The following is a 288,358-nucleotide window of genomic DNA, read 5'->3' on the forward strand; positions in this document are numbered from 1 at the left end:
GAAGGGAGGCTTTTTAAAACTCTCTGACGACAATTGGTAACGGATGTCGATTTCCAAAACTGATGGAAGAAAACACCCCTTCACTCTCCTGGGTCAACTACCAAGGCTACTTGAAGTTGTGTTGAAGGTCCAGTGAGGATGTCTTACTAGCTTCTGCAGACCATAGTTTGGAAACAGAGATCCAGCTTCACATGGACTTCCTTTCCCTCCCTCTTCTCCCATCCAGAGCAATTTCCCCATCCCCTTCCCAACGCTAACCATAATTTCTTGCTGCATGTCCATTATCATTATTTCAAAAACTAGAGCTTGTAATCATGGTTTGCAAATTATGGCTATAAGAATATATGGCTATACTTGGAATAATGCACATGTAAGAACAAACCATGGTCTATCAAAGCCAGTCGTAAGACATTTTCTTCCCTGAGGCAGAACAGCAAATGCCAACCACCCACTCTCCTCAGTCAAGGTGCTTAGTACCAAAGGCTTATCAAGTTATTTTGGCATCTGATACAAAAAATCTCACAGACGTCTTTCCTTGGGTTATAATAAATTAAACAATCGGCAATTTCCTTTCTTTTCCATGAGGCCCCCAAATCAGTTGCCCAAAGTAACTGACTTACGCTGCCTAGTGGTCCGGCAGACCCTGCCGGTTATTGCCAAGATGGAAAGAGAACCAAGATGGGACCTTATGATGAAGGGTGGGTAAGAAATCAAATACATAGCAAGAACATTGCTTCAGAGAGGCAGCAGTGTGTTCCTATAGCCGACTCCAAATTTGGAAATGATGGTTTTCTAGAAGCCAGTGTCATAACTGCACTGGGCCGTTCAATTATTTGGGTTAGAGAACTGCAGGTTGTTGAGACTCCTGCACGATGATTTTTGCCATGTCCTACACTTACTCTTAAGTCTGATCCAGAATGGTGATGCTTATGTACATGATTTTATGTGCTGTCCCTTTATGTCCCTTATTACAACTGCGGGGCCCATATGGCTTTGAAGAAAAATTTGAAAAATGAAAGGACAATCTTGGGGAGAAATCAGAACTGCTGGGTATTCAGTAGCCAGTGCTTCTGTGTGCTCAGGAGGTCCTTGACCTTCTTGGTGGCTAGTAGAAGTAGATGTATGAATGGGACGGCCACCTCCCAGTCATCCAGGGTCCTGTGCTGTATGAGGGAGGGGAGTTCCTGTTGCACACAGAGTGCACCCTTCCCCCTTGAGGGACTTACTGCCCCCAGACAAGAGGTTAATTATTTGCACAAAGCTGCTCCTTATCAGCCAGTCTCCAAATTCCCCTGAGGTCTCCCTGCAGCCTCTTAAGGTAGTGTGATGCCATATTTTAACTTCTAGCGTGAGGTCAGAAAAAATAATGTTTTGAAGAAAAGGATATGCAATGCCAAAGTTACAGAAAACCAGTATATTCCCTTTGGAGCAAGCTGAAGCATATTAAAATGCCATCCACTTTCTCTGGACTAAACAGTCCCTCAACTTGCCTGCCTCTCAGAAGACTCTTACTCTCAAGTAGCAGCATTTTGCTTGCCTATTTTCCTAGGGTTGCCATATTTCAAAACGCCAAAAAAGGGAATTTTTTGATTGACTTGTCTAAGATCCAGGGCAAAGCAGCACCTTTGGGAAATTCCCCCCAGACATCAATCCCGCCTTTGAAATCCCGGTAATGTCCGGGAAAATCCAAACGCATGGCAGCCCTAATTTTCCAGGTTTGCAAAGCTGGAAATTGACTTTGAAATGAAATTCACTTTGAAATTCCTGTCTCATTGCTGTCTACTCGTTCACACAGATTCCCCTATTCTAGTGCATGCTCCTCCCATTGGGTTACAAGGAAGTTTGGCGCTTTCTAACTTTCCTGCCCTCCGACAGAAATGTGCCACGTAGGTTAATGGAGTTTTACTACCTTGATATTTGAGCCTTCGGGAATTTGCTAGGTCTCCAAGTGAAGGCTGTAATGGACAAACAATGGACAAACAAGATAGACATGTGAAAGACAGGAAAAAATATGGATGCCTCTAAGATATGCAACAGTCCACACAAGCAGCACAGGACAACAAAGTCAGTTCCTTCACAATAAGAAATATATAAACACAAAAATACACAATGTTGTTAAAAGGATATGGAACTTTGCTTATACTGCTATGGAGTATGCACTCATGCATAGGATTTGGAGTTCGCTTCCAAATTATGGACTGAAATAATAAGTGTACTTTCATAGTAAACTTAATAGCCTCCTTTAGTTTGCTTTGGTCTCTTATACCACACAGCTGAATCTGGGCAGGGGAGAGTCTACTATACATGCAGTGATGTAATTGTGCAGGGTTCTTTTCTAAAGAAATCTAATTGCATATAATTAAACTGATTGCATGAAATAGCTCATGATTTTATGGAACAGTTAAACAAACCTGAGAAAACAGCAGTTATAAAGTGAACTCACAAAACCTAACACAATATGTAGTGAAAGACAAAATTGTATAAACATATCAGGTAGAATTCAACATTGCACTATCACAAAGGTTCTGTCTGCACAATAATTGCAGCTTGCCAGATGGAACGCCGGTCTGGGAGTTCACCCCTCAGCCAATTTCAAGGCAAGAGGGGAGCCTGAGGGAGGGGGAGGGGAGGGGGAGGGGAGAAAGCCCCATTGCACAAGCAGAAACCTATGTGCAAGGCTTCTCGTGATGGAGTCTGTTAGGTGAATCCTGCCCATCATCTCAAATTTTCCACCACCCTCCAACAAACTGTAGATGCTGTTTGGCGGCACCTAGGGTTGTAGAGGGGTAAATGTAAGTCATTAGTAGTAGTAGTAGCAGCAGTATATATTTGTATGGTGACCTTCATCCAAAGATCAGTAAATGAGAACACATGATACATAATAAAACAAACAAACAAACAAACCAATAACCCTACTTCCACAAACACATTTAAAAGGCCATAGAATGTTAATCAGCCCAAGTTCTCTCTGGTTGAAGAGAAATGTTTTCACCTGGCACCTAAAGATATATAATGAAGGTGCCAGGCAAGTCTCTCTGGGCAGCGTATTCCACAAACCGAGAGCCACTGCAGAAATGGCCCATTCTTGTGTTGCCACCCTCTGGACTTCTCATGGAGGAGACACAGGAATAAGGGCCTCAGAGGATGGCTGCAGGTTCCAGGTCAGTTCATATGGGGAGACGCAGTCTTTGAAGTATTGAAGTCCTGAGCCATTTAAGGCTTTATAGGTCAAAACCAGTGCTTTGAATTGGGCCCAAAACTATTGGCACCCAATGCAGCCGGAATCGGTGCAATATGCACAAACTGCCTTGCCCTAGTGAGCAACCTGGCTACTGAATTCTACATCAGCTGAAGTCAAATTGTCTTCAGAGGCAGCCCAACATATAACACTTTGCAGTAATCTAACTTAGAGGTTTCCAGACCCTCCCATTACATTCTGGCCCAAAGGAGGTGGTAGAACCGACAGCATCCCACTGTGACATGTTTTGAAGCATTTTGAGGATAATATTACTTGCTTCCACTGGGATCCTGACTCCACTGTTACAGCAGATGTCTCTCAAGGGGTGTCTAAAGCACAGTCTAGTCCTCTTGTGTTGGATGAATTTAGAATACTTTAAATGATGAATAGAAAATCTTGAAATAAATATAAATGATCAAAAAGCAGCACCAACTTGAATGATGGCAACCAGGGAAAGCTTTTGTATATTAAAGCTCTTCATCAGCAGAAAGAAAACAAGGAAGTTACTAGACTGATTTTCTTGAGTTAGATGTTCCAAAGGTGAGAGCAAGGCGAAAAACGGTTTTATCTTGCATTTCAATCAGTTTCATAAGATGGTAACATGAACATTAAGTACAGGTTGTTTCAAATCAGGTTGAGAAGAAATGGCCATCCTACTCCCAAAGCAAGGTAGTGTGAATTGGCTTTTTGATATTGTGAGACTGTCCTAGAAATCCATCAACTTTGCAACCTGGACCTGCAATCCTGTATACACTTATCTAGGGAGTAGCCCTTACTGAACTCAATAGGGCTAAATTTCTGAATACACATGCTGTGAATTGTAATGTTATAAGTATTCCTAGCATGAAAAAGGATGGGAAATAGCCATAACAAACTATTCCTATAATTTAAACATTTGGAGTTTATATCAGAAAGGAAATCTTGTATTCTCCCACCACTTTTTCTTTAAACAACAACACAGGAGGCATCTGGGAACATCAGTCCAGATAGTTCATCTATGGAAGGGTGTCTGTGTAAAATAGACCTGGGATACAAGTGCAGGGAAGGTGCAGAGATGCTGGGATGCTTTATTCCCCAGAAGCTTGGGTAACACAGAGCTGCCATAAGCCTAGGTCTGCCTGTGTTACCAGGGAAACTAGCATACAGTCAATGGAAGTCAAGCAAGAGGAATGTTGAGCCCCAGAAGGTGAGAGTGGTCCACAAACAAGAGAGAATCCTGCTGCCTTCATACAGCCGATGGAGATGGACCAATTGCCCCACACCTTCTTCCAGGGGAACCTTCATCTAATTCTAGCAGTCAACCCCTGGCATATGATGAGTCAAGCAATATGTAGGCTGTGTTACATTCTCTAGACATGAAAAACCAATCAAACTACATGGATGGTATTCAGGAAACTGAGAGTGGAACCAGACATCAAGCAGGGCTTCTCTTCTTTCCTGCCCTGAAAATAGGATTCTCAGGATTGAGGGACACAGAGTCTATAATGACATGGAACTGGGTGTAGGGGAGTTGGAGCCAGGGAGGGAGGTAATCAGGAGCTCCCTTGCATGAATGGAGATGCCTTCGATTCATAAAGGAGGTTGACTTGTTCACTGTCAACGAGAATGGAAGGCTAGTGGAAATTACCATTTCGCTCTCAGTGCTGACATTTCCCCACCGTCACTGTCTTTGTGCCTATGGCAACTGCTCCCTTTCTGATGAAAGGGTTGGTCAATTTCTTTGTCACATGAAGAACCTACAGTTTTGAATACCACTAAGAGCCTCAACATCAGGTGAGTGGCTGAGTGTTTTAGGTTCAGGTTCTTCATGAACATGCCCAGCATTCACTGCAAGGTTGAGCTAGCCACCATGGACACAAGGGACCCATTTGTGTGCACTAGGTGTCACAAAAAAGGTTCACGTTAGCTACACCTTGGCACCACTGCCAAAAGCTTCTGAACCCACTTCACCTCCTCTGAAAGTGCCTGACAATTGGTCGTGAGCATTTGCTCCCACTTATTTTTTTAAAGTGAATGTCCAAAGCCAATCAGGTTGCGACTGTTGCTATTTAGTGATTTTGAATCAATTTTTTGGCATATAAAAGTGGCAGTGGCCTTCAAGGATAAGATAGAAATCACTCTTGTTCTGAATAAACCTGAATCCCCATGGACTTTGGAAGTCTGCTTCATTATTCAGACAATTTTTTCATTATGAATATCTGTCTAGACATAGGAGAACAGTGCAAAACATTACTCATGGTCCAACAAATACTCTCTATGAAAGAAAAGAAAGTAAATAATAGAGACTTCACCTAACCTTTAAAAATATGTATTCATGCGTCTGTGTGTGTGTGTGTGTGTGTGTGTGTGTGAGAGAGAGAGAGAGAGAGAGAGAGAGAGAGAGAGAGAGAGAGAGAGAGAGAGATTACAAAAATGGGGGAAATTCATAATGATTTCCAAGCAGGATAATCATCATTAAATACACACGCATCCCTTTCTGTACAGTAAGCTTTGCTTGTGTGTCTTTTTAATGAAGAAGGTAGATTTTAATTCTTCTAATTAGTTCATCATTACAACAATTGATTTTCAAAGCAGGAAGAATCAAATCTAGGTGCCTTATTAGAGCAGTCAGCCAATCTCTGTTCTCAATCTGCTGGTGAACAATAAGTAATAAATTAGAGATAATGGTATATCATAAGTGGGAAATCATTATTACCTTCTTCAAGTGGTAACATCAGTCACGTTCATGCTTTTAGCATTCATCCTGTGCATTCTACAGGAATTGCAGTGTTGTTTGCCAGTAAGCCCTGCTCATGCAAACATTACAGAAATATTTTATAGAAACTGTTGTCAATATTTCTCATGATTCCCACTTCCATTATGCATGATAACATGTCAGAATGTACACCATAGTTGCATGTCTCTTTCTGCATACAAAAACCCAGCAAACTGTGTGTGTGTGTGAGAGAGAGAGAGAGAGAGAGAGAGAGAGAGAGAGAGAGAGAGAGATTGGCTATGTATCTAAAAAATATTAGGGGAACATAGTTGTAGATCAAGCCTACCAGACTTGGGACCCTCTAAATTGGCCAGCTGTACCTGCTGAAATTCGCTCTTCTTCACAACTGCTAAGGGTACAGGAGAACTTTGTGTACTTTTTGAGTTTTACTTGGCCACCCACCAGGTTAGTCAGGCATGTCATGCAATTAACAACCCTTCGACTTTTGCAGTTCAGAGCAGGCAGTAGGAATGGGAAGCTAAATCAGCCTCTGGGAGCCTCCAGGAGGCTTAATGTGTGTAACATTAAGACTGAGTAGGCCCATCGTGGAGAATTTTTCTTAAGTTAAACCCCACCTGCTGTTCAGAGGAATGGATTATATCCTCATGACTGGTTTTCATGTCACTTGGGCTCACCCATTGTAAAAAGTTGACAGATTGGGCAAGCACGTCCAACACTTTAATCTACCATAATATGAAAACACTTTTTCCATAGTAGTATTTTAGCAACCTCACAGGAAAGGAGGGATAGAGAGTATATGGCCTTCCAGATGTTTTTGGACTCCAACTCCCATCAGCCCCAGCCAGCATGGCCAATGATGATGGGAGCAACACCTGGATGGTCATTGCTTCCCCATCCCTGTAGTAAAGGATCTCTGGATTAATTTTTTTGGCTTTGCTAGCCAGTTTAGCATGTTGCTTTCAGCTGTTCCTCTTCTGCACTTACAGTCCCTTGTCAGTGCTTTTCCAGATCTGAAGGAAAGTAATTCTTAAATGGTTTTCAGAGGAAATGAAAAAAGAATGCACCATAAGTTTCTTATTGCTTTATGAATAAAAACACACACGGATATGCCCAAGGCAAAAACATCTGCTTAACTAGAGGGAAATATTTGGCAACGCTTCCCGTAATCACCCCGATAATAATAGCTGGTAATATAGATACCTCCAGAGAACACAAGGATAAATCGGCGAGATCAAAGGGATACTTTAGTCATTAACTCTCCATTTCAATGACAGTGGCAATGAGAGAATAGCTTATCAGTGTAAAACAAAACATGGCTCCACCACAAAGTTATAGCAGCCAAGACTGCTGTTTAAGGGGGGGGGTGTATCACTTGCAGAAAGTATATGCTTTAGATGCACAGTTGTGAGTGCACAATGTGCATCAAGAATTAACAAGCCGACATAGTAAAAACCCATCCGACAGCAGAACCGTCTGCAGCCTAAATGTTTCCTTAGGCATGATTCTTTTCTTTCTTTAGCAGAGGAGTGGTCAGTATGGCACCCATGGGCTCCATGTACTCATAGAGGCCTTCCCTGATGCTCAACAGTCTCCCTCTTCCTGCTGAAGCTAAGCTTGAAAGTTGTTGTTGTTGTTTAGTCGTTTAGTCGTGTCCGACTCTTCATGACCCCATGGACCAGAGCACGCCAGGCACTCCTGTCTTCCACTGCCTCCCGCAGTTTGGTCAAACTCATGCTGGTAGCTTTGAGAACACTATCCAACCATCTCATCCTCTGTCGTCCCCTTCTCCTTGTGCCCTCCATCTTTCCCAACATCAGGGTCTTAGCCAGTAGAATAAGTTGTGGTGCATAATGTCTAGGATATTACAGAAATGCCATGAATGGAGAACACGTGGAGCCAAGGAGCATAGCACACCCACTGCCCTACAAGATCTCCAGAGGGAAGGTGCATTTGGACATGGAAATTATTCTGCTAGTTTTCCTGGTTATAATACTAGTGCTTCTGCCCTGATGTTCCTTTTACAATGCATTACCTGTTACATTGTGGAACTGTGGCTTTTGATCAATAGACCACCATGCCATGCTAACTTTCATTCACAACAGACATCATTGGACATGTCGGCATGCTTTATGCACATGCACACTTCTGTTTCCCCTTAACTCATTCATGAGAACACCAGAAATAAATTTATGCCACAATACTACCCCAAATTTCCTCATGTGAGCAGCAGTGATGCGATCCATGAAAAGTGCCATGATTTTCTGGGTTAGTGGGGTTCTCTCCCTCCCTCCCTCCCTCCCTCTCTCTCTCTCTCTCTCTCTCTGTGTGTGTGTGTGTGTGTGTGTGTGTGTGTGTGTAAGATGCCATAAAACAAAAATGACCTGGTAAGGAAATTTGGAGAAATGGAATAAAATGCTGTCTCAATGCAGCCAGGGGCAGTCTCAAATGATCCTAGCCTTCCACAGCTGACTTCAGCTTAGAATTGAGTCTTCTCTCAAAACTACCATTTTTCTTTTGTTCCTTTCTACACACACACATGTCCAGCTATTTTGTATCCAGTCTGGATCATTTGACTGCAATTTCCTTAAAATGTGAGACTGACTGCTGACTCTTATGGAACTTTATGAAAATGTTGCCTCTTTCTTTGCTCCCCTGTCCAAGTTGGGCCTGGGGTTGGCATATGCATCATCTCACCCTAATATACCATTACTGCCAGTAACACCTGAAACAGGAAAGCAATGGGAGAAGGCTGGACAATTTGGCAAATTTTGCCAACAGCAGCATCCAAATTGTGCTCGCACGAGAAGTGACCACAACATCTGGTCTTCTGATATGCTGTGCTTGTCAGTCTTTAGGACCTGCTTCCTGCTGCATGTCCATACAAGCAGTAAACATTTCACACATCTAACAGCTGGTAAAATGTGGACTGGACAGCAGTAAACATGTCATTAATATAACAGCTGGTCACATGTGGACTGGGTGAGATAAGTGTTAGGTGGATTTGTAGCTGGTTGACTGACCCAACCCAAAGAGTGCTCACTAATGGTTCCTCGTCATCCTGGGGAAAAGTGACAAGGCGGGTGCCACAGGGTTCTGTCCTGGGCCCATTGTTGTTCAATGCCTGTATAAATGACTTGGATGAAGGCATTGAGGGGATGCTCATCAAATTTGCAGATGACACCAAATTAGAGGGATAGCCAATGCCACAGAAGACAGAACTGAGATTCAATATGACCTTAACAGACTGGAGAACTGGACAAAAACAAACAAAATGAATTTCAATAGGGACATATGCAAAGTTCTACACTTAGGTAGGAAGAACTAGCTGCATAAATATAAGATGGAGGACACTTGGCTTGCCAGTCAAAAGGATCTGAGGCTCTTAGTAGACCACAAGCTTAAAATGAGTCAACAGTGTGACACAGCAGCAAAAAAAAAAAAAGGGGGGGGGAGTCTAAATGCATAGTGTCACGATCAAGGGAAGTCATAGTACCACCCTATTCTGTCGGACCACACCTGGAATACTGTGTCCAGTTCCGGGCACCACAATTTAAGAAGGATATTTACAAGCTAGAATGTGCAGAGGAGGACAATCAAGATGAACAAAGATCTGGACACCAAGGAACAATTGAGGAACAATTGAGGGAGATGGGTATGCTTAACCTGAAAAAGAGAAGACTGAGAGGAGATATGATAATCATCTTCAAATATCTAAAGGGTGTCACATGGAGGATGGAACGAGCCTGTTTTCTCCTGCTCAGAGGATAGAACCTGAACCAATGGCTTCAAGTTACAAGGAACAAGATTCCGACTAAACATCAGGAGGAACATTCTAATGCTAAGAGTTGTTTGACAGTGGAACAGAATCCCTTGGAAGGTTGTGGACTCTGCTTCCTGGGAGGTTTTTAAGCAGAGATTGGATGCCCATTTGTCATGGATGATCTAATTGAGATTCCTGCATTTGCTCAGGGTTCCTTCCATCTCTACAATTCTATGATGCCTTGATTCTAGGGCAGGCATAGGCAAACTCCAGCCCTCCAGATGTTTGGGACTACAATTCCCATCATCCCTGACCACTGGTCCTGTTAGCTAGGGATTATGGGAGTTGTAGTCCCAAACATCTGGAGGACCAGAGTTTGCCTATGCCTGTTCTAGGGCCATAGTTACATTACTCAGAACAGGGCTTTACATGTCTAGTGTGTGTGTGCCTTATGAACGATGGATACTCCTGCTGTCACCATGGTTTCAGTAAGCAAGATTTTCCTGCTTATTCAAAGAATGATGATTGAAAAGTCCAGCACCGGATGTTTCGGCTGGAACTGTTAATTTCCCTTGGGCTGATTCATGCTACCAAACTGGCTTGTTGAGATCACGTAACTGCTTCATCACTGCACACACTTAGCACACACTGATCAGCCAGCTGTTGGCCCCATCACTAAGCAAAGTCAGGTGCCCGCCTCAGGTGATGGATTGGGAGTGCTATCACAGCAGCAAATTGTCAGCTTTGTGCCAGGTTTGAACCTACATGAAGGTGAGGTTTCAAATACAAAGGGACATTTGGTCAGCGAAGGGGAACTACACATACAGAGAACATTCTGAGTGGACCCAAGAAGTTTGTATAATAATGCATGTACAGTGGTACCTCGGGTTACATGCGCTTCAGGTTACAGACTCTGCTAACCCAGAAATAGTACCTCGGGTTAAGAACTTTGCTTCAGGATGAGAACAGAAATTGTGCAGCAGCGGCACGGTGGCAGCAGGAGGCCCCATTAGCTAAAGTGGTGCTTCAGGTTAAGAACAGTTTCAGGTTAAGAACAGACCTCCAGAACGAATTAAGTTCTTAATCCAAGGTACCACTGTACAATATAATAAAATATAACCAAGCTTTCCTTTGCGCAATGAAACAAGAGATTCAGTTTTCTTTCCTGTTTTGACATCCTTTCCCTTAAATACATATTATGCTTCTCGCCTAAGGATTTATGTTTGGATTAAAAGAGTTGTTTCTATTCCAGAAGGGTGCTTGTGCTTTCCCAGCCCAGGGGCATTTTTGGCTATTCCTCCTTGATAAGCTGACTCCCCTGACATATTCCAAAGTGCTTTTGAAATTCTCCCGAAATTCCTCACAATTTGCAGCGCACCAAAGGAAGAAGGCTGTTTGAGGGTCAGTGGGGGGAAACACCCAAGTATTTAAACTGTCTCCCAGTTTCATGGACTAGTTTTCTTAGTTTTTTGGATCCTAGCCTTAATTTTCAGGTCATAGGATGGGAGCAGGATATGGATAATTTGTAACCTGTTGTTAGTTTAGCCACCAGCTGTAGTTGCAGCTGTAAATGCAGGTGTTGTTGTTTGTGTGTGTTAGGTTGATTATGGTACATTTCATTTGGTATGCCAAAAATAAAAGAAAATCAAAATAGTTAAGGATAACACAATTTAAAATATATCGAACATGGGTGGTTAGTACCTCGATTTTATTTTTTTTAATCACTTTGATCACTCAAGAGAAGTCATATTGATTTAGCTGCCTGGATAAAGAGGATGCTGTTGAAAAGCAATGAGTCAGAGGAAAAGCACAGAGGCTCTGTGTACAGAACAGGTCTCAAGCTGGTTTGCCACAAGATGCAGAAGAGTTAAAAGGAGCAAAAAGGATTACCCTGCATTTTAAAGCAAAATAAGCACACTCCTCTCAAAGCCTGGGTTCGGCTGGAGTGAAGCAGGAGACAGAGATGAAAAGCTCTTCACTTGCAACAACAACAAGAAAATCGTGACATATTGACGAACACCCACCCTTGTCTCACCCAGGTTTGGCTGCAGCAGAGCGCTTTGCTCCTTGCATAATTGGTAGCAGAGTTGAGCTGAAAAACCATAGCGTGTTTGACATTTATTTGGTCGCCTTTGCCATTCTAAATCAAACATTGGAGGGAACATTACAAAAATTGGTGGAAAAACTGACTTTGGGAATAGCAACAGTCGGAAGAAGAATTGCAAGATGGCGCCTTAGTGGGAAAACCAGCGTAGTTTGTAAAGGGTACAGAGTGTTGTCAGGAAGCTGCTAATTTCCCTTACAGGACTACAATTCCAGCTGTTTCCTGTAAAGAGAGATTGGTCGTTAATCCACTCTGAGAATTGTAGCTCTGGGAGAATAGGGGTCTCCAACAACTCTCTGCACCCATTCACAAACTACAGTTCCCAGAATTCTTTGGGGGAAGTCATGAGTGTTTAAAGGGGTATCAAATTGCTTTAAATGTATGGCGTGAATGTGGCCTTAATCACATACCACCAAATGATCACATGCAATTAATGATCAGAGAACCAGTGGATTGGATTTAGAGGCGTCTTTCCAGCAGTAGAAGCCACCATCCACAAGAGTAAGGGCTTTCTATGGCTTAGCATAAGATAACTTTGTTTGCTGATGATACAAGTTGTTCAGGGTCATTAAAACAAAAGGTGCTTGTGAAGAGCTCCATAAGGACCTCTTCAAACTAAGTGAATGAGTGGTAAGATGGCAAAGGCAAGTCAGTGTAAACAAGTGTAAAGTGATACATGTCAGGGTATAAAACCACAACTTCACATATACTCTTATGGGGTCTAAACTGGCAGTGACCAACCAGGACCTTGGGGCTATAGTAGGTAGATCGATGAAGATGTATGGCAGCTGTGAAAAGGGCATATGATCTCATAACACTGTTATACAAACTGATGGTGCAACCACATTCGGACTATTGTGTTCAGTTCTGGTTGATCATACATTTATCAGTATCAATAAAAACAGAACAGTACAGAAAAATGTTTTAATCCAGGATTCAATCCTGGATTATATCTGATATCGACCAAGTGTTTGGCAATTTTAATTCACCAAATGTGTGAAACAGATTGGATTTTTCCAGCAGGGCTCCCAATAGGCTAATACACAATAAATTTTATTTAACAAAAATTTGCTGCATGTTTTTCAATAACTGCTGTTTCCACCTCCTGAAATGCACATGGAAGGGTGTTCCAGAGAGTGGGTGCCACCACGAAGAAGGCTTATTTCCTAGATGTCAGAAGATGGCATTCCACACATATACAATGGTGTAGTTTAATGCCCCATGTGCTCTGTACATCTAAAGCACTACTATACCACCTTAAATAGGCACAAGTTCCCCCAAAGAATTCTGGGAACTGTAGTTTGTAAAGGTGCTGAGGGTTGATAGGAGACCCCCTATTCCCTTCCCAGAGCTACCATTCCCAGAGTGGGTATGGTGACTCTGTGAGTAGAATAGAGATGTTGTGACAAACCTCAGCACCCTCAACAAACTACAGTCCCCAGGATTCTTTGGGGAAACCATGGCTGTTTAAAGTGGTAGAATACTGCTTTTAATGTATTGTGCAGATGGGGCCTAGCTCTTAGCTGGCATCTATTAAAACCGAAAAAGCAAGTGGTAAAGAGAGGAAGAAGCCACTGAAAATATCCATCGAGAGAAGCAGGCTCATCAATAACATCAGTAGATATTAATGTTCAGCTAAATTACCTAGCAATATAGTTTAGTTGATTGATACCATAGCTGGAGACGAACATAACCAAAGTGGTGACAGAACCTCCCAAACAACCAATGGCTTATTTATTGATTATAGCACAATGAAGTTTGTTGGTTTTTTAAAGAACTATTTGTCTTTGCAACTTTTGGTTTTGCCACCCACAAAGGGCTCCCACACAGCTCGTTACATAACACCTAGACAGTATAAAGTAGGTACTGCTTATTTCTAAAGCGCATGAATCAAAATGCCAGCTCGAATCCCCACCTACAAACCCTGAGGGACAGTCACATCAGATGCTATGCTTCCTTAGGAAATGTAATCAGCAGGGAAGCACAGGCACTGAGGAGAATGTTCATTTCCCTCTGTGAAAAGAACAAAGAGGTGCCCACCACAAATGTTAGAAGTCCAGCAGAGGAAGGGGGGGGGGGAAAAACAACTTTTTTTTTAGTTTAATAGAAAAACAAGAGAGCCACTTTACACCTCCTTCTCTACACAGCTATAGAAAACAGTACATTTTTGGAATGCATGGGAGAAGCTAGCCATCCTTTTGGCTGGAGGCTTCAGAGTGAAGCATCTTAAGATTCAAGTTTCATGGAAGCAGGAAGGCAGAGATTCAAGGCAAGAGGTCTGTAGCCATAGATTCAGCAGAAAAGACTTTATTAAGTGAGATTCTCAAGGAGGAGTAAGGAATGCCAAATGTCTTGGGGGCTGCATCCCAAGGCTCAGCAGCGGGTGGAGCTGAAGGAATAAGTGTGCTGGGCCACCTATTTTCTCCCCCTCTTCTCTCTCCCTCTCCCTTTCCACCAATCTCCCCCTGACTTGCAACAGTTGCACAAGTGGAAGCTTCTTTTGTAAGCCTAATTGCTCCCTCCCTCTCTCTCTCTCTCTCTCTCTCTCTCTCTCTCTCTCTCTCTCTGTGTGTGTGTGTGTGTGTGTGTAAAGTGGGGCTGAGGAGGGGAGGGTGCAAGCTGAATCCCAAGATGTTGGATGTGGTCCATTGGCTGGCGCTTCTCCACCTCAGTTATAACAGCCTGGCATCTTTCCATTCTCCTGTTCTGGGTGTCCTGTGTCAGGCAGGAATGCTGAACAGCGGTAAGTACGGCAGCCACCATAAATCTGCTCCAACAAAGCTGGCTAATGCTACTATGATAGATAACAGGCAGTCAATTTAACTTAAATAGACAATATTCATGCTACATTAACCTTAAAGTCTTCATAATTGTGGGGAAATTAAAGTCGAAGCAACCAATGTAATGGATATTTTCTCACGAAGCAGCATACCGCTGTGAAATAAAATGGATCATTTACCATTACAACCACATACATTCCCCATTAGATAGCCTACTGGGATATCCCGAAGGAGAGAGCCAATCTGTTTCATACATTTGGTGAATTAAAATTGCCAGACACGGGGTAGTTATCAGACCGGGATTGTAAGCAGTTCCTTGCGTGACAGTGAGTGCGGCAAGCATTGCTGTCAATCCTCAGCCAGACAAATTAATCAGAGGCAGAGGAAGGGCTGGAGCAGAGAGGGCTGCATTTGATCTGAGTCCTCCTGGGCTTGTGCTTATGTAACCAAAACTGCATCACCCATGCACAAGCCATCTCGGTGTAACCCTGAGGTTTGCAGGTGTGGTCTGACCAAGACAGAATAGAGTGGTGCTATCACTTGCTGGATACTATACTATACTGGATACTTGCTGGATACTATACTATACTATACTGGATACTTGCTGGATACTATACTATACTGGATACTTGCTGGATACTATACTATACTGGATACTTGCTGGATACTATACTATACTGGATACTATACTTTTGTTGGTGCAGCCTAGAATAGCATTCTCTCCTTTTTTGGTGCTGCCTCAGACTGTTGACTCATGCTAAGCTTGCGGTCTACTAAGACCCCTAGATTCTCTTTACATGTACTACTGGCGAGCCAGGCGTCCCCCATCTTACGTTTGTTCAGCTGGTTATTCCTACCTAAGTGTTGAACCCTACATTTGTGTCTGTTGAAATTCATTTTGTTAGGTTTGGCCCAGTTCTCCAATATGTTAAAGTCAGTGCTTTTTTTCTAAAACAATGTTTAGGGGTACTCTCATTTTGACTCAAGAAAACCACCATTTTATAGTTCAAATCAGGAAAATAAATACAGTAAATGGACAAAAGTACAAAGATTCACAAAATGTTAAGGGGTACCCCTGCGTCCCCCCAGAAAAAAACCACTAATTAAGGTCATCTTGAATCCCAATTCTGTCTCCTGTGGCATTAGATGCCCCTCCCAGTTTCTTCCTCCTCTAGGGTGTGCCAGGAGTCGTTCTATACATTGTAGCTTCCACAGCCACCTTGGTGTGTTCTGAGGTTTGCAACTGCTGTCCTTACTCCTCTGACCCAAAATTGGTGTCCAAAGTGAGGGAATCAATTTTGCAGTTCCATTGATACAGCATGGGTCCTGATGGTACCGTTTCTGTCTGTCATGTTTCTTCAGGAGTTCATCTCCTGCAATCCTCCCTAGGGACACCCCACCTGCATTGCTGTTCCAGGAAAGGCCACTCTGCTCCAACAAGAAATTCCTTATCTTGCCTAGTAGCTCCAAGTGTGGATAAGTGGGCTGCAAATTGCTGCACCTGCTCTTCCAGAAAGGCAACCAGCTTGCACTTCCTCCAGGTGTATTTTTGCACATTCTCATGCACCAAGACAAATGCGGCAAAGGTTGCAGCTCACTGCAGCAGCTCGCTCACTGTCCATGTCTCTTGGTTCTACATATACCATGAGACGCTTTTCAGACTTCACTCTCAAAATGCCCTCACAAATGCCCCTGTTTACAAGCCCTGGTCACAAGCTCCCAAAGGCTGCATTCAGCTAAACAGAACTGCTGCTCACTGCTAACTCCTCCATCAACTTATAAAGGATGCTGAAGGTTGTTATTATTATTATTTATTTAATTTATATACCTCCCTATACCTGGAGGTCTCAGGGCGGTTCACAGAAAAGATCACAATATATAAAATAAAAACAATAACCCAATAGGTAAAGGTAAAGGGACCCCTGACCATTAAGTCCAGTCGCGGACAACACTGGGGTTTCAGCACTCATCTCGCTTTACTGGCCAAGGGAGCCGGTGTTTGTCCGCTGACAGCTTCCGGGTCATGTGGCCAGCATGACTAAGCCACTTCTGGCGAACCAGAGCAGCGCACAGAAACACCATTTACCTTCCCGCCGGAGCGGTACCTATTTATCTACTTGCACTTTGACTTGCTTTCGAACTGCTAGGTGGGCAGGAGCTGGGACCGAGGAACGGGAGTTCACCCCGTCACGGGGATTTGAACCGCTGACCTTCCGATCAGCAAGCCCTAGGCTCAGTGGTTTAGACCACAGCACCACCCGCGTCCCCCATAACCCAATAACACCCCCCCAAAAGAGATAGATTTTAAAAGGGTATAGGTATAGGATGTCAGTCAGGTCAACCAAAGGCCTGGTTAAAAAGGAACATTTTTGCCTGGCACCTAAAGCTGTATAATGAAGGCACCGGGCGAACTTCCCTCGGGAGAGCATTCCATAGATGGGGAGCTACTGTAGAGAAGGTTCCTATTCTTCTCACAGAGCTACAAATCCAAGAGTGGTTAACAGACTAGTGACTTTTCTCATGAAAGTCATTGAGCCTTCATTTCACAAATGGCTTGAACTTAATAAGAATTCTGTGTGAGAGATGCTAAGCAAGCTCCAGTCTGGAATTCCAGGAATTCTAATCTAGGACTTGCAGCTGAAGTTCAGAAGTCAAATATCTTTCAATAGTCAATGCAAATGCCAGATCTGCAAAGATCAGATTGGCTAACACACCAGCAACCCACACATTAGAACACTTTGCTGTACTTTCTTCTCACACAGCTAAGAAAGATGAGTCACTCATTACCCATGAACGTTCAGGTAGGTACGGCATTGTAATCAAAACTACCTGAGACCAGCATAGGGCTATTTAGTCTACCATCTCCAAAAGAAAAGAAGACATTAGAAGATTCCAGGTAATTGTCATACACTTCACATTTCGTCCCACGTAACCTTGGTACATGCTGCTAAAAGTGATTAAGTGTATATGTGTCACAGTTGTTCACCTATGCAAATACATCTAATAAAAGACAGAAGCAAAGAGCCTATCTTTAGAATAAACTGAGCAAATATGCATAACTTCTGTAAACTAGGTATTTTGCAAAAGAGTGGTTTATGGTCAAGGGCAGTGAAAGAGGAATGTGTTGGCTGCAAAGCCACTGAAAATAATCCTTTAGCTTGGAGAAAACCAAATGCTGCAGAGCATGGAAAGTATGTCCATAGATATATGCTCTGGACCTCAATACTTGCAATTGCTGATCACCTCTTGCTTGCCAGTTGGTTGGAAGCCTTCTCCAGTCCCTGGCTGAGCTGCTGCGACATCATGGAGTCTTCACAGCTATGAGGGGAATGTGAAGTGGTGCGATGTTTATGGGTTTCTTCCTCCCAGGAGACCTTGACTACCCTGACGCCTGCATAACACCCACAGAGCCTCATTTGAATTTCTCCTTTTCGTCTTCTTACCAGATGCAGACGCTTTAACACCAGCCAATTTCTTTAACACCAGCCAAATTCTCTCTCCATCCCGCTGTTTATTTTCTTTACCATGTGTCCTGATAAAGTGCCGAGATAACATTTTGGTCGACCTGATAAAGTTATTGTCCTAATATGATTTTGTGCACTGGCCACTGTGCTCAGTAGACAATCATGACGCTTCCAGGTAGCATACCTCATGCAAATAACTCAGCATCCTTCATTCCCGGTGGAAAATTTCCCCCCCAAATGGTTGCTGCTTCCAAATTTCCTTTTACATCCATGAACCATGGCCTTTCTTGGTAAACAAGCCTTTTGCACTGATCAAACCTTTTCCTGATATTCCGAGGTCTGAAAAGTACTATTTATTAATTTAAAAACACATTTCTTCATAATTCAGTGCCAAGTTGCATTGCACACCTCACATCCATCCTTGCTCACACAGCCAAAAGTGTGTATTCTTTGTTTCCGCTATGCAGTTGCCTAATGAACTCAGAGATGACCTGTTAACATGCACAAATGTAAATCTGTGTACTATATTTTTTCCTCCTCCAAATGCTACTTTCTCTCTCTCTCTTTGTGAAGAGGAAGAAAAAGGACATTGGCATTAAAGTAAAGAATTCATTACATTTTTAACATTTCTGTATCAGCTAGTTCTTGGAACGTGCTGTAAAGCGGGCTGCCTTGTAAAGGTCCGTGAAATATATCAACAGCAAAAATGTGTTTACACTTTGTAAAAGCTTTTAAATCTTGCCATTGAAAGTGTGCAGCTTTAAATACAGATGTCAAACATTAAATAAGAGTCCATTTTTGTTTATTGCAGCAGTTATTGAGAACAGTCTTAATAGATCATACTTTCCCGGCTTACTTATGGTAGCCGGCTGTAAGGGGGCTTAGGAAGCACGTCTCTTAAATACATCAAAGTTTGTCATGTTTCCTTCAATAATGCTTGCTCTGTATCTAAGAGATCCTCCAGAACTTAAAATGCTTAATAAATTCCATTTAACTAATTGGTCACAAATGCCTTCTCTTGGTTATGAGCAGGGCTGCGGACATTCTGTGATTCTGAAACAATTCTGTGCTAGCATGGAACCAGCTGCAGAATAATCCTCAGAGAAGCTGAACTTTCATTTCGTTTTTAAAAGCAAGGCTCCAACCTTTATGGCTGCAAAGAGAGACCTGAAAATATTGAGGCAATGACTGCTGAAATCTGAGAAACTGGCCAGGATCACACACAGCTGCTTGCCCTTCAGAATCACCAATAAAAAAACCCGCAATCAATATATACAAATCTGTATAGTTTATTCAGGTTGTATAATTGAGTTTTCCTGTGGTTTGTCTTTGCAGGGGGTGAGGGGAGGGAACAGAGCTTCCAGATTAATGTTATTAAACAAAACTCAATATTTATATTAAAATAATGAAATGATTGTCACTTCTGAGAAATCTTGTTCATATTCCGTTTTCAAGGATATTTTTCAATGAATAGTTTTCTAAAGCACCTGCTACTCCCTTTCCACAAAAGCATCTTGGTTTTTTGTCAATGGCATTCTTGCAACATTTGCTTTGAATTCTAACCCTCCTACTCCACCTTCGCAATGTTACTTCCCTTTACAATATTTCATTGAAGCTCTCTGAATGAAGTTAGTCACAAAGGAATAAGTTGTCTCTAATGACCTTGTGGCAAAAATAAAGTTGTTATTGTTGATGGGGGGAAATGCTTGCATAAGATTTGTGCTACATTGCTGAAACTGAGTCATCCTGCCTCCATGTCCATGTGGCATGCTCATCATGTACAATGACGAGAGCGCATAGGGGCTGAGATGTAGATGGAAGCCACTTAAGTGTCCCCATTTTTGTATGCAATCAAAATGTCTCATCCTGTCAAATAACTATGCAAACACCTTTCCAACTAGTATTGTGCTCCCTTTTGCACATTAACTTTCAAGGCTGAACTTTTTCATTCTCATGCATATTGGGTAGGATGTCACAAGAACTGAATAATCTCTTTTGTATATAGAGATGTTTTCCACTAGTGAGAGTGACTTCGTTTTGCATGTGTACCATCATTCTCACAGATGTACTTTAAGCAGCTAGTTTTACAGCAATCAGGTGCATGGTTTGATTTGGGAATCTGCTACCATATTGGACTAAGCATTTTGCCCTGAAAAATGCTTAAACTAGTGCAATGTTTAAGAGATGAAATTTTATTTATAAGTGTAAATTGACATCATGTTTTCTGGTGAGCTTTGCTTTGAGGAGTCAGAAACTGCAGCCTAGTTGACATATGTGTCAAGCCACTTGGTTCTGTGCTGCTTTGCTCTTCATTAGAACAGTTACATTGTAATTGGGAATCTCCATGGGTGCACTGATATGCCCATTTAACTTCTTCGTTTGTTAATAAGGTATCATTACCTACTGAGATATAAATCTCTCCTTGATGTCAGTGTAAAGGCTGGAGCAAGATGTCAGTCCACTTTGCTTCCTGAGCAGTGCATGCTACAACTGTGTTGAGAATTGTTTTCATTATTGAGCAATTCTTTGTAATGAAATAATATGCAGTTCTTTAACAGTTTGTGTATCCATCTTGTGCTCTCCAAGCGCCATATTCGTACACGGCGAGGCCCCCCATCATATCCTCCACTCAGAAAAAGTGGGAACAGATTTGTCCTACCACTCACATACCAGGAGTATCACATATTTGTTTAACCCATGAAAAATGTAAAACATTTGAGTACCAAGATCAATCCTTTAGCAAAAACCATTCCACTTGGATCTGCAAGCAATTCCCCAGATTTTGCTCATGACTCTTAAGAAACTTATTAAGTTTTCTAAAGCCATCTTCAGGCATTATGAAAACAGAGTGAACACACAAGGAGGGAAGTGTTGGGATAAGCATTTTAGTCCCGTTCTTATTTTTGTCATCTTCTCATGGAAGGCAACCATCTAGTAGTGAGCCTCTTGAATCCACAAAGGCTCCATACCCATTTTGGAACCAGATTACTGCAATGCAAATATGTGGGGCTGTCCTTTCAGGCTGTCAGAATACTGCCACAAGGCTGCCAACAGGGACTAGGTGTTGCCATCACATCTCACCAGTGTTTTAAAAGCTGTGCTGTCTCCTGGCTCAAATCAAAGTGGCGGTGTTTTCCTCGAAAGTCCTGCATGGCCTAGAACTAATGTATCTGAAGGGCTGCCCGAGTCCATATCAGCCTCCTTGTTAGTTAGGATAATCATCAAAGGTCACTCTGTCCCTCAAGCTCCACGTATCTGAGGTGCAGTTGGAAGTAATGGCAGGGCCTTCTGGTGGTACCCTGAACATGCTCTGTAGCTGCCTTGCCCAGCACTCTTCTCTTTTTGATATCAGGCCCTTTAAAATAATCAGTCTTAATCTTATGCAAATTTACAGCAGTGATGGGGAATGTGTGGTTTTTGCAGGGCCAAGGTGACACAGGCTGAGGGGAGATACAGCCCAACAACAACTGGAGGGCCGATTTCCCTACCCCTGATCTAGTCTGTCTTAATTCTTCTTTACTGTTAGTTTTTATTTAAAGGAGTGGAAATGTATTAACCATGTTAGAACTTTGGGAAAAGAGGCAGACTTCAGCATAGTTGAAAGTTCTGTGCAGTACTCAGTACGAATTTTAGGAGTGGTTCTGTATAAATTTTGTTATTGCTGTTCACAAAGTTCTTGGCTGGAGGGCAATGTTACCCTTGCCACTGCCACCACAAGAAAATACAGAAATAGATGATGGTGGAAAGGGGACAGATTCTGGAAAGTTTCTGGATCCTTTCTGCGGAGCTGGGCATTAACATGCTTCCATTAAAATCAAGGACTTTTTAATCCCTAGGAGCAGTATGCCACATACGTCATATCAACCTATGAGTAAAGCAAACTAATTGTAAGAGCCAGAGAGTTTCAAAGGGCGAACAGGTGTGTGACAAAGACTTTGGTTTTACAAAAAAAAATTTAATTCACAAGCAACACAAGAGTTAATCTAAGACACACAGATACAGACTAAAAATACAAGGACATTTTTACATTCAAGTTGTTAGAAGGTTTAGTTTCAAACACCAGTTTGAAAAAGGAAATGTTGCCATGTGCAGGAATTTCACTAAAAGAGCACCTAAAAAACCAATGGTGGGAAACCTTTGTTCCTCCAGAAGCTGCTAAACTACAGCTTCCATCATCCCTAGGCCACTGACTATGCTGGCTGGGGCTGATGGGAGTTGGAGCCCAACAGGACTTGGAGGACCACAGGTATATTGGCTTATTAGGTAAATTTTTAAAAACTAAAGTACTTACAGTCATTCCCTATGAGTCCCAATGAGTCATGAAATCCATGGATACATTCCACCCCTACTCCAAATTCAGCACAGGGAAGGTCATACAATATTCCTGAGTCCACTGCCTCCATACCAGGCACAAGCAAGCATTATGATGCATGCACTGTAATTAGCCAGCAATGTGAGGCAAAAGACATTAAGGTGCATCGCTTAAGATCTGTTTTGCACCTTCCTCGCTGGAATACAGTAGAGCTGTTTCTTCAAAGGTCCACAGTATGTAAGGTGTTTGCACCCTGCATTGGGCAGGCATGCAGGGATGAGCGCTCAATGCCACCTGTCATTTATGAAGAGCTGCATTAGCAGGAAGAGGGGACTCTTGTAACATTTCTTTCTTAAACTTTATGCTGCTTCATGTACCAACTATGTACCAGCTAAACAGGCTAAGGAGGAGCCCCACCCATCTTTCTGACTGTATTCTAATTGCAAGAGATTATTTCACTGAAATATGGCGAAGGGCAGAGATGTCAAAAGCAGCTATTTGTGAAGTACAATGCGGCTTCCAATTACATGTTAAGAGCGAGAGAAGGATGCACCAAAGCACAGATGCGAGCGTTCAAAAAATACATGTTTTGTAAAGTATAATGAATAACTACTACCACAGGTAAGTGAGAAACAGTGCAGAGGGCAGATGGAAAGTTCACCTTTCCTGTCTTGCTAATAAATTAAAATCTGTATAAAGCAAGGATTTATTTCAACGTAGGTAATTTAAAATGCTTTTTTGGATGTCTTGAGTTTCGTGTCTAAGGTTGCATTTTCCTTGCCGTTGTTTCTGACACGTTTTCTTAGCACTTCATTTTGCTTCCAGCTTCTTGTTCTAGTTTCTATGGAACAAAAAATTAGCCATGTTAAGGAAAGACAGAGATACTACTGCTTTGATTATGTTTATTATTTCCCTAAATGTTAAGGTTAACAGAACAGGGCAGACGTAGGACTACTATTACTATATCATCATCGTTGCTATTGTTATTATTATTTAAATGACATTAACTATATGCTTGAACTGTTAACTTCTCATTTTTTAATATTGCTATAAATGCTGGCTGCATCTGATAAGTGTCTGAAAAATGCTGCTAACATAGCGTTTATTGTTTTACTTACTGTATTTTTGTTTTACTCCATAAGCCACTCAGAGAGCCGTGAATGGCTAATCAGTGTCTTAGACAAGCAATAACTTGTAGTATCCTGTGGCTCAGAAAGTTTTCAAAACTAACCACACAGAACTAATATGAGGCTCAGCTCCACCTAATGAATTGTTTGGGTCACACCTTTCTCAGACTGAAGCATTAAGTTCGGATAAGGGATTTCTTATATCTGACATCAGCATCAAGCACCATAGTACTAAGGTTCAAAGAGAAGTGTTTGCTCAACAGTAAAAGGCAACAGAAGAGGCTGATTCCTGATCCTGGCACTGTGCTACTTTGCCTGTTCCCTTTGAAGCCTGACATTTTAATCACCTGATGTCACATGACAGTCAAGTGGGAGACCCTGCCCACTTTTCAAAAACGGCCCCTGGCAAGTGGGCCAGTTCTGGATCTGTGCTCCCAGGCTGAAAGAGGTTCCCCACCCCTGCGCACAGAACAAGCCCAAGCATGTGCCTTGGAATATTGATAGGGTGTTTTTTGTGTGTGTTTTTTAGATTCTAAGCATGTCTAATGCGCTCCCAGCTTCTAAATTAGGAATTCAATTGCATGATTCTTTAACAATACAATTACAGTAATTGATGCTGGTATCCTTTATTACCTAACATTTGGTACAAATAATTAACACGAAGATAGCATTGTGCAAAGTACTGATAACACTGTATTCGGCTTCTATTAGCTCCGGGGAACGCTACGTGCAGCACTTCAACAGCTGCATAACAGAAAGAGAACATTAATTTTGCCTGGAGGAAGGGTGGTTAAAAGGACAAGAGGTAGCAAAAAGGCAATTGTTTGGGGACCTCTAGAGTATGTGAGCCAGAGAGCTGAGATTGTCCAAATCAAGCTTTCATTGTAAATGCACAGATGCAATTGGAACCATGATGGAGGCGCAAAGGCAACCTGTTCTTCAGCTGTGGAGCCTGGACAGTGGCATGCATAGCCTCGCATCAGCAAAACTCATGATATCCTTGGCTAATTTAAAACTGGCTTCCCTGCCATAACCATGGTGTCCAGGGAAATGTCCTGCCTCTGCATTCCCCACCACACAAAAAGGTGTCTAAAGAAGTCACTCTTACTACTGGCAGGAGCGGCTGGGGCCGTGCACCGAAGCAATGATTCTCCAACATCAACTGGTTGGACATGTTGTGCAGATGCCTGCTTATCGTCTTCCAAAGCAACTACTCTAGTCCGAACTTAAAAATGGAAAGCGTAATGCTGGTGGTCAACAAAAGAAGTTTAAAGGCAAATTTTAAAAAATGTAGTATAAACACCAGCAATTGGGAAACACTGGCCTGCGAGCGCTCCAGTTGGAAAACAGCCTTTACCAAGGTGTCATGGGCTTTGAAGACACTCAAACTCAGGACGCAAGGGAGAAACGTGCTAAGAGGAAGGCACGCTTGGCAAATCTACACCATGATCAACTCCCACCCAGAAACCAATGCCTCCACAGGTGGAAGGACGAGTGGATCCAGAATTGGCCTCCACACTCACTTACGGACTCATTGTTAAAACCATGTTTATGGAAGACAATCTTACTTGGCTACGAGTGATTGCTAAATAAGAAGGTGAGTCCACCCACTCTTGACCTCACCACCGCCCTACCCCGTGCCGGTAAGCTACAGTGCCACCACTGTCAGAGAGTGGCAGCATGGCACTGCCCCTCTGGCTCCTGCCTATCACTGCTCTGGATTCAAAAATATATGGGGCATGGCTATAATGGTTAGCACCAAAGAAGTGGAGACATCACAGAAAAGAGGTGGCGGAAGCTAGGAAAGAACCTGCCAGAAGGATCTCATGAGACACTGAAAAATTGTGGAAGGGTGTGGTGAAGAATTTGGAAGCTCCACCTTTTGCTACAGCTATGATGGGAACTGCCCACAAGCCACTGCACGGTGAGGAAGACAACAAACAGCTCCAGGGTTTATGCTCTTCCAAACAGATGGGTGAACTGCTAGAAAACATCCAGGCTGTTTAGTGTCACAGGTAGGGGTAGGTTAAAGTGGGAAGATGTACATACAGTCCTGAAGTAAGGGAGAATATGTAATTTTGAGAATACTGTCAATCCCCTTTGGGCTATTTGGCTCCTCTTTCCCTATACAGTCGACCCTCCGGATACAAACTTAATTGGTTCTGGGGGTCCCTACGTACCCTGAAAAGTCTGCATCTAGAGGCACCGCTTCTGCGCACAGAAGTACACACTTCCGGGTTTGCTGTGTTCGCAACCCAAAAGTTACGTTACCCGAAGGTAATGCAACCCAAGGGCCCACTGTATTAAAACATGGAATTGTCTAAGTTTCTTAAGGAGTAACTTTTTCACTCAATTTAACTGAGTAGCTAAAATATATCGACCCAGCTGTACATCTAAATTACCACAGCAAAAGACTAAGAAAAATGGTAATTGTCGGCCCATAATCTTGGCCCTCCTCCATAGATACCTACTGCTCAAGCTTGGATATAATCACCGAAAATTGTAATTTGATACTTACCTGTTGATTTAGGGACTCTTAGAGCTTTATAACTTAACATGCTGTCTTGTTTAATACGCTTTGCAGTTGTATGACCGTGCTGATTTGTAATGTCGCTGTTCGATACTGAACTGTAAGAAAAAGTTATAACAAGTTTGCTTTTAGCACAGTGACCTTAAGCTGGTATCTAAAAGTATATTAGATCGAGGAACACGTGTGTGACTAATTTACTACAAGAAAGATCCACCACAGATACACTTGTATGGATTGTGGTTATTTCTTCTCTTGGTCCTAAGAAAAACTGAACAAGTATGATTCAAATTATATTTCTGGTTTGTGTCTGTGCATTTGTTTCCCAGTGTGATGGAATAGGACTTTCAGCTATTCTGTGCTGGGCTTTTGGTTGTAAAACCTGAGTTGTAATAATGGTTGTGCTTTGCTTTAAAGCTCCTGTATAGGAAGGTCAATAGTTCGCAGGTAGGCTCAGAGAAAATAGGAAATGTTCCGCTCAGGAGCATTGAAAATTCAGCGTAGGAACCTGGCAATTAAAGGGTAGTCAAAAACTAATCAGGAGTTTACTCCTGGGAGTCTATTCTCCTGATTCATTAAAGGTTTAGGTGAGGGGAAAGGATCAAGAAATGATGCTTAACCTTATAACTGCTGTTAAGATTGTTGTTGTTTAGTCGTGTCCGACTCTTCGTGACCCCATGGACCACGTAGTTTAAATGTGGGCATTGTACCTCCTGCAAATATGCTCTGCAGGTAAAAGAGTTTAACAACCAAGAAGGCTTTAAGTTCATTTTACAGGCATTTGCCACATGTGTTACTCCACGTGTAATTTACGTGATTTGATATCCCTGTGGGTTGTTGTATGTAGGTCATACTCTCAGACCTATCAAAGTAAGAATATCAGAACACCGATCTAGGATCAGGAACAATGTAATAAATGCTCCTTTATTGAAGCATTTCATTTCGATGAGAACTTGACATTTTTTGTAATTTGGACGTATTAAGGTCCTGTAGAACAAGCTAAAAAAAAATCCTTATGCAGAAAGAAACTAGGTTTAATTTCATATTCAATTCCTTACATCCCTCAGGTCTGAATACTGAAAGTGATTATAGTTTTTTTTGTGTGTGAATTTGTGCTAATGTTTACATGTAGAACACCTGAGAATGGACTCAGTTTGTTTCACTTCTGTGGGCCAAGTGGTTTATTTTGAGTACTTAATTGTGCATCTGTGGATTGCCATTACTTTAGATCCAAATTGTTTACATTTATGTATGAGTTTGTATTAATGTTTACATGTATATCATCTGAACATGGATTAAGTTTAGTTTTACTTTTGCTGTGCCATATGGGTCACTTTAAGAAAGATATTTTGTATCTGTGGATTGCCAACACTTGTAACTCAATCAATTTTGTGCTTGTCCATATCTAATGACTATCGAATGCTTATTGGATGGATTTTACCCAAATTGATTTTTGAACTTTGAATTTTATTGTTATTCATGTTTTTATACTGTATCATATGCTGCTTTTATGTTGTATTACAATTAAGTGTTTTAAATTTGTTGTTAGCCGCCCAGAGCCCGGTTTTCTTAACCGGGAAGGGTGGGGTATAAATAAAAAATTTATTATTATTATTATTATTACATTAGACAAATTTGAGACAAGGATCTTTAGACAAGAAAGCAGTTAGGCCTGTGCAGCATTCCTTTCTAGCCATTGCTTCTTTCTTCCCACCCAATAAACACACACAGATTTGGGGTGACTGCTGAGAAGGCCTGCAGAGGCCAGGTAGGGTCAGATTTGGCCCATGGCTTTCTGCCCCTGCATTAGATACATTAGTGGAAGAGAGACTGAAATGTCTACATTTTGGCCACGCGGTAATCTAAGAATATGTTCTATACGGCAGCTTCTCATGCTCAGCTGGCCCTTGGCATGAGTGGCTTGAGGAAACACTCTTTCTCCCATGTATGATCCTGTGCGTAACTAATGCTCCTCCTATAAATCATCACCACCTGCAGGCAGGGATATATGGGGTGGGGTGTCCAACAGAAGATCAAGTCATGAGGACTACTAGATTGGGGTAATGTTCCTGCCTCCTACTAAACCACAGCACTGACACACCAGCAACCCATTTCACAGATGGGGAAAAGAGCACTGAACCTGAAGCATGACTTACCTTAATAACTTCCTTTTCCTCTCAGCAGCAGATGTCATTGCCATATAAGATGGCTTATTATGTATGGGGTCTGGCTGCCTATTTAATGATGGAGCGACAGCAAGTCTGAAATAACAGCAAAGGAGGAAAAAGTAGTCGTGAGTATTTCTTTAAAACAAAAGCCACAAATTCTAAAAATAATCTTGCATTCCAAAAAGTGTTGGTATTAAAACAAAATATGCAAGGGAAGGATATTTTATTTGCACAGCTTTTAAAAATCCAGAAATTGCCAGTACGGACACTTGAATGTCTGTTTTCACTGGAGGATCTGTTCTGCAATACCTTCAATGGAAATACCCTGGTTTCACCTGGAATTGTGCCAGGATGAGAAATTTGCACAGGAATCAACAGTTCCGCACTGCTGGGTACCTGCAAAGGCCGATGCTCCAACAGGTGCCCTACTGCCAACTTCTGGAACCCTATGGCCTTGCTGCTCCTTGCTAATGCTGAACATTTTCTTACTGCAGTGCCCAGAAACACTGTGGGATCCACCCAGGGTCCACTCTAGTACAGTAACCTGATTAGCCAGCCAGGTGCTTCCAGGAAGCGCGCAAGCAGCACTTGAAGGCAACAGAACTCTTCTGTTAACATCCTTGCCTACAAGAAATGAAGATTTAGAGGCCTACTGCTGCTGAACCTACAGGCTCCGTTTTGTCATCATGGTTTCTTTTTTTTTATTTTGAGACACATCTGTCATGGGTTTATCTCATCCCCTTTCAAAGCCATCAGTGCCAGTGGTGACCACCACATCTTATGAAAGTGAATTTCATCTTGTGCATTGGTCTTCACTTTTTACAGCTCTTCAAGGTCATTTTCAAAAAGAGGCTGCCAGTGTACCTTTGATTTATTTAAAGGCATCCTAATAGAGGCAGATGTATTTCAATCCTTAGCACAACATTTCCCATTCTCACCACCATAAACAAGCCAACATTTTCAGAGCTGTTTAGAACAACCCCAAGATCTCTTTCCTGAGTACTTACCAGTTCAGAGAGACCACATCAATGAATACGTTGCCATGATTATTTTATTTTGATTTTTTGCCCCAATGTGATTTTGAAATTGAGCCTCACTTGCCATTTTGTTGCCCACCCACTTTGAAGAGATGTTTTTGGAGCAATTCATGGCCTGCTTCGACTTTCACCAACCTAAATAATTTGGTGTTACCTGCAAGTCTGCCTACAATCCCTGACTCCAGTAGCACAGATCCCAAAATAGATCACTGGAGGAACCCAATGCTTCCTTCACTCCATTGTGAAAACTGCTCGGTATTCTACCCTTGCTTCTTCACTTGCCTTATTGTCGTGTTTCGCCAGACTTTGTGTTCATGGACTGCAGTCCATGAAAGAAAGGGAAAAGGGATCAGCAGGAGGAAACAGCAACACGATCTTTTGAACAAGGCCATACATAGTTTAACAATTCAGGCACGTCTTTCAGAAGCTTTAAATGCCACAGTTATCTGACATTAGAATGTGAAACAACTGAGGTCACACTAATTGTGCAAAAAGGAAAGAAAGCAGATAAACCAATATTAGGATTAAAGTGGCGAGGAAGGAGAGAGGATATTACACCTCCTCTTCCACAGAAAATACCTTTGTAAACTATTGTTGCTGCTGTCGGTCACCTGCAATTTGCTTTCAGATTCATTGGGAGGGAAGTCTGTACTGTCCATGTTGCTTTCATATAGAGTAACTGTCGAGTTCATGAGGCGCTCTGGAGTCACGACGCATATGTTATCCCCATGGCTCTCCGGCTTTAATGGCTCCTGAGCCTGTGCAGTGCGACTGTTCATTTCTTGAAGGCCTGCTGCTGTATTTAACACTTGCTTTACCACAGTCTCAGTACGCAGGTTCTCCACAGGCTTCTGGCAGCCCTTGGGTGTATACAGAATGGGGTGGAATTCTTTGCTGATGGAATCCACCAGGTGATTAGGGCTTGGCCGACTGGATTGCTGAGGACTTTGCAGTGCCATGGGAGACTCCATCAATTTCCGCCTTATTCTTTTATTAGGAGGTACTCCGTATTCTGCCTCAAGTTCCACATGGGTCTTAACTTTCTCTGATGGCATACCTAGGTTGAAACACAGGCAAGAAGAATCACTTAGGTGTGTGTTCTAGGCTTTGCAGAGAAGAGTAAGAACAGTTCTGTAGAGCTGGATCTAAACCAAGGTAGCTGAGCTTAGGTTTCACTGAAATCAATGGGACAAGTTAGTAGTGACTTAACTTTTTTTTTAATGTTTTAATGTAATTGTATTACTTTAAGTCACCTTGATCTTCCTTTGGATTCAAGTACAGTGGTACCTCGGGTTACAGACACTTCAGGTTACAGACTCCGGTAACCCAGAAATATTACCTCGGGTCAAGAACTTTGCTTCAGGATGAGAACAGAAATCGCGTGGCAGCAGCGGGAGGACCCATTAGCTAAAGTGGTACCTCAGGTTAAGAACAGTTTCAGGTTAAGAACGGACCTCCAGAATGAATGAAGTTCTTAACCCGAGTTACCACTGTACCTTAGTCTGGATCATTTTAAGCCCTCTCCAAACTTTCATTATTATTTTTTTGAAATTTGCATTTTATTTGTTAACATTCTTATATTAGATCGGTAAACGTTGTCATATTACATTACAGGACTTACTATAATATAATTTCCTACATGTATACAAAAATTATAAACAAATACCTATAAGTGCACCAGCAGCAGTGTGGGAGAGAAGGAAACAGGGAACTAATATAATAATTTATCAACACATAACTGTACAGTTGCTGAGGATAGCAGCTTATATGCCATAATTAAAAGCAGCTGAGCCAGTACAGAACCATTGTAATAATGGCTGATTGACAGAAAGTATCACACAGTGAAGGAGGCAAGGGCAGTGAGGAACAAGTAAGAAAACTTAAGAAGGAAGCATAAGAGACCACGGAAAATGGAAAGCGGATTATAGCCCTGGTGGTCTTAATTTCTTGCAGCTCATACACAATAGGCAATGGAAAGCAATACTCGTTTCTGTCAGATTGGTCTCCATGGATATCAGGCTATGTCTGATACAACATGAAAAAACATCCTTAGAGTGCATTGGAACCCACAATGCATTTTCCAAAAAATATATGTAAAACACAGAATAGTGCTGGCATTGTGCTCCCCCCTCCAATAACATAGTGCCATATGATATGATCCTGCCCCAAAGTAATGACATTTTGGTCAGAGGTAACCATAAATATGAGTTTGACCAAACTGCGGGAGGCAGTGGAAGACAGAAGTGCCTGGCGTGCTCTGGTCCATGGGGTCACGAAGAGTCGGACACGACTAAACAACTAAACAACAACAACAACAACAACAACAACCATAAATATGGTCCTTAAACAGATTCCTGAGATGTAAAGATGTTAGTGTTTTGCTATATTATTTACTAGTCCTTTGGAACCAGAGAGAGGGATAACATAACTGGCTAATGAAGGTACTCATGGTGGCCAAACACTTGACACTTCAGTATTGGAAGGAGAGATCTTCTTCCCGTATAGTACAAGGGATGGAAGACATGAGCCAACTAGCCACTTATGAGAAAGCGACTTTACCTAAGCAGAGGAAGGGTGGAAAATTATTAGACAGATGGACTCCGAACATGGATATGTTTGCATAAATAACAAACATCTGGCAAGTTGGGGTCTCCAACTGAAGCCCTTACCTCTCTACTGATACACAATTGTTTTATTATTATTCACCAGTACTGTATTTTCTTTGTACTTTGCTTCTTCCTTCTGTATGCAATATTTTAAACCTGCATTCCCTTCCACACATAGGCTAAGCAGATGGAGGAAAAACTATGAAAGGGGCTTAAGAAATTTTATTACAGCATGTGACTTGACTTCCCCCCTCTGTTCTGCCTGCTTAAATAGTTAGAAACCAAAACACAGAGGTTTAGTACTGCCTTTAGAATGTAGTAGTGCATTTAGCTTGCTTATCTGCATTAAACAAACACTTTGCATTTATTTCCAGGCAATGGGCTTAGCCTTTGTAAGACATTTATTCAAAATCTACCACTGCTTGATTTTGATAGAATAAATTCGGAAACCACATGTCATCAAGCCACTTCAAAAAAGGCATGTCACCCTAACTGACATGTTAAGTCCAAAACCAATGAAAGATGAACTACTGGGGTGGTGGTGGGGAGATCTTCAGCAATTTAGAAAGCATTGCACCACCATTTTAGATCATTCACCCAAACAAGGTGCAATTAGACATACAGTGGTTCCTCGCAAGACGAAATTAATCCGTTCCGCCAGTCTCTTCGTCGCTATTAACGGCTTAGCGGCTATTAACGGCTTAGCGGCTTTAAGAAAAAGGAAACAAACTCGCAAGACGTTTCGTCTTGTGAAGCAAGCCCATAGGGAAATTCGTCTTGCGGAACGACTCAAAAAACGGAAAACCCTTTCGTCTAGCGAGTTTGTCTTGCGAGGTATTCGTCTTGCGGGGCACCACTGTAGCCATGATTCTAACCACAAGCTAAAGGTGTCTAGAAGGAAATATTTAGGGTTGGCTTACAACTAGCAGATCTTTAAGCTGAAAAATAGTACACAGAAGTTCAGGAAAAAGTGTATCAGAACATCCTAGGTTTTGATGTAGAACATACAAAGTATAGCTATGTATTATACTTATGATGGTGAAGGGTTGACATGCTCTGCATAGCAGTTGGACTAAGTGAGACCATTCCTGTGAATATGTAGCAGTTAACTGTTCAATCTCTGTTCTTGGTCCTACCCTCACAGGAAAATAACAAGACAATCCTACCTACACACTTGCTTCAAACTCAATGGCTCAGAGGCATTCTCTCTCCCCCCCGCCCTCCGGTTAAAAATTCAGATTGGTGTTTGGCTAGATGCAATTCCAGTACTTCCTGGTTCATAAATTTTAGTCTGAAGTATTCCACATTGCATTTCTAGACAATAAACAAACTCTGTGTGCTCAAAATATTTATCTTCCAACATCCTACGGCCGAGAAACCCGATTATATGAATAGTGATGCAAGGCTCCAATCATAACATTTTGAATAGCCACTTTGCTGAATATCAACAATATGCTTTGCCCAGAGAATCCAATTATAATCTTTCAAACAGCTATCCATTAAACATTTTAGGCAACATTTTAAAATATTAATTTATGAGGCGTTGCTCTAGCTTATGCATCTGAAAGTATGTGTTTCGGGGAAAAGTAGTGGTTGGCGGACCGTTGGTCTGTGTTTATACATTATAGCACTGACGTTCCTCTTTCCAAAGAAGAAGAAAAAAAGTTTTGTTTACTGTAAGGCACTGGGTTTTTTCAAAATGTCCTAAGAGAAACTGGGAACGAAGTCTTGGGGGAGAGAAACATTTTGGTGAGAGTGCCAAGTTTTAGAAGCTTCTCCCAGTACTGAAACCACTTTTAAATTACCCGTAAATGTAAGCATTTAAACTGCAAACCAGATAGGTAGAGAACACAAAAAGTATTGCCAACATTAATAATTTGTTGAACTTCAACACAAGGAGCCATATTTCATACTGCACTGGAAGCTCATTAATAAAAAGCTGGTTGCTGGGGTTCCATGAAGCACAAATGTGAGCCATTAGGAAAAAGGAAACCCCATATAGTTACTTAATGTCATCAGAATGAAAGAAATCCTTAGCAAAACAATCGTTTCAAACAACTTGGGCCCAAAGTACCTCCTGATTCCACCTCAGTCACTGAGATCTTCCTGCCCCTGATGTGCCCCCTGGAACTCCTTGCCTGTAAAGATCAGGCAAGAGTCACCCCTGCCATATTTTAGAGGTCTTTTGAAAACAGTACTGTTCAGACGGGCCTTGAATGGAACATGAATGGATCTTATTATGGATATTATAATGCTGTACACCAACTTGCTATTATTATTTAATAAAAGTACTGTATATCTAAAAGAGCGATTGTCCTCGTTTATCCTGCCCTTAAAAGTGGCCAGCATGGGCAATGGTCACGGATAATGGGATTTGTAGTTGAGCAACATTTGGAGTGCCACAGGCTGCCCCAACCCTGGTTTACTGCTATGAGGACAAGCTTAGGTGTGCCTCGAACCCTTCTCTTCCAGTGAAGTTGTGAAGAGGAGATGATCAGAGGTTGATGATCCTGGATTCTTTGGACAAACCATAGTTAAAGCTCACTACTGCAAACCCCCTCCCCTACTTTCAACAAACTATGGTGTGCTGAAAATGGAGGCAAATGCTTGCAGCCATGCTGGAAAAACAAGCCCTCATATATCTATCCAGTCCCATAAATTAAGATAAATTGGATACAATACTTAAGGATTAATTTAGGATGTAAAATCGACCACATCCCCCCCCCCCAACTTATTACCATGTGTGTTATGGGGAAAGCAAATACACCTTATATTAAAGCTGTGTTCCTTTGCACAGTTACCTAGAAGTAAGCCCTATGGCAAGCAGTGCAACTTACTTCTGAGTAAACTTTCACAGGTTTGAGCTGCACCTGCCAAAATATATTTTTGCCATGCTTTAGAATCGACATGAAAAACGGGAGTTGAACATGAAGGTATTCAAATGAATGATTTCTCTCCCTTTCAATTAAGAATTTTTGGACAGCCTTGGCTATGCCATGTCATGCCTCCAGAAATCTCTGCAGATAAAGGAACTCATTTATCAAGAAGCGAGTATACAAAGACAAGACTTAGCATGGTATCAAGTAATGTGAAAAGCGTGAGGGAAGTATTTAGCAAACATGAGTCACAGTCCACAAAAGTCGAGTTCATGTCAAAAAGACATTGATGAATGGGACAAGTTCTAATTGGGTTTGGGACAAAATAACGGGTTGGGATTTTTTTATTCTTCCAGAACTCATGTTAAATACATGCATGAGAAGGTATTTCTGGAATCTGTGCTAAATTAAGTCTGCTCGGTTGTTCGGCTAAAGTGAAATCAAATATTAATGTATTCATTTCAATAAACATTTCTGGGCTTCCAGTGATTGATCCAATTACTCTACTAATCATAAATTTTGATTCTTTTAACAGCTTTCTGACTCATGGAATTCCGAGTTGCAAATGTTGCCTAGTGAATGAATTTAACTATTTAATATTCATGTGACCCCAACGCGTTATTATGCCAAGCAATTTAAAGATATTCTGGAAGCAATAAATGCAATGTGGGTGTGTGGGAGCTACCAAAACCCCAGCTTGCATCCAAAAGAATGGCAACATTAGTGTGATGCTATTACTTAAGATGGAGAAAGGAAGGCAGTTGTAACAGGGCAGCTTGAATGGGAAGAAGCTCTCCAGTACGCATTGAAGCTTACAGATGAGAGGATGAATGAGGATGCAATCCTGCATCTCAAGTCAATGTTTTGACTAACATGAGAATTCACAGCAATTAGCTCTTCCCAGTAATAAATTGGCTTTGCTTCTGGTCACTGGAGGAAGTAATGGGCACTTCCCCCTGCATTTAAACATGGACCCCATTCCCCTCTCTACTAATGCACAGCTACGCTTAAAGAAATGGGATATCTGAAACAAAGCCAGAAATACTTGCAAGTGCCTGGCTGTGAATGGAGCTCGCGTTCGCATCTCACACACAGAGAGAACACGGATCACGCCATCAATCAAAATCCTACTGCGCAAGCCTTAAGAATGCCACTCTTAACTTAGAGCTTGTGTTTTTACTTGACTGGTATAATAATTTATGTTGCACTTCAATGGCAGGAGTTAAAATATCACAGCTGCCTATGATTTTGCAGTCTGCTATAAACTGCAGCTAAAAGGTAAGCCCCTCACTCTTTTTTTGAGGCAACAGTCTATTTGAAATTAAAGTTGTTTCAAGAGCAAAGGATGATGTTGTTATTCTGCTGCCAAGTCTCATTTCTTACTCTCATCCAAGTGCTACTGAAAGGATATAATAACAAGGCTTTGAAGTTGCCAAGCGAGGTAGAAAAGCCAAGAGTGATGGGTTCAATCAAACAGCAACCCCACCCTACTCTACCGGGAAAGAGAAATAGCTAACCAACCTTACAAGTTTTTGGAAGCGCGCTACCAAGTTAAGTTCTGGAACTGAAAACTGCCAAGAGATCTTTGTCATTAAAGTTTGCTACAAGCAGCCTATCACCAAAGCATGTCTGTCTGTCTATCTGTCTATAGCAAACACAGGGGCACTGTAATTTGGGCATACACATCCCAAGAACTGAGTTTGGCAAAATATGGAGATTTATTTATTTTTTACCAGAAGAACCCTTAAGCTGATTCCTTCACCTTTTATAGCCCTCTTCACCAATACAGTGAGAAAAGTTAGAAATATGGAGGGAAATGAATGGGATTTACTGCTAAAGCTCATCACCCTCAGCTTACTCTCATGTGAAATTTTTGAAATCTTGCTGACTTCCATTCTAGCAGCTTCTTTGTCTTTGGTCAATGCTGATTAAGATTGCCTTGTCCCTTGATTGCTTTCTGTGCCAACTTTACATTGCTAGTTCTCACAATGCCCCACTCCTTTAAAGCACAACCGCTGCCTTTGCTCGTTTTCTGCTCCCGTCTTTAACTACCTTGACTAGAATATCAGAGAATCAACTTTGCTCTAACTTCTGATACCAGCCGACTCTTCTTTGTGTTTCTCACAGTCCATTTATAAAGCCCTGCCTACTCTTTCCCCAAGTTAAAATACTGTACTATACTATATTTCCATCATATTCAAACCAGAAGTGTTGAGGTGTGACCAGAAAAAAAGGACTGGTTTAGACTGGACAAATGTCTAAGCCTATTCATTATCTTTTTAATGCAATGCTAGTGTGCTGAACAGATGCAAAACACCAATACAGTGGTACCTCGGGTTACAGACGCTTCAGGTTACAGACACTTCAGGTTACAGACTCCGCTAACCCAGAAATAGTACCTTGGGTTAAGAACTTTGCTTCAGGATGAGAACAGAAATCGCGCGGCGGTGGCACGGCAGCAGCAGGAGGCCTCATTAGCTAAAGTGGTACCTCAGGTTAAGACCAGACCTCCAGAATGAATTAAGTTCTTAAGCCGAGGTACCACTGTAAATATTATAAATATACTGAGACGTAAGCTATCACCCACTGATAATTCACGGTAGATGGCATTACTACACTTAATATCTAAAGGAAGATATTTAGGGAAAAAGCATTTCCAAACTACACTTTCCTAGTAATCAATCCACATTTAAGAGCGAAACAGTAAACTACATATGCTAGCAAGCTGGGCTCACACACACCCTTCCTGTTTAATTCCCGAGATGCCCATTATTTTATTAAAATTATACTGCATACATACTTCAACATAAATGAAACATTATGATGACCAATTTATCCAAATATAGAGAATTTTGGAAAACCCTCTGAAATATTCCCACGGGAACATATATGTCTCTTAATTCAAAAATGGATTGGAAACCAAGAGTCTGTTACCCCCAAAATGGAACAGCTTTACTGTTATGTTGACAAGTAAAGCCCATGCAATTATGCTGCAAGTAAAATGTGGATTTTTAAATAAGGAATAATGACCACTGTGTAACAGGTGGCCAATGTTTTTTCAGCCTCTGTGCAAAACCCCATTTCCTGCCTAACATCTTGAATAGATTGCGTACCAAAATAAATAAATAAATAAATAAAATCAATGAACCAAAAATGGTGCAATGGGATCTGTATGAATTGGCGTTTAAAAATTTCCTAACTAAAGATACGTCAGGGCTTCCTAACAACATGGGAACTCCCTGCTCCCTTTGACTTTTCTAAGGAATAATTTCTGCTGCTGGTGATTATTGTGTGTTGGATCTTTAAACAAAACATAAAAATGTTCCATCCTAACTTATAAGTACCATTTTGTTTATCCAAGTTTAGATGGTAAGAGCTCTAGAAGACTTATAAAATATCCAGTGTTTCATGAAATCTTGTTCTTAAACATAGCTCTCCATATCATATTTTGTTTCTGAAAATATTAGTATTTTGTGTAGGAGGGTTGGTTTCCAAATTTTTGAAGGAACCTTCCCCACATGAAGCTAACTGTTGAAGAGCACATGTATTGTAGGTTGGAGGATCCAGAGTGCACCACAGGCTCACATGGTGTAGTGACAAGATCTATTGGGCCTCATCATTTCCTATGGAAGCTGAGGGTGCATTCAGACTAGGGAAGATCAGGAATGGAAGTCTTTCAATACTGATCTTCTAATTGTAGAAGGAATACCCAGGATCACCTTGGACTCTCTAAAACCATAGGCTTGAGAAGACCAACAGCAATTCTCTCCCTTGCATTTGCGCATAAATCAAATTATTTTCACTAGCGAGCTTGCAACTTTCCCCTGCAATTCCTATCTGCATCGCTGCTTGCTCTGAAATGTCTCTAGGGAAGGGAGCACCCAGGATGCAGAAGTTGTAGAGGTACAGTAAATGCAGAAAATTACCGCATTAAGGAGGAGTCGATACAAACATTAGCGCTCACATTTCCAACAGAAAGCCACAGACAGGAAACAACGTTTGCTAAACCGATTGAAAGGTGCCTCACTTCATTTTATGACCAATAATACTGTTCATGGCATAAGTTGGCCGGATCGTACAAACGCCCAGACTACCTACTGATAAGGATGAATGCACTGCACTAGAAAAAGTAGCACAAAGCTAACAAACGTCTTTAATCTGTCGAATCACCCTTATTTGTCAGGTGTACAGTGGGTATTTTCCTTATCTTAAGAAAACAGCCCGCCTCCCAAATGAAATATCACAAGCACTGTGGAGGAATTCAGAAAGGTTACAAAACAGGAAGGAAAAGGTCTTACTGTACATGGGTATCTTTAAATAATTATCTGGATCAAGGCTTATTTAAACATTTTCTACTTTCTTCGGTGATCTGGAGAAAAGCTACAGGCAGACTCATTTCAATGCCCACCCTAGAACTGATATTTTCGCAAGGCTGTAACTGCTACATTAGGAAGAGTTGAGTGATATAGGCAGATATTCCTGAGGGGATGACGCACACCACTTCCAAGAAAGGGCTTCTTTTGCTATCTTACACTTTAGCTGCTACACTAAAGTTAGGTTTAGTCACATTTGGCTGGATTCAGAATTCAGGCGAGCAGAACTTGTAATAATTATTGGCAGGTCTTTTATCTGTAAGCTGTCTTGAGTCTCAACAGAGAAAAAGGTGGGGTATAAATATATAATCCTCATAATAACCAATGTCCTATATTGAAAGATTTTTGGCAGAAGGTAACTGAAACCATCAACAGAACTGTATAGAACAACCTTACATTTACAGAGCAAAATATCCTCTTGAATTATATAACCAGCACATGGAACCTTACAAAAGGTCAATGTGAGTGGACTCTCCATGCCCTTACCACAAAAAGACTGATACTGATGAATTGGAAAAATAAAAATGCGGCACCCTTCTACGATTGGATTGCAGACTTCCCATGGACAAATTCAATGATATTTGGAATCCATTCTTACAAATACCGTAAACTGTAATAGGTTAAGATCTGGTGAAGTACAATAACAACCTTGTAAAATATACAGTCCCCCCCCCCTTTGTTTTCCCTCCTGCACAGGCTGTTTCTCTTTTTGGTTTGCGTTCACCATGTCTGGTGCACATATAGTTAGGTACTTTTTGAACTTTCAATAAAAAGATCACCATCACCATCATTCTGTCTGCAAGGCACTCCTGCTAGAGAAAGTGGGTGGAGAGGCTGCTCTCCAGACCCCTTAAAAGCTGTTCTGGACAGTTCAGTGACCCTCCAAGGAATGGGAGCTGCAAGGGGTGAAGCTCTCCTTCCCAGTCCCTTTCTCCAGCAGCTGCCTCTGCTGGAATTCCAGTCTTTCAGTACAAGGAAGGGGCATTCTGGATCCAACTCACTGTAAATCTACCATCGAATTTGACCTTTTTTTCCTAAGGGAAGGTGCAACACCTTAAAAACAGAAAAAGAGACAATCGTCTACTTACGGCAAGGAGTATTCTGGTAACTCACAAGTTGTGGAAAGGCCATGATAGCAGACATCACTGGTGAATCATTTTGTTTTGGTTCTTTTTCAGTCATCTGGTCAGCCCAGACAACGGCTTTCTCTCTGTGAATCAGCTGCTCAAAAGCCTTGAAGTCATCCTCAACAGCACTGTTTGCTAACCCTGCTGTTTTCAAAGCTACGTACTGCTTTCTTATAACAGAAAGCAAAGCACTTAGTATTCTGTTAAAAAATGAAAGTTTCATGGTAAATAAGCAACAAACATCTCAGAGATTGCACTGCATGCTGCTTTCATGTAAATTGTATTTAAGGAACATTATATATATATGCAGACATCCTACTTAGAAAGTATACAGAAGCTTTTAAACACCAGTTGCGCAGCGAGAGAAGACTATTGTCAGCAAGTCCTGTTTGAATTTTAACACTCTGACCATATTCCCAATAACCTAGTGTTTATATTTGTAGAGTTTCTTTCTGGGGTTAAATGTTGCAGAGTGCCTTCACAATTCTAGATTTGATTTTATGGTCATTAATCCTTAGGTGCCAACCTACATTTTCAACAGGATTCCTATACCCTAAAATATTTGAGTTGATCCTTCTGCATTCTGGATTAATTGCAGTTTCAGAATGCGGCTGCCGAGACCATGTAACACCGGTCCTGAAAGACCTATATTGGCTCCCAATTGGCTTTCCAAGCACAATTTAAAGTGTTGGTGCTAACCCTTAAAGCAAATGAGAGATCTTGGTATAAGTCATCAACCAGGTCCTTCAAACCAGGTAGGTAGTCAGACTAGAAATTTATCATCTCACTGTTAGGCACCACTAGGCAGCTGCCTACAAAGAACTCATTCATCAGTATCTATTCTTTAGGTTTCTCTAAGGGGAAAATTCCCAGGAAGGGAAACGCTATTAAGACCAGCTGTTTTAAAAGAGGGGTTATAGGAGTTCCAAGGGGAGCCAGTAATCTGGCTTCTGTATTTTGGACCTGTTGAAGTATCAGAGTTGTCTTCAAGGACAGTCCCAAGCCCTTGGGCCTAGTCATTGTTTTGTGAGGGGGCGGAGGTGAAAACCCCCCATTTATAATCAGCTGAAGAGAAGGGCTGGGTTGGGTACCTGTGGTGCATGAAATACCCACCACTGGCATGTACCCCTGAATCACTGGCCAAGAGTGAATTTGGCCTTCAGGCCAGGAAAAAAGGTTAGCTACCCACAGAATGGAACTAGGTACATTCTCCTGCCTACATCTTCCACACTGCAGGACTGCCTTATTCCTGGTTCCAGAGGCAAGACAAGAGGCAAACTATGAAGTCACAGCAGTCTGCCTACAGACCACAATGGATGCCAAAATGGCACCCTCATGCTCTGGATTTGATTTGCTGCACACCTTCCAAAGAGACTGGCCACCACTGAGCTTAAAAGGTCAAAGTGTTCCTACTAAGATATTCTGAAAGAACTAGAGAGCAATCTGTTCAGCTTTTTGGAATAGGGCAGAAAAAGAAACATTGTCGTTGTCACTTTCAGACCTCTTGTTCAAAAGCAGTCCAACGAAAGTTTAATCAAATGTACCATAATTTTCGTGTAAAATTAGCCTATTTGTAGCCTTCATATACGTCAAAAGCTTTAAATAGGGAAGCTGTTCAAAACATGGCATTTCAAACGTCAACTTACTTTTCTGTCTGTTTATATTGCTGTTCTTGGAGGGATGCAAGAGTCCTCATGTATTCGGCCTGAGTTCTCAAATCCTTCACTTCCAACTTCAAATGGAAGTACTGCAGATCTCGGTTGAGCTCCTGGAAAAGGGAGCCACGTTGAAGCCAAGCTCATAGGCAGCCAACCCAGTAATGACAGGAATGCTACTACTTTGGAAAACAACAGTCCTACTTCTAGAGTGGAAGTCTTGCCAAGTGATGGGGAATAGGGTCAAGAGTCAAGAGGGTGGCATCCAATTGTGGCAACAGCCATTCCGTTAACTAACTGTTGGCTTGGGCCAAGGGAAATCTTGTGCAATTTTTGCCTACCACACACTGATTTGTACTATCATGCTACTTCCCCTTGCGTTAACAATAGCTAACAATGCTTCTTGAATGAACGTTATACCTGTATATATTGAATCTCACTCAGAGCTGATAGCCGTCAATACAAATCAACCAAGGCACTTCAAGTTAAAACCAAACCGGAATGACCTAGGAGACCTCTTATTGAAGCCCCTTAAGTCTGGGGCTGCTTGGGAAGCAAAGTATCAAACCCTGCCTGCATGCTGGTGCTTTGAAAGCTTCCAGGCTGGAGGAGGAGGGTGCAGGAACCCCCCCCCCCAACCCCCACACAACTGAGGTAAAGTCCTTAAAAATGACCAGTGCCATATCTGGCACTAAACCTCAGTGACAGCGGGGGCATACTAGCATTCATCAAGCATGGCTCTCATCCTTGCGACTCCCAGTTATTATCACATTTTTACATGCTAATAACTTCCATTTTCAGCAGTGGCTAAGATGGATAAGGTATTATTTCAGCGGCAGAGGTTGCGGGAAGAATGCAGCAGACACCAGGTCAATTTTGTTTATAGGCTTGTTTGAAAAATGGAAGGCAGGTGCTTTGTTCGCTTCCTGGTTTTCTTCTTTTCTTTCATATGAAGACAGTATCTACTCTTGCGCTACGTGAACAACAAGAAACGACAATAGTCTCTTGTAGATACAGTACTATTCCGGGAAGTACAGCAATTTGCTTGAGACTTTTTTTTAAAAAAAAAAAAGGGGGGGGGAATCAATCTATTTTCATTGAAAGCAGTGAAAAAACATGCACATTTAAAAGAGAAAATTGCAACAGAAAACATCTGTCTTCTACCACATTACAAAGCAGCTATCTGCAAATGGGAAAGCCTTACAGTTACAGTTAGCAAGAGCTATTTTTAAGTAACTGAGGAAGGACACATGAAGCAAGATGGGAAGTGACTTGGCCTGAAGGGGCAGCTCAAAACCAATTCCCTGCTCACCCTCACTGACCCATCATCTTCCTTTAGTTCTGCCTTCCTAAGCAAATTCCTGGGTTTAGGTCTGGAGTTTGGAAAGTCCACACACACACACTCTCTCTCTCTCTCTCTCTCTCTCTCTATATATATATATATTTCATTTTTTTATACACGCACACGAATTTGCTTACTGCTACAGGGGAATAAAGAACAATCTCTCTCACTTGAACATCCAAAATATTTCCCAGGAGCCAAAGGGAACACGAGAACAGTACTGCTGGATTAAGCCATTGACCCATCTAAGTCCAGCATCCTGTTCTCACAGTGGCCAACCAGAGGCAAAGGAGCTTACCTGAGGAATCTGGCCATCTTGACCTAGGAGGCGCATTTCGTTTTCGACCCGGTGCAACCAATTAGTGTTGTCCTCTAAGCGTTTAGTCTCTTCCGCTTCCCTCTGCTCTATTTGCAAGCGCCGGGTTTTAAGTAACGCAAGCCGGTGGTCGTGCTTGTCAGTCGCCTGTAACAAAACAAACCTAAGTTTCAAACTAAAGGACAGAACCGGATACCATGGTGAACTACATACTACCAAAGCAACAGCCCAGCATCTCGCCCTTCCAGTAACACCTTGCAAAACAGAACACATGATGCAATATTATTCAGTTTCCTCGACTGTGCTGGAGTTCACAGGCTGTTGTCGCCAGCGAAGCCCAGTGTGATGCCATCTGTTTTAATTTTTGTGTGGTTTTAATTGTATTATAATTGTTGTCAACCACTTGTGAAAGCGTGGCATGCAAATATTTTTATCAAAAAATAAAGACACACATATTTTTTAAAAAAACTTAAGATTTTACCAGAGGGAAAGCTGACTGCTGTTGCAAGCCGTTCCCTCTCTGTATCAGCTAGTTCAGCCCACACTCTCCCAAATCAGAAGTAACAGGGTTGGTCCAAATAATTCATTTAGGGTTTTTTGCCTGAACCCAAAAGGAGTGGGGTGGGCGCTTGAATGTTCTGCATGTGAACCCAATATTTTCCCCAGTGTGATTTCTGAAGAATGCGGCCCCCAAATGCTCTTTGAACTCCCGAATTTAAGACATGGTTTTGACTATTAAGAGCAAGAAAGAAAAAGAAAAGAAAAAGCTGCCAGTACATGTACCCTGCATTTCAGCGCTTAAAATATTTCCTGCTTAGTTCAACAGAAGAAATTTATATCACCTTCCATTTCAGACAGCTATTACTATGCTCAATTGAAAGCAGATGTCTGAGAAAACCTAACACACCAAATTATTTCGCAACAGAACTTCAAAGATTGTCACTTACAGTTAACTGCTATGTGAGGGAAGTTTTATACATTTAAGTATTAGCCACTTGAGCCACATTATATGGGAGAGGCAATATATGAACAATGTATGATTAAAAAATCAGAAGTAAAAAGCCTATCTGTAAAATGCAGAGCCAGGAGTACAAAGTTCCTTCTTACACCACACAGAATAAAAACTGGCGGCTCAGGCTCAAGCCCTCTTTCCTGTCATTCTTAAAGAAATGTCACAAAATGGAGTAACAGCTGAGGTGGTTCAGTTTGTGTAGTAGCGGAAAGCAAAGTAAGAGTAGAGAAAAAATGCTATGATCAGCAAACCTTGAGGGGCAGAAAAAGTAATGCTGGGGAGACCCACTGTGAGGAAAGAGCACCCCAAAAGTAAACTAAGAGCCAGCAGATTTGAGCAGCAAGATGGCCAAAGGAATGGGGAAAAAGAGCTGACAAGAGAAGCGGGGACCAAGGAAAAAGTATGCAGACAAGTCAGAAGACATATAAAAGAGCTTTAACAACACAGTGTGAGGTTAGAACTCCTATTACGTACTCAGGAGCGTAACCTGACTACAAAACTGGTAAGAACCAGTTAAGGAGGAACGTAACAGGTGAATGTTTAAAGTGAAAACTAACTCCATACAAGGTGCAAGAAGAGTTCTAATAGATACAGTGAAAGTGGGTTGAACAAGTTGCATTTCAAGGACTGTGGTTGGATGAAGAGATGGTGAGGGGCTGGGGTGGCAGAAGGTGATTCAGTTAGAGGAGGGGCAGCTAAGACGATGTACACCTCGCCTATTTATAAAGCTCTGGTAGACTCTTTGAACTTGATGATTTACTAAATCAAGTCAGAGCGATTGAGAATTTGGTATGAGCCTCTGCACTTGAATCCCCAAGGGAAATTTCCCGCACAGGTGGTGGGACGGGGCGGGGGGGGGGGAACCTGGACAGGAGGACAAGGTGAATTCTAATTAGAAACCATGTTAAGAGGATTCACACAAGCCCACACATACACCAAAAGCACATGAAAAGATGGTGTCAGCTAGTGCTGCTAATATGTGTGCTGGGGGCTGAATGCTTTATAGTTGTGTGAAGTAGCTCCACATTCCTCTAAATGAATGTGCATAGTGCTGCTTCAAATGACTACTGGCACATGTATTGCCAGTGGGGAAGGTGGAGGTTAGCCAGTGCAACCTTGCAATGCTCTTGTGCATGCTTTCAATAGGAGAGGATTCAGGTGAACTCCACAAAGATCCTTGTAATTCGTTTCAAGAGGCCCTGGATAACTGCAGTAAGGAGACAAACAGGATCAGAACCACGTTCTTTTCATTAGCCTAACAGCTTGGCATAAGCATGGCAGAGAGGACAGCAGAACTGTCATACTAATAGCTTACCCTCTCCATTCTCTCCGGAGCGCACATCATTTCAATTTGTTCATGGCAATTTTTTTGATAATGGGTTTTCAGGATGTTTTCTTTATGGCGCAGTTCCAGCTTCAGAAACTCTTGCCTGATTTCCTCTCGATTTGCGAACACGCACTTCAAAATTTCTCTGAACCTGCCCCAAACATTTATATAGAAAAAGGACCAAGTTACACAAAACACAGCTTCGCGGCAGGGCGTTACACTGTAGTAAATAGCAGCTTCAATTTAAAAAAATAATGCTTAACAAAAGAGGTTAAAGTAGGAGTGGTGCTTCAGACGTTTATTTGTTTATAAAATGATTGTGATGATAATTATTTATTAAATTTATACAGTGCTTTATCATAAAAATACCAAAGCGGTTTACAGAATAAAACCACAAAACATAAAACCATAGAATAAAAACATTAAAAAGTTTTTTTTTAAAAAATGTTGCTGGTCTACCTACGGCTGCCATTATCCCTGACCATTGACCATGCTGGCTGAGGCTGATAGAAGATGGAAGTCCAGTAATATTTGCAGCAACCTACTGAGTATATAAGGGGCAAGGCAGTGTCTCAAATAACCTGTTCTTTCCTGCCACTTAAACATTTAGTGCAACATGGTGAAATATTGATCAAAAAGCCACATTTCCATAACCCAACAGGTAAAAGGAAGATTGGAATCCAGGACAGAAGTGGATTATAATCAGGGAAACTAATAAAATAATACCCAGATCTGAATGAAACCCCCATGTTCCCATATTCTCTCATGTAAGTGTATCAAAAGGCTACGTTATGGGATTGACTAGCCCAAACCCCTTTGTTTTGGTCTAGGCTTTGACTGTGGGGGACCATGTCAGGTCCCATTAAGGTTCAGAACGCCACAATGGTACACCAACAGTGAAAGTCCTCACGTAGCAGTGTGCTTTTCATTCAGACATTAATCTCAAGGACAGAAGCCAGGAGATATCTGTTTAAACACTCGCCATGCCTTTACCATCTGAAGCAACAATCAGCTATGCATGCCATTCGACAGCTTAACCAAGGAGCTCAGATGGGACCACCTCTCTTTATTTGCTACCAAGTTTGATACAGTAAAAAAGGGATGCAGGTGGCGCTGTGGGTTAAACCACAGAACCTAGGGCTTGCTGATCAGAAGGTCAGTGGTTCAAATCCCCGCGATGGGGTGAGCTCCCGTTGCTCAGTCCCTGCTCCTGCCCACCTAGCAGTTCGAAAGCACGTCAAAGGGCAAGTAGATAAATAGGTACTGCTTCAACAGGAAGGTAAACGGCATTTCCATGTGCTGCTCTGGTTCGCCAGGAGTGTCTTAGTCATGCTGGCCACATGACCCGGAAGCTGTACACCGGCTCCCTCGGCCAGTAAAGCGAGATGAGCACCACAACCCCAGAGTCGGCCACGACTGGACCTAATGGTCAGGGGTCCCTTTACCTTTAGATACAGTAAGTTTTCAAATGGCTTACTAAGCAGCACCTGGTCAAAAAGGAGCGCCAGTGTGCAGAACACTGACTTTAGCGCATGTGAAAAAAAGGAATAGGCTAAAGGGGAAATGCTGTATTGACAAAGCAATGCTAGAGATTTTCTGGAAAGCTGTCTCCGGAAACATTGGTCATCAGCTGGTGGGCAGGTAGGTGGACTGAGCCTGCATACCATCTGCATAGTTTTCTTGCAGGTCCCCCCCCCCCCCCGGAATAATAGAATTGTAGAGTTGGAAGGGACCCCTGCGATAGCTGCTGCTCTAAATGATCTAAAATGGCTCTGTTTCAAAACATTAAAATGTTTTCTCTTATAAATTCAGGTTGTCAATACAGCTGTAAATTATTAGAACTTAGATTTCACGTGTTTCAACAGGTGTGCCTTTTTTGACAGCTTTTAGTAGCTTAAAAACCTCTTAATTGGAGCATTAAAATGCGGGTTACCGTGGGAAAGTTCGACTGTAAAAATCTGTAATGTAACAAACGGTGATTAGCACCTATGATCCTTCCCTGGGGATATTTGTCTCTATATGGAGTTATAGCAGCTTTAGTTTATGTCAGAGATATAAAAGAGTAAAATTGCTTAATGTGTTTATTATACAGAAAAAGGTCATTAAAAAGTTGTCTCACAGTTCTGCAAAACATAATTTTCCAGATTATTTTTAACCAAGTAGGCAGCAATTCTCTCTTAACAGAAGATTCTTTTTTTAAACACACCCCTGTAATAGTATTTTTGAATTCCTGTTTTTGAAATAAATGGTATTTCGAACCAAAACGGAGCTGCCGATAATTTGCTCTTAACACAAGATCTAGGGGCTCAAATTCTCGTGATTCTCTTGATGTTACATGGAATATATCCCCACATTCTCAGTGGCTAGTGCTTGCTTCCCAGTTCCTGGAATCCTGATTTTGCCAGATTGGATAAGGACCCACTGTCCCAAACATGCACAAGTTACACAGCTGTACTTTTAACCCTTCCACTGCCCCTGTCGGTATTAGGTTATTTCACAGCACCAGGCAGCGTTAGAACTTCAAAAGAGAGATTTTACTGGGCATAATTTTTCTCCTTATGCCTAACTGAATTTCTAGAGCTTAGACAGAAAATATAGCTGTAAACAGCAGTTATATTTATTTATTAAAAACATTTATATTGCCCATTTCGCTAAGAGAGCCCAAGATGGCTAAAACAACATAAAAAAGTTATAATACAAATGCTTAAAAAACACAAAAAGGGAAATGGTAAAAATAGCAGAGTAAAAATGAAAGTATCCATTGAAAACCATTTCCAGCACAAAATTTAACAAATTTTGCCCCAGCATAAAAACACACTTGAAAAGCCTTTCTAAAAAAGGAAATCCAACAGCATGGCAAATAAAAGAAACCAGTAACAAGGAGGTAAGGTGAATGTTTCTTGAAAGGGGGTTCCAGAGCTTGGATGCAGCAACTGAGAAGGTCCTATCCCTGGTTCTGACTAAACATAATTCTGGGGAGTACAGTCCTGACATGGGTTGTGGGTTCAAGTACCAAGTTTGGCAAATTATTCCTGCATTGCAGAGGGCTGGACTAGTTGACCCTTGTGGTCATTTCCAAGTCTACAATTCTCCGATTCTATGACACATGCTACCACGGCCAGATCTTCAGTCTACAGGAACAAGTGCACCAACTTAAGCTGGGCAAAGGCATATCTGGCTACATCTAGCACCTGAGCATTCAAGGTTAAGGACAGGTACCCTTAAAACTAGGAACCTGCATTTTCAGGTGTTGAATCCTTATCCCAAGATAACATTAAAGGCAATACTATCAAGAACAATGGCTGTTTTATAGGCACAATAAGATAATCAAATGTTCCCTCCTTTGTGCATGGGAGTGGACCATATATGGGAGTTTGCTTATTGACCAGGTGTTAAACTTGACTTCCCTATAGATCCCCAGGAGCTTGTACATTAAATTTTGGCAAGGGAGGAGGCCACTGGATAACAATATGAAAGTATGGACGAGCCTCTCTGTTGTAAGGAGTGACCAGGTGCATTATGGTACGTTGGCTGACAGGGTACCATTGACCAACTAAGGCTGACAAGAGAGAAGGTATTAGAAGTATTTTCTCATCTTATGCACACAAGTAGTTGTGGATCATGTCATAACTTTGTACAAGACAACACAATAAGCATTTATTTTACCTTGAAATTTCCACCTGTTGTTGGTCTGTGGCATGCCTGTCAGGAGAAGATGTTTTTTCCAACTCAAGGACTCGTAGTTTCTCTTTCAGCATTATGATCTGAAACAGGATAATAGTGTATTTGAAAGAAATGGGTGCATGTGCAGTTTGTATCTCATTTTTAGTATTCCATGAGTTTCTTTTTCAAAACCAATTTTTAAAGCCATACTAATGATCTACATTACACCTAATATGACACAGAAACACCAGGTTTTCTGGAAATCTGGGTGCACAACAATTAATGTCTTCTCTTAATTATACTGTTATCCTTTATGTGTAACTAAAGCAACATTAACTATTCTAGTAACTGACATACCTCTTTCTTTTGTTCTTCACAAATCTTAACGTATTGGCTTATATGGCTATCCAAGCTTACTACATTGCTCTTCAGCTGTGAAGAGAAGACAAAGTTCAGTTTCATAAACATCAGAAGACAGTATATTCTTCCTTTGCTATGGAAAACATACCATACGATCATCATATCAAGCAACACAAACATCAGTCACAAAAACCCCTGATTAAATAAAGTTAACAAAAAGGTAATGGGATGGATACATCCTAAACATAATAAAAGTCATGGCTTGGATTCAGACTTCCACTCCACGATTATCACCAATTACTCTTTCCTCCTGCTGCTCCCACATTGTTCTGGAGTTTTCCCCAACCCTCCAGAACAGCTTTTCCCAGGGCCAGAGAGGAGAATGAATGGGTGACAATCACCACCTGCCGTTTTTCGCCAGTGCCAGATAAACTTTGCTTGGTTTAGCTGAGTTTCAACCAAATGGGCAGGATCCAAAGCTGTGGTCATCCCAGGGGGGAATTCCCCACTCCTTTCTGCAAATTACAACTCCCAGTATCAGGCACCCGCTCCCAGGATCTCCTTTATGTAAGGATACCCTTGAGAAAGGCCTAAGATATGCATTGAGAAGCTGCAGATGAAGAAGGAAAATACGGAAGGGAGAAGGGAAATTGGATGTAGGTCAAGTGTATCAAGGAATTGTTTTCCCCTTTGAAATAATGCCATGAAACAGAGGGAAGGGTAGATAAGAAAGTACAAGGAGCAAAGAAGGCAGTTGTGACACTGCTTGCGCAAAAAGAAAAAGCGCTCAGTAAGATTGCCACAATATTTAAAAATATGAAGCAAAAAAAGAGAGAGGGCAATATCTTTTCCCTGTTGTCATTATCCACTCAATCAGAACAAACATCATTTTATAATTTGAAAGCAACAGCGCAGAACTTAAAAAGAAGAAGTTTACTTACAGAGGATTTGATGTCCTTGGCTCGATTGGCATATTTAAGAGTGTTATATGTGTCATCATAGAACAGAGAAGAAGGACTAACAGCAGCTATAATTATCGTGCGACAATTTCCTCCTAGAGAATCCTTCAGTAAACGAGTAAGCTTGCTGTTCCGATAAGGAATGTGCTGGTTCTTCTTCTGGAAGAACAAAAAACACACACAACCCCACACAGAAGAGGGTGAGTGTTTAATGGAGTGCTGAGATTACTTTAGCATCAGACCATGACTTACTATGAACAGCTGTTTCACAATGCACATAAATGACAGGAGATAAAAACCTTGAATTTCCTCCCCACTAGAAAGCCTCTTGCAACACCTAGCCAATCCCTTAACAAGTCCCTATATGAGACAGGGTACCAGAGGTTAGCAACTTAGATTCTCCAATTCTTGCAAAGAAAGGAAGGATGGGTGCTACATTCTCTCCACCCGCAGATCCCTGTACATACAAGGAGTCAGCAGTCTAGTGAAAACCCAGATTCCCTCCCAAATTCAGCAGCAGCAGCAGTTCTGTGTTCCCAGCACAATAAATCCTGAAGCTCAGCGTATGCCAAGCACTGTTTATAGATTTCTAGAGGAACCGCAAGAGGGGAACACAAAGGGAAACCTGCAGTAGATTCAACCCACATCCTATATTTAGTTACTTCTTTTAAGTGCTAGAAGTGATTTGATGGGCTTTGCTCAACCTGCTACTGCTATTCATCTCTACTTTAACCAGGGCAAATCCTGCATGGAAGTCCCTGCTGACCTAGGCTTCCTGCTCCAAACACCAAGAGAATCAGGTGGAACGGCAAGCAGCTGCTCACCTGGATAGAAAAAGCTTAAGGCATGGTTAATATGCAAACTAGGGATCAAATAGATTTTTACCTGTAGATCAGATTATTTATGTCACCTGAAAACAAAAGTTCATTTGAACCATCGCCAGTCCTGCTAGGCACCCTGACTTTGATCCCATTAACCCAAATTTCACCATATCGTAGTCTTTAGCAATAGGCTAGATTGTGAGGTGTTAAAATGCCTGACAGCAATGGCTGCCAAAGACCCAAGCTCCAAAATTCCCATTACAATAAATGAATGGGTCACTGTAGTAAGTGAATTTTGATTTGATGGGCCACCATACCAAAATGTTTGGGAACAACTACCGTATTGACCTGAATATAAGATGCACCCGAATATAAGCTGCACCTTTAAAATTGGAAGGGTGGGGGTGGGGGAGAAAAAATATCTGAATATAAGCTGCTCCCTTCCTTGCTGCTCCTGGCTGTATACTTGGGGGGGGGGGGGGAGAGAGAGAGAGAGAGCGCTGTGCTGTGTTGCTGACGGCCTTTCCCCTTTCTTGCTCTCTCTCCCTTCCTGGCCTTGGGGGAGAGGATGGGGGACTAAGTGCAGGGCGGGCACTGCTTTGCCATACTCCTGGCTGCATACCGTAAGGTTGCAAATATAAGCTGTGCTTTAACTTTTCACGGTCGGAATTTGGGGGGAAAGTGCTGCTTATATTCAGGCCAATACGGTACTTTAGCCCATTCCAAACTGCTTCACATACACTATTTCATGGGTGGGCAAACTAAGGCCTGGGGACAGGATCTGGCCCAATTGCCTTCTAAATCCGGCCCGCAGACAGTCCAGGAATCAGCATGTTTTTACATGAGCAGAATGTGTCCTTTTATTTAAAATGCATCTCTGGGTTATTTGTGGGGCATAGGAATTCATTCTCGCCCTCCCCCCAAATATAGTCCGGCCCCCCACAAGGTCTGAGGGACAGTGGACCGGCCCCCTGCTGAAAAGGTTTGCTGACCCCTGCTCTATTTTCTTGCATGCCTTACCATGCCACCATTCTTTTTGAGATTCATGAGACACTTGTGACCTAAAAGGTATCCTAGCAACTTACATTTAAAGACATAAACATACTAGGCCATAGGGGAAAAAAATAATATAGAACATCAACCTTCTTATGCAACACAATCCCAGCTGGGGGAGAAGAAAATGGGTACCTACTTTTGGGTCTGCCAGAGCATTAATGATATTGCCAAGGGCTAGCAGTGAGCGATTAATATTTGCCCCTTCTCTAAAACGAGCTCCCTTGGTCTTGGTGGCGCTGGCACGTTCTGAGCCTGCCAAGTCAATGAGGCACATTTTGGCAATACGGACATTTTGATTGATACATGCTGTCCTGTCTTGTTGTCTCAAATAGATCTGAAACAGAGGAGTACAGAACAAGGAAATGAGGAAAAAATCCAGATAAAACAATCACCCTCCCATGCCTACAAGTTGGGCAATGAAGGGAAGGAAACATGCACAGACCTAAGCTTTTTGTAATACAGACTTTCTGGCAGTCATGCAGAGAGTGCAAAATTGAACCGGACAAGGAAATTAAAAATGAAGATTAGATGCTCCTCCTTAGATGAACACAGTGTTTCCCAAACTTGGGTCAACAGTTGTTTTTGGACTACAACTCCCATCATTCCTAGCTAGCAGGACAAGTGGTCAGGGATGATGGGAACTGTAGTCTAAAAAAACAAACAAAAAACAAAAAACAAAAAAAAAACCAGCAGGAGACCCAGGTTTGGATTAACACACTTCAGAAAAGATTGTTTATTTTATATTCCCAACATTTTCATCCTACTTTCCACCCACAATTCTCAAAGTGCTGTATAAACAATGCAATAAAGGATACACAATCACAGCTGTCAACTTTTCCCTTTTCTTGCAAGGAATCCTATTCGGAATAAGGGAATTTCCCTTTAAAAAAGGGAAACCTTGACAGCTATGTACACAATGAAACCACCAATCTGAAAGCACACAATCTGAAAGCTTGCTATTCCAACAACACTCTCTTTGGGATCTTAACACGTTTACTCAGAAATAAGTTTACCTGAACTCAGCAAGACTTAACTCTCCAGCAACTGTGCATAGGATTATACTTTTGGTTTGCAATCCCAGCCACATCTCCCTGGGACCAAGCACCACTGAACTCAGCAGGACTTCTGTATAAACATGCATAGGCTCAGTCTGCTATATACTAAGTCAGCTGCTTTAGTGGGAATCACTTTGTGATATATTTTTATGTATAAAAATAAATAAATGCACAGAAGCAGTTACGCATGAAAAAAAATATTGCCATTTATATGAGCGTGAAGCACATTTATTTCTCACAAGCAGCTATGACACCTCAATAGATTCCTCCTCTGAAGTTGAGTGACGGCAGAGACCATGAGAGCTTCCCTCCTGAATGCTATTTAGCACAAAGGATTTAATGCAGACAAGAGTGCGAGCTGGATCTCTCTTCCCAAGACCAAAGCTATTATAGCTGGTGTGCCATAGGCCGAGGATTCTTTCTCTCTCTCTTTTTAAACAAAGCTTCAAAGGTTATCTAAGATCCTCAGACACCTTATCTGCTGTATCATCTTACCTGAAAGACAGCATGGGACCGAGATGAGGAGGCATTCACATCAGTGGGATGCTGTGTTCTGTTTTTGTTTCCATAGTCCAATATTTGCAAGATCTCCATGGCAGACTTCGGCTACAAAAGGTGGAGGGGGGGAAATAGTCAAATGAAACTAGTAAATCTTTTTGCTAGATTTTAATCTGGGAGTTTCATTGTCATGGGATTTCAGTCATAATGTTAACATCGTAGCTTTGGCTTTTGTTGCCATCTTGGTCCCAGAGGATGACACACACAAAGCAGGTAAGAAGATACCTTTTATCAAACCAGCTTCTGTAGGTGAGCATAAGCTTCAGCACCTGCCCAAAGAAGATTATGTTCAAGATTAACTTGTGCCTAGTGTTGCCTCGAGAAGTTGGGTCAGCTAAAAGGCATCATTTTACTTATTCCAAAACCGCTAGCCGTCAGGTTGTGCTAGGCACATTCTTTGAGTAGGTGATGATGCCACTGCAAAGTTCATCTTAAAGCCGTTAGGAAGGGAAAGGCATTCACAAACACAGAATTAAATAAACCCAAATCAATTCATTGAGTAAGAGATCTCACAGTAAGACTTACATATTCATTAAAATTTAAAAAATAAGATACAATATCCAATAACTCTATTGGCAGATAGAAAAATGTGGTTATACCCTATTTGTTTCAGAAGGAACTGAATATTTATAAAGGAGCAGTCCTATGAAAATGGACTTGGACCATTAATGGCAATGTTTGTTATAGGGAATAGTCCTCACACAATCATCTCCAAGGGCTATCTTGGTTTGCTTTCTTGGCAGTCTGCTTCCATGTTCAGCCTTTCCAGAAAGCCTTCAAATATCTGATGTGAAGAGAAAATTATCCAGTAGGCTGAAGTACAAGCTGGGAAGGTGGAGGCAAACATGACTCCATTATCCTTGTTTGGGGCCAGCCACTTTACGACCCTAACCCAAACAGATGAAAATAATCCTGGACTGGGTGAATGGAGGGGGGTGTGGGGAACCTGAGCTGGGGATGCGTTGAGGGTCACGAAGTGCACACATCCGTGGCCCCAATTCCCTCCAAAATTCTCCCATACACCACAGGGAGGCAAAAATATCAGCTTCTGATATTTTTGGCCCTTTGATAGCTGTACAAATGGAAACAATGGCATAGGTAGAAGATGATTGCCTGGAAGCAGGCTCTCCCCCCCCCCCCCCCCCCGCTGCCAGCTTCCCTCCAAGCCTTGACCGAAGAAGCCAAGGTGCACTATGGGTGGCAACAGTAGAAACAGACATAGCATAGAGGAGGAGGGGAAAGTGGAGAAATGCTAAGGAAGAAATGAGACAACAGACTGGGAGAAATTATGTGCATGTGTAGCAGACATAAAAAATTAAGAATATGAGTTAGGCTACAACTGTGATGAAGCGGTTTTTGTGTTTGATCAAATGCTTCAGCCCCCAAGCCACTTTACTCAAAAGAACTGTTTCAATTTTGACAGCGCAACTTTGAGATAAAGGGGTTGAAGATTAAACAGTTGTTTCATAGCAACTGCCTTCGCAAACAGGTCACTTAGAGAGGCCCGCTAGTATTTCAAGTGTCTTGATAAAGTAATGGTTTTGCACTGTGTTTTCTTCCCAGAAATAAAGCTCGTAAATCTTCACATCAAGATGGATAGGATTGAACAGATAGCATTCGTGTAAAGGACTTGATTTGTCCATAGTATATGAATCATGGCTTGGGAGGGCAGTCTGATCTGTTCTGCTTCTTTTGATAGAATAGTGCCTGTAGTGGGTTGAAATGACTCTGAAAACTTTTCAAGGTATCCCAGTTAAAACAGATTTAGGGGGGGAAATTGGAATTTTGGAAACGAAGCTGCAGACAGGCACGCTTATATATCGGGTCAAACTTTGTAACGCTGGCATGCATGTAATACTAAGCCATGGTTTAACATGATGTGGGCAAGACAAATTTGGTCAACAGGGAGAATCAATCAGAATATTGTGAAAGTAAAAACAAAACAAATAACCTTCTAACTCACACAATATTGGGAGATTTAATGCAAATATTTACAATATTGGGAGATTTAATGCAAATCTTACAATATTGGGAGATTTAATGCAAATATTTCCCACGTTCCCCGTCTGCCAACTTTCTAGCAACTTAAGGAAAAACAACTTAGGTGACAAACTAGGTACCTCAAACTTACGATTTCCCTCTTAGGTGAAGCCTTAAAGGCTCAAAAACTGCTTTGAGAATTTGTTATAGAATTTCAATTGCTTTGTGAGCTACTCTGAGAACTGTGTTATAGGACTGCCTGTAAATACTGCAAGCAGGCAAATAAATAAACAAATAAGCAATTAATGAATAACATGGATAATAGAAATATGTGCAAACCTGATGCATTGTTAACCCATGAACCAGCACTCCTTTTTGAGGATCTTCTCGAACAGCCAGTGGTCCTGAACTTACAAGCAAATCATGTATCTTCTCATTGTAGACCTTGGGAGGGAAAGGCATTGGAAAAGGCAGATATTAAAATACACAAAGGTAAGCAGCAAATCATACAGAAGGTATCTGGATTTGGTAGGTGTAGTCCCATTTTAGAAGATGAAAAATGCACCTACGCGAGATGGCATGTGCTTCCAGATACATTTTATCCCTAAGTTTTAAACTCAGTTAAGAGTCCTAATTTTCTGTCCAAATATCCAAATTGCCGTTTTAACTTTCCAGTGCAAAGGAGGCAGAGTGGCAATTTGACAGGAGGAAAGCCCCAATACATTTGAAACTAGACAAGCAGAAAACTCTCAATAGTGCATGCTGTCATGAGACCGAATCCTAGGCTTGGCTACTGGGAGGTTATGTTGTATTCTGTTCTCTGGCAGCTGGGAGCAAAGCCCTTGGTTGGTTTGCTTGTTTGCTTCCTTTCTTGAATCCCAAGAAGCTCCCTAAGATCAGAGCGGGGGAGCAGTTTTAAATCCTCCAATATCAGGTCAGGGAGGAATTCAAAACACTTTCTTTCCAATTCTACTGGCTCTTCTGGTGCTGTGATGCCATGGGTGGGGAATACTGGTATGTACTCCTCAGAAACATGGAACTGCACCGTAGGAGAACATCTCTCACGCTGGCTGGAAGACAGAATGTTTGGCTGGAAGATAGACAATGTTTTCTCAGCCTCTGACTAAGCTGGTTTGGGTCCCTTTCACCCTATTCCTTATACAAAAACAACTGTCATTGTGCAAAATTATTCCGCCTGCTTACCTCAAGGTAAGAAACGGCAATAGCGCAATGCTTCTCCTCCTTCATCCGCTCTATGGCATTGTAGAGCTCCAACATGGTCCGGTACATCACTCCAGGGTCTTCCTGGGAGCCCAGCATCGTATGAGTCTTCCCAGCTCCAGTTGCACCATAAGCAAGCACTAAATTGAGAGCAGGTGATTGCCTTTAGCATATTTCAGCCATTTTCAGAAGGTTGTTTTACACAGTTTTTAGAAGTTTGATTGCATTAGGGTTGATACCTTTGCTGCCACGGGCTTCTTTGGAGGAAGGTGTGAGATACAAACAGCAAGATTGGGTGTAGGAAGGGGCACGTTTAATTAGTGAATCCATTAAGTAGCTCAACATTTGAAAACAGGAGAATCTGGCTTTACCTGATATATATATATTTGCTCATTTCGGGTGGGGTGGGGAGAATGAGGAAAGAGGAAGAAACATGGCAGCCCTTCAACCAAGGCGATCAACTTATCATTCGACTTGTGAGAAGGTGCAAGTGAAATATGGATGCAGAACGCTGTACCACTGTGATAGCTAGCAACCACTCAGAAGCAGCAGTGTGACGGGGAGGATCAACAGAGCTGCCTTCTGATCATGGCTCTGCTGCTGCTTATCTGAATGGGGCTGGGAGGACTGTATGCTTGCACTGACAGGAGTGCCAGATTGGCAGCGGTGGTAGCACTGGTGCAACCATGAACCCCTCCCCCAACATTGCGACTGTTCTGGTAAGCAGCAGCGCCACCAATGTTGGTCCGCTCCACCACACACACTGCTACTGCTCAGTACCAAAGCTAGAAGTAACCATTAGAATCAGAACTAGCAGGAAGTAATGGCGAGGAAAACTATTCTTCATGCTCTTCACTACTGCAATATCTATTTATTTATTTTGCAAATGGGATGCAGGGGGTTTTGGCTATCATTTGCAGGGAGAGAGTTACTAGATGTGAAGCAAAGGACAAGAAACCAAACGTCCCCAACAGCTTGAAAAATAGCAACAACAAAGTTTTAAAGCTTATAAATAGAATAGGGGGCAGAAGGACACCCCCCTCCCCCGGCTCAAATTAGAACTGACTGCTGATACAGGATTACTGCCACAGCTAACGAAGGGAGAAATACAGCAGAAAGTTACCTGTGCAATTATATCCATTTAAAAAGCCATCCAGCATGGTCAGGGTAGTGTCTTCAAAGACCTCCAGCTGAGAAGAATCTTCGTCAAATACAGCATCAAACACAAATTTGAGGTCCTTGTTTTGCCTCTTGTTAAGATCACGGCATGGAACTTTTTTCCCATGAAAGAAACTGACTTCCTCCACTTTGGGATCAAAGACCAACATATGCTTATCGACAACTTGGAGCACTTTCCTGAATTTGCCATCTCTCTCTTTCTGACTTTCTGGACGAACGCGGACCACTACCTTCACGTGATTGCAGACATCTTCTTGAACAGTAGTAGACATTACGAAAGGCAGTTATGGTGTCTGGGGAAGATTTGTCATATAAAGTAAATCCAGTTTCTTCTGCTGGTGAAAGAAAATGAAAGCAGATTAAACCACAACACCTGCACTCCTATACTTGTGTACCTGGGAGTAAACTTCTCTGAATGAGGTAAGTTTCTCTTTTGACTAAACATGCATATAATTGTGCTGCTAAACCAAGCAAGCAAATGAATTTAGGTTAGGTCTAGGGTTGATAATTTGACTGGCCAAAAATGTAAACTGACCGGTTATATTTTTTAAGCAGTAATTTAAGAAAATGCAACAAGAGGTTTATGCAAATGACAAAAAAATATGCATGTGAGAAGACACACTGCTCTATGGGTCCCATGTATACTGGGATGTACAATTAAACCCACCAAAACGTAATTTTGTAAGTGCTATTTTTGGTTTTACAAGCAGCAGTTGATCTGCAAAGCTTATATGCAGTGTTTACACAAGCTTAGATGTAACTCAATATTCTCCTGCCATTTGTTTGTCAATGACTGGAGTCCAGTAAAATAGGCTGCTTTGCTTGCTCCAATTGTCCAGCTGACCACCAGATCCCACAGATATTTTAGATATAGTAGAATACTACCAAAATGGGTTTCTCAACTTAACGTGTGAAGAGTGCAAATACTCTTGTGTGGAGGGAGGATGACGCTATGAAAGACTCACAAACTTAACAGAAAATAATATCTGCAAGTTTAACTCCTGAAGAAACAAAATGATTCAAAACACACTACAAACACTCATAGTCCAAAGAAACTCTCCTACCGCATACAGAAATTTCAATGTGCACAGGTTCAGAATGTGTATTTTCTAGACTGACATAAGATCTAGTTTAAGAACTTGGTTCTTTCTTTACTGTTAATAATGATCTAGAAGACATGACTTGGTGCTTGCTCGCATTGTGATTTTTCAGTTAGCATATTCATATGCATTAGGTTTCACTCACGCTATACAATAATTACTCTGTCAATGCCAACAGCAGTTAGTTAGAGGAATAAGGTCTGATAAACTCATTTGTCGAGAGGAAGTCCTTTGTATTCCACTTTGCTACTCCAAATGTTCCCATACAGCACAAGATAATAACCATGTTTGGTCTCATAAATACAGCCAATTGAATGTTAATGGATTCTAGAGTCTTGTAGCACCTTAGAAAATAATGAAGTGGATGCTAATCCACACAAAAAATCCCCATAATATATGTGGGAGGTTGCTTCTAGTCTGCCAGCGCTTTCTCTCACTATCATAAACCACTCTCAATAAAGTGAATAAAAGGTAAAGGTAAAGGTACCCCTGCCCGTACGGGCCAGTCTTGACAGACTCTAGGGTTGTGCGCCCATCTCACTCAAGAAGCCGGGGGCCAGTGCTGTCCGGAGACACTTCCGGGTCACGTGGCCAGCGTGACAAGCTGCATCTGGCGAGCCAGAGCCGCACACGGAAACACCGTTTACCTTCCCGCTAGTAAGCGGTCCCTATTTATCTACTTGCACCCGGGGGTGCATTCGAACTGCAAGGTTGGCAGGCGCTGGGACCGAACAACAGGAGCGCACCCCGCCGCGGGGATTCGAACCGCCGACCTTTCGATCGGCAAGCCCTAGGCGCTGAGGCTTTTACCCACAGCGCCACCCGCGTCCCATAAATAGAATACATTGTTACAAATAAGAACAGTGGTGCTCTAACTCTTCAAAACCAGACTTTATGCTGTAAGAAAAGTAATGGGAAATGGCTCTGGTAAGTGTGGGGTAACTATCATGATAACCTAAGGGGCCTCACCTAGTCCTGTATCCTGTTCTCAGGGTGGCCAAGCAGATACCTATGGGAAGCCCAAAAGCAGGACATGAACCCAACAGCACTGTCCCACTTGTGATTCTCAGCAACTGGTATGCAGAGGCATACCACCTCCAATACTGGAGCTAGTGCGTAGTCATCCTGGTTAATAGACTTGCCTTCCATTAAATTTGTCTAAACCACTTTAAAAGCCATTCAGATTGCTGACCATTGCTGCATATTACATTTGTGAATTCCACAACTTAACTATGGAGTTTTTCCCTTTGTCTCCTCTCTATATTCCATTGTTAAGCTTCACCACATGTCCCTGGGTTCTAGAGTCATGACTCATTTCATGTATAGTTTTCTACACCTCTCTCACATTTTTCCTAAACCTCAAACTCCATAGTTGCAAGCTTTCCTCATAGGAGAGTTGCTCCAGCCCCAGGGTCATTTTCACTGCACCAAATTTGCAGAGATGATCTCAAGGGCTAAGACACTCAAAAGGGCAAACAAATCAGGACGCATGCTCAGCAACAGGTCATCTGGAGGCGACCAGTCTTGAAGGCGTTTACAAAACTCTTTACGCCGTTTCCATGGGATGCTATTGGTTCAATGTTGCCACCAACCGCGCGGCATAGATATGCATTCACCAATGCTATCTTTCACAGCGTAGTCCTATAAATGTCAGCTTGGAAGCCGTGCCCACTGATTTCAACGGGACTTCATACCGGGTAAGTATGCAGAAGACCGTACCCCCACTCCCTAATAAATACGCCGGATCCTAACCACATTCTAACTCGAAGCCAGCCAGAATTGCCATCCAACCGTGCGCAGGGGTGTAGACTTAAAAGGCAATTTGGGGCGGAGAACTTCCCGATCCATCTTAACTTTCTTTCGATACGGTACTATAAAGTCCCTGCAGGGACCTGGGCGAACGAATGGAATAAAGTCGCGCGGCTAATAAGCAGCGACCCTCCTATGCGGTTGCGCTGCAAAAAGAAAGGCAAGCACAAGAGCGCAAAACTCCGCCGGAAAGTGTAAGCAGCCATGGGCCACCCTCGCTAATGCAGCGAGCTGATCGGGACCCTCTTTCAGCTGAGCCGAGCTAGACACCCTAGTAGGCGTAAATGGAGATACTCACCCGGGCATTAGGGACCCTCCTTGCTGATCAGCAGCCCGCGCCGCTTCTTCGGGCGTCGCCACCGCCGCCGCCTCCACGCTCGCTCGCTAGCTTCAGCGAGCCACCAAATTCAAACCCAAGCAGCCTCTCGTTCCACGGCTTCTGATTGGTTGAGGGCCGCATAACGTCATAAGAGCCGCCACGCTTACGACGCGCCCTCGGATGTATTTTGGTCCAAAGGAGGATCCATCCCTCCGCCTTCAGCCGTCTCCTAAGCGAGGGCGTAATGCTGGGATTGTGGACGTTCTGCTCGGTTTGGTGGCGCGCATGGAAATAAGGGGGGCGGATATTGTCAGTGAGCGAATGAATGGAGGGCGGGACTCGCGCGAGCGGGTTGGAGGGGAGAGACGCGTATTCAAAGCAGGGGAAAGTCGGGGTTCGACTGTTTCTGTGCCGAACTGGGACGATAAGAAAGGGATAGTGTCTTTGCAGGAGTTGATGAGCACAAACAAGCAGGGAGGTTGCATTTTGCAGGAATAAAGCAACAGCGAAAGTTCCGCGGAGCAGCATTTCGTCGTCCCAGTTCAAGTTTCGAATAGAAATAAGCTGTCGCGTAGTAGTCGGCGGTCATCTTAAGACATGAACTTGGCTTTAATTGGTTCAATCGCTGATTTTACAGCGCTATCCTAAACAGTTACGCAGTGACTCAAAAGTAAGCTCAATAGAAATGATTTCCCCCCACGCGGACGGGTTGTGCCTCTTCTAGCACAAGCGAGTGACTTGAATTTAAATTTTATTTCAGCCATGAGCTGAAATAGCTCTCAACGCCACAGAGATTAACCGTACACGCGTCTTTTTAGGTGCGCGAGCACTTGAGCCCAGCGCGCAGTTTCTGTGCAAGTCTTTAAAAGCGCACGTCCTTGAGGTTGTATGGCTGCAATTGCAGTGCGGAGTGAGGGGTAAATTGGATAGGAGACACCAACAGTTCGCTTGAAAGGGTTTTTTTTAACTAAAAAGCAAAACTAGGAGCCTGAGATTGGGAGTTAAGGAATAGTCAGGGAAGGGTTTAACTTTTTCCAGCTCAGCTGGCTGGAAACTGATACCACCCCCAGCTGCTTTTATGCGGGGCGGGCGATACTGTTTTAGACTAGAAAGACATACGCCAGCCTTTCTCAAACTGGTGTGCTGGGAGCTGGTTCGAGAAATGAGTTTTGCCGCTGAAGCACTGAATGGGATCAAGAAAAGTGAACCTCGCGATTCCTTAGTTCGTTCCATAAATTGCAGTTACTCTGAGGAGTTGTGGGTGCTTGTTAAATGTGAAGTGAGAAAACAGTAATTCACACGAGAGATTTGTTTGTAGCTGTGCTCGTGCGCGTAGCTGTACAAATACTGAATGAAAAACGAGCGCCCGTTCTGGGCGGGATGTTCTACTGGCAGATGTCAAGAGGAACCTGTGCGCCTTCGGGAAGATGCTTTTAAGATGTTCTTAAAATAGAGCATTTGATGAGAGTGTCTGCTGGTGGCTTAAGGTTTGCGGATTGCAACAGATGTGTGTGGTAGAGAAGGACGTATGTTAATACAAGCGGGTGAAGACGGAGCACCGCATATCCTATAGCAACTCCGTTGGGAAAACGGTCTCTGTTAGGATTATAGGGGCTGCGGGAGGTTATGTGGCGGCCAGCCTGATCGCAAACGGGTTACCTCTTACTACGTAACAAGACATGCATCGAAGTATTGTCGCACCGCAGCATCCCTTGGAACAAACCTGCCCCTTTATCCCTAATTGATGTCTCATAAAAAGATAGCCGTGGTTCTGCCGATGGCGTCTTAATTATTTTGCTTTGGGTCTGACAACCGTGTTGCAAAAAGCGGGGATGTCCACCGGGAGGAAAGGAAATACGGGGCTTTGTGGAAAGAGGCAGGAAAAAGTCTACGTAGAGATAATGGAGGGGGCGGTGGAAATCCCGCCAGTCTCGCTGGAGAACCTGCGCATCCCTGCAGTGCATTTGTTGAGTCAGCCCCGCCGCGTTCATCGAGGCCGATTCCGAATCCGTGCGCGCTGTGCACACGACCGCCGCCTTGCAACCCCCGAGCCCGCTTGAAATGAAGGCACTGCAGGCAGGCAATGATCGAGCAGCTTTCGAGAGGGGGGCGGGTGCCCAGTCCCGTATTTGTGGGGGGTGGGGAGAAGGAAGTGGGTAGGATGGGAGAAGCCCTGCGAAGCCCTCTCACCGCGTTGCTGCAAAGGAGGAGCGGGCTCTGAAGGCGGAACTGAAACCCGCAGCGCCTTGTTGCAGGGAGGAAGCCTTTTGGCAGCGCTCCTGGCGCTGTAGGCTGTGCGAGGAGGAGCGTGGGGGGCAGCGGCCTCGTCGAGCGCTGTGAGTAGCACGGTTCCGCCGCAGAGCGAGTGTCCCCAGGCGCCGGGACGGGGGTGGAGAGGCGAGCTGCGAGGGAGGGGAAGTCTCGTGCTGTTCTCCGGATGCGCACACTTCGGAAGCCTTGTTTCCCCCCCCCCCTTCCTAGGTCCACAGTGGACCCCCACATTCCGTGTCTCTCCCACCCACAAGGGAGCTCACCCGTTGCTAAGGTAATAGAGGTGGTGGTCAGACATTCCTCCTCGTCCCCACTCTCCCTCCACCTCTTGCAGTGAGTAACGTCGGACATGTAACCTCCCTCCACGTGTAAGCGAATGACTCCTTGTCTGGAGCCTGCGAAGAGAGGTCGCGACATTAAACGCTCCTTTAAAAATAACGCGAGGTGTAGAAGAACGAATGATTGTGCCAACATGGCTCTTGAGGCGAGAATGAAGCACTCGCTCCCCCAGTTGCCCCCTGTTTGCGCTAGCTTTTTATGCATTGTGTGGCATTTCTTAAGTGTTAATACACACCGTTCTCAACTATGTGTGAGGTAAAGCAGGTTGGTAGTCCATCTTGAGTAGAATGAATATGAAAAAAAAAATTACACTGTGGGTTAAAAAAGGTTAACACAATCAACTCTTGTGACAAGTAGCGCAAACAACTGATAATTATTGAATAATTCCCATACACCCATACTTAAATATAACCCAGTCCTAACCAGTTGAATACATGGTATGGTGCCAGTTAACATTTGCTAGTCAAATAGCAGATTGTGATAGTTCTCTCTGTCATTTCCTGTTGTTTTGAATTTATTTTTCCACTTATCTCTGATGTCTTGTCTGTCCACTCACTTCTGTTCTGCCCCTTAAGTAAAACTCAGTTTTTCAAAACCCAAATTTTCCCACTTGCTGTTTTCAAACAATCTGTGTGCCCGACAAATCTCATTTCATTTTTTGATAGTTAGAAGCTTGGTGGATCAGAAGAATGCTGTAGACGTAGTGTATCTTGACTTCAGTAAGACTTTCGACAAAGTCTCCCATGGTATTGTGCAGAAACTGGTAAAACGTAGGCTGTATGAGGTAACTGTTAGGTGGATTTGTAGTTGATTGACCGAACCCAGAGAATGCTCATTAATGGTTCCTCGTCATCCTGCAAAAAAGTGCTAAGTGGAGTTCTGCAGTGTTCTGTCCTGGGTCTGTTGTTGTTCAACATCTTTATAAATGACTTGCATGAAGGAATTGAGGACACGCTCATCAAATTTGCTGATGACACCAAACTGGTAGGGTTAGCCAATGCCACAGAAGACAAAATCAGGATTCAAGATGGCCATAATAGATTGGAGAACTGGGCCAAACCTAACAAAATGAATTTCACTAGGGACATATGTAAGGTTCTCCACTTAGGCAGGAAGAACCAGCTGCGCTAATAAAACATTGCCAGTAGTATATGTGAAAAGAATCTAGGGGTCTTAGTGGACCACGAGCTTAACAAGAGTCAACAGTGATGCAGCACCAAAAAACCCTAAGGCTATTATAGGCTGTATCAACAGAAGTATCACAACCAGGGGTATTAATAGTACCACTTTATTATGCCTTGGTCAGACCACACCTAGAATTCTGTGTTCAATTCTGGGCGCCACAATTTAAGAAGGATATTGACAAGCTGGAACGTGTGCAGAGAGGGTGACCAAGATGATCAAGGGTCTGAAAACCAAGCCTTATAAGGAATTGTTGATGAAGCTGGATATGTTTACCCTGGTACAGAGGAGACTGCTTTCACTGTTTTCTCTGACAATAGGAGCTTGCATTACATACTACTACCCCCTTGTTGGATTCAGATCTGGTTCTGACTCAAGGTTAGCCACATTTCAGTGTTTATCCTCAAATAAAGTTCAGAAGCATTGTTCAGTTAGAATTCAACCTGATGTCACTTTCATTTGGAGGGCTCTCACACTCCTTAATTGTTCATGCTCCCTATATTTGTCATCCTTGCTTCTGTGCTACTCTTTGATGCCAAGGACTTTTCCTCATTGGCTGCAGGTATAGACAAAGTGAACTAGTCGCCAAAGGATACTTTTATCAACCTGTGCTAGAGATTCTGTGCCAGGTCCTTCAAGTGTGTTATCTCTGCCTGCAGTGTTTTGTTAGCATCTCTTTTCTTCTGAGCTAAGTAGCCTACTGGTGATGAGCTTCCATTAGGGTATGCACACCTGATACTTCAGAGAGCAGGTTTGGAAAGCCTGGAAGCTGTTGATCAGGGGTCAGCAAGGTTTATCTGGGCCTGACTGGGCCTGCAGAGATCCCTCTGTGGGCCGGATCGCACGTGCATGGGAGCCTGCGATTTCCGGCGTCTGCGCAGACACAATTTCCGGTGCCACAGAAGCGAGTCCCTGCGCCGCGCCGGTTTAGCACAGCATGTGAGCGGGCAGCTCAGTTCAGGGGCGGCTCGTGGGCCGGTCAAACGACCTCCGCAGGTCACTTCTGGCCCATGGGCCTTAGGTTGCTGACCCCTGCTGTAGATGATGCTTCCTGAGCTTTTTCTGTATGCACCCTGGATGTCTGCATCCTGTTCTCAGACTCCTTGTCCAAAGGCATAATATAATTCTCCAATCTACATCTTCTTGCTATGTGCCCCACAATACTATATTTTCTCCAAATAGATGTGAGCTTGTGTTCTCCATCTCACTTCCTCCTTCAGCCTCTCACAGTACCCTGGTACATGACCAAACATACAAACACACAAGCAAGCTTCCAGACAGCTCAGAGAAACAACCAGCCTTAATCCTAAAGACATAAGCTGACTCTTCTAAATATTGGCAATCGGTGCAGTTGTTTGAGCAAAGGTTTAACATTCATATGGTTGGCTGCATCACTCAGCAACCCAACTTCTGCATTAACTACAGTTTCCAGACCTTCCTTAAGAGAAGCCTCACACAGAGTGCATAATAGCAAAGCCCTATGATACGAATTTATCAACACAAATATTGTCCAATGAAGTAAAGCCAAGCTTTATGTGAGTTGATTTCGTCACTGCTATTCTGTGGGATTCCAGCTTATTTGCATGTATTGTCAGAGTTATACTTCTGTAAGCCTCAAAACATTTTTTCAAGTGTAAAGACCTCTGTTCAAAAGGAAGGAACCTGCTGTATTCCAGTTATAATATACTGCCTGACCTCCAGCTTTTCCCAACTACAGTGGTACCTCTGGTTACGAACTTAATTCGTTCTGGAGGTCCGTTCTTAAGCTGAAACCGTTCTTATCCTGAGGCGTGCTTTCACTAATGGGCCTCCTGTTTGCATCCTGGGGCAAAGTTCGCAACCAGGAGCAGCTACTTCCAGGTTAGCAGAGCTCGTAACCTGAAGTGTTCGTAACCAGAAGCATTTGTAACCAGAGGTACCACTGTATATATTTTGATTCTAAGACTGCAGTCGTGTATACATACTTGAGAGGATGCTCTACTAAACTTAATGGAACTCATTTTGCCCTGCATTCTATGATCTCATAGCAGTCAGCATTGTATTGAATTGTGCTTCCGGATAGCGGGATAGCCGCTGAGGGGAAAATCCTTGCAAGCTGCAAAGAAGAAGGATACAAGAGATGCTATGAGGTCTGACACTGCTGTGACAAATGTATTGGAGAACTGGAAGGAAATTATTTCCTTGCACCTGCAGCAGAAATGTGGACAATCCACCCGTTTTCCCCAAGGCCTCTTCAGCAGTCACTGGGCTGTCATGCCATTCTCTTTTCAGCAGCCCTCTATTAGTGTGCCTGATCTCCATAGGTTCCTTGTAGCTATTCCTGCACTTTTCTTGCTACCTCCTTATTTCAACATTTTCAACAGACATTTGTTCTTTTTCCATTCAGCTTCTGTATTCTTGCACACTCTTGTGTTCCCTTGAGGGTTTTACTGTCGGGGAAGCTGTAGACTGCAATCCAACAATTCAGTCAATTTAAGCCCATTATTTATTCTAATTGTTGATATACTGCCTTTAAATATATTTCTCTCTAAGGTGGCTCACAGAATAAAAATAACAGAAACAGTAACAAAACCACCAAACGACATTGCAAAAGCAAAAAAAAGATACTCAGAAAAATCCTTGTACAATTAAAAAACCTTCCAAAGATTGCTTGTGATGAGAAAGAGTCGAAAGATGTAGCTGCCTAGGAAGGCAGTTGCACATTTGGAAGACCCTGCCAATGTAATCTTTACTAATTGGGGGGGAGGGGGAGCAGAAAGCAGAGGACTGCAGATGCTGATCTTAGGGCTCAGTTAGTTTAATATGGATGGACGTGGCCCTTCAGATAACCTGGTACTCATTTAACGCTTTAGAGTTTGACACCAGCACTTTAAATTGAGTCTGGAAACAAATTGCAAACTGTTACTCATAATCCTCCTCCTACAAACATTTTGGCAGTCTCATTTTTCACCAGTTAGTTTCCAAACTGCGTTTAAAGGCAGCTTTGTGTAGACAGCATTATATAGTCCAGCCTAGATCTAATTAGTGCATGGATGACTGAGGCTAGCTGGGTTGTAGCTGGTGAACCATCTGAAGCTGGTAAAAGTGTTCATAGTTACTTATGTAACCTGGCCATTCAGTGATAATGTTGGATCCAGTAGGACTTTATACTTGATTCTTCAGAACATAAGAAGAGCCTGCTGGGTCTGGCCTACTCTATGAGAGTGTTACCGTATTTTTCGCTCTATAACACGCACCCGACCATAACACGCACATAGTTTTTAGAGGAGGAAAACAAGAAAAAAAATATTTTAAACGAAACAGCGAATGTATGATTTTTGTGGTTCATGCTGTGGCCACAGACATGTGATCTGACGGTGAGTTTGGGGTAGCCCAATGCAAAAATCCTGAGGATCCATGTGGATCCATGCTTTGTAACCACGTTTTTGCACCACTGCGGCCCCAGGCAACAGTGGGTGCATGATTTTTTTGGTACAAGCTGTAGCCATGGACATGCTATGTGATCTGATGGTGAATTTGGGGTGACCCTATGCAAAGTGGGGAGGGAAGGAAAAGCACTCAAGGGACAAGGAGCACGTGTGGGGTGGGTGGAGAAGGATGCTGTTAATAATGCAGAAGAGGGGTATAAGAGGAGAAGGCTCCTCTCCTTTCCCGCTTTGCTCCTTTAAAGCAAGCAGGCTCTCTGTCCCTCTCTCCTCCCCACTCAGCAGCTCTTCTCCCGCTTTGCTGTTTCAAAGCGAGCCACGGAGGAGGGAAGGAAGGGGAACCATGGATCCTCTGCTCACGACTGCAGCAGATCCCCCTGCCATCCGTAGGCATTCGCTCCATAACACGCACAGACATTTCCCCTTACTTTCTAGGAGGAAAAAAGTGAGTGTTATGGTGCAAAAAATACGGTAACTCCATCCAAAACAGATTGCATATCTATGTCCATATCCACAAAACTTCTAGTCACTGGATTTTCACCTGCATCTCCACTAGAACTGTTCCTAGACACTGATACAGGGTTTCCATGGTATCCCTGGGCTGGCCGGGTTGAAGCAAGAGATAAAGTTGAGTATTTTTAGTGTACTGAATGGATGATCTTTCCCAGTAGAATGATGTCAAAGTGAAATAACATGGATGACAATATAATCGGAAGGCATGGTATTGGACAGCAGTTGTCATGAGTCCCTTGGCGCTTTCAGTGTCAGACCTGGGGTGGCAGATTCTGGAGAAAGACATGGAGGGAGATGACGAATGGGAGGCTAACGTGGCCCAGAAAAGTATCACAGCTGATTGTATTGAAAAACACAAGATAATCAATTGGATTGTGTTTCATCCTCCTGGTGCATGTCCTTATCAGGGTGAACAAGGTCCTGAAATTAGGTTGAAACCAGCCTGGTATAATCAGCATCATCCTGAGCTGAGCTGCCACTACCCACTCTAAAACTTTCCCCCAAAGTGGCATGTTTTACAGTGGGCAGTATTGCTCAAATCCACCAGATTAGCATAGATTCCTCTGAGGCAAATACAGTGGTGCCTCGCAAGACAAAAAGAATCTGTTCCGCGATTCTCTTCGTCTAGCGGTTTCTTCGTCTTGCGAAGCAAGCCCATTAGCGGCTAAGCGGATTAGCGCTATTAGCGATTTAGCGGCTTAGCGGCTATTAAAGGCTTAGCGGCTAAGCTGTTAAAAGGCTATTAGTGGCTTTGAAAAAGGGGGGAAAGCGGGGGGGGATGGCGAGACTCGCAAGACGTTTTCGTCTTGCGAAGCAAGCCCATAGGGAAATTCGTCTTGCGAAGCGCCTCCGAAACGGAAAACCCTTTCGTCTAGCGGGTTTTTCGTCTTGCGAGGCATTCGTCTTGCGGGGCACCACTGTATGCCTCAAAAAAACAAACAAAAACTGCAATTCAGAGGGCATTATTATTATTATTAGAATTTATATACTGGCCTATACCCGGAGGTCTCAGGGCGGCATCTCATCATCTGAAGCATAGCCCCCTAATAAACCCATTTAAGATGTTGCATAGATCAGCAGGCCAGGTACAGTCATATCTTGGTTCTCGAACGCCTTGTGACTCGAACGTTTTGGCTCCCAAATGCCACAAACCCAGAAGTGAGTGTTCTGGTTTGTGAATGTTCTTTGGAACCCAAAAGTCCGACACGGCTTCCACTTGAGTGCAGGAAGCTCCTGCAGCCAATCAGAAGCCATGGCTTTGTTTTCGAATGTCGAACGGACTTCCAGAATGGATTCCGTTCAAGAACGACTGTAGTAGGTTTCAAATGTTGAAGCAGACAGTTCATATTCTCAAGCTGCATAAAGACTCCCATTTCTAAAAGAACATTCATGTATTGCTACCATGATGTAGATTGAGAACAAGAATGTACAATGAAATGTTCATGTAGCACACAGGCAATGCTATGAGATTGCAAACATAGGATATGCTCCATATTTTTCTCCATGATAATGTCTGCCTTCTAGTTATAAGCTTCATCCTGGAAAGGTATTATATACTTAATAGTATTTTGCAGAGCAAATTCTTAGCTCATTTTTGCTAACACCAACTCTGAGATGGAATATAGACTAAGAGACAGTGATTTTCCCAGAGCAAGTCAGTGAACTTCATGACTGAATCAGACTGCGAAGCAGGGTTCTGTTATCCAAGCATCATGTTCTGGCTACTGCTCAATACTGACCCAATTATGGTTGAATCTTTTTGAACTAGGAGCAGTTTGGGTGTCCCCAATCTACACTGTGTTCAACGAGGCATATATGTCAATATGGTTTATATTTGAATAGATCTGTGATTGAGAACAGTTGAATTTGTAACAGATGCTCAGGTTGTAAAGTTATGCTAGTGGAGTACTTGCAAGTACTAGAGTTGGCCAAATAGCATCATTAGTGGCATATGTTAAATAGCATCTTGCAACATTTACTGGCACTGAAATCTTTTTGTGCTGATTAGTAAAACAAATTCCTATTGCTTTTATACAGTTCTTCTTTTAATACAAGCCATTTTAAAAATGTTAATTTTTGACTTCTAATATGTTTCCCCCCCAGGTTGGCTTCTTTGTCTTATTATTTTTATACCCTGCACTTCAATCAAACTTACCTACAATATGCACCAGCTGCTGTATTTATGCAAGACCTGCAACCGATTTCCTTTTCACAGTTTAGTTAGATCAAGCCCAAATTGCTTAGATACATGGGTAAAAACTATACACTCTTCATTAACCCGTAAATGTGAAACTGAAGAAAAATTGCATTTGCATGGTGATGAATACTTAAATAGCGGAGCAGACAATGAAGACTATCAACAACGGCATATACCAGTTATGGTTGAGGAAGTTGTTAATTTTTTAGCACCACGTAAAGGACAGGTAAGTTGAAATTTCTTTTCAAAGTAGATTGAATAATTATAAAGAATTGCAGGCTTTATTTTACAGCTAGAGTAAATTATAGATGAAATTGTTCTGTAATTTATGTCCTTGAAGATTCTCTATTGTACTGAACTGATTTGTGATTGACTTGAATGTATTTTGCTTACTACAACAATGTTGTTGTTGATAATGATGATGATCGTGATAAGATAATACAGTACTTCTCTATTTCTATATGAAGCTGACTGGAGGGAAGGCCACAGGATCTAGCGTGAGATGCAAGTTAAAAGTTGTCAGAAAGTCCAACATAGAAGTCATAGAAAGGGTGAGCAAGATCAATAGGGAAACATTTCCCATGTATATTTCAGAATAGAGATCTACCAGAGCTGTCAAAACTGTGTCCATCCCATATCCAGGTTGGAAGCCAGATGGACAAAGATCAAGGAAGGATTTTTAAATCCAGGAATTCCTATAGCTGTTCAGCCACCACATGTTGCACAACTTTTTCCCCAAAAGAAATGTTGTATGTGAACTTAAACCTGGCCAGGCTATCTCCGTCTAAAGTTTTAAAAAGTGGGCAGATCATCACCTATTAGTACAGGAGAAATCCTACGCTCATCAAGAGAGGCATTAATTTTTGTGGCTCACCAAGTTCTTCCTTGCTGACCTTCACCACCAGAGATGGCCAGGCTCCACATTACCTTTGGTGGATCTCACAGAACCCTATCTACATCCTTGAGGATGACCAGGGCATATTCCTTGAAGAACTTTTCAACAATTGATTCTGACACCTCCATATATAATGTCATCCAGTTTGGACTCGCCCCCCCCCCCCAGCATTCCAGGTTCTTACAAGATCCATAAGCCTTCAGCTGGCAAACGAGACAAAAAAGAAAAGTGTGAAAGGATTTCTGAAGAAAGAGGGAGCTTGCAGTAAAGCTGAACAAACTTTGTGTTGGTCTTTAATGAGGTAGATGTGGCATAGATGGGCTTCCAAAAGGCTTTTGAACATTACACACACACACACACACACACACACACACACACACACACACAAGTCCTGTGTTAATCTGTGTATTAACATACCATCTCTAACTATACACAGATAAGAAAATCTATTTCTTAAGACGTTCCCATATGAATTTTTGATTATTATTATTTTGTTGTATGTTGCATTTGATGCTACAGGTTCCGTTGAGACTTCTGAGAGCTATGACAATTCAGAATTGTGCAGCTTGTTTATTGTTCTTAATAATGAAATCCTGTGCATGCCTGCTTATAAGAAAGTCTTGGGATGCGGGTGGCTGTGGTCTAAACCACTGAGCTTCTTGGGCTTGCCGATCAGAAGTTTGGTGGTTCGAATCCACACAGTGGTGGTGAGCTCTTGTTGCTCTGTCCCAGCTCCTGCCAACCTACCCATTCGAAAGCATACTAGTGCAAATAGATAAATAGGTACTGCTGCGGTGGAAAGGTAAATGGTATTTCCATGTGCCCTGGCATTCATCACAGTGTTCCGTTGCTCCAGAAGCAGTGTAATCGTGTTGGCCACATGACCCGCAAAGCTGTCTGTAGACAAACACCGCCTCCCTTGGCTTGAAAAGCGAGATGACTGCTGCACCCCGTTGTTGCCTCTGACTAGACTTAACCATCCGGGGTCCTTTACCTTTACCTTTTTTTTACCTATAAGAAAGTAATGTTCAGTGGTACTTACTCCCGGGTAAATGTGTACAGATTTCAGGCAAAGTCAACTGCAAGTTTCAGAGTGAAAACACGAATGATTAGAAATACTTGCACCATATGGCTTTTAAATAATAATAATAACAACAATACGGGATTTGGGTTAGAAAAAAATCATATTTGTTTTTACATTCACTGGTAAATGATACTGTAAGCCACAAAAGTGTGCTTCACAAAGATTTATGTGTTACTGAAGCAAAATGCGAGGCTCCATTTGGCATAGGATCATCAATATTTTCTCCTTTAAACACCAAAACTGCAATTATTAAAAAAATAACCAATATTTTATACTTTGTGTTACTCTCTTGTCTGATACTGTCTGCAGAAATTGTGATTTTATTCATATATATATATATATATATATATATATATGCTTTCGTAGATTTTCACGGGTATAGGAATGCAGGTTTTGGTGTCCTCGGGTGTCTTCCCGTGTAAAAGTTGGGGTGTCTGGGCGACGTTTCGACGAGGTCTCACTCGTCATCTTCAAGCTGGTGCTTTCGGCTTCTTGTTACTGGAACAGAGCAGGATCTCAGTGTTTGAGTTCCTATAAATACTGTTGAGGAGGTGTGGTGTATAGCCTCCAATGTTCTGGGCCGAGAGGAAGTTCCCAGGCTAGTGTGCCTTTTCTTCTTTTGTTCCTTAATTGCTTGAGGGATATCTTGAGTGATTTCTTGAGTGATATCCTGAGTACCACTTAGGTGGGTCATTAGGTGTGGATTAGTTGCTAAAGCCTTTGTGTCTTGACCTCTTGAACTTTGTGAAGAGTTTTTCTGAGAAGATGGCTGTACTGCATTTAGTTGTGCTCTGGCTTGGCTTCGTGTATAGGGGCGCATATACTTACATGCACAATCACACCACCACCCTGCACAAATAAACTCCGTAGCCAAGACTCTCATCTCCAGAACCAAACGCCTGGCTGACAAAGACCACTTGACAACTGAGTTACAGAATCTCTCAAATGTGTTAATTGCCAATGGATACCAGCAAAACAGGGTTACGAAGCTAATCCAAAAAGAAACACCCCCCAAAAACCAAGACACAGAAGAAAACAATGGCATGGCCCTCCTTCCTTATATCAAGGGCACTACAGATAAAATTAGCAAAATCCTCCATAAACACAATATCAAAACAGCCTTTTGCGCCAACCAAAAGATAGCCAATATCCTCAGAAACCCCAAGGATAAAATCCAGTTGGAAAACCAAGGGGTCTATGAAATACCCTGCAAAGTCTGCCCAGCCACGTACATTGGACAAACAAACAGACGAATAAATGCACGTATCGCAGAACACAAGAATGCCGTCAAAAAAGAAGAAAAAACTTCCTCTCTTTTCCAACACATGAAAGAAACAGGACACGAAATTAATTTTGCAGATTCCAAATTGCTCTCTAACATGGAACATCACCACAAGAGAATAATCATGGAAGCCATCGAGATAGAGAAACACCCTCACAACATGAACAAGCGTGACGACACATCCCGCTTGCCAGACATCTGGAAATTAGCCCTCCCCACAAAAACTGACACCAGATCCAGAGGCACACAGAACGCCATCACCAATCAACCACACCAGACCCAAACCCAGACCCTCTCCACAGATAAATTACAGACACCATCCAGTAGCCAAACCATGGTGGCACCTCCGGATGCTGCACCCCCCTGCAATCCCTACACAGATCTGGCTGGCACAGGCCACAAAACCACAGCTCGCCCCTATACACGAAGCCAAGCCAGAGCACAACTAAATGCAGTACAGCCATCTTCTCAGAAAAACTCTTCACAAAGTTCAAGAGGTCAAGACACAAAGGCTTTAGCAACTAATCCACACCTAATGACCCACCTAAGTGGTACTCAGGATATCACTCAAGAAATCACTCAAGATATCCCTCAAGCAATTAAGGAACAAAAGAAGAAAAGGCACACTAGCCTGGGAACTTCCTCTCGGCCCAGAACATTGGAGGCTATACACCACACCTCCTCAACAGTATTTATAGGAACTCAAACACTGAGATCCTGCTCTGTTCCAGTAACAAGAAGCCGAAAGCACCAGCCTGAAGATGACGAGTGAGACCTCGTCGAAACGTCGCCCAGACACCCCAACTTTTACATGGGAAGACACCCGAGGACACCAAAACCTGCATATATATATATATATATATATATGCAGGTTTTGGTGTCCTCGGGTGTCTTCCCGTGTAACACCCTCACAACATGAACAAGCGTGACGACACATCCCGCTTGCCAGACATCTGGAAATTAGCCCTCCCCACAAAAACTGACACCAGATCCAGAGGCACACAGAACGCCATCACCAATCAACCACACCAGACCCAAACCCAGACCCTCTCCACAGATAAATTACAGACACCATCCAGTAGCCAAACCATGGTGGCACCTCCGGATGCTGCACCCCCCTGCAATCCCTACACAGGCCACAAAACCACAGCTCGCCCCTATACACGAAGCCAAGCCAGAGCACAACAAAATGCAGTACAGCCATCTTCTCAGAAAAACTCTTCACAAAGTTCAAGAGGTCAAGACACAAAGGCTTTAGCAACTAATCCACACCTAATGACCCACCTAAGTGGTACTCAGGATATCACTCAAGAAATCACTCAAGACATCCCTCAAACAATTAAGGAACAAAAGAAGAAAAGGCACACTAGCCTGGGAACTTCCTCTCGGCCCAGAACATTGGAGGCTATACACCACACCTCAACAGTATTTATAGGAACTCAAACACTGAGACCCTGCTCTGTTCCAGTAACAAGAAGCCGAAAGCACCAGCCTGAAGATGACGAGTGAGACCTCGTCGAAACGTCGCCTAGACACCCCAACTTTTACACGGGAAGACACCCGAGGACACCAAAACCTGCATTCCTATACCCGTGAAAATCTACGAAAGCAAATATATATATATATATATATATATAATGTTAAGCTTAAAAGGATATGTGAATTTCTGGTCTGTCTAATCTGTAACTTCAAGCTTCAGCAGCCACTTTATCTACTCAGGATTCCCCTCTGGAAGAATTTTGTGGTCATTTTGTTCTATGGCTTCAGTCTCAGTGTTGGCTAGGGACGCTGCTACTTCAGAACTTTAAATGCTGTTTCATAACCATGAATGGCTGCCACTTATATGCTTCTGTAAATGATAGTATCTTCAAAGTACCTTTATTACACACCAGTGGATTTTTGTTATGCCTCTTTAGAGTACAGCTGTGCAGTTACGATGATGTAGAATGAAAGCAGGTACTACTTTTCTGTATTTTTGTTTATATCCTCTTATCTTAGGGGATGGCAAGTATTCTGATTCTGACATGGAGGGTAGTGTATGAGTGCCAGCCAAGTTTGTTGGGCAAAATATTGCACAAAGAGTTAATATTATTTGGCCAGTTTCTTCATTAAAGTTGAGGTCATAGGTCAATAATCAAGACCAAAACTTGCTTGCCTTATTATGGTTGCTTATAAAATGTAGGCTGCTTCTGTGATAGACAGAAACTACGTTTTCCAATTCCTTCCATCTCTTGACCTACTCTAATGCAGTTTTAGCACATTGTTCCTTTTGCAGGCTTGACGGCACAAATTGTAACTATCTCATAGGTACTGAATATATTTGACAAAATATGTATCATAGCAGAAAATGAAGAAAGAGCATACTGGTTTGTTTGGGTGATGGGTTCAGAGCTCTTTGAAATAGGTTTGAACTCTTTGCTCTTGCCTGTGGGAAAACTTTCACTTAATGTAAGGGATTGGATTTCCAGGCAAACTCTTAAGTATCTACCCATTGCTTTAGAACCCTTTCCTCCCAAATCCCTTTTGTGCAGTATTCTCTGAAGTACATTGTATGAATGAGTCACTCCCTTTTTAGTTCATTTTCTTCTCAATGGAACGCCTACTGCAGTAAGCCTGCTGAAACATACTTCCTGTAAAACTTGCTATATTAACTATTATTTTAGGGTATTTTTGTTCTAGTTCCCCAAAGGTTCTGTGCTAGTATGTACAGAGCTGTAGTGAATAATACAAAAGGTCAAATCAACACAACCTTTTTATACGCACATCTGGTTGTGGAGCCAAAACCACCCATAATACTTCATACCTCGACTAGTGCCTGTCCCTCATCTTCTGTGATTTGGAGGGTCCTGTAGCTAAATGGCTGGAGGACATTTATTTTTCTTGTTCTTTTTTTGTGTGCTTGTGATAACAGCCAGCAATGGGCAAAGCAAATAAGTGTGGGAGGGCTGCAAAATAATAGATGAAGTGTAGGCGTGCTGGAGCTGAGAAGGGACTGGCAGCATTGGTCTTAAAATGTACAGGCTGTACAATGAGATGCCCACATTGATGCCTCTTAACCATCGTTTATTTCAGCCTCCATGTTGATGTTAAGTGTATCTAGTTTCTCTGGGAGCCGGGGGCCAAAATATGCATGGCACTAAATCACATGCAGCTTTTCCTGGACTTTCCCCCCCTCCTACAAAATGAAGCAGCAGTCCTCCATGGAAGAAGACCAGAGCTGGAGGCATCTTAAACCTTTCTCCTAATGGCTCTTTTTTTTGGCTAGAAATTGCTCCCGCTCCAGAACTGCCTTTCACTGTGCCAGAGAAAAAACACAGGTAACTTCATACACCCCTTCGTGGGAAGGAAGGTAGATAGCTTACGAGAGAAGAATTCTTAGTATAAAAGGCTTCGGAGGAGAAAGGAAGCCTTTTCCCATAGGTCTTCCATGAATGTTGGTGCTGCATTTTGTAAAATAAAAAATGGTGAGGGGGAACTATGTGAAATCTGTTTTCGTAAAATTCTCTTGTGTCATAATTTTGAATTTAAGGCGCAATGGCTTGTGCAGAGTAGTGGGAGCAGCTGTCAATTTTAGGTCTTCTTGGCCATCTAAAACATTTATTTTGGTTGCTTTGCCATTGGTTGACCAACAGTTCACCATCATCAGGTTTCCTGAGAACTAAATCCCATTGAGTGTGATGGGGCTCGCTTCCAGATAAGTGTGCATAAATAAGATTGCAGCATGATATAATAAGCCATGCCATAACTGCTTTGTGATGTTACCGTTTCAGCTAAATATTAAAGACAACTTGGGTTGCAATCCTATACTCGCTTGGAGCTTGCTTTTGAGTAGACATGTATCAGATTGTGCTGTTGCTAACTCCTACAGGTTCTGCCTGAATTGAAGTGATTTGTATAGGTTATTTTAAAAAGTGGCAAAAGCTGCCTCTGCTTAAACTACATATTGCAAGCCAGCAAATAAGGATGATTGGCCATAATTCAAAGATAAGCATTTTTAGTCCCATTGATTTCAGTGGGAGACAGTTGAGCAGATTTCTCTCTGAAATCTGGGACTTAAAGTGGGACTTTCTTGATAGGACATTTAGGTATACATTCCATCCCTATGGTTCATGGCCTCACCATCCAGGCACATCATATTATCTGTTATGTATCTGTGAAGCTTGCATCTCAGCCTCCAAATAGGGGACAATATATGAGGATAAAATGTTAAATTATATTTCCTCACACCTTATTACCTCAGAAATTCTGGTCTCCTTAACTGAAGTATGAAGTTTTGATATGCTGTGCGGAAATAGCTGCTTCTGCAAATAAAGCAGCAGGCTTAGGATATGCAGCCGTATGAAGGAATTTTCAGGGATCATTTCAGTTTATCTTTTACTATAGCATATGTACACATGGTGATATGCTGGGATTTTTTTGCTATACCTAGTATAAAATGCTTCAGAAGCATAACTGCTCAATACAGTCCTTTTGTTATGAAGACATGAATGTAGTTGCAACATTTTATAGAATAAAATGTCTTGGCCCTGAACCTGTGATGTGCCTGCCAAGATTGGGTTGGTGGGCAGGCATCTACTGTAGCTTTAAGTGCGAAAACCAACGGTTGCATCTAGCAACTTAGCTTTCATGTGAATTTTTTCCTCCCTTGCTCTTGCCTACCAGGCAACGAGTTCAGCTTTTCTGATAGCACCAATAATCAGTGAGATAAAACAGGAGACTGGAAGGCTTCACAAATGCAATGGCCTGCGTAGAGCCTCCTGCTGTTCTTGGTGTTCCTTGGAGTGTTGTGAATTTTTGCACAAATTAAAAGATAGCAGTACCATTGTTTTAGGGTGTTGGCTTTATTGCAAATGTGGTTCACAAAGTGTGCTCCCAAATACCAGCAAGTGGCAAAAAAGCCTGATAAAATATTAAAATTATTCTTTGATGGATCTGTGCAGGTGTTCACTTACATTGCAGTGTGCAAAATGAGTTCAGAGTTTCAGCTTGATACACAGAAGTTTTGAGCAGTTTGAGCTACGCAGATCCTGCTATAGCGTTTCATAACCTGTCTAGACTTTCTACTTGTACTTTGGTTCTCAGCAGTTAGACCTTCTTGGTACCATCGTCATTGCAGTTCCCACCAACTCTCTTCCTATGTACATTTCTACTGAAGGAGAACCTGTAGCGTCTACCAAGAAAGAAAACAGCAAGGCACTTGGTCTGCCCACTGAGAGCCGTGCTGTGTATGCACTTGATCTCATTTTCCTGTGATACTAAGTTAGCTTGCTGCTATCACTATATATCACGTAACAAATGATAGTATTTCAGGAGCCTATTTAAGGCACTATGTTATAATAAAAAAGATGCAGTGCTGTGGGATGACTCAGCTCGTAAATGACGCTGTGTACGCTTTCCCTCTGTGCTACAGCATTAGTCTTAGCACTTCTTTGGCAAAACTACTCACAAGAAAGTAATCTTAAGTCTTTTGAATGAGACACTGGTCCCAGAAATAGTGATAGGAATAAGTGGTTCTATACTCTTCCCAGGATTGGCTAGCTATATAAATATTTGAGGACCAGTTTACACACAGTGATTTAATTTTTCAGTTTTCTATCGCACCGGATAGTCCTAGGAGAACATTAACACTTTGTGCCATGAAAGTTAAGTGACACAAATGCCACTGAAACCATCTGTATTATAAAAAAATGCTGGAATTAAAGTTGTCTCAGGGACAGGCAATTTTTTAACCATACATGACTTCACTGGAAGCTAATTCTGAGCTGGAAGAGTGGTAGTTATGCATATAGAATCAGGACAACATTTACCAATATTTGTTCAATCATGTTTTTACATGTTTCTTATTTCTCGGTATTCTTCTTCTGCATAGTTTTAAATCAATATATGAAATTTCAAGAGTCAAATAATGATTGGGCTTAAGAACTGTGACATGAAAAACCTGATAAAATTCTGGTATCTTCTTATGTAGCTTCTACTTTTGTGTAAATAGACTGTACCTGAAATAATTGATAAATAGAATGTGTTTACTTGACTTGTGAATTAATACAACCAAAACAACAGTTTTAAAACATTATATCCTAAAGTGCTGTTTTGAGATAACAGTAGTTATTGTGGCAGAACTATTATTTGGGCATAAGCCATTTCATATGAGAGACAAAGTTATTAAATCTAACAAGTAATGTATAATTTAAGGTTCATATGATGCATCTTTTTATAATTTTCCCATTAATAAAATAATATTTTTTTTAAAAAATCTGATTGATGCAGTGAATATTCATAATCATTATATATCTGTACCTTTCAAAGTTGGTTAATAATATGACACCTCCCCACCATGCACCACATTTTTATATCTGGAGGGAGTAGCAAATTCAAAAGAAAAAGGCAATCTTGTTATGAAAATCATCTTAGCACAATCAAGTTTATGTAGAATATTATGGTACAGTGCCTCCTATTTATCATGCAACAAAACAGTTAGATTTAGGCTGCAGACCTATAAACGCTTAACTGAAAGTAAATTTTATTAAACTATGGGATGTTTACATTTGAGTAAGCCTGCTTAGGAAAGTGCTATCGGTCACATGAACAATTTAGGCTGCAATCTAAAACTGCTTAACTGAGAGAGAGCCCCACTGAATTCAATATGACTTACAATCATAGAAACATAGAATCATTGCTTCTGAATAGACCTGGTTCGGGTTGGACAGTTGAAGTTTAAGGATAGGGATGTAATTATAGTTCTGTATGGAGGAAGGAAATCTATTTCTCAATTGGCATATGCGCTTGACTCATGTATGTATCAGAAAAGTTACCCTTTAATTAGCACTTGGTAAAAATACATATTTTTAAAAAGTCAAACAATTACCAACTGCTTAAAATTTTCAGGGTCTAGAAAGCATCATGACAATTTCACAGGGGAATTACTTTGAGGAAATTATATCAGTAGGTACATGGACGGTTGATTGTGGTCCTTTCTGTTGAACCTGAAATGTCATGTGTTAGTATCTTCAACAATTTAATTCTCACATTTGAGCATATGAGGAACAATGAGCATTTGCCTCTGCAGAAGATTCATTTAACTTCTATTTCTATTAATATGATTGCACCAATCACCTAGCATGATTCATAGCAGCTCTTTATTGCTATTAGTACTCTTACTGTAAAATTTAAACAGTGTAAATGTATTTCTCGTCTCCTAAACGCCTCTGATACAGGAAATGATGTAAATATGCAATGTAGAAAAAGACAAAAGACTATTACCAGATTGTTCTAATTTTTCCAAGTTTACTTTTATATACTTTCTTCTAAGTAAACCTGGAAATCTGAAATCTACTGCCTGAAATGTCACCTGTGAAAATGAGCAGATGCCAACATAACATTTAGGAGTTTGTGGCATTTTCGTTTAGTAAAAAGGAGCAAGGGGGCATTGCGTAGAGAAAAAAGTGAAGAGAGACATTTCCCCTCTACTCTCAATGCTAGAATTCAGGGTTATCCAGTGAAATTGATTGGTGGTAGATGCATGACGGACACATGGAAGTACTTCTTCACTCCGTTCATAGTCAAACTATGGAATTTGCTACCTTAAGAGGTGATGGCCAATAGCTTTGATGCCTTCCAATGGAAATTAGACAAATCCACAGAAAGTAAGTCTATCAAAAACTGCTTTTCATGATGTGCATATGTAACCTTCCAGTTCCAAAAATGTGTGCCACTGAATACAAGTTGTTGAGAGCAAGAAAAGGAAGGAGGGGTATTGCTTTCAAGTCCTGATTGTGAGCTTCCCGGTGGCATCTATTTGGCAACCAGACGGGCTGTTGCTCTGAAGCAGGAGGGCTCGTCTTATGTAACAGTTTGGGCAAGACATTATACACGTTTTTCTTCAGATTGAAGCTATGAAAATAATATAATAAGACTTTGGCTAAATCGTTTAGGATGGGGCAAGGTCAGGGATAGAGAACGTTGCTCAATGAATGTGGTTAAAGGGGCGTGCAAGCCATTTGCTGTGATACAGTACTTGGCAGCTCTGGAAAATGTTAGGAAATAAATGAAGATACAGAAAAGTAGAAGGACAACTCCTTTTCCTATTAAATGGGATTTGAAACTGAAAACAAAATACCTTTAATATAAAAGAACAATTAAAACAAGTTTCCTAAAAAACAAAATACTTCTGTAGGATTGTCAGTCAGTAATCTGAGCTGACAACTGTGCTTTAATTAAATTTGAGACTGTTACCAATTAGTCTATAGCACTACAGGCTTCAAGCTGCCTATGACTCAGTGCACTGACTCATCCAGCAAAACTTTTCTTACTAAAGAAATATCCAAGCACCCGCAAGGATGAAAGATCAAAAGGAAAGCAGGTTCACCGACCTCCTTTGCAAAACCTTTCTATTAAATTTCAATTATCAGAACTGTACAATGTGCCCCATACCCGGTATAGTTTAGTGGTCAAAGCAATTTCAGAAGCACGACATTATTATTACTAAAAAGTAAATAATTCATCTTGAGTATATGTTATCCTAAGAATTCCAATTATGGTTAATATTTGAATTAGTACAAAATGAAGCTCAGTGGCTCATAAATGTGACATATATAGCTTGCTAATATTTTCAATTACTTAACCATAACTTTTTACTCATTTGGTAATTTTTATTTTTTTATTATCCTTGAGGAAGGTTTAAGAGATTCCAAATGCCATTAAATATTTCTCTTTCACACTGAAACCATCTCACTGCCTCTTCTGTATGATTCAGCTACCCTCACCAAAAAATATATAGAAAAAGGTGAGACAAAAGGTTGAGAACAAAGAATATTAAGCTGAACCTGTGTTACATTAGCCCAGGCATAGGCAAACTCGGCCCTTTAGATGTTTTGGGACTACAACTCCCATCATCCCTAGCTAACAGGACCAGTCATCAGGAATGATGGGAGTTGTAGTCCCAAAAACATCTAAAGGGCCGAGTTTGCCTATGCCTGTATTAGACTATAACTATTTTTATTCATTACAATATCGGTAAAGATCAGGTGCCATTTTGCCTAAACAGTGGCACCCCATTAATGGAACCCCCTGTTACTGGAGGTATAATTGGCCCCTCAGAATTGTCTTTAGGTGCCTTTGTAAACTTTTAAAACTTGGGCTACATATGTTTGAATCTTTGAGATTGCTTCCGCTGTTACTTTATCTTAATGTTAAATTTTATAGTATTTTAATATTCCTCCTTTTTATGGTATGGGTTTGTATTATCTTGTATGCCATCCTGCAGTCTTTAGATGAAGGGTGGGCCAGAAATAAATTAATAAAAATAAATGAGTAGAGGAATATTCATTGGTCAGCGTTGCTCTGTTGGAAGTGCTTACTTCCTGGAAAGCACATGGCCAAAGTATTCAAATAGCTTTATTGAACTACTACTCTAGCCCTGTACAGATAATAGACTTAACCCTGGTTTGTTTTCCTTAAAGCTGGCTTACATCATGTCTAAATGCCTAAACCAGGATGTGAAGCTGATGGCTAACCATGTGTGGGCTTGCATTGCCATGGAATCTGTGTTTGGATGAAGGTGTGGTTTAGAAATTTTCTAAATAAATAGATAAAATAGGCTGTTTCCCCAGCTCTCCAGCCTCTTTCTTTGCAGGGGTTTTTCCAATATATAGTCTCTGGGACCAGAGATCAGAAATTTCTAGTGTTCAGGCAGTAACTTTAGGTTAGTGCTAAGGTTGGTTATATATTAAAAGGTCCTTTTACGCTGCTACATTTATTACCATGGAACGACACAGAAATGCCTTTAGTCTCAATTGTTCCATGTTGAATGATGGTGAAATGATCAACCAGGATTTGCTTACTTGGAACATTATCCAGCTCTGTTAAAATCATTAGAAGTTTCACCAATGACATGTAGACTATGTGCAGTAAGGTTGCTTGTGTTAATTTTTTTGATGATCAGAGACAACTGGAAATTGCGTGAAATTGGTCATAGCCTTCCCCACTATGATGAGGTGTATTTCTTCTTTCTTAACCATAGTCATTATTTCTTAAATTTACATCCAAATCTGCATCATGTTTTTTGGCAATGTGTAAATGGTGAGTCTAATTCCATTACATCACAGCAGCTGAGCCAATTGCTGCCAAAGGATTCCCCATAAATAAGTGACATGTTTGTGTTATGTACCATATTAGATTTCAAGGAGAGTTGAACTTTCATGTACAGTGAAATATGTAATTGATATAGACATCTTCTTTTTTGCCAGGGGGCGGAGTTTGCAGTAGGTCCCAAATGCTAAAAGCGGGACCTAGTCAATGTTACACAACATAAAGAGATTTCAGCTGTAGTCACCAGGACTCTGCCTCTCCCATTATTGGTGCTATACCTTTCTTGAACTCAGGACAACCCCATGTTCGCCTGTCCAGCTCCAACTGTGGAGCTTGAAAGAATGGCAGGGACTTGCTGGTTTGGTCCTCTGTAACTGAGTCATTCTAGGTTCCTTGGCAATACGCTTGTAAAAAAACAAAACCACCCCTGTATTGCCCCCAACTTTGAGCTAGAGCATTGGAGTGTGGGTTGGAGATCACTACCTATTTAAACTGAAAAGGTAAAAAGTTTAATGTGTGTTTGTTTTATCACCAGACATAAACAGAATTATAAACGAAAGATAAGGTTTTCAGATACAGAAAGACCACAAAATCTTCTGCCAAGGTGCTTTTGAGAAAGCTTTCCTGTAATCCTAAGTACACAAATACCAAATTATCCTTTGTTTGCACAAGTTCTTATCCGTTGAAGGTGTGCACAAATCTACAGATGTCACTCCTGGCTACAGTGTGATGGAAAAGAATTTTGCCGTACATTGTTAGTTTCAACTGAAAGGAAGAGACATCTTTATTGCCACGGTGTAGTTTTTGAATTTGTGGTTGAAAATGTTTCCTGTGTTGTTTGTATAATTATATTCCGGAATATCACTTTCACAAAGCGGTTTATCCCACAAGGTGGGACTCTTTCAGGAAATCAGGCTGGTGTTTTCAATTGATAGGAGTGGTTTGTTTGTTTGTTTGTTTGTTTGTTTGTTTGTTTGTTTTAATTGACAACATCAAGTACCATTTAAAAACATCCATCAAAATGAGTATTGCAGTCCTCAGTATTCCAAATATTCAGCAGCCAAAAACGTATACCAGGGTGGGTGGGTGGTCGATTTCTCTGTCTCTTGCTCTGAACAATCAATGCAGAAATGGGAAAATGGCGGCCCTCCATAGAATACCTGCACAAATATTGCCACTGAAGCAATGGGACATATCTCCCTTCATTCCCGGTACCCCGCCTCCAATTTGACTCTGGGGGATCAAGAGAAATCCTCAGAACAGTGCATGGGACAGGGAAGGGAGAACCTCTGTCTGGCAAGCTGATATTCTAGTGCAGATGGAACACTTGGAAGAGTGTGATGTTGAATTCTACCCATAGCTTTTAATTGATTGATTTCTCGCTGCCCCCCCCCCCAAGTTTCTTACAAATATTATCAGAATTAAATTGAGTTTGAATAATTGTTGGGGAAATTTGCTCAAATAATTGGCTTATCGTTTATTAACTGATAGTTTCTTAACTAATTATTAAGCTCTTAATAATTGGAATGATTCTAAATAATGTGACAAAGCACTTAAAATACAATTTAACATAAGCCTACTTAAGTGCGCGGCAGAGTATGTCGAATCAATTTTATATAATTTAGATATGTTTTTAATCAATAGATTTGTGAATTATATAAAGATATACAGTATTTCTTTCTGACTTCAAGGTGACTAAGTCTAGTGATGACTAACATGCCCCTCAAGGTGGTTTTGCTCATTAGTTTGTAATGCCAAGCTCAGTTTGCAGACTTTTGCCTGCTAATTTGAAGTTTATGAAACTGCATTTGAAAGACTAATTGGAAGCATGCAATTTACCTTTTAAATTTTGTGTGAGGAGCAAGCAGAGTTGTAAAACTGTCTTGCAAATGGACTGTAATTGCTGTGCATTTTTAATTATGTTAGGTGTGAAGTTGATTATCTGCAATATTAAAACTCGCTAAACACCTGTACACAGTAGGGCGATATAGCTCTTTCTATGTATATTCACAATTTTTAACTTATAATCACCTGAAGTGGTAGAATAAATATATATATATAAGTCCTACTGTTTTATTGGGTATAACTTAAAGAACGGGAGTCCACTTTCCAAGTAATTTTTATGTAAGGAATCCTAGTTGTAGTGAGATGCCAAATTGCTTACAATTTTCTACAGGTTTAGTTTGATCTTACACTTAATGTGCCTTGAAAGCACAGAATCCAGCTTAACTAAATAGTGAACCTGCTTATTATCAGGACATTTTAAGAACTGTAAATGACACATGACTTTGTGCAAATGAGAGGGTTTCTGAAGAGGAGATTTCACCTCTTGCGCTCTTCCCAAGATCCTCCTTGGCTACTGTAAGCCAAGCCATTATTTAGCTCACAGTATGCAAAGCACCTGAGCTCATGATTTTCCTGGTTACAGTCTGTGGTTTGTCTGGAGAGCAACCATGACAGTGGCTGCAGATGACACGTTAACCATGGTTTAGTTTACAAGCAGGAATAAAATGCCTGCAATCTGTCTGGAAGCCTATTTACTAGCCTGTTCTTGCTAAACTATTCTTTGGCTTTGTGTTATATGAAAACCAGCTCATTGTGTGCCTAACACATAATGTAGATTGCTGGGATCATCTGGGTATTTCCCATTGCAGCCTTAAAGGATAAATGACACTTGTTTGGGAAACACCATATACTGTCCAAGAAACTTGTATGTTACAGAAATCCAGATACTACTTCTATGACATGGAAGTGGACCATGGGAAACTGTTGTCGCTTAATCAGAATTCACATTTCTCTTTAGAGGCAAACAGGATTTTCATTCATGCAGAGAAATGGAAGAAAGTTAAGTTATTTCAGCAAGTCTATAACCCATCAGTTCTCAACCATTATGTTGATCTCTTCCTATTCTACGTGGAACACTACATTGTAAGAGGTTTTTTAAAATTCTCTCTGTGTATATTATTTATTGATTTATTTTATGGCTGTGTTACTGTCATACTTGGCCTTGGAAATGGATGAAAGCGGTGAAGAACATGTTGAACTTCAGATGGTTGCATGCTCTTGTTTGAGTGGGTCTAGAAACATATATTGCCATTCTGGCTTAACTGAACTTTTGGATCACATTTCATTTTACTTGGCTGCATTGGGGGACTTTAAGTGGATAAAAAAGCATGCTGTTTGCATAAATAAACTTTATTACATGTCTGAAATATGGTTGGCAGTTTCACATTTTATCTTTTGAAATCTTTGCAGGAAATTATGGCGTTCCCACAATGGGAAAGTATAGCTGGCTAATTCCGAAATGGATATTTTAAACCTTTTTTCTCCACGGAAGCGTGAAATGATTTCCAAACTCAACAAAACACAATAATAGTTGATATGTTTGGAACAATAGACCTCTCCAACACTTTCTAGTAAACACTTACTATTCAAATTTTAGTTTTGTAGTTTTTCTGCTTCACTGTTTCCATTGCTGTAACCCACTTTGCACATTTTAATCCAGAAAAATGGAATAAAGGTCAGTTATTGCAGCAATTCTGAAGCACAATTCTGAAACACAACCATCTCCTCTATGTATGTTTGTGCACACACAGAAATAGACGTGTATATTAAGCACAGTCAACTTGAATTTTCGATTTCACATATTTTAAATTTCTCAAAATAGAACTCATTTGCTAAAGATACTCCTTCTGAAGAAGAAACTGAGATCCTGCAGAGGTTCTCATTGGAGGCTGGCAATTCTTTTCTATTCCCCCTCTAGTTCATCCGCACATCTCCCTCCACACTGTTCCCAGTCCTCTGGAGCAGCTTTTCAGGCAGGCACAGAAGGAAGGAGGAGTTTAAATACCTCCCCACTCCACTTCTTCCATGAACCAAATCCCACTCATGGGAGTTCTGGACTGTGTTTTCATGGTTCAGTTTTACTGCTGTTTGCTTTATCAGATTCGTTTTTAGTTTTGGCTGTTGCATATATTTTATCTTTGTAAGCCACCTTGAATCTGCTTGTATCGTAGAATGTGATAAATTCCAAAATTCTCTACTATGAAATAACAGGATTAATATGCATTCTGAATTCATCTTGTACTTCATAAAATTAATAAAGGAACAGCTGCAATAAGTAAAAACAATTGCTGCCATATATGGATGAGGAACTGTAGGCCTTGTGCATTTACCAACTGTCTTAAGAAGATAATACAAGTCAATGGCAACTTTGTTCAGACGCATAACTGTGAATCTTCCAAAACAGCATTTCATCTACCTTGGGAAAGGTGGCTTATAAATCTATACAAATAAAAATAAGCATTGTTGGAATGCAAAGCAATAAAGGTTTCAGGTTGAATCTGACAGCATTTGTGTGCTTGTGCATGAGCAGTTTACTTCTTCCTTGCAGCCTCTTGCACACTCCTTAAATCTAATTAAGCAAATATGAGGGATGCATAGAGGGCTGTTGGGGGGGGAGGGGAGAGGAAGAGGAAGAAGTCCCGTTTGGTTGTGCAACGTTGACTTCCACTTTACATTCTGAGAATTCAATCCCCCTTTTATATAAGGAATCTATAGAGTTCAAGTTTATACTGGCTCAATTAGAGTCCATAGCTGTAAGCTGATAAAAGTGTTTGTCTGGGCATAAGTAATTGTTCATGGACCAAGTGATTACTTAGGCTATAAAACACCAGAGTGGCTGCTTGTATCAGCAGGCGATAAACATTCTCTTGTGATGTCATGAGACAAAATTATAACTTTGTTTTTTCTTTTTACTTCTAAGCCTTACGATCTGGTTATTTTCCAAACACAGTGAAATTCTGTTCTGCTGTCCGGACTGTACTTAAGCAAAACCAACAAAGAGTCTTGTGACTGTTTGAAAATCTGTTGCAGCTTGTTGTTGTTGGCATCTGTCTGCATATAGTTCCTCGCCTACACGCACTGTATCATAGGACATTGTGGAGGGATTACTTGGATATGAATTAACCTGTGGATTGTGTTGCTTCATCATCATGGTATTAAAACAGGAAAACATACTTTGCGTTTGTATGTTCATGTTCATGTACATTGTTTAAAAACTTTAATAATTACATTTGAGGGGGAGGGACAACTGCCCTTTAAGGGAGGTTAGGCCGAGCGATTGTGTGTGGAGGTTGTAAATTGCTTGGAGTGCAGTTCGATTTTATATTTACCTGGGATTAAGCCCAAGTAAGCTTGGTGGGGCTTGCTTTTGATCAGACATGTATAGAATTGTGCTGATCTTTATGGTAGAACATAGATTTGAATCCAGTAGGCATACCATACCAGGTCGAAGTGTGACACGCCAAAAGCTTCACCAAACTGGCTGTTGGATATAAAGTTCAGATTTTATGAACACGGAATTAAATAATGGATTGATTATGCAAGAAAACGAACAAATTTTACTATTTGAGAACTGGGAGGTTGTATAATTTAAGAAGATTTGATTTTAAGTTAAAGATAAAGTCTGTTGCAGGTGGGAGGTTGGGGAGCCTGAAAATCCTATATTAAGAAAAGCTCAGGCAAACCCTGACGATCCTTGAAGATGAGTAATATGGCATCTCCATGGACCTCAGCCATACTGAAAAGATTCCCATTAAATAAGGAGGCCTAATAAATATCTCAGGATTACTTCTTGAGTGTGAGTGATGTCATGTTTGGAGTTCTGCTGCTGGGAAAATGCTGATAAAAGAGGGACTTTATTTTTCTACGCAAGGGCTGACAAATTAGATGGTGTAAAATTAGCATCAAATGTTCCTTTGTGTTGCTCTGAGGTGCTGTCACAGAAACCCTGGAGTACCAGGCCTTTGCACTGAGAAGATTCTGATATGGAAAGTGAAACAGGACTCATCCCATTTGCCTTTCTTAAAATAGCTCAGTTTATTTGTTTTAAATGAAGGGTCGGCACAAGTAACTTCTAAGCATGTATTGTAAGGAGAATAAGGACGTGCACGATATTACCTTTGGAGATCTTTTAGAACTCTTTCAGGGTTTGGTTCTGTGTCTAATATTGCATCCTATTCTTTCCAAATACGCAACTACAAATGAGTGAGAATTTTCTTCTGGGATGATTTTGTTGTTGTTGTTTAGTTGTTTAGTCGTGTCCGACTCTTTGTGTCCCCATGGACCAGAGCACGCCAGGCACTCCTGTCTTCCACTGCCTCCCGCAGTTTGGTCAAACTCATGCTGGTAGCTTCGAGAACACTGTCCAACCATCTCGTCCTTTGTCGTCCCCTTCTCCTTGTGCCCTCCATCTTTCACAACATCAGGGTCTTTTCCAGGGAGTCTTCTCTTCTCATCAGGTGGCCAAAGCTTATTCTTACCCTTACCTTATTCTTGCAGGTAATGATGGAGGGCTGAAAGAATTAGATGTGTTTATACTACTGGAAATATTGATAAAATAGAACAATACAGGTAGTAAACTTACACCTAACTGTGCCGTGTTGTTCATCTCTCACACTCGCTTACATTCTTCGTTTTTAAAACTGGTACTCCCAAAACAATGAGTGGACAGTATCCAACAAAGTTACTATAAGAACTTCAGGCTGCTCGATAGAACTTCCCTTCCCTCTTCCTTAATAAATAGAGTCGAGAATGTAAATTGTGGCTGAAGCATACCTGAAGTTAAAAAAAAAATCCACATAATTCAAAATAGTGTGTTGATATGCACTTAATTTCAAACATGTTTGATAAATGACTGTTAGAAACTGCTGACTACTGTCTCAAATGGCAAGCTCAGGGAAGTTTGGGGAGCTGCTAAGCAGTGTCACATGTGGTCACTTACGGTTCTCAGTCCTAACTTCACCCAAGCTAGCTGCTGGTTCTGGCATAACTTGTGTTTCTAGTTTCTATTCTCCTTGGTCATGACTCCTGATGTTTTTCTCCAATTCTGTCTTTTGGTTTATGCTCTGTTCCTAATTGCTCTTCATTTCTGACTCCTGGCTTGTTCTCTAGCTCTGCCTTCTTCATTAGCTTCTGATTCATTATTCTTCAATCCTGACTGTAGTTTCTGGTTTATTCAGACTATTGCTGACAGTTCATAATTTGATGTGATTTTCCTCAGAGACTATTTCAAAACAAGTCACCAAAATTATATTGAGAACAACCCTTTTTTGTTTCATGTATTTTAATTTTTTGAAAACCACTGCTCAATTGTGAATATTTTTTATAAGTTATTCCCATTGCTGTATTTGGAAAAACATGTGGCATGCCATCATTATTTAATATACATTGTATGCGTGCTATATTATAGGGTTTTACACAGATTAATTTTTCATTGGACAGTTAGTTTGTGGATTTAATTTTTTCCAGTAGGTAGTATGCTGGTAGTTGTGTTATAATCATATACTGGTGAGAAATTTGAGCTTCAACAGTAATAAATTAATCTGGGGTAAGAAATTAAAATAAGATTAATTTCCCTATGAGCTTGAAATACTCTCCATTTTGTAAAACCGACCTCACATAAATATAAATCACAATAACTTCATGTTCTTTAATTATGTATTGGTGTATTGTACCTGCATCCTAAATGAGAATATGAGCATCTCGAATTTCAGTGTATCAGAGGTCATTAAATCCTCTCTTCCTCAGAAGCATTGTATTTCTAATTACTGAAAAATGTAGTATATATGTAGTGTTCACTTCATAGTAGCTTTTCTCCTCTCGAGAGACATGGTTGCCTCAGTTTAAATCTGCACACACATTTCTGAAATGTACAATAACAAAAACATGTGTTGGGAAAACTAGAAGAAAAAACAAGGTAGTAGTTATGTTTCGATGGTCCTGCCAAGTTAGGTTTTCTGTGGTAGTCTTGTTTTGTGGACATCAAATGTTAACTGATTTTTGCAGGTGTTCCTTTTTAATTGTTATTTGAAGCGTGGTATGTAGTTGTTTTGAGTTAAACATATTTTTTTGTGCATTTTATTTTCCCAGTGCAACATCTTGTGTTTGACAAGGTGCTGAGTAATCTGAGCAATTTGCTTTTGCCTCCAACGCACCCACTAAATGTATTGTACTGCTGTAAAGCAGGGTAGCTGTGCAGATGCTAATACAGCAATCAACCACATTGCATGTTAGCGCAGGCAGATTTATATGTGATCTTCTCCCCTTCATGCTATTGTAGGGTTAATCGTGCTGGGCTTCTGAACCAGCCAACTGTGTTTAGCGACCCCAGTTCAGGGCTTCCCCAGACAGAAGTGGAAGACAGGCTCTGCTTTCACCAGATATAAGAGGGAGCCTCTTGTCTGCTTCAAGAGACTGTTGGTCTCTTTGATCAGCATCTGGGCCTATTCGTTTGCCTGTTTTTATATATTCTGCACCTTATCAGTGTCTAGGCACCCTGTCAGAGAAGCAGGAAGGGAGGCAGAAAGAATTCTGTGTGGGAGCGGCTTGTTGCTTCATGGGACGAGATGAAGTGCTTCTGCGTGTAAGACGCTGAAATTCAGTGCGAGTTGTTTGAACTAAGAAAGCTGTTGATGACTTCTTTGGTGGTGGTGTAGAACTGCCTCTAACAGGCCATTGTTCCGACCCATCTCAACTATTTCAAAAACCCATTAGGACAATACTTTTATAAGGCCAATCAAAATGTCACTAAATAGCTTTTGAGATACCCAGAGCTCTTCATGAGGCTAGATGGTTAAACACATGCGCACCAGGATGGAGAGAGAGAGAGAGAGAGAGAAATTTGCAGATGATGAAGCTCTTGTAGCCTGCATCTGGCTACAGGCTGAAGATGGACTGTGTAACAGACATTCAAATCAGGCTCTGTTAGGAGCTGTGCTGGTCGTGCCTATGGCTGCTGAGAACAGGGAACCAAATGATGGTTGATATCCCATATGTGAAAATAAAAAACCCAGTTGTTATCCAAGTTTGTCTGCATCCTAAGGAAAAACATGCAGTTTGGAGTGAGCCTGACTTTTACTGTTAGATTTGAGCTTGCCTGTACATTTTCACTGTATTGGGTACATTTTCACTGTATTGATGCAACAAACCTCTTCTTGTGCAATGGAACTTTCCCCTGCAGAGCAGATTTGGGGGGGAGGAGAAGAAGAGGACGTCTTGCTGGAAGACTCCCCAATTCCCGAAAAACATGGCTAAAAATAAAAATGATATTTTCATGCTAAAATCTTCCATTCTATCCATATTTAAAGTTATTCAAGTTTACCCGATTAATTAACCAAATGTCTGGTGGCTAATAAGATAAAATGCCCTACTGTAGACCTGGGGTACAACCCTAACCTCTCTTGCCATGCAGTAAATCCCATTGAAGTCAACAGGTCTTACTTCTGCATAGACATAGAATTGCATTACGAGTACACTTTATTCAACTGTGTGCATGTGCAGAATAGGTAGTAGGGGTGAGAGGGAACCATGTGGCCAAGAGGAAGAGGAGTAAACCATAATTGTCAAGTCCCGCCCACTGCTATGATTGCTGTGAAATGTGTTTTTTTGAGGTCATCGCAATGGAAGATCACACACGGTGTGAATACAGTGTTGAAACCAACTAACTAAAAAATCTGGGAAACTCTTGCAACAAGGTTGTGTCTGAATACACCACTATTCTGCAGTGAGCTATGTATTTTACTCATGTATAATGCTTAGAATTTGTTGTTGTTGTTGTTGATGTTGTTATTTAATTAATTATACCCCACCCAACTAGCTGGGTTTCCCCAGCCACTCTGGGCGGCTTCCAACAGGAGATTAAAAATACATTAAAACATCAGTCATTTAAAAAAAACAACTTCCCTACATTTATTAGTATTGTTCAGCCTGAGATCAGTGCTATTTATTTAAGAGTCTCCATTTCTACCAATTGCTTTTTGCTTTTACAAAAGCAAAATCCTTGAATCTGGGTAGCTTGCCTGATTATTTCCACAATCTTGCTCAATGTAAATCACTTGAGTCTTAGCTTGAAGTTATTGTTAATTTAGCATCTTCCTGCCTTGTGTCCTCCTATGCCCTCTTCGCTGTGAATTACCATGATGATATGATGTGGGGTAGAAAGCAGAGGCTATTTGTGTTGCTCTGCAGCAGAGCTATCTGCATTTCTGAAGTGGTACCATTGGAATTTGGGAATAGACAACCAATCTTTGTTGTCAGATTAAATTTGTTTGCATTAATGGGGTCAAATTACCCAAGCCAGAGGAGTGGGGATATCTGTGTGCACCACAGGCTGTCTTAGAATTTTCTGAAGCACCTATTCCCACTTTTTATAATATTAGTTAATGCGTTATTAAAGTAGTTTTTAACAGTGGAGTGCATAAAGACATGACAGCAGCGATGAAACTGCTGTGGAAGTGTTCTCCTTCCCTTGCTGTAACAGTTTTCAAAACCTAAAAAACAAAGAGGACACGCCCCTTTAGAAAGAATAGCAACGATAAAACATGTCTAAATATATAAATAACTCTAAATATAGGGCACAAGGGGAAGGGGACGACAGAGGATAAGATGGTTGGACAGTGTTCTCGAAGCTACTAACATGAGTTTGACCGAACTGCGGGAGGCAGTGGAAGGCAGGAGTGCCTGGCGTGCTCTGGTCCATGGGGTCACGAAGAGTCAGACACGACTAAATAACAAAATATATGTTTAAGCAGATAACTATTCCAAGCAGTGGATAAAAAAGGTAAAGGTACCCCTGCCCGTACGGGCCAGTCTTGACAGACTCTGGGGTTGTGCGCCCATCTCACTCAAGAGGCCGAGGGCCAGCGCTGTCCACAGACACTTCCGGGTCACGTGGCCAGCGTGACAAAGCTGCATCTGGCGAGCCAGCGCAGCACACGGAAACGCCGTTTACCTTCCCGCCAGTAAGCGGTCCCTATTTATCTACTTGCACCCGAAGGTGCTTTCGAACTGCTAGGTTGGCAGGCACTGGGACCGAAAGACGGGAGCGCACCCCGCCGCGGGGATTCGAACCGCCGACCTTTCGATCGGCAAGCCCTAGGCGCTGAGGCTTTTACCCACAGCGCCACCCGCGTCCCTAAGCAGTGGATAAACAGAAGCAAAGTGCACAACTCACTTGAAGCCCAATGTCTGGGGCACAATGTTTGCTCTAGCAGAGGTAGTCAACCTTTTTATACCTACCACCCACTAATGCATCATTCTTGAAGGTAAAATTTCCCTACTGCCCACCAGTGCTCGATGGAAGGAGGATTCAGCTTGTGCTGTAGAATCCCCTACTGCCCACCGATAATCCTGAAACGCCCACTGGTGGGCGGTAGGGACCAGGTTGACAACCCCTGCATGCAGGTTAGTATAGCAGCAAAGGTATAGAGAAGCAGAACACATCCTGGTGCTTCAGGTACATCTGCACGCAACCTCAAAATGCTGCTTGAGAAGCAGCATATAGAAATGAGAACCCGATCCTTGCTGATGCTGCAATCCTATGCCCACTTATCTGGAGGAAGCTGTATTGAACTCCATGTAATATATAGTCATATATAGAACTTCACTGTGAAAAGGTTTAAAACATGCTAATCATCTGTGTGCCCCTTGTCAAAATGTATTATTTTGTAGTCATTAAGTGTTGCTGTGTTTGATGCAATCAACCCATCAACAATTTTTTCCTAGATTTATTATTTATGGAAAGAAAGAGAACTGTTGTGTTTAATAATCTCTGAGAATAAGCATAGCATTCCGAGTTTGCTTATTCCTGGGACAGTGACAGCACTAGATTGTCCCATGCTATTGTTTGGTTTTCTCATAGATAGATGGTGGCAATCTGTTGCAGGTATAAAGGTATAATGCCTGAGATCGTATATTTGTAGCAGTGTTTCGTTTGTGCTGGTCAAATTCTTCTACAAATACTGTTTATACAAAATTACTACTGTGCAATGGCTTAAACTGGGTCTCTTTTAAATTTCCCCCATATATTCAAGCTAGTTCACTTTGCATTACATGTCACAACTACTAACATAATAATCTAATCTGCTCCCCTGCTACTTTAATTTGGATCATAACATACAGTGGTACCTCGGGTTACATACGCTTCAGATTACATATGCTTCAGGTTACAGACTCCGCTAACCCAAAAATAGTACCTCAGGTTAAGAACTTTGCTTCAGGATGAGAACAGAAATCGGGCGGCAGCAGTGCCGCAGCAGCAGGAGGCCCCATTAGCTAAAGTGGTGCTTCAGGTTAAGAACAGATCTCCGGAACGAATTAAGTATGTAACCAGAGGTACCACTGTAGTTGAATCAATAGCCTGACTGTAATCTGATGATTTCATTCAGTTTTGGCCAAAAACCTTTTCTAAATATTTTGAAAAGATAATTCATGCTTTGAACAATGTGTATTAAATTATCATCCTAATTACTGTGCTTGTAGCTGACTTATGACAATATTGCTTTAAAATGCAGATTAAAGAAGAACATATATTGGTTCTAGTCTGTTTTTTCGTTTGTTGTATTTATCGTTCAACAGAGAGCCTACTATTTACAATCACGATTTGAGTGTTCCAAAGCAATACATTATCATAGGCTGATGAGATTTATGCCATGATAGCTTTGTGTATGTTGTACTCGGCTGAGTTGTAAATTGAGTCCAAGCTTGAACTTGAGTTGACAGGAAAAAGACTCCATGTGTGTGTCAGACGAAAAGTGATACTGCTTCCATTAGTCTCCTTTAAATAGATTGATTGTTGCCATAATAAGCCATTCTGCAGTTGACACTGATATTTTGGATTGCTCCCTGAAATTAAACTGGTGTAAGCAATTTTGTTAATTTTTGGGTGCAGAATAGCAAAACAACCTGCAGAGAACAGCAGGAACAAATCAATTAAGGTTTTCGTCAAAAAGAGATCATTATAGAATAGTTCTTTTTAAATAAAACTGCACATCATGACATGTTAATTTAAGGGTATGTTTGTTGATTATTTCTGCTGCATTCTCTTTGCAATATGCTGCAGTCAACTGTAAAAGTGGCTAATGATGGATAGAAAATGAGGGCAATTCATTAATAGGACGGGGATGACTTTTTGACTATTGCGTTGTATAATTCTGTAGCACCTTTTCAATTATTTAGACTTAAATTTTATCTTACAGGTTTTGTTACCGTATTCTGGGGTATGTTGTTGCTCAGGACCACTATTAGTGTAAGGATGTCTTCTCATCTGACTTGGGCTTCTTCTACCTTTTCAGAATGTTAGGTCAGATTTTAATGCCCTCTCACATGTTTTCCATGAGGTATTGGGATTATGAAGCTCCTGTTAGAACAAAGTAATTAGTTACAAAGAGAAGGTGGTAGATTGTTGTCTGTGATGGTGGGCTTTTGGGGGTGTTTGGGTTTTTTTGCCTGTATCTCAGGTAACAAAATATGATGAGCTTCTTTAAGATGGAGAAGTGTTTGTGAATAGGGCCAGATCTAGGTATTTGTGAGCCCTTCCTGCCCACCCCTCCCTTGAACTTGCTCCTCACATTACACTCCTCCCTCTTCGGATCTTACTTTAGAACTACTCCACTTACCAGATGAAACGACAGACTTCAGACTTGTGGGATCTACTTTGGGTTTGTTTGTTTGTTTGTTTGTTTTACTAGGGTCTTGAAATCCACCAAGCAGAATCTGTTGAAAAGATCATATTCTTACAATTAGTGAAATTTAATCCCAAGATTTATTTATTTTTCGTATCAGCACTTGATATGGGTTCATAATCCTCCCACACACAATTTCCCCTCTGGTTACCCCAACCTTTCTTCATTCAGCAATGTAATTTGGGATCTGGGAGGAAAGGGAGTTGTAGGTTCATTGCTACTCTTGTTAAGCAGCTGGGAGTCAGAAATCTTTGGTGATGTTCTGAAAGGCACCCAGAGATCTACCAGTTGTCCAGAGCTACCTTATGCTCAACTCTGACTTAACATGTAAAGAGTGTGTGTGTGTGTGTGTTTCTTTTTGAAATCTAACTTTAACTAAGATGTGCATTCTGTTTTCCTGGGTGAGAGGAGCACATTGCAAGCAAGCATTCAAAGAAATATATAGAAATTACATTGCAAATTACTGATAAGAATCATAAAATTGTAGAGTTGTAGTAAGAGTTAAAGAATAAATATAGTCCAGAGACCTTGTAATCCTGGTTTATCTTCATGTGCCTGTGTGGTGCTGCTTCGTCTGTGGAGCTACGCCCACTCCCACCCCCCTTCAAGTTAGTGATGTTTTCCGTACATTTTTACAGCATGGAAGTCCCTTGTATTTGGCAGGTACCTTTCTTGCTTCAGCCTTCTGCTTGCAGTGGTTGATGTTTGGAGATGTGGGTCCAAGCATAGAAGGCTCTGTCTTAGAGACAGATGATTGAACAAATCTCTCATACTAGTATTTCAAAATTGTGGGAGTTTGCAGTCAATACAGCTAGCAAACATGAGGCTGCTTAGTTAGTGCATGAAGCGTTAAGGACCACAGTGCTGAATTGCTAGAAGGACTCAGTTAAGTCATGCCCCCTCTTCTTCTGGAGAGTAAGTGAATCTTCTCTCACCCCCCCCCCCCCCTTGCATCATGTAACCATCGTGTTCCTGAGCTTACAGCACATGTTTGGAACTATATTCTGTATTTTCTACCCAACAATATTCTCCCTGTGTTTCTCCTTGCAGCTGCATGGAATAATGCATGTATCAGACCTGTGAATCTGTAAGTAAAGCGTTCTAACTTTATTAGCAGTATGTGGTCTGTTCCTTAAAAGGGGGGTAGAAAGAAGTGGGATAAGAAAAGTCTAACAACCTATATTCCTGTTACAGATAGGTAGCCGTGTTGGTCTGCCATAGTCAAAACAAAAAAAATTCCTTCCAGTAGCACCTTAAAGACCAACTAAGTTAGTTCTTGGTATGAGCTTTCGTGTGCATGTGTATCTGAAGAAGTGTGCATGCACACGAAAGCTCATACCAAGAACTAACTTAGTTGGTCTTTAAGGTGCTACTGGAAGGAATTTTTTTTTGTTTTAACCTATATTCCTAACACTGTACTGCTGCACAAGTTGTGATTTGATTTTTGAGAGTTTAATATCAGCTACTGGAAATCTCCCCCTGCAGGAGAGTGTGCAAAGCCCACTCTCCTGCAGGGAATCCAGGGAATCCTCTCTTTTTGAATCCAGGCCATTTCTTTTTGTTGTTCACCCACACGTGGGTCCACGGTGATTCATATATTTAATTCCCCACAAAAATGCATTGTAACCGCTTCATAATTAGTTTCACTTCCATGATCACATTTTTGTACAGCAAGTTTCCCGCACTTTCTGGATCTGATGAGGTTGACTTTATAAATGTGATGATCTTTTAGAGAATGAGTGTAGTAGAAATATATTTTACTCACAATTGGGCTGTGGGGATGGAGCAGAACTACAGGTTCTTTAGAATTTTGTTCCCTTTTATTTCTAATGTAACAGATGTTGTGCGAGAGAATGGAGACCTTCTTTTAAAAAAGAAAAAAAGCTCAAGCTGGATTTAACCAAAAGCCATAAATATGAAGCCAATTTGATGTGTGTATGTGGAGATTCCCATGGCAGACAGATTTGTTGGGCACATCAAACAATGTCGTTTCTAGCTTTTTATATTTCACTTGTCAATCTGTCTAGATCACATAAACTGATAACTAAGTAAGTGTGTGTGTGTGTGTGTGTGTGTGTGTGTGTGTATTGGCCATATAAAATGATATATGAGTTGTGACTACATAGAATGAGAAAGCCACAACAAGTCATGGCTCTCAGTGCACCGTCAGTCATGAAAAACGTAGACTACTTCAATCTTTTAATTTTCATGTACTTAGAGTTTATGGTCTAAAGCTGACTAAAAACAAGTTTGTTGCAGCAAGAGGCGATTTCTGCTGTGAAGAAGTAGGGTTTTGAACAGTAAGACTAAATAGTAAGACCAAACATTTGCAGAGTTTAGATAGGATGACTCATCCTAGTAACACCAATGATCTTTGTAAAATGGAGGGAAAATGAAATATATAGCATTGCATTGATTTGTTTGGTTTGTCTTTATAGCTTTTCCCTTCCTGCGGATTTTCTCCTTACATAAGTATATAGCATAGATAAATGCAAGAAGAATGAGTTCTTTGTAGGCAGCTGCCCAACAGTGTCTGACAATGAGATGGAAAATGTTTGGTCTGACTTCTGACCTGGTCTGAGAACCAGGCTGATTACCTATACCAGGAAATGGACCCTGTTGCCTGGCTTTTGACCATCATAGCTTCCTGCACTGCTTGGAGGAGCTGTTTTGTGCTACTCAACATCTGCATAAAACTGCTATAAGTGGTTGCTCAGAGATTTGGAATATGGACACTATGGTGGCATTGAGATGTAGTGGGAGATTTTCTGAAAGGGGGCTTTAGATCATTAATGGTGGGTTAGGGTAAACATCCCAAAGCACATAAGGTCATGAGAACTTGGAGTGGGTAATATTCTTATTCCTTGTGGAGGATAATAGGATTGTGCCTGCAGTTTGCTCCTAGAGTTGCCTGTGCTCCTGCAGACTCAGGTGGCCCATAACCAGAAGGGCCTTTACCAGTTTGGGTTGATATGACAGCGGCACCATATTCTGAGAAATGCTGTTCTGACCACGGGCATATGTATGCTGGTATTACTATAATGAGCTGAACGTGGGGCTGTATTTGAAGACTATTCAAAATCTGCTGGTACAGCTACTAAATGTGAGATACATTATGCCTCTTGAAATAACTGCATTGGATCACAGCTTTAAAGATACCAAACCGGAACTCCTGCTGTTCTTAATTCTGACAGATCCTCTAAACAAACTTTCCATCAGTACTTCAGACCCTTGGGATCTTTTGCTGGGTTCTCAAAAGTATTGTGCTTGTAGTGGGGGAGCCCCTGACACTGATTAGCTGCTATGGAGCGGCGGCAAAGCATGTTTATTTGCAATTGTCTGGGATTCAGACCAAACGCATGTACAGCCCAAGGACTTGGAAGATATCCAGAGATGGACAGAAACTTAAGGAACAGGAAGACCAGGGATAAAGGCTCACAAGGATGGTGCATAATAATTAGTGGAGTAAGAGAAGAATTTGAAGAAATGGTTAGGTGGTAAAGGAGGCTTGAGAAAATTGAAATAAGGGAAGTAAGTCAATACAGGTGGTTGAAGGAAGTGGCACAATGTAGGTACCTGAAAGGTGGGAGGGAACAGGTGGTGACATGGAGCTGAAGAAAGGAGGAGTCAAGTAGGAATGGGGCGAACCTTCCAAGTTGTACACATCAAGGATAGGGAGGGCAAATTGGTAATCACTCTGGAATCCGGGGGTGGGGGTGGTTATATATAGTTAAAAATGGATTACATTGTTTACTAATAGCAATGCATAAACGATAAGAAAATATGAATGACTCATCCCCATCCACCACTGATTATGTATCATGGTGCCAATTAACTGTTGCTAGTGAAATAGCAATTTCTGTCACAGTTCATTCATTATGTTACTTTTGCTCACTCTTTGTCTCTTTTTCCTTCTCTTGGCTTCTCTCCTTGGTTGCTTCTCCCCTCTTCAATCTTCAGCCTTTCCTCACTGCATGTACTTCTTCAGCTACTCTGTTGCATTAACTCCCCACCATTTTCCTCCTCTTTCTTACTATATCCATATATTATGTTTCTCTCTTCACAAATCTAGCACTATTACACCTTGCTGGGGTAGGCATTACACTGGGACTGTGCATTATTGACAGGAGGGAACTGAGCAGGCAAGGGAGGTTTGATGAGCTGGAAACCCATGTTATGTGGGTGTGAGATGCCAGAAGGGATAGGCTTACCCTGAGAGAGCTTTTGTTGTCACTGCAGTATTGTGAGCTGTAATCCTAATGGGGCAGTGAATGTCAAGAACTTGTGTATATATGTAGGTGAGTTTCCTATTGATTGGAACCAGCCAGCCATTTATTGGACTGCAGGTGTCTAGGCTATGAAATATTATACCATTAATATATATTGTGATCAATAGGTTTGTAAACATTTGCACCCACACACATTTTGTTGGATCCAGAGTTGTGTGGACTAGTTGAAAATGGAAGAGGAGCAAACACGTTTCACTGGTTTCCCCTATGCTCCCCATTCACCTGTTCTAGAGGATTGGGAGACCCCTTGAAACAGTGGGAGGGTGTAGTAGGAACTTTGGGTGAGCTGATAGTCAAGATAGTCTCCCCTCTCTGTCTGCCTGCAGGAAATTCTGCTGGATCCAGTTCTCTTCCATGAATGGAGAAGACTTTCCATTCAAAGAACAGCAGGTCTGGATCATACCCTTTGCATTTTGCGAGGTGGAAAAGCAAAGGCCCCAAAGCGATGACAGAGAAATATAAGCTTCTCAGGCGGCATCTTGTAATGTGTGATCAATGAAAGGAAGTGGGCAAAGCAATCCTAATGAGAGGGCTGGAGAGACATGGAGCAATATCAGAAGTCCTACTGGTTCTTGCTAGCAAGGCAGAAGGTCTGTGAGGTTTTATTTCACTATTCCATCTCCAGGCTGGCATAGGTGAAAGGTTGAAACATTGTGGGGCTTTAGGATCCAGTGCATTCAATACCTCTGGCACCTTGTGGCCCACCTAGCTACATTCATTCTGGGGGCCTTTCCGCTGCTTACTACCAGCAATAGCTTAGAACAAGCTGGGACCTCCACTGCAGTGGTGCCCTCCCAAGCCCAGTGGCTCTCCTTTCCACCAGCAGTGAGTGTGGCACACAAGAGCCTAACTCCACTCCCCATCCATCCATCCATCCACATCCAGGGTGTGTGTAGGACTGTAGCCTAAGCCATCATTGCAGACCTCACCGAAAAGGAAAATTAAAAAATCTTACTACACTGTAGGAACAAAAGTCATTAATAAGAATGATTATCTAAAGATCAGTTTTAATACTCTTGCATTGTGCGATTTATGCTTTTATTCAGTACAGCCAGAGATCTAATGGAACAAAATATTTTTCCGTATTTTTTTCTATCTAATCTTGTTAAAAGGTGGAAAAAATAGTGACAAGAATACATTAATTCTAGAAAAGTAAATATTGAGACATACTGTTGAAAAACATGACAAAGTGATTTAAACCAGTAATATAATTTCAAAGTGAAGATCATTATCTCTTCTTTAAATGCAAACTTAAGGTGATGGACTTCCATAGATGTATCACTAAATTTGGGGTGGGGGGAAGCAGCATTGGAATGCTTTATTTTTCTGTGGCTATCATGAGAAACTTGAATACTTTCAAAAATGTACAGTCACAAACTGATTATAAAATTCCTATGAGAAACTGTACCAGGGCATCATAACTTAACTATAGAAGTGTGACTCATTGCAGGAAGTGGTCGTATAATAATCTTTTCTGGTATTTACAGGACCATGGGGATAAAATGTCATCTAGTTGTACAGAATTATCCCCCCCCTCCAAAAAAAGGGGGAAAAACGGGGGGGGGGGCAGGCAAGGTGTGTGAAGTATGCCCAAACTAATGATCTGTTTTTTGTGCTCTTGAACGTTGAATGAATTCTGTAATGGCCTATTCAGAGCGCTCTGATTTTTACTTTGTTGGAATTGTTTATAGTTGCCACTTAGGCAATACATAGAAACTCCCACCCATCTTGGGCTCCTTTTCCCATTACTGTAGCTAGCTATAGAATACTGTTCCTCTGGGCTTTCCTGAAATCCAAGTTACATATTTAACTTTAAGGTAAAGGTAAAGGTACCCCTGCCCATACGGGCCAGTCTTGCCAGACTCTAGGGTTGTGCGCTCATCTCACTCTATAGGCTGGGAGCCAGCGCTGTCCGCAGACACTTCCGGGTCACGTGGCCAGCGTGACATCGCTGCTCTGGCGAGCCAGAGCCGCACACGGAAACGCTGTTTACCTTCCCGCTAGTAAGCAGTCCCTATTTATCTACTTGCACCCGGGGGTGCTTTCGAACTGCTAGGTTGGCAGGCGCTGGGACCGAACAACGGGAGCGCACCCCGCCCCGGGGATTCGAACCGCCGACCTTTTGATCGGCAAACCCTAGGCGCTGAGGCTTTTACCCACAGCGCCACCCGCGTCCCATATTTAACTTTAGAAACCTTCAATTAAGAACAGACAAAGTTATATTTCTTTTCCAATCTTAGTGCTAAGCAGCGGAAAGATAATGCCTGCCTGTTTAAGAGTAAAAGGCAGCATTTCCACTTGCCCCTGCTCTGAAGCAGGGGTGTGGAGAAACGCTGTCTTTGCTTTTCACAGATCATAATGTTCAAAGTAAAAAGGCAGTGTTCCCACCCACCTTCACCTCCGGGCTCGAGTGGGAAGGGCTGGTTGTATGTATGCATGTGCACCTGTGTTTACGTATGTTTGTGTGTGACAGGGTATGCATGTGTGTGTGATTGAGTGCTGTGGGCCTGGTTGTCTCGTGTGTGTGTCCTGTATGTGTGAGGTCACTACGTGTAATGTATACATAGCATATGTGTACATGCACACATACATCCACCACATCTACCACTGACCTGTAGCCTCAAAGGTATACCTGACCATCTTTAGGGTCAAAAGAGTTTAGCCACCCTTGCTCTGGGGAGATGTGCCTGTTCTTAAGCTTCACGTACTAGGGGCTCCTGCCCCTCCTCTCATGCCACCCTCACCTCTTTGCCACCCCCTCCTTTAAAGGTAAAGGGACCCCTGACTGTTAGGTCCAGTCGTGGGGTTGCGGCACTCATCTTGCTTTATTGGCTGAGGGAGCCGGCGTACAGCTTCCGGGTCATGTGGCCAGCATGAGTAAGCCGCTTCTGGCAAACCAAAGCAGCACATGGAAACGCCGTTTACCTTCCCGCCGGAGCGGTACCTATTTATCTACTTGCATTTCGTGCTTTCGAACTGCTAGGTTGGCAGGAGCAGGGACAGAGCAACGGGAGCTCACCCCATGGCGGGGATTTGAACTGCTGATCTTCCAAACGGCAAGCCCTAGGCTCTGTGGTTTAACCCACAGCACCACCCGCGTTTCTACCCCCTCCCTTAATCTCACCCAACTCCCCTCCATCCCTTCACAGATCCTTAAACCCTGCCCTGGTGGACAAAGGAGAGATGGGGGGAGGGACATGGGAAGATCTGCACAGGCCTCCCACTTGCCCATTCACTGCCAGCCGGCTCACGAGTTGTCTCCCATAAGCAATCAGCAATGGTAGCAACAGGGAGAGTGCTTGCCTGTCATGGCATCTCCCCACTGTCCTGCCTTGTTGTCACTTTCTTCATCCTTGGCCTCTGATGCTGCTGTGGCCAAAGCGGCAGCGACACAATGACAACAGATCAGGATGGTTGATGGGGAACTACCCTGCCCTGTCCTGGCTGTTCCTCTGCAGTTCATCTGGGTCACCCACGCCGCTTGCTTGCTTGCTTACCTACCTGTCTCTGCCTCCTGCCTGCTGTTCCGTCATCACACTGAAGTTGGCATGGCCACCTATCAGCGGCCATGCAAACTGCAGCATGATGACATATTTTGTTACAAAAACATAGTAAGAAAATGGGAAAACGGGTTTGATAAGATTGAATAGCAGAGCATAAAAGCCATACAAATATGTGATCCACATGAGAACAACTCTGTTTTTCACTATAGTGAATCTATTTTCTGTATCTATATTCTGCTGGGGTTTTCTTTTAGCAAATTACCTTTCAGCTGTTTCTTCAATTATGCTATATTAAAACAAAGCATCAGGCCAGTAGAACAGAGCTGTTGATAAATGGCAGAGCATGTGAAATTACCAAAGCAGAACATCTCCATATGCAATATTGGTATCACTTAGTGAAGTAATAGCTGGAAAAAAGAAGTGCAAAACCTGATATTATTCAGCAATTGCAACTTGAGGATTGCTTCTCTTGAGTTGTTTTTAGCACAAGTTGACTTTTTTAAGTCAGTCTTTAAAGAAATACATGCGCATTATGGCATTGTGAGCAACTCAATTTCATGTCTCCAGGTCAGTTCATGTTCTTTAATTGCCTAGTTTGTGAAATACAGTGGTGCCCCGCAAGACGAATGCCTCGCAAGACGAAAAACTCGCTAGACGAAAGGGTTTTCCGTTTTTTGAGTCGTTCCGCAAGACGAATTTCCCTATGGGCTTGCTTCGCAAGACGAAACGTCTTGCGAGTTCTTGCGAGTTTGTTTCCTTTTTCTTAAAGCCGCTAAGCCATTAATAGCCGCTAAGCCGCTAATAGCCGTGCTTCGCAAGACGAAAAAACCACAACACGAAGAGACTCACAGAACGGATTAATTTCGTCTTGCGAGGCACCACTGTACATTTTAAAAATACAGTTAATATGCATGTACTATTGGATTGGCAGTCCTAGGAAAATGCTTAAATTAATATGTATAATCTGGACACAGGAACTTGTTAATAATTAACTTTTCATAGTAGCATCTAGGAGTGTCCTAGAAAGTTATCTACTTACTCTTTTATACAATATATATTAAGTTCTTTATAAGTATCCCTCACAAGGCAATGCACAAGTAGAACTATAGAACTGCAGGAAATGTATGACACATTATCTTAAGGAAGCTCAATATTACAAAGCTAAGTTTATAAGGCCATCTTGAATCCTAGTACTGTAGAGACCAAATGAATGTTAATTAGAAGAGAATTCCTCAGCTGCAGTGTTACCAATGAGAAGACCCTGTCTTGGATGCTCAGCATCTTAACCTATTACATGGATGGACACCTGAGCAGGATATCTGGTGCAGATCTTGGAATACAGTACAGGTGATTCTAAAACTCAAGAGAAGGGAACTTCTGGTTTGTGGACCAAACTATACCTGCCAGCAATCCTAATTTGACATGTGAGACTGGTTTTCCCCAGTCACACCCACTTACCCCACACCAGATGTCATAATGATATCAAGCAGCTGGCAGGTAGGCAGCCCCACTTACCTGTCAAAAGTGGACCACAGAGGGTGGACCACTTCTGCATCTCGCTTGGCAGCCAAATCCAGTTGCCCGCCCTTTCTTAAGGTAATTGTGTTCCACACTGTTTAATGCCTTGAAGGTTAATACCAGTGCTTTGTGTAACCACCATAGTTGTCAGTGCAAAAATATTATTGTGCTCAAACCTTCTGGTCTCATTAGCATCCTGACAGCTGCATTTTGCATCAGTCGAAGTTTCCAAGCCTCATTCAGACGACACTCCACATAGAGCAGATTGCAGTGGTCCTGTTGGGACTATTGTGGCCAATAGCAAATTGTTTGACCTACCACAGCGATCAAACATGACCTCTGAATGGTGAAGTTTCTTTTCCACTTCTTTTGGAAGTTAAGACATCTTCAAGGGTGTGGACTGATGGCAAATGGTTTTTCTGTGAGTTATGTTTTCCATTTAGGAACCTAAGGACTGCTGATGTTGATCTCAAAATGCAAATATACGCATAATGTTTGGGTAAATATGATCAACAATTTAAAGGTTAATAAGCAGAGATGGATGCTAAACTTTAATTCCCCCCTGCACTATTAAGTAAAATAACAAGGTTATTATTTTTCTACCTCTCAGTGTATTCTTGATATGACATTTGGAGCAGGAGGCCATACCAAGGCGCTTATGCAAGAGGCAGCAGATATTAAAATATATGCTCTTGACAGAGATCCCACAGCCTATCAACTAGCTCAGCGGCTTTCTGAATCTCACCCGTGAGTACAATTCATTTCAGGTCTAATATGTTAATAGCATAAGAGTGTGCACACATGCATGTGTTTGCATGACCCCTGGGGGCCTTTCCAACTCTGAAACTCTTTGGTTCTATGATAATAAAATAAAATTAATGATACAAATTTACACCAGATAGTTTGCTCTGGTAGAATATATACACATTACAGGTAGAATTTTGAAAGCAGAATTACATGCCCCAACTTGCATGTGTGTGTGTGTGTGTGTGTGCGCGCGCGCGCTTGCTTTTGTGTGTGTGTGTGCGTGCGCGCGTATATACAGTATAATTTGAATTTAGTGCCTTGAGTTACTGTTGTTACAGCCATGTATACTTCAGCTAATCACCACCGTGGGAGTCTTTAGGCTGAAGGTCAGTTTTTAAAATGCAATAAATAATTTATAAGTTTTGTAAAATAAGTATATTACTTTTATTATTTATTGATTTATTAATCACCTCTACAACTGTCTCAAGGCCGTGTACACTGGAAAAAACATAAACAAAACAAAAAACTAGCAAATGCAATTAAAACAAAAAGGAAACCAAGCAAATAGATGCTCATGGCAAAGTTCCATGTATCCAGTTGGGAAAGCCTGTAAATATGTATTTGGTTGTTTCTGGAATGTGCAGACAGTGGCCGCCTGTTGTGTCTCAACAGGAATGATATTCCACAAAACAAGAGCAGCCACGCTAAAAGCCCTGCTCCAAGTTACTGCAGTGTGAGCTTCTGAGGTCTTTGGAAGCTACAGGAGGAGCTCTCCTGCAAAGTGAAGAGCAACTCCACAAAAGTTCTTTCTTCCCCTTCTGTTGTACTGGAAATATAAGGGATAACTTGTTGTCTTAAGTAACCTGGTCCTGATCTCTAGAGGGCCTCATGTGTTATTACCAACACTTTGAATTTGGCCTGGTAGCAGATTGGCAGCCACTGCAAATCCTGCAAGTAGGGTATTATATACTGTCAGAAACTGAGATATGAAAGCTAGGAGCTAAATGGCCCCTTAAACCTAGGTTATGGGCACAACAACGGAATGTCTAGGCTCACTTTTTTATAACACAAATACAAAGCTGAAAATGAAGGAACTGCAGCTAAAATATTACGTTAATTTTTTCACATGGTCTAGTCCTTCCCCTGCCCACCCCACTAATATTCTTAAGAGGGTCTCTTCTTCAGTCTTCAGAGAATAGCTGGAAGTGAGGAGGCAGGAAAAGGTCCTCCTTTCCTTCTACACAGTTTTAATCTGAAGTGTTAGGCACAGTACTGTGCCCAGAGCTCAGAAACTGCTCGCGCTAATGAAATTCCCAGTCGCAAAATGCCCCTAGAACAATGGGAACACTGTATACTGGCAGTAGTTTGTCCCCAGAGGCAACCTAGCCACCGCATTCTACACTAGCTGCAGCCTCTGGACCAGATCCAAAGATAATCCGACATAGAGCACATTGCAATAATCCAGTCATGAGGTTACCAATGCATGGACAACCATGGTCAAGCTATCCTGATCCAGGAATGGCCATAAAAGTCACTCCTAACCATTAAGGATACCTGAGCCTCCAGTGACAGCTGGAGCCAAGAGCAACCTCAAACGATGCACTTGCACCTTCAGAGAGAGTATAACCCCATCCAGGGAAGGCAACTTACTGACTTCCTAGACCTAGGAATCACTCACCCGCAGAGCCTCTGTCTTGCTAGGATTCATCCACTCCACCCCACCACTGATTCCAGGCACTGGTTCAGGGCCTTCTAAGTCAGTCCCAGTTCCGATGTTTCAGAAAAAAGAGAGTTGGATATCATCAGCATACCTTGGAGAGGGTGCTTAAGGATCATATGTATGGCCCTCCACATCTCACTGTTCCCCAAAGTATTACATAATACATACATAATGTTATTTGTATGCTGCCTTTCCATAGTTAAACCATGCTTAAGGTGGCTTACAACATGAAAAAAATGAAAAATTGCAACATAAAAAAAAATAAAAACATCAAAAAGTACACAACCAAACCAAACAATTTCCACATAATCCATAATAAGATCTAAAATAAAGATACAAACAAGTAATATCAAAACCTGCAAAAGGCGAAAGATTTATACGATCTGAGGAGAAGCCAGAGAATAACAGGTTCGGAATTGCCCAAGAAAGATGTTAATCTATTTTTGTATGCCACAACTGCGGCTCGTATTTTGTTAGCTAAAAAGTGGAAAACTCAAGAATTACCAACAGTAGAAGAATGGCAGATGAAGATGATGGATTGTATGGAGCTAGCCGATCTAACCGGAAGAGTCCGCGACCAGAAGGAGGAGGAACATCACGAAGAATGGAAGAAATTTAATGATTATTTAGTTAAATTTGTTAAGCTAGAATAACTGGAAATAGTGTCCAGATACTTAAAGGGCTTAGGATTGTATCTATGTTAACTGATAAAATAATGTGTTTAATACAAGAAGGAGAAGATTTAAAGATGTTAATGTTTAATTTAAAGGGTATTAAAATTGGGATTTGGGAAACCGTAATAAGGATATGCAATGAAATTCAACTAAGGGGAAACGAGGAAGTCGTTTTACAAAGTAAATAACTGTTATTTTCAATAAGGTTATGATTTATGTTTGTTATGTTTTGTTTGTTTTATGTTTTTGTTTGTCATTGATATTGTAAAAACTAATAAAGTTTTTGCAAAAATATATAAAAAAATATCAAAAACTGCAACAACCCTGCCCCCAACGAAAACCCCTAAACAATTCCCCAACCCAAGTCTTTCTTCAGTAGCCTCAGCTTTATATGGAGTCAGTCAGGGCCTGCAAGGTAGAAAGCAGATCTTCCAGGTCTCACAGCCAAAATCAGTTAGAGACCATAAGTCTCCAGGGAAGGAGCACCCTAATTAGTTCCCACCCCGCCCCTAAAGGGGAAGCTCACACTATCAGAGGCAAGTCATTAATCTAGTACAGGGGTCAGCAACCTTTTTCAGCCGTGGGCCAGTCCACTGTCCCTCAGACCATGTGGTGGGCCGGACTATATTGGGGGGGGGGGGAGAAATGAATGAATTCCTATGCCCCCAAAATAACCCAGAGGTGCATTTTAAATTAAAGGACACATTCTACTCATGTAAAAACATGCTGATTCCCGGACCGTCCATGGGCCGGATTGAGAAGGCGATTGGGCCTCATCTGGCCCACAGGCCTTAGGTTGCCTACCCCTGATCTAGTACAGCCATACCTTGGTTGATGAACACCTTAGCAGTCGAACGTTTTGGCTCCCGAACGCCGCAAACCCAGAAGTGAGTGTTCCGGTTTGCAAACGTTCTTTTGGAAGCCAAACGTCTGGTGGGGCTTCTTCAGCTTCCAATTGGCTGTATAGGTCAGGACCCACCTGTACCCAGACTCTGAACACAAGATTTCCCTCGAAGAGAAGTAGTAGGACCTTACTCCCACAACTCCACCCCAGATGGCCCCTGCCCAAGCTTCAGGCCAGCTGATCCAGGCCTCTAGTCAGTGTCTGCTCTCACTGCTCAGATTCTGTCTAGTCTCGGACTTCTTGCTCAAAAACCTGTGTTAGCTGTTGATTTTCCCATCTTTTGAGAATGGCAGAGTCATATAGCATACTGTTTACACCCAAATTGGTTATTAATGCTGTATGTGGATTTGTTACGGCATGGAATGCTTTGGGTTTTTCCTGGAGTTTAAAGACTCATAATTTTTGAGCAAGCTTAGCCCTTCTTTTTTTTCTAGCTGTGGTCTTCATTAAAGATGCAGTGCTGTTTTAATAAGAAAAGGAAATGGGTCAGGCCCTATTAGGTATTCAGTGTGTGGGTAGGAATCCTTTGACGTGCATTCGGGGGAAGCCTACAAGTTCGGAATTGCTGCAAAGATTCCAGAGCAAAATAGAATTCTGTCAGTTGCAATATATATTACAAATAAACCCTCTTACAGCCACTGAAAGTGAAAGGTTATAAAAGGTGCCTGCAATCTAGCACTTATGTTAGTATCATTGCAAACTAGAAAGGATGAGAAATCTACGCAGATCCTACACAGTGGAGTCAAGTTGTTATAATATACTCAGTTGGAAATGAAATCATACCTTAGATGAAGGAGGAAATAAATTCATCATATATATTGACTGCCTAAAATGTGTGTGCTTTGGTTCAAGGTGAAATTAAGTTTACTGCAACAAAATGAATTCTGATTTGTGTGTGTGTAAAATTTAGAATACAAACCCAGACATGCAAGAGGGAACACCTACAATCCAACTTTGTGCCTCTCTATGTGCATGTTCAGTACATTGGCTTTTGAAATCTTTCTGTGGCCTCAGTTTGGAAGAAATAATTGCAGGCCAGATGTCTACATTGTGCAGAACTGTCTCTTCAACTTGTCGCCTAGTAATACTTGTCTTTCAAAACTGGTTTGTGTAGTTGACCTTACAAATCATTGTGTGAATAACCAGGAAGAAAGCCTTGAGGGGTGCATCGCAATTTTAATCATTTCTAAAAGAAAGGGCCATAGGTCAGTGGTGGTGTAAAATGTGTGTGGAACCTTTTCCAGTCCACGTTTCGCGTGCCTTTCTGAGTAACCTTGTGGCAACCACCAGTAGTGATCAGGGCCAGAGGCAAAAGTGAGTACTACCTTGGTCTTTCAACCAAGCAGACAAGAAACTTTATCTGAGTTCAAGGACATATTCCAACCAGGCAGAAACATGCAAGGGGGCACAAAGCAGGGCCAGTAAGGGGCATGGCCTGGGCTGAGTCCAAACAGCAAGATAGGGAAGTCTGGAAGGTTGCATTTGGCCTTGCATCTGTTCCTCATCCATGGTGTACATCATGTCTCTAGTTCAGGGCTGGACTACAACTCCCATCATCCCTAGTTAGCAGGACCAGTGGTCACGGATGTGGTCCAAAAACAGCTGGAGACCCAAGTTTGGGAAACCCTGAACTAGTTCAATAAATAATATATGCAACCTTTTCCCCACCTCCATGCAATCCAAATTAGGAGGGACTAGGATGCATGCACTTTTTGTTGGGCACCTATCCCCTGCCCCCCCCCCAAATAGTGGCTGTGCCAAAGTTTAGAACTTGTTTATATTATGGAAGTAACTCTGGATATAATGTTAGTTTAGTTGCTGTTCAAGGTTTTTTCCTCATCATCTTGAAATTGCCTTTTTCTTTCCTTCTTTGAGTAACTCTCGGAGAAACACTGCAAAATGACTATATAGTACTGCGTTGTGAATCATGCAAGCCTCTTAAAAAAATTTATATCAAATTTTCCTGTTGGTTGTAGTAGTGGAATTTGACAGCGATTTATGCTGCCATCAGCCAGAACTTACAAGACTGAGGTTTAATGTAATCAGAACTGCCTCTCTCTTGCTAGAGGTCCCCTATAGAACCCTGAGAATGCTGAATTACTTTGTAAGAGGTCCTATAGCTCTATATCAGAACATGGTTTCCCAGTGTCTGAAGAGAAGAGGCGGAATTACCTCAACTAGTATAGATACTCATGACCAAACATATATATTGCACTTTGTGATACTTTGTTTCTTAGTGCTAGTTTTCAAATTATTTATTTGTTTGGAGCTATTTGCAAGTCAGAGAATTATAACATATCAGCTTTAAAAACAATTGGCTTACTAGATTCTAGTCCTGCTAAACAATTATATCTCAGCTTAATAAACTGAGATACGAACACACCTTTTTTTCCATGCACACATCCCCTTTGTTCTTCCCTTCAAACCAGGAAGTCTTTAATTAACCATAAGTTTCTGTTTTGTCTCAACTGGGAAACTATGGTTATCAGCTTCTGAACAAGCTAGGGTATTAATCACAGTTTGAAGCTCTTTTAATATCTTTCCTTGTTCCAAAGCTGGTAACTGCCTTTGCAGTGGTGGCTTATTGACAGTGTAGTAGTAGTAGTAGTAGTAGTATTTATTAATACCTTGCCTTTTCCCCTGACAGGACTGAAGGCAGCTTACAAATAAAAATGAGAATTGCTAAAAATATAGACAAAACAATAATTTAAAAAACAATTGAACTGTGATAGAATTAAAACTATATACACATATAAAATCTGTTTTAAACGGACAAATGATTACATTAAAAACAGCATGATACTAACCCTTCCATTAAAAGCAGTTGGTTCCTAAAAGCCTGTTGGAACAAGAAGGTTTCACTTGCAAATGGACATTACATAGCATGGATGTTCAACAGTCCATAATAGGGAATGTCTTAAAGAAGGGGTGCTCATAAAAATGGGGCTCCTTTTCTGATCTAGAATATATGAAAACCCATTTAGAGCTTATTTCCAGTGTCAGGCTTCATACCTGGAATGTGTGTATGAAGTAGTGTTAGGGAATGTTTCTTTTTTTCTTTTTTCTTTTTTTTAAATTTTTTATTGCGTTTCTTTCCATAGTTTTACAAGTTACAAACAAATAAAATGATTGCAAGAAACAAATTTTTCCTTTTTTTTTTAACAACAAAAACAAACAAAAAACAACTTGGACTTCCCCACCCCTTCCGGTTCTGCGTTCTTTAGATTAACAATGTCAGCATTTTGTTACCTTATTTCGTACCTTATTGTAACTTTCAAATGTTATGTACCCAAATTCAATATATTATATCTCAATTTCAATACCTTTAAAATAAACATAACATGTTCGATTCAAATTGTCTCCTTTTCTCTTTTGTCACTTATTTTACAATTTACTTAACCATAATTGCTAAAGCATAACATTTCCTTATCATGCACTGTCTTAAGATTCATACAGCTTGTAATATTTTTGCAAATAATCTTTAAATTTTTTCCAGTCCTCCTCAATTGTTTCTTTATCCAGATCTCGGATTCTGCCGGTCAGTTCAGCTATCTCCATATAGTCCATCAACTGTGTCTGCCATTCCTCCAGCGTGGGCAAATCTTGTGTCTTCCAGCTCTTTGCAATGAGTATTCTTGCTGCTGTGCTAGCATACATAAACAAAGTTCTGTCTTTCTTTGACATTTTCTGGTCCACCATGCCCAGCAGGAAGGCCTCTGGTTTCTTGGGAAAGGTATACCTAAATACCTTTTTCAATTCATTATAAATCATTTCCCAGAAGGCCTTCACTTTTGGGCAGGTCCACCAGAGATGGAAGAAAGTCCCCTCTGCTTCCTTACACTTCCAACATTTGTTGTCAGACAGGTGATGTATCTTAGCTAGCTTGACTGGGGTCATGTACCACCGGTATATCATTTTCATAATGTTTTCCTTCAAGGCACTACATGCCGTGAATTTCATTCCGGTGTTCCATAACCTTTCCCAGTCTTCAAACATAATATTATGTCCAACATCCTGTGCCCATTTTATCATAGCAGATTTAACTATCTCGTCCTGTGTGTTCCACATAAGCAGCAAGTTATACATTCTAGATAAAATCCTGGTCTTTGGTTCTAACAATTCTGTCTCTAGTTTCGATTTCTCCTCCTGGAAACCAACTTTTTTATCCATTTTAAAAACCTCTTGAATTTGAGCATAATGTAACCAATCTCGCACCTTGTTTTTTAGTTTGTCCTGGCTCTGCAACTTCCAACTGTCTCCAATTTTTTCAATTAATTCCCAATATTTCGGCCAGTAGGCCTCCATATTGGGTCTTTTTCGAGCCTTGGCCTCCACCGGTGATAGCCACCTCGGTGTTTTACTCTCTAATAAGTCTTTGTATTTCGTCCAGACTGCAAAAATTGCTTTTCTGACAATATGGCTTTTAAACAATTTGTGAACTTTAACCTTGTCATACCATAGGTATGCATGCCAGCCAAAAGCATTATCAAAACCTTCCAGATCTAGGACATCGGTGTTTTCTAGCAAAAACCAATCTTTCAGCCAGCAGAAGGCTGCAGCTTCGTAGTACAACCTCAAATCCGGCAGGGCAAACCCCCCTCTTTCTTTTGAATCAGTTAATATTTTATACTTTATTCGGGGCTTTTTGCCCTGCCAGACAAACCTAGATATATCCTTCTGCCATTTTCCAAAACATTCCACTCTGTCCACGATCTGTAGGGTTTGAAACAAAAATAACATTTTCGGCAATACATTCATTTTTATTGCTGCAATCCTTCCCAACAAGGAAAGTTTCAATCTTGACCAGATTTCTAAATCCTTTTTAACTTCCAACCAACATTTTTCATAGTTATCCTTAAATAAATTCAAATTTTTGGAAGACAAATAGATCCCTAGGTATTTCACTTTTTTTACCACATTTAGTTCTGTTTCTCTCTGAAACCCCTCTGTTTCTGTAAGTGTCAAATTCTTGGTCAAAACCTTGGTTTTTTGTTTGTTCAACTTAAATCCCGCCACCCGACCAAACTCAGATATAAGTTCAAGAACTCTTTTTGTACTGGATTCTGGCTCCTGCAATGTCAAAACTAGATCATCTGCAAAAGCTTTCAATTTAAATTGTTTCACTCCGACCTCTATCCCTTGTACCAGCCGGTCCTTCCTTATCATATTCAATAGCACCTCCAGGACTGAAATGAATAAAAGAGGGGATAGAGGGCACCCTTGTCGTGTCCCTTTTTCAATTTTGAACTCCTCCGTCACCACATTGTTCACTATTAATTTAGCCTTTTGCTCTGAGTAAATTGCTCGTAACCCATTTTCAAACCCCCGCCCCACTCCCATCCCTTCCAAGTTTTTCTTCATAAACATCCAAGATATATTGTCAAATGCTTTCTCCGCATCAATAAAGATTAACACCGCCCTTGTGTTTCTGTTAGTTTGTAAGAGTTCCAAAATATCAATGATGTTTCTGGTATTCTCATATAAATGTCTACCAGGGAGAAAGCCTGCTTGGTCTTTGTGAATTACTTCATTTAAAACTTTTTTAAGTCTACTTGCCAAAATGTCTGCAAATATTTTGTAATCCACATTCAGGAGTGAGATGGGACGGTAGTTCTTGAGCTGAGTCTTTTCAGATTCTGTCTTAGGTATCAATGTGATGAAGGCTTCTTTCCACGTTTCTGGTGCCCTCTTCCCATCCAAGATCTGGTTGCATACCTCCAGCAAAGGTTGTATTAAGTAGTCTTTCAAAGTTTTATAGTATTTGGAGGTGAGCCCATCCGGGCCTGGAGATTTGCCTAGTTGCATGTTCTGAATGGCACCTTCAATTTCCTGAGTAGTTATTGTAGAGTTCAAGATTGATCTTTTATCTTGAGTTATCTTTGATAGTCCATTTGTCTTTAAAAATTGATCTATCTCAGATTCTTTCTGAGGCCCCTGTGCGTAAAGTTCTTTGAAATATCTGTGGAAGCACTTCCTGATTTCTTCTGGTTTCTGTACCATCCTTCCTTCAATCTCTAGATTTGTTATCGTATTTAACTTTTGTCTTTTTTTCAGCTGCCAGGCTAGCAGCTTTCCACATTTATTTGCTGATTCAAAGGATCTTTGCTTCATCTGTTTTATTTTCCATTCAATCTCCTGGTTAATCAATTTTGAATATTCTGCTTGATGGAATTTAATTTCTCTCAGCAGCTCCTTTGACTTTGGTTTGGTTCTCAATTTTTTCTCTCCTTGATGTATTTTCTCCAATATTTTATCTTTCTTTCCATTCCAGAGCTTCTTCTTGATTGTATTCTGTTGTATCAGAAACCCCCTCATAACGGCTTTGCTTGCGTCCCAGATCGTTCTTTTTTCTACTGTAGTGTTCAGGTTTATCTCAAAATAGTCCTTTAGTGTTTTTTGGGCCTTTTTCACAATCTCTTGATCTCTTAATAGTGTGTCATTCATTCTCCATCTGAAGGAACTGGATTGAGTTAGTCTGAGTTCTATTTTCAAGGCGTTGTGGTCGGAGCATGTTTTTGGGCAGATTTCCACCTTTTTGGTCTTGGGTGCCAGCCCCCTGGAGATCCAGATTTGGTCGATCCTTGACCAGGACAGGTGGGCCTCAGAGAAGAAAGTTCCTTCTTTACCTAGGGGGTTCTTTGTCCTCCATATATCTATCAAATCCAGATTGTCAGTCATTTCAAAAAAAGTTTTAGGCAGTCTGCCGTCTGATGTTAGATTTTGGTTGTAAGACTTATCCATATGTGTAGACACCACTCCATTCATATCTCCCATCATTATGATGTTAGCGTAGTCCAGATAGTCCAGCAAAGTCTCGTGCAGCTTCTTGAAAAATTCTGATTTCCCGTCATTTGGAGCATAAATTCCTAGTATCAATATTTTTTCTCCTTGGGTCTGAATTTCAATTGCCAAAATTCTTCCATGTTCATCTTTAAATAAAAATTTAGGTGTCAGGCTCTCCTTAGCGTAGATCACCACTCCTCTTTTCTTTACCTTGTCTGAGGAAATAAACTCTTGGCCTAGTCTTTTGTTAACCAAAACTTTCCTGTGGAGCCTGGTCACATGAGTTTCTTGCAAACAAATAATATCCAATTGTTCTTTCTTCAATATGTGAAATAGCCTCCTTCTTTTCTCCGGGGAATTTCCGCCATTTATATTCCAACTAAGTAGCTGCAGAGACATCCTGAACTATTCTGTTACACCTAGAGCGGTGTGTCTTCTTTTTCCTCTGGTTCCGAGGGTATAGGCGTCCCTCCGCCTGCTGGCAGAGTGGGTCCTGGTTTAAGTATAGGCCAATGGGCTGCTGCTTCTTTTTGGAGATCTTCTCCGTGGTCGTGCTGGAACTTTTGTAGGTCCTCTGGCGATCTTATTTTAACCTTCTTCTGTTTGTAAGTAAATGATAGTCCTTGTGGAAACTCCCACCTATAAGGAATTGTGTTGAGTCTCAACAGCTTGGCCAATTCTGAATAGGTGGCTCTCAGATCCAGTAACTGTTTGGGGATGTCTCGGTAGATTTCCACCCTTTTCTCTTGTATCTCAATTGAGTTTTTGAAGTGTAGGCCTAATATTTTGTCTCTCTCTTCTCTTGATCTCAAAGCTATTAAGCAGTCTCTAGATCTGTCTTTTCTTACCAATCTTCCCAGTCGAAAAGCCGATACTATTTTAAAATCACTTTCTTCTTTTAAGCCCCAGAACTTTGAAAACTCTGTTGTCAAAAATCCAATCAAATCTTCTTGTTCGATTTCTGGGATCGCCCTAAGCCTGAGGTTAGTCTCGCGATTTTTCAGTTCCACCAAAGAAAGGTAGGTTTGTTGGTCCCCTATCTGTTTGTGCAGAGGCTTGACTTCTGCTTTAACTTCCTCAACCTCTTTTTTAGCTGATGTTGCAATTTGAACGGCTTCCCCTGCCAATTTGCGATTCTCTTCCGTTGCTCCTTGCAATTTTTCAATTGCTTGGGTGTGTTGGGAAACCTGATCTGTCAATTTCTGGATCGAGGATGTAGCTTGGTCAATTTTTGTTGATTGGTTATCAATTTTTTGATTTAATGCTGACAATTGTTCCAAAACTTGTTTCAGTACTGCCTCTGATCCTCCTGATGCCATATCTTCCTCTTCAGATTTTTCAGGCTTTTCACTTTCTACTTTTTGTGTTGCAAGCACAGCAGGAACTGATAGTCTGCGTCCCTGAGTTAAAGTTGTTTGCAAAAGCTGTGCCTGCTTTTTCGCTTTTTCTTTTTCCTTAGCTTCCTTAGCTTTGGCTGCTCTTGTCTTTCCTGTGCCACTCATCAGTCAATGTTCAAGGTCATATGTTGTAATCCCATGGGAAAGACAAGCCCAAATTTAAAAACAGTCTGGTGAGAGAAGGTAAACAAAAAGGCTTTTCCCAGGCCTTTGTTATCCCAATATCCTCTAGGGGGAGTGCCACCAAAATTTAGTAAGAAGAAGGTAACTTATCCGCCATTAAAGTCCCTTTTGTTCCATTTTTAAAGTCAATTTTAAAAACAAGTTAGTTCCAAAACCCTAAGAAAAAAGTCCTGCAGAGCTCTTTAAAACATTTAACAAAGTTCCAACAAGGTGCCTACAATTGTATCCACTCGAACTAAGTAAGCTCAAAAGTTGCACTTCAGTTACAAAAGTATCTGGAAATTTGTAACAGTTCCGCAGTTAAGCAACTTCGCCCGGCCACCCGAAGATTTGGGGTTAGAGTCTTCCCTCGCCCCTTGGGGGACCGATCCAAGTCAGTTTTAGACTGTATTTTTTCTTTAAAGATAGAATTCAAATGTGCACGAAAGTCCCACTTTAAAGCCTTAAAGCTTCCCTGTTCACAGCGCTTTCCGCTCTTTGAACCGTCTGCTTTGATCTTGTAAGCAGTGCCGGAAGACGGACTTCCTCTTTCTCGTCTCCCGGTTTCAGCCAAATTTCTTCAAATTATTTTAACAAATCTTAAATCCTTACTCACGGGTTTGCTGTTTCAGACTGGTATTTTTGGAAGAAAGGTCAGCGCTCATCCGTGACAGCCGCGCGGCTTCGCCTCCGCAGAAAGAGCGATGAACTCACAGCACCGCTCCCCCTCCTTCACTCCGGAGCCCCTTACGGGGTTCCTTCCGCGAATTTGGGGTCGCTCCAGGTGCCCGCCGAGTCCCACGGCCACGGACTCACTCTGTCCGTGGTTTGTCTTGATGGGTTGCCGCTGCGCCGTAGCGAAACAACCCTTTTCTGCGGTGCCCCTCTTCAGAGCTCGAAGAGGTCCGCCATCACGGTTTCGCGCCGCCTCCCTGTTAGGGAATGTTTCTGTGCATATGTAGAGTGGGCATATTTCCCTCATCTCTGGACAACTGTTTCACACATCTGCCCATAAGAGGTACGTCTTTTGCACTAGACTTCCTTGTAGGTACAAAGCCTTGCACTTCAGAAAGACAGAAAGAAAGAAAGAAAGAAAGAAAGAAAGAAAGAAAGAAAGAAAGAAAGAAAGAGAGAGAAAAGGTCTTTAACTGCTTAACATATGCCCCCTTTAATACTTGCCATTCCCTCCTGCCTAATGACTCTAATACTGTTTTTGTTTAAAAACTTCCTCAACCATATGTGGGGAAGACTCCTGAGTTAGTACTATGAAAAATCTCCTAAGTAAGAAGCCAAATATATGATGACTTTCTCCTTAAGCACTATGCAAGTAGTTAAGCAATTTCCTACCAATCATTTAATGTGAAGTTTGGCCATTATTCCCCTTTTCCTTTTTGTCAGGTATTATATGTTATGTGCTTCACACTGAATCAGTCCTGAACTTGTTCTTCCTTCATTTCCATTCATAACATCGAACGAACCAGTTCTGGCCTTAGTATTGTCTTCAGCTGATGAGTCACCAAGCCCTCGACTGTGTTGGATTTCAGAATGTGCTAGTTAGTACCCTCTTGAAATCAGAAAAATACTGAAGAAATATTCTTCCACTTTCCTTCAGATAGGGAGATCTCAAAAGCTTCTTAAACTTTGCCAAGATTTCAAGTATGGCTATTTAATTCTTCCTGGAAGAAAATAATTTCACTGTAGCTTCCTCAGTGCTTTGTGTTGTGTTGTCTTACATTTTCAGTATAATTATCCAAGGTTCTTACCACTGTATATGTAATTAGAATTATGCCTGTTTCCATATATTTTCCAATTGGAGAATGTGTTTCACACATGTTCATAAATGGGAGCAGATAGGTGGTTTATAAAAGTCTAGATGTGTGGGAAATGGCCCTGGAATTAGAACTCTGTTTACATTGATTTGGCATTTTGGTATGTTTTCGCTTCAGCGAGGCTCCTTTGTCCTAGCCATCATTTCTTGAATGCAACTCTCTTTGCTGCCTGGGACTAGTTGTACCTGCTGAGGCTACTGCAGTATCAATTAGAGATTAGACATAAATAAAACTAGAACTGTTGATACTGTAATGCTGCTATACAAATCTATGGTGCGACTGTGTTTGGAATTCTTTGTACTTTTCTGGCTACTTCACCTCAAAAAGGATATTGTAGAGCTTGAAAGGGTTCAGAAAAGGACAACCAAAATGATCAAGGGGATGTAGTGATGCCCCATGAGGAATGTTTAGAGAAAAGGCGCAGAAGAGGTTACATGACATGGCATGGAGAATATTGACAGAGAAAGGTTGTTCTCCCTCTCAATACTGGAAGTCCAATGAAGTTGAATGTTGGAAGATTTGTTGTTGTTGTTGTTTAGTCGTTTAGTCGTGTCCGACTCTTCGTAACCCCATGGACCAGAGCACGCCAGGCACTTCTGTCTTCCACTGCCTCCCGCAGTTTGGTCAAACTCATGCTGGTAGCTTCGAGAACACTATCCAACCATCTCGTCCTCTGTCGTCCCCTTCTCCTTGTGCCCTCCATCTTTCCCAACCTCAGGGTCTTTTCCAGGGAGTCTTCTCTTCTCATGAGGTGGCCAAAGTATTGGAGCCTCAGCTTCACGATCTGTCCTTCCAGTGAGCACTCAGGGCTGATTTCCTTAAGAATGGATAGGTTTGATCTTCTTGCAGTCCATGGGACTCTCAAGAGTCCCCTCAGCACCATAATTCAAAAGCATCAATTCTTCGGCAATCAGCCTTCTTTATGGTCCAGCTCTTGGAAGATTTAGGACAGATCAAAGAAAGTACTTCTTCACACGGTGCATCAACTGTGGAACTTGCTCCCACAGGAGGCAGCGATGCCCATCAACTTAGCTAGCATTAAAAGAGGATTGCACACTTTAAAACCCTTGCCTGATGATGTTTTTTGTGTTGTTTTTTTTTTTTTAAATGTACGTTGCAATCGTATACCTCATAGACTTGGAATGTCCTACTGGCTTCAACCAGATTCTTATCGGACTATAAGATGCAATGAATTGGGTTGGAATGCAGATGATTATGTTCACCCAAGTAACTGTTACTTTAAATTCACCCATTGCATTTTTCATGCCCATTTTTATAATAAGAGTTCTGGGGGGTATATACATGGCCACATACTTTCACTTAAGGCTTTCTTTGCCCTGTACAATAAAAGGTACATATAAATTAGTTTGAATTCCAAGATTCTTAAAGCTTTTAGTCATTGCAGGCAATGTTGCTGTTCTCTGGCCCTAATGCTATATACACAGTATAAACAAATGACAGCAAACAGAGAAACAGGTAACTTCACAAGTAAGAATAAGTAATACTATTTCTCATATAAATGTGTGTTTCAGTGTGATCTTGACTTCGGTGAATCAGAAATGTCAATTGTCAGTGATTATTCAAAAGACTGACTAGATTCTGTCTATAGGAAGCTAACTGAATTTAGAGTATGGGATATAACAAACCATTGATAGAATGCTTTATATACAACCACTTCCATCCATCCTTATGCTTTCCCCTCCCAATATGATCTGGGAAACACCCACCCTGGAGCCAGCCCTGAATCAAATTGGGGGCAGGACTAATGTTTAAATAGGGTTTATAAACCCTTAATTAAAGATACCATCAGGAGGTGGTGGGCGATACTGTGTCTGCTGACCTCAGAGAGTGGGAGATTCAATCCTGCTAGGACTGCTTTCACAACAATTTCCATGTGAAGCAGACCCCTGTAGCCAGCAGAATTGCACTCTCCGCTCATCTATTGGTGAGGGAGGGTTTAGCCCTGCTCAGTTTAACAGTGTGTGTGTGTGTGTGTGTGTGTGTGTGTGTGTGTGTGTCCCTCCTAGGAACAGGCACCCGCATTCAAAGAAAGTGCTCTTAGTCCTAGCCTATTCGAAAGCCCTCTTGCAAACTGGCCTGCCCTTTGTACAGCTTCAGTTTTCCCTAGGCAGCCCAATCTTGGGTTGGCTCTGCCCAACTTGACTGAAGCCTGTAGCCTATAAAATAATGATGAGACTTGAATGTTACCTTAGCTATGAGTTCCTGATGATTCCTGCTGTTACAAGCCACTTATCAACAGGAGAGGTTTTCAGCAAACCATGGCTAGCTGTAAGGTAGTAATCCCATTTATAGACTGATAGTAAGTGAGGGCTTGTTTCATGCAAACACATAAATTGAAAGCACAGGAGGGGTGGGATACCCATTCCGTTTAATCTTTGGGGAATCAACCGTACAGTGGTACCTCTGGTTACGTACTTAATTTGTTCTGGAGGTCTGTTCTTAACCTGAAACTGTTCTTAACCTGAAGCACCACTTTAGCTAATGGGGCCTCCTGCTGCCGCCACGCCACCGCCGCGCGATTTCTGTTCTCATCCTGAAGCAAAGTTCTTAACCCGAGGTGTTATTTCTGGGTTAGCAGAGTCTGTAACCTGAAGCGTATGTAACCCGAGATACCACTGTATACCTAATCTGAATGAATAGGTTCTAGAGAATTATATAAAGTAGAAGTTATTTAACAAAACTCAAGCCTGGTTATATCCAGAGGGAGCTCTGCACCCAACACTCCGAAATTCCCTGCCAACTTCTAACTTAATTTCTACATGTTGTTGCTGTTGTTGTTTAGTCGTTTAGTCGTGTCCGACTCTTCGTGACCCCATGGACCAGAGCACGCCAGGCACCTCTGTCCTCCACTACCTCCCGCAGTTTGGTCAAACTCATGCTGGTAACCTCGAAAACACTATCCAACCATCTCGTCCTCTGTCGCCCCCTTCTCCTTGTGCCCTCCATCTTTCCCAGCATCAGTGTCTTCTTCTCCAGGGTGTCTTCTCTTCTCATGAGGTGGCCAAATTACTGGAGCCTCAGCTTCACGATCTGTCCTTCCAGTGAGCACTCAGGGCTGATTTCCTTAAGAATGGATGCGTTTGATCTTCTTGCAGTCCATGGGACTCTCAAGAGTCTTCTACATACTGTATTGTAAAACTTCAAAAGGAACAAGTTGTAAAACATTATAACAAGTTGTATACCGTAATTGTTTTGAATTTGTTTTCAATGGCTGCTACAAATTTAAACTTATATGTGGAGAAGAATCTGAGGAAAATATAGTTAGTGGAGTAAACACAATAGCATCAATAACTAAAGGCAGCTCAGTGTTTCAGAAACATTGTTGCATTTTTTTGTTCTTTAGAATCACTAAAGGTTGGTCTGCCTGCAGTTGCATCGACACTCATTCTGTGGCTTCCCCACTTTCCATGCACATAGTGGAACTTCCTTTCAAGTAGACAAAATGCTTGATTGAATTAATTCATTTTTGAGAAGCGCAGATTCCCCAGGAAAAAACACCCACCTGGCTTATGATTTTTGGTACAAATCTACTTCGGAGCACTGCATTTTATTTTACATATGTGGATATTATTACTTTACAAATGAAAGCAAAAGCTGATACTGGCTTTGGTTTCATATTTTTATGTGGGTGGACTTTGTTTTGGTTTTGTAAAAAAAAGTTTAGTAATTTAAAAAATAATAATTTGATAACCATGAGTGTTGTGTTTTTCTTTGCTTTAACTTAAAACAAAAAAACAACCCTGCAAAATAAAGTTGGTTATTCAAGCTCTTTTTAACAACCGAACAGCTGGCATTTAAAAATAAGACACAATATATTTTTGAGTTTCTTCTCTTTGCTATAAATGATCAACTAATTGCCAGGGTTTTGGTTTTTTTTTTTTTTTTTTTTTTTTTTTAAGAACTGACGCACTTCTTAAATTCTAAGGTCAGATCCTGTGAACATTTGAAGCTTGAATGACAATTCAGATAGTATCTTGGGGTGAAATGCTTGATGCAGCCAGTACTAAAACAAACCTTCTTGAGCTTTCTGACGTCTTTTTGCCCCATAATCAACTTAGGAGCTACAGCAGGTGGCTTGGAGGTAGAAGTAAGTTAACGATTAATAAGGCGTTTGCACATCTTTTGCGTCACTTTTTATTTCCAAAGCATCTTGCTAACAAGTCACCCAAGGGCTTGAGATCGATCAGGAAAATAACCAAAGGGATCCTGTGGTGCAGCTGATACTGATGATTAGAAAACAGAAAAACCCAGAACAACAAATAAGAGTAGTTCATTATTTACCTAGCTACAGTTTTTTGCTGATTGATCAGGGTTTTCTTAAGTAGAAGGAATATGACTGCTGGCATTTGAAATACAACTGCTGCATATTTTATATGTATGTCACTGTTATCAGTGCTTTGTAGAATATTGTTGCTTGCAATTTAATAATTTCAAAGGTAATAATATGAAACTTAAAAAGAAAAAAAGCTTTACAAGAAACATACCCTGCAAAATGTCCCAAGTAGGACATTATTATTTGGGGTAGAATTGCTGGGCCATGAGAGTTCAACCCACTCTGAGCTCGCAATCCTTAATTAAAAAATATGCCATGCTGTTTAAAGATGAGTTGCATGAATAGTTAATAGGGTGCATGGTGGCTAATGAATATACTAAATAAATTAGGCAACGTGTATTAGTATTTGCATATTGCTTTTAAAAATTGCTGTGAAGCCTCTGTAAGCTGTCGCTGAATTTTCTTGATCAAAATAATTCTGGTCGTGTCTCATGATGAATGAAAATTGATGCGTGGGTCCTTTCGGACTTGGAAGAGGGCAGAGCAGGGGTGAAGCTGAACAGGCTGGGTGTGCTTATGCATGCTCAGCTGGCACGCATAGGGGTGGGAACAGAACCCCTGCACAAAGCCGCGTGTACATTTTAAAAAAAACTTAGTTGGTCACTTGGAATCTCATACAATGCACTTAACTATCTAAGGTAGCACCCGAGTGTGCAAGCAAGAGAACAGCTGATGAAGCACCTCAGCCTCACTGACAAAGCTTCAAGGTAACAAAAGTTCTGAAAGAACTCAAATATGAAATTCCTGGTCTTCCAACTTCTAACTGAAATACAGTGGTACCTCGGGTTAAGAACTTAATTCGTTCTGGAGGTCTGTTCTTAACCTGAAACTGTTCTTAACCTGAAGCACCACTTTAGCTAATGGGGCCTCCTGCTGCCACTGCGCTGCCTCTGCACAATTTCTGTTCTCATCCTGAAACAAAGTTCTTAACCCGAGGTAATATTTCTGGGTTAACGGAGTCTGTAACCTGAAGCGTATCTAACCTGAGGTACCACTGTATGTAACTTGCCCTCAGGAGCAGATGCTGTTCCAAGAGACAGAAAAGTGGCCAATGTAACACCAGTTTTTAAAAGGGGATGCAGACAATTACTGTGTCTTAATGTCTATTTCAGGGAAATTGGTGGAAAGCATTCCAGAGAGAATTGCCAAACATATAGAACAACAAGCCCTGCTGAAGCAGAATCAGCAAGGCTTCTGCAAGAGTAAATACTGTCCCACTAACCTTTTATAGTGCCTCATTGCCAAATCCAAAGGTATCTTTACAGTTCTTATCTACAGGTGTCCAGTCAATATTTCTACTTGGATTCTTTATAATCATCTCAAGCTCAATATTCTCAAGACTGAACTTCCCATCTTTCTTCCCATTGTCACCCATCCACCCTGTTGATCAGACACAACGTATTAGTTTTCTCTGACTCTTCTCTTCTTCCCGCCTCAATTAGTATGTCATCAAATGATGCTGCTTCTTCCTTTACAACATTACAGAAAACAGCCTTTCCTCTCTGTTGTCGAAGAGAAATCTTTGAAGCATCCGCGGTCCTCTCCCACCTTGACTACTGCAGTCTTCTTCTTTGTGCTCTTCCACTGACTTACCTCGGTCTGCTCATGTCCCCTCAACAATCTGTCCCAAATAGTCTTACAAAAAGTTCCATTAATGTCTTTACAATTGCGCCAGAGCAAGCCATCACTACATTGTCACCTAAGAGTAGGCTTGCAAAACTCTCTTCCTAACTAGGAGAAGAGTCTGCTGTTATCTCATGGTAAATATGCATGTGTGTGATGTCTTGTGAATAGGTTAGCGTATGTCCCAACTTCAGAGCCAACCCGTTTTAGAGACTGTACATAGGTCATTCCGCAAATGGAACAAGCATTGAATCATTCATGCACATATGTGATATCAGGTGACAGAATATTCCTTTTGATCTATTTGCCCGAATATGCAAATATGCTCTCATTGGAGACCACTGTATTTCAGTGTACTGCTGCAGTATTTTATACACTTCTGACTTAAAGCTATAATATTGGTGTTGTTGCATAATAGCTTATTATGTCTCCTAATTTAGTGTGCTTATAAGAGTAATGCATTCATGCCAATGGAACTGGCTGGACATATACTGCTGATTCAATATACTTTGGAAGCACACTGTTTCGGAAACTGCATAGTACAGTTGTACTCTGGAAGAAGTAGTGACTAGCGGTGTGGTTCTTCTCCCCTGACTTCCCATTGCTGCTGATTACTGAAAGAGGGGAAGGCAGTGGGGGTACAGTGTAGGTGCAGCAGTGGAGTCAATCCATCGTTCCTGCCACTGCACTTGTGTCAAGCTCCCCAATTTTGCTTCTCCCTCTTGGTAACTGGCAGTAGTGCAAAGCACCAGGATGCCTGGTGAGCAATGCTTGTGCTGCCGCGCCAGCCATTACTGATTGGAAGGATCCTGTTTCCCCTTGTCTAGAAACCTGCCTCTTCCCCTGTTGACTTTGTGTTTGCTTAATGCAGTGTAGCTGGCCAGTTTTGTGGGGCCAGCTGCGTGAGAAACTCGCTGAAGGCAGACACAAGGAAGTTTTTTGTAACTCTCTACTCCACACATTGGGACGTGGATGGTGCCTAGGGCTTGCCGATCAGAAGGTCGGCGCTTCGAATCCCCGCGACGGGGTGAGCTCCCGTTGCTCGGTCCCAGCTCCTGCCAACCTAGCAGTTCGAAAGCATGTCAAAGTGCAAGCAGATAAATAGGTACCGCTCTGGCGGGAAGGTAAACGGCGTTTCCGTGCACTGCTCTGGTTCGCCAGAAGCGGCTTAGTCATGCTGGCCACATGACCCGAAAGCTGTCTGCAGACAAACGCCGACTCCCTCGGCCAATAAAGAGAGATGAGCGCCGCAAACCCAGAGTCAGTCACGACTGGACTTTATGGTCAGGGGTCCCTTTACCTTTACCTTACTCCATACATTGCAGATTATTGTGGGTCCACATTTACACTTACTCCCTCATACATGCACATACACAATCACACATGCAAAACCTTTAGTTAGAGGCATGATGTGATTTTCAGTTTGGATAGGAAACCGGCTCAAAACTATTCTAGTTTACCAATATACTGCTTGTTCCATTTTTGCTGAGACCCTTAAATGTAAAATGCAACAGTATAACCTTTGAGGGAGTGGAGTAATCTAAAAGCTCAAAACTCAACATGAGGAGAGGGGCTTCATGAGCCTGAAAATACTATTTTTATGTTATCTGCCTCCTTTCCAAAACATTTATTGGCCACAAATTGTATAGTGTCAGGTGGCATAATGACAGTGTGGTTTGCCATGCATTCTATTTTTATATCTTTATTTAAAACTGACATGTAACTCGCTGTACCTGAAACCCCAAGTGAGACAGTTATTGGAGTGTAACAAAGTTTTGACGTCAGAACTGCTATTTATTCCACTGGAAACCATTAGTGATGCATTACCCCTTGGCACTTGTGTTTTCAGAAACAGAGTTAAATTTTTATGACTGGTTTTGGCCAATTAGAGTTCTTTCTCAATATAGAAAGAAGGAGAGGGGCCTTCTATAGAGTTTTAAAGATGTGGCATCTCAGCAATAGAATCACTGTAAATTCTCAATCATGATAGAATTAATTCAGTTGCCTTTACCTTGCCTTTACATACTTCTATTTCTATATTTAAACTGATCATGTGTATGCTTTGAAGTAGAGACTCGGGGGCGGGGGGGGGACAACTTAAAATAGTGCAGTAGGGTGAAATAGAATATGGAATTCCACACTCAGTTTTGTTTATCAGTGAGGACTATATGCACCATTAGCCTGCATGAAAAGATATATAGTTCTGTATTTTTATTTTAAAATAAATAATAGGGCCTGATGCAATCGTAAATTTTAAACTCTTTAAAATCCACAAATCTAAGTGAGATACTTGTGTGCACCTATTACTTCCACTAAACCTATGTGACTTCAAAACAGATGTGGCTAACCTGTGGCCCTCCAGATATTGCTGAACTACTGCTTCCATCATGCCATCATATTCACCAAGGAGACCCTCATGTCTGCACCACCACGACCTCCTTGACCACTCTGCCCTACCAAGTACAGGGTCCACTAGTCACCACTGGCTAGTGACTAGGCTGCCACTATCCAAAAACTGCCCACCTCTGCTATAGGGTTTTTAAAACCTGGCTCATAGGAAAGGGAAATAAGTCTTCTTTGTTTTGCCTTATTCCATAATATGTGAATAATGTTAAAAAATAAAGTATGATGCTTATGCCTTGCTAGTTTAAAAGCACACACTAGGAAACAGATAATTTGTAGACGGTGTGTGAATTCCATTCAGTGTGAGGTTGGGGGTGCCATCTGCTTATCAAGGTGTGAAGGAGAGAGAGATTGCTCTTAAGTGTTTGTTTACCACTGTCAGTCTGTTTGTATTTTGAAAATGAAGGATAATGCCATTGTTTCCAAATGTAACATCAGCTGCAACAGACAGATTTTCCTGCTGCCTGGTTTTCAGTATCTCATGGGGATTTTGAAATATGCACGTTTCATATATGCATGATGCTCAAATCCCGTCTCTCAGGCCTATGTAGCACCGTCTTTCATATAATGCTCTGCCAGCACAGCTGATATGATCTGAAGGCATCGGTCTTGGTTACAAAAATGAGTTATTTAGGTTTCTCTCTTTAAGGTATAAAATGCTATGTTTAGTTCCAAGTTGTATCATTGATGAATTTACCATGACGCACCAATCTTACCATGATATAATACGTTCATCTACTTTAAAGGGCCACAATCTAAATTTGTTCTGCTGTTTGCCTGTTTGAAAGGGATAATCAAGGAAAATTGGGACTCCTTGGTTTCCTTAGCCAGTCTCAGCACATCATGTTCTCATCTGTTGGCTTTCAGCCCCACATTCACAGCCCTTATGTTTCCCACTTCCCTTTTTGGAGAACCACTGATGTAAATAAGTGCTTGCATTCAACATCCCGCTGCACCACTGGTTCCACCAGTGCAAGGTTTTCTCCCTGTGCAAGAGAACATTCTCCCCCTCCCCCTGTGCACCCTCTAAAATCTGTCCCTGGGGTTCTCCTAACCCTCCAGCAAAGTACTGGAAAGAGAAGAGGCAAAGTCCTGTTCTGCTAGTGCTAAACTTTGTGCTAGCCACAATTATTTCATTGAATGCTGCCCATTGATAATACATAAAAGAAAATATTCAGAAGAAAGATGTTTTGTCCACTGGAGAAATTAATGCTACTTTTGGTTCCATCAAACTCTTGGAAGGAAGAGTTGTGTCCATTTAATGTTGAATGTCAAGGATTTCAGACACAGCTTTAAAGATCCCTCTTACAAAAGCAAAAGTGCTTGACAACCATCTTACATGAGCACAACTCTTCCTTCCTCTTCCTTAAAATTTAGCTTCTGGAATTGTGTTTCATGCTTCTGATTTTATTTTTAAAACCGCACACCCTTTATCTTTCATATGGTCATCACAGAGTTCATAATGTTTCACGTTTAAAATATCCCCGTGGCTTTTGTTGACCTGACTAATAAAGATACATTATGGTAGATCAGCAGTCATTTTCCCTGTGCAGTAGGATTCCTGTCCTGCCTCTTTTGGAATCCAGGAGGCGAAAAGACTTTGCTGAGCGGTTTCAAAAACCTTCCTCTGCATATAAAAGAAAGGAGGGGAGCATATTAGAACACAGAGTTCCATAGGCACTTTAGAACTGCTGGTTCCTAATCCAGCTCAGAATAATGGACAATGCCTTTTCTGGCAGCTAATAGTACCCCCCCCCCCCTTGTGTCAGTTACATTATGCCAGAGAAGCAGGTTTGCCAGGTTTGCGAAAGCCAATATGCAAGGGATTATCAGGAAAGAAATTCTCCTGGGCACTAGCTTGGAGAGATGTTGTATAATGACTACATTAGCCATGTTTTGCCATTGGAAAATTTGGGATTGTTTTATGCCAAAGCAGAGAACCTACCTGTTGCCAGGTGAAAATGGAAAGACAGGGCAGTTTTCCTTGCACTTGGAGGCTACTGAATTGTTAAGGACCTCATGAGAAAGGCTGTATCCTGCTCAGTCACAATGTTTTATGTCGAGGTATAAAATAAATAATGTTGTGTATCAGGTTTTAAAATGTCTTGAACAGTGGGCAAGGCAGTGACCTTTTCCCTCTTCCTGTTGCACCTGTATGCCTGGCAGCCTTACAGAGAATGACATCCTTAACACAGTGACATGCTTATTCCAAGAGAGATGGCAGAAGTGACTGTTCACTGTAATTCCCTAGGTAGTTGATTTCTCTGTAAGTTTTTCCAGTTCACGCATCACTTCCTAATGAACTCATCTGACTACAGCTTTTTATTTATTTAAAATCTTGTTGGAAAGTCATCAAAACAAAAAGGTTTTTTGTAAGGGACAAAATGGGAAGCCCGCAATAATATGTGGAATTCTCATCAAATTCAATCACCTACCCTATTTGCATTTCAGAGACTTTAGATTTTTAAAAGTTTGGTTATTATTCCTTTTCACACATGTGGTTTTATTTTCTGAAAAAAAATGGCTTAAATTGCTATTTAAAAAGGGAGCCTTACTCTCAGTGCCCCCATCTCCAGCTGTTTTGGACTACACTTCCCATCATCCATGACCACTGGTCCTGCTAGCTAGGGGTGATGGGAGCTGTGGTCCAACAACAGCAAGAGGGAGACCCAAGTCTGGGAAACCCTGCTGTAGAAGCATTTTATATTTTTACAGAGTTTGTAAAGAAGAGATTGAAAAGTAGTATTTTGTATATATTTCACCTTCATTTTAAGAGAGTGTGTGTGTGTGCGTGCTAGCAAAGTTATGCTTAAAATTCTACAAGGAAGGCTCAAGCAGTATGTGGATCGAGAACTCCCAGAAGTGCAAGCTGGATTTAGAAGAGGCAGAGGAACCAGAGACCAAATTGCAAACATGCGCTGGATTATGGAGAAAGCTAGAGAGTTCCAGAAAGACATCTACTTCTGCTTCATTGACTATGCAAAAGCCTTTGACTGTGTCGACCACAGCAAACTATGGCAAGTTCTTAAAGAAATGGGAGTGCCTGATCACCTCATCTGTCTCCTGAGAAATCTCTATGTGGGACAAGAAGCTACAGTTAGAACTGGATATGGAACAACTGATTGGTTCAAAATTGGGAAAGGAGTACGACAAGGCTGTATTTTGTCTCCCTGCTTATTTAATTTATATGCAGAATACATCATGCGAAAGGCTGGGCTGGATGAATCCCAAGCTGGAATTAAGATTGCCGGAAGAAATATCAACAACCTCAGATATGCAGATGACACAACCTTGATGGCAGACAGTGAGGAGGAATTAAAGAACCTTTTAATGAGGGTGAAAGAGGAGAGCGCAAAATATGGTCTGAAGCTCAACATCAAAAAAACGAAGATCATGGCCACTGGTCCCATCACCTCCTGGCAAATAGAAGGGGAAGAAATGGAGGCAGTGAGAGATTTTACTTTCTTGGGCTCCATGATCACTGCAGATGGTGACAGCAGCCACGAAATTAAAAGACGCCTGCTTCTTGGGAGAAGGGCAATGACAGGCCTAGACAGCATCTTGAGAAGTAGAGATGTCACTTTGCCAACAAAGGTCCGTATAGTTAAAGCCATGGTCTTCCCAGTAGTGATGTATGGAAGTGAGAGCTGGACCATCAAGAAGGCTGATCGCCGAAGAATTGATGCTTTTGAATTATGGTGCTGGAGAAGACTCTTGAGAGTCCCATGGACGGCAAGAAGATCAAATGCATCCATTCTTAAGGAAATCAGACCTGAGTGCTCACTGGAAGGACAGATCGTGAAGCTGAGGCTCCAGTACTTTGGCCACCTCATGAGAAGAGAAGACTCCCTGGAGAAGACACTGATGCTGGGAAAGATGGAGGGCACAAGGAGAAGGGGGCGACAGAGGACAAGATGGTTGGATAGTGTTTTCGAGGTTACCAGCATGAGTTTGACCAAACTGCGGGAGGTAGTGGAGGACAGAGGTGCCTGGCGTGCTCTGGTCCATGGGGTCACGAAGAGTCGGACACGACTAAATGACTAAACAACAACAACAACGTGTGTGTGTGTGTGTGTGTGTGTGTGTGTGTGTGTGTGTGTGTAGCCATTTGGTTTGCCAGAAATGGCTTTGTTGTGGATACAACTAAAACCTTGCTAACAAATCTATTGATAAAGGGGAAGAGAGAGATACTGTAACTGCTTTCTAGATGTCCCTATGTAGGTACACAAATAATAATGCCTGTTCTCAGTAGTCAGTCTACCCTACCACAAACTTCCAATTGAAATGACAAGATTTCTATTGAAAACCTTGCACAATGATATCATTAACTAGTCTCATTTAAAGAGAATCGGATTTTACTTTTACTGAAAATGAATTGCACCATATTTTTATGCACTGGGACGCGGGTGGCGCTGTGGGTTAAAGCCTCAGCGCCTAGGACTTGCCGATCGAAAGGTCGGCGGTTCGAATCCCCGCGGCGGGGTGCGCTCCTGTCGTTCGGTCCCAGCACCAGCCAACCTAGCAGTTCGAAAGCACCCCTGGGTGCAAGTAGATAAATAGGGACCGCTTACTGGCGGGAAGGTAAACGACGTTCCGTGTGCTGTGCTGGCCCGCCAGATGCAGCTTTGTCACGCTGGCCACGTGACCCGGAAGTGTCTGCGGACAGCGCTGGCTCCCGGCCTATAGAGTGAGATGAGCGCACAACCCTAGAGTCTGGCAAGACTGGCCCGTATGGGCAGGGGTACCTTTACCTTTACCTTTATGCACTAGTTCAGGGGTCTGCAACCTTTAAGACAAAAAGAGCCACTTTGACCCGTTTCCAAAGGAAAAAAAAAACTGGGAGCCGCAAAACCATTGCGACATTTAAAACAAATATATCTCTCGAGCCGCGATCTGACAGCGGGCGGGAAGGTGACGTCGGGGCGGTGCATGACTAATGCACGCACCGCCCCCATGCGACGTCACAGCCAGTACAGCGCCCGCCACAGTGGGGAGTGTCGGGGCGCACAATGCGCCTCCTCCCCTCGCTAGTATCTGCCCCGGAGCCGCGGCAAAGGTGTAAAAGAGCCACATGCGGCTCCGGAGCCGCGGGTTGCAGACCCCTGCACTAGTTAAAGGTGAACTGGGGAACTTGGTTTTTTTGATCAAACTTAGGTTGAAAGGAGTAGACTGGAAGATCTGAGAGTGCACTGTCTATGATTGTGTTTCACTGTAGATTCCCATAGCCAAAAATATTCACCATCTTGTCTTGTAAGGATTTAATTTAACCTGGGGTTTGCTGTGGCAGCTTAGGCACCTCTTGCAATTACTAAAGACCTTGTAAGAGGCATAGTCCTTTTATCATTCATTGAGTCATCCAGCACTACCACTAACTATGCTAAGGGTATACATATGTAGCAACAGAACTGTTGAGGCAAAAACTATGAAGAAGTTGACAAAAGACCTCTGTGAAAAGACCTCCTTGAAGAGTTAACATTTTATGATGTGGGGCAGGGGGTGGGATGTGTAAATGCGTTTTGCTAGTTGAAGAAAAACTTGGTAACATTTGTTGTCCAATTTTAGAGAAGATAATAAAAGTTCTATACTAGTCTGAGTGTTTATAACAGTCTTACAAAATGTAAATCAAGCTCAAGTGTGAGTCATATGTTCAAACAATTGAATATGTAGGTGTGGAAAGAAAGATCCTGTTTTGACAGTCCATTTTCATCTACTTTCTGAACCCTTAATATTTCTGTCTGTTTTAAAAATCAGAATTAGTTTTTACACCCTGATGAATGCACAGATGCATTTTAAATTAGCACAAATGTAAGGACCATTTAGCAATATTAAATTGAATTGATGTGATTAAATAAAAATGGGACTTAACTATGCAGGAGACTTGTAGTTCATGGCCAGAATGTTTCCAGAATGATGTGTAAATTTATGGAGATTGAATAATACTGCATTACTGCTTGGTAATAAATCCCATATATTTGAAAAAGTGAAGGCTACAATCCTAAAAACACTTACTAGTGAGTAACCTCCACTGAATATATTGAACCTGTCTCAAAAGAAACATTCTTAGGATTGTGCTCTGAGTTGGGAGAAATGAGTAAGAATGTATTCATCAATTGGAGATCTGAAGTTTTGGAATTGCTTCATTCTATGTAATGACCAATACTTAGCTGCATTTTGCAAAGAAGAGTTGGTTGGTTGATTGGTTGAAGTTATTGTGCAGTTGATACTATAGCATTTTGCTGGGTCAAAGCAGATGGTTCAGAGTGTTCAAGTGAAACTGAATAATAGAAAGCACGTTCATGCTTCTTCAAAATATGGCTGCATTTGCATTCAGAAGTACTGGTTTATGTCATCACACAAGTGTAAAACATGTAAAATTATATTACGGTACAAACATTGAAATTGACCACATTGCATCTCTCTTCTGAACCAGTGCTAGTCATTTTCCTAACTTTCCCCTGGCAATATACTATTCCAGATTTTTGTCTTCTTAAATGCACATTGATATACTTATTTAATATCACAATTTGTGATATTTAATTTAATCACACAATTAAATTAAATATCACAAATTGTGTGAGAGCTCTCGCTCTCAGTCAAGGAGACTAGAACCTTTCCATTGTTTGTGTGATGGTATCATGCCCAAGGCTGGTTTTATTGATCACTCAGCTGCTTCAAACCTATGGTCACTAAATTAAGCCAGTGGTAGTGGTCAGTAAATTTCTCCAGACCAGTATGTTATCTTTTGTTCTATTATTTATTACTATTTTTAATTTTGCAACCATAAACAGAACAACTTACACATAAGCAGGAGAAGTATTAACCCGTTCTTTTTTCATGTTTAATTGGGTGTCTTTTATTAGAAGCTAGTAATCAGGTCTTAATTTATAATTTGCCAATTGCTTTAAATAACCCTCTGATACTTTCTTATGATAAATGAACACAAAAACTGAGGTTTGTGTTAACATGATTTTTTATAAAAAAGTAAGGTGTCAAAAAGGTAAAGGATTCCCAATCTTGTAGGTATTATAAATTTGAGACTAATTTTGCTAATAGTGCAACCACATAAATCTCAACAACCTGCTTCTAGAATAAAAGTGTGCTTTTCATTATGTCCTTCTGGTGTACATCTGTTGGGGGAAAATTTGGTGAGGGAAAAAACCAATAGATCATTTTCTTCATCAGGCACTAGTGGGATTGTCCTTTCTTCCGGTGGCTCTACACAATATGTTTTGTACCCTAAATATGACTGTTTAGCTAAAGAGCCCTTTAACCCATTGTGGGGTTTTGACCATAAATTCCAAATATCTGGACTCTTGAATATGTCATTTGGAGTTTATAGTGTAATTAAATTGTACAGTACAGTCTATAGGTGCTTGGAATTAACATTTCTGTGGTTTTTCATTTGCAGTAGGAAGCCATGAATGACAGTTGTTAAATTTGAGAATATGAGCTTTGCTTGCAGTGTATATTAAAAGAAATTGGATTTTTTTTCATTCTGCCATTTTTCATTTTCTTTACGTTCAGAGATTGATGGCTGCTGACAGAACAAAAAGCTTAACCTGGCCATAGTTGAAGCATGTGATTCTTTCCTAAAATTGCTAAGTGTCCTAGGTCTCAATATAAATTTGAGCTTCCTGTGATTTGTGGCTAGATGTAGCATATTCTGCTTACTGAGACACAATATTTTTCTATTCAAATAATTTTACGTTATTTTTAATTTGAGAACTTGTGCCAGACACAGGCTTTGTTTTTGTGTGTGTATGCATTCGTTTATTTAACACCTGGCCTTTCCCAGTACAGAATCCAAAATGGCTCACAGCATAGATTAAAACAGATGCAGCTAAATACACACAATCATTAGAAATATTTTTTTTAAACAAATCAACTAAGTAACTCTATTAAAACAGCACTAGAAACACTCAAAACCATTTAAAAGTACATACAAAAAGAAGAAAAACAGAGTGGTGGGGCAGGGAATAAAATATACAATACCTGGTGGCCAAAGGGCTGTAAACTGAAAAGTCTTAGCTTGCCAGCAAAAGAATGGAAAGCACAAGGGGTCCAGCTCTGGTGTGCCATGGAAGAGAGTTCCACTTGTTGTTTGATTCTTTGTTGCTTTTGTATGTCATCTTGGGAATTTAGGCATAACGTGATTAGCATTTAAACATCATTTGCAGAGAGCTGGTTCACAATATACAATCTTGGTGGTTAGAGTTTAGCTGTTGGGCTCATCTCAACCTCTCAACAAATACAGAAAATGTTGTTAACGTTTCATACCTGCACTTTCCATGAAACCCCATATCTTCAAGATCCTAATTGACAGAAATAGGAACTGCACTGTCTGAAGTTTGAAAGTCTGAAAACAACAATCTTTAACAGAAGGTCCGTCACATTCAGATTTAAAATTCTATTATTTTGGATTTGATTTGCATCACTACCTATAGACGAACAATGAATATTTGGTGGCTAAATACATTGTGGGCTAAGTTGTGTGAGAAGTTGTGCTGCCTTGCTTAGAATTGAGAGGCCTTTGGATTACACATAAGAAAGCTGCAACTACGCACAAATAATGGTAAACACTGTAATATTTTTTCATGTTTCTGCATCATTTAACTTCTTAAAAAAATATTGGGGTATGTGTGTGTTAGAAACTGCCATAAAAAAGAAATCTTCATATTTTTGACCTGTTTTTTGGTTACACTCCCACTGTTTGCCTTGGGGCAGAGAACTATAATGTGAATTTAAAGATGTAGATAAAAGTTATCATTAAAGCAATATCTGCAGTTATCTCTAACCACTAAATGTGGGTTTTAAAAAACAATTAAACCTTCATAGGCTTCGACAGAGGAAGAATTCCAAATACTACTGTTTTGTAATAGTTCATTTTGTTTGCTTGCTTGCTGCTACTGTCCTGTATATTTGCTGTCCTACAGTCTTTGCATTATCTCCATACAGACATACTTATTCCTCCTGAAACATCAAATGAGTTTAAAGATAAAATAAAACTCTCCTGTGGGGGTGGGGAATTCTAAATCCTTTGGGAGAAGCCATGCCCTTGAGACAGGAGGCAGAGATGAAAACTAAATTGACTCCGGCAAAAGGAGGAACCTCCCTTATCACATAGTGGCTTTGAAGCACATAGTATGCAGATATCAGTCAAAGTTGCTCTTTAGTTATATATCTTCTCCTCACACCCTGGTCTATTATCTCTTTCCTTATCCTAACATATTGTAGCTAGTAGTTGTGGGTATTGGATTTGGTGAAGGTGAAGTGGAATTGTCTTTGTCCATGGAGTTTTCTTGGCAGGGATACTGGAGTGGCTTGCCGTTTCCTGCTCCAGGTGGATCACATTTGTTCAAAACTCTCCACTATGACCTGTCCATCTTGGGTGGCCCTGCATGGCATAGCTCATAGCTTCTCTGAGTTATTCAAGCCCCTTCACCATGGCAAGGCAGTGAATTGCCTCCAGGGTATTTGGGGCTTGTCAAAAGGTGAAACATGAGCAGGGATCCCTGAAGCACTTCACAATGACATGGTGATCCAGACATCTAAAGAACGCTGCAGGCAAGCAATAGGGCCCAAACAAAAGGGTTCAAATTACAAGATAAAGGATTAAGAGTAAATATTAGAAATAATTTCCTAGTGGTATGGGTTATTCAACTGTCAAACAGGCTTTCCTGGTAGGTGGTGGCCTCATCTTCATTATATGTTTTTAAGCACAAAATAGATGCCCAGCAATGGATTTCCTGCTTTGGAAAGTGGTTGGACTTTTAAGATCTTTGTGATCCTTTCCAACTCTGGTTCTGTGACCTGTGGAGGTGTATCTACACATTCAGATCAGACACAGCTGTTGTTTGTTGCGAAGAAGATAGTTAATTGTCCACGTATTGTCAAGAAGAGAAAGAACTCTTTCCTCATCCTCCATTTCTTGGAGAGTGGTCCTCAACACATACCTATACAAACCTCTGTCTGTCAGAGGAGTATCAGCAGAAGATCTTGAGTAGGTTGCAACAGTTTAGAAACTAGACTTGAGTATATCTCATTCAAGTATCCTGCCAGGACCTGAGTCTGTTATTGGGTACTCTAGATGGTGCTGTATGTAGAGTGACCAGGGAACTCAGGCAGTCTCTGAACTATAGCTGCTTGCTTCAGAACAACTGTCCTAGGGAACGAGACTGTTTATGCTGGACAGGATTCTGATTACAATGCCAGCCTATTGAGTTACAAAGCTCACCTGGAGGACCTGCTGACACCAGAGACATTGACTCCTCATTGTCAGACTGATATTCTTAGCATTCTTGAACTGGGTGTTATTTATTTATAGGATTTATATTCTGCCTTTCATTCCAGGTGGTTTCAAGGTAGCTTCAAACAAAGTAAAAAGAACCCATTCCCATAAAATACACGAAACAGCAATAAAAACACAAAATAAAGGTGGCAGAGCCAACAGATAAAACAGCCAAAAGGGATTTGAAGGATCTAAAATATTTTTACAAGGATGAACATTGTCTTAGCAAAACGTTTACATCAACAGGCAGAGTGAATCACCTTCCATCTATTCATTGGGAAACAAGTGCCATATTGGGCAGAGTGAAGTTTCATTTCTCCTCCCTTAAGGCAGAGCATCTTGTGTATGATTCCAACATGGCAGCAATTATTGTACACACATCCTGCTGAGATAACTGGAACAGTGTGTTCATCAGCAAGACCTCTGAATGACCATTAGTTGCTTTGGGTTGCTGCCATCAGGTCTATATGTTGTCACCAGAAATCTCTCAGCTGGTGTTTATGGCATAACACCAGTGCAAAAATCCCCTATATAAAAAACACTTTTGATGCTGGGTAGCAAAGTGGGGCAGGGGAGGTACTGATGCGTGTCTTTCTGTCCAAATCTCTCTCTCTCTCTCTCTCTCTCTCTCTCTCTCTCTCTCTCTCTCTCTCTCACACACACACACACACACACACAGAGCTCTTGAGATTAAAAAAAAAATTGGCCAAGAAAGCTGTAGTTTTGTTCAAGAAGTCAATGCAGCTTTCCTGAAAGTTTCCCAGACAAATGGGAAACTTAACGTCTGCAACCAGATCTGTTCCAGCTGACAGCTTAAAAGCTCAGCAGTAGTGACTGAAACAGTTGGATTACTTGGTACCTTGAATAGTATCCCAGGGTGTCCTAAATACAGTTCTCTTTCTGGTCATCCCCATATCCATAGTATCAAGCAATGTTTTGGTTAAGTCTTCTTTCTATTGGCTACTTGAACTGAGTTCTGACAAACCTGGATGAGAATTCTCTTGAACCTTCTTTCAATGTTCCCTTAACAATGCTGAATCTAAAGACCATGTTTTCTGGTGCCTGTTAATACCTTCTTCTGTGAACATCAGTAACAATGGAAAACCAGTTGAAGTGAATGCACCTAGAGGAACATTCCACTTGAGTGTTTCTCTGGTGCTAGAACTACAAGTTATGAGGGCCCCATTATAACATTAAACTGGAATGGCTGCTGCTTTGGGGTGAAGAAGGGGCATTTGCAGTTGGGAAGTGGTGGGCCTGTCCCTCCCTACCCCCCCTTTTTTTTGTTGCTTTGCAACATATCCTTCCCAAATAATTTTGCACAGTTTAGATTCTAGCCCCATCACAGATATGGGTGAAAAACTCTGGCTGAGGAGAAAACATTGGACAGGGAAAGGGTTAACTCCCCCTCACTTCTTTGCAAATCATCCCCTACTCTCACCATTTATCGGGAAATAAGTGGCTGGTTGCTTGTGCACTATCACTAGAAGACAAACCCCCTACACACACACACACACACACACACACACACACACACACACATGTATCACTGAAAATCAACCCAGTTGCTTTCCCCCGTTTGTTGTTGTTGTTTAGTCATTTAGTCATGTCCGACTCTTTGTGACCCCATGAACCAGAACACGCCAGCCACTCCTGTCTTCCACTGCCTCCCGCAGTTTGGTCAAACTCATGCTGGTAGCTTCGAGAACACTGTCCAACCATCTGGTCCTCTGTCGTCCCCTTCTCCTTGTGCCCTCTATCTTTCCCAACATCAGGGTCTTTTCCAGGGAGTCTTCTCTTCTCATGAGGTGGCCAAAGTATTGGTGTCTCAGCTTCACGATCTGTCCTTCCAGTGAGCACTCCGGGCTGATTTCCTTAAGAATGGATAGGTTTGATCTTCTTGCAGTCGATGGGACTCTCCCCTCCCCACCCCAAAAAAACCCCAAACCATGTACTCTTAGCTTTCTTTCTGTGCCAGTTTCTCCTCCCAATTTTTAAAAACATTCCCTGCCCCCCCCCAAGGGCTTGGTCTTTATTCAATAAAAATAATAATTGGAGCTGCTGTGTCAGAAAGTCAATGGCTGTAGAAGTTTTAGCCCTGTTCAACCCCATCCTGAATTGCTAGCTTTTGAGAGTAATCGCTATATAACAGCTGACTGAGCCCCTTTCCAAGCGAGTGTCCATGCAAATTGTCACTTGTACGCATACATGTTAACTATCTCACGGAAAAAAGCTGAATCTGTAAATAGACCTTTCTGTTTGAAGTTTGGAAATAAGCTTCTTTTTGAAAGCATTGACTTTTGGCATGTTCCTTACATTAAGCGAAACACTTTGGGTTGCTAGTGTTGGCAGCCGGCAGTTAACTGCTAAGATTAAGCAGCAAGTGACATGAATAGAATGCTGTGATTTGGGAATTACCTACCCTTGCTATGAACTGCCGAACAATAGCTGTGAAAGTGATTGTAGGTGCAAAGACCTGTCCCCGTCCCCACTTTATTTCTGTGGCTTTTACACAACAGGCAGTTAAAGCGGGAGCAACTGACATTTTAACAGCAATTTGTTTAAAATATTTCTTTAAAATGAAGAAGCCCTAATGCAAAGGAATTAGGAACAAAGGCAAAGGAAAGGAATGCAAAAGAATCAGTTGAATATTTCAGATAGCAGTTAGAAGGCCATTCAAGTGTGGATGCTATGCAAAATGGAGGGGGAAAGTGGCGAGGGACAAAAAAATTGTGTGTGTGTGTGTGTGTGTGTGTGTGTGTGTGTGTGTGGATATCTAAGATGGTTATGATAAAGTCAATGTTTGAAGTTATAAACCCTTGGGTTGTGAATTTCCTAAATGCCAATCCAATTTTATCATCATTACTATTCATCCTTGGACAGCTCACTTAAAATTGCATCCTTTGTCTCATACAGTTTCCCAATTGAAAAGTAGAAATACTACTACTCAAGGATTTTATGAGTCTTCTGGGGAAAGGGGTGAATTATGGAAAAATAATAATGTGCTAAGGACCTTGAATTGCTGCACATCCATTTTACTTTTTTCAGAGCTTAGATGTCATCAGATTTTCTTAACCAGACACAGATCAGTCTAGTTTTCCTCTGTGTGGGGTGGAACATAGTCTTTTTAAACTAAATAAATGGGAAATGATAACAAGACACCTTGAGAATGAAAAGTTGTGCTCTATTTCTGTTGGACATACCTTTCACTTGCTTGTCCATCCCTAATTGACACTTGTACCCCCTGACACATTCTGACAGGCCCCTGAACACCACATCATTCAATCCAATTTCCTTCCCACACACCCAACTTCTCAATTAATTGGTTGAAAAATGCCTCCACGTAGTCTCATTCAGGTATTGATCTGGCAGCAGTAGCAAGGCTGTTAATTTATGAGTAGACCTTTGGTGGTTAGGTTCATTGTGTACCTCTGGGAGTTATTTCATTCACCTTGGTGATCTTGACAAAATGTGTGCACCAGTTGAGGAAGCAATGTGTTCGCTTGGGACAATCACTGTTTCTCTTGATGTTGCAAGAGCTGTGCTTTGAATAAAGCAACAGGGTGGATTTAAGATATCAAACAGCAACTCTGAGTTTAATTTCCTTTTTTAGAACTAAAAAAAAGTTACACACCCATCTATTTTGACACATAAAGCAGCCATCTGTGGTCTTATTTTATATTGTTGTTGTTTAGTCGTGTCTGACTCTTCGTGACCCCATGGACCAGAGCATGCCAGGCACTTCTGTCTTCCACTGCCTCCCGCAGTTTGGTCAAACACATGCTGGTAGCTTCAAGAACACTATCCAACCATCTTGTCCTTTGCCGTCCCCTTCTCCTTGTGCCCTCCATCTTTCGCAACATCAGGGTCTTTTCCAGGGAGTCTTCTCTTCTCATGAGGTGGCTAAAGTATTGGAGCCTCAGCTTCATGATCTGTCCTTCCAGTGAACACTCAGGGCTGATTTCCTTAAGAATGGATAGGTTTGATCTTCTTGCAGGCCATGGGACTATCTAATATTAGGGGGGCCAGTCCACTGTCCCTCAGACCTTGGGGGGGGGGGGCGGACGGACTATATTTTGAAGAGAGAGAAAAATGAACGAATTCCTATGCCCCACAAATAACCCAGAGATGCATTTTAAATAAAAGCACACATTCTACTCATGTAAAAACATGCTGATTCCCAGACCGTCCGCGGGCTGGATTTAGAAGGCGATTGGGCCGGATCCGGCCCCCAGGCCTTAGTTTGCATACCCATGTTTTATATCATAGGGCACTAGTGTTGCATTTTAATTTTTTCATTGGTAGAACAAAGACTTAAACAGTTTTTGAACTTCTGTTAGGTTCTTATCCAAGTAAGCATACCAGATTGCAATGAGAGTAGACATCCCAGTCACAGTGCTGCTGACTTCGGATGAAGGAGTTGCTGATTATATGCATAGGGATCCAGGAGGAAATTAAGTTAAACATTGCTATCCTTCTGCTAACTATATATATATTATTTTCTCTTCTTTTTTTCTTGTAGGCAACAAATCCAAGCTCTTCTTGGACAGTTTAGTCAAGCAGAAGCCTTGTTAACCTTGGCTGGAGTGCAGCCAGGGAGTCTGGATGGAGTTCTTTTGGATGTTGGTTGCTCTTCGATGCAACTTGATACTCCAGAAAGAGGTTTTTCCCTAAGAAAAGATGGTCCTTTGGACATGAGGATGGATGGTGGCAGGTACATATTGATAAAACATTTCTTTCTTCAACAAGAAATCAATTTTTCACTAGCATGCTGAATTTAATTTCCTTTTCATGTTGCAGAGCTGTGATCAAATCCCCATATTTACCTCTGCATATACACCATAAATCATCTCCCCGCCCCCCATGGCAGAATACTTTCCCTAATGTTCAGTGTGTAGGCCTTAGTGCCAGTGTTTGTTTTGCTTATTGGCTTGTTACAAATGTTTGCAAACGCGTGGATTTTAAGTCTGGCATTTAAAATAGAAACTATGGTTGATGACAGCAGCAACAAACCATATGGAACACAGAACTGAAATGTATGTAAAAGATTCGCTGGAGTATGACCAATGAGGCAATTCCTATATAAGCATCTTTCCTCTCCTTTTGATTAGATCAATTATGCTTTTCTTCCAGGTGGTTTCTTGGAATTGTAAACAATAAAAACAAAAACTCCTTAAGCTTCTGAATTAAAACTGACTTCAAGGCATTGCCCATTATGAAATGGCCCCACATAGATAACTGTTGCCTACTAGTGTCAGTGTGGAAGACTGGAGTATTACGTTGTGTGGCTGTACATTTTACTGAATGTATAGCAACTGTGTATAACCTGCCAAGTGTCTTCAACAATAAATACACTTCATTAAAAAGTATTCGAGAATCAGTATTGCATTGAGCCTACTGTTAGATGAGCCAAGTGGAACATCTATAGTTTACAATGGCAATGAGCTAGTACAATTCCAATGGCTTCAGTACTGGCAGAACTTTGGTGTCTGATGCACAGACTGATAGAGCAGATAGAATGAATGAATACATTAGAGACCACTTTTAAAGATTTTAGTCAAAAAATATTTCCAGAAGCTCTGTATATAAAAATCAGCAGAGTGTTTGTGGTATTACAAATGCAAATTAATATAGCCAGGAAAAGCATAGCCTAAGCCAAGATCCTTATAAATTATACTTGAAATCAGTCATGTATATTTCTCTTAAGAATGATTAACCATTAAATGAGATTGCTAAGGGGCTTGACAGATTTCCTGTCACTCAAAGCACAATCAACCCCTGACCGCCAAAAGAAAGAAAGAAATATGCTTTAGTCCTGTTGAAATTTCATAACAGTGTGTGTGTGGTTGGTTGTTTTTTTAATGGGGTAAAATGAAATAATCCAAATAAAGAAGCAATACAAATAATAATTTTTGATTCAATGGTCTCCTACTTTGCAGTTTCTGGGAGATCTATAATTCTGAAGATCCTCCCCGCCCCCTGCACTTTGGAACAGTGCTGGGGGAAAATCTTAAAGCACACAAACTTCTTTGCCTCACAACTTTTATCTGGTGTCTAAATTGTCACATTGGTTCAGGTCAATAAATCTCGCTTAAGTTTGTACTATTGTACAACCTGATTGTACTGTTTCTTGTGGATTTGGGTGGTCTAATGTTTATAACAAAATCCCTTGCCTGTGATGAGCACACAGGACTCTGAATCAGTCTCTGCTGCTGCTGATACATAAAATCCCTCACATCATTCCAAAAAGGCAAATGAAAGAAATGCTGGTTTCTCCCTTATGTTCTGGGAGTGTTATCCAGGCTGATCGTTTCTACTACCTTTCTTCTAAAAGAGAGACCATTTCTGAATTGAGAGACCTTTAAGTGATCGTTAAATACCTCACAGAAGATCATTTTTCATAACACCAGATGTGAGGGAAAAGGTCACAGAGATTAAGGTTCTCTTTTTTTTATCAGGAAATAGATCAGGCAATGTGATGTCTTGGAAAAATATCTGCTTATAAAATGAGTTCATCTCCTGGCATTATACAAGCCAAGGCAGCCTTAGCAGTGTTTTGTCTTTCGAATTTTATTTGAGCTACTGCTATAATGTTAAAGTTTATGATAAAAGGCATCTCAACTACTCTTTATAGCTAATTAATGTTAGGAGGTAGGGTTGGAGGGAGAAAGCCTCCATGTGAATTAATAAGAGGTGATTTACAAGATAGGAGCTATTTCTGCTTTAAAATGATCTCTGCCTCTTATTGAGAAATCTCAGAAGCACTTGCATGCAGTGAATGTGTGTTTGACTTTATGTCTCAATGCTGTGAAGCTTCACCCCTTGTCAATGAAAGCTGACGTCAGTGAACTAATTGGCTGTTCTTGTGCGTAGGTATCCTGACATGCCCACCGCTGCTGATGTTGTGAATGCTTTAGATCAACAGGCACTTGCGTCCATCCTGAGAACATACGGGGAGGAGAGGCACGCCAAGAAAATAGCTTCAGCAGTTGTTCAGGCACGCAGCATCTACCCCATCACCAGGACTCAGCAGCTTGCCAGCATTGTTGCAGGTACCCTCATTAATTCCGAGCAGTGTCTGAGAGAGAGAAAATATTAATCCACAAAGTCCCAGAGGGATCTATTTGTACTTGAAATCATGCAAGATCTAATCCTGTCTATCCTGCTCTGATGTCAGCTATTTTTCCATATGCTCTATCTTTTTTATATTGTTGGATGCTGATTAGTTTAATAATAGACTTTACACGAAGACGTTTTTAATTTTGCCTACCAAGGTGAAACCCTGGATGACAAAAACAAAGGATCTGTTTTATCGCTATTGTTGAGAAGCGTTCAGTTACCCGAAACAACAAAGCTTCTGTCTTAATTTCACACAATTGGATGTAGTTGCGAAGGAAGAAGAAGCAATTGCCCACCTAGTAAAATAACGGTCTACTAGCTGATTTCTCTATTCGGTAGAAATAGGTTGCGGTCCAACATGGCATAATCACTGAGTCTTCCCCATTCTCTGCTCCCCACTGCAGCCATCTGCACACCCAAAAATATACCCTGAAGGATTGGATGACCCAGCAGAGCAGATTTGGGGGGGGGGGGATATGAGAGGCTGGAGAGGGGGGAAAACAGAAATCCTGTTGCCCAAGTGGATTTCCATTGCACACACAGGTAGATACTGATTTTAAAAAGTAAAGGACCCCTGGACAATTAAGTCCAGTCAAAAGTGACTATGGGGTTTCGACACTCATCTTGTTTTTCAGACTGAGGGAGCCGGCATTTGTGCACAGACAGCTTTCCAGGTCATGTTACCAGCATGACTGAACCGCTTCTGGCACAACAGAACACCGTGACGGAAACCAGAGTTCACGGAAATGCCGTTTCCCTTCCCGCCACAGCGATGCCTATTTATCTACTTGCACTAGTGTGCTTTCACACTGCTAGGTTGGCAGGTACTGCTCAGACTAATGAAATATTTCACTGATGCTAACAAGGTGAATTTGGGAGGGCTTATTGAGGCATACAATCTTGGCAGCTGTTTCCAGAAACCTTCCAGATTCCTAAAGGACCATCTAAAGGTAAAGGTAAAGCTACCCCTGCCCGTAAGGGCCAGTCTTGCCAGACTCTAGGGTTGTGCGCTCATCTCACTCTATAGGCCGGGAGCCAGCGCTGTCCGCAGACACTTCCGGGTCACGTGGCCAGCATGACAAGCTGCATCTGGCGAGCCAGCGCAGCACACGGAACCCCGTTTACCTTCCCGTTGGTAAGCGGTCCCTATTTATCTACTTGCACCCGGGGGTGCTTTCGAACTGCTAGGTTGGCAGGCGCTGGGACCGAACGACGGGAGTGCACCCCGCCGCGGGGATTCGAACCACCGACCATGCGATCGGCAAGTCCTAGGCGCTGAGGTTTTACCCACAGCACCACCCGCGTCCCTCAAGGACCATCTGCTCCTCCTTAAATCTGCCTGGACTTTTAAGGTGGGTCTCAGAGTACTTATTCAAAGTCCCTCCACTATCTTAAGTAAAGTGGCTGTTGATCAAAGACAGGTCCTTTTCAGTTCTGGTACCTTGCCTTGGAATTACTTTCCCAGAGAGGTTTGCCTAGCGCCATCTTTGTTTTTCATGGTGCCACATGAAAAACCTTTAACCAAGACTTTCTGTTTTTTAACTTCTTGCTGCATTTTTAAAAAAATAACTTCTCATTAATGCTGATTTTTAAATTTACTTTATAAGCCTTTCTGAGAACTTCAGCTGAAAAACAGCTTCCAAATAAGTTGTGGTCCATTTCTTATGGATTCTTGAGCAAACAGTGATGCCTGCCTCTATCTGGGTGCATGGAGAACTTGCAGTGCACAACAATGCCATCTTTCAACTATTTCACTGTGGAAGTTTTTAACGAGTTGAGTGAGTGAACACTCTCATTTTTGTATCATTTGGCCAAAGAAGGCATCACATGAACACGTGACAGTTTGCTAAATTCAGCCATCATCATGTTCCTAGGAGTGTTGTGAATGAATATAGGAAGCTGCTTTTTACTGTATCAGACCATTGATCCATCAAGCCCAGTCTACACTGACTGGCAACAGCTTTCTAGGGTTTCTGGCAGTAACTTTCTCACCTGTGCTAGTTCAGGTTCTTGCAAGTGAAGGTGCCAACGGTAGATTTTTTGCAGACAGCATATGTATGCCACTGCACTTTGGCTCCTAGAGAAAGCTGTTTTGTCTTTGTATCCCAGGATAGAAGTTCTTCGCTATAGTTTCTATCAGGTGGTCAATACAGTTTTATCTGGAAGGTTACACATTGCAGTGAGCAAACCAAAGTGAGTAATTAGAATTGTTAAATTTTGAGGATGCTTGGTGGTATAGATGAGCTGTCAGACGGTATAGATTGCCTTTAAGCCTTTTCCTAAGTCCACAGTTACATGACTGTGACAACTCTGATACAGCAAGAACAATGATTCACAAGATTCAGTAAAAGACCTCTTAAATTTTACAGGGGCATGTTTGCAGTGCTACCCTTACTATAACTCATCCACCGTTTAAGGAATGGCCATAGAGACTTCATAAATTTCAACTGTAATGTGTTCAAACCATCCTGGTAAACTGTAAAGTTTACCTCTCCCCTTTGATACGTTATTCTGCCTGGTCATTAAGGTCTTTGGAGGAGTCATTGTTAGTGGTCTCTGATGGCTCAAATGCACAACTGGTACCCATTAGGAGCTGTGCATTCAGGTATTATGGGCCCCATCCTGTTGAACTTCAAGTGCCTACTTTTTTATTCCAGTAGGCATTTTAACTGTATTGTGATTTTAAGGTTTCAATTTATTTTTTGTCTGTACTGAGTACACCACTTAGTGACAAGTGTAGTTAAGCAGTATATAAATTGCCAGTATAAATAATTTCTCTGCAAAGAAGCAGGAAAAAGTTCCACCAGCATAAGATCAAACTTCTTGGCCAGATAGCTAAAACATTTTCTGAACCTTTTCATCATCCCTGGGGCAGGACAATACAGAGCAAGGACCATTTGCAGAATACTTTGGATATGTGCCACTTTACACTGAGGCCATTCTAAAGGTTTTGCATTGAAATATAAAGGTAATACATAAAATGTCTTTCCCCTTCCCAGTCAGCAACCCTGCATTCTCAGAGCACAAAGTACCTGTCCAGACAAATACCTTTACAATTACCCTATTTGCCCCAACAATGGTCTGAGGATGAAATGGCAGGGATCATGCCTAAGGTAAACGTTTTATTGGCTGTCAAGGTGCAGAGACTATAGAAACTTGGGCAATCCAAAACTACTGAAGAATGGACATTGCCATCTGCTGGTTGATCATTTATCGCAGAATAGGAGGTGTCCCTTAAACTTTCAATACTTGATTCTGTGCTTATACATGAAGCAAACTCTCTTGTAAAACTTTAACTCAACTTTACATTCAAAGGGCTAATGGAAAGACCTGTGCTGTTGCTGTGTATTATTATTATTAAATAGATTGGTACGCTACCTTTTCAGAATTGTTTGAAGTGGCTTTGAATAAATGACAGTAAAAACCACGCACCCCACGGACACATACATAACTGCAAAAGCTAAAGACTGCACAGAGAAGGTAAAACAGTTGCAGTAAAGTTCCAGTACTGAAAACAGCAATACAGTCATACCTTGGAAGTCGAACAGAATCTGTTCTGGAAGTCCGTTCGACTTCCAAAACGTTTGGAAACCAAATCTCAGCTTCTGATTGGCCCCGCCGGACTTTCGGGTTCCAAAAGAACATTTGCAAACCGGAACAATCACTTCTGGGTTTGCAGCGTTTGGGAGCCAAAACGTCCGAGTTCCAGGGCGTTCGACAACCAAGATACAACTGTATACAGGATTATAAAATGCCTGGTTGGATAAAAAGTTTTTACCTGTGCCTGAGAGGTAAGGGCTGTAGGCATCAGGCACTGTGAAGGAAGGGAGGGAGCATTCCAGTTACTCCCCAAGCAGGAGGACTCAGTGAAGAATCCTACCGTATACAGTGGTACCTCGGCTTAAGTACTTAATTCGTCCGTTCTTAACCTGAAACGGTTCTTAACCTGAAGCTCCACTTTAGCTAATGGGACCTCCTGCTGCTGCCGCGCCGCCACTGCGCGATTTCTTTTCTCATCCTGAAGCAAAGTTCTTAACCTGAGGTAATATTTCTGGGTTAGGGGAGTCTGTAACCTGAAGCGTATGTAACCTGAAGCATATGTAACCCGAGGTACCACTGTACATTCAAAGCACAAACAGGGCTTGAGAAATCTCTCTCCCAAATATAGGGCTCTCTAGGTAAACGCCAGCACTCTGAATTGCACTCAAAACACACAGGAATTCATTGACGCCATTTCAGAATTGGGACGAGATTGTTTCACATAATCCATGCCACTCCGCTGCCGAGCAGATGCATTTTTATTTTTGAACCAACTGAAGGCTCTGACAGGTCTTCAGGAGCAGCCCCCTATACAGTGCCTGCTAGTAGTCAATCCCAGATGTTACGAGTTGCCAGGCCCCCTCTGTCTGTGTGGTGCTGCCGCCGCTTTGGGCAATACAGTAAGGGCGAGGTGTGACAGCACTCCCAAACCTACATCGAAAACAAGGGCAGATGGGCCTTTTACAAAGGCAGAAATCTCAGCACTGCAGGCCCTCCAGGATTTCTTTATCTTTATTGCTGTTGCTCAGTTGTTTTGCATTTTGTTTTTCTTTGTTCCTGTGGAAGGGAAGGTCGTCCCTTTGTAATCATTAGTCAGATTATATAAGATGGGTAGTAGTCACTACTAAACTACTGTGCTGGACTAGTGACACAGTCTTTTATCCTACTCATTCGCAAGTCGTAGTCATGAGCCCTGATACATCTGCTAACATCTAGGTGTTGTCTAATGATACAAAAAGATTGGACATCTCAGTGTACCTATTGTGTTCTTCCCCAGGGCCAAACCAAGCCATTTTACTGCCTAAGGCAAAGGGCAAAATAGTCTCCTCATTCCATGTACAGAAGCTGACTGGACTTGCAGTTGAATCTTACTTCACTTCTGACAATGAAATATGTCTGCCAGTATATCTGAGCGCAGCAGGCTAGTTTAGGGGTGTATGATGCCACAGTGACACAGAGGGAAATGGCCAGGGGGCTCAGGTAACTGCCCCCTAGTAACTGCTGCCTGAGGCAAGTTCTCACTCCGACTAATGGTAGGATTGGCCCTGTTCTTCCCCCAACTCCTTCTGATCTTTCCTTTTGGTGGCTGGTGTTCCTTGCTACCTGATAGCTTTCGTGACTTTTTTCCACTTGCTTTCATTTAGATTTGTGACTTGTTCACAGACAAGTAAGATTATGTAAGCCTTTAAGATTCTCTTGATGAGAACATAAGTTTATGGGCCAAAAAGGCAATTAAAAAGAATCTTGGTAGGTAAATCTAGTTTATCCAGATCTATCTAAGTTCACAGACACTTAACTAATGTCTTGAAATATGTAATATTGCTTGAGTTTCAGATGGATATATGATATACATCCACATTTATTAAGAAAGCCTAGACAAAAGGACATAAGCTGCGTCATTGAAACTTATTAAATGTGATTCAGATCCAACAGGAAATTCCTGTAAACAGGTGCCCGCTCAGAATTAATTTTTGAAGTCTGCCACACACTCTTTCTCACAGGGGACTTGAATGCTGCCCATTGGCAGGCACTGCACGTTGCTAATTTCATTCTGAAGCTTAAAGTTTCAATGCATTTTAACATGTGAATCTATTAGATTTTCAATAGTGTAAGCAACATCAGGGTATCCCAAAACTAAAAAAGGATAATTTCTCTCCTTGGGATTTTAAATCATTCATCTTGCCAGAAGCATGGGTTTTTTTATGAATGAAATTATTTTGCATGCTTCCCATACAAATTTTGTTCTATTATTATCCGTAGTAAAGCCTGTTACCAAGCAAGATTTTTCTACCATTGGCAGTTCTTTTTTTGTGGAAAGGTCAGAACATGATGGATTCCCCCCACCCCCCGGATCCACAAATGTTCCTCCGTTTAAATGATTAAGAATGAAATAACATACATCTCTTCCTGGCTGGGCTAGTCCAATTAAAACAGGATAGAAGGAATACACTGCTAAATTCTTTCTGTTGTTTTTTCTCCTGGCAGACCCCAGCAGAGATAAACATATTTATTTAAAATTTTTGTACCTACTTTTCCCAAGAATAGTCAAGACAGCTTACAACATCATTATTAAAACAATGAAACACTAAACAAACATTACAAAACTTAAGGGGCATAAAACAGTGAGCTAAAGCATAATCTATAAAAACGTCCTTGTAAAAGCAGCAAAAGATGATGATTATAACCGACACTACATCTTTGTAGCAGAAAAAGCATCTTAGCCAGAGGCTTTTCTAAGAAGGATGATCTTTGCCAGCCACCAAAATGCCAAGACAAGGTTTCCTAGGAAGGGAATTCTGGAACCTTGGCATGACTACAATGAGGTCTCCCTGGTCACAGTCAGAAGGATATTATGTATAGGATATGAGAACCTATGATGATGATCTTAATAAAGCAAGTAGGTTCATACAAGAAAAAGTAGTTCTTTGGATATACTGGCCCAAATCATGCATGGCTTTACAGGTCATTAATAGAATTTTGAATTGGGGACCGAAACAAACTAGAAGCCAGTGCTGATGCTTGTGATAGGTAGCTCCCATTAACAAATGCGGCTGTCATATTCTGGATCAGTTGTAAGTTTATGGATATTTTTTCAAAGGCAACCTAGTAGGCTGCATTCCAGTAGTCTAGATATGATGTAACTAAGAAAGATATTCCCATAGCCAGTCAACAATCTCCAGGAATGGGAATATTTGGTGCAGCAACCTAAGGTGAGCAAAAGCATTCCATTGAGAACATTTTGTGTTCTTAAGGGAAGTAAAATCCCAACGAACACTAATTAAATCATGGATCAACAGTCTTATGGACCCATGAGACCTGTCTTGTCTAGACTAGGCTTCAGTTTGGTAGCCCACATCCAGTCCATTACTGTCCCGGGCACTTATTTACAATGGCAATAGTATCTATAGATGGAAAGTTCTAAATCTCTGAATGGTTTCATGTAAGATGGAACCCTGAGGGGAAGCCAGAGGCCAATGGGTAATGTGTTGAGAAGAGTTCTCCCACCACCACCTTTTGCAGTCAACTGTCCCGGACCTGAATAACATTTTAAAGCAAAGTCCCACTTTTGCTAAGCGATTCAGATGGATATCATGGTATTTAAAGCTGCTGACAGATCTAGTACAACTGATAGGTATGTACGTCTTGGCAAAGGTCATCAGTCATTGAGACTGGGGCTGTTTCCATTCCAATATTAGGCCTAAATATAGAAAATCCACATCTAGAACTGAAAGGCCTAAATATAGAAAGGCCTCCTAAAACCTGAGCACCTTTCTCAGGGATGGAATGTTTGAGTCCAGCTGGAATTTATCCTACTTGGTAGAACCAAGAGGGAGCTGCTTCAGAAGTGTTTGAAGAAGCCTGTTTTAAGTTTACAGGAACCACATCATTAACCACCCTTCCACTCAGCTAGTCTGCCTCTAGCTGTTCATGAAAACTTGGAAGGACAAGGGTTGAGTGTGCACATGATCAGCTTCTTTTGTATACCTCCCCAGGCTACATAAATATTGAGAAATATCCAACAAAACTAAACAAGAAAATGTGAAAGGTGCATCTATGGACTCTTCCCAAGCTCTGGTGTTTAAGTTGAAACAAGCATGAGCAGTTCAATCCACTAAGCGCCTGGTAGATTGGTAACAGCAAGCCACCAAGCGGTCATCATTTCATTCTTGATGGTCCAGATGACTACCTGAGAAAGATCTAATCTATCATGAGCTTTCTGCCACAGTCACTCTGTTCATTCCTAAGAATAAATTGTACCTTGATTTTTCATTTGCTTGCTCAGGGTGGCTAATCTAGATGTCATCCCCATCAGCTCTGTAGACCACCATGGGGCATGCATTGCTCGATTAGCTGCAAGAAAGCTTCAGTGACAACCATTTGTAGAACAGCTATTCTGGATCCAAGATATAGAGCATGTTCTTTCCTTGTAGATGTTTTATCTGTTGTTGGACCTGCCAGTTCAGTAATTCAAATTTAAAGTTGTGATAGGCAGATGAAATCCAATACTGATTATGTTCTTGATGAGAGGTGATGTTACCTTTGTTGTTATTGTTTAGTCGTTTAGTCATGTCCAACTCTTTGTGACCCCATGGACCAAAGCACGCCAGGCACTCCTGTCTTCCACTGCCTCCCGCAGTTTGGTCAAACTCATGCTAGTAGCTTCAAGAACACTATCCAACCATCTCGTCCTCTGTCGTCCCCTTCTCCTTGTGCCCTCAATCTTTCCCAGCATCAGGGTCTTTTCCAGGGAGTCTTCTCTTCTCATGATGTGGCCAAAGTATTGGAGCCTCAGCTTCACGATCTGTCCTTCCAGTGAGCACTCAGGGCTGATTTCCTTCAGAATGGATAGGTTTGATCTTAACTAGGCTGCCCCAAAGGAGGTGTGAGGAAGCAATTCCTTCCCTATGGGAATTGCCAAGCCAGGCAAAATGCATAAGAACCCTGGTGGATCAAACCAAGGATCCATCTAGTTTAGTATTCTGTTTACATGAGTAGTTTACATGAGTAGTCAGCTGGATGTTTCTAGGAAGGCCACAAGTAGAGAGAGACCCAGGAGTGGTTCCTTGCTTGTGAGGGCATGACTTCACAATTTTCTTCTTAAGGAACAAGGGACGTGCACAAAGGAGAGATTTCCCTTCGTATTCAGGTTTTAAGCACATTGTTTCATCTTTATCAAAGAATACCATAAGAGCATTGACCACACTGATACTGTTTATAGTTACTCATTTAAGTGCTTACCACAGTGAGCTTTACAGAATATGGAAGAATTGCTTTTTTCATTAAGATGAAGGATTTAACCTATAAATGAAGGTATATTTTTAGATTTATTCGACATAAGGAGACATATGTCTTGCCATATATCTTTTTCCCCAGATCTCTTTACTTGGCTCAGGTGTCGGCCTTCTATACACAGTGTGCTGAATTTTCCTTTTGTCTGTTTCTTTATTCTATCCAAGTACATAAAACAAGAGACTGGATGCCATAAATACATCCAAGATCATAAATAACGTGTGTTAACAAAAAAAAAGTTCCTAGCTGATTCTTCCATTTGCTTTTAACTTGTAGGCAAGTGGAAGATGACAATACATGCTTTCATGTAAATGCCTAGGATCCGTTTTGTGGAGCCAAAGGGGCAGAGAGGATAGTCTGGAAGGCAGAGTGACTGAAGATCCATCATTCCCTTGATTTCAAAGTGGTGTGTGATGTGGTGGGTGGGATGGCCTGCTTTGCCAAAAAAAATTAGAAGAAAGCAATCCCTCTGTTTGTGCAGATGTGGTTCATTTGCTCTGCTGGATTACAGCCACCACCTTTGGTGAATACGTAACCCGTGGATCAGGGGACATCATTTTATAGCTCCTTTAACCAATTTAAACATTATTTCAGATTCATGGCTGCCATTGGAAATGGTTTCTGCGGGATTGTGGCTTTACAGCTGCAGTGATGTTCAAGTCTGCTTCCATTATGGGTTGGTTAGACTGCATTTCAAGCAGCCATGCTGCAGCACTGCTGGTTCCAAAGATGTGAGGCGCCAGTGTGGATGCATAACAGGCAATGTGGCAGAACAATGTAGGAAGCAGATTCAAATGTTGCAGCAACTGGAATTAGATGAGTAGCAGTGAAAAGAGCAGGGAGTGCTTGCTATGTTTTCTCTTACATACAAACATGGCATTATTATATAAATTAATACACTATTGCAGTGCAAAAACTTGGATTGCCACAGCCTGAAACAATATGGGTCTTAAATATTTTGCCTCACAGATATTGAAAATTAAAAAATTGTCCAGTAGCACCTTAGATACCAACTTAAGTTTGTTCTGGGTATAAGCTTTTGTGTGCATGCACACCTGTTGACGAATGACCTGGTCTGAATAGAGATATTGGATTCTTGTCTCACTACACATGCTAAAGCAGTGTTTGGTCATCTGCATACTATCCCTTGCTTTTTCCTGTAGGACTAAATGCAGTCGTTAACAGTCGTCCACAGGTTTACCATACCCATTGAGTCAATCACCCATCTCCTACTACCCTTCTGAGAAAAACCCCACCGCACCCTCCCACTATATATAAGGGTCTGGTGACTTCTGTTTCAGTGTATCTGAAGAAGTGTGCATGCACACGAAAGCTTATACCCAGAACAAACTTAGTTGGTCTCCAAGGTGCTACTGGACAATTTTTTTAATTATTATTATTATTTATTTTGACTGTGTCAGACCAACCTTCTGACTACCTGAATCTAGATTTTGAAAATGATACCATACTTGTCAGTTTAGACAAATCAAAATACCTGATTTTTTGTCAATTGAACCATGATGATGGGAAGCAAGTGATAGTTTAAAGATGAACAAAGATAAATGTGGCAGTATTTAGGGGGGAATATTTGTATGCAAACAGAACATCTATTTATATTTCACCTACGAATAGATTGTGATATCAATTCTCAATATTCGTGCATAAGAAAACCTGAACATCAGCTGACACTGAATGGACTCTGTAGGATGCCAGATAGGACAGAGGAGGCTGCCTAACAGCCTGATGAGTTCAGTCTTCCAGTAGGGAAAAAAATATTGAATTAGGTCCTTCTAACTCATGTATGTGTAGAAATATGAGAAAAACATTTTGATGTCAATGATTATTTATTGACAGTGCTATGTGGGAATAAGTAAAGTTATTAGTATATCTCCTAATTCTATATACTAAGAAACCCCCCCCCCCCCCGGCAAAAAAACTTCACAGTTCTGACCACTTCTCAGTTTGCCCCAGTAACACTAACATTGATTAGAAATGATGGAAATAAGGATGGCATTTTTATATTGGCCAAAGACATTTGATTAACCTGCAGGATTCGGAGGCCGCTAACTTCTGGCCACAAGACTTCTAAAATGTTGAAAAGTACCATTAAATATCAGCATTTACAAATTCTAGCACTAATATAGTTAAGAGTAAAAATAAAGGGGAGTAGAGAATGATCATTTGGGAGTTCATTGCTACTGAAGAGTTATAATTTAATTCATTCTCTTTTATTCATAACAGGTGCTTTCCCAGACGCAGCTTTGTATGCTCGAAAAGACTTGCTTCACAGACCAACGCATGTTGCTACCAAAACGTTCCAAGCCTTGCGCATATTTGTCAACAATGAGCTGCACGAACTATTTGCGGGGCTAAAGGCAGCCGAGAAGTTTCTAAAACCAGGGGGGCGACTTGTAGCAATTTCTTTCCATTCGTTAGAAGATCGTATCATAAAGCGGTTTCTTCATGGAATAGATTTATCAGAAAAATTCAATCTCAGTGTCAGGCAGAAGATCAGGCAAGTGGAGAAGAATTCTTCAGAGAATGAGGAGGAGGATGAATTGTCCAGTGGAACTTCTAACTCAAGATGGACCTCAATACAGAAGAAAGTGGTCACTCCCCAAGCTAAGGATATTAAAGATAATCCAAGAGGACGCTCAGCAAAGCTAAGAGCAGCTATTAAGATGTAAACATTTTTTCAAACAGCAAATTTGTAGCATTTTTAAAAAGTTAGCCACACATTGTTCCTACTTCACTAATTAAATCAGAATGCCAAAGAAGGGAACGCCACATGACTAAACAACCTTTTTGCTGCATTGCTACAGAAAAATATCTTCCACATATACAGATTAAAGGACAAGAATTATGTTAGGTTCTATATAGCTCACCATGATAATATTAATTAATATCTAAAATACAGGTACATATATTTTAAATATGCCTACTTTCCCCTATAACAGCAAATGCACAGCCATGTGCTATGTAGCTGTATTCGTTTTTATATATGTTTTTCTTGTAAATTGCATTTATGAGAAGGGGTTAATAAACAAATTAGGGTTAATGAGTCGGCTCAGATTCAGAGTGTTAAACAAGTCAAGCTGTGGTTTTTTGATGCATCCAAATGGACCAATAGGCAATGGTATGGGCTGAACCAGAAACCTAGCAATATGATTCTAAAAGAATCCACTGCAAATCCTAAAATGATGTATTGTGGCTCAGAGCTGCATGTGAATATTGATTCCATACCTAACAAAAGCAAGTCTCATTGTGCAATGAAAATCAGGTCAAATTGCCTTCCTCTTTTACTAGAGTAAAACTTCAGTGGATTGCTGTTGAGCTGCATGCAGTCTCTAGAAGATCTGCCAGTTGGAATTTCTAAGCAACCTCAGGGAACCATTTAGTGTATCCCATTACTTTAATTGGCTTACCATGGTATTCCATGCAATTTGCAGTTATGATCTGTAAGCCTGAATATCACATGCTCTGAAGAATATATGTTCAGTTGTGTTTCCCATTCTCCATTGTGCTGTTAAAGATCAGTCACAAGCACCCCTAATGCATGTTGTTGTTTTTTAAAAGCACTCTTTAATTGTTTCTTCCCCCATCTATGCAACTTCCCTGTAAGTTAGTGAAAATCTCAAATGTACCATCTTCCAGCATCTTGGTACAGTGGTACCTCGGGTTACATACGCTTCAGGTTACATACTCTTCAGGTTACAGACTCCGCTAACCCAGAAATAATACCTCTGGTTAAGAACTTTGCTTCAGGATGAGAACAGAAATCACGTGGCGGCCGTGTGACAACAGCGGGAGGCCCCTTTAGCTAAAGTGGTGCTTCAGGTTAAGAACAGTTTCAGGTTAAGAGCGGAACTCCAGAACGAATTAAGTACGTAACCAGAGGTACCACTGTATTAGTATGCAATTCTAAAGGATGACAAGTGTGGGCACTCTTGGCTGGGTTCCAAGTCAGTAGAGAGCTTACTGCCCTAAACAGTGCTTTCGTTTCCACTTTGCATGGAGTATCCAGGAAAATCAGATGCCACCTAAGAGAATTATCAGCTTGCATGTCCTGTTTTTTTCCAGGTTAGGGGGCCTACAGGTTAACAGGTCCATACCTGAGTCGCTGAAGGCACACACTGCCATACATTTTTCAGGGATGGTTTTCCCAAAGTGACATGCTTTTAGTAAGCAGCATAGCTTTCCCACCTAAAATGATTAGTGGTGTGTTCCAAAACACAGCAGATGTTTCTGATTGATTTTGCCTGATGATCTGATGTCTTCCCTCTGCCCCTGAACAAATACAATAAAAATGAAAAATCATTATTTTACTTGGCCCTTTTGTAATAAAGAGTCAAGTTATTCCCATTTTTCCTAACAAGGAATTTGTAGGATCTGTTGTGAACTTAGTCTAAATTAATAACGTTTTTCACAGAAAATGAATGGATAGGCAATTTCTAGGATGGCGTTTTCAGGAGGATCCAAGAATCTGCAGTAGGAGTGGTGTTGTTTAACTTATTAATGGTCAAGGAAAGGAGCTCCGCTTCTTCCTCATGTAGCGATAATTTCATCAGAATGACAATACACGTTATGAGAGCTAATTTGAAGAATTGCATTGATCAGTCTTTCTCTGACTGGGAGTGTAAGCATCTTTCGTGAAGGAAGGGAACATGGAGCGCACTCGAGAGATTTAAGCAATTTATCATGTTGTGTCTATAAGCAGACAAGATTCATGGTTTTCTAAAGGATGGGTAGTGATCCTATTGCAGCTTCCAAGGGGAAGGAGAGCAAATCCTTGACCATTTGTATAGATAATATGATAGTAGGAATGCAGGTGTGCCAGAACCTCATGGGGGAAAGTAAAAAGCAGACAAGGATTGTAGGAGCTGGGTGAGTAGGAAAGGCTTATGGAACAAAGAATATAGGGAAAGGGGTGATTCAGTGATTGGGAGACAATGGGATATCCTAGATAATTACCTCCCCCCACCCTAGTCAATTTTTTGACGTTTGAGCACAGTATAGCATAGCACGTTTACAAGAAGAAAATCAATAAAATACGTCACTATCTAGCACAGTAAGGCTAGTGGGATGCATACTGATCAGAAACAGGCATATCTCTCGGCACTTGACATGCCAGGGTTGAACTTGTGATGGACTCCCAATCCTATAAATCTCTTGCAGCATGCTTTGTTATTGGACTCAGAGGGCCCTTATATCCTGATGGCTCACTCCATGTTGTCTTCTTCCTTTCCATATCTAGCTTGATCAAATGATCCCCCTGGATTCTTGGCCCTTTTTCTTATATGACTCAGAGAGTGAGACAGAAAGTGACTCTTTTGGCCTGTTTCCCAGCTACTACTTGATAGAGCTCCAAGCCATTCAAATGCTATTCTTTGTCTTCGAGAGGAGAGTTCTTTTACATTTCTTCCAGAAAAGCCCTAATCTTTTAAGTTTTTACTTTATTCTACAGATACCGTATATTTGGTGTAAAAAGGTCAATCATAGACATAATACATAGGCAATATGATCAACATAGTGGGGGATTTTTGATCATACTGCTCTTTTATGCTGTAAGCTGCCCAAAGCTACTGTGGAAACTGAGCTAGAAGGCCGGGGTATAAATAAAATGGTGGTGGTGATGGTGATGCTTTGTTGGAAGCCGCCCAGAGTGGCTGGGGCAACCCAGTCAGATGGGTAGGATACAAGAAATAAATTATTACTATTATTATCAGGGTGGCAAAATAGGCTTCCTAGGATTCCTTCCTCATGCTAGAAGAAGGGAGGAATAATTTCTGCCCCATTGTGTATGTCCTGTCCCCAGGTAGCCATAGATGCACTGGACGAAGGGGAAGAACTAGGAAGATGGGGTGACTTAATATGCTATTCCTGGCAAAGGTCTGGTCCAGGGGTCTGCAACCCGCGGCTCCGGAGCCGCATGTGGCTCTTTTACACCTTTGCCGCGACTCCGGGACGGATACTAGCGAGGGGAGGAGGCGCATTGTGCACCCCGACACTCCCCACTGTGGCGGGCGCTGTACTGGCTGTGACGTCGCATGGGGGCGGTGCGTGCATTAGTCACGCACCGTCCCGACGTCACCTTCCGGCCCGCTGTCAGATTGGAGGACAGCGGCGTGCATGCTTTAAATGTCGCAATGGTTTTGCGGCTCCCAGGTGTTTTTTTCTTCGGAAACGGGTCCAAGTGGCTCTTTTTGTCTTAAAGGTTGCAGACCCCTGGTCTGGTCCATAGCTGTCAACGTTTCCCTTTTTAAAAGGGAAATTCCATTATTCTGAATAGGATTCCTCGCAAGAAAAGGGGAAAGTTGACAGCTATGGTCTGGTCTTCCCATCCTCAGTAAAGTGGAATATGGCTTATATACACAAGGGAACAAGATATGAGTACCAATCCCAAATATATGCTCTCATTGTAATGGCTGTTGGTTATCCTCCTCTACTAGGAGTATTGTTACCATAGGCAGTTACAATTACATTAGCAGAGTTATTTGTGTTCATAATATTTAGTTGTTTATTTAGTTATTTAAACCATACTACTTCATTTTTTAAAAAAAAAAACACACCAAAACCTCAGCTACATTGTGACTTTGTAAAACTCAAACTTTTCCTGTGGATTATCTAGAAGATCACAGTGACATTGTTGTTTCTATTATTATTTAAACGACTTTAGGAGAACCCGGAAGACAAAGCAAATAATGTCGTTTCATTGAATTATGAGAGAAGGCAGTAATTGACTGTCATGGCACACTTAAGTCATCTACTCTTGAAGAAAATTGGTAATAATCTGCTTTATCTTGACAGACCTTTTGGTTATGGCTATCACTCGCTCATTTAAGCAAGTTAACATTTGCACTATTAATACATAATAAAAATTTCTGTCAAATAGGTTATTAAAATATCACAACCCTTTAAAATTTATTAATTTGGCTGTCGTAAATCCATTTCTTCAAAGTGCAAGAACTAATATGACTCACAGTATCTTTGCTTGAACCTGCTCAATGAATGTCAATTAATTCTGCCTATGACAGTAATTTTGAAATATTCTGGGGGCTGCATGTCTCAATTCTAGATCTGTACTGTGACTCAGAGCTGACTCAAACATGCAGAACATACAGTAGAGCTCTAGACTATACCACTTCAGATATCAGAGTGACTTCATTACAGTAATAATATTTTGGCTTAATAAGCCAAGATATAAGCTGCTTTACAAAACAGAAAACAGAAAGTCTTCCATTAGCCACAGTTTACTATTTTGTATGAGCTGGGAAACTGTGGTTAACAACTTCAGAACAAGGCAGGCCATTAAACCATAGTTTGAAACCAATTTAAGATTCTGGCTTGTTCTGAACATTGTAGCCATAGTTTCTTGATTTGGACCAAATGGGAAACTGGTTTATTATAGGCTTCCTTCTTCGTGCACAGGGCCTTAATGAGCAGGGTGAGGAATTCATTCATATCTTGTTTTATAAAGTCAAGATCTTGCAAACTACCCCATTGTCTTCCCAAGTAAAAGACTTTGCCAAACAGTGAAAGCTATATCTAGAGAAAGACATTTCCCAGTTGGTCACTCACTCTTCTTGCTCTACCCACTCTCACATCCTCTGTTTCACTTGCAACCTCAACTGTGTGCTTTTTCTGCACTGGATGTGTCAAGGAGTCCCTGTGTTTCCTGTTCTCGATGCTTCTCTTGAACTAAAATTTGCACATCTTCCCACCCAAGTGAGGAGCACTGAAGCCTGGAAACAACTTGTACATTTCACTGGTAAGTTAGCATCACCAAAAAGAGATTTACATGCAGCTTTCATATGTTAATTTTATATGAACTGATGCAAATTTAGAAGTTATTATTGTAATTTAAATAGACACACATCTCAGCATGACCTGCTGTCCAGGTGTTAAAAGTATCTGGGCAAATTGAAGGCCGCCGCTCTCCCTTTTTTTGCTTCTTTATCTTGGGCCAGATAGTCTTTCACATACATGACACTTTCAAATACAGGATTATCCTAATGGCCACCCTGCTCATTGGAGGGATGAGGTTTGAAAGCTCTTATTTCAGTAATGATGGCTAAGAGCTAGGAAACACAATTGACGGTCCCTGCGTTCCAAAATATCCAGGTATGGTCCCAGGCACAGTATGCCCTAGGTACATATGAGAAGTTTCAACGTTGAACAAACTGACACTTGGGATTGAAATTTGCCACAACTTTATGGATTACAGCTTTGGCTTGGCATTGGGTTTGCTTCCTGATTAATACTACTGTTGGCTGGATCATGCCTGGGAAGGGCCACCTCAAGATATGGGTCAATTAAGCCACTTGGGCCACCATCTGTAAGTTCTGTGGCCCAACTGTTCCCTTCCAGGCTTCAAGAAAGAACTATCCAGGCCCCTTTACCAGGGTACCCAGAGATATTGCACCTACTGGAGGGAAATGGGGTGCTGCGCCACTTCCGGAAAATGGACTACAAAATTCAACCCAATGCCTTATCTGCCACACAAGCCAGCCGTCACTTCCCTGGCTCACCATCAAATCCGCCCATGGCTGCAACCAACTCTGCAGGCCCCAATATATGTCTAGCAACAAGTTTTCATTGCAGGCAGGTGATAAGTGCAAACCATCTGGGCTATACGAGTCCTTTTTGTCAAAAAACAATGCTGCTGCTCAGGCACACAGCTTGCTTTTTAAGCTGCAGCAGTGGACCAGAGTGAGGACTTGCTCCCTCTAGTTCACCGGTGAATCCCTTCCACCCAAAAGGCTGTGATTGACCAATTCAAACTGGAGATTTTGGCAGGCAATCCCAGGTTTCTTCATGGCCAGCCTCAAAGGAGGGAGGGATTGCCCTCCCCACGTCCTGCTGGGCTGCAACAATCACCCGACAAGGTAGTAAATGATCGTCTCTGCTCTTTGTGGGCACACCTCCCAACCGACTTATTTATATATTTGTGTACATGGTTCTTCACAGAGTCACATATACAAAATAGATGCCTCTTTCCTGATGAATCTAAACTTCACCTGTGAGGGATACAGACAGGAGAAGGGGAGAAAGGGGTGATGCCTCTGCAAAGAGACTTGAATTTCCCAAAGTGATGTCTTCATGCAGAAAATCATGAGTATTCCCATGTTCATCGATTTCTTTTTTTTTTTTACTATCTAAATATAACATGCTATTCTAGGTTATTAGACCACATGCAACATACGAGAATAGTTTTCAGAGTGCTATTTCATTGCATCCCAGCATATCAAATAGACTCTCAGACGGTTTTTAAAAAAGTGTTTTCACATTTAATAAGTTTACTTGTTGCTGTGTCACTTACTAAAGGACACATGCTAATTAATTACCTTTTAAGTGGAATTGCTAATGACTGCTCATCACAATTAGGAAAATTTCTTGACTGAATCTACATGTGATTTACCTGTGGTGGAAATAGTTTTGCACTTAACCAAGGTTACTGGCTGCAGACCATCACCCTTAGTTGCTTTTTTTTGTATTTGGCCAATAAATTTGCATAGATGCAAAAAGACTGATAAAAATAGTAATGCTTGCAAAAGTGTTTACCTACTTTGCTGCACATAGAACTACTGCTGAGGCACTCTTTTTCTTCTTGTTTTTCTTCCTACCTATTCAGTAGACTCTCTGAAGGTATTCTTTGTGGTGGAATTTTAGTCATTCTGGTTGCTGTTTCCTATTCCAGACAATGCAACTTGCTTGTATATGTAACTTGCAAAGCAAAAAAAAAATTATTGCAAAGCATAACATTGTACCATAAGCAACTATCCGTGTTTACTGAGGTAAGCCCTATATACATATTGAGAGAGAGAGAGAGATCACTAAGACCTATTAAATATAGTTGAACCTACCTCCAGATAAGTTTATATAGGACTAGAGTCTAAGGCTGCATTCCTACACATGCTTACATGAGAGTAAGTCCCACTCAACCTAATGGGGCTTACATCGGAGTTGACATGCCTAAGATTGGGCTGTAAGGCAGCAATCCTATGCACACTATAAAAAAAGTTCCATTGAATTCAGTAGGATTTCCAAGTAACATGCATAGGATTGACACTTAAAGGTAAAGGGGCCCGTGACCATTAGGTCCAGTCGTGACCGACTCTGGGGTTGCGGCGCTCATCTCACTTTATTGGCCAAGGGAGCCGGCATACAGTTTCCAGGTCATGTGGCCAGCATGACTAAGCCACTTCTGGCGAACCAGAGCAGCGCACGGAAACGCCGTTTACCTTCCCACCGGAGCAATACCTATTTATCTACTTGCACTTTGTGCTTTCGAACTGCTAGGTTGGCAGGAGCAGGGACCGAGCAACGGGAGCTCACCCCGTCATGGGGATTCGAACCGCCGACCTGATCGGCAAGTCCTAGGCTCTGTGGTTTAATCCACAGTGCCACCCGCGGCCCTTAGGGTTGAGACTTAAAGGTAAAGGTACCCCTGCCCGTACAGGCCAGTCTTGACAGACTCTAGGGTTGTGCGCTCATCTCACTCTAGAGGCCGGGAGCCAGCGCTGTCCGCAGACACTTCCGGGTCACGTGGCCAGCGTGACAAAGCTGCATCTGGCGAGCCAGCGCAGCAGACGGAACGCCGTTTACCTTCCCGCTGGTAAGCGGTCCCTATTTATCTACTTGCACCCAGGGGTGCTTTCGAACTGCTAGGTTGGCAGGCAGGGTTGAGACTTACTTCTTAGTAAATATGCATAGCACTATGCTGCCCCTGTCACTGTGAATTTGTTCCATGCTGCAGCTTATGCTGCCAGACTGTAATAGCAAAAAGACAAAGATCTGAGGAGCACCCTCGAGACCAAGGTCACCCCACTTCAAAAGGGATATTGTAGAGTTGGAAAAGGTACAGAGAAGGGCAATGAAAATGATCGAAGGGATGGACAAACTCCCCTATGAGGTAAGGTTGCAACGCTGGGGTCCTTTTTAGTTTAAAGGAAAGGCAAGGAAGAGGCGACGTGACAGAAGTTTATGAAATTATGCATGGCATGAAGAAAGTTGGATAGAGAAGAGTTTTTCTCCCTCATAACACTAGAACTTGTGAGCACCCAATGAATGCTGGAAGGTTCAGGACAGATACAGTACTTCTTTGCATAGCACATCGCTAAGCTATAGAATTTGCTCCCCCAGGAGGCAGTGAGAGTCACCAGCTTGGGTGACTTTAATAGAGGATTAGGCCAATTCATGGAGGAGAAGGCTATCAATGGCTACTAGCGACGATAGCTCTCTTCTGCCTCTACTGTCAGAGGCATTATGCCTCTGAACACCAGATGGGCACAGTGCTATTGTCCTCATATCCAGCCTGTAGGCTTCCCACAGGCATCTGGTTGGCTGCGGTGAGCAAAGGATGCTGGACTAGAGAAGCCATTGGCCTGATCCAGCAGGCTGTTCATACGTCTTATGTTCTTAACTGGCATGTTGTGGCACAATTATTATTCTTTTCTTTTTTAGGTAACAGCTTGGCTATGAAATACCCTGAGAAAGCCATAAAGTTCCAGCCATTCAGATTAAACCTCAACATATTTGTCAGGCATTTTGTTATACTGCACCTGGAGTCCCCGTGCCCCCTCACCAGGTCATCAGGGGCAGCTGCAAATTTAATTCTGCCACCACATCCCAGTGCATATTTTGTCCTTGTATTTTCCATTATTAGGAGCAGCTGCCGAAGTGGGAGGTTGTTCCTAAGATGCTTACCCCTTTTGTGAATGACAAGTGTGGCCATTTATATTTGTTTGTTCGCTTGCTTGCTTGCTTGCTTGCTTGCTTCTCTGAAATATGTGGAGTTGAAGCCACAGTTGCCTGCCAAGCTTTTATTAACGTCCAAGCTTGTGAGGAAGAAAGCCAGTTATGCTACACAGAGTATCGCAAACAGGTCAAACAAAGGTGTTCTTCATCAGCTAGCTAGACTTTGTGACCTTCACTTGGGTGTATTTCGCTGCTTGCTAACCACAAAAATCTGAAAAGGCATGAGATCCATGCCTCCTTAAACAAGCCTCACTCGCCCAACAACTAAAAATACTTGAGTGGTGTAATTTATGTGAAAGGTTTTCAAATTGTATACTTTCACTGGAGCACGGTAGATTTAAGTCTGGGCACTGAATAAAAAAAATGAATCTATTGAACAGCTGTCAGGGAGACACTATGAACTTTTATTTTTTCCCAAAAAGCTAAAATATTTTCATTGTGGCCGAACTCAATTTTTTGTTCGTATATTAATGATTTCCCTTTTACGCAGAAGCTTCCATCTCCCTGATATGCAAGTGTCTGTGTGTTCTTTCTCCATTTTAGTATTAACAGCGGCCTTGTGGTTTATTCTTTAAACAATGAGGCAGCACCATAATTCCCTTTCATCCCTGTTAGGAGCAGAGATTCCTTGTTTGACATTTGGCTGGTTTTACCATGCTTCCATACACAACCATTGTTCCCTTTTGTCATCTTGACAGAGAACAAAATCCAGCCGTGTTTTTACTCATTATAACATTCCAACACTTTGCCTCGGGCCCCAAGAATGATCTGCTACCACCTGGATCAGCAGAATAATGCTTAAAGTCTTCATTCAAAATGCACTTTTGTCATCCCTCTAGATGCACAAATAATCCCGAGCTAATCTGTCTCCTGTATACTTCTAAGAACCTCATTCATTTCAGGATCTGTTTGCTGTGTGTTAACAAAAAGCACGAGAGCACTCCCATTCAACCAAGTCTAGTTCTGCTGCAATAATGTACGAAAAAGGAACATTACCCCCCCCCCCCCGCTGTCTCTTATTTTCAAGGTTAGCATTATCAGGGACATTATCTACTGTGGATTATTCTGTTAGGGTTTTTTTGGTTGGGGGGAGGCAGAGACTCAGCTAGTTAAAGTGAGCCAGTTAGAACATTGTAAATACAATGCCAACCACTATGAAAATAAACACAGGTTAATGAGGTAAACAAACTAGAGGAACTTTACATTTCTCAAATCAGACTCTTAAGGGTTGAGTGCTGGATTCTGTTTGTACTGTAGTTTAGTATCTACAAGGATGGCCACAGGCTATTATTTTGAAAGCTTTGTGACCTAAACCAATATTAAAACTTTATTTAGCAGCCTTGTGAAACAGATCTCTCACTCGCTTAATCTCTTTAATCTATTGTGTCTGAGATAATATAGATTCATTCTGGGCTTTTAACATACACCCCGCATCTCAAGTTGTCCTTAGAGCATCCACATAATTTTGTATATTTATTACATTTTATACTCCACCTTTCACCTCAAGGTGGTATACATGCATTTCCCCTTCCTAATTTTGTCCTCACAAGAACCCTGTGAGGTGGATTAGGCTGAGGGACAAGGTCATCCAATGAGCTTCATAAATGAGTGGTGATTCCAACACTACTCTCCCAGGTAGACAGCCCAATGCTCTAACCATTGCACCATACTGTTTGCAACCCCCTTACCTAATAACCCTGTATTAAGGATCCAAAATACTTTACACTGGCATGGTATACAAAAGGCACCTGACCAATCAAGTAAAGAAAACGTGAGCCTTGCAAGTTTCCCCTTTGAGAACATATGAAATTGTCTTAAATCATTCAAAGTGTTCTTCAAGCCCAGTATAGTCTAAGTTCTGTGGCAGAGGTCTCGTTTAACCTTACTATCTTGATATATTGGGAGTTTGAACCAAAACTACTACTACTACTACTACTACTACTAATAATAATAATAATAATAATATACCCTGCCCATCTGGCTGGGTCTCCCCAGCCACTCTGAGTGGCTCCCAACAGAATATTAAAAACACGAAAAAACATCAAACATTAAAAATTTCCCTAAACAGAGTTGCCTTTGGATGTCTTCTAAAAATCAGAAATCTGATGGGAGGGGATTTCACAGGGTGGGTGCCACTACCGAGAAGGCCATCTGCCTGGTTCCTCGTAGATTCATTTCTTGCAGTGAAGGAACCACTAGAAGGCCCTCAGAGCTGGACCTCAACTGAATGATGGGGGTGGAGACGCTCTTTCAGGTATACTGGGCCAAGACCGTTTAGGGCTTTAAAGGTTAGCACCAACACTGAATTGTGCTCGGAGTCACCAGTTTAGCTGCCACATTCTGGATTCATTGTAGTTTCCTGGTCACCTTCAAAGGTAGCCCCATGCAGAGCGCATTGCAGTAGTCCAAGTGGGAGATAACTAGAGCATGTACCACTCTGGTGAGACAGTCTGCGGGCAGGTAGGATCTCAGCCTGCATATCAGATGGAGCTGGTAGACAGCTGCCCTGGACACTGCTGACCTGCGCCTCCATGGACAGCAGTGAGTCCAAAATGACTCCCAGGCTGTACACCTGGTCCTTCAGGGGCACAGTTACCCCATTCAGGACCAGGGAGTCCTCCACACCTGCCCGCCCCCTGTCCTCCAAAGCAAGCACTCTACAGTGAAGGGTGCCCTCAGACTGGTGAAGGGGAGTTGTCCAACCTTCCAATCCATAATTGAGCTGAGTAATATGGTCCTGTCTGTCCCTTCTATCATGCAACACTCAATGCTGCCTCTGGGACATGTGAGTAATGCTGAAGTTACCCCTTTCTCAACCACCTCACTATGTCCCTGTCATACATACAGTGTGCATTGTGTTGTGATAGAACATAACAAAAATACTTGGAAATGTTTGCTTGGTTTCCTCTTGGCGCATTATTTTCTCAGTGAGCAGGAAACAAGTTATTACAAACAACATAATGGCTGCCCCATCCACCTTCCATCCATTCAGTTTTCCACTCAGTCTGGGAAACAGAGAAAGCTCTTATCCGTTACCGCAACTAGGACCACCACTTACATAAAACCTAGGGTTTTCTCCCTAGCTCTGCTATTTTGCTTAAATAATAATAGTGAAGTGATAGTAATAAATCGTTTAACGTCTTTTTTTCCTTTCACTGTTGTGTCATGCACCTCTGCTGTAGGAACTTCTGTGTGCGCTGAGGGCTTTGTGAAGAGCGAGAGAGGGAAAAACTGTTCAAGATTAATGGACTAAGGTTAGCATCAGGAACATGCCAGCAGGAAATGTGTCTTGTTTTGTACTGCTTGTTGTACTGTGGGAGCATGAAAGAGTACCCTAGCAGTTCTTTTAGAAACTGTTCCTCTCCTATTTTGCTTTGTCAAAGCTTTTCAGCCCAACTGCTGGAGGATTGGGGAGAACCTCCAAAGATAAGTGTGTGTGTGTGTGTGTGTGTGTGTGAGTGTGTGAGTGTGTGTGTGTGTGTGTGTGTGAGAGAGAGAGAGAGAGAGAGAGAGAGAGAGAGAGAGAGAGAGAGCGCACTTCAGTTGTTTGGCAAAATTTCTAAAAATAAAGAATAACAAGAATGGGGAAAGGGAGGATTGCCTGATAGATACAAGATAGTATTGGAATCTGTGGACATCCTAGATGTTGTTATTTATTTTTATTTCTTTATTAAATTTCTATACTGCCCTTCATCCGAAGATCACTGGACAGTTTACAATTTTAAAATACAAAAGTACATACCGTAGTCACAAAAAAATGTAATAACCTACCAACCCACAAGTGTTGCTGGACTACAGTACCCATCATCCCTGAATGTTGGTCATGTAGGCTGACACTGAGGGGCGATGGAGTCCAACAACACCTGGAGGCCCACAAGTTCCCCATTCCTAGTTTTTTAAAAAAAACTTTGTGTGGCTTTTCAAGCAGCAGAGGGCCCCTAATGAAAAGAAAAATTGCAATTAAGGAAGTCTAATTATAACCCTCTGTCTCCTAGTGTTTTACCAGGTAAGCCTTCCTCCATTTTGCAGAAGGCTTAATATGTGTGAAAGAAAGTGGGTATTTTATGCTTTTGGCTGACGCATCTGCATCTGCTTAGGCTGCTGCAAATTCTGCTTTGCAGCTTGTCTTGAGAAGCTGCTGGGGTGGGGCAAATAGGCTTTACTTTGAAGTGGACAGGAAAGCCCTTGTCTGTGCATAGCTTTTTGGCTCTTGGCTACACTCCAGAATATTTTCCAGGTGTATCCATACAAGGACTATTTATTGCCCTTGTATCTTGTAGTAGTTTATAGCACAATAATCCTGACTGTACCTACTTAGAAGAAAGTCCTGTATGATTCAGTGGGACTCACTCCTAGATATGTGAGGTTAGGATAGCAGCTTTATTGTACGTGTGTTTTTCCTTTAATTAAGCCGCAGAGTCGAGAACTATAAGAGTATTTTATAAGAGTCTTTCTAAGCCAATGACTCAGAAACAAAAAGAAACCTCAAACTACGATAAAATCATTAAAACTTCGCAATGTTACAAAATCATAAAATACAGAACAAATGGCTAACACTGAATCAGATGAAATTCTTAAAAACACTTGACAAAACAAGGAATGTTTTCAGCAGAGTTGCTGAAGGACGAGAGTGTTTGCAATCAAACCAGCACCTCCCTCATCTGATTTGCAGTTCATGTGGTTGAAAATGGCCCCTCGCTCCACTTTTCACCTTTCAAGATCCCCTCGTGTGGTTGCTTCTTGACTCCTGTGGTTGCTGATCTGTGCAAACTGAGCAATCCGACCGGATAGATTTCTACCTCCCTACCACAGAGAATAAATTAAGAGCTGGCTCTTTTCCAAGTTGAATATCCCTGAATATTATGCGAGAGCTAATACCGTAGCTGTGCAAACACCATTACAAAATAACTGAGCAGCGATTTAGAAGTATCATAGACATTACCACTCCCCACAAAAGCGAAACCATTCCTGAAGGAAAGTGGTGAAAAGGTGTGCTTAGAAATGAAGCTTCACTATGACCTTAGTAATCAACCAGAAAAAGACAAATTGGTTGGATAAATTCAGTTTTATTGAAGGCAGTGGGGGAGATGTTGGCTTAAATCCAAAAATTCTGTCTTAATAGATTTGTGGACAGAGTTAAAAAGATTTACCTGAAGTTTAAGGGACATGGATGAAGAATCTAGGTTCCCTGCCCGCACAGGATTTATTTATTGAATACAATATGTGTAAAAATGATGCCCCCAAGAATGAGGGATGGGGGTATTTATCATGTCAATATTCAGTTCAAGTTTTTCAACTTGATAATGCATAATTCCATCAATAAAGCGAGATGAGGGCTGCAACCCCAGAGTCGTTCGCGACTGGACTTAACTGTCAGGGGTCCTTTACCTTTTTTCATATATGCTGTGGAGTTGATCTCCAAACATCTCTTATGCACTGCATCTGTAATACCGCATAAGCTCAACCAGAATAAATATGCCATGGGTAGTTTTTTACCCTTCAGTTTTCCCTTGTGTAGAATTTGCCTCCCAGCATTTGGCAAAAGTTAATCTTATTTATTTACCTTTTTTTTTTTTAAAAAAAGACAGCACTTCCATATAACATATCACATGACAGAATGCAACCTTAAAGCGATAAAAATGTCAAACACATTAGTAAAAGCTGGTTAGCAAAGAATATCAGGTTAAAAAGGCCTGTCCGAAAAATGCAGTTTATAAAAGATGTCTGAAAGTGACCAGGGAGGATTCCTACAGAGCCTATATTGGCAAAATGTTCTTGCAGCAGTAGGGTATATAATACAGCTTCTTGAAAACTTTCTTCACCTAATTCAGAAAGGAAATAAAAGGATCTAAAGATAGATACACATTTATCATTTCCATCATTGTTTCCTTTCCCCTTTTCCACAAAGGGATGAGGGATGCTGGGGCATAATGTGAGTGAAATCACCTGTAGTGCAGGCACAAAAATCACCATTTACCATTATCAATTTTATATGTTTTGGACAATTTCAATGGCGTTCAGTGTCATTTCATGATAGTCTTTAAAAAGCTTTTCTCTGTTATTCATGTGATTTTAAGAAGACACTCCCCCCCCCCCAAAAAACACCCAGTGGCAGCCATCTCCTTCCCCTATGTCACAATGCTCAAGAATTACTACGGTACTTAACCTCTGGGGCATTTGAGGCAAATCTAAGATGGCAGATCTACGAAGCCACCTTGGAACTAGGAAAATATTCAATGGAATCCAGGACTAGCAATAGTGGTGAGCCCTTGCAGCAGCTTGAGTATGTTTTGTGGTGGCATGGAGCAGGGGGAAGCTGTAGAAGGAACTGGTTTTGCAGGTTGGCAGCTTCCAAGTGAGGGAAGGGCAGTGTAGAACTGGAGACTTGCATTTTGTGGTGCTTGCAGGAGATAGGCAGGGAGAGTGATCCTAAGTCAAGGAGTGGGTGTTAACTGCCTGTCGAGCTGTGGTGCCATAAAGTCACCATTTGCAACACTGAGGCTAAAATAGATGAATAAGATTACACTCGCCAGCAATTCTTGACTTTCTGAATGTCACACAAGAGACTTGGAGAAGTTTATGAAGAGTCTTATTTGAAGAAATTATACTACAAGGTACTTTCATATTAACTTCCATCTTTAGTCTTGCTATTTAATTAAGAGTGTGGGGGGGAAGGGGAGAGACATCTTTAGACTGTGCGTTTTAAAATCATTCATGAAATGAAAAGCTCCGAAATAATCAAATTTTAGCATAGAAAGGCAGCCCAAAGTGCTCCAAAAATTTGGGGGTGTAACTGAATTGAAGCCAGGGCTGCTGCAAATCCATTGGTTCAGATTTGCTATGAACTAGGGGTAGATGGATCTGTCAGATTCATTTCTCCACACTTCTGCATCAGGTTGTGATTTTTTAAAAAAAAATACTCCTGAAAATTCATTAGCATTTCAGTGCAAAATGCTCTTAATATATACATTTTTTGTATTCAATCTTGCCTAATATATAAGTTTTTGAAAGCATTTCCCCCCAATATAACACACTTAGGTTATTTTCACAAATATATGCATTTTCATGCACACTTTAGTCTAGCATGTGCATTTCTGTACACATAACATGTGCCATGTGTACAGAACTGCCTTGCAAAATCCAGCCAAGTGCAAATTTCAAAGGATGGCTGTGTTTTTGCTCCTGCATTCTTTCAGGAAGTGTGAACTGAATTCAGTAACTTCCCCCATCCCAGCCATGAACCTAGAAGTATTTATAGAGGTTTCCATAAGGCCTGCTCAGCTTTGAGGGTCTTCTGCCAATTTTTATATTAAGGTGTGTGGTATGTGAGCTTCCTGTTTGGGCAAGTGACCCTCCTTCAACCTCAGCTCTTCATGTGACACTAAAAACCAGAGGAACATGAGAACAGCCCTGCTGGATCAAGCCAGTAACCTGTCTAGTCCAGCATCCTGTCACGGTAGCCAGTCAGATGCCTATGGGAAGTCCACAAGCAACGTAATTTTGAAGTTCCTCAGATCATCTCCTCTCATGTGGTTTCCAGCAACTGGTATTCAGAAGTGTACTGCCTCCAACAGTATAAGGCTTGTTGTAAGGACCACACAATGGTGATGATCTGAGGAACTTCAAAATTACGTTTATCTACACAAAAAGGCCTTTAGTGTGTGTTTCTCAAAGCAGTAGTTCCCCAGCCTAAGCTATAGTGCAAGCTCCTTTCCAACCGTGTAGATGGAGCAAGCAAAAAACATTTTGCCATGAGATCTGTTCAAATTTGTGTGTATAACCCCACTCACCAAACTAATAAGCAAAAGCCCTTGAGCTTTGGATTCTAGGCAAGATAATAGGAATATAGAAACCAAGGGTAATATAAATAACTACTAGAAAGCTACAATGAATGTTACAGTGTAGGTTGCTTCAGCTCAGGGTTCAGCCACCCTATTCCATTCACTGCCCCCCCCCCTGTTTTTATCCCCCCCACCACAATTCAGCATTCCATGTCCACCGAGCACAATTAGGGCTTTCTTGGGGGGTACCCTCCATTTTAGTTCACCCCAATTTGGTATTTTTAAAAACTCTTTAATTTCTCCACTAATGTCTGTGAGCAGCTCTCTCTTCTGTCCCTGGGTGCAGTTAAAAATGGCTTCTCAGAGTGAACCAGAAAGCATCCAATCCTGGCAAGGAGATGGTTTTTTTCTATGTACAATCTGATGTGTCCTCCTGTTCCAACTGCTCCTGTCTAGTAATAAATACTACCATAATAGAGTTTAAACAGAAAATGTGATTCTCCCTAATATTATGACAGTTGTTAATTGAAATTAGTTGTATGCTGTATACCAGGCATAGGCAAACTCCGGCCCTCCAGATGTTCGGGACTACAATTTCTATCATCCCTAGCTAACAGGACCAGTGGTAAGGGTTGATGGGAATTGTAGTCCCAAACATCTGGAGGGCCAGAGTTTGCCTATGCCTGCTATATACCATCCTCTCCGAGGAAGTCCACTGTTAACGGAGACCACTTTCAGTAACGCTACAAAAAAGTTCCAAAGAACTGTACACTCAAAGGTCTACTGCCCGAAACGGGGAAGGGGAAAATCAAATTGGGCATACCCAAACTTTTGAGCCTAACTTCTAAAGTATATCTTTTGATTCTGGCAAGGGGTTAAAATAGCACAGCTACTTCATAACTTTTTGAATTATGGTCTGGAGAAGACTTTTGAGAGTCCCATGGACTGCAAGAAGATCTAACCTCTCCATTCTTAAGGAAATCAGCCCTGAGTGCTCACTGGAATGACAGATCCTGAAGCTGAGGCTCCAATACTTTGGCCACCTCATGAGAAGAGAAGACTCCCTGGAAAAGACACTGATGTTGGGAAAGATGGAGGGCACAAGGAGAAGGGGACGACAGAGGAAGAGATGGTTGGACAGTGTTCTCGAAGCTACCAGCATGAGTTTGACCAAACTGCGGGAGGCAGTGGAAGACAGAAGTGCCTGGTGCACTCTGGTTCATAGGGTCACGAAGAGTGGGACATGACTTAATGACTAAACAACAACTTTATAACTTGATGGCACTCTATATGTTGTGTGAGAATAATGCTGAAGATAAAACTGGTGAGCCAAAATCCAACAATACAATATATATATAATTAAAAACTTCACTGCAATAGTCTGAGAAAGTATTGCAATAATGCTGTGTTACTTATACTTACTTTTTATGTAGATATTTGGCTCATGGAGCTATTGTTGGCTCTGATTCCATAATGTTTCCTACTGAGATGTTAAAATATCCACAAGGTAGTGTTGTTTTCTCTCTGCATGCCACAGAAGTTGATGATGCCAGCTTGATTTGTACTGCTCATTTTCTGCAGACAATATGTATACTTAATAAGACTATTAAGTTGCTGGCTCCCTTTGGATTTGGGGTGCCTTAGGTTACTCTGAGATACTCTGGAAACCTACTCAATACAAGAGCAAATAAGGAATTACAAATATGAAGTCTAATCTGTATTCGTTTCTGGACTGTAATGTAGAGTTTGGGATTTTTCCCCCTGCTGGAATATGAATATTATGATCCACCCTGAATTTGTTTCTATGTTGAAGGGTGGAATTAAACTCTATACATAAATAAATATTCAGTGAAGTTTTATTTCTACTGCCTGATGTGCAAATATAGTCTGATTTGTAAGCATGTTTGGAATAGAACATGTTTGTGACTACAAAAATAGTACGTGGTGATCCAAAAACTGGGGGTGGGATGGGAAATCTGTGTTTACAGATGATGGACACATTGTCAGCGTGTATCACTGCATGCTGAAAGTGGTGTAGCATTTTATGTCATGCAAAATTTACAAATGATCAGGCATCCAATTAGGAAGCATGATGAAACCCTGTCCAGCAAGGGAGATCTGAACGTGGAAGCAAACTGTTATGTGCACAGAAAAGAAAACCTTACCTGAGAAGCCGCCCTATGGTTCGCTACTAAACTAATTATGTACTACGCACACACACTCAATAGCACATTTGCCAAGAACAAAGATTGCAACTTGCAAACATTTCCCATGTAATGGAACATGTGGGACTTCCTTCAAAATAAATTCATCACATCCAAATCCCAATGCAGGTTTGTTTTTTGTTTTTTTAAAAACTTCCTTTTCAACAATAATTACTGACCTGAGGTGTGTGATTGCCTTTGCAAGAGGTTATTCAACGCTGCATGATGTTTACTCTAATGACACTTTGGCAAGCAGCCCATCCCATTTTGATGGAATTTAGTAAATAGTATCACATTAGTTTACAGGTTTACTCCATATGATATTTATTGGCTGTCAGTCAGAGAATGACACGCAGCCAACACTCTGTTCAGTGGAGTTTTCCATCCATCTGTTTATCCATCTGTAACTGGGAAGATATATTAATCCCATCCCCCTAAAATAATCCTATCTCCCAAAATGATTGTTAGAGGAACATACTTAATTCTTACCCTCTGTGCAAGTATATCAGTGAAACCACAGTCAGTTTATTGATCTTGGGATATCACCATAAATTCATGCAGTATGGGTACTAGTAGGAGCAAAGTAGCAATAGCAGCCGAGGCCACTGTTCGCCTTGTGTGTGTGTTTGTGTGTTACTTTCTCCTCTCTGAACTTTGATTCTAGAGCCTACAATCAAGTACATAGAATGTCACGCAATTGCCTTTCTGCTCCTGCCTCCAAAGAGGAGAAGTTGTGTATTTTGGGGTCTGAGCCCCAATTTGTAGAGTACAAATTGACGGTAACACTATAACTGTGTTGCTTATACCTAGGTCTGATCATCTGCAAGGTTCTACAATCATTGCAGATCATTGCTGTTTTGTTTTTTTCAGGTAGTTACCTAACAAGCAGGTGATAAACCTTTCAGAGGATGCTTACAATTTGCATCAAGTGTGTAAACGTGGATGTGCTCCCGTATCAAGAGCCGGGAAGACTCTGTGTAAGAGCATTAAAAAAAAAGAAGGTCTGTGGGAGCTGAGTATAATCAGTTCACACAGTGGCAAGCCACATGGAACAGCTTTGACACAGTTCTGTTCCCAAAGGCCACCCACCAGGCTGGTTCTGTAGGTGGCTCAGGCCGGAGACCCTGGAAGCAGATGATGGAACACAGGCAATACATCTGGCATCCTGGTCCTGACTACATTTCCTTGGAAGCCTCTGCTAGAACATCCTGTACACTCTGATGATCATTTACAACAAACCAGTTAACTCTTAACTTGGTTTGGCATGGCCTCTGTTTCGTTTATATTGTAGATAAATTCCGGTCTTGATAGTTTGTTGCATTCTTCATTTGTGTGCAGAATACGGCAATTGGCACAGTGCCCCATGAATCCCAGTATTTGCTTTGAAAAAAGACACACGTCACTCCTATGGTGGTGAATATTGTAGAGGACAGCACAAAAACAAAGTGTCTGCAAAGGCAGGAGTGTTGGGGTAGGGGAGGGTGCTTTTGTTGCTTTTTGGGTGAACTCCTCCTTCCTTATGCTCCCCACTCGCTTTCCATCACTCACATATTTTTTAAATGTTGGGAAAATAAATTGGAAAGAGCTGCATAAATCACGCAAATTGAAATAAGGAAAATGTTGATTTGTAGTTACACAAAACTCTTTGGTTTTGGTACTAACACCTGTACTCCTGTACTTGGTATGTGAGCTTTTTGTTTGCTTTAGTATATACAGCCCATTATTTGGTTTATAGTTATTATTTAGGGCTACTTCATGTGATAGCCCCTACGGTGCTTGTTTTTAGTTTTTGTTATTTATTAATTAACCTTTATACCACTTTAGAGTCCCTTAGAAAGCTCTAAACAGTTCACATACCCCCCCCCCCCCATATCAACACCATGTTCAATACTAAACAATATTATTGCTGCTGCTACTACAGCAGTGGCCCCCCAGTTGTGGAGTGCTCTCACCATTGAGTTCTGTGTGGTACTTTCATTGCCATCTTTCTGGCACCAAGTAAAGACTGAGGGCTTATCCACACTTCCTCCTGTCGTGCTGCAAACAGCAGTTCGAGTTTTCTCCAGGTTGATGTTTGCTCTGATTTAGAGCTAAAGAGTGGGGTTTTCTTGGGAAAGCAGCGGGTCAAGGGGGAAGCCACTCCGACCTGTTCTTTCTATGCATGGAACAAGCAGAAGTGTAGACAAGCCTTTACAATTTTTTTCAAGCCTTTGACGGACTGAGCTGATTCCGATCTACTGTTTCTGCGCTGTGCAAGCTTTCTATGACTGTTATGGTGGTGGGTTATTGTAGGATGGAAATATTAATGTTTTATCTTAATGTTTTATATTAATTTCTCTCCCCCCCAGTAATATCTTCATGTTTATTTATGCATTTCTGTCCTTGTTTTTTAAGTGTAAGTCGCTTTGCAACCTTTTAGGTAACACACAATACGTTTAAATAATCATCATCCACATTTTCAGTAACATAATTGAACAAGAATAAATATCTCAGAATAAATACCACAGAAGCAAATCATATACCAAACATCAAAATGCAATATAATTACCCTATAGAGTTAGAAAATCTCATGACCAATACAAAAAAGCCCTCGTGTAATAACAAAGTCATCAATATCACATGCACATTTGCACGACAGGAGGTTGGAGCAGATGGGTCATTGACCCAACCTGGCAGAGATATTCTTAGGCCTCATAACCTGCTGAAAAATGAGTATGAGGTTTATGGCAACTATTCTGTATTCCTACCAAGTCTACTCCAAGAAGGTAGAAAAGCAACTGTTGTTTAACTGAAAGTGTCCCTTCACCAATAATTGCTTTAGAATGATGTTTCATAATCTGTATGTGGCTTTTACTGGTAATTTTACAAAATCTGTGAAGAGAGTGTCCACAGATTTACTTGTTCATAATGACTTAAATGCTTACGAACAATTGCAAATTTAAAAATGTGTGTCAGGCTGTCATATCCTCCATTTATGTTGATGCTATGATACGTTGATTGGTTAAGCTGGAAAAGATGGCAATTGCCAGAAGAGGAATGAAGAGCTGCAACTTTACTCTTAATGTGGGAGAGAGAATGATTCTTCAGTTCAGGACTGAGAGGCAAAGCAATTACAAAGTGGAGATGACAGCAAAGCTTTCCCATTCAGACAGACGACACCATCAGAAATGTTTTATAATTTAATTTTTGAATGCATTAGTAATCACTCAGTATTAAATTTAATCCAGTCCCTTAGGGAGCATATTTATAGACCTGACCAATATAAATAACTTGGTTGGGGGACTGAAAGATACAGTACACATCAGGATCTTTTTTATTATTATTCCTCTATTTATTTATTCCTCTATTTTATTATTCCTCTATTTATTATTCCTGAGACAGAAGAAGTCTTGCTTTAATGTATTGTGTGGCATATTCTACAAGGATGCACTCAGAATCTGTGGTGTGTTGCTTAATTAATATGAAAAATGTGTCAGATCATCTGGAAGCACTCTAGATGGAATGGAGTTGGCTCCTTTGGGTCCAGACTTGTTCTCACTGCTGGTGAGACCAGAGGAGCAGACTTCAACTTTGTGTTGGTTTAGTCTGTTTGGAAAACTGAAAGATCATGTGGTTCCTGCATATACCTGTAAGTAGCCAAAGTAGGCCAGGAAGCAGCGGATTCCATGCAGGTTTTCCCACCCCACCCTCTGGTACAAGTGCTCTCTGCCTAGTCTGGACTGCCTTGCTAGACTATTCTGAGGGCACCTGGACTCATTTAAACATCTTGTGTGACATATGTTTATGATTTATATACTTACATGTTTGTGGGGCTGTGGGGGAGGGTTTTAGGTCAGTGGTGTACTATCTGCTATGTATGCTCAAGATCCAGCCTCTCCAGGAAGACCTGAGGAAGACTCCCTGTCTAAAAATCCTGGACAGCTGTTGCCAGTCGGTGTAGAAAATACTGAGTTAGATAAACCAATGGCTGGACTCTGTATAAGGTACTTTCTTGGGATGCCATGTTTGTATGTAATATATTGTTTGTGTGAGAGAGGATGGGGAAGGTAATTGGGTGATGGAGGAAAAGGAAGAAGAGTGGGGAAATGGAAATTTATTATCTTTGTTAAAGAATGTATACCCCACTTTCAACTCTATGGCTGCAAGCTCACAGTAAGTTATTGAATTTCTAACCCACTCTTCATTGAAGAGTGATCCCCGGGAAGACCACATAATGAATTATTTGTTCACGTAGAAAATCAATACAAAGTAAATCTTATTTGATACTGCTATTGGTATATATACAGAATTTTCAATATGATGATAATAGGGTTTTCCCTGATAAATGAAAGTAAATATTAATTTTAATTGGTTCTGAGATGCAATTTAAAGATTGGAATAATTTGAGGAATGAATAGTCTTTTAGGCCTGCCTCTACTTATTTTTTTAAAAAAATATTTTATTTAGGATTTTCTTGTTTTACAGAAGTGTAATGCCTCGTATTTCCCCCCCCCCCCATGTAACATTTTTACAAATCCGTTTCATTTGTTGAGGCATTAGGGGGAGAAGGAAAAAAAAAGGAAAAAAAGGAAAAAGAAAGGGGGTGGAGGGAGGGAAGATGGATGGGGGTGGGGTCAGGTGGTGGTGTTTCTATTATGCTTAATGTATGTAGAGTTTGGTGTCAGCGTTGTTTGTGTTCACTTGTGTTGCCTGCCTCTACTTATATGAGCGAAAATTCATTAAAATGGACTCATCCCTGGTATCAATGGTATATTTTCCTCGTGGTCACCTTTTTTAAAAACAAAACAAAACATGGGATTTTCAGTATTTATTGTCATTTATAGTGGAAATGCATTTATATGAAAAAAATCTGAACTTTGGTTTCATGAGGAAAGGCTTCTTGTTACTAACAAGAAAATATAGTGTAGGCCAAAAATTGTTGTTACTGAATCTTTTTGTCTGTGATAACATTTATGTGACTGGCAGCAAAATTGGTAATAGTTTCACAATGGAGAGTGGCTCCATATCTGTCTTCGGAACACTGGTACTCTTCACTTTGGAATATTATGGAAAAGGTGACTGATCAGAGAAGGTAAAGGGAAACCAGACTCTTTCCACTTGATTTCACCTTGAAACCTGCATTATTATAGAAACCGTCCATTCAGGCTTGGGAAATAGGGCAGCATATATAAATAACTCCTTAGTCTTGTATCTTTTTATATTACCACTTTACTGTTTTTGTTGTCTTTGCTACAGAGTGAAATTAGGTGATGTGCTATCTATAACTCCTCTGCATGTGATGCACACCTAAAGGTTCCTTTGTTCTGTCTTTTTGTTGTGGTTTTTGTATTGTATCCCAGTGCTGCCTCAGATCCCCCCCCCCAAAAAAAAATTACACTCCTTGTGCTTGAGAGACTCTGCAAAAAAGGAAAATGGTAATGAGAAATATATATATATATATATATATATATATATATATATATATATATAAAACATTCCAGTAGATAACTACCAACAAAAGCACCTGAAGTACAATGTAGGCTGAGCAACTTTTTATAAAGTAGTTGTGATTCCCATTCAGCCAGGTAAAAGATGAAATGAAGGAGGGGAAAAGGGGAAAAGCTACTTTTCCCTGCCCATCTAAGCTTTCCCCCCTTGAACCACTGATGGGCAGTAGTTTTTAAAGGCCTCACCCATGCCTGGTACCATTTCTTTCCTAGGAATTTACTAACCAGGAAAGCTCAGGCCTGAGTTTCAGGGCCCATTTTGCTTAATTCCCTCAAGCCGCATCCTACGAGGCCCTTCCTTGTGGTTTGTTGTAAGTAGCAAAGTACCGAGCAGGCATCAATAGCCATATTTTAGGACATCATTCCTGGCAGCGTGTAAGAACAGTTACTGGGAATGCTGCTGCGGCAGAACCACAAGTGCTCTACTTCCTGGAAGGACATCTCGGTTTACAGATGATAAGCAATAATAAGGCAGATGCAAACATGTTTCCTTCCAGGGGAAAAAAAATTGAGATTGGCAATGAAGCATTCCAATAAAATATCAAAAGCTCTGCTTTGGGGTGATTACCCTGATGACCACTGTATCATGGTTGCCTTGTGAAGCAACACTGCCAATGTATTATTTAGAATCCAGATTATAGAGTTTGTCTTCCTAATATCTTGGATACATATACAAAGGCAAATAACTTGGTTTTTTTTAAAAAACTGTTTATAAGGAACATAGGAAGCTGCCTGATACTTGAGTGGGTCTGTTCCTTCATGTAGCTCAGTATTAGCTGTACACACTAGCAGGGACTCGCTGTGTTTTCAGACAGGGGCTTTTCCCGACCCTGCCTGGAGATGTTGGGGATTGAACAGGGCATGTTTTGTGATCAAAATATTTCCATCTTTTTGTGTGGGCAAAACAGCTGATGCTGTAAATCAAACAATCTCAAACGACTAACTGGCCGGCATGCCAGACAACCAAAAGACTTTCTTTTTCTCCTTACCTTCGCTAATGTCACATGTTTCAACTATAGATGACGATAAAGCAAAAAAGAGAAGTGCAGCAGAATTGAAAAGAGGAAGGGAATAAAGGAGGGGTTTAGGGCAGTGGTTCTCAAAGTGGGGGGGGGGACCACCCCCTGGAGGGAGTGGGATTACCTAGGGCAGTGGTTTTCAGCCAGTGTGCCATGGCACCTTGGGGTGCCTTGAATGATGGTAAGGGGTGGCGCGGGCAATAATAATATTATGATAATAATTTATTATTTATATCCCGCCCATCTGGCTGGGTTTCACCAGCCACTCTGGGTGGCTTCTAACAGAATATTAAAATACAATATTCTATTAAACATTAAAAGCTTCCCTAAATAGGGCTGCTTCAGATGTCTTCTAAAAGTCTGGTAGTTGTTTTTCTCTTTGACATCTGGCGGGAGGGCGTTCCACAGGGCAGGTGCCACTACCAAGAAGGCCCTCTGCCTGGTTCCCTGTAACTTAGCTTCTCGCATGGAGGGAACTGCCAGAAGGCCCTCAGCACTGGACCTCAGTATCTGGGCAGAACGATGGGGGTGGAAACGCTCCTTCAGGTATACTGGATCAAGGCCATTTAGGCAACACTGGCCTCTGTCCCTCTTTCCTTCCCTCCCTTCCTCTGATGCCCTCTCACGTCTCTGCCACCCAAAGGCTTGTGCAGGTATTTGTTGCAGCAGCCAAGGCTACAAGCTTTCCAGGTGAATGGTGTCTCTGGGGCTGTCCAGGTAGTGCTTCCCAGGCCCCTGTGGGACAGTGTGAAGAGGCACCTCTCTTTGAGTCAAGGGGAGGAGCAGTTCAGCTGCCCAGAGGACTCCCAAGGAGACGGGAGAAGAGAGGAGGCTGAGGGTGCTCGAAAAAGGGTGAGAGGCTGCCAGCCTTGCAGGCAAAGGCTAACATAACTGGGCTCCACAGGGGAGCTGTAGAAAGAAGGTAGTTGGTCTAGGGAGCCATGGACCCAAAAAGGTTGAAAACCTCTGACCTAGCAGGCTCTAAAATGTAAGGGGGGTGTTAGGGGGAACTGGAGACGTAAAAAGCTGTCATCAATGGATCAAGTCCATCGATTTTATAATTTAACTAAATAGTTTTATTTGGATTTTGAATAATTATGCAATTAATTATTACTGTTTTGAATTTTATTGTGTTATTATCTTTCTTAGTGGGTTTCAGATAGTGGATAGTCGATATTTCATCACGGGCAAATTTAATTCTCTGTTCCACTATTGGAAAAGTCCTCTTGTGATTGGAGTATTTCTTGGTTTCTTCCATGGTGCATAGTGCCTTTAACATAGCACCTTTAGAAAAAATATTATGATAGATGAAGAGTCAGATGTTTGCTTCTTGACCCCAATACTTTTCACTGCCAAGAGGAATGTAACGAAACACACTGTGGCTGTTTACATAAGATTATATTAAATGTTATACAAGATTTATAAAGAGTATAATTTATGGCTATTACAGTCTTAATTGTAAGAATCTACAGTTTGGGATTATTGATTTTTGGATAGGATGATTCCGGCTCCTTTCCCCTCATTTGTTGTTTATGTGTGCTGTTGTTCAAGAGATCTGGATTCTACAACAATGACCATTCCCAGAGGAACAAACAGGGCGGGATGGGGAAAATCTGTAAGGATCTTTTCCAGTAAGAGCATCTGTGGTAACATTATGCCAGTTACAGAAGCGAGATGTTCTCAAGAAATACAAAAATTCAATCAGTCAGCATTTGGGCTATTTAAAACTTGTCAATCTGACTAATTTAGCAACTTTCCCATTATTGTTCGTCATAATGGAAGCTTTATTGAGTCAGGCTTAGTGAGTACACCAAACTGGAACATTAATAAACCTGTGAAGAATTCTATTTATATGCAAAATATAGACACCCAATATAATACATACATGCAAGGTTTTATCAAAATCACCACACCGAGCCTTATTCTCCTTGGGATGAGAACAATTTGCTTAGAGGACAGTGCAAGGAAGAATACCTCTCAACTGCAGAATCTAAATCTCGACATGTCAAAATCTAAGGCTCTCCCTACTGTTGATAGGCATGTAATTGTACAGGACAACCTAATGGTTTGTTGTGCCATTTGGTGATATGGGAGAATAATACAATTCCATGAACTAATTCACACTAAAAGCAAATGAGCTGCTCCATAAGAGTCATGCTGGATCACATGAAGGATCCCTGTAGGTTAGCCTGTTGCATTCACAGGGCATTAAGCAGAAATGGGGTCCTTTTTTCCAGCCCAAGGTCCACTAAAGGCCAGTGTAGTGTAATGGTTAGAAAATTGGAATCCCCATTCACCCATGAACCTCATTGGGTGACCTTGGGCCAGTCATTAACTCTAAGACTAACCTACTTCACAGGGTGGTTGTGAGGATAAAATGGAGGAAAGAACTATGTACACCAAAGCTGTCCATAGAACCCCTTGGAAGAAAAGGGGGATATGATCGCAATAAATAAATAAAGATATAATAATAATCTAATATCATACACAAAGGAGCACTACGTGGAGGTATAAACCAAAGCTGTGACTTGGGGATCCAAATCTTATTTTACCTTCCTGGGTAGTTTAAAAAAAGGAGAAAAGATTGGGCTTCCTTTTTGTTAAAAAAAAAGATTAAAATGATGAGTAAATTAGTATATGAAAAGGAAATGAGAGTGCTGATTGGTCACAGACTGTCTAAAAGAGATGCGGAGGAAATGCAGTCCCATAGAGGTAAGACTTGCTAATTCAGCTGTGTGAGTCATAGCTGCAATGTTCTTTTAGAGCGGCCACACTATCCCCTGGCAAAGATAGAATTATTATTTTTTTGCTTCCCAGCATTTTGTTTAGCCTAGCTTCAAGTGTCCCAGGTGGTGACAATTCTTCAGAAGTCTTTGAAACTGACCTCACTGTCAGAAAAGTTGCTGCTGCTATTAGCTGAATTGACCCTAGCCTCTCCGTATCTTGTGTATCTGTCCTCCTTTATTTCATTTCATTCCTTATGTGCCCTTTGCTTCTGAAATATTTCCAAGGAAGATGTTTAGAATTCACAAGTGCATGTGGTCTTCACCTGATGGCTGTGACATCAAGTTCATAAAACATCCACTGGGCCTCTTTCAAAAAGGGATGCTGGTATGGCAACATTGCTATGGTTGTTGTGAGGGCTTTTTAAAAGCAACAACAATGAGTCTCTATTTGAGTTAACTTTGAATGGCACCAAGCAGGCCTTTGGATTTTGCAAATTGTTTCACATTTTATGCACAAAAAGTGCAGAAGTCTCAAACAGAGCCCAAGTCCCAAGCTTGGAGGTGGTGCTGAATTTCCCAGATGATGTTGATCACTTTAGGTGTGCTTAGCAAATCTGGAAACACTGGCACGTGTGACTGATGACCAAGGATATTCCAACATTTTCTGCCTCCCTTTCAATGTCTTCGTGAACTTCAAGGAGCTTGTAGCGTGTTCAAGCAGGCATGTTTGAAATGTCTGCATTTCACATTATTACCTTTTATGACGACGATACATTTTGCATCATAATATCTTTATGCCAGTTATAATGACCATCTTTGGGTTGTGGCATTACTCTTCCTGTGATTCTCTCCCCACCCTTCCTCCACTTCAACCCTGTTTGTTTATTTATTTTATATTTGGAGCCAGAATGCAATCCTGGAAAACAAGAAGCCACAAATAGAAGAAAATAGTTTGATCAATTTTATCAGCTGCCTGCTTGGCGGAAGCTGTGAAGCTGTGACTCCAATTTTAAAGTGGATTCAGCTTTCCACAGTGAAGTTATGATGATTCATTGTTTCTAAAGGGCCTATTTTTAGTTGGCCTGAATTATTGGGAGATTAGAGAGGCTCATTAGCATAATTGTCACCTTGATAAAAGTCCCAAGAACATAGTATACAATAAGCTCTCAGAAATAGATACAATCCCTCCATCCTGGGTACATTTCCAAGCAATTCCAGAGTGAATGCAAAAGACAAATCTTTGACCATGGAAACATATTAGTTTAGTGATACTTTCTGCTGAATGCAATGCATTGCAATGCTTTTCTTTTTTGGAGGGCTGTTTTCCTAGGGTTATTCACAACACCAGAGAACCAGAGCACCCTCTGTAGGGCCAGCTCAAGGTTTGTATATGTCCCAGTGCAAGCGACTTACATTAGATTCCCCCTAATGTAAAATGGTGCGTACTAATTTTGAGAGCTCTTTATTGGGTCTTACTCTTTTCTGACTTCTGTTTATGTATACCAAGCCAGAGAGTGCAGAAAGGATAGCTAGAACATATTGTAGTTGGTGGGTCACTCTACTGCCACACCAACATCATGAAGCGGACCCTACAGTTATCATAAGGGAGGCTTCTGCTAGTTTTGGAAGAAGCTGAGGCAATAGTGGCAATGCTCATCTCAACATCGCCTGGCTGTGAGTCATGAAGGCCACTTCCTGCAAAGCCCTTTCCACCTGGCTTAGGGGGCAGAGTCCAGACTCACCAGCTCTAAGAACGAGGCTCCTGGTGAGACCAGAGGGATATCAAAGCCTAACTATTGGATTCTTTTGCCCCATCTTTTTGTACCTGTCAAACAGCCATTTCATGCTTATGATAATATTTTATTATTTTGTTAATTATGCTGTTTAACATGTATATTTTATATTTGACTTCATTTAGTATTTTTTTTTCCTTTTTGAAATGTTTAAGTTTTTTTTGTTAACTTTGTTTTAAATATGTATTCTGTAGTTGACCCCCGTGGTAATGTTTTATTTTGAAATCTTTAACTCAATCTCAAAATAATGTTTGAGTTTTCTGTCAGTTATGTTGCTTTGACTGTATACTCTGCATATGACTTTCTTCAGAAATGTTTGATTTTGGATTGTTTTATTGATGTTTTAATGTGCTGTAAACCACTTTGAGATTTTTCTTTAAAATATAAAGCGGTATTGAAATGAAATGAAATGAAATAAATAATGCAGTTCTGGAGGTGAAGAGTACTGATGCAGCAAACCCCTCAAGTCTCAATTTGGCAATTCTGGAACATTCTGGTTGTGCAGATTGGTTGTAGAATAGTATTGTGTGGATAAAGCTCCACCTCTTTTCTGACTGAACTCTCCGGTTCCTAGACCCATGGCTTCTTTGAGGAGGGGGGTCCTTTAGATCTCCATGGAGAGAGGGCACCTGTCCATTTCATCTTTACATTTAGTTTCTCCCATCATTATAGCAGTGAACATTTCTGGCAGAATAGCTCATACATCAACAAGAATAAGAAACAGGTTATGGCATGTGAGTGGGGCTGAAGCATGAACCAAATCAGAGAAAACAAGCAACTCTTTAGATCCTGCCTTCAGGGTCCTCTAGAAGCACAGCACCAGCATTCTGATCAGTTTCTGCTAGGCTTACTCATTAAAACGTGTCTCGTCAATCAATCACTCTTCACCTTGTTTCCTGTTCTGTTCCACTTGGGTGGTACCTTCTGTTTTAAAATGTAGGGAAGGATATTCAAGGGAAGTGAGACTCTCAAATGGAAGATAAAGGGTTAGGCAAAGAGGACCAGAGACCCAAGTCCTCAGACTTTTCTCAGAGAAAGACTGAAGTATTAACAATCAACAGTTTCAGTTCCTCAAAGAGGAAGCATTGAAGGTCAAGCTAACCTCGAGCTTAATCTACTCTCTGCCCTGAAATTCCTTCATCTGTTATCAGATGCATGTGGAGAATTGTGCTTCACCAGCCTTGAGTGAAAGGCACACCTCTACATGCTCAGGTGAGCATATTTAATTATGAGTCTTGTCTTGAGTTCATAGCTAAGCTTTTATGAACTGATGTTCAAATAGCCACCTGCAATGAATTCCATCATATTAGGAATCATTTTTTTCTGTTGTTATTACATTATTATCTGCTCTATTATCTTTAGACCTCAAAGAAAAGCGGTTGCCCAGCCCTAGTTTAGCTGATGGTCAAGGGTTATTTCTCTGTGTCATTTAGTAATGCTGTAATCTTATACAAATTTACCTGGGAGTACTTTTCATTGAACTCAATGGAACTTGCTTCAAAGTACATTGCACTCCATATGCCTTTCTTTACTGAAACAATATGCCTTAGAATATGAAATTCAATGACTTGACAATAATGTTTCCTTTTATATTACCATGTCATTGAAGCTGAAGTTATGCAACCTTATCCTTTTGAATTGGATCTCTGGATTTTTATGCAGCCTCTGTATTTTGGATCAAGGTTTATTTTCTTTTTCTTAAAAAAAAGTTCCTATTTATTTTTGGTGTCAAATACCTTCTTGCTGTTGCCTTTTAGAAAAAAAGGTTTACAGCTGCAATGTTTGAAAGCTTGCTGTTACAGGTAAAACATGTCCTTGATTTTTTTTTAATGAAGAGCTGTCTGGATACTATGCTAATTGAACAACAGAGTTCATTCTGTGTGCAGAAGAAGAAAGATTTCTCAATGAACCACTTTGAGATGGAAGTTATTTGAATTATTTTTCTGAATGACGCAAGGCTGAGCTCAAGAGAGGCAGATCAAAACCAGTTGAAGAAAAGAAGATGTTGAGAGGGAATGAGAGTCCAGCTGGGATTCCTGCTATTCACAGACTCACAATAAAAACTTTGATAAAACATGATCCTTCTGAAGTCCAGGCTCTCTAGGGGAGGTAAAGCAATTTAAACTGAGACAATGAATATGTGAAACATTTCCCTCTATTAAAGCTTGTTGGTTATAACCAAAGTCTTGTAATAGTTTTATGATTTCAGAGTTGATTATTTACATAATAAATTCATACAATGTCACTGATTGGTTTTTACAGTTCAGCATTGCTGTGATACATAAGATTGTGGTATGATTGCTTATTAATCTTATTACAGAATACCTTCCCATTGTACTTGGGTACGCTGTTAACAGCTGGCTCTGGACGAGCTTATGAAAAATAGCACATCAATCTTAGAAGTGGAATGGATTTCATCAGTCTTTCTTCTCATGTCTTGGCCTTCAGATTTTTGGAAGTAATTCAGTAAATTTTGTTTATTTGCCAACTGTCATCATCAACCATTTATTACCAACACAAAGGAGAATGAGAACAATACTGAGATGAACTTTGTGGAGTTTTCTTTAAATGATGGTAGAATACCTTTGGTCACAAGAAGACCAATACAGTTTATTCTGGGGAAGCTTGAGGTGAAGTGGGCAATCTCTGTTCCAAGTGAAGTTCAAGCAGATAGCAGGGAAGAACAGGACCTTGGACAGCTCCAGGGGGCCTGCAGGCTGAAGGGTTCTCCTCCTGAGACAGCTACAGTAGATACTGTCTCTGCAGGGAGCTAGAGCCAGCTGAAGCCTTTTGTAAGGTGACCTTGCTTTTTTCCGTAGTATTGAACTTCTGAGAGACTGGGGAAAGAAAGGTATTGCAGGGGGCAGATCTGCTGAGTCTGAGGATGGTAGGGCCTTGAATACTGAAAGTTCATCTCTCAAGGGATCATCCTGAGCTTTGTCCTCATTAGAATATTCTGCTATGTAGTGTCAGGTTCGAAAGTCACGACAAGTACAAGTGTTGAGATATTGAACTTGGACCAGGGAGTCCTGTGTTCAAATCCTTACTCTTCCATGAAACTCATTTGGTGACATTGCACTGGTGACTTTCTCTCAGCCTATCCTACCTTACAGAGTGGTGTGACTGATAGCTAAGTCTAGGCAAAAAGAATAATAAAAAGTTGGTCAGTGATATGGTTTTATGTGTCTTCTAAAAGCCTAATAATAATAATAATAATAATAATAATAATAATAATAATATGATGTTAGTTGAATAAAATCTGTTACTCAGTTGGCATCATATCCAGATATAAGAAAAAGAAAATTCTTCATAATAAAAGAATTAAGTAGCAAGGGACATTCAGTATCAACATTTGTTTGACTTTCTTGTTTTGGTTTTAAAATATATTTTGTGAGTTTTATGGTATACAGGCTTTGGTTAGAATTGGGTAGGAAAAAGTAGAATAAATACATAATTTGTTCCATTAAGATCTGGACCTACTGGGACAAAGCAAGTTATCTGTCAAACAATCCTGCTAGTACACTCTGGGAAATTGATTCACTTGGCTGGTATGGCCTGCTATGACTGGGCACCATGTAATTGCCTAGATCTTGACTTTGCCAAACTCCTGGATTTGTAAACTCATCCTGGTTCAGCAACTTCCTCCCTTAGACAAAAAAAACCCTGGCACTAATTAACTGTGATATCCAATGTTAGTCATACTCAGAGTTGTTTTTTTGACTAGTAAAATTGGCTCCATGCTGCAAGGGAGTTACCAGAAGTATTGTACTGTGGGCACATGTAGTCAGGTGAGAATCTGCTCAGTCCTCTCAGAGAACTAGCCCTTCCCCATAATAATTTCAGATTTCCACCTCAATGAAATGGTGGCAGCCTACTCATAAATGACATGAAATCTGGTCTAGCTAGGTCCTGCATTGTAAGGCAGGGAGAAGGGTCCATTGTAGGTACACTCTGAAACAAACCTGTGCTGTACAACACCCAAGGCCAGGCAAACTCCAGGCAAAATCCTCACCACATCTTCTGATGGTGTGACTTAAGGAGTAAGTCACGCTCCTTGACCTGTGGTCTTTTCAGACTTCAGAATGAGTTACTTCCATCTCTAAGATGAGCAAAGGTCTGGAAACCAAGACTTTTGAGGAATGCTTGAGGGAGTTGGGTATGTTTCATCTGGGAAAGAGGAGACTGAGAGGAGATATGATAGCCATCTTCAAATATCTAAAGAGCTAACACATGGAAGGTGGCACCAACTTGTTTTCTCCTTCTCTGGAGGGTAGAACCCAAACCAATGGCTTCAAGTTACAATGAGGTTGGATGGCCATCTGTCATGGATGCTTTAGCTGTGATTCCTGCATTGCAGAGAGTTGGACTAGATGACCCTTAGGTTCCCTTCCAACTCTATAATTATAATATTCTACAATTTTGTATCCCTCCACATCCCTTTTAATTAATTGCTGCTGGCTACTCTTGATGGAGAACAGCTTCTCATTTGGGAGTTTCATGGGAAGGTCTGCTCTTTTGTGGCTTTGAATTTGATTTATTTATCCCAAATGCTCCCCTTGTAACACTCGAAGTGTGCCTTAAGCCCACATCTTGTGCCGATTGTCTTGTTATGCTACAAATGGAATTTCCCTGCTTGTAATAGCTGTGCACAGATCATGGCAACCACAAATGACAACATCCCCAAAACATTTTTTTCCCTTTTCTGCTCAGCCATTTTCCCCACAGCCACCTAGACAATATTATGTTTCGTGCACCACCACGAAAAGAAAATATTTTCCACCAGACATTATGCATAAATGAGGTTTTAAAGCCTTTATTTACTACCACTTGGGCTCTTGAATGCACAGCACCAGAGTTTTGAAAACCATTATACTTATTAGACACAGTGCTTGAGCTTCATTCTCCTTGCAATTTGAAGGCAAATCTGTTTGAAGTTACTGCCTACTCACATTCTGGCTTTTCAAGCTCCCCTTCTCCATGCCAGAATCTAGCCTACAACTAGAAGCAGCAAATGTCTATTGTATACAAATATACGATATTATTCCTGAGCCAAAATCTCCATATGCAGTCTCACTGCAACCTGCTCTTTTCTGTTACCGCATGAGCCTGAAATCTGAGTATCGCTAACAAGGGTGTGCTGAACTTTGCTCCCAATTGGGCAGAAGAAGAAAATATTTTCAGTGTGGTGCTTTATAACCCATTTCATGGGAATATTAGAACAATTGCTTACATCTGCTTTGCATTAGCACTCTAAATGCAAAGAGGTGGGAGGTTATTTTGTAAGCAGCAATGTGCTTGTGAAATACCAGGCACATACAAAGTGTGGTAGAAGGCTACAGGATGAAGGCCGGGGAAAGCAAAATGCTGAAAGAAACCAATGAAAAGTTCTTGGACATGGTGGTCTATTTTATACATCTACTGATAATAAATCTGTAGTAACCTGAGGAGACTCTTGAGAGTCCCATGGACTGCATGAAGATCAAACCTATCCATTCTGAAGGAAATCAGCCCTGAGTGCTCACTGGAAGGACAGGTCCTGAAGCTGAGGCTCCAATACTTTGGCCACCTCATGAGAAGAGAAGACTCCCTGGAAAAGACCCTGATGTTGGGAAAGATGGAGGGCACAAGGAGAAGGGGGACGACAGAGGACGAGATGGTTGGACAGTGTTCTCGAAGCTACCAACATGAGTTTAACCAAGCTGTGGGAGGCAGTGGAAGACAGAAGTGCCTGGCATGCTTTGGTCCATGGGGTCACGAAGAGTCGGGCACGACTAAACGACTAAACAACTAAACAACAACAAAACCTGAAGTCAAAGATTTGGCTACTAATTTCAAATCAAAAGCAATATGTGAATTTCAGGTTCCTTCTTTTCCTTCCCCTCTCAAACCAGCCTCTTTCCACCTCAGTCTTCTGGACCAGCCTGCTGCTTTCTTGGACCCTGAACTCCTCCTTCTGCATCCCTCTTCCCTGGTTGCTTCTCCTAAGGTCTCAATTCCATGCTTGCTCTAGTGGCATGTATCAAGTATCTTCTCACAAAGATGCAGGGTGGCGCTTTCATCTTGGATGATTCCACTCACAGCAATCCAAATGGAGAATGCTCTGATTCATTGCCTCTTCTGCTGTTGCCAAGGGTTAATGGCTAATCTTTCTTTATGTACATGACAAGCTCCTCCTACTGGTACAATGGCTACGTCTGATTGGTTGACCCTCATTTCCCCTTGTTAAGCCTGTCTATTTGAAAAGACGAGGCTAATGCTGTTTTGATCATCTCTCAAGGAACTCTCCAGGAAAGAGCCTGACTGGTATGATATCAATTATGTAAGTCTATATGTTGGCATCCATCTGTCTCAGGAGACAATGGAAGAGTGCACCTTTGGGGATGTAGTCAAATTGTTGGATAGTTACAGTGCCTGCTATGGCTGTAGAGACCAATATGGGAGAGACATGTTTTGTTGCAGCCGGGGTAGATGAAGTCTCTATAAGCATGGGGGATATTGTTTTTGCAATTGTTTTTAATCTCCTCTTCCTCCCTTTTCTCTCTCCCATCATATTGTATCAGGACTTCCCCTTCCTCTCATCCCCAACATGTACCCCAAAAAGCTGCTCTGGAGAGTCTCCTAACTCTGGAGCAAATTTTGAGTGACAGAGGGCAGCAGGTGGCAGCAATGGAAGGGGAATTTTTGTTTCACGTGGGCAAATGTGTTGTACGAACAGAAGTTCAGCACCGAATAGAACCCAATGCTTTGTTTTGCGTGTTGAGGTTCCCAAGCCACCCCCCAAATAACTCACAATGCACACTTAATTTTTGTTTAAGGTTTTTGGCATAATTTTGGCCACAACTTTATTTAAATACAAAACCGTGAGTGGTTGTTTAGGCATTGGCTAAGACTATCTGTCCCTCCGCCTGGGGACAGAACTGACTTCCGGGCACCACCGAAAGACAGTGCGGGGGAAAGCAAGTCGGGGAGAAATGGAGCTGAGTCACAGACCCTCACCTCTCACCCGCCTGCTCCCCGAAGGCTTGCCGGCCCTAGTCCCATTCCAGGGATTGGACGAAAAGATGGCAAGCCCCAGGATTCCTTTAACGGAATTCCCTTTCCGCAGCAACCATGGAGGGGCAGGCCCAGCCTATCCTAACCCCTCCTCCACCAATTTATAACCAATGCCTAACCACAACCTTACAAGTTGTGACGATTTGCTACGCAGTAGGCAAAAACCAAATGGCCCAGCCAATCAGCCAGATGGACAAAATTCCTACCAGGCCCCTGCCCCAACGGCAGACGACCCCATGACAGGCATAGCAAGGTCAATGCAACAACCCCTTACTCAAGGGCGGGTGGGCGGGTGATCCGTTGCACACAGCAAAGAGAAAGCTCCAGGCTGCGTGCAGAGTACTTAAACATTTTACCCCTCCCACCAAAATTGCAACATAACTTTTACCCCAGCAACCCAGTGAACCAATCACTGCCCCAGGCCATCTTTAGAGACCCTGCCTGGTAACAGAGGGGTGGCTCAACAGACCCCACCGCAACATGTGCTCTCCATGAAGGAGAACACGCTTTGCCAAACAAAGCACTGAGAATATTCGCTGAGAACAGAGGGTCACAAGAGAAGAACTTTTGGATAACCTCGGGTACCAATACGGCCAAGGCTGTATAATGAGCTATAATACCACCTCCCCTCTACCCATCCTTGGCCCAAATAGAAGAATGAGTGTAGAAGTTCATGGCCTTAATTGATTTGTCCCAGCATGGGCAGGAATTGTTTGTACTAGGAGTATCATGTGCTCCCATATTTCCCTGCAAGAAGGGGAAGTAATCACTGAATTTCCTGCTGGATGTAAGTGTCTTCCAATCAGCAGCTCATTCTTTCCTCGGGGCCAAAAACGACCCTTTCCCCCTTCCAAATATTTCAGTAATGACAGAGGTACTCTATGCCACGAGGCTGTAAATATTTATCGCCTTTGTCAGCGTGTGAAATGCAGGCACCATTTCTTGCCACCGAAACCCACCAAGGGAGGTGGTGCAGGGTCTGAGGGACAATTGTGATCAAGCGGAGTCAATTTCATTGCTAAGAGATGAAAATTGGCTAGTGTAGTTTAGCAAATCAAAGCAAATTCTCTCAGCCCAGACGTAGTCAAAGAGCTGTGTCTATGTGACAGCTAAATTACAGGAGTGCTTTACACACACATTATCTTGTCACAACATAAGAGCTGCCTACTGTGCTAAAGTACCACTTTCAGGAATAACATGTAATTTTCTCTTATTGCCGAGGAGGAAGACAAGGCGGTCGGGTCTTTTCTGCTTATGGTTCCTTGCAGTGCTTTCCTTAAGGCAGGTAAAACACTGATGCTCTGCGTAGTTAAGGACACTGGGTTTTTGAAGAAGCATTGGTTTGTTGATGGTTTTTAATCAGCTGTTTAATGATATCACTGTGGAGATCCAGTCGATGCGGAAATTGCTGTACAAATTTCATACGTGTTTTTTTTTAAAAATCGTAAACATATATGAGATGCATAAGGATTTCCGCTGGTATTGAAATGTGCATAAGAGGTTGACATAGGACAATTCAGATGTCACATACCTGGGACTCAAACACTCCCCCCTCCCCTTTGCTTGTGAGGAGTAGAGTATTCCCATTTCTTCCTCTCAGTTCTCTTTCCCTGCCCTTATATAAGCAGGAATGTGTTGTGTGCCCCCCCCATTTTTATCATAGAATACCTAGTAAAATATGTGTTGAATAAATATTAAGATATTGAAAAAGAATCAGTTCCACCCCCAATAGGATGAAAAGGCTGTATATGTCAATTTCTCACAAACTTTCCACATATATCCTTTGATTTTGGACATCTACACTGGAATTGCCTTGAATTTCCTCTAGTTTGTTGATATTCTTTATTTAGTACTCTACAGTGGTACCTTGGTTCTCAAACTTAATCCATTCCAGAAGTCCGGTCCAAAACCAAAGTGTTCCAAAACCAAGGCGTGCTTTCCCATCGATAGTAATCCAAAACGGATTGATCCGTTTAAAAACAACCCCCCAAACAGCAATTTAACATGTATTGTACTATCTAACGAGACCATTGATCCGTAAAATGAAAGCAATAATCAATGTACTGCACTATAAAATAAATAAGACCGTATTGTAAGTTAATAAAACTAAAATTATTTTTCTGCACCGATGATAGTCATTGTTTGGATGGGGGGCTTTTATCCATTTCTGCAGTCACACAATCAATCAATCAATCAATCAATCAATCAGTAACTGAACTGAGTTTCACACAGTCACAAAAACAAATTAACCAAAAAAGCCTGAAAAACAAAAATGCAAAATAAATAGCAAAAAGAAAAGCACCAAACTTAATCCAATCCGGAAGTCCGGTTGACTTTCGAAATGGGGGTTCTGCTGAGGATGGCAAAAGTACCATGTTGAGCTGCATTCCACAACACCCCACCGCACCCACTGGATTCTGGAAGGTCTTAGGGGCATAACTAGGATTCATTGAAAGCGTACAGCTGCATCAACAACACTGCACTGGACAATGATGAAATCAATTTGCATCACCACATGATATATCTTATGCCGTCCATACATCACACAGTGACAATGATGCTTGATTGGGTTGGTGATACTGCAGATTCACAGGATGTGCTAGATGTGTGTTCAGTGAAACAATCTTCATGGATTTCCTCGGGCTTCAGTAGGCCCTTGCCATACATACACCAGCCTCCATAACTGCATTGCCTGAAAGAGACAAAAAAGCTTGTGCCTTATTTTTATTGATCTGATGCTTATCTATGTAAATATGAAATTGGTCCACATCCCCCCAAATTTTCAGGCAGCAGGAATCAAAGCATTGATAATGTACCTCTTGAATTGTCTCTTAGTGTTATCTTCTGATGCCTAGCAAGAGTTCTCTTTCATATACTTTGGTCTTAACGTTATCAGTACTTTCATGTTTAGAAGATAACTGTTAATGTTTCCATTCATTTGTGCATTAAATAAGTTAACAACTGGGGCACATGTGTTTCATTTTTTTTTAGCTCTAGTGCAGGAGCTGCCAGTTACTCTATGTGTGCTACTGCCCTCTACTGCATGGAATTTGAACTAGGGGATGCTAATTGTGCTGAGCTGTGCTGAATTGGATTGTTACCACTTATCAAAGGCTGGAAAGGGCATTCATAAGAATTCAGTTTAATTGCAAGATAAATTCTCTATTTATTGCTGTTTTGGGGTTTTTAGTAGAACAGCAACTGAATTGGAAATATGTTATCAAGAGCAATTTGTTTTCCTTTAAAAAACAATTTCACAGCCACAGAATATCAGAGAGTTGTGCTCTTAAATGTTGCCATCCAAAAAGAGAAGTAATGTATTTGGAATAAAATTCACCAAGGCTATTCAATCTTTACAGGGCTTTATTCTCAGGGAAACAATAAGAAGCTCTTTAGCCTAGACAAATAAGCAAATGGTCTTTATTTAGCGGCATAGAAAGCATTTTTTAATATAAAGAAATAGTCTCTAGTTTTGCTGACATAAAGACTGTCCCCTCTCTCTACCATTCCCTGAGGTCAAAGGAGCCTCGTAAGTCATTTTTAAAGTCTCTTTGAGCTCTCTTTTCTGAAAAAAAAAACCAAGAAGAAGAAGAAGGAGGAGGAGGAGGAGGAGAAGCTTTCAACAGGAAGACTGGGCATAAATTACTAATGATATTTTTTTTATTTTTAAGGGTTTTTATTTTAATTTACTGCTTTGTCCCTCAAAGACTCTTTGATAGCATGAAATTTGAGCAGGGGTCATGTCACACACCTGATCTGCTCTAGCCCATTTCCTTCATCTTGCAGGATATAGTGCCAGGTAAGTTCAACATCCATTCCCCTTTTTCCTTCTCTTGAACATAAGCCTGAAAAAGAATCCTGTAGCATTTTGAAGGTTATATTCTGGCATATTGGACATTATCCAAGAGCACAGTCCAAGCTCCCACCCAATGGCTGTGTGTCTGTCTGGGGTGGATGGCACATTGCTGGCAGAGAGGAGTGCCGCAGGTGTAGGAAGGGGACCTGTAATGGCAGAGGTTTGACTTATGCTCTAGTAGGCAGAAAGCTAACAGTAGGAATTATCTTGCTTTGGAATGGGACATTTTGGTGAGTGGATTCCCAAGACGCTTAATCCACAAGGCCTTCAAGTATGTCAGCCTGGAGCTGGTGTTGCAAAATGGAAGGCATACCCTCCACCGACAACACACACCTTGTAAGCCAGCAGCGCTTCGGTGGCACTGCTGGTTCCTCCGCTCTTCCCAAGGCAGGACTGCTGCGTTAGTTCCAAAGAACGTGTCACTTGTTGTGTGAACATTGGTCAAGTCTGTACTTATACTCACTGGGGAGAGAGAGAGAGAAAGAGAGGGGGAGAGAGAGAGAGAGAGGGAGAGAGAGGGAATTGCTTCGCTTTGTTGCTGCTCCAACTGATCTTCCATTCTGCCTACTAATGACATGTTTTAATGAACTTTAGCAGCAGAGCAGTCAGAACTGCATGTCTCCCAACTGATGCTGTGAATTTCCAAGAGCTGATGGTGTTGAAGCTTTAATGACAACTGTGAGAACCGATGTAAATAAAGAGGGAATGAAATCAAACTGTTAAAGACAGGGTACAAGATGATATTTTTAAAGTGCAGAAAGGTGCGTATCAGCTTGTTGGAGTTGATATACTATATGTCCACAATTGGTAGTAACCATGTTTGTGTTGTGATTTATGTTTCCAGTAGTGATGTATGGAAGTGAGAGCTGGACCATAAAGAAGGCTGATCGCCGAAGAATTGATGCTTTTGAATTATGGTGCTGGAGGAGACTCTTGAGAGTCCCATGGACTGCAAGAAGATCAAACGCATCCATTCTTAAGGAAATCAGACCTGAGTGCTCACTGGAAGGACAGATCGTGAAGTTGAGGCTGCAATACTTTGGCCACCTCATGAGAAGAGAAGACTCCCTGGAAAAGACCCTGATGTTGGGAAAGATGGAGGGCACAAGGAGAAGGGGACGACAGAGGATGAGATGGTTGGATAGTGTTCTCGAAGCTACAAACATGAGCCTGACCAAACTGCGGGAGGCAGTGGAAGACAGGAGTGCCTGGCGTGCTCTGGTCCATGGGGTCACGAAGAGTCGGACACGACTAAACGACTAAACAACAACAACAATGTTTGTGTTATTATTTAATGAAGTAGCATTTTTTATATAAACACAGTAGTGAGACATTGGTTCACCTAAATGGGCCACCCTGATGGACATAGGTTTTAGGTCCACATAAAGATTGATTCCCCCCCCATCCCATTTCATAGTCATCTACACCGCCCACAAAGGTTTTGGACTGGATGTGATTTTTTTTTAAAGTGAAAGATTTAAATATAACATTTGCATGTAAAGATAAATAAGTACCTGATCCTTCCCCTTTTCTTTTTATCATAACTACAACCCTCTAAGGTAGGTTAGGCGAAGAGCTGATGACTGGCCCAGGGTCACCCAGTGAGCTTCATGGCTCAGTGGGGATTTGAACCCTGGTCTCTCAGGTCCTGGTTCAATATAGCCATGAAAGGCATGGGTGACCTTTCCTTGCCTTTAGTCACCCTGAGAAGGGGCCCAAGGATTGTGAACCTACCCTGGCTTGAAATTTGAACCTTACACACTTTGCAAGTTCCTAATTTTGGCAAAACAACTCTTCCCACTTCCAGTATGTTTCTTACCATTCCTTCATACCCCTTTGCAGATCACACATGGCAAGCAGATGGGAGGCAGGCATAATCTAGGTTTTACTATAAGCACCTACACAGACCTTCTAAATGAAATACTGATGAGAGAAGACTCTGAAATGTTGCAGTCCTGTGTGGACACTTGAGTTTATCACAGACACCATCTTTGATCCTTACAGGAATTAAGTTGTCTCTTTTATTCCATACCAATAGTATTAATCTGAATTTTCTTTTTCTGACAGTAGGCTTATTAGTAACTTGGAGATTTGGTTTTCTATTCAGGAAAGGTCTCTAGCTTATGCAAATCAAAACTCCTCTCTGGCTGAGAGTTTGTCCTTCAGGCTCTGTGGCATCTTTGTGACTTGAATAACTGAATGCACCCAGATTGCTGCAAGTGTTTGCCTAGCATAGTTGGAAGCCCTGCTAGAGAAGTGGGAGATCTAGCCATATTTTGAATCTAGCAGCATTTTGGTAGTTCAGCCGTGCCCTTATCTGGACAGGGACACCCTAGCTATACTTGTTTATGTTGTGGCAACCCCTAGGTTAGATTACTGCAACACATTATATGGAGGGCTGCCTATGAAGATGGTTCAGAAAATTCAGTTAGAGCAGAATTCAGCGGCCAGGTTGTTCATTGGGGCAAGACAGTTTGAACATACTACACCAAAACTGGTCTGATGGCACTGGCTACTAAATAGTTTCTGGGCCCAATTGAAAGTGCTGATTTTGACCTACAGTCAGGACTGCAACACCTCAAGGACAGCCTTTCTCCATAGGAACTCACCCAGACCCTGCAATCATCATCTGAGGCCCTTTTCCATGTGCGAAGACATTCTTGTTTAGCCAGGCCTTTTAAATGTGTTGTGGAAGGAGGAATTATTGGCTTGTCTTTGTTTTTACTTATATTATCTATTTTTTATATATTGTAATTTATATTGTAATTTTATGTTGTGAACCACCCTGAGATCTACTGATATACAAATTTAATAAATCAATAATCAAAATATTACGCACCTCCTCAGCTCGGCTCCCGGGGGGGGGGGGACACACCTAACTGTCCTGCCCTAAATCCAGCGCTGTTCTCTTAGCTCAACTAGCCTAGTGTACAAGAAGACAACAAAGGACTCTCTCGCTAGTGCAATGGGGCTTCCCCCCAACTCCTCCAAATTTGCTCTGATTATGACAGAACCATAGTATTAGTACAATATTGAATTCCACCAGGGTCTGGGTTAAGTTTGACAAGCATTTTCTCACCCCTCTTCACAGCAGCCAATACTGGGAAGTAGGGCTGAGGATACAACACAGCAATGTCAGCGCTTGGTTTAAGTTGTACTAGAACTTATGGACAGGGAGGCGGGGGAAATTCTCATGATATCCCACAATGCAGGAGCAAATTTTGCAATGTCAGGAAGTACCTGACAATTCTGTTTCTCTTTGTGTCAGGTATTAACAAGTTAGGCATAAAAGGAGACAGCTTTATCATTCTGCAGCAAAAAAAATATTTTTGCTGCATCACATTTGTGTATCTCTTCTTCATTCCTAACAAAATAGATTGCTTTTGATTTTTTATTAAGCCCCCCCCCCTTTACATTTTCGACTCTACTGCCCCCTTGCCATTGCTCTCACATGTACCCAGTGTGAAGATCTGTTGCCATGGAAAGAATTGTGATGCTTTAAGGATGAGTGTGTTACCATGAGTGAAAACTGCAAGCATGAGAAAGACAGGCCAAATATGGGTTTGAAAGCGTTTCTCTCTCATACCGACACAATGAGACTCTGGCCCATCCGCTCATCTCATTTAAATCAATGTGACTAGCCAGCTGTCATGGCTATTCCATTTCCTCACTGCTTTATGTATTCTTTGCTAACACTGGATGTTGACAGTAAGGCTGTGGGTGTGGCTTTGAATAAAATTTGAATCAGTTTAGTCTGCACTGATTCAGATGCTGGATCCAAAGTTAAAAATGATAAAAGCTAAAATGTGCCAATGAGGCGGTTATGCTAAATCAGGTGACAGAGGGTGGTTCTTGATGTTACATTTCCCACAAATGATTGCCAGTGCTTGATTATAAGAAATGTCCAAAGACAAGTTGCACAAGCTATACAGTGGTACCTCGGATTAAGAACTTAATTTGTTCTGGAGGTCCGTTCTTAACCTGAAACTGTTCTTAACCCGAGACACCAATTTAGCTAATGGGGCCTCCCACTGCCGCTGCACTGCCGCCGCATGATTTCTGTTCTCATCCTGAAGCAAAGTTCTTAACCTGAGGTACTATTTCTGGGTTAGCAGAGTCTGTAACCTGAAGCGTCTGTAACCTGAAGCGTTTGTAACCCGAGCTACCACTGTACAGTGGTACCTCAGGTTACAAACGCTTCAGGTTACAAACTCCACTAACCCGGAAGTAGTTGCTGTGGGTTGCAAACTTTGCCCCAGGATGAGAATGGAAATCACATGCCGGTGGCACGGCGGCAGCGGGAGGCCCCATTAGTGAAAGCGCGCCTCAGGTTAAGAACGGTTTCAGGTTAAGAATGGACCTCCAGAACGAATTCAGTTCGTAACCTGAGGTACCACTGTATTTCCATCTATACAATTTTCCTCCCTACAGATACCATAAAGAAGCACTGAACCACCAGTCCTAGAGGTTACACAGATGCAGGGTCCCCAGCTCCTTTTGGGCCCCCCCCCAAATATTTTTGGGGTAGGGGCCAGGCCTCCTCAATGTCCAAAAATCAAAGAAGCGAAATGCAGAGCAGAGTGAGGCCTGGCTCCAGTGGCCGGCTCCTTCTCCTTCTCCAGGGGTGTTTGGCTCTGCCCCCAGCTCCTCCTGATGTCCTGACATCATGTGCATCATGTGAGGACATCATGTGCGTGATGTCAGGGCACCAGCATCATGTGTGATGTCACATGTGCGACATTGGTCCCCTCAACTGCCCTCACAATCTGGCGCCTCTGAACAAGTGGTCGGTGAACCTTGTGCGTAATGGCAAGGGACATTCAGAGAGCCCGCAGGACCTTTGGAAAGCTCCCAAGATCCTGCTGTTCTCTTTGCAAGCCCCTAGCACTAACTGAAGCTAGGACCTGCAGTGTAGTAAGCCCTGCATCATGACGACAAGGGTGGTTTTCATTGTGGGGAGGGGGGGATCCCTTTGCTGCCAATGAGAACTTTTTTTCTAAGCCTCCTAGCTGCATCTGTGATGGTGGAGGAGATTCCCATCCTAATTGCAGCTTGGGGAAACCTCTCTCTGGACATAATAATTGCCTCATATATACATTATGAAATCTGAATGGAAATAACAAAACCTGGAAATGTAGCTCCAGGCTAGTACCCATTTGGCCCTCAGCTGCATCTTGCTAGTTTGGCCCTCGAATTATCATCTTTCCACACGCTACTACATCTGTTCAAATGACAAGATTCCTTGTCCTTTTTTCTCCAACACACATTTACAGTCAGAGGTCCCAGCAAAGTTCTTTGATGGCAGAAACGGGAAATCGTGCCTTTTCCAATGTTTATAGCTTTGTAAGAGGCATACCAGGAAACACACAAGTGTTGCTTAATATTCATCTTTTTTTCTCTTTAAAAACCTTCTTGCTGGAATGCATCCCGTCTGTTTCCTGACACGTTTTATTTTGGCCGAGAGATTTTGAAGACTAGAAAATATCCATCAATAATTAAATGTACAACCGCAGCTGAATCTTCAGGTAGTTCTTCCCCCACTCCCTCTTCCTTACTGACATTTGATGAATCACAAAGCCAATGACATCAATATGGGGGAGGTTTTCTTTTCTTTCTTTCTTTTTAGCACTTTCTCAAGCTCGGCACACTAGCTCTTAAGTTAAACAGTGACACGAAGTACGATATTTCTCTCAGATTGCAGTGGCGTGGATGGTCAGGAAAACATTATTTTCTTCATTATCCACAGTCGCCTTCATAAAGTTCCCCACAGATGTTCTTGCATAGAAGGTAGGAACATTAATTATTTTTTCATCTCAATTTCATGGCTATATATAGTTGGTTTTGTTATTTGTTTGTATCACAGGAACATGTTGAGCATCTCCAACAGAGCTGGGCCACCCATTGAGATATGGTTCATTGTTGCATCACAGACAGAGAACATAATCTGAAAACTTGGTATAAAAATAAATAAAAATCAACCCCAAACCATATTATTGAATGTGTGAGTGCAAATCTACATGGGGAGAATGTAGGATGTTGACTCACTGAAATCCCTTGGGCAACTGAAGGTCATTAATGAAAATATTGTATAAAATGCTCTTTTGCTAGGTTTTTAAGGAACGTGGTCTTTTGAGTTTTTACTATGTGGGGCCCCCTCCATAAGATCACCTTACGCTGGAGCAAAATGCATGAAAATACAGTGTGATGACTGTGGGAGAATTTATTTATTTACTTTTTATTTGAATTATATTTCTATGCCACTTTTCATTCAAGCGAATCCCAAAGCGGCTTACAAACAGCAAATAGCAATAACATGATAGAACATTATAGAACATCACAAATACAGCATCGTGTAGAATAATTTACAGATCATCTGTGAAACAATAGCAATCTGTAAAACACAGCTAACATGGCAACAACTAAAAAACCAAGCTATTTCCCTTTGGGGGTTCAATTTGGAGGCTCAAACCAGCTTCCTAATAAGTTAGACTTTATTCAGGACAGAGCCCCAAAGAGTCTGTGAGAACATAGCCATTAGTACACCCCCTATGTAGGCACAATGTGACCTTGGCTGTTTATTCTATAGCCAGATGCATTCTGCCCTCCCCTCACCCCACCATCTCTTCAACCAACCATAGTCCTCAACCTCACTTATTCAACCCAAGTTTTTTGCTGTATGCACAGAGCCCTCTCTGGGCGTCTTCCTGATGAAACACAGCCCAGGACGTTCATAAATCTTCAGTCCTGGTGCACACCAGCGACACATATCTGGAGATATGTGCACACTCAATCAGCAGGGTATAGCAGAAACGATGTGGAGCTTAGGTGTGTGCATTCTAAGTAATTTATTCAGCAATATATACAGGACAAAGCAATCATGGCGTCCCCTCACAGCTTCTCCAAGATGTGGAGATGTTTTCCATTCTAGCAGTCTGCATTTGGCTGTTCCCAAACTTGTTCTTGCCAGTTTTGTGGTCAGTCCACAGTCTCACATAGTGACATTGGCCTTACTAATAATGGATTTTGCAGAATTTCTACCTGATGATTCTACTTCAACTAACCCCAAATAGTTGTGCGTGGTTGTGCTGGCCGTTAGTGAAGAGAGAAGCTTCTGGGTGAAGACATTGATAAGTATGGCTGGTTGTCCTTAAGCTCCACAGTCTGTTCAAGTTTTAATTTGCTTTTATCTTGAATAGTTTTAAAGTTTTAAAGTCAATTGGCTCAGCAGTTAATGTTAATTGCTTCACGCAGGCAAGGAACATGTCTGCATTACTTCTGTGTGGCCTTAAAAGCTGTATATTTTAATTGGAGGACAGAAACTGGGAGAGCAACTGTTTTGGCTCAGTGTTTTTAACCGATAAAAAATGCTTAGAAGACCATCTCGACCAAAGGATACTCTGGTGTTTTAACAGTTTTAACATGGTTATTACACGAGTGCAGACCCATAGTGCTTCAGTTAAAGCATCCAGAACTCCACTGCCAAATTTAGTCCAGAAATCTATGCTGGACTGCTGTGACTCAGCAAGGGAGGCAGAGGTAACTGCAAAACAATTGCTGCAATATGAAATTAAGATGTCTTACCTGGACAGCCCTAGCCCTTTACATTGTGAGTGTGCAAGTAATGGAGCTGGAGAAGCCTTATCCCAAGTAAGAGATTTTGCTATATATATTTCCCCTAATGAAAGCTGAGCTAACTGGTCAACTGACCCAGACTTGTTAGGAGCAAATATATATGCTCCAGGCAACCTCTGCTTCCTCCATTTAACCAAACCTCAACAAGACATAACAACAATCTTGGCATAATAGACTGGGATGCAACAGAGATTGAAACTCACTCACTGTGGGAACTTTTCCACAACCAGTGCCTTTCTGTCTAAGCAAACAGCAGAGGAAATCTTTAGCAGAACTGACACATTGGAAAAGGAAGTTTTGGGTTTGAATGCCATAACTGGTCCACTGGTTGGGTTAGGAATTCCGATTGTAGCCCTGCATACAAGACCTACCAGCAAAGAAGTTAGTGACAGTTTGAAGCTAGCTCAAGATGGGGGTTGATCTGAGTTTGCTAAATCCCTATCAGTCTGAATTTGCTAAATCCCTATAAGATTTTTGTATTATGGATGCATGTTCTATATTATTTTATTAATACTATTGCCCAGTACAAGTTGGTCATGGCCTTTGGCTAGAACAATCAACTTATGAACTTGGTGAAGAGAGAGCTTAAAAGTAAGTCCGGGTTTGGACATCATGCTAAGCTAAACCATGGTCTAAAATCATGCTAAGCTAAACCCTAGTCAAAAAAAAAAAAAAAAGTAGAAGAAAGAATGTCCATTGACAGCTGTAATTCAAAAGATGGCTTCTGGTGTTCACTTCAAACTAGAGTGCACTTGCATATTTTGAAAAGGCATACAACCAGCCTGTCGTATGAAGAATCCTACACATATGGGCTTTCAGCAATTGCCCATACAGTGAAATATGTGTGTAGAAGAGACGTCACTTTGGAATTTAAGTCTTCATAAAAATGTACAAGAATAAGATGCAGCAATCAAGAAAGCACCTTAGTAAGAGTGTGACTATTGTATGAATGGTAGAAAGGCCTTCTGAAGCAGAGGTTGTGTGGTTTGAAAATGTCAGGGGCGAGGCCAAGGGATTCTGCACATAGGAGTGATTGCGCCTGCTGTATTGTTGGGGCCCACAGTCTTTCTCCCCAGACGCCCATGTATTTGCCCACTGCTTAAATGAAACTCAGAGAAACTGAGAAAGGACCTGTTAAATACGCAGTCCCAGATTCTTTTTGTTCTCTCTGCTCACCCTGATGTTCAACCCCTGTCTTGGAAACCTGTACTCTGAGTCACTTGATCTTTAATATAAAAGTTTGCTTTTAGTTGGGGTGGTGGTAGAGGAAGGAAAGCTATTATAATTGGTCTTGCATTTAGTTGAGGGCGGGAAATGGAAAGAAAAAGGATTCTGCGTGAGAGAATATACTGAGAGCCACAATGAAAACTTCTTAGACTCAAAAGCTGTTTCTAAAAAAGAGAGCTCACCAAAAGGGCAGGGCAATGATAGGTTAGCTTAGTAGGTGTTCTCTGTGGGTTCTGACAACGTCCTTTAGCAAACCCTCCGACCTTGCCCCACTTCAAGCAACAGCAATGTCGCACAAGCCAGAGTCTTCCACAGACTCTAAATTGGTTATAGCTTGAACTTCTAAGGTTGCATGAATCACAACAGGGCAAGGTTGTGAAAAGGTGTCTGATCTGCAATGCCCGGAAACAGGAAGAAAAGAAACAGCAAATGAGGTTTGGGCATAGCACACAGACCAAATGTCAGAGCAGCATTTGAAAGGTGCAAAATGTTAGCAGACTGCAGCTCAGACATCTGTTCTCATACAGTGCTGGGGGAAGTTCCCTTCCTCTGCCTGCCTCCAGTGTCTGCCCCAATTATTACTATTTATGAAAAATCTGGGTAGTTTTTTTCCTGGCCAGTGGTGCTACATGGACTTCACAGGTTCTAATTTGTATAGTATATTACTTGCTTATATGGTGAAATGGAAAGGTTGTTTATAAAGGTACACATAATGACTTTGTTTTAGACAAGGTATTTTTTTTGGGGGGGGGGGGATCTAGGTGCCAAGTAGTCATGGCCTGGCAACTGGGCTGTTGAGGAGGAAACAGGAAACAGTGACTCCTCCTCTGTGTTGCTGTTTGTAGGGCCTGGCCTCTGCCTCCTCTAAATCCTTCAGTCTAGGCATGGGAAACCTGTGCCCTGCCCCCAGCTGTTGTTGGACTCTGGCTTCTATCAACCCCAGCCAGCATAGCCAACAGTCATTACCAAGGATGATGGGAGTTGTAGTTCAGTCACATTTGGAGGGCTGCAGGTTCCCCATTCCTGCCTTTGATTGTTTTTCCAGCTCAACCAGTTCCCTCAGGTCTACTAGACTGGTGCAGAATGGATTGCAGTACACTCTCAGCTGAGGCTGAGGTAAGGTGCTCTATATCCTACCTTTTTACCGTGACAAAATTCAAGGTGGTGTATGTGGGATTCCAGAGCCATCTCCCATCCAGACACTAACCAGATGCAGATTTGCCTATTGACAGCAATACTCCCTATCCCTTGTTAAGTCCTGACAGGCAAGAGGGGGAACAATCATAGCTTAGGAAAAGAAGAGCCCAGGTTCAGCTTCTGCCATCTCCAGTTAAAAGGAACAGATAGCAAGTAGTGTGAGCAACCTCTGCCAGTGATCCAGGAGAGTTGCTGTCAGTCAGAATATACTGGATTAGATGGGGAAGGATAGTCTGATTTAGGTATCCATGTATTGCATCTCCCTCCGTCCCTCTCCCTTTCTCCTTTTATAGAGATAAAACAACAACAAGAACAACAACAACAACAACAACAACAACAACAGTTTTATTATTCATTCCTTGCCCATCAGGCTGGGTGACTTACAGCACATATAAATACATAATAAAGCATCAAACATTAAAAACATCCCAATTCAGGGGTGCCTTCAGATGTCTTCTAAAAGTTGTGCAGTTCTTTATCTCCTTGACATCTGAAGGGAGGGCGTTTCACAAGGAGGGTGCCACTACTGAGAAGGCCCTCTGCCTTTTTCCTAGGTGTGGATTTGGTATTACATAGAATCACATGGCACCTGCCTAGGGAGTCTAGAGCTGTGTGTTGCAAAGACCACAATTAACTTAAGTTTTTACAAGCTCATTGTGACATCACATTAACTGAAGCGTTTAAACTGTTTAATCATACAATGGGTGCCATTCCACACCCCCACCCCGTATCTTTAGTTTTCAGTTGCGTCATCCTTGTTATATAATTAATACAGCAAAATGTTATTAATCATCCCTATGCTACAGCTTTTTCTCAGTATTTCTCAACTGGTACACAGGGTGATATAGGGAGACGTGGTTTCTCAGTAATGAGCACCATATATTGCCCCCGAAGCAAATTGTTGCAAGTGTAGTTACACAATGTTGGTTGGATATGCTGGCAACTTTCCCTACTTGTTAAATGACTGACAGCAGGATTGTGCAGCAGCTTCAGAGTCCTTTTTAAGAGTAGCCACACATAAGTGCATTGTAGTAGCCAAGCCTAGAATTGCCAAAGCATGGATTAACATTGTTGTTGGGTAGTCGTTTAGTCGTGGTCCGACTCTTCGTGACCCCATGAACCAGAGCACGCCAGGCACTCCTGTCTTCCACTGCCTCTCACAGTTTGGTCAGACTCATGTTTGTAGCTTCGAGAACACTGTCCAACCATCTCGCCCTCTGTCGTCCCCTTCTCCTTGTGCCCTCAATCTTTCCCAACATCAGGGTCTTTTCCAGGGAGTCTTCTCTTTTCATGAGGTGGCCAAAGTACTGGAGCCTCAGCTTCACGATCTGTCCTTCCAGTGAGCACTCAGGGCTAATTTCCTTAAGAATGGATGTGTTTGATCTTCTTGCAGTCCATGGGACTCTCAAGAGTCTATGGATTAACATAGCACTATTTTTTTCCTTTCTAAATGGGCCAGAGCCTAAACAGTAGATGTAAATCAGGGGTGGGTAACCTGCAAGCCTCCATGTATTGCTGGAATTCAGCTCCATATCCCTGACCATTGGCCATGTTGGCTGGGGCTGATGGGAATTGGAGTCCAACAACATCTGGGGGACCAGAGGTTCTTCACCATGGTGTAAATAACAAAATCTACTAGCCATGACTGCAACCTGCTTTTCACAGTTCAACCTCAGCCTGAGACCACCCCAAGGCTCTTAACTTGATCAGATGGAGGTATCTCCACTCTACATCAAGAAGGACATTTAGGCAACATGTGTGTCTGGGGTATGGAATCTATGTCCATCTTTTTCTTTTTCAACAGAAGGCATTCCCACCGCCCTGAAACAAGGAACCAAGAGGTTAGAAGCTTATATATCACCGCTTTGGCTAAAGTTATTGCACGAAAGAGGTAAAAGGAGCATAAAACCAGAAATAGCACAATAGCGTTAGATACTGCCACAGCTTAAATGACATGGGCATGATTCTTAGCTACCAGTTCTCTAGCTGAGGTCATTGATACATTTCAGGCATGTGTTTCCCAGGAAGCAAAACAAGTTTGTCTGTGTCATAACATGGGCAAACGGGATACCGACAATTATCAAGGATGGAAAGAGAAGAGAGAATACCAAGGTAGCCAGGGACACACTCTTTTTATGGCAAATGCACTCTCTGCAATAGAGGGTTTCATGTAGCTAGAACCAATCAAAAAGTGATTCAGTTATATTTTTATGATAGACAAAGGACTCAGAGTGAATTATGAGGGAAACAAAAGGGATGGTTATCTAGCCAGAGTGTGTGGAGTCCTTTATGCATTTGTTAGGAAAAGCTTGTGGAAAATACTAAGGATGGTGCTGATTTCTGAAAGTCTTGAAATTCTCCCAAATTTCTGGCTTAGTTCATGAATTAAATTTGAGATGTAGCCGCCTGAGAAACAGTTTCTATTCAAATGCGATTTTGGTTTTAAACGTAGTATAAGGTAGTCTCTATGGGAGTATATTGTATTTAATTATGGGGTATCAAAGTTTTTAGGGGGCATAACCAGGCTGGGATAGCAGACTTGTTGGTTTTTGAATGTCTGATGTAGATTTTTTTCAATTTCGTTGTTCTGTATGGGACAATGATAATAAAGATTATTGTATCGTATCCTATCCTATTGAACATGCCAGTTTTGTACCTGTGTGGTCGACGTTCATCAAAACAGACATCCAAAGTCTGTCACTGCTGAGCATGCTCAGACATGGATTATTTCCATCCCTCACTCTCCCATGAAACTGCCCTTGGTTACTGAAATTACTTGAAAAGTTAAAATAAGAGTGTATTTGCAGAACAAAAGTTTAGTCACTTGGCAATCATTTGGCTCATGTGCTGTTTGTGCATCACTGGGGTGGACCCATCCTGGATCTCAGTCTGGCTTGAGCTGTGCTACTGGAAACTTCCCCTGGAGGAAGCAAGGAAGATTCCCATGTGTTTCATCACTGCTTGCTTGATGGGAAGAGCATGTGTGTGAGAGCCTTCTAGGTCACTGGTGGCTTGAGGCTGGTTATTTTTACCCCTGCAATACAATTCCCCCAGCTGGATTGTGAGAGCGAGCACGTGCAAAACACTTCAAGCCAAAAAGGAAAAGGAGTAATATTTCTTCACGTGTTTAATAATGACACCATTTGCAATCCAATTACGATTCAAGCCAAAGGGAGTCCATTACACCAATCAGCCAGGACAGTGAATGTGAAATCTATCTAAATCACTTCTGAACAAACAAAATGACCATAGGATCTAGCATGCTGAAAGCTGGTTTTGGGTGTAGGAAGTTGTGCCTTGGGTCATGAAGGACCCAAAAATTAATATGCAGAATCTAGTGGCAAATTGGGCACGATGAATGTGTGCATGTATTATGGTGTATACATATTTTTTATATCGTCTTACCTCAATGTCACCTGTGAGGTCACTCTAACTTAATTTGAAAGGTGTGAATACAGGCTAGAACACAATTTTCAGTCACCCTAGAGTAGCTAAATTAGATGACTCTCTGCAATGTTTGCATGCTTGCTCCCCATGAAGAGACAACTAATTTGCCCAGTAACTTCTTCACCTTTGCTGATGTTTTGAGCAAGTAATTATGGAGGGTCAATGTTCGGTCAAATGAAAAACCAAGATAAACAGGACTAACATCATGGCTTACCCTCAGGCAATTTTAAGATGGCATTTAATTCTTAACTAGCGCTAGCGTTGCAGGGATGGAACTTGCCTGAGACTGTTTTTGACAAACCAGTGTTGTCAATAATCAGTTATAATAACTATGTGCAAAATGTTTTCCCAGTCAGGAAAGGGTCAGAAACAGGAGGGAGAAGAGACCCAATCTTTTGTTTTGTACCATGATGTATGTGATAATGGCGCCTTAAGGCTTACTGCTCCAAATTAGTTGGTTGCACCTTTGATTGCATCCCTCTTAGTCATGAAACCTCTAGGTCTATTTTATAGAAATAAAACCAGCCAGTTTTGCTGAGTGTGATGATGCAATTTTAGATAAACTGTAGAAAGTAGCTGGAATGAGTGAAACAAATGTTTCCTACATCTGGATATTTTTTTCGTGTTTGGAGAGTTGGATGTAACAAGATGAAAAGTGCTATTAGTTATAGGCCAATACTGTCTGGTTTTCTGCAGGGGACAACTTAATGGCAACACACTTCCTCTGAACCTGTAAGAAAGTTCAGCATCTTGCAGTTAAGTGCTAAATCTTTTTCTTTGTGGGAAAATCTTGGTGGAGGAACTTTAGTTTCAGGAAGCTTTTTTTAAAAAAGTTGTTGGCATCCATCTGTCTTGAGAGACAATGGAAGAGTACTCCATCAGGGGTAAAGGTAATCCATTGGAAAGTTATAGCACCTGCTGTGGATGAAACCAATATGGAAGATACAGGTTTCATTGCAGCTGGGGCAGGTGGAGGTGTCCACTTTCACTGTTACAGATGCACCATGGCGTTTCTTTTCTCTTTTCTCCTCCCAGTGGTAATTTCTTTTCTGGTCACTGCTGTGGATACACGATCTAACTCAGTTTCAGAATTTTTTTAAAAATAGTGCTGACCTAGTATATGCACAGACGGATAGAAATAGACAACATTTGTCACTCACCCCCCATGCGACAAGGTAGCATGTGGTCTGTGAGTTCAGTATATAATAATAATAATAATAATAATAATAATAATAATAATAATAATAATAATTTATTTATTATTTATACCCCACCCATTTGGCTGGGTTTCCCCAGCCACTCTGGGCGGCTCCCAACAGAATATTAAAAACATGATAAAACATCAAACATTAAAAACATCCCTAAACAGGGTTGCTTTCAGATGTCTTCTAAAAGTCAGATAGTTGTTTATTTCCTTGACATCTGATGGGAGGGTGTTCCACAGAGTGGGCGAGAAGGCCCTCTACCAAGAAGGCCCTCTGCCTGGTTCCCTGTAACCTCATTTCTCCCAGTGAGGGAACTCCCAGAAGGCCCTTGGCGCTGGACCTCAGTGTCTGGGCTGAATGATGGGGGTGGAGACGCTCCTTCAGGTATACTGAGCTGAGGCTGTTTGAAGTACTCTTGCAGCCCACTTGGTATGAAAAGTTTGGCTGCCCTAATCCAAAGGACTGTCACATGGAAGATGGGGCAAGCTTTTTTTCTTGTGCTCTGGTGGCTAGGACCTGGAGCAATGGCTTCAAGTTACAAGAAAGGAGATTCTAACTAAATATCAGGAGAAACCTTCTGACGGTAAAAGCTGTTTGACAGTGGAACAGACTCCCATAGAAGGTGGTGGATTCTCCTTCCTTGGAAGTTTTTATGCAGAGGTTGGATGTCCTCCTGTCATGTATGATCAAGTTGAGATTTCTGAATAGGAGGGGGTTGGACTAGATGATCCTTCGATTCCCTTCCAACTCTACAGTTCTATGGTTCTATATGGTGACACAATCTGTGAAAAAGCACACATTTCTGGATGAGATTCAAAGGCTAGCAACCCAGTCATATGCATATTAACTCAAAAGTATGTCCCAATGGAACTTACTGCCAGGTATGTATGCACAGTACTGTAGTCTTAATCAAACAGCTCTGACCTGATGTGGTCCTTACCTGCTGAAAAACCAGGGAACATTTCTTTTCTTTTTTAAACCATATGATATATTTTGGATGTATTTTTCTCTTTGTTTCCTCAAGTTAAACCAGCTCACTTCATTCAAACAGCATGTTCCAGATGTCCTCCAGTTCATCCCTTAAAATAGTTTCTAAGGTATTACACACAACTGACGTCAACTCAACTGTTTTGTGATTCCTGAGCATTTCCTGGGGCCCATTCTTGAATAACAGTGTTACATTCATTTCTTCTTGATTCTCAAGTGGTCCCTTCTGAGCTGAAGTGAACCTGTAAAAACCTTCATTTTAAACCTCTCCAATTTCTGTCTTAGCACACTTGTGAATACCGCATTTCAATAGCAAATGCTGTTTGTCAATGCTCTTAATAATTTCAAAGGTTATTTGTGATCCATCTAGCTCATGACTTTCCGTTCATGAAGAAGTGTTCCTGTAAAACAGACAAATTGAATTGTCCTGGAAGCACTAAAGCTTCCTTGTATCTGACAATGGTTTAGTCATACATTTTAGAAAGCCTTCAAAGTCTTAACATTTTGCAAACAGCACAAATTCAAGGTACCTGCAATGCACATATTGGTGAAAATACAAATGCACTCACTATATGAGGCAAAATGACAGACAAAAATGTGTATATTCAGAGAAATACATACTAAAATGCTGATGATTTTTGTGATGACTTTTTCAAAAAGTGCTGATGTTTTTGGCATCACCGTTTGCTTGCAGCTAATATTTTCACAAAAGTCAAGAAGTTCCCCATCGTTTCTTGTAGGTTGGCCTCATCCACAGAATCTAACCACCTAGATCCATAGGTTCAGTACATTCCCAAATTAATTTGACAAATTTTATTTTATCATAATACTGCAATATTTTATTCTTTTGTTGTCAGCCACTTTGAGGTCCCCTATGATTGAGAAGGTGGCCAAACAATAAAATACAAAAGTAAATGTAAAGTAAAAGATTTGGATAGCGATTTATCTTTGTCATCTATTTTCAAATGTAGCATCAAATGTTACCGCCATTCTGGAGCTACTACTAAAAAAACAACATCCATGCTATCCAAACTTGTGTCCTGGTCCTGTTTAATAGATGGAAGCTTCTCAGTGGGTCTACAGAAGTTTTCAATCAGTTTTGATTGTGGTTTTGTGCACTGATCTGCTAGAGGACACATGAGAACATCTATGAGCCACAAACACCCGCTCCTTCCTCAAGCTTTGGAAAATTGTGAGACCACAGCTCTGATGAATATAATTAAATTAGGGAAGGATGGTCCGGTTTCATAATTTTTGCCTCAGTGAAGTAGATTCTCCTTGCAAGAATAGTGTTCACCTGTTTCCACCAATCTGCAGCATGAAGGTCATGATTACGTCTGAATTAAATGCAGCAGATTGACACAAACAATATTATCCACAGGGCAAGGGTCCTTACTGTGTACAAACTGGACACAAATGTGAATGGCAAGAAGCTGGCCAGCTTTCCCCTCAATTTTGGCAGGCTATTTGTGGAAAGTCATACAGTAGCTGGCAAATTTGGGGGCTGCTTAAAAGGTCAGCTCTACTTTTATTGCAGAAACGTGTATAATGATATCCTCTAATAGGGTTGTACACCCTTCCAAGAATCATTTTTAACAAGAAGAACACTCATGTGCTTCTCCTTCTTTCCCTTTTCTTTCCATAAAATGTGTCCTTAAGTAACAGTTCTTGGGTATGTGAAATTAAGAAGGGGAAACATTATGCAGGCATATTAGATTTTGTTGTCATTGGTGTTGTTGGTTATACAACACAAATGAAAACCTCTGCAGGAAGTAAAAGACAGGAATCTGGGCAAGATTAATATAGATGTAAAATAGACAAAGCAGAAAAGGAAGTCCAAAGGGACAGCAGAATTTGAGCCACAATGGAATTAGATGGCTATCGCAGATGTGCGATGCAGTAAAATGTTCCATAGAAATTAGATATGCACAGTCGTGACTGCTGACTATAATAAGTCAGCATCCCTTTGAATAATTCCTGGAATTTGCAAAGGGCAGCAATTGGCACTTGGAGGTGGCATTTTCTTTTCTTCCGAGGACTTATTAGGGGAAAGGGTAGACGGTAGGCTGATTGTGAGCAACATTATACACTGCAAGAGGCCCTGCCTTCAAAATCAATATACAGCACTTTCCTTTAAACCAGTAGCGATCTACATCCATGTTTTAGAAATTACATGTTGGCGGTGGTTTGGTCAGAGGCTGGAAAAACTTGTGGCTTGAAGTCTGTCAGCAGATCCACCGCTTTTGGATTGGTTGCTGATTTGCATGCTTTTTATATTTACAAATTTAAGCTGACAAGCTCTTGGGGGGGGGGAGAAGTAGTGGGCCATTTTTTTGTGCTTTGCAGACGAAGAAACGTCCTTTGTGATAACTACATGCACGTTCATTACTCAGCGAGGCAGGGATGTCCCAATACATTTTGCTGCCTGAGGAGAAAGACAAAATGTTGACACCCCCCTCCCAAACACACATACAGATGATGACTGGACTGGCAGCTGAATCTTACTTCAAGACTGGCAACAGGATAGCATCCTCCACCCCACCTGAGGCAGCAGGCTGGGGTGTGAGTTCGGACAGACCACGTGGCCTACAAATAAGAGGAGGAGGTGAAATGGGGAGGCAGGAGGCATTGGTGATGCTACATGCAGAAAGTTTGTGTCTCTGCACATCACCTCAAACACACCACACCTGGAATTCCTATGAAGCACCCTCCCATGGGCCTTCCAGAAATTGTATACAGCCTGGGGAAATGGCAAAGAATAGTACACAAAGATCTGTGTTTTTTTTTAAAAAAGAAAGTTAAAAGGAAGAACACTCCTTGGTAGCCTTATCATATTTCTTATTAGTAAGTATAACCCTGCTTAAATTTAAGCAAAAGGCTCCTGAATGTTGTGGTGGTTTGTTTCCACTCCGCAAACTGTCTCTAAAAGCTGGACCAGCTCTGCTCCCAAGAAGCATCCACCCCTACACACATATCGAAAGACCTGTGGGGTCCTTGGTTCTTTGTAAAAGGATGAGGCACCTTGATTTTGTTCTTCTGCAAAACTTGGGTTTCCCCCAACATCTTCTTGTTGTGGAGGTCCCATTCTGACTACATAAAGATCCCCAGGGAAGGGGTTCGCTACAGGGTTGGTTGGCCAACTCCCAAGAGACTGTGATCTAACTGGCAGGGTTTAGGTCAAAGTTGTTGGGGTGCAGGCCAACACTGTTGAACTTTTTTAGGGAGCCAAAGATCTACCAATGATCCACCACAGACATCAAATGATCTACCAGTAGATCACAATCTACCTGTTGGATGTGTCTGGTATATAAGATTATGTTCTTGGTGGTATCAAAATAAACGATTAGTCAACCCCCCCCCTAATATTTTGCACTTCTCCAACCCTGTTTATTTCCTCCCTTATCCTTATGCTAAACTTCTCGTTGTAGCTGATTTGTATCTTCAAAGCTTTTATTTTCTGTAGCCCTCGGGTCCTTAGCTTTTCAAGATCAAGGGTGTCAGTTGTAGGGGAGAGAAGACATGGTAATAGCTTATAAATATTTCAGCAGTGTAGATGCTATTTATTAGACTATGTGAGGCTATAACTAAAGAGTTCTGAGATGAAATTAAGTCCATAACGTGGTCAGGAAAAATTCTTTGAGATTGTGATCTGTAAACTGTAAAACCAGTGTCGCGACTAAATACTCTTAAGTGTAATGGCTAAAGGTCTGGCTCTTTGTTTTCTGGAAGCCTTCCCCAACCTGATGCTTGAACCCCACCCGAGCCATTGGTCAGGGATGATGGAAGTTGTAGTCCCAAGCTTTTGAAGGATTTTAACTATGTCCTTTATAGGGAAAAATAAGGGCCTATGGAGGCCTTGGTTTATTTTAGCTGAAATTATGGAACTTTGGTTCACAATGGAGCCATGTATTGCATATGAAACCATGAGCAAAATATGTTGTCCCCATCTTTTGTTATGGCTGTAAGGTTGACTAGATTTATGGCAATGGTTAGACCTTACTGTGTAAAGAAGACAAGCCAATAAGTGGCCAGAAAGAATTCTCAGCAGGCATGGCACAAGTGTGAAGTTTTTACAATTTCTATACATTGGCTCTGCCATGGATGCTTTAGCTGAGATTCCTGCATTGCAGGGGGTTGGACTAGATGACCATTGGGCCCCTTCTAACTCTACAATTCTATGATTCTATGCTCCTATATATACACATACAAAATAGGAATTGAATGTAGCACTATGATAATCAATCCATCAGTGTAAACATTTCAGCTTCCAAGTCATCATGATCCCCCCTCTCCTCATCCTGCAGGCTGCACTGGGTGTTCTCCTGACTCTTGTGAGACAGTAGTAATTTTTCTTGTATTGTTTTATATACTGCATTTATTACTTCATGATAACAGTGAAATGTTTTCATTGTCATTGCTCTTCAGTTAGCTGTGCTGGAACTGGAAGGCAGATATATTGATAGTATTGCTGTATTCATAGATGCGCACGCGTGCGCGCGCGCACACACACACACACACACACACACACAGAGACAGAGAGAGACAGAGAGAGAGAGACAGACAGACAGACAGACAGACAGAGAATGATATCCATATTAGAATTGCTTCATTCCTTATGTTTTTATGCAATTTATTTATTTTATATCTCTGCTCTTAATAAATCTTTATGCTTCTTCTCCATTTCTCTGTTATTTTAATACATTTAATTTTTTCTTTTTGGTTTGGTTCTGGCCCTTTGGCCACTAGCCATTTACTTGCTGGAGTAAATTAATAGAGAGAGAATTGAGAATCTGATTTATCAAAGGGCCTCAGGCTGGAAGGCTGCAGACTGCCTTATACTGGCCATTGGTCCATCTAGCTCAACGTTGAGCCCCCAATGTGTAGACTTCTTTGGGAATGGGCAAGGAGGGCATGGCAGAGGGAGCAGAGCCACTCCCCCTCCCACCATTCTGAACAATTTAATATGTTCTAGTGTTCACCAAATGTTCTCCAATCTGGGTTTGGGAAGCGAAAATGGCAACAATGTCAGAATAATGCCCACTCTGGGAAAACTAGAGTAAAATATGTTATATTTTCAGAATTGAGTTCTACGGAATTAAATGGGAGATATTTAAGACCCAATGAAAGAATCGGAGAGTTGATTCTCATTCCACTGTGCCCCACAATCAATAATAACTTAAATATGAAGGTTAATTACATTTTCCTTGCATACTAAGCTCATGTCTTACAAAGGCAAAAAGGTACTCTCCCTCATGTATATCACATTTATTCTCGTGTTACAGATAGATGTGTGTGCATGTGCACACGTACACAGGCTTTTGTAAGTCTCTACATATTTGTCATATATAAGAGAACATTATGAGCTCCCTCTTGTGGTTAAATTTTCATTTCTACGTGTGCCATGAAGCTCATCATACTGCACCATGCACCAAGTGGTAAATCAATGTTTTTTATATATTTATTATAAACCCTCTAGTCTGAGTCTGGCATTCTTTCAATCATAACTTCCTGTCCCAGATATTTATGGCAAGAAGGACTGTCATTCATCAGCAGCCTGTCATGAGTCCCATGAAGGTGACGTGGAGGGGATAGTTGGATCATGTGGAGGAATGGGGTGATCTCAGAGAGTTGGAGCTGTGGGGGCCCCAGGGGAGGGTCTTAATAGGATAGGGGGGGAGGAATTGGGACCCCAAGAAGTGTCTGTTCCTGGGAGTCTATTGAGAAGCCTGGGAGCTGGACATTAGGAGCCCTGGGGAGGGGTTGAGTGGGTTCTCAGAGGGGCATCCATTGCTATTCAAGTGAAATTCCTCTTGCCAATGGGACTTTGCCTTCGCCTTCTCTCCCTGTACAGCCTTCCCCCTCTAAGGACCCGTTAAATCTGTTCCAGAGAGTCCCCCAACCCTCTGGAACTGATTTTGTGCAGAGGACCGCAGGGGAGAGGAGAGGACGGGGAAGTCCTGTTGCAGACAACTTCATCACCCTCTGCGTGATGTTATGCTAGTAGACAGCTACTAGCATAATAGCATCAGTAGACAGATGTGCTTTTGCTCCTCTTGCATAAGCACCCTCTGCCTCCGATGCATTCCGGGAGCTATAGGAAGACTAAGCTGGTGGCTATTTGTAGACAGAGATGGAGAAATTGAGCTTGGTTCACATTTCAGTGTGACTCTACCTAATTTGCACTTCTGGAAAGGACACAAACTGAAGCACACCCATGTTTCAACTTTTTCACTTCTCCAGATTTTGCAATTCAGTCCCCCAGTGTACTAAAATGCATATGTTAGTGAAAATAACATAAAAGTGCATTTTAGTAGAAGAAACTGCTTGCAAAAACGGTTGCATGAGACAAAAGGGCCCTTAAGCACTAGGGGAAATGCATGCTAAAACTTTCATGAGGGTTTTAAAAAAACCACAAACTGGTGCAGAAATGTGGCAACCAAACTTAAGACTGGGAAACGAGAACTTGAAATGGACAGATAACATCCTTATTTGTGGGTAAGGCTGGAGAAAGCTGTGATTTGCTCCAAACAGCTGGCACACCAGGAAAGCGGAAAGTTAAAATACTTTCCTACACTTAGTCTTGTCATATTTTCCCACCTGTATTTGGGGAAAATCCTAACACTTTCTTTTAGTCCCTTGACAAAGTTTCTAAAAGACTTTTGCGGGGCAATCCTATGCATTTTTACTGATATATCTACCCTGTGTTCAGTACAGCTTATTCCCTATGAAGTGTGTTTGGGTGCAATCCTAAGAATACTTTCTAGGGCAGGCATCCCCAAACTCGGCCCTCCAGATGTTTTGGGACTACAATTCCCATCATCCCTGACCATTGGACCACTGTTAGGTAGGGATGATGGGAGTTGTAGGCCAAAAACATCTGGAGGGCCAAGTTTGGGGATGCCTGTTCTAGGGGGTAAGTCCCACTGAACTTAGATTCTGAGTAATCATGCTTTGGGATTGTGTTATTCAATATGCCGGGGGGGGGGGATCTACTTATTTACTCATCGTCACTCTGGAAATGATAAGTCTCCATGAGACTTAAAGGTGGCACAGAAACCCAGAACACCTTTTACTCTTGATTCTTCAAAAAGTATTCAACAGTGAACCGCTTGCTTCTTTCCCCTGCCTTTGCTAGGTGCTCTGCAAGGTAGCAGTCTCTTCTGCGAGCTGTCCAGAAATCAATCACATCGCAAGCTGTCACAAAAAAAGGCAGCTACGCAAGTGTTACTCCTTGACTTGGCATCCTATTACTCGTGCTGACATAAAATAACTGCTAACTAGCCATATTGCCATGTTGCCATACGGCACCATATGCCTCCTAGTTCTTATGGCACTTATGCTTACCTCAATTAAATTAGCACATTTCATGCATGGAATTATTGTCCATAACAAAGAGATGAAATGTATTCCCACAATGATGACTATAGTAAATGAGTAATTTGCTGGAGTCATGTTCCTTCTGTCAGCTGACAGAACTGTTCACTTCAGCCTAATTAATGTTCCAAAGATTCCCAACACATTAACTATGGTTGTTGGCATGGTTTTCGATGACCATTTTTGGACGCTGTACAGTTGCCTGCAGTAATCTTGAAGTGATGTCACTACAACATGGCTACATAAGTACCGGTATGTTATAAAGATGATTACCTTTAGAATAAAGGACGCGGGTGGCGCTGTGGGTAAAACCTCAGTGCCTAGGACTTGCCGATCGCATGGTCGGCGGTTCGAATCCCCGCGGCGGGGTGAGCTCCCGTCTTTCGGTCCCAGCTCCTGCCCACCTAGCAGTTCGAAAGCACACTTAAGTGCAAGTAGATAAATAGGTACCGCTTTATAGTGGGAAGGTAAACGGCGTTTCTGTGTGCTGCGCTGGTGCAGGCTTTCCAGAGCAGCTTTGTCACTGTGGCCACGTGACCCGGAAGTGTCTCCGGACAGCGCTGGCCCCCGGCCTCTTAAGTGAGATGGGCGCACAACCCTAGAGTCGGACACGACTGGCCCGTATGGGCAGGGGTACCTTTACCTTTACCTTTAAGTTACATTACTAAAACTCATAAAAACGCACTTCCTATGCAGGGTTTTGTTGTTGCTGTTTGTTCCACAGCGAGTCCTGAGGATTTGTATTCCACAATAGGCTAGATTTCAGAATTAGAGAAGACAAGAGAGTTCTTTGCTTCAGTTTAAGGGATTCAGCTTAAGAAAACTTGCCCAAATTGATTCTCAAAAGAAATTGGATCTGTGCTGAGAAACTGAAAAGGTCATGACAGCGATTTAACTAATTTCTGCTCTGCAGCCAAAAAATTCTGCCTGTGATGAATGTGAAATGTTAAGCTGGACAAGTCCGAGGAGTGCTAAGTTTCAGTGAACTCATTAGGAACAGATTTAAAGGTGTCTGTGCAGGGTAAAGGCACATGCTAGTGAGTCTCCATCTGGACTTTTAAATATTACTAATAAAATATTTTATTATATATGTCAGTGACTATCCTGCTGGGAAGGGCTGTAGCTCAGTGGCAGAGCATCTGCCTCACACACATAAGACCCCAAGTCCAATCCCTGGCATCTTCACAGAGGACCAGGGATTGTCCCCTGTGTGAAACCCTGGAGCGTTGCTGCCAGTCGGTTCCAGCGTTTCTCAACCTGTGGGTCCCCAGATGTTGTTGGACTACAATTCCCATCATCCCTGAGCTCTCGCCTTGCTAGCTAGGGCTGATGGGAGTTGTAGTTCAGCAACATCTGGGGACCCACAGGTTGAGAAAGGCTGGTTTAGACAATATTGGGCTAGGTGGTCCTGTTTTGATTCAGTATAAGGCACTTCTTATGTGTTCTGATTATCTGGCTTTTTTCTATATCCTAGCAATTTCAGTTGGACAGGTGTTTGATTTTTAAGTTGTCCCTTTTGCCTTTATGTTTGCTCGTCTGTTCCGATATTACTTTTGTTTCTGATTTATTTATTTACTGGCCTATCTTCCCTTCGCTCTTTTGTTCTAACTATCATACCCTTTAGAGGCAGCAAGAAACCCCTTTAGAGATGCCGTGTTGCTTAGCAATGTCATGCATCCCTTTTTGTCGCCGTTAGAGCTATGGTAACCCGGTTTGCATTGCTAAGATCACCCCTTTTTGCTACATGCTCATGATAAGGAATGATAAGGCTGGAGAGTGCACTAAGAATATGACTGAGTGATGCAATTTGATTAAATCTTTATCTCTGTACCAGAGCCCACCAATACCTTGCCTCTGAAAGTTCAACAGCTTTTATTTTATCTCTTGCTTTCCCAGATAAGCTCTTTACTTTGGGCTTCAAATGCAGCATGGCGACTCCTGATAGGAGTTTGGAAAGAAAACCTCTCCTGCTGTTATCTCATTCAACTTTTGACAGTGAGACATTTTAATTTCATGAATCATTCCTTTGTGCTTGCTTTGGTGTTTGAGAGCAAGGACAGTGATCTTCGTAAGAACTCAGTTTGTTAGGCTACACAGTATTTTCATGTAGGGGAAGTGTCATAGCTCAGTGGCAGAGAGAGGATAAGAACCTGCCATAAGAAGGTCCACACAGCCAGTGGAGGACTTTGTGCTCTCAAATTTCAATGGTGCCCTGTGCAATGCTAAAATTTGGCACACTGCCCTGCCACTCTCGCTCAGCTGAAGCAGTGATACAAAGTCTGTAAAAATACCAGTTATGGGTTGCTAATCAGTTTGTGTCATTATCAGGCTTTTTGATGATATACTGTAAGCCTGCCTGGAAAGATTGCAGAAGTTCATTCTCAGTTGTCCCTACCTGCTGACCCTGATCACTTGGCAATGTGAACAGCTCTTCCAGGGGTTCCCCTTCTAGCCCTTTATGCACTGCATTTTTTCCAGTAGATTTACATGTTTCTAAAATTACCTTTCAGATAATTGCTAGACTACAACACCCATTTTCCCCATCATTGGCTATGCTGCCTGGGGCTGATGGGAATTGGAATTCAACAACACCAGCGGGGGGTGAGGGGCCATGTTGGCTGTCCATGTTGGGGACCTGCTGTTTAAAGTGTTTTGGAGGGTAGGAATTATCTTAGTGTATCTGTACTCGGCTAGTAAAAGTCCCCATAGCATGTGACTGGCTGCAGTTGGAGAGAGTATGTGGGACTAAATGAACCATCTCTCTTAACCCCCTAGGCATGCCTAAAATAGCTATTTTGGATCCCACTCATCAGCATTATACCTCGTTAGAATGACAACATTCTGATCTCTTGTCTGAGGTCAACTTCAGCCTTCAAGGTGTAAATCTCTCTCCACTCAACAATGATGGAAGAGAAATATAAATAGAACAACAAAACTTGCACCGCTATCCTGCCCATTAAATGAGCCCAAGACCATATGCTATATTCTCTCTGCTTACCCCCCCTTTTTTCTATCTTGCTTGTCTGGTGTTAATTACTCCCAGCAGCTTGTCTTTTCAGATTTCTGCCACGGACTGTGAAATGATCACTGCACAGTGCTTGGGGAAACCATCCTAAGGGCTTCCCTCTATATTACAATGAAGAGAGCTCTATCTTCATGGGATAATACATCTAGCCTTCACTTGCCCAACCAACACAGTCATTTTCTGATCTCCTACTGCAATAGTAAAAAGGTAAAGGTAAAGGTACCCCTGGCTGTATGGACCAGTCATGTCCGACTCTAGGGTTGTGCGCTCATCTCACTTAAGAGGCCGGGAGCCAGCGCTGCAATAGTAGGAGAAAACAAATGCTGGTGAATTCTAATTGTTACCAGTAGTAGTGAAGTTGCTACGAATCCAACCCACAACTTGGGTGGACAGAAAGAGACACACACAAACACAGAATAAGCCAATATCTTTTATACGAAGACATCTGTTTTATGAGACATGCCAATAAATATTAGATCATGCGCTCTCAATGCTATTTGTGAAGATGACATAGAGCGACTCTTGAATAGGAACTCTCCAATTCTCACTGGCTGGGTTTTGTTGCTGCTGATAATCTTCTCAAATACACCAACATGTGTTTGTATTTCCTTCCCCTGAAATACTTGCTCAAGGCCTTTTAACTGATTTGCTTCAGCGCTTTCTTGTTACACTCAGCACTCCCCCCCCTCCAAAAAATCTTGTTGCAACCACACTGGGTGTTAATTTGCCTGTGTCAAACTGCTTTGGGTTAATTAGCACTGTCAGGCACACTTACCCATCTCAGATGCAGGCTTTTGTCCTTCCGTATTGTGCAGTCAGCCTCATCATAGAGTCCTTGCCCTCCAGCCAACAATGAATCAGTAACCTAACATAGCACAACTGTTGTTCCAACTGTGCAAGCTCAGTAAGGAAACAATTGGATTTTCTGATTTAAATTGCTCGCATTTGTTACCCTCTTTTTTTCTACTGTTACGAAGGTTGGTTATTTTAATGTTCAAGTGATTACAAGGAACTATGGACCACCCAGACTTTTTGGACCTCTGATGTACATTTTGGAGCACTGGAGGAACAATACAGAGTCCTTAATTGTTAGCTAACCAGTGAGCTAACTAGCAATCTCCTGTTGGTGGCTTTTCTTCCCCTTTCGTTCCTCCCAAGTACAGCAGAATCCTTAGCTGTCCTGGTTATCAATAGAAGTGAAAGTAAACCTAAACACTTTGCATTAAGTATAGAATGCATCTAGTAAAAAACCAACAACAATGGCAACACAACTCAATTATGGATATGATTTTATCTCTGATTCATCTCATCTAGCCTCAAGGAAGCTTACAAAAAAAGAGAGGAAAAACAGCAATGGTGGGTTGATTTCGAATTGTGCAAATGGAAGGCTGCTCAAGTAATGGAGTTTGATTGTGCCTTCCTTTCCGTCTGCAGCCCCCATACCTCCAAAAAGCTTATTGGGAGGGAGGTAGAATGCTCTTGGACTCATACAAAGTGCCAGTCCCTGACACATGCACTCTGTTGACTGGGGGCTGTCTGTACCATCTGACACCAGCATTCCCTGGGGCTGGGAGGTACAGGAACTTTATCCACAGGTTCCTCTGGGTCTTTTGCTCCAGATGGAGCTGAGGTTGATTCTCTGGAAATGCTGGAGGTGTCCTAAAGGTGTATTTAGATTTTGTGTCATCAGGATCTTCATGGCACTAGATAGCTGGTTTAGCAATTGATCAACACCTTTCATTCCATTAAGATTTTGGTGAGTTCCAGGGCTTTTTATTCAGCTGGAACTCAGCTCCAGCACCTCTCAGGTGGGTTCCAGCACCTTTCAGGTGGGTGCCATTGCCATTCTAAGAGAATAAGGGAGGCATTCATGGTGAGTTCCAGCACCTCCTTTTCTAGAAAAATAGCACTAACTTAGCTCTTATTAAAGGAGTTCATACCTAATTTATATTTTCGAATGATGGTATCTGAATTTTTAAAAATATTGCTATTTTAACCTTTAGATCCGTTTATTTTTTTAATGTATGCTTTTGTACTTTGTATCATAAAATGTTTTAGGTATTTTCTGTTGACAATGATTAGGAATAAATAAGTACCGGTAAATCCTTTTTGAAGCAAGATAGTAGCTTTTTTGAGGGGTGGGGGAATCAAGCATAATAAAATAATTTGCAAGCCAGAAATAGAAAGATGTTTAAATGAAAGAAGAAAAATATGTAGAATGCACTTCAACTTTAAGTTTCAGAAGGTAGGTCCTGTTCTTTAGCTACTTTTGGATAGTCTGACAGTCTTTTTTCCATGAACTTTCTGAATGTGAAGTGCAACAGCAGTCTTTATTTTGCCACAAATATACAGGTCAGAAAGTGGTAGTGTTCCACACACCCCTCAATGTTAATTTGTGTGTATGTGCTGTGTCTGGAGGAATCATGTGTGAAGCTGTGCTCACACAATGGTGTCAGATTTCTGATTAGCAGAGAATGTCAGAGGCTGGATGAATCATTTGACTGTTATCTGACGAAAAGTGAAAGAGAATGTAAAGCATAGGACAAATATTTTTAGATGTGTTCCCCCTCCCCGCCCACTGAAGAATTGCACCTCTCTCCAAAACCTGTGATAAAAATATACTTGTGTAGTTTCAGAATCGACCCCCCCCTCCTTTAATGTTTATTTTATAAAGGAGAAGTGTCACAAATGTTGAAAATGGGAAGGAGGGAAACGAAAATATATCAGAGAGATCATGTGAAACATGGAGTGTGAAAACATACCAACTTGTCATTCCAAAGGCTTTAGTCATGACACCTGAAAGGGTGCTTTCTGTAAGATGCACACTATTTTAGGGCCATTGTTGCCACCAAGCACTGTGTCAGGACCCAAAGAAGTAACACATGTACCCAGTGAAAAGTTGCAGTCTTCATTTGATGTTTTCACTGCAGCAGATCCCACCCATCTCTTTGAGGGAACCAGTTCACTTTTTCTGTCTGTGCACACCCTCCTTGGATCCCTAAATACCCATGTGTATAAACTTAGGATTGAAGCTGAAATCTGGTACACAGTTACCAGAGAGTAAGCCACCTTGAACTCAATGTATTATACTCAGACATGGATAGGATTTTACTGGAAGTCTCTCTGGACCAATTTGTTTGCCTCAGCATCTGCCCAAAGACTGCAGGATTCCTGTTTGCTCCACATACACTGGACCAGTTCATGTATTTATTGAACAAGAGAGCAGCAGTGCAAGCTAATTCCTTCCTTCTTCCATTCATATGGTGTAATGTGTGATACGGATAGTCATGTGGACATGCATATGTCACATTTTCCTCTCTAAGAATGGAGAGACATGTAAACTCAGTTCTTAATGAGAAGAACTATGTCTGTAGATTAACCTAGTGTGGCTGTTACACCTGTATGACTTAGCCTCATTTTGTATTGTCCTTCCTACAATTTATCAATAAGCATGACATGTAAATTCTTATGCTATGGGAGCTCTGAAGCACTTATTAAAGACTTCCAATCAAAGTCCAGGGGTTCATGAACCAAAATGGATTTTGGAGTCAAAAGGTAGAGCTAATATCTTTTAATAATAAAAAGTAAATATATTTTCAAATAAATTATTTGGTTTGTTATATGACGTCACAGTGTTTAATTTATTTCTGATAGAATCCTAACCCTTCTTAATAATGCTCTCTCAAAGCCAATTGTCCCTGCATTACATCTGCATATTTGGGAGTTGTCTTCATTCATCTTATGCTTGTCTCCTTTCCTGTGTTTTGTGATGCTTTATTAGCTTCCTTGAATTTTGTTGTAAGGTTCTTCTACCCTTCTCTCCCCTTTACTGAAATAATTTTTAGGGGTTTTGTGTGTGTGTGTGTGTGTGTATATATATATAAATGGCTTTCAGAAGGTTTTCATTCAGTTTCACATATTGTGACTTCTCTCTTCCAGTGTTTGAAGTCTTCCCAGTGAAGTGTCCACTTATAAAGTAGTTGGATTATGGTAGTTTTTCATAAGAAACATGGGTTTTAGTGTGAAATGGTTTTTTTGTTTAGAAAAAGGTGGGCTTGTGTTAAAGGTTCTTTAAGAAGGACACTGACTAGCTGCAAAGTGTGCTGAGGTGGGCGACCAAGATGATAAAGGACCTGGAAACCAAACCTTACGAGGAACGGTTGAGGGACTTGAAATTGTTTAGCTTGGAGAAGAGATGACTGGGAGGCAATATAATAGCCATCTTCAAACAACTAAAAGGCTGTCACATGGAAGCTTATTTTCTGTTGCTCCAGAGGGTAGGGTGCAAACCAAAGCATTCAAATTACAAGAAAGGAGATTTCAGCCAAACATTAGGATTAACTTCCTTACAGTAAGAGCTGTTTGGCACTGGAAAGGACTGCCTTGGAAGTTGGTGGAGTCTCCTTCATTGAAGGTTTTTAAACAGAGGTTGGGTGGCCATCTGTTGGAAGATTTGCTGGAGGTTCCTGCATTTAGTCCAAAAATCTCCCAAGACCAAGAATGGCACAATAACCAGTACGTAGAAAGATTGCCTCAGCATTCCCTCCTCCATTGTCAGTGATCTGATGAGGAAGACAGAAAAGAGATATTTTAGAGACATGTTGGAAGCAAATCCACAGACCTTCTGCTCCCCATTATGATCCAGAAGGGGAGGAAAGTACCCCATCTCTGCAGCAGATTTTCCTTCCCACTGAGTTCAAAGGACCCAAATATGCACTGGAAGTTCTGTCAAGACTCTGGGGCAGATTTGGGGGGCGTGCTGGAGAGAAGAGGAGGAGAAGGTGAAGTTTCCTGGATGCAATTCCATGTCTCAGTGCTCCTTGTCCTTCCTTCAGTGGTGGGATTCGGCATAGAAGAGACCATTCCGTTCCATTCATGGAAATTCACTTAGGGCTGGAACCCAAAGTATTTGCAGCAGCCAAACCTTGTGCTTGTGATCTTCCAGTGCCTTTTGATTACTTGTGAGCGAAGGATGAAAAAGAAGGGGGGGGGGGAGGCAGGAGAATTCAACATGAAGAGTAGACAAAAGAGATACATTTCATTTAATCTGTTCTTGAATCCCTTGCAACAGCTAAAACAAAACATTCCTTTTCTCTCTGGTCTGAGATTTTTAACATTTTCAAAGAGTAGCCAAAGCCTCCTGGAAATTGTTTTATTATTTTAAGCACCGTCTAACATCTGGGGAGGGGGGGAGGTTTCAAACAGCTGCCGCAAGAGGACAGATCTAATTTGTAAAAACAACTGGGCAGAATGCAGCCCAAAACACAAGAGGTAAGAGGAGATGACAGTTCAATTTCTTGCTTTCTTTCATTCTCTTCATTGGCTTGATTGATAAACAGCTCAAAGGCTTCTTGCGAGTGACCTCAGTCCTTTTTTCATATGACCAAGGGGAGGCAGGCAGGAAGCCAAAGCTTGCCTTTAGTCAGTGATCTGTGAATAACCCTCAATCCCTCAATGACGTGAGAGAAGCCTCCAAAGGGAGGCTGTGAGTCAGACCTAAGGAGGCACAGAGATTGCTTGAACAACCATTAGCACGTCATTGGTAATCCCAGGGACACCTTTCACATCCGTGGCATTTTGTCTCAGTGCATTCTCCTGAAGACTGATACTATGCTTATTGGAAGCCTTTTCACTGGCTCTCTCTCTCTCTCTCTCTCTCTCTCTCTCTCTCTCTCTCTCTCTCTCTCACTGAAGTCTGACTGCTTGCTTGTTATGGTGACTGTCATTGGGTGTGCTAGGAGGGAGAGGAAGGGTATGAAATCCCTGCTATTATTGGATAGTGAAACATTATTTACACAGCACCTAATTCGATGCATAAAGTAGCTGACATGCAAGCAAACAAAAAATCCCCAAAGATGGATTCTGTTTACATCATCTCATGATCGAGCTTCATTTCATCTCGCATCAGTGTGTATAAATATACATATAATTGCTGATTCAGTGCATTTTGCAGTCTTTGCTGGCTTTCAGAAGGTAAGATCTAAAAGGGCTTTAGATTGGCAGCCTGAAGCTACTGAAATGCGAACTGGGGAGCTCTTGGCAGAAGCAGAAAACATGGCAGTCTGAAGGTATACATAACATGGTAGCATATTGATGCCTGTGTTGTCATATGGCCTTGAACATCATAAGCATTAAACAATGCAGAAGACCACCAAGTATATTTAACTCACTAGAAATAAGTGCCTTGAAAGTCACCCTGAGTGGACAGGGAGAAGAGACAGGAAAATACTCCATTCCCCAATGTATGCTGTGACAGTTCTTTCACATTCACATGCGTTCTTCATTTGCTTCCCTCTTCCACAGCTCTTGGTTCACTGTTCTTTTCCTCAAGCCTCCCTCTCCGCCATTTATTCACTCCCCCAGGTGCATGTTTCCTTTTTCACTACAGACTCTGCTTTTTCACTACAGACCCCATAGTTGAAATTGACTGGACTTAACCGTCCAGGGGTCCTTTATCTTTTTTACCTCTTTCAGCATTCCCACAGCATGGAACCTGCTTGACGCAGACTTCCAATCTTCTCAGTGTCTTACAAGTTTACAGGTAAAGCAGAGGCCCCAGCCTCTTTGGGGACATGTTTAATTTTTGGGAAATGCTGTAGGTATCACCACCAAATGACTGCTGCAGAATGTGGCCAGTCACAGAAATGACCACCGTGACTGTGCTGCTGCTGCTGCTGCTTCTTCTTCTTCTTCTTCTTCTTCTTCTTCTTCTTCTTCTTCTTCTTCTTCTTCTTCTTCCTCCTCCTCCTCCTCCTCCTCCTCCTCCTCCTCCTCTTCTTCTTCTTCTTCTTCTTCTTCTTCTTCTTCTTCTTCTTCTTCTTCTTCCTCCTCCTCCTCCTCCTCCTCCTCCTCCTCTTCTTCTTCTTCTTCTTCTTCTTCTTCTTCTTCTGTACATCTACTACTACAACTATTTCTTAGTAGTCAGAAAATAAATTGCTTAAACTTTAGAGTTAAGCCTTTGGTTATGTAACAGATAGATTTGGAAATGACAAAGAATGGTTTTAGGTTCATGCTTACAATCTCAGCCCTCCGCTCCTGCATGGCATACCTTTTTAAGAAGGTACAAATGCAAGCAGTACATGTCTACTACTACCTGCCTGCTACCATTGCTTCTCTTCTTGTGCGCATTGTGGGCTCAGCGCAAGAATTCCAGTTTACCTTTACACTCAGACACTTTCATAGCTGCTGAAAGTACCAACACAGGTCCCTCACTTTGTATGGTAGAGGGTTAACGCTTTTATTTTTTATTTTTAAAACACAAACGAGTTCAGGATTGCAGCTGGAAGGTCCAAAACAACATGGGCACATTGGTAAAATGCAACTTTGTTATCCTTGTGAAAGGGTCATGTTAGCAAATGTTCCTAATACCTCACAGGAATTGCATACTAGTGGTCATATGATGCAGAGTTTGGATGGATATGTTTGTAGGGGGAATAGCTTCTTCCTCCAGTACTGCAGAACCTGACAGTTGATGGGATCTCACCACAGAAAAAAAAATGGTGTAGGGGTTTCCAAGATATAAAAAGCATGTAAAAAAGGTGAGGTGTGGCTCACATTTGGATAGGAGCTGAGATAAAAATTGCTCCGCAGAGGAGTACAGAAATCCAGACAAAGCCTTTGGACAAATAATCCAAGAAGGCCTTGTAACTCTGCTTTGTACTAAGCATTATCATAAAGACCAACAAGGCAAACAGGCAGAAACAAAACACTTGGGTATCATTTGTAAACAGCTGTGAAGTTAAGCTAATTAATTAAGTGCAATAGATATTCAGTAGCAATGGGAACAGAAATGTGAGTTAGATTAATAGGGGCATGATCCTAATCTTTTGCAGGTGGGGTAAGCTATTCAAGCCAGTTATAGACAAGATCCTTGTAAAATAGGTCTGCTGAAGTTTAAGATGTTACATGCCATAGTATTACAGAGAGAGAGAAATAACTCTTCTCCCATTACTCTGAACAATTATTTTATGCAGTGAGTCATTTGACAGGAGGCAAGTGTATTTGCAAGAGGGGTGAGAAAAGGTACATAGCAGGTGTGTGCATGCATCCTGCATCCATGTTTGCATGCCAAAATAAATGCAACACCGAGGATCCATGGCAACCATATCACATGACGGTGTTGTTGTTTTTAAAAGTCACAAACTGGAAGAGGCCAAAATCAGATAAAGATTATGGTACAAGGAGGAATGGGTTAACCGTTAATCGTGGATTATTTTCCTGCCTATATATCCCCTCCACTCCACAGGGCAGGCAACAGGTTCAAGGGTGATGATAATTGGAAAAATGGCATGGGGGAGGGAACAGGTGACCCCTCCTCCAGCTCTCCAGGTCCAATTCAGCCCCCCTCCTATTATTTGTTTGTTTATTTATTAAAATTAACATTTTTATCACTTCTTTAGTGGCACATTAAGGGGGGGTATGAAAGGGATATTAAAATTTGGTATTTTTTTCTTTCCACCACACATTCTGCTCCTATTTGAGCCTTTTTCAGTGCACTAGAACTGTGGTCAATAACCACGTGAAGCCAATGGTGTGTCAAGATGCAGGACATAGAGTTGGACCACTTTCATCAGTGCTGCTTATACCTGCACCGATGGGCAATAAACTTTTGTGATTTGAACACTAGACCTCTGTTGCTAATAAATCCTAGGTTAACTACGAAATCTCAATTTGCATACAGTTTTATGCAGGCAGTTGATAATCCCAGGGCTGCTAGAGGCTTTAGCATTGAGGCCAATAGGTCAGCACAACCAGACTGCCAAACACATCTGTCAATGCCCAGTGCAGAAATAATCATGACCAGTTGCTTAAGAATGGACCAGCGTCTGCACCCTGAATCTGGCCCCAGATCACCGGGGTGGGAGTGGCTAATGTTAAACTGGGTTTTTTAAAACCTTAATTAATCACACAGTGGGAAGGCGGGTGGAGGAAGAAGGAAGCACTGTGTGTCCTTCCCCACCTCCAGAAGGTGAGCAGAACGGCCCGATCCTGCAGGGTTCAGGGCAGTCCTTTGCAAGTGCCTCCCCTGCAGGGAACATGGCTGTGAAGGAGCACCACACAGAATTGAATCCTGACTCCATACCCAAGTCCACATTGCCATAACACTGCCATAGCAATGTGGTGTCTCCCAGGTGTATCTTCAGTTGTAGCACAGTGTTGGGCTATGCCAGTTGTGGCTCCCGGTTTGCTTCTCCTCAGCCAGGTGCAGTCTCCTCCAGATCACTTGACTTCTCTGCAGCTGGTGGTAGACCTCAGTGGTTTCCATGGCAGTGAAGGTTTTGGAACCGGTTGTGAGGCCTGCAGGTGATAGGAAGTTTGGACCCTGACTAGCTGGTGAATGGTGAATTCAGTCCTGCTGAAATCCACCTTCCAAGTCACACTGCTGGCTTGCTGCCCAAAGCCCCATCCTCTAACAGCCCCAGATTGTTCTGGGTGGACCAACCCAAGGCTGTCACCTCCCGACTCCCCCTCCTAAATTTGTTTTAGAATTTGGGCTTTGGTCCAATCTAGTACATAGCCATAGAAAGAGTAGCCAATGGGTAAGCATTCATGCGAGCACTCCAGAAATTGATGGCTAACTCATCAAAAGGATTGCTATTTCACCACCGCCGCCATCAATTTTATTTTGTGTTTTTTTTAGTGCCTTCCTGGACATATAAGGATGCTGAAGTGTAGCTATTGCCTGGCTGAGTGGGAGGTGATGCAGGATTACGCTATTAGTGAGCAGGAGGTGGGAGGTGAGTTGGACTGAGGGGCAGGTGGGCTACATATGTTTACCGATATTTTTAGATGAGAATATGGAAAATGGAAACACCAGCCTAGTGAGACATAGGGCGTATAGCTGACGTGATGCAACGGGAGTGGAAATATATTTAGAAAACAAAAACTGATTTATTTATTCTTACCCACTTATAAAGATCGTGCTTTACATTAAATTAAAAAAGGAAATCCAAATGGCAGCTCTTCCCCGAATATATATATATATATATATATATGCAGGTTTTGGTGTCCTCGGGTGTCTTCCCGTGTAAAAGTTGGGGTGTCTAGGCGACGTTTCGACGAGGTCTCACTCGTCATCTTCAGGCATATATATATGAGAAACAAGTTCCAGAAATATAGATGAGCGTGCAACCTTCAGCTTTAGAACAGAGACCTGGGTTGGAAAGAGAATTTCAACTTTTGGGAAATAAAAAGAGTGGGGCAGAGTTTGGGGTTAGGCTTTTGCTCTCCACCTTCCTGCTTCAGCACCATCTGGTCTGCTATTTTGCTGCTGTAGCTGTGCAGTGGAGGCAGGTGGAACCTAGACTTGGTAGGGTGCATAGCAATTTGCATGGGTAGTGCCTAGGAGGTTTCAGTCTGATGATCTTTTTTCAGTGTCATACAGTGGTCTTCATAGACGGCTGGGGATTTGAAGCCTGGCAATGTACCTCGCAATTGTACCTCACCGGAAGCTCTCAGTGGATGTTCTGGATCAACCTGATATGACTTCATAGAGAATTGCACTGGATATTTGAATTTGAATCCATCTCCGTTAGCTGTTGCTGCAAAAACAAAACCTAAGCTTGACAATTTGCACCCCATTCAGAATGGTGATGGACACATTGCATTTTTGTACATGGATTTCCCAGATAATTGAAACATACACACATACACACCTGGCACTCAGGAATGCATGTGTATAGTGCTTTTTACAATAAAATAAAAGAATACTTCTATTAGTCTTGATTACCAGTTGAGGTGAGTTTCTGAGTTTAGCCCCCACCCTGCAAAAAAGTATGTGACTTCCTCTGTCACTGATCATTCAGGGATGGATACTGGATGGCCTTTTTGCTCTTTCCCCAATAATGGGCAGCTATACAGTTCCTGAAACGTAATTGAATAGTATGTCACAGGGCAAGCACAACAAAAGAGATTATTGTAGTTATGCGGCCAAGTGGTAGATGCTAAACAATTTGGGCTAGTACATAATGCCATTTCAGAAATTGCCATTCTCTCCCGTTCTTTTCTTTTCTTTTCTTTTTGGCATTTATATTCCTTTCCAGGGGAGAAAGAGAGAGAAAGCACTGATGGAGTGTAATGGTTGAGGATGAACTGTGAACTAGGAAGTATCTGGTTAAAATCACACATTGGAAATAAATTCTGTGGGGGAATCTTAGACAAGTCATTATCTTTAAACCTCAGCCCACTCCTGTGTCCATGATGTGAAGAAAATAGAATTGTTCTAAGGATTACTGATATAATATATGTAAAGATGATATAGGTGGACATTTTGAGAAAGTTCTATATAAATAATCTTATTATCTTCAGAAAGCAAAGTTTCTGAATGTGCCCTGGCAAATAAATCCTAAAAACTGCTGTTTGACATTCATGCTTCCCATCAGGTTCTCTATTTTTTTCACATCTTGGGTTCTCATTCTTATTCTGGCTAGTCTAACTATTTACCAATTGTGATGTGTTATACTTGAGAACACTGGCACAGCTCGGGTTTAGATTCAGGGTGTGGAACCTGTGGTTCTCCAGGTGTTGCTGGTAGGGCCGGCCCACCCATGAGGCAAGATGAGGCAACCACCTCAGGTAGCAGAATCCACAGAGCAGCAGATACCAATGTAGATATTTATTCCCCCATTGTTCTTGATGTAGATCTTCACCCACCCCTTATTCCCTGGCAGGGAGCGGGAAGCCATTTTGTGGTTTGTCTCAAGTTTCAGAATGTCACGAGCCAGCCTTGGTTGCTGGAATACAACTTCCATTATTCTCTGACCATTGACCACGCCGGCTGGGACTGATGGGAGCCGGAGTTCAGCGACAACTGGAGAATGCACATTTTCTGCTGCTACTTCAGCCCATGAACTGGGACTGATTCCAAGACACAGGCAAACACAGAGTTAAAGCCCTAAGGTCCGTATAGTTAAAGCTATGGTTTTCCCAGTAGTGATGTATGGAAGTGAGAGCTGGACCATAAAGAAGGCTGATCACCAAAGAATTGATGCTTTTGAATTATGGTGTTGGAGGAGACTCTTGAGAGTTCCATGGACTGCAAGAAGATCAGACCTCTCCATTCTGAAGGAAATCAGCCCTGAGTGCTCACTGGAAGGACTGATCGTGAAGCTGAGGCTCCAATACTTTGGCCACCTCATGAGAAGAGAAGATGACCCTGGAAAAGACCCTGATGTTGGGAAAGATTGAGGGCACAAGGAGAAGGGGATGACAGAGGAAGAGATGGTTGGACAGTGTTCTCGAAGCTACCAGCATGAGTTTGGCCAAACTGCGGGAGGCAGTGGAAGACAGGAGTGCCTGGCGTGCTCTGGTCCATGGGGTCACGAAGAGTCGGACACGACTAAACGACTAAACAACAAGCCAGAGGTTGAAACAAAGTCATATCTGAAGGGTTTTTAGAGTTAGGACCAGGTTGCTCAGGATCTATGTTGTTTACTCTAAATTAGCAATTGTGACTCAGATAAAAGGGTTTGTTTTCTGCCTTGACTTTTTCATAAACCCATTAGTTGGTTGTGCTTAAAGAAAAGATGATGCCAGTTCCATCATTGTAGTCCCATGGGCTCTGTGCACCCAACATGCAAGTTTATCTGCTTGAGGAGAGTACTTCCTATTTTTAATCTATTTTTAACTTCATCCTTCTCTCTCTTTCCCTGCTCCCTTCTCTCTTTTCCTCTCATTCTTTCTGGCTTTCTGAAACTTCCTTCATGAATATTTCAGGCACACGCTATCAAGGTGTCTTACTGCTTGAACTGAGGAGTAGTACACACAGAGTTACCAGTCTGATGGTCCTGCACTGCACCCACGCTGTGCGTCACTCCCCTTACTTAGTCCCTCCCACTGGCAATGATGATTGGTACTTCAAAGGCATGTGAGCAATGCTGCCCAGCCTGTACCACCCCCTGGTCTCTGGTTCAGTGGGGTTTATCCCAGGTAAGTGGGTCAGAATTGCAGCTTAATTTGTTAAATGAGTATGAATAATTAAGTAATAACCTGTAGCCCTTTTTCAGACAATTCTCACTATCTAGCAACTACAGAAGTCAAGAAAAAAGCCTGAACTCCTTGCGTTAGAGTGAGAGGAAGGAAGAGCTATAAATTCATTAAATGTAATTGATTGACTGGTTGATTTTGTTTGTTTGTTTGTTTGTTTGTTTGTTTGTTTGTTTGTTAAGGAGTTGCATGAAATCAGGTTCTTGTCCCTCTTCAGAATCAGTGCACACCATCTAATCATGCTGAACGATCTCTTTCAAAATGAGAACAGATAGTTACTCTCCTTAAGAGACATAAGTGTCTTTGGCAAAAATATGAAAACACAGTTGAATAATTAAACTCTGCTCAGAACCTCAAACTACATATCTCTCAGAAAGATGAGGAAAATATTTGCTCTACGTTGGACATTATCCCCCTCATTTGCCTTTACGTTTTCTTATTTTATTGAGAGGGGTCAGTGAAGCTAGCAATGTAAGAAGGCCCTATACTTTCTATTACAGCAATTCTGGGGAAATGTGGCAATTCTGCACAAACATTGGTTCTAGGAACAGTGGATCAAAAATAAAAATGAAACAACTACAACAGAAAACCCTGCACAATCCTGTTGTTGACACTTCTGGGGAGCAAGATAATTTGCTCTGTCTGATATTAAACGTTTTTATTTATTCTTACTGAGAATTTCTTCTCTGAAGTGCTAGTGTGACACTTAGCTTTCTTAAGTTCTTGAGAGCGCATTTCCATCCGCCTTATGTCACCATTAGACCCTGTAACAAAACGTTTCTTACTTTCTTTTCATTTAAAGTATTTAGAGCCCTTTGGCCACTGAATATTTTAAATCTCAGATCCTGGGAGTGAGGACGAGGGACATCAGGAGCAAAGTTTTCAACCCTTTCTCCTCACTCTTCTTTTCCCCTTGCTGGGTCTGAGGGACAAAAAGCAGAAGAAGCAGGTGTGTGTGTGGAGAAGGGAGATGGTGGTTTGGGCAGGAGAGGGCTGAAAGTTTGCCTGGACTCTTTCCTTGCTAGCTCAGCAGGAAGGAGAGGGAGAAGTCTTCTCCTTTGCAGAAGCTTCAACCCCCTTGGTGTGTGCTGGGGAAGGCATTGCTCTGGGCTCCCCCCAAAATCTCCTGAGCTCTGCGAGTGCAGCTTTCTCCCAATTGAAGTGCAGAGTGTTTGAGGACCGGGACATTCACAGGGAAACCAAAATGCTTGTTTACAAAGCTATTGTACTACCAACCTTACTGTATGCTTGTGAAACATGGACCATTTAGAAACGCCATCTCCAACTCTTCGAAAGATTCCATCAACGGTATCTCCAGAAAATTTTACACATCACTTGGGAAGACAGGTGAACTAATACCAGTGTACTGGAAGAAGCAAAGATCACCAGTGTTGAAGCAATTATTCTTCAACATCAACTTCGTTCGACTGGTCATGTTGTGCGGATGCCTGATTATCGTCTTCCAAAGCAACTACTCTATTCCGAACTTAAAAATGGAAAGTGTAATGCTGGTGGTCAACAAAAGAGGTTTAAAGACTCTCTCAAGGCAAATCCTTAAAAAATGTAATATAAACACCAACAATTGGGAAACATTTGCCTGTGAGCACTCGAGTTGGAGAACAGCCTTTACCAAAGGTGTCATGGGCTTTGAAGACACTTGAACTCAGGACACAAGGGAGAAACTTGCTACAAGGAAGGTGCTATGGTTTCCTGCCTGGAAACCAATGTCCCTACTGTGGAAGGTTGTGTAGATCCAGAATTGGCCTCCACAGTCACTTACGGACTCATTGTTAAAACCGTGTTTATGGAAGACAATCTTACTTGGCTACGAGTGATTGCCAAAGAGAAAGAGAAAATAGTGGTAGGAGGCATAATTGTGGTACAGGCATAGGCAAACTCGGCCCTCCAGATGTTTTGGGACTACAACTCCCATCATCCCTAACCACTGGTCCTGTTAGCTAGGGATGATGGGAGTTGTAGTCCCAAAACATCTGGAGGGCCGAGTTTGCCTATGCCTGTTGTAGTAGGACTAGGCTGAGGGGAGGCTTCTACTTTCTTCCTCACCTGAAGAAAGCAGCAAGATGAGGGGCTTGTATGGCTTGTAGGGTAGGAAGCATAAAGGGCTCTGACAGGGTCCTAGAGTCCACCCTTCTTCCCAAAGCCTAGTAAGTGCTCCCCAATGCTGCTGTCAACCCAGTAACGACTTCCATGACCCCTGTCTGCTAGCTGGGAGAAATTGGGGTGCCCTGGGATCAAGGAAGAAGCTGTGGTGGCTTTAGATATTCCAGGGCTGTCCCAGCCAAATCGGGATGCTTAGAGGACATGTACATGTACACACACATTTGGGATACTCAGACAAACACATATAGCTCTGCCTCCTTACCTCCATGCAGATCAGCTGAGGGGGTCTATTGCTCCCTCCCTGCTCATGAAATGACAAGGCCAATGAGCAAGGAGTTAGGACAACTTGCCTCCATGTCAGAGCAATGGACTGGGGTGGGGCGGAGGGGGGGGGAGAGGTTTAAAACATCTTTGCCTAGCCCAGCTATGCAATAGCAATGTAAGTTGCCTTTCCCTCATGGTTTGGATGATCTGGCAAGTTACATCTTTAGCAACCTATTGTCTCTGTCAAAACTGTGTGTACTCTCTTGAAAGTATAGTGTTGTAATTAAGTAACACGTTTCAATAAAGGCTGTGGAAAGTTCTGGATACAAGTAAACACAATCTAGCAGTGATTGCCCATTGGAACTAATTGGGAAGGAAAGGCCCACATCCCATCTTCCATGACAGTCTGGGCATTCAAATTGTTGTTGTTGTTTAGTTGTTTAGTCGTGTCCGACTCTTCGTGACCCCATGGACCAGAGCACGCCAGGCACTCCTGTCTTCCACTGACATTCAAATTAGATACAGCTAAACATAAAAGGCAAAGGGACCCCTGACCATTAGGTCCAGTCGCAGACGACTCTGGGGTTGTGGCGCTCATCTCGCTTTATTGGCTGAGGGAGCCAGCGTACAGCTTCTGGGTCATGTGGCCAGCATGACTAAGCCGCTTCTGGCAAACCAGAGCAGCTCACGGAAACGCCGTTTACCTTCCTGCCAGAGCGGTACCTATTTATCTACTTGCACTGTGTGCTTTCGAACTGCTAGGTTGGCAGGAGCAAGGACCAAGCAATGGGAGCTCACCCCATTGCGGGGATTCGAACCGCTGACCTTCTGATCGGCAAGCCCTAGGCTCAGTGGTTTAACCCACAGCGCCACCCACGTTCCTTAACTATGACAACTTCTGGTGCCTCAAAAGAAGTGTAAGTATGGCTCTTAATATGCCATGACCATTGCATGCATACTTAATATACATTTGTTTTAAGAGCTCCTTGCACTTCAGTAGCAATTTACAGGCCACCTTTTATTACATTTAAAAAATAAAAAATAAAAGCTTGATACAATTCTCAGCCGGCTGAGTGGCTTATGGAGGCAATATTTAAAGGTCTAATTGGCCTGATGTAAATTTAGCACCAATATTTTCCTGAAGTGCCACATCTGTGTAGGGCTTCAAAAGTGCTTCCAAATTAGTTTAATCATATTTAAAATTTTAATCTTTTTGAACATTATCACAGTTGCCCCCAGCTAAACTGTAGAGTACACTGAACTCCCCATGACTCAGACTAAAAACTGTTCCAGTGCTTTGTGAATCACCACTGTTTCAAATCAACCTTTATTTTTATTTTTTTGCATTCTTAATTATACTCTTGAGTATATGATTAGTATGAACATTTGAGAAATTTATATCTTCTCTAACTATTATAGACATATTTTGTGCAAGCAATGAAGGAAAATTACAGTAGGGAGCAAATTATATTCTCTTTTTTTACAGGGCATATTTTTATTTCTCTGACTAATTTAAGAGAATGTTTATAGATGTGTGTTTTTCAGGACTAGGTTAAGAATATGTCATCACCAGCAGTTCCAACAAACTGGTGGTGTATTATTATTCTAATTATTCTAATTATTCTTATTAGTTTGTTATTTGCTTTATCTTGCCAATGCCAACCCAAAGTGACTTACAACCAACCAACCAACCAACCAGATAATAAACTCCACATAGATACATTAAAACCGAGAGGAAAGAGAAATAACATTTAAAACATCCCACCCATTTCTAAAGGGCCACAGATAGTTAAAGGACAAAGGCCTGTTTATAGAGGAAAGGATTTGCCTGGTGCTTAAAGATACATAATGATGGCACCAGGCGAGCCTCCTTGTGGAGGGCACTTCACAAATGGGGAAATGCTGCAGAAAAGGTCCCTTCCCATGTTGCCACCATCTGGACCTCTTGTGGAGGGGGCACCTGAAGTGTATAATCTTTGTGCATGTCAGGGAGCATTCAAACAAGGTGATTATTGTGTTAGTTTTCCCGATTCCCAACCTTCTTTTTATATTTGCATCAGCTTTTGTGTTATGGAACTGTGGCTTTTTGAATGATATACAAACAACATCAGGCTAAATTTCATTCACACCACTGGGGGTGGTGTGACACAACTGTGGGCATCATGGGACGTGCTGCCACTCTTGATGCACACAAGTGCTTCTCTTTCCCCCACAATTCATCCATGAAAGTGATGGGAAAGAGCTGACTGCTGAAATACTGACCCAAATTTCATCCTTGTGATCTATGAAAATTGCAGGGAAAATACATTTTAAAACTCCCATGATATTCTGGGTTAGTGGGGTGTCAGATGAATCCCTGCCCCACCCCCTGAAAGCAATTAACTTGGACTAGATTTTTACAAGTCGTTTTTGCCTTGTGTGAAGTGGATATTATTAGGTAAGGAAACACTGGGAAAACGTACTGTCTAAATGCAGCCTCAGTGAGTATAGCAAGCCAGTAGATCTAAGTAAAAGCAACATTTTGCTTCTCTCGGCGTGAACGTGTGTGCACGCACATCTGCACATGGCGTGAGGGTGATCAGTCATGTTTTTCACAGGAAAAGTAATTGGCGCATGCTTTGCTCTGACTGTTGTAGGTCTTGAGCAGTGAGACACAGAGGAACAGAGGAACAACTTTTGTAGCAACAATTGCAGCAGGGAAGCTTGAGTGACAGCGTCCTTCTGCTTTCCTTACTAATGAATGATGAGCAGTAAAAGTCAAACTATGCCTTGGGTCTCTGCCAGATACATGCAATTCTCTTTCAATTACCTTGTGGACCACAGCTTAGAAACAAGCAGGCTATAGTGAAAGAGAAGGGGCCTTAATTAATTTCGAGCTTTGTACTTGCCATGTGAAAATTAATACACTCCTTATCTGTAGATCTTCAGAAGTTACAGAGTGGAATCACTGTAACCCCAGAGTCACTAGGCTAGCTTCCTTGGGTTAGCATGAAAGATGCTTGGGGTGGGGGTTGGAAGTCACTTCCTTTCTCTGGGACACTTCCTGCCCTGACATCCTGCTGAAGAAAGATAATAGCTGTCACACAAATTATTGCCATGAAGCGGGCAGGGATGGGCAGAGAACCCTCACAGGTTGGGGCAGCAATTGTACTATGGTTGACAAAACCAGCCCCATCTTTACCCATCTCACTACTATCTCGGGTACACAATTTCACTGATGGCACTTGGAACTGTTACCATGATGCCCTCACCAAAGCAGACAGCAGCCAAATTGATGCTGAACCAGCTTGAATCTTTATTAAGGTCCAATACAGAGACCCTTGATAAGTTAGTACAGGAGGCAGAATTCTGATGCATGACAACACTACTATCAATAATTCTGATCACACACTGCTTTCTTAAAGCATCCACCTCTTGACGAAAGCATTAGCATTTTAGGTACAAGGGTAGGGATAGGGGGATCTAAACATTTCAGTTCCTCTCTGTTTTTCATTTTGTCCCGTCTTAGGTTCAATCCTCCATTTTCCCACATAAATTCATCAGCATTTTGTGTGAACTTCTCCTGATATACACATTTTTGCCTGCAATTTTGCCTAATAACATTTCCGCAAAGAAATTATGCACTTTTGTAAATGCCGTTTCATAGCAAATTACTTGGCGAGAGAACACATTGCAAAATTCAGAGAGGCATGATGGCTGTGTTTCAGTTCACCCATTTTCCCCAGAAAGGTTGGATCCAAACAGATTTCTTCCCCACCCATATAGAGGAGGATCATGCTGTGTGCACAGTATGTGTGTAGTTAAGAACTGTAAATAATTTACCACCTAAGACATAAAACTTGATACATTTCATTGTACACAGGTTGTACATTGACAATAAAGGTGTTATTATTATATCATTGACCTGAAAGGAGGGGTTAGAAGAGAGAACCATATGAAGTGAACCTTATTGTGATATGTTCTCCATCACCACCTGTATAATTGGGAAGGGGGAGGGTTTTGTTTGGTGTGGTTTTTTTACTGTAAAAACCCCCTCAAAAAACCTTTAAACAAACAATAATAGAGAGTAATTGCCTTCCATTTTTAATTTTTTTATTCAGACTTTTTTTTTTTTTGCTTTTCTAAAAAAACAAACCCTAAGAACCATTTCACAAGGAAACTTATTTACAATGCAATTATTTTCTAATTAAATAGTTCAACAACAATACCTCTAATTAATTATTTGCACCTCCTGTTAGGAATGCAGTCTTGGGGGAAGGGAAACCAGAAGACTAAAGCAGTTGTGTTATAAGAATGCTCCCTGAACAGAGATCTCATATGTAAATGCAAGTTGAATCACTCTTCCTCCATTTATTGACCAGGAGGGCTCCTGAATAACCTGGATGGAGGCTGCTGCAGAGAGCAGGGCATAGGAAACTTTCCTCCCATGAACTTCCTTGAGTGAGCTTGTCTTAAGAATTAAGGCTGCTGCAATTCTTGCCAGGGAATAAGTCCATTTAATTCAATAGGATTTACTTCTGAGTACAGTAAATGGTTAGGGCTGCCATTCATTAGCTATCTGACATAACCAAAGGTGGATATGTAGATTTGAACTCAGGATCTCCCAACTGTCCAGTCTGCACATTCCATTATTTGTTCCTTTCAGTTTCTTCCCTTCCAATTAAACCAATCCCCCATGTTTTGTGATTCTTTTATTTGAGCAAGGATTGTGTCATGTGGAATCATTTGAAGGAAAATGGCCATTCTATTCCATTCCTCCTCCCTCCCTCCCTAGTAGCTACACTTTGACCTACCCATGAGTGACCTGTATTTCTCTACTCATTCCAGCCACATGACTGTGATCTATCAAGGCAAACTTGTTCATACATGAGAGTCACTAAAAAATAAAAAAAAATCACTAGATATAATAAACGGATTTTTTGCTCCATACGCTGCATTTTTTGTTAAAAAAAGCCATTCTGGATTTTTATTTTTTTTACCACTAGAGAAATGTTTCCATTTCCACCCTGAAGCTAAAAGGCATTTTTAAGTTCACTGGCTAAAATACCACTGAAGAATCAGCTTGAGGCGCTGCACAATAGAAGATAGTGTCCTCGCAGATGAAACGTACTATTTAAAACCACCAGTAGTACTCTCTAGCTTGCTTGAAATAATTAGTGGCTGTATGCTCAACGGGCACCCATATTCAAGGATACAAAGTTCCTTCCCTTCCCACCATGCTAATAAAGAGAGCTTACATATAGATGTTGCTTCAAAGAAGGGGATGCAAGGCTGTTGCCAACAATTGTGTGTGAGCAAAAGTTTAATTAGCAACTCTTCCCAGAGAGACATTTTGTAGGAAGAATGACTCATAGGATAATAATACAACTTTGCCAATAGTCAGGCAAGGAAGGAAAAACATAAAGGAAAAACTTCCACTTAAAGACGTGGAGTTAGTTGTGGTGTCTATAGGAACTTTAAAAGTACCTTTGTTGCCTGCTTACTCATGTCCCTGTTCAGCAAGGTTTATCTTAAAGGAGAAAGACTTTTTATTTCCTTTAGTAACATATGGCAAGGGCAAAAGGATCAGGAAAATGCATCTTCCACAACAGAAATAACTTTTTGTGCCATGTGAGAAATTGCGTCGAGAAGGACATCTCCACCCATCACCCTACCCCTAGGATTTCCTCTTGCTCCAAAATTTCAGGTGTTGTTCGGTAATTAAATCTTTCAGGAGGAAGAGTCCTCAAAGGTAGCTGTGCTGGTGACAGAGGAAATTGAACTATGTTTCCCAGGCTCTTCAGAGAATTTTTTTTTTCCCAAATGAAAAGAATGGTGACATTTATTGTTAAGTTTCCCATCTTGCTTCATCACTCCTACTAATGGAGCATGCCGTAGACAACAATGATACATTGATTCTGGTTTTTTCCACAGTCTTTCTTTTCCACTTGTTGGCAGTCAAGTTGAATGTCTTATCTGCCACTGGAGACCTTTCCTTCAAAGCAATTTTGAAGTTCCTACTTTATGGCATGGTCACTCGGTAGGGTCATCCTATAAATGGAATAACCAATTTTCTCTTCAATAAACCATTCAACGCACTCTTCACCTAGACTGTTTTCTTTCTTCTGAAGAAGGCAAGGCAACTTCCAAGCATTTGGCAGGAAAATCAAGTGTTGAGCAAGGCTCCCGGTTGAATTTGCTCTGGCCTAATAGAAATCTAATGAAAGAACATCTCACATGGTGTGACTGTGAACCATTTGAAGATCAATGCCAGCCAATTTAATGGCAATGTTAAACAGTTAAGGGTGCAGTTCTGAACCCTGGCTGACAATGGTGGGGCTTGATGGAGCAACACAGCCAGCATCGTATCCAGTGGTGGCCGGTGCCCCTTGAGACCAGTGGGGCAGAAAGTAGGGATGCCAGCAGTAGGTGGAGCCAGAGCCAATGACAGGCAGAGCCAACTAATTCTAGGTTTGCCTCCATCCTCCCCCTGCTGAGTTATATGGTAGCAACAATGAGTGTAAGGAGGATGCAGCTGACAGCCTGGGTGGAAGAAATATAGCAGGCTAGTGAGGGGTGGCTGGGGGCACAATGACTGAGATTGGTGGAGCAGTGTCCTATTTGCCCTAATGGACCAGCCCTCCTATGGCCACATCCACTGCCCTGGTGTTTGTGCCAGGCAGAAATGGGGGTGGGAGAAAAAAAATCATTTCATTAACCTCACTGCTTATATTCCCCACCGTCACATACACACACGTGTGTGCATATCTGCCAACTAGTAAGACATTCCATGCATCATATGAATTGTGTCATATGAAGCATCTCAAAGTGATGAACAAGAAAAACAGCAATGACTAAGCCATTAGTTTAAGTTGCTATTCCTTTTGGTTGGAACCTTGCTCATTTTCCATTTTTGGGCTAGCAAAACACGGGCCGCAGTAGTAGCATACATGCATAGTCTTTTTTGACACCTGGGAATTTCCCTCTGAATTATCCCCAACAAAAAGGACTGTTTTTTTTTTTTTTGGAAACATACTTTTAAACCTTTTTTTTCCAATCCCTTATATATCGTTTTCCAATACTCTTTAACCCTTTTACAAGTCCACCACATATGATAAAACGTACCTTCTACCTCATTGCACCTCCAACAGTTATCTGATTCGTACTTATACATTTTAGCATCTCTACTTGGTGCAGATTTAACAAATAGAATAAGAGAAGAAGAAAAATATACATTTAAAGAAGACTGGAAAATGTATACTGATTATATACGTGAAAACTGTGTACATTTAAAAATGCTGGTAGCATTAAGATAAATTACACAATGTAAATAAGTTTTTATAGTGTAACAATGGATTACTGAATGGTTTAGTTCATTTAAAATATGCAATGATGTATGGTATGCAAAAGGAAAGAGAAGAAGGGAAGTCATTGATTTAAGGTTGTTTAAATAAATACAGTGGAACTTCGGGTTGCAGACGTAATCCGTGACAGAGGCACGTCCACAACCTGTAGCGTTTTCATCCTGAAGTGCCGCGTCTGCTCAGGCGCAGGCGCAATTTAACGCTTCTGCGCATGCGCGAGCGGCAAAACCTGGAAGTAACCCGTTCTGGTGCTACCAGGTTTCTCGTGGTCCACAACCCTAAATAGTGGGGCATGACAAAGCCCGGGTGTAAACCATTAAGGCAGAGGTAGCTTGCCAACTGAGGGAGAAAGGGTGACACTGTTTGTTGACAAGCCCAAGGTGCTAGGCAGCCTCTCTCTCCCTCCTGCTGCAGGCCACATGCCTTCTGTGGCCATCTGTTGGGGGGGCAGCACACTGACTGTGAGCAGGGGTGAAGTCAGCAGCAGGCATAGAACTAAAAGTGGACAAGGAAGCCCCTTGTCTTTTTCTTTCTACAGCTCTTTCTTTCTGCCTTAAAAGAGTTAAAATTAATGCAAAAGTCAAGCTTTGATAATAGGAAAAAGAGGAGTGGTGCCAAGTAAAATGAGTTCTTTTATAAAAGGAAATTGAACATGAGATTGAAAGAAAGTGAAATGGGATGAGTGCTATCAAAATATTACTTTTAGTGTGTGTGTGGAAGTGAGAGTATGAGGCGTGAGGGTGTGGTGTTTGTGTATGTGCATACATATGTGGGGGTATGGCCCTGACCCACAACCACATGCAGTTCTCAGGACCAAAACTGTTTGCCCATCCCTCTTGTGAAGGTGTTTGACAATATAGAATGGGCTTACTTGAAACCATTACTCCTCCTCCTCCTCCTCCTCCTCCTACAGTTTCTTTACCTGTAAGGTCTCAGGCAATTTAAAGCAATTTAGAATTCAATGTTAATAACAGGGTTGTTGTTGTTTTTTTGTCTTAGATAAGATGGGTATTGGTTCCAACCTTCTTGGAGTGGTCAGTAAGAACTTTATGTTTCCACCCACATCTCTCTCTCTGTCTCTCTCTCTCTCTCCCTCCCTCCCTCTCGTTATGTTTCAGCCTCATCTTCATTATTAAAAAACACACACACACAAATAGGCACTGTGGTGGAAACCTTAACCATTGTAAAATTAGGCTAAACTCAAACGTTAGAAGGATAACTGTGTCCCAACATATAATAATAATAATAATAATAATAATAATAATAATAATAATAATAATTATTATTATTATTTATACCTCCGCCCTCCCCGGCCAAGACTGGGCTCAGGGCGGCTAACACCAAATATATAAAATATAAACTGTGCTCCAACATAACATTTAAAATGAGGCATGATGCTTATGACATGGCAGCCATCATTTACTAATCCTACCTTGGTTGGTTACTGTTTTATGGGGAATTAGACATACTGTAAAGTCAATAATGTTAAGTATTAAAATTATAACTCTTTATTTTAACATTGCAATTTCTCACAATTTGCCTCAAAATGTCAAGTCCAAGTTCTCTCTCTTATTTTGCTGCCCAAATCATGGAAGCACATTGGAATTCAAACTTCCCCATATGATGTAACATTCAGGTGGGTTTGCAGTGCTGTCCCAAATATTCTCTAATCTTGATCATCCACTTTGATAGCACATTCAGTGCAGCCAAAGTACTGAAACATCTGGCCATGTATTAATTTGCTTTGCTGCTGTTCAGCCCCCCTCCTGTTACCTTAACCTTTCCCCTTCTTCTTTGCCATCTCTATCCTTGGCCTCTTTTGCCCATAATTGGCTGTGGCATTCCCTGTAATCCAGGCTTCCTCAACCTCGGCCCTCCAGATGTTTTGAGACTACAATTCCCATCATCCCTGACCACTGGTCCTGCTAGCTAGGGATCATGGGAGTTGTAGGCCAAAAACATCTGGAGGGCCGAGGTTGAGGAAGCCTGCTGTAATCTGTCTGCAAGTGTCTATTACCTCATCATGCCAGACCAACCATTATGACATTAAAAAAAAAAAAATCACGTGAGGGCAAATGAGACTGAGGCAAAAAAAAAGAAAACAAGAGGCGCCTTTCAACACACAAAATCTAACATGAAACATGTAAAGTCATTTCAGCAGCTCCAGGGGTTAGTACCTGCAAGTCTGTGGGGGATATGGCCTTAAATTTATATTCCTAAAGCCCAGTTATGTAGACTGGGTTGAAAATACATAAGAAATTATTTTGGGGAATCAACATCTGATTTCTTTTCGATCAACAACTCAAAACACTTGCATGTATTTATCAAGGAGATGTTAAGGTAAGAAAGATATTGCCTTATGTATGCTTTTCTTATTTCTTAGTGAGGAGGATATTATTAAGTAATGTGATCTTCTATCACTTGCGTTTCATTCCCACAGGTTGTTTTTTTTAAAACCAACTCTAATTCTTATTAGGACTTGGCATTTTGATGTAATGGCTGCCGGACTCATCTCCTCTCTGTTGTTATTTCTGTACCTGATCTCTTCAATATACAGTTATAAAAGGCTGTATTGAAGCCACTCTTCTCTCTGCAACCCATGCACTTACTTTGAGGCCAGCACATCAGAGACTATTCATTTTCCGCCAAGCACTCACCTTGAAGTGATTATTACATATTCACCCTCAATCCCAAAATACATCACTTTTAAATAGCCTGAAATTTCATGAATCGAAAGGATTGAAATTTCTCCAAAGCGAGGTGAAATATATTTGGAAGGTACTGAAGATCAAGAAAACTGCTTGGCAGCAAAAGTTGTTGGAGTTCTGTGTGGCATGGGGCAGCAAAAGAAAATTAAGTCTGATTATTTATTACTTGAGTACACTGAAGACTCAAACAATGAAAAATCGCGACTATAGAGAGCCCTTCTCAAGAACCCTCATCGATGAAAAGGGCCCTTCATCTGGCGATTTGAAGAGGGTTCAGGAACAGGGGCGACCTTTTTCACCTATGGTATGGGGATAGACTCAGCTGAGTCTGTGGTTTGTCAGGACTTGCAAACCAAATTTTGTCATGCCTATAGTAGATTTTCTGAGATCAGTGGGATTTAATTTAGTCCATTAAGTTTTTTGAAAGCAGAGAAACAGAGAAGTTAAAATGCTAATATTTTTGGTCCCCATCCTGAGAAGTCTAAGCCATGAAGGAAAAACATTAAGCAGAGTTCGTCATGATACCAGCCTGTTGCTGCTGCTCTTGTTTTATTTTAAACTGCATTGTAAAGCATGATGTGTGAAGGGCAACTAAGCGATTATTCTAAGAGTGGTCTTGCCTACCTTCAGCTAGCCTTGAAAATGAAAAGTAAGTACGGGGGCACATGCGAGTGGCATAAATAATTGTCGAGAAAGTGGAAAGGGTAGTGTTATTCTCTATTCAGCTTAATACTAGAACCTGGGGTCATCCAATATAGCTGAATGGTGGGAATTTCCAGACCGATAAAAAGAAGTCCCTAAGCTGCAGACAGGATGTAGTGATGGCAACCAACTTGAGTAACTTTAAAAGATGATTGCACAAATTTACAGAGTATATGGAGAGCTACTTGTCAAGATGGCCATATATTGCCAACAGTATCAGAGGCAGCCTGCAGAATAAGTCATAAACGTTTCAACACTGGAGACATTCTGACTGCCACGCTATCACCCAGCTGTGCCACATACATGGGATTGTAATGAATGAATCTTTATCTGCCATAGCAATACAACAAAAATACAATATACAAAGAATAGAAATAAAAAGTCAGTTATACAAAATTAGGGTTTTGAATCAATAGTCAAATAGTGGATCTTATTCTGATTGCCCCAGCTAAAAACCTTGCAACCTTTGCTGTTACCTGCTCATCTTGATCTGCCAAGAGAAAGGACCCTGTGGCAGTGTTTGGGTGACCCGGAATGAACAATAAAAGTCTTTTAAAAGAGAGCAAGCCAGAAGGGCATGCACCACCGATTCGGTACTGCCACCTCCACAGGGACATAAGCGTTTTTTGTGTGGAGTCTGTTGGAATCGTCCCTCAAGTACACCGAAGGCAATACATTCAATCTTGCGAGAGTAAAAGCACGTCTATATTTTAGAATTGTTAGGTTATGCAGATAGGGTGCCAGAGAGGCAAAATGGGAAGGTGGAAAATAGTCATACCATGGGCAAAATTTGCTTACTGTGGTCAAGTTGTTCTGACGCTCGATATAATTTAGGTGCAGACAAATTAGACTGCTTGCTTTACTAAAACCCAAAGTGAATAGCCGTTGTGGTGATAAACCACAAGAGTGAAGTTTTTGATAGACAATTTTAGTCCAGGCACTTTTGTGACAATCTTGCAGCACTAGGGATATTTGATTGGGGGGATTTGAGCTTAGGCGAAGCCAATAGTTAAGTGTCCTATGCCAGATCCGTAATTCTACCAAGGGAAGATTAGCCTCTACGCGCAATGATGTGTTTGGGACACAGGGTGGTACATGGGATTGGATCTACACTGGCATTTCTATTTGTGGAAGTGACTAAGATTCAGTGGACACTTCTCTTAGAGGAGAACCTGTGACCTTCTTGATGTTGTTGTATCTTCCTTCACACCCAGCTAGCATGGCCAGTGATCAGAGATGATGTGCCATAGGTTTGCCATCCCTGCACTGGCAGATGAGGAAAGGTTTATTTCTTTATTTATTTTTACAATTCCCTTTGCTCTTGCAAAGCCCAGGGCCACCTCCCATGCTGTTATGGAGCGCTAGCACTACCAAGAACCTTTTCTAGGGACCGAGAGGGAAGGAGGTGTTGGGAGAATCCATCTTCATTTTTGGATGGAACATCTCATCAGCAGAACCCATGGGAAATGCACATCCAACCCAGGGTAGTTCCAATGGTTTCTGTAGCAAGTAGGAGAAAGGCAGACTTCATCTGAGCCTCTTGTGCAACATCGTACAGGCCAAGTGGCCTGAGACAATGGACGTTCTGTGAGTTGCACATTGTGGATTAATTGCAGTGGCAAGCAAGACACTACATACAGCAGAAAAGCCAAAATCCTACTCTGTAAATCCAGGCTGCAGAAAACAACTTGTATTGTTGCAGAAAAATGTATTCCAGCCTGGTTACATACCCAAGTGTTTAAAGCATCTTGATTTATTTTGCAAAGCCGTATGATCGCACGAAGCAAGTTGAAATAATGTTTCTCGGTTGTTAAAATGTGACACAGAGACTGATTACTGCATTTGAAGCTATCAATAAATGCTATTACTCACAGAGACAACTCAATAATAGTTGTTCTGAATGGATTCCTTCCCCCCCATTTCACTCCCCATAATACATGGGAAACACCTGCTTCTGATTTGCTGAATAGAAATATGGAAGTTTCCATTTCACTTATGGAAGTCATTGGTCACAAAAAGAACCACTATCCGTAAATCTTGTGATAATACGGCGTGTTTCTCTGATGCAGATTCATACTCGTGCAATACGAAAAACTTCATTCCCAATTACCCACACTTCTGATTCACTATATATTTGAGAGTCCTTCTGGCAAGAAATTAGACTGTGCAATGCAAAACAGCTTTTCTTGTTTATACCACAAAATAGTTTACTTTTTGGAAAACATCTATCCTGAACTAGAAATTACAGAAATAGAAAAAAGACCTATCCACACAAGTTTCCCACTTGGATGGCTTTAAAAGAAGATTAGACATATTCAGGGAGGATAAATCTATCAGTGGCTACTAGCCATGATGACTATGTTCTCCCTTCACTTTTGGAGACTCTACTGTATGCCTCTGAATTCTAGTTGCTGGGAGTGGCCTGATCCAGCAGACTCTTCTTATGTTCATAGGGTTGGATCCAGCCAAAGGTACTGTGCAGTCCTATGCATGATTACCCACTGTGTTCAATGTGGGTTGTTACCAGGTTAATGTGTTTACGATTGCGGTCATACCTGCTACACTTTAGTTCCACTGAAACCAACAGAACAAGATGGACATGGCTCACTGAAGTCCCTTGATTTATTTCAAAGGGGCCAAATCACAACGAACTGTAAAATCGTAACCATAACTACTCGGAAGTATGTCCTATTGAATTGGATTCAACTCATTGCATTAAAGCATTTATAACCAACCTTTTGAACAAAGAAGGTCTACAAAGTGACTCACACATTTAAAATGCAAATATGTCTTCAAACAATAACTGAAGAAAAGAAAGAAAGAAAGAAAGGAAGGAAGGAAGGAAGGAAGGAAGGAAGGAAGGAAGGAAGGAAGAAAGAAAGAAAGAAAGAAAGACAATAATTAACAGAAACGAAAAAAGGCACTAAAATAAGCTGCTGTAAGACCCAGCAGAAGCAGCTCACTCAGCCAAATCTACTCCAGCATCCCATTCTCAGAGTGGCCAATCAGATGCATATGGAAAGCTCACAAGCAGGACATGAGTGCAGCAGCCCTTTGCCCACCCCTCACGATCCCCTTTAGAAGCATACTGCCTCTCATAACTGGCAGTAGTGCACAGCCATCATGACTAGTTGTCCTTCATAGTCTCATCCTATCTGACTTTGGGAGCTTGTGCATCGCAACTGTTTTATGGGCTATGTTTAGTTTGCTTTTTAACTGCTCATTTATTGATAGTCTGCTTATTGTTCACCCTGTGTGCGTGTTTTCACGGTTTTCAAGGTTGCAAGCTGCTTTGGATGGGCTTAGCCAGCTGGGGGGAAAACAACTTTAAAAGACCTTCCTTCCTTCCTTCCTTCCTTCCTTCCTTCCTTCCTTCCTTCCTTCCTTTTCTTCTATTTTTAAAATATTCTTTCTGCCTCTTTTCTTTTTAGATGAAGTATTCTAGTGTATTAAAAAAAGATACTTTGATATGGGTATTGTAGGACAAGTATCAATAAAAATACTAATAAAAATAAATAATAAAACACCTATTATTATTATTTTTAAATGCCCTAATGTTAGATAAATATGCAATCTGTGTTCTTCCTAAAGTTTATCTAAATCACATGAAGCTGGCATATGCTGAATCAGATCATTGGTCCATCTAGTTGAGCAGACTGAAAACAGCTTCTCCAAGGGGATTTGTCCAAAAATGATGGCGATGATGGGGACAGAACCTGGGATGATTGGAAGCAAAGTTTGTGCCCTGCCACTGACTTATAAGCTTCTTCCATTATTCAATTCCACCTCTCCTCCAAGGGTTTAGGGTAGCACACATTCATCATTCTCTCCCCTCCATGTAACTTTTTTAAAAAGAACTTTTTCATTCATCTCCCCCTTTTCCAGTTACCAAAGTAGCACTCAAGGTGGCTAACAGAATTCAAAATACAACAAAACAACCAACAATTAAATGTGAAAGTAAGCCGCAGAGCAGGTAATTAACTTCACAATTAATAGGAAGCCCACCTGAACAAAATTGCCTTCTAAACTTCTTCAGGAGAAAGTTTCACAATGGGGCAGAAGCTACAGAAATGACCCAGTCCCACATTTTGACTAACCTCACATCCACCCGTATTAGGACACAAAGAAGAGCCTTTTCATCAGGATCCTGCAGTGCTGAACAATCTTGTCTCTATTTCCTTCTCTGTTGTCTTTCCCCCCTACTGATTTTGTCCAACAGAATTGAAACCATTCCAATACATAATTTCTTCCACTTGTCTTTTTCTCAAAAGCAAGAAATATCAAATATACTTTTAATCCTGGAAGCCATAGAAAATGTAGTTTACTGTGCTACATTGAAATAATTAGTATTTATGTATGTATGTATTTATAGGCATTGTGAATACTATGGATTTTCTGAACGCATAAGTGGTTTTATGAATAAAGCCATGTTGGAGGCTTTTTGAAAAGGTCAAAGGCAAGGATATATAATATATTCAAAGAGCAGTGTTTGGACTGAATTCATGAATTCAGATTTGGCATTTGTATTTGTGCCCTTAGAATGAAATTTTGAGTGCACCTGTTCTGAGGTGCATCCCACGAATATCAAACAACTTGCTCCCATGTAAATATATTTAGGTTTGGAATGTGCTATGGATGATTTATTGTGTTGTGCCACCCTGTGGAGTTTCTCTGTAATTTCAACAAACAGCACCTTGAATTATTTCTGCACATATTTCTCGGCTGGGACAGATGTTGGGATGCATTTTTCTTTTCTTTTTTAAATGTTGCCTATGACAAGATTTCCTGATGAGGTTAAAGACAGGTTGCGTACAACACATTGTATGCTGAGAGGGATTGAACAAATTGAAATAGCACATGTTCAAAATTGAGATTAAAACCCAGATTCTTCTACAAATTGCATATGTTTTCATTCATCATTTGGCTAAGATTTTGACTACGAGTAATGAGGCACTAAAACACTTCAGATGAAATAATAATAATAATAATAATAATAATAATAATAATAATAATAATAATATCTTATTTTGATGCAAACTTATATTCTTCTAAAAAAGCTTTTAGAGAGGTGCTGGTATTGTGCACATGGTCATATTTACAATCTTTTTATACATTGGTACCTCAGGATGTGAACGGGATCCGTTCCAGAGCCCTGTTCACATCCTGAACAGAACGTAAGACGCAACAGCGTGTCTGCGCGTGCGCGGGTCACGTTTCGTTGCTTCCGCGCATGCGCGTAATGTCATTTTGACCATCTACACATGCGCGAGCATTGAAACCTGGAAGTAACGCGCTTCGTTACTTCCGGTTCACCGCAGAGCGCAACCCGAAAATACTTATCCTGAAGCGTATTTATCCCGAGGTATGACTGAAGAAGAAGAAGAAGAAGAAGAAGAAGAAGAAGAAGAAGAAGAGTTTGGATTTGATATCCCGCCTTTCACTCCCCTTCAGGAGTCTCAAAGCGGCTAACAATCTCCTTTCCCTTCCTCCCCCACAACAAACACTCTGTGAGATGAGTGAGGCTGAGAGACTTCAAAGAAGTGTGACTAGCCCAAGGTCCCCCAGCAGCTGCATGTGGAGGAGCGGAGACATGAACCCGGTTCCCCAGATTACGTGACTACCGCTCTTAACCACTACACCACACTGGTTCTCACACTGTACTCCCTTTTGCATTGTAGGAAATATATGACTGATAATTTATTTTCTTTTGCATTCAGTGCTGAATTCCTAGTTTTAAATGGAAGAGAATCACAGCAGAATCCTATATATGTCTACTCAGATCTAAGTCCCATTGAATTCAATGGGAGTACTGTCAGGTAAATGTGTACAGGATTACAGCCTCAATCTTTTCCAGTTTTCAAATAAAAGTGGAATACTGCAGGATTGCAATGGATATCATTCAGGTAGAATGGCTACCCTAATTGCTGCATCCTCCAAATTTTTAGAGCATATTTTTTTCTGTTACTGGATCAATCCATATATCCACCTAGCCCAGGGGTGACCAATGTAAAGCCCTTTATATGCTGTTGGACTCCAATTCCCATCAGCCCCTGTCAGCATGGCTAATGGCCAAGAGTGATGAAAGTTGGAGTCCAACAGTATTAGGAAGGCACAAAATAAGCTGCCACTGAGCTAGTTCAACAATAGCCTGTCAGATGCCAAGAGAAGCTGACAGGTAGAACATGATGTAATAACCAACACATCTAGCAACTGGAGGTGAGCCAGCCTTATCCAATCACTGAGGTTTCATTTGACAAGCCTATATTTCCTGAATTCACCTAATCTCCTTATAATAAGTTAAACTAGGAATCATCGTCATAAGTTGGTAATGAATCATAGAAGTTGCTACTACATGGTTCAAAGTTTAGGTACATCTAAATTCACCTCCAATCAAATTGCTCCAACTATCTGAGCACAGCATGGCTGTTAGTTTTACCCCTAAGTCAGCATTGGTTGGCTACCTTGGTTGACCCTATATCTTTCCCTCAGAATTGAAATGCACCACTAAAAAAGAAGACAAAGGATAACACAGACAGATAAATGTGCATATGCAAATTTATAAATGCAAATTTGGAAATAATTATTATAATTTAAATAGATATACCATACATCTCACCCAGGTGGGGTAGACTGTGACCACATGCTTGCTCATTCTCTTGTCCAGGTGTCTATTGTTGAGGGACAGCTTCAAGTCTCCCCTCTTAAATTTCTTAATCTTTAAACCTCACTTGGAGTAGACAGTTCTTCAAATAGAGGATTCCTTCACTGTCTTCTGATGACCTGGTTTAGTTCAGCTGGTAGAGCAGAAGACTCTTAATCTCAGGGTTGTGGGTGAGCTGAGAGTTTGTTTGGACCTTGGGCGAAGACCTGGAGGCTGAGAGGGTAGGTGTGTGAAAAGGAATTGATACATTAGTAACTTTGTATTAATGTAACATTTTTATATGTAACTGTATATTTTTGTAATATTTTGTAGAAATTGTCTGTTGCTTCTTTTCTGTACACTGCTTAGAGATATTTTAAATATTCAGCAGTATAGAAGTTAAATAATAAAATCTCTCAGATCCTACTAGCTCTCCTCTCATTGCTATGAGACCTCCAGTTCACTGAGTATTCAATAATTATTCATCCATTCATTCAATTTGCACATTCAACACTTCATACAAAAATCCCAGAGTGGTTCACATAACAAAACTTTAAAATACAAAAACATCCACTCAGCATAACTCTGCTAAATATCCAGTATACAGAAGAAGAATGCAACAAAACAATCCAGCAGCAACAGCTTCAATACAAAGGTGGATTCACTGAATCTCTCCAAAGGGCCTGCGTGGAGAGATGCTTCTCCATCTAAGCATCATCAGTGATGGAGGCAGTTTTAGGGGAATTGTAAGCAGTTCATCTTCCCAGCTCCTGGACACAAACACAACCTACCAACAGTATCCCCATCTAACTGGGATTCGGTCTCATCCAGCTCATTGCCACCTCCAGGCATCAATCCATACCTGTCCAACATCACCTGATTAATATAGTATAGAATAACAGAGCCATGCGTCAACAGGATCTGATGATGCTGAGCTGCACACCTCTGGATGACTTCTTCCAGTGACTTCAAACAAATGTTAAGTATCATGGGGGACAGGACGGAACTCTATGGGAACCTATGGCCCAGGATCCAAGTTGCTGAGAACAAGCTCCTAATGCCATTCTCTGGCAGCAACCCTACAGGTGGAAGTGGGACTGCCATAACACTGCATCTCTAGCTCTTAACTCACAGAGCTGCTCCAGGAGAGATACCATGATCCAAAAGCCATGGGAAGATCGATGAGACTCAACAGGGTCTCTCTTGACAGAGGCCATCAACCAGGACAACCAAAGCTCAGTCTCATTCCTTTGTTTTTTAGTGAGGGAGGCTCTTTATCTTAATTTTGCAAACAGATTAGGGCTAAGCAGTATTAAGCAATAGTAGTTTCATATGTTCTGCACTCTGGTGTTCAAAGAGGATGTGTTGTTTGATGATTTCCAAACCATTTTATTAGCTTTTACCTGGGCTGGGGAGAACTATTGTGCACATTCTATGGAAGAAAGACTTTTCTTTAACAGAACATCTGTGTGAGTATATATATGTGTGTGTGTGTGTGTGTGTGTGTGTGTGTGTGTGTGTGTACACACACTATTGTTGCTTTTTTTTCTTTTTTACAAAGGACAAGCCAATAGTTTGGTCTGGAAATCATCAAACAACACATCTTCTTTGAACACCAGATAGTTGTTGGTTTTTTTAATCAGCATAATTCACCAGCTCCTGAACCATAGAAGACAAGCGTAACTTTTTTAAAAAACAACAACCTGAAGAGCCTATTTGGCTGAGTTGATCTGCACTATGTTAACAGACTGAGTTTTAATTGTAGTCTGGAGTTATGGGCAGCCTGTAACACAGCACCGTTGTCTGAAAGGCACGCACGCTTTGTTGCAATACCTTTACATCTGCGTAATATGAGATGTTTTGCATCAGAGAGTAAAGTTTCTAGTGTTTAAATATTTACCAACAAGCTATTGGCCATATGTCACAGAGTTTGCCTGGTGACAGACTTGATATTCGTCACCTTTTGCAAGACGCTTCTGTTAAATCTGCTGTGTGATATGCAGGTGCACAAAACTATTTCAAAGAATCCTGTGTTTTTGTCCTCTGTCTTCTCTGTGTGAAGCTGGTGTCAATATCGCATTTATGTTCCACTGGAACGTTTGGCAGGAACAAACTTGTCTGGGTTGCTATTTTTCTTTTTTCTTTTTGTTACTGGCATCACGTAAAAGATGTCAACAGCATTCCATCTTTGAGTGATATTTATTTGACAGTGCTTGTGCTGGATTACTATTCCTTTAAGCACAGGGATACCTTCCAAGCAGAAAGGAAGTTAGTCATATGATATTGCAAGACTACAGGTGTGTCCTCACAGAAGCTACTTACACTCTAGAAGTATGGGAAATGTCTAGGCAGGCATGCTATCTCCAGTCTCTGCTGGTACATCTGAAGTAACCATACACAGAGGACCAGTGCTTGCAAAATAACACCAAGCTCAGCTGTCACAGACATGTGACCTTATAAACTCCTCTCCCTTTCTGAATATTATGCCAAGGTAGGCCTATATAAAAAGGGGTTGCCTGAAGAATCCAGTCTCTTTCCTTACCTGCCAACATTTGTGGTTCAACAGACCATTTCCCAGATAAATGTAACAGGGGAATGGGGCCAGGCAATTAAATCGCTTAGGTATGTGTAGTGGGATTCATCTCTCTTATCTGCATATTGGCAGACAATGAACCGACATGTGGGCTAGGCACAATTAACATCTTTCTGCATCACACAAGGCCTTGAAAATTTATTCTGTGTGCATGATGTCTGTTAAAACTGTGTCTGGGCTGTCTTTCTCTAAAGATTAGCTTGCAATCCTGTTGCAGTCTCTGTCTCTCTTCTACACACACCCCTTTTCTTTCTAGGAAACTCCCTTGAAGGCTATCTATAGGGTCAGACTGTCTAAAAACATTTCTTCTCAGTGTTTATTAGCCAGCACTTAGCCACCGCTTATTTATTTATAATAATTTATATCAAAACATTCCAGTAATATATGTGTGTATATATGTGTCTGTGTGTAAATAGATTGCCTGTGTGTGTTTCTGTGTACAAAGTGTCTAATAAGCAATGCATTTTTAAAAATGCATTAACAGGGAAATCACAGCTTCTGGTCTGCCATGCTGTGCAGAGATATGGTGAGGCAGAGGTTTCTTTCTACTGTCACCAGCTGAAGAGCCAATTCTACCCATGAAATGCCCTATTTACAATGGGACATTGGTGGAAGCCACTGTAAATAGGGCATTTCATGGGTGGAATTGGCTCTTCAGCTGGTCTAAGCTGCCAGCTGTGGGCTCAGTCAGGGTCTTTCTATTGCACCAGCCTGTAGATGGTGCAGAGAAAGCCAGAATTTTTGCTGCTTCCCCATACCTGGCAAAAATGGCCTCCTCCATCACCCAGTGGAAGTGTCCTATGAGCAAAGGTCCATTCAGCAGTAGTGGCTGCTGTGGTGGGGCAGTGTGACAGAGCTGATCTCAGGCTTACTGGCAGAATGCCATCATACAGCATGCACCTTGTCACTGCCTGGCTGTGCCTCAGCGCTATCCAGGTAAACTGTAGCTATACCAGTGTCAGGAGGGTGGTTCTACTACTCTGCCCTATCACGCCAACTACTGCTGCTGCTCACAGGAACTCTGGATCCAAGCTCATGACTGGTAATCCAAGTGCAAAACCTTCAGCGGCTAGAATGTATACTTGATTTAAAAGATGCTCCCCTGCGTTCTATTATAGAAAACCATGGGCAGGACCCAGCCAAGTTCTGCTAGTGGAAGGTTTTCCATTTCATGGTGGAACTTCCTCTCCTCTGGTGCCCTGAGCTCTTCCTGCTTCTACTGCAGAGAGTTGACAGAATTGAAAGGAGAGATTTTGGGGTCATGGAGAAAGAATGCAGAAAGATGAGAAGGAGAAGCTCATTCCTGCAGCCAGAAGTCCTCATGCTAGTTTCAAAACTATGCAATTCATTCCTATAGGAAGCAGGGATGGCCACCAACCTAGACAGCTTTAAAAGAGGATTTGATAAATTCATGGAGGAGAGGTCTATCAATGGCTACTAGCCATGATAGCTGTGCTTCCACAGTTGGAGGCAGCAATGCTTCTGAATACCAGTTGCTAGAAACCACAGGAGGAGAGAATCCTGCTTGCAGATTTCCCACAGGCATCTGGTTGGCCACTGTGAGAACAGGATGCTGGACACGATGGGCCATTGGCCTGATCTAGGAAGCTCTTAAGCTCGTACTTTATTGGGTAATGCCAAGGCTCTGCGGCTTAAATTTCTGTGTACGTCTTTGCAACCATGGAGTTGTGGCTTCAAAACCAAGGTGTCAGCAAAGTTTCAGAATGATCGCGTCATCAGTTTTGAAGCAGCAGCAGCAGACTTTACAGTTCCAGGGTTGGTTAATAAAAGATCCACCTTAATATTTGGTGGCAAAAGGTCCAAAATCAGGAATATATATATATATATATATATATATATATATATATATATAGGTTTTGGTGTCCTCGGGTGTCTTCCCGTGTAAAAGTTGGGGTGTCTAGGCGACGTTTCGACGAGGTCTCACTCGTCATCTTCAGGCTGGTGCTTTCGGCTTCTTGTTACTGGAACAGAGCAGGATCTCAGTGTTTGAGTTCCTATAAATACTGTTGAGGGGTGTGGTGTATAGCCTCCAATGTTCTGGGCCGAGAGGAAGTTCCCAGGCTAGTGTGCCTTTTCTTCTTTTGTTCCTTAGTTGCTTGAGGGATATCTTGAGTGATTTCTTGAGTGATATCCTGAATACCACTTAGGTGGGTCATTAGGTGTGGATTAGTTGCTAAAGCCTTTGTGTCTTGACCTCTTGAACTTTGTGAAGAGTTTTTCTGAGAAGATGGCTGTAGTTGTGCTCTGGCTTGGCTTCGTGTATAGGGGCGAGCTGTGGTTTTGTGGCCTGTGCCAGCCAGATCTGTGTAGGGATTGCAGGGGGGTGCAGCATCCGGAGGTGCCATCATGGTTTGGCTACTGGATGGTGTCTGTAATTTATCTGTGGAGAGGGTCTGGGTTTGGGTCTGGTGTGGTTGATTGGTGATGGCGTTCTGTGTGCCTCTGGATCTGGTGTCAGTTTTTGTGGGGAGGGCTAATTTCCAGATGTCTGGCAAGCGGGATGTGTCGTCACGCTTGTTCATGTTGTGAGGGTGTTTCTCTATCTCGATGGCTTCCATGATTATTCTCTTGTGGTGATGTTCCATGTTAGAGAGCAATTTGGAATCTGCAAAATTAATTTCGTGTCCTGTTTCTTTCATGTGTTGGAAAAGAGAGGAAGTTTTTTCTTCTTTTTTGACGGCATTCTTGTGTTCTGCGATACGTGCATTTATTCGTCTGTTTGTTTGTCCAATGTACGTGGCTGGGCAGACTTTGCAGGGTATTTCATAGACCCCTTGGTTTTCCAACTGGATTTTATCCTTGGGGTTTCTGAGGATATTGGCTATCTTTTGGTTGGCGCAAAAGGCTGTTTTGATATTGTGTTTATGGAGGATTTTGCTAATTTTATCTGTAGTGCCCTTGATATAAGGAAGGAGGGCCATGCCATTGTTTTCTTCTGTGTCTTGGTTTTTGGGGGGTGTTTCTTTTTGGATTAGCTTCGTAACCCTGTTTTGCTGGTATCCATTGGCAATTAACACATTTGAGAGATTCTGTAACTCAGTTGTCAAGTGGTCTTTGTCAGCCAGGCGTTTGGTTCTGGAGATGAGAGTCTTGGCTACGGAGTTTATTTGTGCAGGGTGGTGGTGTGATTGTGCATGTAAGTAGCGGTTGGTGTGTGTGTTTTTTCCGGTAGATAGTGTGTCCTAGGGAGCCGTCAGGTTTTTTGTAGATTAGGACGTCAAGGAAGCCGTCAAGGAAGCCGAAAGCACCAGCCTGAAGATGACGAGTGAGACCTCGTCGAAACGTCGCCTAGACACCCCAACTTTTACACGGGAAGACACCCGAGGACACCAAAACCTGCATACCTATACCCGTGAAAATCTACGAAAGCATATATATATATATATATATATATATATATATATATATATATATGTATATATATATATATGAAGAGGCCAGCATCACTTGGTAAATGGGGAATTCCCAACCTCAAATTTTACTTTGAAGTGAACCAATTAAGACAAATTATTCATTTTTTTTTAAAAAAAGATACATCAAAGTCCTGATTTCAGCTTGAAAATACTTTCTCTCGTGATGTCCCCACAGATGCACCACCATTTCTGGATAAATGCCTTAAATCTTTAGGTTGGGCTGCCAGTCCATATCTCAAAACAACATTCATAATCTGGAAGACCCTAAAGGGCACTGCTCAGTCCTTCCTCACACCCATATTGTTTAATCCTCAGTTTTATAACCAAAATAGATTGAAATATTTCAAGGGCTGAGGGGAGAGGGGTCTGCACAGGCTTTGGGATTTCTATGCAAATGGAGAAGTAAAAGGAGAAAGGGTACTTCAGGACTTGTGGAACAAAAATGGATTTCCTTAAAACAAAGCACTTCATTTACTAGCAGGCAAAATATAAAACTAGAAGCCACAAGATACTTGATTCTATTGGAAAATTAGGCACTATCTGAAAGAAATGTTACCAAGGGCTTGATTGCATAGATTTGACATCAACTGATTGCAGTTGAAATGGGTTCTAAAAGAATATTGGGAACAAGACTTTAGCTATCAACTTGAAGAACGAGTTTGTCAAAATAAATCTGGGAGAATCAACCTATGAATCTGATTTCGGCATTTGCTAAGAAAACAAGTCTTAAAATTATTTTTATATGGCACCTGACACCTACTAGATTGTCACATACAGTGGTACCACGGGTTAAGAACTTAATTCATTCTGGAGGTCCATTCTTAACCTGAAAATGTTCTTAACCTGAGGTACCACTTTAGCTAATGGGGCCTCCCGCTGCTGCCACACTGCTGCTGCACGATTTCTGTTCTCATCCTGAAGCAAAGTTCTTAACCCGAGGTACTATTTCTGGGTTAGCAGAGTCTGTAACCTGAAGCGTATGTAACCTGAAGCGTCTGTAACTCGAGGTACCACTGTATAACACAAATGTTTTATCTAAGCTGTTGGAGATTTGGGGCCTCAAAAACTACATGCATCCACATGTGGACGTATTCTGCTGCCAGGTTTTTGAGGAACTAACAGGATATTACTCACCAAAATGTTGTTCTAATTTCATCCCTAGCACTTTTAAATATTTGAGAAAGACAAAATCTTGACAGCAACAATAAAGACCTAATCAGCTTCCTCTTATTAGTGACTACCGAATTAACAATGACAAGATTCTGGAAATATTTGGAAAATGACACTTAAGAATATATTGGTATAATAGGATTTGGTTTCTGACTCTGTCGGAAAAGATACCTTTATATAAAGCTTTCATAAGAAAGATACATTTTATTTGATATAGTGTAGTAGTGTGATTTTATTAACTCTATCAATGAAGTAATTGAGGCTCTATTAACCCCAGCTAGGTATGTAGATACATTGAATTTATAGCTGTAATATAGCTTCCTAGGGACGCGGGTGGCGCTGTGGGTAAAACCTCAGCGCCTAGGACTTGCCGATCGAAAGGTCGGCGGTTCGAATCCCTGCGGCGGGGTGCGCTCCCGTCGCTCAGTCCCAGCGCCTGCCAACCTAGCAGTTTGAAAGCACCCCCGGGTGCAAGTAGATAAATAGGGACCGCTTACTGGCGGGAAGGTAAACGGTGTTTTCGTGTGCTGTGCTGGCTCGCCAGATGCAGCTTGTCACGCTGGCCACGTGACCCGGAAGTGTCTGCAGACAGCGCTGGCTCCCGGCCTCTAGAGTGAGATGAGCGCACAACCCTAGAGTCTGTCAAGACTGGCCCGTACGGGCAGGGGTACCTTTACCTTAATATAGCTTCCTGGTCTTAAGGATCACCAACTGTATTTGCTAAACCCTTAAAAAAAATATGTAGCCCATAATCCCCCCTCCTTATTTTTCTTCATTTGGATTGAACTATGGATAATACTGAAAGACTGTTTGAAATGTTTTATAATGTCATGCCACTTTTATATTTTGTTTTCAAAATCAATAAAAATGTTAGATAGATAGATAGATAGATAGATAGAGCGCAGCCTAGGAGTCATTCTGGACTCACAGCTGTCCATGGAGGTGCAGATCAATTCTGTGTCCAGCTCCATCTGGTATGCAGGCTGAGACCCTATCTGCCCATGGACTGCCAGAGTGGTGCATGCTCTAGTTATCTCTCGCTTGGATTACTGCAATGCGCTTTATGTGGGGCTACCTTTGAAGGTGACCCGGAAACTACAAATAATCCAGAATGCGGCAGCTAGACTGGTAACTGGGAGCGGCTGCCGAGACCACATAACACTGGGCTTGGAAGATCTACATTGGCTCCCAGTACATTTCCGGGCACAATTCAAAGTGTTGGTGCTGACCTTTAAAGTCCTAAATTGCCTCAGTCCAGTATACCTGAAGGAGCATCTCCACCCCCATCATTCATCCCAGACACTGAGGTCCAGCTCCGAGGGCCTTCTGGCAGTTCCCTCACTGCGAGAAATGAGAATACAGGCAACAAGGCAAAGGGCCTTCTCAATAGTGACACCCGTTCTGTGGAACATCCTCCCGTCAGATGTCAAGGAAATAAACAACTATCTGACTTTTAGAAGACATCTGAAGGCAGCCCTGTATGGGGAAATTTTTAATGTCTAATGTTTTACAATTTTTATGTGCTGTAAGCTGCCCAAAGTGGCTGGGGAAACCCAGCCAGATGGGTGGGGTATAAATAATAAAATTATTATTATTTCTTAATTTCCCATACCCTTTTGTGGGCTTAGAGATTGCTCAGTATCATGAGTGCAGTATTGTGGGGTGATCACCACAGTAAGATTTCACCCTCAACCTCTCCACTTGCGTCAGTTCTTAGAAATCCAGATTGAAGGCATTGTCGTTTGCAGGGGGTATCTTCATTAGTTGCACACTAATCTGGGTGGTGTGCATTTCCCTGTCAGGTCATTTTGACTCATGTGCCTTCATGATGGAATAACTATAAATCATGAATTATAATCAGGACAGTAGTACAATGCCCAGAAAGGTGAAAATCTGCAACCTGAGTCATGCAAATCAATATCTTTCCCATATTGCTTCTTTGTAGAAATCTCTTTTTGCTAGCCATGGGGAAGAGGGATAAAAATCTATACAGATTGCTGGAGGCCCATTTTCCAACCAGCAAGAGTCCTGCTTGTTTTCCTCTTGTTTCTGCCCACATGCTTTGTTTCTTCAGTCAGATGGGATAGACACTAGTTTTCTTTGAAAAATGGAAGGGTGGTATCTCAGGGTTCTGAACATGTGCAATAGGTTCCAAATTCTGGGTATTTGTGTTGTGGGATTGGTGGTATGTGGAAAATGCACAGTCCTGAGGGATAACAATTGAGAGTACGCAGCCTGTTCCCTTCCAATTCTTGCTCAACTGCATGTACAAATTTGATCTGTTACACTTGGGTTTAAACACAGCTTGGAAAGTTCTTTTTAACTATAACTCTGGTTCAAGTTCAACATGCTGAAAAAGAAACCTAATTCCAGCTCACATTTGAACCTTACTAAATGAACCAGTTTAGTTCACATTCATTCCCAGTTCAAGTTTCTTAAGAAAACTAAGAATATATTAAAGTTCACCTGCAGAATGCAAATAGAATTATGCTGGGAGAAGTGTTGTTGTTGTTGTTGTTGTTGTTGTTAATTGAATTTATATACCGCCCTATACCCGGAGGTCTCAGGGCAGTTCACAGAACAAGAACAAGTATTCACTGCTTTCAACACAACTTTAGAGCTAGTCACTGCAACTGAACTATCATACATTGAAGGAATTTACTTCTAAGTAAATCTATTTTGGATAAAATACACTGGTTAATCAAGGTCTTCCAGCTTATTTGGCCTGTGGATAACTATTCAGCCATAAAAAACTCTCCCTCCCAGCTCTGCAAACCAGCCCCAGTAGCTTAAAAATGACTCAGTATCTCTTTTCCCTCAGCATCCTGTATAATGAAGAATTTCTTACCAGTCCTTCACCATAAGGTCCCAGGATTGAAAATAAAATTATAAAAACACATAACTATTAAAAGTATAAAATGCAAAACACCTGTTCCAAATAGAAGTGAAGACAGTAAACAAACAAACAACAGCATAAAGAAGGAAGCATCTTTCCCATCTGTAGTTTTGATTCTGATATCCTATTAACAACAATATAAACTCCCAGGAATTCAAACACTAACTATAACGATATCTTTATTGTCATTGTCCCGTGCGGAAAATGAAATTGAAAAACTACATAAAAACTACATAAAACTACATAAAAACTACATAAAACGTTTAAAACCCCCTAAAAACTCTAAACCCCCTTTTTAAAATACAGTATACTGTAGAGACTCCTTATGCTGCGTTTAGAACCAGAATTGCATTTGCATAGAAACTGTTTCTAACGCGGCTAGTCCTGGCCTTTTATAACCCTATACCTTCTTCCAGAAGGCAGAAGCTGAAAGAGATCATTTCCACTGGATCCTGAGTTGCTGTCACTGACATCAGCAATGGCATTGGGGCCCAATATGAACTTGATCACTACACCAGCCTGGAGCTTATGCTGATTTCCTTGCTCCCACCATCTTCCACTTGCAGCTGCCAAGAGTGACTGGACTGCAGATGTGGTTGGTGGTTCTGCGTGAGAGAGGTGCGGGTTAGGATTGCAGCCTTAATTAATTAGTCAAGGCTCCAAACAGCTCCTCAGGAGCAAATGGCTTGATTTCTGTGGGCCCTGTGCGTGGCACTCCCACTAGATTCTTAACATATTTTTCTCTTCTCACAAACTGTAACCATAACAGGGTGATGACATTGCACCCTTCTTGGAATTTACAATGTACAATGGACTTCAGAGCAACATGTTGCAATGAGAAAGGGGCTTTAAAAAATGAGCAGATGCTAGCAAAGCCTGGAAGACTGTGCATGGTTTTGCTATAATAACAGTTAATAATTTTCCTCTGAAAATTCAACAAAGGCAGACAATGACTTTTTCTTTTTGCAATTTCATGGAAATATTAATCCCATTTGAATGAAATGCAAAGGCCAAGCAGCCATACAGTGTGTAGCAGTTTTATAGTGCAGGTGCTGTTTAAGGGATCCATATTAGGATCAACTAGATCCTAGTGTGAGGCAGAGATGTGTCATGCAACAAACAAGACTAGGTCCAGACCCATGCTTTTCTGTGAACCACCCTGAGACCTCCAAGTATAGTAAAGTAATAATAATGATGATGATGATGATGCAAAAAAATTAGTGAAACTTTGGGGCTGCACAAACTCCTTCAGTCAAGCCACATCTTTAAGTCAGCTCTCGAAGACATAGCCTCCTGAGTCATAGCTGTTTATGGGGCCATGTGCCAGATAATGTATACATTACCTGCACACATGGGCATGCACACATATGCATGCAAGGAAGCAACAGATAAACAGGGAGAGAATATTTTTGTGAAAATGGAAGTGGGATTTCATCCCAGCCATAGCTGAGATCCTTACTGTAGCAATTTTCTGTCCAGCATTAGTATCTGAATTCACCTCTTCAAATGTGCTCTTCATGTGCCCTGGGACTCCAGCTGTGAGATGTGGGGCACCACAACCTTTTGGCTAAAGTGAAATATTTGAGGTGAATTTCTAGGCTCTTGTTCAAATAAAGTAGTTAAGATGTATCTGAGCAAATTAAAAAGAGTTTGGACTAGACTAAGAATTTTTTGGGGGGAGCGGGGCAATCTATACATACCTAAGTTGCCTCAAACTTTAGACAGAAGTGAAATTTAAATATTAAGTGAGAGAATTCTACTTGGGTTAAATGTCCAAGGAACCTTTTGGAAAGCAAAATGATAAATCTGGAGAAATTTCTCAGGGAGATTCTGCACATTCTATTAGTTGCACTGGCAACTTTCCAGAGTTACCACTCTGAAAGAGTAGGGCCACGCCCCATTACAACTGCTAATAATACCCAGGCACACAAATTCTGACCTTGTGAAGTAATGAACCCAAATAAAAAAAGTCAGCTCTTGCCTTCAAGTTGCACCTCAGCAATTTCCAAATGCCTCGATTGTGGAAGGGGTAGTAAAGCTTTATTTTTCCAAATAATTCCAGGATTCCCAGTTCTAACTGTATATATTGGGTTGCTTATTGTTCAATTAAAGTCTTCAGCATAAATGTCGCCTCTGAATCCTTAGCCTGCCTACACATTTGGCGTCATTAAAAATATTTAAAACTTTAATTGAGACCTCTGTCATTTCAGCAGGGTAGTCATTTGATTTGTGATGTTTAAACCTCGCTCTTTGAGTCTCTCTCTCTCTCTCTCTCTCTCTCTCTCTCTCTCTCTCTCTCTCTTGGGTGTGTGACATCAGTGGGTTTTAAACTTTTACCACTTCTGCACCATACACTTAAAGCTCTCACATACCACATTGACTGTCATGGCTTCCTTCAAAGAATCCTGAGAACTGTAGCTACCATATTTTTCCATGTATAACATGCCCCCGTGTATAAGACGACCCCTATTTTGGGGGACTCTAAATTAAGGAAATGGAGGGAGATTGCCCAGCGTTGTTGAGCCTTTTTCTGGGGGGGGATTGCCGAGAATCGCTCACCCGCCTGACCAATCGCACGCCTCGCAAAAGCCACCAATCATCTGCCCGCTCATCACCAGCAGCCACCAATCACCCACCATCTTGCCACAGCAGCAGCCAATCAGCAGCAGGCCTTACTACAGCCACCAATCACCTGTAATCACTGTATCGCAATATCCTGATCGCAGCTGCCACCAATCGCACATCTCCCCTATGCACTATCCGTGTACAAGACAACCCCCAATACTTTACAGTTCTTTATAATAAAAAACCCTCGTCTTTGACACGGAAAAATATGGGACTTATGGATGCTGAAAGTTCTAGAAGTTCCTTTCACAGAACTACAAATCCAAGAATTCCCTAGGGAGAGGGTAAACCACAGTGTAAGTTGCAGCAACTCTCAGCAACCTTAACAAACTGCACTTCCCAGGATTCTATGAGAGAAGCCATGACTGTTAAATTAGTGTAAGTGTGTCTTAAATGGTGTGGATGGGGCATTTATGTCATTATAGGTCTTGGTATCTGTATACCTGTACTGAAATGATAATTCTCAATTCATAGTTTTACTCTAAATTGGAGCCAACACCTCTTGTTTTTGTTTGTCATTTTTTTATATAAAAAACCCCACCTTAATTGAGTTGTGTTTGACCCAAATACCCAATTAGTCAAATGCCATTTCTGAAACGGGGACAACCAAGCCAGTTGGGTGGGGTATAAATAAATAATAATAACCCCCCCCCCTAAATGAATGAAAATTATGTACCTTTTGTTGGACAACTAGGCTCTTGTCTTAGTTGGAACTCTGACCAAATGTTACTGGCTCATAATATGAAGCTTTTGAAACAGAATAAAGAGTTCAAGGGAAAAAATGTTGTATTGAGCATTGACTGGAAAATTGTATAATTTAAAAAGAGCTGGGCTGGGCTGGGGGAAAAGTAGCACACAAAACATCTGTGTAAACAGCCACTAAATAATATTTATATGTTTTTAATTAACATTAAGAAGAAAGATCATTATAGACATGTCCTTGGTAAGGGGGATAAGAAAGCTTTCATGCTAAAACCACAGAAAATACGCATTGTGGGATATGCTGGGCACTTAGCAGAAATGAGGTTTGGAATAGCCGACTGCATATTTAGTCTGCCTTTGTTAATAAAAAAAATAAAATAGCAACAAGAGCATTTGTTCCCTTAAAGGGATCACAGGCAACTGTTATGCAAAACAAACAGGCCATAAGTAAGAAATAAATGTTTTGTTGCATGACGGTTAAAGTGAATAATGTGCCTTGCATTTAATATGAATAAAGTAGTTCTCCCTGTCCAGAACTGTGGGTTCATTGTGGTAGAGTTATTGCATCCTAAAAACAACTGGTGGGGATGCATATGGTGTCTCTGTCTGATTTCATTGATTCCATATGAGTTGTCTGGATTCTTTCTCCTGCTCATTCTGTATGTTCTTCTTTTGCTTCCATATTTCTTTCTCTTCCCACTGACAGATGGGACCCGCATTATTTTGGGACTGATTACCTGCACATAAGACTGCTCACATGAGTGTTCTACTCAGGCGAACACCAGAACGACAGAGGAATTGCTTGTGGAAGTTCATAACAGCTACCTTCATGGCCAAGGTGAGGGCTCTTCCAGGTGGGTGGTTTATTGGAAATGCATTCTGCAACATGCTCTTGAGGCAGTTAGTGGTAGATTTATTCTGCTTTAGTTTCTCCTGCAATGCTTCCCCAGATCTGCCACATTCATTGCAATAGAAGTGGGCCAAAAAACCTGAACTTTTGCGGTATAAAAGTTACAAAATTTCAGGAGGAAGTTACAGTATCTGAATAGCTTGGAAATGAATCAGTGTGACCACCCCCAGACTTTTGCAGGCACATCAAGTATTGATGTATGTTACAGCCCTGGTATCATCATGAATGCAAATAATTATGGAAGTACAATAAAAGCACATCTGGAAGGACACTGAGGAAGTAAGTGATGCATAGGCACCCAACAGGTGTCACCAACAGGTATTTGTGCAGGAAAGAAGTAAATAGTCACATCTGCAAGGTTTCTAATATTTTGTCTTGAAGTTACATCAGCTCTGGCCAACTTCAGGGTCAACTTGAGGCAGGGGTGGAGGAAGGGGTTGCGGTGGGGGCGGGCTGCCCCGGGTGTCACCACTGAGGGGAGTGACAAAATTCCGGGCAGCATTCACTGCAGGGCCTGCAGCACGCCCAAGCCACACGTCTCTCCTGGGAGTGACGCAGTGGCTTGGGCACCCACAGGCTCTGCATTGCCCCAAATGGTCTGCCCGCTGCCTCCCCCCCCCCCAGCTATAGGTCAGCTGAGTGGGAGGAGTCAGGCAGGCTCATTGGAGGCCCCACAGATTGTCCTGCCCTGGCTGGCCCCACCCCACGGGCGGCTGGCCCCACCCCTGGGCGCGGGGCACATGCGCCGCCCCAGGGGCCTGATCGGCTTCCTCCGCCGCTGGCATGAGGCATTTTGTTACCTGAAGTAATAATAAATAATACTGATAATTTTATTGTTTGTACCCCACCCATCTGACTGGGTTACCCCAGCCACTATGGGCGGCTTCCGACAAATATAAAAATATAATAAAACACCAAACATTAACAACTCCCCTATACAGGGCAAGTAAAGAACAAGATGTCTTCCCTCACAATTCCATGTCCTGGAATGGTAGATGAGCACTGGCAATGGGGTAGCATCCTCCAATGTACCTGAAGGAAGCAAGCTATTTTAAGGGGTGCATAGCAGATCTGTCATACACGCAGCTGACAGAGGACAATGGCCAGGGGTTCAGGAGGAATGTCTGTGGCAGCTGTCGCTGCTGCCCCACAGCATCTGCCACTTGAGGTGATTACCTGACTCTGCCTCAGCTTGTGGAGGCTAGATTAGTACTGTGCTAAAAAATTCTCCTGTGTTCCCCCACAACCATTCTTCAACAATTAAGGTAAAGGGAATTGCATTTGAAAATCATCAGAAGGGAGAGAAAACTGTGGTGAAATTGTCATGGGTTGATGCATGATTTTTGTCAAAGTTACCTTACTCTCAAGAAGACCACGGGGTGAATGTCATTTTTCTTCATTCTACAAATCATCTCTCCTGTGGTTGCACTCTGCAGCCTTCTTGGGTATCTGCTTCCCTGAGAACCCCATGATGTATTCAGCTGTCTTCTACTTTCAGCAGAAGAAGCTGGACAAGCTGGCTGCAATGTGCCTCTTAGCTCTTCAACTTTTTCTTTAAAAGTGTAGCTTCCCATCCCCCAAAAAGGATAAAGGGAAGAGCTTTTCTTCTTAATTTCTTTTTAATTTTCTTATTACAAACTTGTACACACATAAGTCATAAAATATGTCATAACAAAAAATGGGGTGCTGGGGGGGAGTAAAATACTTAACATATTGTTTTATAATAATGAATTTATTACATTAAACCAGTAAATGAGTTCTTCAATAAGTCAACCTGGAAAACACTGAGTAATAGGAGTTTGGTAATGATTAGTGCCTGCTTATCTACACCATATTGAAATATATGCTGTAGGTATTTCCCATCTTTGTGTTGTTTCATTTGTATATTTAATAAAATCACACAACACTGGTCAAAAATTAGCACTCTCTCACGCTCTCTCCCCCTCCCTGGAAGAGCTTTTCTTAAAAACAATACGATCCTACTGAGTAATCAGATCCTGCTAAGTAATCAGCCCCCTTGGGTTCCCTTTAATTAAAATCCATTATATGGTAACTTGTCCAATAGGGACTTCTTCAGATCACGAAGCATAGGCAGCTGGGGAGGCTTCAGAGCACATGGGAAATGTTTAATGGAAATAAACACACACACACCACTCACAGCCACCTTGCAACAATAAAATAAGCTCAATCTTGCACCCACACTAAAATTATGGAGAACTTCTGAAGGGTCCTGAGGAACAGGCAGAAAAATGGAAGCTTCTAGAAACCAGACAACAGGTTTCAGAACAGAACTAGGCTAGATATTTCCTGGCCAAGATGCTTGGGAAGTCAGTATGCTATGGTCTTAGAAGAACAGGGACATGGCTAAATTCAGTTGTCTGTCAATAGGGACTCAGCTTTTAGTGAGGCAGCCCCTGCCCTGTGGAACTCCATGCCAATAGAAGTTTGGCAGAAACCGCCCCACCCTTCATTCAGACATCTTCTGTAAACTATACTAGACCAGCCTTTGTAACACGAATTCTCTCTTTTTTAACTCAGTATTTACTGATGTTTTAAATGATGCTTTAATGCTGATCTTATCCCTATAAGTTGAATTTTAAAAATACAAATGTGAATTATAAATACATTTATAAACAAACAAAAATATAAAATCAAAACCTTCCAGTTGAATTGATACATTGAATACATCCAGTTGCTGCAGGCATCTTGTAAAGACATATATTTTTGCCTAGGCTTTCCCTGACTCTGAAGATTAGACTCTGTTTATATTTGTTTGAATTCCATGAAGCCCTGTTTTAATTTGTTTTAATTTGTTTTTATAGTGCTATCTTACTGGTTTTATAATGCATTTTTGGTTTTAAATGATATTGCTTTTAGGTTGTAAACCGCTTAGAGATTTTAAAAATCTTGAGCAGTTCACAAATGCTTTTAAATAGAATAAATAATAAATATATGAGAATGTGATGGCTGTTTGTGTGTCATATGTTTGTCTGTGCCCCTCCTTGCTTGTCAAAATGATGGAGAATATGTAACTTCCAGATCAGAGTCGTGGCATAATTGACAATGGGGTTTCCACTTCCTTCAGCCCAGTCCAGGTAGGCCAATATTTCATGTCTCCCATAATAGAACTCATTTCCCTTTAGACGACAAATTCTTCAAGAGGAGCAGCATTCTCTAATGTGGCCTTGCCAACCACATTAATGAGTTTACATTAATCACTCTAATCTTGGTGTGTTTGTTTTTATTCATAGATGCTTTTCAAGCCCACTTGTGTGGGTTTTCGGTTTAACTTTGGCAAAACCTGCATTAAGATCATGGGTAGTTTGCTATTTTGTAAAAAAACCAAACAAACCTGTAACCTATTTCTGACCTCGATAGGTTTCAGTGTCAATGACTTCCTTCTGCTCTGCCCTGAAGAAAAATATAGGGAGGAAAAGGGACAAGGAAAAGAAGGGAGCTGAGTGAAATTCCCTCTGTCATTCTCCTTCCTTTCCATTATATGTGGGAAGCAACTGGCTGTGGATGTGGGGGACAGAACCCCTGTGCTAGTTTCCTGACAAGTGGGTTGCTGTTGCATATTGGAAGAGTGAGGGTAAGGCCTTGGGAAGGTCTATGTGATGCAAACACTCTGTCAGGAACACCGGATTGGTTCTGTCATGTGTAATGGAAGAGAAGCAATGGGGATCTCTTTCCATTTTGATTGAATAAGGACTTCCTGTACCCAACTATAAACAAGTTCCTCTGCAATGCAAAAACTCAAAAGATTTTGGTAGTGTTCCATTTTTCTCTGAGTTTGTTCTCATATTTCTCTCTCCAGAGAAATCAGACCCAAATTGCTATAATAATACATTTGCCTATTACTAGAAATCTTTCAATTCCCAAGCTTTTCATCTGCACTCAGTAGCCCCAGTTTTCTTACAACTCGGCAGCTTGTATAAACATCATCGCACTCAATTCCCTTTCTTTAAGGGGGTTTGTTTAAAAGGGCTTTTTTATTGTGCCATGTTTGTGTCAGTTTAAATTCTGTTTTGGGTCTGTCTTTCAAGTGGTTAGTCATGGCTGTTTGGTAACAATACAACTTCACGTGTCCTTTGAGACACTGCTGATGGCATTCTACCAACTATCTGTTGGGCAAATCTTGCAGTCATTATGTTCCAGTCAAAGATTTGAGCAAATTGTTTTCAGAGAGCAGAGAATTCCCCGCATTAGGAAGCGAAGAGCTAAAACCATGGTAGTTTGGTGAAGTGTTTCCTCCCCCTGCTGGTGAAAATTCAGCTCTAATATGAACACCCATGTGCAGGAGTCAATGGTGTCATTTTCTGTAGTTATTATGAGTACATGGAAGACCCCTGAAGCTGTTATCTCTACAGTGAGGAGAGGTACTAGAATGGGATTAAGAACTTCACATGACAATAAAAAATGAATGTGAAAGGCCAGACCTACATTCTAACACATCCATCCATGCATTGTAATTGCTTGAAATTAGGGATTCCTAATATTAAAAGCATTAAAGGGAGTACTGCAAACTAAATGATGTTTGTCCACAGGACACAAGCTGTTGGTTTTGGTGTTCTTCCACCCTAAGGTAAAGGTAAAGGTACCCCTGACCATTAGGTCCAGTTGCAGATGACTCTGGGGTTGTGGCATTCATCTTGCTCTATAGGCCGAGGGAGCCAGCTTCTGGGTCATGTGGGCAGCATGATTAAGTCGCTTCTGGCAAACCAGAACAGTGCATGCAAACACCATTTACCTTCCCGCTGGAGCGGTACCTATTTATCTACTTGCACTTTGACATGTTTTCGAACTGCTAGGTGGGCAAGAGCTGGGACTGCACAACGGGAGCTCATCCCGTCGCAGGGATTTGAACCGCCGACCTTCCGATCAGCAAGCCCAAGAGGCTCTGTGGTTTAGACCACAGCGCCACCCTCTTCCACCCTAAACTTTTAAAAAAAGAGTCTGAACCTTCATAGGATTAGAATAACAAAGAAAAATCTGCTAAATTTTCTCAACTGAGAAACCATGGTTTTTTGTGATTTTGTTCAAGTTGTTCAATTTTACTGGGCTCCATTCTTCATGGGGGCTATTTAAAACATTTGAAGTTTTAAATTTAATTGCTCTGGATTCAACAAATGACCCATGGGATCCACTGCTTCATCTGCCATGTAACACTTAGTTTCATATCTTGTTGCAACACAAAGGAACCCACGACACCACACTGAAAAGCAATGAGATGATGCTACTTGTATTTTAGCAGGTTGGTAAGTATGCATCCAACCCAATGAAGTTCTCCCTCTGAATGATGGCCACAAATTGGTGACAAATTGAAGATGCACACATTTGTATTGCAAACCTGGTAGGTATCAAACTTTAGTAATCTTGTTGGTCTCTCTGCATATTGTTTCAGCTGAGGTTTGCAAGCCCTCATGGCTTGCAAACGAGTCATTTTTGCATGGGGCATGGGCCACAATATATCCTACGGTATCTGGTAAGGTTCTTGTGCATCTGTCAAAAATGGGAAGATCAAACTTGGGGACTGAATATATGTCTAGTGGTGCATGTAGATGGGGAAAGGTTTTGGGAAAGGGGGTGGAAACAAAGCATTCTGCCTAACTCTAAAGTCAGGTGCTGCTTATAAGCCACCCCTGTATTCTAACATGGTCCTCATTTCTCAAGATTGTAGTAGTTGTTGTTTTTTTATATAAAAAAACAACTTTCTCATTATTCAGGAGTAAAACAGTACAATTTCCAGAGGTAGCCACAAGCTGTTTCTTCACTGCAATGGATACACTGTGCAGAGCCATGAAACTAGCTTCCACATGTAGACTTAGAATCCAAAGCATCCTTGTAATAATAATAATAATAATAATAATAATAATAATAATAATAATAATAATTTTTATTTGTACCCTGCCCATTTGGTTGGGTTTCCCCAGCCACTCTGGGTGGCTTCCAACAGAATATTATTCTTAATAATAATAAAGTAGCAAAACATCAAACATTAAAAACTTCCCTAGAACAGGGCTGCCTTCAGATGTCTTCTAAAAGTCAGACAGTTGTTTATTTCCTTGACATCTGATGGGAGGGCATTCCATAGTGCGGGCGCCACTACTGAGAAGGCCCTCTTCCTGCTTCCCTCTAACCTCACTTCTCACAGAGGGAACTGCCAGTAGGCCCTCGGAGCTGGACCTCAGTGTCCTGGCTGAACGATGGGAGTGGAGACATTCCTTCAGATATACTGGGCCGAGGCCATTTAGGGCTTTAGAGGTCAGCACCAACACTTTGAATTGTGCTCGGAAACATACTGGGAGCCAATGTAGGTCTTTCAGGACCAGTGTTATGTGGTCTCGGCGGCCACTCCCAGTAAATATTCCCAGTAAATATGAGGAACCTTTTTTCTTTACCAGTGGGACCTCTGTGTGTTTTATTTACTTTTTTAAAGCAATGCTGGTGATGTGCGAATAAGACAGAACAGGTAGTGGAGGAACTAGGTTGAATCAGCTTCCAAGTTATTAACTCTGCTATAAATCAAATAATTCTATTTTTAAAAACCCAAGACTGTTAACTGCTGATAGAGCTCTTTTTTTTTTTTTTACTGGGTGATTAAAAGCATGATATGGCACCCCCAAAAAACAGTTGATAACAGTCTTTGGAAGAACAATGCATCAAAGGAAATGGCAAGAGACCAGGTTAAGCCATTTGGAATTGATGGTGTGGTTTTTTTGCCTCCCCTTGGTTATATATTTGCTTTCTATTGTTGTTAGCAGGATATAACATTTTAAAGATAATTAATTGGATTAGACGTGGAGGAAAATGGAAATTTTAGCCTAGCGGCACAACTTCAAGAATAACAAGCATCTCATTGCTGTATTCTGGAGACGCTCACGATGCATCTGAAGCCCTACTATATTTTATTTATATTGGTGTGAAAGATAATGTTAAGCACAATTTCGCTTACAAGCGTTCAAAGTCATCTGTCATCTAATGACTCATAGAAGACAGAGCTGCAAATTAGTAATATGTTAAGATGGGTTTTCACTTACACTTGGGTTTACTGTGTAGGAGGCAGGAGAAGAGGGAACACTGTTAAGGTGCCAGCTTGCTTATTTTGGCTAGCATTTCTTAAAACAGCATGGGTAACACAGCCAATCTATTACCTTCTCTTACGAATGTCGGAAGATTCCCCCACCCCTACTCAGACACACTTTATTGGCTCCATCTCTTATCTGAGTTTTTTTGGTTTTGCTGCAGTGATTGCAGGAGTCTTAAGACCACATCTGAGCTTCTCATTCATGTGCAAGACAGAGCTTTGCTTGGAAGTTAACAAGAAGAAACAAAGCTCAAAGAGAAAGCTTTTTCATTTCATTAGAGCTCCAAAATTCCCAACAAACTCAATATGCAAAAGCAGATGGAGAGCAAAAATAGGGAGCGAAAGAGCTGACGCACACAAGTGCTGAGATCAGAGTGAAAAACTGGATTTCTTGAAGACAATGCCAGCTGAGGTAACAGAGACTTTACCTCTGGCACTTCAATTGAAGCTGAAGTTTGTCTTGTAATGTTGCAATGGCTTCAACCTTCTATTTTCATTTTCAAGCTGACAGTCTCTTCATCCTCCTGATACATACGCAATCCAGAGGAGTTCTAGTAACGCATTTTCTTATATAACAGCTCTCTGTTTGCTCTGAAGATGTAAAATTCCACCTTCTTCTGTGTATTCGTTTTGCCTGACTTCTTTGCTAGTCCTTGAAGATAAAGGGAAATCTGTATGGGCTTATGCTCAGACTGTATTTCCTCTTCTTAAGAACCCATTATGCATTATGAATTCCACAATGGATTACACTGGGAGGTAACAATGTTTGTTAATCAGTCTTGCAATATAATAAAACTATGGGAGCCAAATAGTTTTACTCTATCTGCTGGTGTTTTCCCACTTCTGTGACTACCTTAGTGCACAACACACACTCTCACACACCTTTTCTACATGAACTTAAAAAAAACACAACATTTTAAATTATGGAAGTGGAACGATGTACCATCAGCGGGCATAGTTATAACAAGATCCACTGCTACTTGGATGGTTCCCCTGAAATATCACATAACAGATTCCTAGATAGCCATGTAGATACTGTTAAGAACTTGAAAGTGAAGAGAAATCCCCACCTGAATGACAGGTCACATTCTTGTTCTATTTTAATAACTGTTCTTCATTATAGAGGATATAAAATAACAGGTGGTAGAATACTGTGTTTCTATCTACATATCAGCAAATCATATATAAATAATTTTATGGTACTGTAAATAATAGTTACCAATTAACTCTGGAATAACCTAGATAATTTGATGCATTCTGGATCCCCATTAAATCATTTTAGACTGGATGTTAGACTGTTTGAAATTCATGTCTGGCATGCTAGTGTTACTGGTGAGCTTTGTTCATCTGGCACTCTACATAGACAGAACCCCATAACTATGTTATTTCATTAGCTTTGTGAACAGAGGAGTGTGCAATGAGCATGGACTCATTATAAGTGCACAGAAGAAGCATACCTGGCTGCCTTGATAGAGCAGATATTACTTGCACATATGTGACTGCGAAGTATGAGGACTCCAGATGCATGCTAGTGCCCAGTTATGCAGCTGATCATTTGCTAAATCACAGCATAGGCACTAGTCTCTATTTAGACTTGTAATTATACCTTTAGTAACACGTTTCCCCTTACAAAACCTTGATTTAGTTTTAATATAGTTAATGCATGCCCATGATGTTCTTTAATCCCATAGCTGTTTAGTTTACCAATCAATGGATCACTTTTCACTGACAGTTAGAAGTCTTCCTACAAAGGAAAAGCTGTTTGGATACCAACATGAAAAGGCACTTCCCAAAGACAACTTAGCTATAAATAGAGCAGTCGTGACGTCACTTCAGTGCAGGCGACCTCACTCCATTAAAAACTTCACTTAAGAAATGTAGCAAAACATTTAATAATTAATAGGCATGGTTTAAGCCCATTTGATACTGATGTCTCCCACCCCCCCACCCCTTATTAATATTACAGGAACATTTTAAAACAAAACCAGTAACGATCTCCCGTAATTCTAATGAATGGATTTCCCCGGCCTTTACTGAAAATAGCACAAGGAATAAGATTTGAATCTGCTGGAACTTCCTAAATCACAAAAGTGGTTCTATGGTTTACAAGAATATCAGTTGTTTTCCATGTGTTTTCAACAGTTTATTCCTGAAGCGTCTCCAGAAAAAGAAACCCAAGAAAGTGCTATCTGTAGGTTATATATATTTTCCTCAGCAAACTTTCACATATAGGAAGGATGACAATGGACATTTCTGGGCTTAATTCATTTTTCATCGTTTTACCAAATCAGTCCTTTTGGGAATGCTACGCTAGGACTGAAATTGTGAGTGAAAGCGCCCTGTACTCTTTGTAAGAGATCTTTGTGTTATTTATTTCACGGCCTCATACATTTTTGGAGCTTAGCCAAAATGGGTGATTCCTTTCCATGAAACTATTTCCCCCCTAAAACAACCAATTTAAAGGAGGCGACTTCCAGTGCAACACATAGGACAGTTTGCCAATGGAAGGGGAGAACTGAATTGCACATGAATCTGAAGATCTAAAAGGACCACAGTGACTTTAGCAAAGGCCATTATCAGTATAATTCCCCATGAGATCTCTTGGGATGCCTCCGGGGGGTCACTATTATGCAGGAGGTATTGAAATGCATACTGAAAATTTAGATCATAGAATCGTAGAATTGTAGAGTTGGAAGGAACCCTGTGGATCATCTATTCCAACTCCCTGCCCTTGCAGGGATCCCCATACGGGGATCAAACCTGCAACCTTGGCGTTAGCAGCACCATGCTTTAACCAACTGAGCGATCCAGATATGTGCAATTAAAGTATATTAAAGTGCTCATCACCCTAGTGCAACAAACATTTTTTTAAAAAAACAACACAGACTTTTTGAAGTTAGAAAAGTGATGAGGAATTCCACTGAAGAGCATGGGGTGAATGATTGCTTAATGGTTAGACCTCACAAGTAAATCAGGATGAATGCTTATTGTTTGTTGTATAACCACCCCACAAACAAATCAATTACTGCCAGGCTAAGTTCAAAATGCTGGGTTTTTTGTTTTTGTTTTTATAAACCCCATGCACAGCATGAAACCAGGATACCAGAGAGGTCATCTCATCCTTCATATACCCAATCAATCATTGTGCTCTGCAGGTGAGAGCCTCCTGAAAACACTTTCTTATCAGGAGGTCAGGAGATTCTGCACAATATAGGAATCAGGCCTTTCGTGTTGTGACATCTATCCTTTGGAATTCACTCCCCTTGAACATTAGGTGCCATCTCTGTTGTGCTTTCCGTGCCTAATGAAGACCTTCCACTTCTAACAAGCCTTTTAAGTAGAGAACTTTTTCATTCTGTTGCTGTATTGGAATTGTTTTAGTTGTTTATGGGTGTTTAATTGTTTTATCGTTTGTGTGTTCGCTACCTGGGGCTCCTTTGAGACTAAGGGAGGGATATAAATTTAAACAACAACTGTTCAACAAAGACTGGACATAATCTACCATCCACATGAGCTTTGTGCAAGTAAATCGGGATGGATGCTCAATAAACAGGTTGTCTTGTTTACCAGGTTGGTGGTAAATACTTTCATCAAGAGATTGCAATTTTCAGAAAAGGGCATGCAATGATCTTTAAAAGAGAACTTTGCACTCCTCAAAATTGCAGCTTTTTGTTGTGAAAAACAACCCCTGCCCAAATGCAGTGCATTTTTCAGAAGGACTAGCATTATGGAGACCGCAGGTGAAGTTTCAGCAAAAGCAGGAGCCTTGTGGCATTTTAACAGGTTTACTGTGGCATAAGTTTTTGTGGACAATGTTAGTTTCTGTTTGTGCCACTGTGCAGTTGCTTGGAGTCACAGGACTCTGTTTACATTCCAGGGATTCCAGACTGTTGGAAGTCTCACGGAAGACGGGAGACGGATGTGATGTTACTGTTTCCTGTTCCTTTGTTTTTCCAGTTGCTCTCTGCCTTTCACAGAGAGAGGATGTTTCTTTTCTGTCTGCGTAGTTAGGAATAAAACTCTTCGCAATGTAGCTCGTGTTTCTCATCCTTCCCTGCGTGCTGGATATTCTGCGTAATGGGAATGTGCTTGGAGCCTCATCAAAGGCTCAGGTCGTTAATTATCGTCGGAGGATAAGCTTTATCAGCTCGGTCGTAGCGGAGGCTCCGACAGACAAGGGTCCACTTCACTGGGTACATGAAGTGTCAGATGAAGTGAGAAAGAGAGATGAATTGTAGCCAAAAGGCCAATAAATGCAACAGGAACACACAGTCCATACTATATACCTTCTGCCAACAGCAGTGGAAGTTGGGATTTGATACCTTTCCTTCCCCCTGGATGTCTGGAAGCTAAATAAGTAAGCTGGCTGTTCTGGTGTGTTGCCATAGTCAGTGTTTGATTTTTACACCATGCCCACAATCAAGTTAAGTGTGCTGAAGCCCACTGATTTCATTGGGTTTAAGAATACCTAACTCTGTGTGTAGTCGTATTGGGTGAAAAAGAGAGGATTGAGCTTTTAGGAAAAGAAATCCTTGTACCTGTGCTATAAATATATCAGGCTTGCTACTCCTACTCCTGCTAAACGCTAACTCATTTGTTTAACCCAGAAGCCAGAGGCTTAGGGATTAGGTGCATTATACAATCAATCCATAATACATAAACTGAACATAGAAAGATATTGTGTCAGTGTGACGCATTGTACTAAGAATGGATCCTCAACCTGCACAATTGCATCCTTCCATATTCCTAAGTGGATTGAGTATGTAGAGTGGCTACATGTGATCAGATGCTGAATGTGAATCTCTTTTTTTCAGACACCTGAGTTTAACAAGCATGGTGCCTGATGTCAGGGACAAGACCAGGAAGTATGGCCATCCTCTTTATGTTCCATTCTCCATAGGCTCCTTATTCCATGTGTTTTCCCTATCTGAAAGGAACTGCTAACTTTCATCGTTTCAGATACAGTCCAGGCAAAGTCAGATGACAACTTTTTAACCTCTGGAGTTCAAAGAAGTTGAAAATTGTCAAGTGGGTTTTGTTCTGTTGTGTTCAGCTGGCCCTATGAATGATTCCACATGCATTTGATTATGCCTCCTCAACTCTGGAAAGTGTGCATCTATGCATTTTGAACATGGAAGGCAACTCAGAGTAGACCTCATTTTGGAAAGGAATCTTATTTAATATTGAACAGGTGCCAGCTTGATGTCTATGCTAATCTTTTGAATGAATTTTTCAGGCTAAGTCCAAAGTATTTGAAGAGGTTGCAGAAATTGTATTTAAAAGAGTAACTTTGAAAATGAAAGGAGCAAGCAACTGGTAGGGAAAACGTCCCTCACCCATTGATGAAATAGTACTATAAGATTTGGGACATTGTAAAAAAAAAACGATTGAAGTAAACTCACTGGTTATGCAAGTTTAGGAAGCAATAAATGTTTTATAGAGATATGGTTTCAGGGGCGTCTTACCCATAGAGGCTAGCGGCACGGGGCGCCAGGGTGCCAAGTTCTACGGGGTGCCAGGGAAGATGTGGAGGTTGGATGTGGCTCCTCCCGGCATCAGCTCACCACCCTCGCCCACCTCCACCATGCTGCGCTGAAGCAGCGCTATGCCCGGAACCTCCGTCTGCCATGGCCACCGTAGCACGAAGTGTCCAGCTGAGCCAGAAGGCGCCGCATCCAGCCCCCGCCTCTCCCCCACTGGAGGAGCCACCCTCCAGCCGCTGCCCACCTCCTCCAGCCCCACCGTCCTCCCTAAAAAAAGGTGGACAACTCTGGGAAATGGGGGGAGGGGCACCATCGGAGGGAGCTTTGTACCACAGCGCCGGATATGCTTAAGATGGCCCTGTATGGTTTATATTTTGGCATCATAAGTTACACATTGATGTAAGGCCATGTGGTCTATCTATTTTAAGTAAATAAATAAAAAAAAAGTACTTATGACAGACCTAATGGGAAACCAGATGAAACAAAAGGTTTGCATGCAAAAACCTTATACCTGATTTCAGCTCAGTGGGGTAGCGGCATTTGCTGGAGCCCAGGGGACATGCATGGGCACGTGTGTGTGCATGCCAGGCGGGGCGCAGAGAGTGAACTGAGCCCACCACACCAGCTCAGCCCCTTGCTACCGGAGCCAAGCACTTATCCAAACATGAGGAATTAGTACCCAAACCTTACTACACACACACTGCAGAATCAGATATCCAAACAGTCAGACCTGCGTGCAGTACTGTAAACAAAGAAACAGTCTTAAACAATCCTATTTTCTTGTGCTTTACTGGTCTACAGCAGCCCTTTCATCAGAACCCATTGTGGGAGAGAGCAGGGAGCAAGGAAGAGAGATGGGATGAATAAGAGAGCCTTTTCCTTTCCTTTTTTGCCTTCTGTATGGTTTGAGAGGGTTTTCCTGGGTTTTCCCAGGTTTTTCATCATTTTGGGGTCAGAATTCTGTGGTTGGGAATGCATTAGAAATTTCCCCAAATAAGAGTACAAATAATAAGAGTATATTCATTTGTAAAAAAGGAATATACAAGGGGATAGACAGGAAGTCTAGTGTGTTGGTATGTATATGTTTTTTTGGGGGGGGGAATTGTTTTTGTTTTTCCTCTTTGTTCTTTCCTTTTTTTTGTTTCATTTTCTCTCTAGGTATATAAAATTTATATATATAATTTTTGTATACATGTTGGAAATTATATTATAGTAAGTCCAGTAATGTAATATGACAGCGTTTACCGACGTAATATAAGAATGATAACAAATAAATAAAATGCAAATTCAAAAAGAAAAAAAAAGAAAAAAACAAATTTCCCCAAAGGATTAACTGGAATGTAACTGAAATTAGGATTCTCTGCTTTCTGTACCATTCACCACATTTTACAAACAGAAGTAGTTAACATGTGCCCCAGGAGTCGAAATGTGGGAGGCAGCTTGACTGATCGGAGCCTGCTTGATCCTTAATGTATGGGTCATAAGGATGCAGGGAAGGACATTTAACCACTAGCTCAGCGGTGCTCCTTTTTCCTTCCTCTCATGTACGTGAATGGTTACCAATCACTCTAGGAGGGTCAGAATAACATTTATGAGTCAATGGAGATTAAACGCCTGAATCACTCTTTCAAGCCTATTCAAGAAAAGTGCTCTCCATGACAGCTTATTCAATTTGACTGATATCCTCTCAATCATGTTCTAAGAGGCAATCCTACACCCACTTGTCCGGGAGTAAGTCCCATTCAACTCAGTAGCACTTGCTTCTGAGTAGATATGTACAGGGTTGTACTGGAGGCATTCTTTTAAATACTTTAAAATAAATAAATAAATAAATAAATCATCAAATAATTCCGGGATGGTGTATGAAAGCATGAGCACAAGTACATTCACTTCCATTCCCAGCTATCAACAGTTGCCTGATCATGTTGCCTGGTGCTGGCAAGTCTTGTCAGGCACAGAGAGTGCGCCATGAAGCAGGACAGATGAGCGGTCCTTTGAACATCTGATAAAGTGTACAATTGTGCTGTTCAGGAGATCAGAA

At 41.6% G+C, this 288,358-nt stretch overlaps 2 protein-coding genes across 13 annotated transcripts; one reads left to right on the top strand and one right to left on the bottom strand.

The window, feature by feature from the left end:
* Positions 1-21,996: 21,996 nt before the first annotated feature.
* KIF18A (kinesin family member 18A) lies at positions 21,997-62,179 on the bottom strand. 5 transcript variants are annotated; one of them, XM_028729549.2, is made up of 17 exons: positions 61,927-62,179; positions 58,664-59,051; positions 57,523-57,680; positions 56,659-56,763; positions 54,277-54,387; positions 52,863-53,060; positions 50,832-51,005; positions 49,888-49,962; positions 49,534-49,631; positions 45,856-46,018; positions 43,511-43,675; positions 41,862-41,983; positions 40,177-40,415; positions 29,813-30,290; positions 28,185-28,289; positions 26,020-26,129; positions 21,997-23,215 (listed from the first exon to the last, which is right to left on the bottom strand). In XM_028729549.2, exons 2-17 carry the CDS (start codon positions 58,989-58,991, stop codon positions 23,100-23,102), a joined length of 2,745 nt encoding a protein of 914 aa, XP_028585382.2. In that variant the 5' UTR covers positions 58,992-59,051; positions 61,927-62,179; the 3' UTR covers positions 21,997-23,099. The 5 variants fall into 5 exon arrangements, with proteins under 5 accessions (XP_028585382.2, XP_028585355.2, XP_028585360.2 ...); XM_028729522.2 differs by having other exon boundaries at positions 50,832-51,008; positions 61,927-62,177; XM_028729527.2 differs by having other exon boundaries at positions 50,832-51,008; positions 58,664-59,054; positions 61,927-62,177.
* Positions 61,420-159,944, top strand: METTL15 (methyltransferase 15, mitochondrial 12S rRNA N4-cytidine). Of its 8 annotated transcripts, none has more exons than XM_077929813.1 (7): positions 61,420-61,516; positions 71,781-72,100; positions 72,342-72,425; positions 108,665-108,801; positions 145,461-145,652; positions 147,812-147,990; positions 159,128-159,944. In XM_077929813.1, the coding sequence occupies exons 2-7, from the start codon at positions 71,840-71,842 to the stop codon at positions 159,571-159,573; spliced, it is 1,299 nt and encodes a 432-aa protein (XP_077785939.1). In that variant the 5' UTR covers positions 61,420-61,516; positions 71,781-71,839; the 3' UTR covers positions 159,574-159,944. The 8 variants fall into 8 exon arrangements, with proteins under 8 accessions (XP_077785939.1, XP_077785948.1, XP_077785929.1 ...); XM_077929803.1 differs by lacking the exon at positions 61,420-61,516 and adding an exon at positions 64,136-64,283; XM_077929805.1 differs by lacking the exon at positions 61,420-61,516 and adding an exon at positions 64,339-64,492.
* Positions 159,945-288,358: the final 128,414 nt, after the last annotated feature.

The sequence above is a fragment of the Podarcis muralis genome, chromosome 1 (assembly GCF_964188315.1).
Source record: "Podarcis muralis chromosome 1, rPodMur119.hap1.1, whole genome shotgun sequence".
Taxonomy (NCBI): domain Eukaryota; kingdom Metazoa; phylum Chordata; class Lepidosauria; order Squamata; family Lacertidae; genus Podarcis; species Podarcis muralis.

Bases quoted from the DNA above. Each gene is read 5' to 3' on its own strand.
- METTL15 (XM_077929813.1), top strand. From the start codon at position 71,840: ATGCACCAGCTGCTGTATTTATGCAAGACCTGCAACCGATTTCCTTTT. The intron at 72,426-108,664 runs GTGAGCAAGATC...TCTACCTCTCAG, and splicing joins ACATAGAAGTCATAGAAAGG to TGTATTCTTGATATGACATT. The intron at 145,653-147,811 runs GTACATATTGAT...TCTTGTGCGTAG, and splicing joins ATGAGGATGGATGGTGGCAG to GTATCCTGACATGCCCACCG.
- KIF18A (XM_028729522.2), bottom strand. From the start codon at position 58,991: ATGTCTACTACTGTTCAAGAAGATGTCTGCAATCACGTGAAGGTAGTG. The intron at 54,388-56,658 runs GTTTGCACATAT...CACCTTTTGTAG, and splicing joins ATGGGTTAACAATGCATCAG to CCGAAGTCTGCCATGGAGAT. The intron at 49,963-50,831 runs GTAAGTAAACTT...TTCTCTTCACAG, and splicing joins CCAAGGACATCAAATCCTCT to CTGAAGAGCAATGTAGTAAG.